The 270814-nt window shown below is 43.2% G+C and overlaps 15 protein-coding genes, 2 long non-coding RNA genes and 1 other non-coding gene across 54 annotated transcripts; 13 read left to right on the top strand and 5 right to left on the bottom strand.

The window, feature by feature from the left end:
• Positions 1-4394: 4394 nt before the first annotated feature.
• On the bottom strand, positions 4395-7598 carry LOC103099475 (uncharacterized). The gene is made up of 3 exons (XR_470352.2): positions 7456-7598; positions 6463-6614; positions 4395-5910 (listed from the first exon to the last, which is right to left on the bottom strand). It is a non-coding gene; the product is annotated as an uncharacterized LOC103099475 (long non-coding RNA).
• A 172-nt stretch (positions 7599-7770) lies between these two features.
• On the top strand, positions 7771-9679 carry NUPR1 (nuclear protein 1, transcriptional regulator). Its single transcript, XM_056805537.1, has 2 exons — positions 7771-8021; positions 9027-9679. The coding sequence occupies exons 1-2, from the start codon at positions 7910-7912 to the stop codon at positions 9161-9163; spliced, it is 249 nt and encodes an 82-aa protein (XP_056661515.1). The 5' UTR covers positions 7771-7909; the 3' UTR covers positions 9164-9679.
• A 22545-nt stretch (positions 9680-32224) lies between these two features.
• On the top strand, positions 32225-39642 carry LOC100014520 (phosphatidylinositol transfer protein beta isoform-like). The gene is made up of 12 exons (XM_007499449.3): positions 32225-32348; positions 32775-32805; positions 32984-33132; positions 33249-33340; positions 33582-33589; positions 33688-33762; positions 34872-34955; positions 35150-35227; positions 35338-35442; positions 36376-36498; positions 38103-38172; positions 39286-39642. Exons 1-11 carry the CDS (start codon positions 32329-32331, stop codon positions 38148-38150), a joined length of 813 nt encoding a protein of 270 aa, XP_007499511.1. The 5' UTR covers positions 32225-32328; the 3' UTR covers positions 38151-38172; positions 39286-39642.
• A 131-nt stretch (positions 39643-39773) lies between these two features.
• IL27 (interleukin 27) lies at positions 39774-46048 on the top strand. The gene is made up of 4 exons (XM_007499450.3): positions 39774-44466; positions 44586-44684; positions 45113-45271; positions 45373-46048. Exons 1-4 carry the CDS (start codon positions 44203-44205, stop codon positions 45586-45588), a joined length of 738 nt encoding a protein of 245 aa, XP_007499512.1. The 5' UTR covers positions 39774-44202; the 3' UTR covers positions 45589-46048.
• A 90-nt stretch (positions 46049-46138) lies between these two features.
• APOBR (apolipoprotein B receptor) lies at positions 46139-51636 on the bottom strand. Its single transcript, XM_007499451.3, has 4 exons — positions 51511-51636; positions 47006-50836; positions 46559-46818; positions 46139-46458 (listed from the first exon to the last, which is right to left on the bottom strand). Exons 1-4 carry the CDS (start codon positions 51565-51567, stop codon positions 46389-46391), a joined length of 4218 nt encoding a protein of 1405 aa, XP_007499513.1. The 5' UTR covers positions 51568-51636; the 3' UTR covers positions 46139-46388.
• A 4778-nt stretch (positions 51637-56414) lies between these two features.
• CLN3 (CLN3 lysosomal/endosomal transmembrane protein, battenin) lies at positions 56415-69303 on the top strand. The gene is made up of 15 exons (XM_001368876.4): positions 56415-56770; positions 59483-59558; positions 60950-61046; positions 62715-62786; positions 62993-63072; positions 63545-63630; positions 63800-63872; positions 63991-64134; positions 64249-64355; positions 65066-65118; positions 65295-65363; positions 65487-65542; positions 65652-65745; positions 66257-66397; positions 66633-69303. Exons 1-15 carry the CDS (start codon positions 56710-56712, stop codon positions 66750-66752), a joined length of 1329 nt encoding a protein of 442 aa, XP_001368913.2. The 5' UTR covers positions 56415-56709; the 3' UTR covers positions 66753-69303.
• A 4250-nt stretch (positions 69304-73553) lies between these two features.
• LOC100013304 (eukaryotic translation initiation factor 3 subunit C) lies at positions 73554-87522 on the top strand. Of its 2 annotated transcripts, none has more exons than XM_056805530.1 (21): positions 73554-73726; positions 73894-74034; positions 77895-77960; positions 78112-78301; positions 78470-78595; positions 78816-78870; positions 78984-79093; positions 79278-79405; positions 79930-80083; positions 80245-80348; positions 80581-80722; positions 80915-81040; positions 81174-81267; positions 82433-82623; positions 82841-83065; positions 85462-85825; positions 86433-86592; positions 86691-86756; positions 86851-86938; positions 87094-87256; positions 87368-87522. In XM_056805530.1, exons 2-21 carry the CDS (start codon positions 73934-73936, stop codon positions 87451-87453), a joined length of 2739 nt encoding a protein of 912 aa, XP_056661508.1. In that variant the 5' UTR covers positions 73554-73726; positions 73894-73933; the 3' UTR covers positions 87454-87522. The 2 variants fall into 2 exon arrangements, with proteins under 2 accessions (XP_056661508.1, XP_016279684.2); XM_016424198.2 differs by having other exon boundaries at positions 73592-73726; positions 80251-80348.
• MIR12299-2 (microRNA mir-12299-2) lies at positions 80632-80693 on the top strand. The gene has a single exon (NR_162948.1). It is a non-coding gene; the product is annotated as a microRNA mir-12299-2 (primary transcript).
• Positions 87523-87838: 316 nt separating the features above from the next.
• Positions 87839-100404, bottom strand: LOC107649639 (uncharacterized). Of its 2 annotated transcripts, XR_008913535.1 has the most exons (5): positions 100059-100397; positions 94172-94207; positions 91447-93973; positions 90961-91155; positions 87839-89929 (listed from the first exon to the last, which is right to left on the bottom strand). It is a non-coding gene; the product is annotated as an uncharacterized LOC107649639 (long non-coding RNA). The 2 variants fall into 2 exon arrangements; XR_001623609.2 differs by lacking the exon at positions 87839-89929 and having other exon boundaries at positions 90894-91155; positions 100059-100404.
• Positions 91929-106267, top strand: LOC103100280 (uncharacterized). 5 transcript variants are annotated; one of them, XM_056805532.1, is made up of 5 exons: positions 91929-92014; positions 92762-93091; positions 102728-103036; positions 103809-103928; positions 104168-106267. In XM_056805532.1, the coding sequence occupies exons 1-5, from the start codon at positions 91987-91989 to the stop codon at positions 105667-105669; spliced, it is 2289 nt and encodes a 762-aa protein (XP_056661510.1). In that variant the 5' UTR covers positions 91929-91986; the 3' UTR covers positions 105670-106267. The 5 variants fall into 5 exon arrangements, with proteins under 5 accessions (XP_056661510.1, XP_056661509.1, XP_056661511.1 ...); XM_056805531.1 differs by lacking the exon at positions 91929-92014 and adding an exon at positions 92174-92312; XM_056805533.1 differs by lacking the exon at positions 91929-92014 and adding an exon at positions 92174-92312 and having other exon boundaries at positions 103809-103877; positions 104168-105770.
• Positions 106268-109518: 3251 nt separating this feature from the next.
• On the top strand, positions 109519-134808 carry ATXN2L (ataxin 2 like). 12 transcript variants are annotated; one of them, XR_470356.2, is made up of 24 exons: positions 109519-110565; positions 112419-112455; positions 112649-112705; positions 112785-112856; positions 113275-113425; positions 113834-113958; positions 114189-114280; positions 114484-114684; positions 114946-115127; positions 115262-115369; positions 115677-115868; positions 115979-116050; positions 116333-116403; positions 116626-116930; positions 117047-117116; positions 117498-117644; positions 117787-117859; positions 118034-118221; positions 118412-118541; positions 118637-118758; positions 118970-119182; positions 119520-119709; positions 130093-130223; positions 134074-134808. XR_470356.2 is itself a non-coding variant. In XM_007499454.2 (23 exons), exons 1-23 carry the CDS (start codon positions 110276-110278, stop codon positions 134133-134135), a joined length of 3150 nt encoding a protein of 1049 aa, XP_007499516.1. In that variant the 5' UTR covers positions 109519-110275; the 3' UTR covers positions 134136-134808. The 12 variants fall into 12 exon arrangements, 9 of the variants coding, with proteins under 9 accessions (XP_007499516.1, XP_007499515.1, XP_007499518.1 ...); XR_470355.2 differs by having other exon boundaries at positions 134071-134808; XR_470357.2 differs by lacking the exon at positions 134074-134808 and adding an exon at positions 130872-132529.
• A 565-nt stretch (positions 134809-135373) lies between these two features.
• On the bottom strand, positions 135374-139783 carry TUFM (Tu translation elongation factor, mitochondrial). Its single transcript, XM_007499460.3, has 11 exons — positions 139470-139783; positions 138997-139037; positions 138689-138854; positions 138222-138388; positions 137873-137977; positions 137521-137685; positions 137039-137171; positions 136793-136897; positions 136530-136681; positions 136276-136395; positions 135374-135774 (listed from the first exon to the last, which is right to left on the bottom strand). The coding sequence occupies exons 1-11, from the start codon at positions 139510-139512 to the stop codon at positions 135601-135603; spliced, it is 1371 nt and encodes a 456-aa protein (XP_007499522.1). The 5' UTR covers positions 139513-139783; the 3' UTR covers positions 135374-135600.
• A 6331-nt stretch (positions 139784-146114) lies between these two features.
• SH2B1 (SH2B adaptor protein 1) lies at positions 146115-154960 on the top strand. Of its 11 annotated transcripts, XR_008913533.1 has the most exons (11): positions 146120-147062; positions 149090-150114; positions 150461-150562; positions 150975-151066; positions 151229-151335; positions 152242-152442; positions 152784-152995; positions 153291-153462; positions 153981-154080; positions 154251-154369; positions 154508-154642. XR_008913533.1 is itself a non-coding variant. In XM_056805520.1 (10 exons), exons 1-10 carry the CDS (start codon positions 146912-146914, stop codon positions 154577-154579), a joined length of 2253 nt encoding a protein of 750 aa, XP_056661498.1. In that variant the 5' UTR covers positions 146116-146911; the 3' UTR covers positions 154580-154960. The 11 variants fall into 11 exon arrangements, 10 of the variants coding, with proteins under 10 accessions (XP_056661496.1, XP_056661498.1, XP_016279686.2 ...); XM_056805520.1 differs by lacking the exon at positions 153981-154080 and having other exon boundaries at positions 146116-147062; positions 154508-154960; XM_016424201.2 differs by having other exon boundaries at positions 146118-147062; positions 152784-152929; positions 154251-154960.
• A 4506-nt stretch (positions 154961-159466) lies between these two features.
• Positions 159467-177026, top strand: ATP2A1 (ATPase sarcoplasmic/endoplasmic reticulum Ca2+ transporting 1). The gene is made up of 23 exons (XM_056805517.1): positions 159467-159783; positions 160074-160091; positions 160591-160673; positions 162618-162722; positions 163420-163558; positions 167721-167801; positions 168735-168820; positions 169265-169562; positions 169826-169992; positions 170651-170739; positions 171119-171221; positions 171442-171573; positions 172443-172568; positions 172743-172961; positions 173252-173587; positions 173855-174075; positions 174249-174451; positions 174743-174828; positions 175041-175174; positions 175294-175411; positions 175667-175784; positions 176121-176166; positions 176684-177026. The coding sequence occupies exons 1-22, from the start codon at positions 159666-159668 to the stop codon at positions 176123-176125; spliced, it is 2985 nt and encodes a 994-aa protein (XP_056661495.1). The 5' UTR covers positions 159467-159665; the 3' UTR covers positions 176126-176166; positions 176684-177026.
• On the bottom strand, positions 176872-189425 carry RABEP2 (rabaptin, RAB GTPase binding effector protein 2). Of its 2 annotated transcripts, XM_056805525.1 has the most exons (14): positions 187787-189425; positions 186654-186860; positions 182647-182804; positions 180906-181025; positions 180446-180793; positions 180096-180212; positions 179876-179974; positions 179433-179588; positions 178922-179099; positions 178783-178794; positions 178624-178679; positions 178453-178521; positions 178092-178208; positions 176872-177715 (listed from the first exon to the last, which is right to left on the bottom strand). In XM_056805525.1, exons 1-14 carry the CDS (start codon positions 187848-187850, stop codon positions 177614-177616), a joined length of 1803 nt encoding a protein of 600 aa, XP_056661503.1. In that variant the 5' UTR covers positions 187851-189425; the 3' UTR covers positions 176872-177613. The 2 variants fall into 2 exon arrangements, with proteins under 2 accessions (XP_056661503.1, XP_056661505.1); XM_056805527.1 differs by lacking the exon at positions 178783-178794.
• A 2610-nt stretch (positions 189426-192035) lies between these two features.
• CD19 (CD19 molecule) lies at positions 192036-233348 on the top strand. Of its 2 annotated transcripts, none has more exons than XM_056805515.1 (15): positions 192036-192721; positions 193128-193394; positions 193914-194096; positions 220576-220875; positions 221050-221157; positions 221353-221401; positions 222148-222236; positions 230589-230687; positions 231137-231223; positions 231412-231489; positions 231640-231696; positions 231808-231864; positions 232458-232553; positions 232656-232743; positions 233040-233348. In XM_056805515.1, exons 1-15 carry the CDS (start codon positions 192628-192630, stop codon positions 233044-233046), a joined length of 1659 nt encoding a protein of 552 aa, XP_056661493.1. In that variant the 5' UTR covers positions 192036-192627; the 3' UTR covers positions 233047-233348. The 2 variants fall into 2 exon arrangements, with proteins under 2 accessions (XP_056661493.1, XP_056661494.1); XM_056805516.1 differs by having other exon boundaries at positions 232461-232553; positions 233040-233347.
• A 9628-nt stretch (positions 233349-242976) lies between these two features.
• LOC100015172 (protein spinster homolog 1) lies at positions 242977-263709 on the top strand. Of its 5 annotated transcripts, none has more exons than XM_016424204.2 (13): positions 251851-251969; positions 257075-257394; positions 257889-257954; positions 258126-258262; positions 258689-258840; positions 259029-259095; positions 259277-259422; positions 259828-259983; positions 260754-260943; positions 261191-261256; positions 261693-261791; positions 262684-262855; positions 263156-263709. In XM_016424204.2, the coding sequence occupies exons 2-13, from the start codon at positions 257142-257144 to the stop codon at positions 263248-263250; spliced, it is 1599 nt and encodes a 532-aa protein (XP_016279690.1). In that variant the 5' UTR covers positions 251851-251969; positions 257075-257141; the 3' UTR covers positions 263251-263709. The 5 variants fall into 5 exon arrangements, with proteins under 5 accessions (XP_007499524.1, XP_056661489.1, XP_016279690.1 ...); XM_007499464.3 differs by lacking the exon at positions 251851-251969 and adding an exon at positions 256085-256258; XM_001369281.5 differs by lacking the exon at positions 251851-251969 and adding an exon at positions 256094-256228.
• A 131-nt stretch (positions 263710-263840) lies between these two features.
• Positions 263841-270194, top strand: LAT (linker for activation of T cells). 4 transcript variants are annotated; one of them, XM_056805514.1, is made up of 13 exons: positions 263841-264202; positions 265176-265278; positions 265487-265517; positions 265705-265748; positions 267929-267986; positions 268232-268296; positions 268404-268430; positions 268581-268632; positions 268715-268815; positions 268996-269049; positions 269412-269474; positions 269619-269696; positions 269927-270194. In XM_056805514.1, the coding sequence occupies exons 2-13, from the start codon at positions 265176-265178 to the stop codon at positions 269929-269931; spliced, it is 681 nt and encodes a 226-aa protein (XP_056661492.1). In that variant the 5' UTR covers positions 263841-264202; the 3' UTR covers positions 269932-270194. The 4 variants fall into 4 exon arrangements, with proteins under 4 accessions (XP_056661492.1, XP_056661490.1, XP_056661491.1 ...); XM_056805512.1 differs by having other exon boundaries at positions 263841-264621; positions 268235-268296; XM_056805513.1 differs by having other exon boundaries at positions 263841-264621; positions 269412-269468.
• The last annotated feature ends 620 nt before the right edge of the window (positions 270195-270814 follow it).

Genomic DNA, 270814 nt, shown 5'->3' with positions numbered 1-270814 from the left:
AAGAATCTAACCAATCCTTCATAATAGCTAAATCGATAGAGCACTGTAATTAGAATAAGAAAGAGGAGTTCAAATCCTATCTCAAACATTATTAACTAGGCAAGTCACAACCTTTTTTTGCCTCAATTTCTTCATTGGTGAAATGGTACAATACTAACTTCTATCCTCCAGGGTCATTGCAAGAATAAAACTAGATAATATTTGTTAAAAACTAACTATAAACAATCGTTATTCTCTAGCATTTTGCTTAAACATTTTAAAACAAAATTTTATTTATATGGTATTCTTTTGTTTTCGCACCATCACCTCAATTTCCCCTTATATCCTTCTCCCTCTTATTTTCCAGACAGCCATCCTTTATAACAAAGAATTAAAAAGAAAAGAAAAACAAAAAGGAGAAAAGCAAAGCAAAACCACTTAATACATCTGAAAGAATATGGTAACATTCAATGTTTTATCCCCAAGGATCCCTTACCTTTGCAAAAGAATAGGAGAAGGGAAATGTGTCTTCTAATATATCTTTGGGGCCAATCTTGTATTTAAATATTTTCAGTGACAAGGAGCTCATTCCCTCACAAGGGAACCTGTTATATTGTTGGGCAATTCTAGCTGTTAGAAGTTACTTCCTACCTCCTTGACACGAGGAGAAATCCCTACCAGAGACAAAAAGATTTTAAAGGTATTCAAGTCTTAGTATTTATTATAATGATAAGTAGACTGCTCTATGGTTTGCAAAACAATTTAAGAATACCTTATTTTAGGGGCATTTGGGTAGCTCAGTGGATTGAGAGCCAGGCCTAGAGATGGAAGATCTTAGATTCAAATCTGGCCTCAGATACTTCCCAGCTATGTGACCCTGGGTAAGTCACTTGACCCCCATTGCCTAGCCCTTACCACTCTTCTGCCTTGGAGCTAATACCCAGTATTGACTCCAAGATAGAAGGCCCTTGGATTAAAAAAAAATACCTTATTTTATCCTTATAACAACCATGGGAGTTAGATACTATTATTAGCTCTATTTTTTTTCCTTTTAAAACCCTCACCTTCCACATTGGAGTCAATACTGTGTATTGGCTCCAAGGCAGAAGAGTGGTGAGGGCTAGGCAATGGGGGTAAAGTGACTTGCCCAGGGTCACACAGCTGGGAAGTGTCTGAGGTCAAATTTGAACCTAGGACCTCCCGTCTCTAGGCCACTGAGCTACCCAGCTGCCCCCTATTAGCTCTATTTTATAGATCAGGAAACTTGAGCAAGATAGAGAAGTGACTTACCGATCACACACCTAGTGTCTGAAACTAGATTTGAACTCAACACCAAACCAAATGCTCTAAGAAGAGATTTTTAAAATGGTAAAAATCATGGACATCATTAATGTTAGAAAAGGTAATCAAGAAGATATTAGAGGGACCTAGTTAGCCCAGTGGACAGAGACCTGGAGACAGGAGGTCCTAATTTGGCTTCGGAGGGAAACTAGGTGGCTCAGCAGATTGAGAGATAGGCCTGATGAGGAAAGATCTTGAATTCAAGTGTGAACTTCCAGATCATGCTAGCCATCAGTTCCTAGGTGAGAATGACTCTGGGCAAGTCACTTAACATTCATTGCCTAGTCCTTCTAGTCCTTACTACTCTTCTACCTTGAAACCAATACTTTCTTGAAACAGATACTTTCTAACTGTGTGACCCTAGGTAAGTCACTTAACCCCAGTTGCCTAAAGCCCTTGCTGCTCTTTTGTCCTAGGACTGATACTAAGGCAGAAGGTGAGGGTTTAAAAAAAGGGGGGGGGGGGGCAGCTGGGTAGCTCAGTGGATTGAGAGTCAGCCCCAAAGATGGGAGGTCCTAGGTTCAAATCTGACCTCAGACACTTCCCAGCTGTGTGACCCTGGGCAAGTCACTTGACCCCCATTGCCTAGCCCTTACCACTCTTCTGCCTTGGAGCCAATACACAGTATTGACTCCAAGATGGAAGGTAAGGGTTTAAAAAAAAAAAAGATACTAGGAACTAGCCATCTGTAATCCTCTTTTTCACCTATGTTGAGACTTTAAAAGAATAATCTTAGAACATAACAATGGGTACTCTTGATGTAAATACTTAAATAAATTAGGCTTTCTCCCCCCCAATTTTTTTTCAGTTACATGTAGAAACAATTTTTGACAATTGTTTTTTGACATTTTAAAATTCAGATTTTCTCCCTCCCTATTCCACCCCCACTTCCGGAGGGGGTCTATAGTCTGATGTAGGTTATACCCATACTTTCATGTAATACATATTTCCATATTACTCATATTATGATAGAAGACACATACAAATAGAAATTTCACAAAGGAAATATAGTGGAAAATGGCATGCTTTGATCTGCATTCAAACTGCAACAGTTTCTTCTTTGGCTATGGATAGCATTTTCATCATGAGTCTTCATTGTTGTATATTTCTGTTACTGTATATATCAGCTACTGGCTTTCAGAGATTATTCTCTTTGGCCAACCACATCCTCAGAGTTATAACATCACTTGAGAGGTAGAATGAATTCAAGGTCCTTCCTCTTACCTTTCCTGTCTTATACCTAACTCCGCACCACAAAATCTTCATTCCAGTGATACTGGCCTTCTTACTATTCCATGGACAAGCTATTTTCTGCTTTGGTCTCAGGCATTTTTAAAAATTTTTTTAATTTTTTAATTATTTTTCCCTTTTAAACATTATTCATTAGAAACAAAGATCATTTTCTTTTTCTCCCCACCTCCCACCACCCTTCCCAGTGGCGATGAGTGATTCCTCTGGGTATCACATGTGTCCTGGGTCCGAACTCATTTCCATGTTGTTGGTATTTGCATTGGGGTGTTCATTTAGAGTCTCTCCTCAATCATATCCCCTCCACCCCTGAAGTCAAGCTGTTGCCTTTCCTCGGTGTTTTTACTCCAACCATTTGTCCTCTGCTTGAGGGTAGTGTTTTTTTCTGCTTAATCCCTGTGGATTGTTCAGGGACACTGCATTGACACTAATGGAGAAGTCCATTACGTTCTGAGGCATTTTCTATGGCTGTCCCTCACACCTGAAATGCCCCATCTCATCTCTGCCTAATGTCTTCCCTGGCTTCTTTCAATTCTCAACTAAAATTCCATTTTCTACTGGAATCCTTTCCCAATCCCTCTTATTTTAGTACCTTACCTTATTTCCTATTTTTCCTGTATATAGTGGATTTGTACATATTCATTTGCTTGTCTCCCCCATTAGATTGTGAGCTTCTTAAGGGCAGGGACCTTTTTTGTGTTTTTGTGTCTCTAGCACTTAGCACAATGCTTGGTACATAATATATTCTTTAAAAAAAAAATCCTTACTTTCTGTCTTAGATTTGGTACTAGGTATAAGTTCCAACACAGAAGAGTGGTAAGGCCAGGCAACTGGAGTTAAGTGACTTACCTAAGATCATGCAGCTAGGAAGTGTCTGAGTCTATCTATATTTGAATCCAGGACCTCCTGCCTCCATGCCTGGCTCTCTAGCCACTGAACCACTTAGCTGCCTCTGCTCTGAATTAAGATATATTGACTGGCAGCTATGCAAAGTAATGAATGCTGGAGGGGATGTGGCAAAGTGGGGACATTAATTCATTGCTGGTGGAGTTGTGAATTGATCCAACCATTCTGGAGGGCAATTTGGAACTATGTCCAAAGGGCGATAAAAGACTGTCTGCCCTTTGATCCAGCCATAGCACTGCTGGGCTTGTACCCCAAAGAGATAATGGACAAAAAGACTTGTACAAAAATATTCATAGCTGCACTCTTTGTGGTGGCCAAAAATTGGAAAATGAGGGGATGCCCCTCAATTGGGGAATGGCTGAACAAATTGTGGTATATGTTGGTGATGGAATACTATTGTGCTAAAAGGAATAATAAAGTGGAGAAGTTCCATGGAGACTGGAACAACCTCCAGGAAGTAATGCAGAGCGAGAGGAGCAGAACCAGGAAAACATTGTACACAGAGACTGATACATTGTGGTACAATCGAAGGTGATGGACTTCTCCATTAGTATCAATGCAATCCCTGAACAATCTGCAGGGATCTAAAAAAAAATACTACCCACAAGCAGAGGATAAACTGTAGGAGTAAAAACACCGCTGAAAAGCAACTGCTTGACTACAGGGTTGGAGGAGATAAGACTGAGGAGAGACTCTAAATGAACACTATAATGCAAACTCCAACAACAGGGAAATGGGTTCGAGTCAAGAACACATGTGATAACCAGTGGAATCATGTGTCGGCTATGGGAGAGGGAAAGGCGGGGGGGGAGGGGAGGGGAGGAAAAGAAAACGATCTTTGTTTCCAGTGAATAATGTATGAAAACGACCAAATAAAATAATATTAAAATTAAAAAAAAAAAAAGATATATTGACTGGAATTTTTTTTAAATTGACTTGGTAGAGCAAAATGCAGGTATTTTTCATGCACATAATAAGACAAGGTTCTTTGAGAAATATGAAGAGATAATTTTGGTCAATGTTCTTTGACTATGAATATTAAATAAGAAATAAAACATTGCTCTCTGATAATGTCTACCACTCTCTTAGAGGATGTCTTATGAAAAAAAATTTAATTGACATTCTCCAGAGAGTCCTATCTTCAGAGGACATACCAATTGTTTGAGGTACGAAAGTTGTAGAGTTTCATCAAGAGATCCATGACCATTTTGAAGAGATTGGCTTACTTACCCATGTGAAAAAACAATAGGAAATGAATGAAGAAATCATAATGCCCAAATGAGGGATAGACCGGACCTATTATTGGTGCAGGGACAACCCACTGAAGAAATTCCACTACCAAGTTAGGAGTAAAATTATAGGTTTAAACAGTTGTATAATACTGATAGGTAAAGTAAACTTCTCCAGGGTTATACACATCAATCATGTGTGTCAGAGACTGAACCTGAACCCAGGTGGTCCTGACTCTAGGGCCAACTTTCTCCCTAGTACTCATGCTTCCTCTTGTTATTATGACGATAAAATTTAAGTTCTTTGAGGCCAGGGAATCCTCTTTTGTATTTGTAGTCTTAGCACAGTATTTGGCATCTAGTAGGCATTTAATAACTGTTGATTCATTACATTCAGTTGGATTAGTCTAAGGGTTAATGAATTGGTTCATTTATTTTGGATAGGTGTTCCTGATGTGGAAAGGGATTGGGGAAAGCATTTATATGATGCTTACTATGTATTGGAGATTTGCCAAGAATTATTTCATTTGATCAATCCTGCTACATATACCTATCTTATATACCATTATGACTCCCATTTTATAGTTGAGGAAATTGAGGCAAAAAAGTTAGTTAAATGACTTGTCTAGGATAGCTTTTACAAAAAAAAAATTACTTCAAATATATTGAAGGAACAAATTTATAAATTTATTTTCCCCAGTTCTCCAAAGTATACTCTTCCCTATACCACCTTGGTCTCAGGAGGAGTAGGCTCAAAATTTCACTAAGTTTCTATGTAGCTTTGGTCTCATTAAGTTCACATCCAAAGATAGCATTGATTCTGGATGAAGCCTTGTTTCAGATTATATTGGCATCGATCTAAAACCTCCTTGTTCCATGGGGCATCAGGACTGGGCTAGTGGCAACACCTAGCCTGGAACCCAGGTTCTGGAATGCCAGGAAAATGGATGTCTTTATAAAAAATTTTTTAGACCCTCATCTCTCTTAGAAGCACTAGTAAGTGTTAGCTCAAAGGCAAAAGAGCTGTAAGGGCTAGCCAGTTTGGATTAAGTGACTTGCCCAAAGTCACAGAACTAGGACATATCTGAGGCCAGATTTGGAGCCAGGACCTTCCATCTCCAGGCCTGGCTCTCTATCCATTGAGCCACCTACCTGCCCCCATAATGACCTTTTGAACTCTCAGGTTGTAAGGCTTCATTTCTTTCACCTAGAACAGAAAAAAGAAATTTTTTTAAAGTCCAAGCTTATTTTTGTCAGAGTAGGGTTGGTGAGACATGTGGCCTTAGAATAGGAGAGGGTCTTAAGGCCATCCCCCTTACAGAATGGTTTATTACCAGATGCTAGTGTAGAAGCTCCCCATGATGCTAATGAAGCAAAAAGCTGGTTGAAGTTAAATGAGTTGTTGTTGTTGTTGTTGTTTTAATTTGGATAGCTCTAGGTATGAGGCCAATTGAAAAAGGTTCCTCCTAACCATGTCCTCAGCCAACTAGAAACAATTACCTTTTGTCTACTCATGCTCCACTGGAGTTTCTCCAAGGCATATCATCACAATTTTCCCAGAAGCCATTTCTCCAGTTTCCTCCATGTAGAGAAGTTAATCAACCAAGCAAAGTAATGAGGTCTGCATGCATATTAAACCCCTATTTATGTATAATTCAAAAGTTCTTGTTATCCTTGTCTCCCTCCTCTGGAGCCACCCCAACTCATTAATGAGTGCTCAGAACTAAGTATAATATTTTACTTAAAGAAACTAGCTCACCTGGACAGTTGTTCACAGAATGGCTCTCTGGGATTGTGAGAATGAAGGAGGCCGGATACAAATGTTTCTCTGATTGTATTCAATGTTTGGCTCTAAATTTCCACAAACCACTCTAATCTAGATTCAATTAGATATATACTATTCACTGCCACCTGAAAAAAGAAATTTGCAACCTGAGTTTATCACCATTCTGTCATAAGTTGGTTTCCAATGGTCCCATGGAATTATCTCCACCACACTTATTCTTTTCTCATTGACTATATTCTCCTCCTTCCCTACTCCTTCTACTCAGACTATCCTATCCTTAAAAACCCAGCTCAAGTCCTATCTCCCCCGCAGAGCTTCCTCTGACTATTTTCCCTCCTGTCTATCCCTGGAATACTGTGTTTGGACCTCTCTTATAACCCTGGGCACATTCTGTCTTATAGTTTTTCCTCTAAAGACTTCTGACTCCCCCAACTTGTTGGCAAGCTTCCTATTTTTTTAAATCACATTTCTATACCACCATGAGTTTATAAGGTGCTTTCCTCAGAACAACCTTTTAAGAGAGGGATATTGATATCCTTTTTATCATACAAGGGAACTGAGTTTAAGAGAGTTTAAGGAATTTTCCCCAAATCACAGCTAGTAAGTTGTAGAGTTGGGATATTCTGCTCTTGTCCCTGAAAGCTGGGACAATCTCTAACATGTCTTGGATCTCCTTCAGTGCCAGGGTACAAAGAACTTATGGATGATTCATAAAGAATATTTGTCAAAGGAATGCCTAATATGGACTCCCTCACATTATTGACAGACTTCTAGCTCTCTTTTTGGTATGTCAAAGGGGAAGGATCAAAAGAATTTTTGTCCTCTTGTTTCCTTCTCACCCTCTAAACCACCAATCCAGAACAAAAGCTAAAGCAAAGTTGTTTTGATGAAGAAATGTCAGGGCACTAAATTCTACTCAGTCTTAGGACATTGCTTGTCCTTGGATGCTCCTTCTCTCTTCCTTACCCTTTCTTTCTTCTTTTCCTCTTCTCCCTTCTCCTGTTCTTTTCCTTCCAAAGACCTCAGGACCCTGAAATAAAAGTTATCCCATGGAAAAATATCCAGATGGGAAGGAACCTGGGAAAAACAGAAAGGAAGAAAAGGAATGACTGTGGGGGAAGGGAGGTGGGAGTTCACAGGGCAGAACACTTTTCTTGTTGTTTTTTCATTTCTGTTTATACTGGACTCTGAAGTCTTGGGATGGGGCCAGATTGCATCAGACCAAGGCCAACGTGGATTGTGTGCACAGTTTGGGGGAGGGAATCCAGCCCTATAAGTGTTGGGAGGAGCTCTCCCAGGGGGAAGCAGAAGAGAGAGACAGAGAGATACGGACAAACAGACAGACAGGGACAGAGAGAGAGATTGACAAACAAGAAATCAGATAGATTAGTTACTGAAGTAACAAAGTTCTCTAGTACCAATGGCCACAGCTCCGTTAACTGCTCCACCACTCCAGCCCCTGACCTTGGAGGATGAGGAGCAGCAGTTCTTGGACCAGTATGACACATACAACTTTACAGATTCTTACCTGGGTGAGATGTGGCCCTACCTTCCTTACCTAGATACCCCCTTACTTCAAGCTCCTACCTCTCAAACCTCTGGTTTGAGTCCCTTCCATTCCAGACTCAGCCCTGAATCTCTAGAATCTTTTTCCTTGACATTTCCAGGCTGCTCTGTGGATTTCCTCCTCTCTATCACTTGACCCTCTTCCCCACCTTTTGCCCTTAGATTTTAATCCTAGATCCTAGCCAGTCCCACAAACAACCCTATAAAATCCTTTACAGTATCTGCATATGTTAGCCTCTCAGAATCCTTATTTCCTATCAAGGCTCAGCTGAGTTGCCAATTTATTCTTTTTTTTTTTTAAGAAACCTTACCTTCTGTTTTAGAATTGATATTAAGTGTTTAGTACCTGTGGGGGAAGAGCAGCAAGGGCTAGGTAATTGGGGTTAAGTGACTTGTCTAGGGTGACACAACTAGAAAGTATCTGAGATCCAATAGGACCTCCTCTCTCCAGGCCTGGCTCTTAAGAGATCCACGAGTCACCTAGTTGCCCCTGACACCTTGTTCTTGAAACCTTCCTTACCCCTCCAAGTTTTAGATCTCTTGTCTACTTTGAATTACTTTGTATTTATTTATTTATCTGTGTACATATTGTTTCCTCTTTAGAATGTAAGCTTTTCAAAGGCAAGGACTTTCTTATTTTAGTCCTTCTAACTCTAGTATCTCATATAATGCCTTGCATGTAATAGGTACTTAAATAACATTTGTTGAAATTGAGTCATACTAATCTTTGAAATTGTCTCATCCAAACTCTGAATTTTACATAGGGAGCTGAGGTCTAGAACTTTGCCCAAATTTACACAGCAAGTTAAGGACAGATCTAGAACTAGAGCTCAGGTCCAGTATTCTTTCCACTGCCTTCCTCATGTCTTTATCTTTGTTTCTTTGGTTTATGCAGTCTTGGCCACTGAATGGCTTCTGCCCACCATGTTCTCTGAGCACCTCATTCCTATGACTACTACCTTCTATTTCAGGAAGAGGCAGTGGAAAGGGTCGTAGTAAGAGAGAAGCTGCTAATCATACCAACCGACACAGTCCCGGTGGCCATGAACGGAAACTGCTGATCAAGCTTCAGAACACAGAGCAAAAGAAACGTGGGACTAGGCCCTGAGCCGAGAATGAGGTGAGGGAGCCCAGAATCCCCAAACATATCTCTCCTAACCTAATATATTGGCTGACACTTGTAAAAGAGTGGGATCCAACCTGAAGCCCAAGAGCCAGATGGGATGTGTAACCTCTATAATCTAGGAAAGAACAAGAGTTTTAGGAAGGAGATCCCCTAAAGTTGGGAGGCTTAGATTCACTGGATCTCTTTTTCTATCAGGCTGGGCCAGAGTATTGATACCAGGATCACGGCGATGGACATAGGGCATCGGCAAGGAAGACTGGGCAAGAGAGATAAGATCTTAATCTTGTCTGATATCTTTCTCTCGAGAGATGTACCCTCCCCAGCCTGACTGGAGTTTGGAGGGGCCCAGCAAGTGACTTTCTCTAGCACTTGCAGTAAAGTTGAGAAGCAGATGATAGGAATAGATGTGCAGAGAAGAGCAAGGGGCAAGAGGGAATCTACCTGAAGAAACTGAATCTATCAAAGAATAATTGGTACAATAAAGAATTAATCAGAGAATTTTGTATATGTGTGTGGTTGATTTGTGTGTGTGTGTGTGTGTGTGTATGTGTATTTATTGAAACATCCCCTCTCTCCTTTTCCTCCTTCCCCCTAGAGCTTAACAAAATGATAAAGGGCTACTTCTTCCCACTCATATCAAGCTGTAAGATCCAGCCCCTTCAGTCTTATTTACATCATATGTTGGACTCTCTGTAAGTCTGATGTCAGGAAAAGATTTGCATTCTGGGCCTTTATGAACATTTGTTACATGACTATTGATAGCTAACCTGGGGAAATGACAATAGGAATTCTCAGCACATTAAGAAAATTGGTACCTTCTTTAAACTGATAAGCAAGGAGTTGGGAACTGTGAAGAGGAAGTATATGAGGAAGAGGATATGAGAGTAGCAGTGGGGTGTAGTGGATAGAGTACTAGCCTTTGATCAGGAAGACCTGAGTTCAAGTTCTCCCACAACCCAATCCCTCCTCTATACTCACATGAACTGGCCACGTGACCTAAAGGCAAGTTCTCTTTATCTCCAATGTCCCAAGAAACTCCCTAAGACTCTAACTTTCAGGGCAGATGCCACCCTGTGTGAATTTCAAAACTACTCAACCCTGTTCAAACCATTCTTTAGAGGATGGGATTTGGCTATTTCCTGATCAATAACAATAGAGATACTTGGAATGACAGAATCAGGTCTTGGAAACTACAATCTCCACCCTACTCAAGGTAACAGGATTTAGGAAGGGCTGCAGCAAAGCTCAAGATTTAATTATTTGAGAATATGACCTTCAACAGACATGTGCAAAGGGGACAGACCTCTGGGCGGTCCTGGGTTAAGCTAGAGCTACCATTGGCACAGGTGAGACAGAGGAAGTGAGGTAGAGGATAGCTGAGGAGGCTGGGACTTCCTGTGTGGAGGGAGAGTGTGGTTGTTGGAGCCTGGTGCTTGGAGTGGAGGCCCTGAGACTTTTCTCCATTTTGGTCACGTGAGTGATAGGGACTGATCTCTTTTCTTTGCCTCCGCTATCCAAGCGCGCGCTCTCTCTCTGGCTCTCTCTCTCTCTCTCTCTCTCTCTCTCTCTCTCTTTCTCTCTCTCTCTCTCTCTCTCTCACCTTTCTTCCTCCTGTTTGTAATTAAACTCCATAAAAGGTTGACTGCTGACTTGAGTTTTCATTAAGGAATTACATAGCTGAATTCCTTGGCGACCTTAAATTAATATATATCAGTATTTTAATGTGATTTCCATATCACACCTGCAAAGGTGAAAGGAATTTTCTTCTTGGGAGTTCCCTATGTCAAAGAACTTATAGGTCCAATCCAAAAAATAGAAAGTGTTTTTTTTTTTTAAGAAAAAGGCTATAGAGTCAACTTGAAATATTTAAAGAAACATTCTGCATCTAGGGGAAATGATAGGATAGAACATTCTAGAATGATAGGGAGAACAATTAATTAATATTTATTAAGTACTTCCTATGTGCCAAGTGGGAATAATACATTTTTATTGATTTATTAATACATATTTAATTATGGAAGCTAGGTGATGAAATGGATAGAGTACAAAGCCTAGAGTCATTAAAGTTCATCTCTCTGAGTTAAAATCTGGCTTTGGATACTTACTAGATGTGTGACATTGGACAAGTCACTTAACCCTCTTTGCCTCAGTTTCTTCACCTATAGAATGAGCTGGAGAAGAAAATTGCAAAACACTCCAGTATCTGGTACCTCAATTAGGATCATGAAGAATTGGACAAGGCTGAAAAATGACTCAGCAACAAAAAATGTGCTAGGCACTGTGCTAAACACTGCAGATACAAAAATAGGCAAAATGGTCTTTGCCCTCAAGGAACTTACAGTCTAATGGGGGAGAGAACATGCAAACAAATATATACAAAGCAAGCTATATATAAAAAGGAAATAATTAACAGAAGGAAGGCACTAGGATTAAGAGTAGGGGGGAGGCCATTTAAAAGAGGAGTCCTTACTTGGAACCTCCTTTTGAAGAAATATCCATGCTTACATGCTCACTTCGACTATGCACCTTGCCCTGTTTATACATGTATACCTTGGATTTTTATATCTTTCTTTTTGTCTCTGTCTCTCTCTGCCTCTGTGTGTCTCTCTCCTCCTCCAGGAAAAAAAAAAAGAATTTAAATGACTCAGTAGATAGAGTTTTGGAACTGGAGTCAGAAAGACCTGAGTTTAAATATGACAGACATTTTATTAGCTATGTGACTTTAGGCAAATCACAACCTCTATCTCAGTTTTCTCAGCTGTAAAATGGAGATAATAATAGCACAGGATTGTTGCAAGAATCAAATGTGATAAATTTGTAAGAATGAACTGTACAAATGCTTTTTTTCTCTTCTCTTCCCCCAATCCTTAAATGGTGGCCTGGAAATATTTGGCTTTTAAACTAAGGTACCATATAAATTTGGTGTCACTCATATCACTAAAAATATTAAAAATAGGAAATTGATGACTCTACAGTCTCTACTCCACATCTGGAATTATTTTTCTTAGTCAACTATCACCACTTTCACAGGTCTCACAAACAACCCAGAGTAGCCATATAGTATGTTAAACATAATAATGAATATCAAAAAAGTCTTCCCTTATTTTAGGATTTAGAGCTTCACATGACCACATTTTACAGATGGATGGGTCAGAGAGGAAGAGACTTACCCAGGGTAACCAGCTAACAAAGTGGGATTAAAACCCAGGTCTTTCTGACATCAAATCCATTGTTCCATTCCCCAATTCCTCTTTGTTTCATTTTGAAGATCTCTAGTCTCTGGCATCTTTCCCATAAAGCATAGTGACTCTTTAAACACTCTCCTCAGAGTGGAGTATTACAATGACTTCTGTTCCATGAACTGTCCCTTCATTTCCTCTACAGGGCTAGCAAAGTATAGGGTGAAAAGCAAGACTATTTTAGCCAGGGATAACATCAGTAACATTAAAACTCAAATAGATCTGTATTCCAAAGAGATTTAAAAAAAAATAGAAAGGATCTACTTGTATAAAAATATTTATAGCTGCTCTTTTTGTGGTGGCAAAGAATTGGAAACTAAATGGATGTCCATCAACTGGAAAATGGCTGAACAAATTGTAATATATAATGGTGACAGAATACTATTGTGAGGGCAACTGGGTAGCTCAGTGGATTGAGAGTCAGCCCCAAAGATGGGAGGTCCTGGGTTCAAATCTTGTCTCAGACACTTCCTAGCTGTGTGACCCTGGGCAAGTCACTTAACCCCGGTTGCCTAGCCCTTACCACTCTTCTGCCTTGGAACCAATACACAATATTGATTCCAAGACAGAAGGTAAGGGTTTAAAAAACAAACAAACAAAAAATACTATTGTGCTGTAAGGAATGATGAATAGAATGATTTCAGAAAGATCTGGAAAGACCCACATGAACTGAAGCAGAATGAAATAAGCAAAACCAGAAGACCCTTGTACATAATAACTACAGTATTGTGAAATGACCAAATGTGAGAGACTTAGCTACTCTGAGCAATACAATGATCCAGGACAATTTTGAGAGACATGACAAAGAATGCTATCCACCTCCAGAGAAAGAACTATTGGAGTAGGAACACAGATGAAAGCATATGAATTTTCACTTGTTTATTTGAATATATGTTGTAGGGTTTGGGTTTTTAAAAGTTAGTCACTACTTACAAAAATGAACAATATGAGAATATGTTTTGCTTGATAATATATGTATAACCCAAATTGAATTGCTTGCCAGTCCCAGGATGGGGGAGGGAAAGAAAGAGGGAAACAATTTAGATCATATAACTTTGGAAAACTTAAGTGAACATTTGTTATTAATAAGTAAATAAATTATTTTTAAAAATCAAATAGGAAGCTACATATGACTTTTCACTTGTTTATTTGGATTTTTGTTTTATATTATTATTCTCTTACAAAAATGAACAATATATAAATAAATTTTATATGATAATACATGTATAACCCAGACCAAATTGATTGCCAACTTCAGGAGGTATAAGGACAGAAAGGGAGGAAGACCATTTGGATCTTATAACTTCAGAAAACTTATGTGGATAGCACTGCTGGGTTTTATCCCAAAGAGATAATAAGGAAAAAGACGTGTACAAGAATATTCATAGCTGCACTCTTTGTGGTGGCAAAAAATTGGAAAATGAGGGGATGCCCTTCAATTGGAGAATGGCTGAACAAATTGTGGTATATGATGGTAATGGAATACTATTCTGCTCAAAGGAATAATAAAGTGGAAGAATTCCATGTGAACTGGAATGACCTCCAGGAAGTGATACAGAGTGAGAAGAGCAGAACCAGGAGAACATTGTACACAGAGACTGATACACTGGTAAAATCGAACGTAATGGACTTCTCCATTAGTGGCAATGCAGTGATCCTGAACAACTTGGATGGATCTATGAGAAAGAACACTATCCACATCCAGAGGAAAAACTGTGGGAGTAGAAACACTGAAGAAAAACAACTGCTTGACTACATGGTTCGATGCTGATATGATTGGGGATATAGACCCTAAATGAACATCCCAGTGCAGACATCAACAACATGGAAATAGGTTTTGATCAAGGACAGTTGTAATATCCAGTGGAATTGGGCATCAGCTACGGGAAGGGGGAGGGAGGGAAAGAATATGATTCTTGTAACCAAGGAATAATGTTCTAAATTGACTAAATTAATTAATTAATTTTAAAAAAAGAAAGCTTATTACATGTAATTGATAAAATAAAATATCTTCCAAATAAAAAAAATGGGAATCTACCAGATTATGTTTACTTCCTCTCTATAAACTGGGTGGAACTCTAAGTGACTTCCTACCTTCAGCCTTCACCACCTTGCTCCATGACCTCCACTGCTGGTGTCAGCCTTGTAGTCCCAGTAGTAATCTTGAGGCATCCTTGAGAATGCCCATGAGACATTCTCCAGCCATCATTATGAATTCTTCATAAAGAGCCCATTTTATTCCCCCTCTTTCCCTAAACACAGAGATTTATCTAGTTATAGTCATAAACATTCTTGAGAGTGCAAAAAAAATAACCAAAACAAAGAAATATGTCTTATTTCCCATCCCTACCCATATTCACTACCAGCTATTATTTCCCTTAACCCAAGTTCAATTAGAACTGGTCTTCATCAGGGTGAAAAGAAAACTCCATATTGAAGACTCATCCTTGATCCTATTACTGATCATCTATTCATTTGCCTTTTTTGCCCATTTTCTTAGTTCATGGACATCTCCTTGCTGTTGTTGTCATCAGTCATATCCAACTCTTTTGTAGCATCCCAAGCATATTCACATCTATGAATCATAAATGACTGTATGGTGACTGTGTCTCCAAGCATAAGGTTTTACCAATAAGGTTTGTGAAGGTAACCTTGACCTGACCATGGGGCCTGTAGCCTAAGACAAAACTCACTAACATGTTCGGAGCACTCGCCCGGGAAAGCGCGGGTTATAATCTACACGCCCAAAAAGGTGTTACTCTCACCCCACTATCCAATCCTTATTGTCCATGCTTTGTAACGTGGTTACTACGTGCTGGAGAATACTTCCCTAATCAGAGGAAGGCAATAAATACAGAGGCGGTGACCTTGAATCTCTCTCTCTCTCTTGGATCTTCAATCTTCTCTAGCAATGTCTATCTTTCCTCTTAACCTTCTCCTTCCCCGAGGCTGTAACCATCTCGGCCTGCAGTCCCTATCTTAATCTCCTCATCCACCTCATGTTCCTTTGTACTCATACTTTCCTATCAAGGGGAGTATCATAGGTTTGCCTGCCTATTCATACACTGACTTGTCCGTGTCTTTCATTCTCCACTCTGGTTCCTATCTCTCCTTGGTCCCACCACAAAGGTGAGCCCCTTCCCTTGTGGGACCCTGCCAATCAGGGAAGTCCATTAAGGAAAACCCCACATCTTTCTGACCCCATTTGGAGTTTTCTTGACAAAGATACTAGAATAGTTTGCCATTTCCTTCTCTAGCTCATTTTACAGATGAGGAAACTGAGGTAAACAGGGTTGAGTGGCTTGCTCAGGGTTACACAGTTAGTAAGTACAGTCTGAGACTAGATTTTAATTAATGAAAATGAGTTTTCTTGACTTTAGGACCAGCACTCTAGCCAGTGAACCACTTAGTGACTCTATTTCCTACATCTCCTAGATGCTGACATTTTTCCTGATCTGGTGTCCACCTATTGTGCTACTTCTTTAAAATCTAAAAATCATCACCAACAAACATTTTTTGAGTACCTGCTATATATGGGGCTCTGCTGGGCATTCAAAGATGAATGAACCTACCTTAAAGATGAGACAACCACATTGAGGGGACTACACATAATATGTAGAAAAAGTCAAATCAGATAGAAAACTACCCCTTCCATGCCAGGGAGGAAATGAGTGAACAGAGAGAGATTAAGGATGACAAGATTCTAGAGTTGGGAAAGATAGTTAGAAAATATTTTTGGAAGGAATAGAACTGGACTTTGAAGGTCAGGGTCCAGCCCCACTCGGACTCCAGGGTTCCCGACTGGTGGCGATCGATCAGTCAAAATAAATTAAACAAAATAAATAACAAAAGGAAGACAGCTTAATCATTACGGCCATGGGACTGCTTTGCATCTCTGAGCTGCTCCACTTTCCCAGGCTTGGGATTTATTTTGATATCCATATTCTTGGCATGGAGATACACAAAATCAAAGAGAGGTAATTGGAAAAGTGATAATTTAACTTTTAACAAATCACTTGATTAACATTTTATATTTTTGTATTGTGATTACAGACAGAATACAAGATAAATTATTTCATCACAGGTGGCTTACTAGGGAGTTTGAGTTACTGATTTGTGTAATTGAGTCACTGAAGCATATTGAAGCTTAGTGTACCAGTACCGTATCTGTATGTATTGTATGGGCCTCTATGATTGATTTTTGTGCTGGCTTCATGAGAAAGTTTTGGGCTTGGCCTGTAGCTGTGGTTTCACTGGGAATTATGCACCTAAATAAAAGTTAACCCATGATAGTCTTTTGGGATTGGGTTTGAGGGTCTGATCTTTTGGTGATGTTTTGGGGAATAAGGGTACAGGTGTTTTGCTCTTGCATTATTTCTTTTGAGACTAGGGGGAATAATAATCATGTCAATTCATATGTAAGGGGCATTGATGAAAGATGTCATGCAAGAGGGGCTTCGGTGGGCAATCACATCTCGACAAAGACCACTCTGTGGTCTCCCCAGCTACCACGTGTGACTCTGTCAAGGTGTCATGGACTTATGGCCCCCCAGCAAGCAAGGAGTATTTTTCTAAGAGACAAAGATGGGGAAAACCACCAGGGCCAGCCTAAGGGAGACCTTGAATGTAGATTCCCTGTTTGTTGACTCTGCACAGAGATTGGTCCACCCAGCTTGCCTGGCTTTACAATGTCTATTTATTGCTTAATTTTTTTACCTACTGGGTTTCTGCCTCCACTTTTGCCATAAAACATAGAAACAGAACCTCCAGAAATTTTCTGTGCTCCTGGGGAGCAGAAACTCACTGAGTTTTCTTCGTCTACATTCACCTACAACCAGGAATGACAGGCCTTCTTCAACTTCATCTCATCACGTCATTCATCTCTCATCTTATCACCAAGTTTTTGACTTGTACAGCCTGTTCCCAACTTGTGAATGTTGTGTTCCAAAAGTTCATTTATAGGTCAGCTGGAAACTTCAAGTGATTTTCTCATAGAAACAATGTGGTTAGATTCCCAGGACACTTCAAAATTGCCAATTAACCCATCAAGTAGTTGAATTCCTATTCCACTATCATTCTGGGTCCTAAAACTATGCCTATGAAATGTAAATTCTAAAAGATTTATTAATTCAATAAATATTTATTAAGCACCTTCCACATATGAGGCCTTTTCATTACATTGTCCTAAAGGGATGAATTTATCAACTGCAGAAATTCTCTAAAGACCTTCTTTTGTGGCCATTGTTCAGTTCTTTCAGTCATATGTCTCTTTGTGACCCCATTTGGGGTTTTCTTAGCAGAGATACTGGAGTGCTTTGCCATTTCCTTTTCCAGCTCATTTTACAGATGAAGAAATGGGGCAAACAGGATTAAGTGACTTGCTCTGGGTTATAGAACTAAGAAAGATACGAGGCTGTATTTGAATTCATGAAGAAAAATCTTCCTGACTCTAGGATCTTTGCTCTACCCACCCTGCTATCTAGCTACAAAAGATCCTCACAGAAGCTACAGGGGTTGGGACTTAACCTGATGAAGAAAGTTCCCACATCTAAGAAATCATAGACCCTTGAAGTGCTGAACACCCTGCAGAGAACTGAAGCATGTAAAAACTTAGATAAGATACAGTTCCTGCCTTTTTGGAGCTGATTTAGTCCAGGAAAGGGAAAAGACAGAAACATAGGATATTATGCACATGTTATTATGTGGTAAACATATTAGAGGGTTGCAAAACAAAATGCAATGTGAGGCGCAAAGGGAAATTTGTTAGTAATCCAAGGGATCACAGAAGGCTTCTTGGAGAGGTGGTATTTGAATTGGGCTTTAAGGAAGAATAGGAACTCAAAGAAGAAGAGAGAAGATATCCCAAAGAGAGAGAACAATGACATACAGGAGGGTATATTCAAGTTGTCCAGTTTAGATGGATCACAAAAGTTACCAAGGATTTTAATTGCTAAGCAAAGGAGTTTATAATAAAGAATTTATAATATTAAGTAGGAAGTGAAGGGGGAAAAGATGAGAGCAGAGTGTTCTAGAAAATGTTTAGTAGAGAGAGAACATTGAAGTTTGAGTCCTCAGAAATTGCATATTAATTACTGACTGTGAGCAAGGTACTTAACCTCTGTTGGCTTCAGTTCCTTCATCTGTAAAAAGAAAGAGGCCGGACTTGATGGCTCTTAAAATACTTCCTAGTTTTAAAATCTATGACCTATGATCTGGGAGAATCAAGAAAGGATTCAGAGAAGAAGGAAACAAACATTTATTAAGCATCTGCTATATACCAGACACTTTGCTAATATTATTTCATTTAACCTTCACCACAATCCTGAGAGGTAGAGGTATGTAGTATTATCACCCCAGTTTTTGTAGTTGAGTCATTTCAGTTGTGTCCAGCTCTTTGTTGACCCCATTGGGAGTTTTATTGGCAGCAACCCTAGAATGGTTGCCATTTCCTTCTCCAGTTTGTTTCACAATGAGGAAACTGAGGCAAACAGGGTTAAGTGACTCACTGCAGGTAGTGTTTGAAGCAGATTTGAATTCATGAGGATGAGTCTTCCTGATTCCAAGTCTAGTGCTTGACATGCTCTGTCATCTAGCTGCCCCATCCCCATTTTACAGTTGAGGAAATTGAGGCAGAAGTTAAATGACTTATCTAAGATCACTCAACTAGTAAGTATCTGAGGTAGGATTTGAACTCAAGTCTTCCTGATTTGGGTCTTTACTCCTAACCACTGAACTACCTCCTTACTTCTGCAGGGAGATTACAATTGAGCTGAACTTCAGAGGAAGAAAAGGATTCTGAAATAAGAAGATTTGGAGGGAATAGCTTCTAAGCACAGGAAATTATTTCTATGCATTGTTTGTGAGAGAGAAAAAAACAATACAAAGGCAGGAGGAAATTGAATATCAAGTTTGGGGGAATTCTTAGGAGTCCAATTTTTTCAGAACAAAGAGTTGTGACAGGAATAAGACTGATGACTCTATTGTCCTGTAAAATAAAATAATAAAATAAAGCTGTAAAGTAGATTAGATTCAGATGGGGAGGGGTGTCTTAAAATCCAGGTTTATGATTTTGTATTTTATATTGAAGGCCATAGGGAACCATTGAAGATTTTTGAGCAAGAGAATACCAAGTTCAGTTATGCCTTAAAGAAATTATTTTGACAGCTGTGTAAGTTTGGACAGAGGAGGAAATACTGGAGGTAGAAAAACCAGTTAGGAGGCAATTTTTTTGAGTGTTAACATGCATCAATGTTGTTGTTCATTTGTTTTAGCCATATTGAACTCTTTGTGACCCCATTTGGGGTTTTCTTGACAAAGATACTGGAGTGGTTTGCCCTTTCCTTCTCCAGCTCATTTTACAAATGAGGAAACTGAGACAAACAGGATTAAGACTTGTTCAGGGTCACATAGCTAGTAAGTATATGAGGCCGGGATCTGAACTCAGAAAGAAGAGTCTTCCTGACTCTAGAGCAAGCATTCTATCCATTATGCTACCTAGTAGCCTTTTGGTTCAATAAATATAAGTATTCAAATACTAAAATGTACAACAAAAAATTTATATATGTGTGTGTGTGTGTGTGTGTATGTGTGTGTGTGTGTGTGTGTGTGTGCGTGCATGAGTATGTGCGTGCAGGCACATTTATAAAATGAGAGAGTAGCCAAATCGTCTTGTTCATTTCCTTGGCCACTTTTGAACTTTTCTGTGTATTTAACATGGATTTGTTGTTGTTATTTTTTGTTTTTAGAGATATACTAGTAATCAGCATGTGTGTTTTCTTAGCTCTTTTTCCCCTCTGACACCTCATATTTCTTTGAATTCTTCATTTTTTCCCGTAATGGTGCAATAGAATTTCATAATACCCAGATCTCTTTATTCTCTTCCTGATGTTGGGAACTCTAGCTTGTTTACAGAATTTTGCCCTTACAAATAGTGCTGCCAGGAATATTTTTGATGAAACTTGAGGTTTCAGACATAAGCTCTAAGCCTGCATGGACCAGGTTCAGTCTTGGGAGTTTATCTCCTGCTCTACTCCTGGGAATGTCCAATTTTGGTTTCTCTCTCTTTTGGCCCTGAAGCTAACAAAGCACTAGTTTATTGGAGACAATGAGAATGATTGAGAGCCATGAAATACTCTTAAAATATGTTATTATTGCTTAACAGATTCAACTAGGTTGTTATTATTGGCCTCATCCTCCAAATATTTAGTCTGTAACCAGAAAGGTAACATAATGTGCCCAAGATCACAGAGTAAATTAGAGACATGTTAGGTCAATGTTGTTTTCTTTCACAATGCCTCTTTCCCCCACTGAATGCAAGGTCAATGGTCATAGTTGCCAATTATAGAAAACTTTAAGATTTACAATTTTGCTTTCATTATCGCCTTTGAATGTCACAGAAATAAGTCTGGGAAGTTGGTCCTATGGGTATTAGCCCTGCTTTTACAAATGAAGGCACTAAGGCTGGAGAGATTAATTGACTTGTTCTTCTTCACATAGTGTAAGAGATAAGATTCTGATCTAGATCTTCACAAGTCTCCTTCTACCACCTAATGCCACCTCTGCAAAGGTTGGGGCAAGGGTCCCCATCCATCAGTGGCCAAAGTTTAAGGGCATTTCCCAAGGGTCTGGACTTCAGTGGGGTATGCTCACTCACGCCAAAGGCTCAGAAGTCACCAATCACTCTGCAATGAGTGATAGGTAGCTAGGTGGCACAGTAAATCGAATACTTAGCCTAGAGTCAGTACAGCAACCCCCCATGGAAGTCCTATAATATTTATTTGTGGGTAATAACCTGAGGTGGAGAGAGGAGGCTAAGGAAATGGGAGAATAATAATAACTCAAAGGCAAAAGTAGAAACAAATGGGGAGTAACTCGAACTCCAGGGAAATAAGAGGAATAAGAGCATAGGTGGGGAGTACCAACTCCTTGATACTCCTATAAACAAGAGAGTCTGCTTTGGGGGCGACAGCGTCGATAGGAAAGGGGGGAGTCACAACTCCTTGGTGCCTCCTATAGACAATAGAGTCTGAGCTGAGCATTAGTAGGAGGCACTGGGGGTGTCCTAGTCCTAGGAAAGAGATACAGTGAAGCAAGAGAGGTAAGAGAAGAGGAGGGTGAGAGAGAGAGGAAGGGCAAAAGTAAGAGACCTAGTAAGAGAGCTAGTGAGAGAGCTAGTAAGAGAGCTTGTAAGAGAGTTTGTAAGAGGGAGTTTCACACTAGTTCCCCAGTATTTATTGAAGGTTTTAGGAATGTGGATCAATGAATATATAACATGACATAGATTTTAACATTGGTTAAATTGACAATGACGAGATCAAAAAGGTGGAGATTAATCCAACCCAAGCTTTGCAAATGAATGTACTCCGAGCCAAGGCAGCGTGGCCACCAAGGCCCAGCCTATGCTAGAGCCTAGGACTGTGCCTTTTCATACAATGAATATCAAGAGGTCTGACCATGTGTCTGGTAATACAATATCAATACATCAATCATACTTCCCAGATGCCAACATGCCTGGTATGCTACAGTCAGGAATACCTGAAATCAGATCTAGAGACTGGGACACTTATTAGTTGTGGGACCTCTATTTTCCTCTTCCGTGGTTTCCTCAACTGTAAAATGAGAATAATAATAGCACCCATCCCCCAGTCTTGTGAGGATCAAAGGAGAAAATATTTGTAAAGGGCCTGACACAACCTAGGCACTTAATAAATGTTTATTCCCTCCCTTCCTTTAGAACCAGAGCTTCCTTTTCCTATACTCAGTTAAAAAATAAACAAAAAACCAAACAAAACAAATCCTCACCTTCTTTCTTAGTGCCAATTCTAAAACAGAAGAATGGCAAGGGCTAGCAATCGAGGTTAAGTTTCTTGACTGGGGAGATGTGTGAGGCCAGATTTGAACACAGGTCCTCTCAATTCCAGGTCTGATATTCTATCCAAAAAGATGCCCTTTTCCCCTACTTGCCAGTTCCCTACAGATTGCTCCTACCTCTGTCAACCAACAAGTATTTATTGGATACCATCTGTGATAAGCTTTGTGGAGGATGCAAGAGAAATATAAGACATGGTCCCTGATTTCAAGGAGCTCAGAATAATTAGGAAGATATGACTCCCATAAATTAAATTTTAGCAAAGGAAATATAAAAATATATGAGATTTTTAAAAACCTCCTATTTTTGTTGAGTTTACTATTAATGTAAAATTAAATACATGTTTGTTTTTTATAACAGTTTTGGTGGATAGGGTATAAGATCAGTGGTTAAAAAGTTTGTTTTTTAAAAATGAATGGTACAAAGACTATAGGAATTCAGAGCAGGGAAGGGAAGGCCATCCTGGTACAGTAGGAAGGCTGCTAGATTGACAATCAAAACACCTGCTTTCAAAGATTGCTGGTTTCAAAGATTTTGGAGGGAATAACTTTGGGCAACTCTCTGGGCTTCAATTTTTTCATGGGTAAAATAAGGGTTGGACCCGAAGACCTCTGAAGTCTATATTCCTATGGCTGGAAAGGGAGTTATTCAAGTGAACTGTTTAGGTCCCTTTAGAACACTATATAACATCACCAAGGTGAAAGGGAAGTATTTGTTCAATAGCACCATGAAGTATGAAATAGCTAGGTGGTGCAGTAGAGTTGTCAGGCTTCCAATCAGGAAGACTCATCTTCCTGAGTTCTAATCTGGTCTCAGATATTCATTAGCTGTGTGACTATGGGCAAGTCGCTTAACCTTATTTACCTCCATTTTCTCAACTGTAAAAAAAAAAATAGATGGAGAAGGAAGTGGTAAACCACTCTAGTATTTTTGCCATGAAAATTCCAAATGGGGACCCAACTGAGCCATGGGCAATACCATCTTTACCTTTTGGTTGAAGACTAATGAGTCTAATGGGCTATTTGAGAGTAGAATCCTTTGTGACTTAGATATTTTCTGTGATAGATGCAATAAAATTTCTTCCATAACTGATATTCATAGTGTCTGTTGAGTACTTCTGTGGGAGAGGTCCATGTTACCTTATTTGGGTAGATTGAAATATGAGCCATACCTACAGGGATTTGTTGGTAAGTATTTAATTATCAGTTCTCCAGAAAAAAATATGCAAGACATACTTTTAAGTTTAATCTCAATTATTAACATTTTCCCATCACTTTCTTAAGTCTACATGACAAACAGAACAATAAATAAAGCCCCAATTTGTAGTTCTTACTGATTCTCAGAGTGTAAATACTCACACTCAAAATGTAATAATTGGCTCTGAGAACTGGCTCTAACATATCCTTCTTGCACTCACATACCAAAAGCACCCAGTATCTAACCTGTCTACTTTAAAGGGCAAGTCTTGAGCTGAGCATATTGTTCACATTCTTTGTAAATCAGTTAAGTCAACAAGCTTTCTTCTTTTTCTTCTTTTTCTTCTTTTTCTTCTTTTTCTTCTTTTTCCTCTTCTTCTTCTTCTTCTTCTTCTTCTTCTTCTTCTTCTTCTTCTTCTTCTTCTTCTTCTTCTTCTTCTTCTTCTTCTTCTTTTTCCTCTTCTTCTTCTTCTTCTTCTTCTTCTTCTTCTTCTTCTTCTTCTTCTTCTTCTTCTTCTTCTTCTTCTTCTTCTTCTTCTTCTTCTTCTTCTTCTTCTTCTTCTTCTTCTTCTTCTCCTCCTCCTCCTCCTCCTCCTCCTCCTCCTCCTCCTTCTCCTCCTCCTCCTCCTCCTCCTCTTCCTCCTCCTCCTCCTTCTCCTCCTCCTCCTCCTCCTCCTCCTTCTCCTTCTCTCCTATTGTGTAAATGCACTGTACCAGATTCTACAAACCCAGGACAAAGAGAGACCAGAGCAGCAGAGCAGGCTTAGGAAGGCTTTTCAGGAAATGTAGCATTTCTTGCCATCTAATCAACTCTGGACTTACAAATCTCCATTCCAACCTTGACTTATGTTCTAGAGTTCCAGTTCTATATCTCTACTAACTTTCTGGGTATATCTACTTGGATATCCTACTGATCCCTCACATTTAATAGGTCCAAAGCAAAACACATCATTTCTTCTTTCTCAATACTTCTGACTTCTGTTAGAAATAACATTCACCTAGTTTTTGATACTTGAAACTTTGGAGTCATTTCTGGTTCTTCCCTCTTCCTTGGATTCCTTCCTTCATATCCAGTTAGTCTCTGAGTACTCCTCCTCCTCCTTCTCCCACTATCACCACCACCACCTCTAGCTAGCATTAATATAATGCATTCTAAATGCCAGGCATTGGGCTAGGAGCTTTACAAACATTGTTTCATTTGATTCTTGCAATAACACTGGGAGGTAGGTGCTATTATTATCTGTTTTACAGATAAGGAAACTAAGACAAACTGAGGTTAAATGATTTACCCAAAGATATATAACTAGTAAATCTCAGAGGCTAGATTTGATATTAGAACTCCCTGACTCCAGGCCCAGAACTCTGTCTACCGAACTACTTCCCACTTAGCTGTTCTACCTTATCTTCAATATCTTTTGCATCTGTGTCCTTCCCTCTATTCCCTTGGCCAATAATCTGATCCAAGACCTCATTATCTCTCCATTAGACCATTTCAATATCCTCTTCACAGCTCTCTGCTTTCTGTCCCTCTCCTATCCAGTCTATCCTTCACGAAGCTGCCCAAGTCATGTTCCTATTTCACAAGTCTCATCATGTCAACACTGACCTGCTCCCCACTGCCCAGAGGATAAATTCTAAACTCTTTGGTCTAGCATTCAAAGTCCTCCAATATCTTTCCCCAGCCTACAAATCCAGCCATATCCGCAACTGCTCATTTTCCCAAACTCTCAGATGTCACCCTCCCTCAAAAACATCTTGTACTTTCCCACCCCTGTTTTTGTTCACATTGTCCCCAGTCTATCCAGAAAGGACTCTATTCTATCTCCAACTGTTGAAAGATTCTCTCCACTCAAGATCCAACTCAGGTGATCTCCCACAACTGAAAGAGATCCTTTCCTGTTGAAATTTTTTTGTAGTATTTTATTTGGGCCAGGTCTTTGCTCTATAATAGATTCAACATAGTCTATAAAAACAAACAAACAAACAAACACACAACCTTATTTTCCATCTTAGAATCAATACTGAATATTTGTTTCAAGAAAGAAGTGCAGTAAGGGCTAGGCAATTGGGGTTAAGTAATTTGCCCAGTACTGCATAGCTAGGGAGAGTCTGAGGTCAGCTTTGAAAGGGAAATTGCATTTTGAAACAGCCCCTAAGTCTTTAAAACTTTAAAGCAAGGAGGAGAAATACATGGGTTAAGGAGTTGGATTGCCTGGAATAGTTCATTCAAATGGAATTGTGTAAAGACAACATATGGCTTCTAAAACAAAGATGAGCACCTACTTTACAGGAATCACACTAGTTATATTAATGAGATCTCAGAGGATCATAGATCTAAAGCTAGAAGGATCTGGTTCAGTTCCACTTTCACTCCCACCCCCCCTTCAGATTATAAAACTGAGGTCCTAGGAGTTTGTGGTTTGCCTAAGGCCACACAAGTAGTAAGAGTGAGAAGCAGAATTTGAATCCAAGTTCTCTGCCTCTCAAACCAATAATCATAGCAAGGATGGTGAGCCTACCATGTCATTTCAAGGAAGGGTAGTCCTGCCCATGGGTCAAATTTGGCAGCTTTCAGGTTGCTGGTGAGGTCACAATTACAAGGTTTCAAACACATTAGCACAGCTGAGTAAAAAGGCATGATCAAATGTAGAGATTCCAATGGGGCATGATGAGCAAAGACCACCCTTGGGAAAAGTCCCAGGCATCACCTGATCTTGAATTATCTCATTTCCCAATGATGTTGGTGATCCAGTTTCTCCTCTTTCTCCTATTGGCTTTGAAGGGAAAGCTGGAAAAAGCTTCTCTGAAAGGCTCCTTTGTTGTGGTTTGTAATACCCTGGCCAAAGATGGAGAGGAAGACTGGAGACTTCATACTACAAGTAGATAGTACCACTGCTCAGTTTTAATATCGTATCTTTTTGCTTTGGATTCCACTCAGTAAAAGTTCTTTAATCTGTGATTGGAGTATCTGTTCCTTTGGTATATTCGAAGTTGGAATAAGAATCTTCAAGGAGCGTAGACAAAGTAGTCCATTTTGTTAAGCTTATGAAATACTCGATGATGTAATCTTTACATTTCAATCTGGAATAGAAACTGGTTAGGTAATAGGATGACTGGAAGACTTGTGGGTACATGCACAGGAACCAAGGCAGGTAATGAAGGCTGAGCATGTGTAGAATTACACACTGATACCTTGAGCTCAGAGGGACACCTGGTGGTCAGTGTTGAGATTATGCTTTGGGTAGCTAACTAAAATCCCATCCCTAGGAGGTGCTATGTGAGCATTGTAGGCCCATCTGTCTTTTTGATGAAATGCCCATTCTGCAAAGAGGAAGACATCTATACTTAATCATTACATCATTACTTATTTGTGTAATGTTTTATCTCTATCCTTTTTGGGTCTTTGATGCTTGAGGGCTGCCCCCTCCTCCACTCAATCCTTCCCCAAAAGACTGGGCTCTTGCGGACTCAGGACCCAGGCCTGATCAACAAAAAAATCAGCTTCTCTGTCCCTGCTCTGGAAGTATAGAGAAGACATCTGTAATTTCATTTGCATAAGGAACTCTCAGATGAGGAAACTCCTACTGTTAGATTTAAAATAGTTTTGAGCGTCAAATAGTTGTAGATAAGAGAGTGGGAGTCATAAACTGTGATAATTAAAATGTTTGGGAGCAAGGGAAATATATATATATATATATATCAATTATGACCGCTGAAATATGTTTTCTACTGTGTCTTGGTTTTATATAAATATAAGATGGTCGCCAGGGAATATATTCCCAATTTATGAATATGCCCAAGCCAACTGGGTTTATAGAGGAATTTAATTTATAATACACTGATTAATCAATAGAAAAAGAGAGAAAGGAAGAAAGGAATAAGAATGAATAAATCAGTCAGTTGGTTTTATCACTCACCCAAGATCTCTCTAGGTAAGGCTTCTCATGCCAACCTCAGGCTCCACCTTCAAGAGAGCCTCCTTTCAAGAAATGTTTCCAGAGAATTCTCCTCCTTCAGAGCCAGCCTTCTCTCCTGGTCCTCCCACAGAGCAACCTCCTCAGTCCTCCTTCAGAGCCACCTCGCTCAGAGCAAAACCTCCTCCTTCTCTCCTCAGACCCTCAGCTATCTTTAAGGAAACCATCTAAGTCCCCTCCCCTCAGTTCTCACATCTACCAATCACTGTCGATGTCTCCCCTGTGCCAATGGTGGCTCTAGCTTAACCCAGGACCGCCCAGAGGTCTGTTTCCTTTGCACATGTCTGTTGTAGGTCTTATTCTCAAATAATTAAATCTTGATCTATGCTACAGCCCTTCCTAAATCCTGTTAGACTGAGTAGGGTGGAGATTGTAAGTTCCAAGACCTGGTTCTGTCATGCCAAGTATCTCTATTGTATCAATTCTAAAATCAATCATGACTCAAAGAACTTCCTGTTCTATGCTTAAGCATAGGTCAAAGCCCTTTCCATTGTTTAGCAAAAGGTTTCTGTCCTAAAGTAGTCTTAAGTAGGGAGAAGAAGGATCCTCCCATGCCAAGGGGTTTCACATTCCAATAGAGTTCTTACTATCAGTAGGAAATTTTTTCCAGTATGAGATTTCCCAATGGTGAAATTTCCAACATTCATAAGTCTAAGAAATTTTAAGGTTTACACTACCCATAGAGGTCAGCACCTTGTTAGCAACTTATGGTCTTATTAGAATTACTTATATAGAGAGTTACATTATATTATATCATATCATATTATATTATATTATAGTTACTTTATGTTATAGAGTTACTTTATATTATTTTATAGAGAATTACTTTATGTTATAGTTACTTTGTTATATTATAGAGAATTACTTTGTTATAGAGATACTTTATATTATTTTATAGTTATTTTATGTTATAGTTACTTTATATTATATTATAGAGAATTATTTATGTTATAGAGTTACTTTATATTATATTATAGAGAGTTACTTTGTTATGTAAGGTTTAAATTTAGGTTTTATACTAAATAAGAGTTATAAAGTAATATTGTGATTGCTGATTTTAAAATTTCATAGCTTAAGTCAAAATGACATTTAGCAGCTTTTATTTACAAAGAGGTGGAAAGAGTGAAAGTGAAAATGTAGAAAAGAGAAAGAGCCTTAACAAGCCTACCAGCCCTTCTCTGGTGAGGTCCTATTCATCCCCACTTGGCAGGAGCTTCCCCAAATATGATCTTCCTTTGGAGCCTTCAGTCAGAAGTCCACCAGCACAACCTCCTCCAAAGCCAAGGCAGGAATCTCAGCCATTCATCCAGCAAGTCTAAGCAAGATCCAGGGGAAAAGTCTCCTTCAAACACCAGGAAAGGAATCTCAGCTATTCACTCCAAAGGCCAGGAAAGGAATCTAATTCAGACCCTCTCCTCCTCTTCACAGAAACCAATTGCAGTCTTTCAATTTGCCTAGCACTTCCCAAGGGGGTAGGGGGAGAGGTGGGGAGTGGACTTTGGAGGTGTGAGCTTCTCTCATACTTAATGGTAATAGGGGTACTTTAAATAATTGATTTAATTAGCTAAAAATAGGGGGAGAGTTAATCCTATCTTCACAGTTATATTATAGAGTTATTATTAATATTTAAGTTGGTTTATATTATGTTATAGAGAATTACTTTATATTATATTATAGAGAGTTACTTTAGAACACTGAGACATATCCAGGGATTGCAGATCTCTATATACTCTGCTAGGCCACCTGTCCTAAATAGGGCTTACATATAGCCAATGGATCTGTTGTTGTTCTATCCTTTCTGACTCTTTGTGATCCCATTTGGGGATTTCTTGGCAGGATTACTGGAGTGGCTTGCCCTTTCTTTCTTCAGCTCATTTTACAACTGAGGAAATGGAGGCAAACAAGATTAAGTGACTTGCCCAGGGTCACACAGCTAGTTAGTGTCTGAGGTCAAATTTGAACTCAGGAAGACATCTTTCTATTTATAGGTCAGTACTCTATCCATAGTACTACCTAGCTGTCCTTTGGTTGTTGTATAGTTCTCTCTTAATGAGTCCTCTCCTATAAAGGTACTCAAAGTACAGTATAGGTATCATGTATAGAACAACTTTTATTTCATCAACTATGGAAAATGCATAGGATTAACTATAGATTCAAGAGAGAAATAAACCTAGCAGTAGAGAGTCAGTCAAACTATGGAGAGAAGCAGATCTAATAAATCCAGCTGAGCAGCTCAATCAGCAGAATGCTTGTACCCAGAAGGGAACAGCATGAGGACTCTACAAGGAGAGCATTGGGACCCTGCTGTACTTGAGCCCTGCATTCCTTATATGTTGATCTTCATACATATACTTGTGTCCTTCTATTGTAGATGCCACATAGGTGTACACTAAATTTGTATCCATTCTTCCCATTGATGCGAACGGTATTTATGGGATAGAGCACCACAGGTTTATGGGAAAATGTTTTGTAACTACTATAGTTACATATTATCTTGGTAAATGCCTTTGCTTTGAGCTTATTAAATCTTGACTAGCTATTAAATGTATGTTCATGAGTGGGGACTTTTTACTCATAATTTTAAGAGTATGGACCCATAGAATACTAGAATTTGTATAAAATGACTAGATGATGTGGTGGATGGAATGCTAGACCTGGAGTTGGGAAGACCTAAGTTGACAGACATATGACCTGTAAATCTTGAAATCTCTCAGACTTGTGAATGTTAAAAATTTCCCCATCGGGGAATTCTTAATTGGAACAAATTCCCTACTGAGAAACATTCCCCATTTTGATGTGAGAACTTGCCAGGATCAGAAATGGGAGGACCTCTACTCCAACCGTACTTAAGACTGCTTTAGGGGAGAAAACTCCTTGCTAAACAAAGAAAGTACTTGGATCCATGCTTATGGTGGGGCAAGGAGTTCTTTGAGCCAGGCCTGTTTTTAGAATTGATACAATGGGATGCTAGGTACCTAAAAGGGTCGGGCAAGTTTTCTCTTGATGAGATTAGTTGACTCAGCTGTGTTTTCTCTCTTTCAGACTTACTGAGGAGATTGGTTGACTTAGCAGGAATTTAGATGGGCAGTCCTTTGGAAAGCGTCTACAGTGATTGGTAGATGTAGGGACTTAGGGGAGGTGACTTGGGAGAAAAACCCCTATATAAGAAAAGGCAGAATCTCTTGAGGAGATATCCTTTTGGAGAAATCCTTTTGGAGTATTTCTGATGAGGATCACTTGGGAAGAATCTCTTGAGAGAGGCTCTGGAGAAAGGCCCTTTGGAACAGTCTCTGGCTGGAAGGCTCTCTGGTGAAGTCAGCTGAGATGGAGCTGGCCTGGTGTCACTAGAATCCTTGTTTAGACAGACCTTGTGGTGAGTGTTAAAAAACTGACTGATTTCTCTCTTAAGACTCAGGTCTAGGTCATATTGACTTGAGGCCCTTCATACTTATTCCTTTCTTACTCTCTCTTTCTTTGATTACTCATTGTATTGTTAATTAAAATCTCTATAAAACCCATTTGACTTGGGTATTTGAATAATTGGGAATATTTCCCTGGTGACCACCTTATATTTGATTTAAAAACCAAGACACTGTAGTGAAATGTATTTCTGCGGTCAAATTTACTCACCCTCTCTTATATCTATCACAATTTATATCTTCCACTATTTTAATCACTACAGTTTAAGACATAAACCATTTTAAATCTTACAGACCCCAGACACTTACTAGCTGTATGACTCTAGCGAAATCATTTAATCTTTTTGTTTCCCAACCGTTTCCCAAATTTAAAATGTAGATCATCCCATCCATGGTGTCTACCCATATCATTCCATAGGAAACATCTACTTCCCAAGGTTGTTGTGAAGAATAAATGAGATAACTATAAAATGCTTAACACAGCATGTAGTAAATGGCTCTCTATGTTAGTTATTATTAAATAATTTATTTAAAATATTTATTAAAATATTTATGATGTATATAAATAATGTATACATATAAAATAACACTACATTATTGTGTTGTTATTTTATATCAATTAGCATAGTGACTGGGTATAGTAATGTTAGCTCTTATTATTATTCCTGACTCCAAGTCCAATAATAGATCAGAGATGTAGAACTGGGAGGTCTTTTAGAAGCCAACTGGTTCAACTCTTTCATCCCAATTTACAATTGAAAAAACTTGGACCCAAGGAGGTAAAGTGAGGTCACATTGGTAAGAAGTCAGAGATGGAATTGGAACCCACATCCTCTGACTCCAAAGTGGTACTTCTACTTCTCTCCTAGTCTGTAAGACCCCACAGGCACTTCCAGCAATGCCCCTATGCCCTCTTAGCGTCTCTAATCACCCTTCAGGCCACACCCTCAACCCCTGACACCCCTAAGGCGGGGCCTTGCTATTAATGGGTCCTTCTCGCCAAAAAACTACAATTTCCAGCATGACAAGCGCTAGATGCCAGCCCAGGAGTGGCAGGGGAGGAGGGCATCGCATTGCCCACCGGGAATAGTAGTTCTTTTTGACTATATCCTCTGCACTTGGCATGTGGCTCCGCAAGGAGGGCCAAATCTCTACTACTAGGATCGCTTCTCTCCAGCGCCTAGGGCGAGCTGACAGTGGGAGATGGAGGTGGCCCCCGTCCGCCAACCCGCCCCCCGGCTTTTTTTTTCTGGTGCCCTTTTGGATGATGTCATCTCATCGAGACCGAAGCCTTCTATCCCCTGCCCACCGCCGGGCGGAAATGATTGAGATTGGGAGCTAGCGGTATTGTTGGGGAGCAGGGTCTCCAGTTTCCGCTTCCGGAAAGGGGGGAGGGGTGTCCACTGACTGGGGTGGGGTGGGGGGTCCCCATTAGAGAAACTGGAAACGAAATGGTCCTGATCAAGGAGTTGTGAGTAGGGGCCCTGAGCCCGAATGGGAGAAGGGGTATCGGGGGTCGGTGTTCTGCAAAGTGCCGGTAGGGACCGGGACGGCTGGAGCGGGGCCGTGCAGTGGATAACCCGGGCTAAGAGGCGGGGGACTTGGCCCCAAATCCGTAACCAGTTCTGTGTCTTTGGGAGAGTCATTTTTATTCTTTCTGGGCCACAATTTCATCTGCTGTAAAATGGGGACAATCATGCTTGCATTGCCCACCTGTTTTACTGTAGACCAAGCTAGAAAAGTAATGATTGTTTATGCTAATTATGGATGCAAAAAGAAAGGTCCTGCCCTTCCCAGCTGCCCCCACCGCCCCCAGTGTTCCTGCTGCCCTCACTGCCCCCTTCCTCGCCTCTCTCTAAGTCGGTTTTTTTTGTTTTTTGTTTTTTGTTTTTTGCAGTCGGGTGGTACTGCCCTGCTCTGTGGAGGAGGTGAGAAGCTCGTGTCTATTCCACCCCTCCCTCCCCCTAGTCCCTGGTTATCACCCAACCCTTAATTCTCCCCCAGGGTCTTCCCACCAGACGGTTGGGGCAAGAGGGAAGCTGCCCCTGGTCTGCTCTCCATTCATTCCTCTTTCCTCATCTAGCTCTTTTGTGTTTCTATGCCCAGTATCAAGTGGGACAGTTGTATTCCGTGGCCCAGACCAGCAAGAATAACACTGGTGGTGGTGAGGGCATTGAGGTCCTCATCAATCAGCCCTATGAGGGGGGCCCTGGTGAGCGGGGCCAATTTACCCACAAGATCTACCACCTGCAGAGGTGAGGGCAGGTGGGGCACAGAACCTGGGCAGGGTGTGTGTGTGTGGGGAGGGGGGGGGGAGTTCTGGTTTGGCCCAGACTTGTGGCCCTTGACCCTGGCTTCCTTCACACTGCAGCAAGGTTCCAGGATTCGTTCGACTTTTCGCCCCTGAGGGTTCCCTGGTGTTTCATGAGAAGGCCTGGAATGCCTACCCATACTGCCGTACTGGTGAGAAGAGTTAAGGGGCAAAGGCAAGAAAGGGCCAGAAGTCTGGATTGGAAAAAAAGAAGTGGGTCCTGGAACATCAGGAACCCAAATTTAGGCACCTTTTGCCCTAGCATTTTAAATGGGATGGGAAAACTGGTGACTGAGAGGCCCCTTGTGTTTTATTGCTCTAATCTGTTTGCCTTTTTTTCTTCATTTCTCTAAAATTACTTACCTTCCATCTGGCCACTGCTGTCTACCTTAGTCATCACGGTAAGCGCCTCTTTTGTAAGAGAATGGGGAGGGCTAACTCAGGTTAGAGAAAATACATATTGAGCTTTCACTAAGTTTTCCTCTGTTTTGGTATCCAGAATGAATATATGAAGGATGACTTCTTCATCAAGATTGAAACTTGGCATCACCCAGACATGGGGACTCAGGACAATGTAAGTGTGAAATCAGTCTCATCTAGGTGGTATGGTGGCTAGTGCCACTTAGGTAGACCTAAGTTTCAACCTCTGACATTTACTAACTGGGTGACAAGTCACTTAACTTCTGTGTGCCTCAGTTTCCTTAACAGTAAAATGGACATAATTATAGCAACTATCTCCCAGAGTTGTTGTGAGGATCAAATGAGGTAATATTTGTAAAGCTTTTAGCATACTCTTAGCCTATTGTGTAGATGGTACTTAATAGATTCTTGTTCTCCTCCCCCTGTGCTTAGATTTCTAACTTTCATTTCTAAGAACCTCAGTCACTAGCCCTTTATTTCCTACCCTCATTGTTTGTTCTCTAGAGATTGTAGGGGTTTCCTGTACTATTTACTTCTTGTCCTTCCTTATGTCCTCTTTCCCAGCAGACACTTCAGGCAGGTCTACTCCTGGTTCCCTGGTCATACCTTTATTCTTTTCTTTTGTCTCTCCCTGTCCTCCCTCACTCCCACCCCCCATACGATTCCCTCTCCTCTCTCCTTTTTAGGAAGCCTTCTCTATATCTGTGTCCTCTGCCTTCTCTGAAATCCTCTCCTTATCACTTATAATCAGCTTCCGGAAGCTTAGCACATCATTGCTTTTTGTTTTACCTGTAGTGGGTAGCCTCTCACAATAAAGAGCAAGCATCATGTCTTATACTTCTCTCATGTCCCCATACAGAGCTCACCGAAGTGCTAAGCACCTAGAAGGTGCTCAATACATGCATGTTGGTTGACTGGTATTTCTCATACCAGTTCCCTGCTGGAACTGGACCGATGTTACCAAGCTCCTGCTATGTATGGTAGCCTTCCCTCTCCAGAGAGGAGGTAGAATGCTGAATCTCTGCCACATAATGTAGCTCTTAGTTATACACATCCCATCTTGTATCGTTTGTGGCTGTTTCCTGTACTGAGTAATCTTTACTAGACTATAAGTCCCTGGAGAGCATAGTGCCTTGTGGTTCTGTCTTCCTTATGGTGCTGAGTACATATAGCAGATGCTCATTAAACACTTGTTGACGTCCCACGACCTTTATTATCTAATCCCAGCTTAAGTATCCTGTTTCTTCTCTACCTTTTCCTTAGGTTCACCATCTCGATGCAGAGACATGGAAGGAGGTGGAGGTAGTTCATATTGACATTGCTGATCGGACCCAGGTGTCTGATGAGGTAGGTGATGTAAAACTGGGGTCTAGAGAATGAAATATTGAGTTTCATGCGGGGAATGAGCTCTCTGGGAAAACCTAGGGGCTAGGAGGAATGGTGCCTAGGACTCAGGAAGGGCAGAGGTTTGGGAACAAGGGATTGAAGACCCTTTGGGAGGAGGAAGGAGTTTCTTTCCCAGCTCCCTCTCTCCTTTCCAGGATTATAAAGCAGAAGAGGACCCTGCCCTCTTCAAGTCTAACAAAACAGGACGTGGCCCCTTGGGACCCAATTGGCAGGTAAACCTTTCCCCTATCTTTGGCCAGGCTGGTCAGAGCAAGGCCAGTGGAGGCATAGTCCATAAGGACTGTTGAGTTAGCACTGTGTCAACATTTATATGTTTGTACAGAGGGAATTGTCGAAACATCCACCCCACATGTGTGCCTACAAACTGGTGACCGTCAAGTTCCGATGGTGGGGGCTCCAGGGACGAGTGGAAAGCTTCATCCATAAGGTTAGAAGAGGTGGATAGGGTGACCTTGGGTTCTGATTTGGAGATTAAGCTTCAGGCTCTGACATAAAGGGTTGGGATTAAGATGTAAAAACTTTTGGAACTGGGTCTGGAACCTGGAAGGAATGGAACCCTAGGTCTCTATAACAGTTGTAGGCTTATCTTAGTGCATTTTCACAGTAATATATTATGCTTTTGAGATGATAGGAAAAACTAGCATGTGATTGATCTTTTTGTTTTCTTCCCATTTTGTGCACTAGTACCTAGTTAGATCTAGAGTACCCTAAATCCCCCATTTCTAATTGGTGACTTCTCATTTGGCAGAGAGTGAGTCTGTGGTTGCAGAATAGGTAGGTAAGTCCCAAGTTGGCTTTGGGGCATTCTTGGTACATAAAAGAGAAAGTCATCCTAATTTAAGACTTGAAAAATTGTAGCATAAAATCAGAAGTTAAATGGAAGCCCCTCTGGGACTACATCAACATCTTTATTTTGCTCTTTTATCTTCACCCAGTGAATTATTTCTGGGTTTGTGTGTTCTCTAGATACACAATCTTGTGATTCAGAGTAAAGGTTAATAAGACAGAAAGGAAAGAGGGCATGGATTCTTAATCCAGATATCTAGTAAGGTTACAGTTAAGTGGAGAAAGCTGTTTAAGGTTGGGTGTGTGATGTCATCCAACCCAGGGAACCATGCACTCCAAGACAAGGCAAAGTCCAGAAACTTGGGGTTCAGCAATTTGAGAAATTAGGTAGTAGAGTCAAAAAACAAGATCTCTTAAACCAGGTCCAAGTTGATGCTGTTGCCCAGGGAGCTGATCAAGACTATTAGCACCAATTTCAGTGGGGGATTAGGTCAGAGCATGAAATTGTTGGGTGGATCATTGCGTTTAAATTATTTTTCCTGCTTCTCTTAGAACCCTCTCCCTTTTTCTACAGCAAGAAAAGCGGCTTTTCACCAACTTCCACAGGCAGCTTTTCTGTTGGCTGGATCAGTGGGTTGATCTGTCCATGGAGGATATCCGAAACCTGGAGGAGGAGACCCAGCGAGAATTGGACCAGGTAATTGTTCAACATGGTGGGTAGATAGAGACAACTTGGAAAACTGATCAACCAATCAACAAGTATTGATGAGACATTACTATAATCTCAGCATCAAAGCAGGGGCCCACTGAAATGTAAACTTCTTAAGGAGAGGGGCCATCCTGTTTTTGTATTTTTATCTCCTGGATTTTGCTCATAACAAACAATCAATGAATGTTTACTTAACTGAATGGGATTGGTGAAGAAAGAAAAGAAATGAAGATTTTACTCTGCCCTCAAGTTGCTTACAACCTAGAGAGGCAAGATTGATACTTATGCTGTGTGACTTACAATATTTTTCTTAAAACAGCCCAATGAATGAGGGAGTATAAGTATCATTATCCCCATTTTATAGATGAGGAAATTGAAACTCAGAGGTTATTCAGCTAATATCTGAGGAAAGACTCAAACCCAGGTCTTCTGACTCTAAGGTTGAGTTGAAAATTCTAAATAGAGGAACAAGGGTGGTAACTAAGGCAGATAAGTCAAGGACTCCTCACCCAAACCATGTGAAAGGGGTTTCTGCTGAGCCAAGAATATTTTCAGAGTAAAAGATCAAATAAGGCAATATGGTGTGATTAAAAAGAGCACTGGTCAGGGGCAGTTAGGTGGCTCAGAGGATTGAGTCTGGAGTCAGGAGGTCCTGGGTTTAAATCTGTCCTCAGATACTTCCTAGCTATGTGACCCTGGACAAATAATTTCATCCCAACTACCACACCCTTCTTCCTGGAACTGATACTTAGTATTGAGTAAAACAGAAGGTAAAGATTAAAAAATTAAATTAAATTTAAAAAAGCACTGACCTGGCAGTTCTGAGAGCCCTGGATTTTAATTTGACTTTACATCTCATGCTGCACATTGTTGGGCATGCCTCTGCCCTTTACACCTCAGTTTCCTCCTCTGAAAATGAAGGAAATAAAGGAAGAGGACCAAATGACCCTCAAGGCCTCTTTTTAAGTTCTAATGTTCTTTGAATGTATTTCTTGTGATCAGTCTGGTTCTCTTTCTGCCCCTCATACTGTTTGGTTCATCCTGTAGACCTCCTAGTACAATTTTAGTGCCTTTCCTTTGGTTTTATCCCCAGAGAGATTTGAGAAGAAAGAATCTGTGCTCTTAGGCATCCTTCTCAAATACCATTAAAGTAGTTCCCTTGTGTGTTTTCCACAGAGCAATTGAAAGAACTGTTGTGTTAGCCCACCAGGAATACTCTCTGAAGTCAGATGAAAAACTATGTATTAGAACCTGGGAACAGAGAATTCACATCTTTTTTCTGTATTTTCATCTTCTCCCAGTGAATTATTCCTGGATTCTCTAGATTCACTATAGTGTGGTCTAGATCATAGGTTGATAGAGTGAGAAAGAAAGAGGGCATGGATTCCCAAACCAGATATCTAGTAAGAGTCACAAGTAAGAGGAGAAAGAAGAAAAGCTCATTAGGATTAGATGTGTGCCTTTACTCAACCCAGGGAAGCAGGCACACAAAACTACGAAAGGCACATGGTAGAGATAAGATCCCATTTCATAGTGAGCATGAACACTTCTAGCTCCCATAGCCTCCATTCTCATCCCGCCCTGGCTTTCAGATGCGGAAGACGGGGCCATTGAGAGGAATGACAGCCAGTGATGAGTGAGTCCTCAGCCAGACCTGGGCAGGTAAGGAAGACCCTGGAAAGGTCTCAGTGGGAGGGGGAAGTGCCAGCTCTGCTTTTGAGATGCTCAGAACATGCTGGGGTGCTGGTGAGTGGTGTCCCATTTGGAGAGTTGCCAGGCTTCTCTCTGGTGCCTCTGTTGTTCTTGACACCACTACCCAAGGACCTGGGGGGTTCTTTGTCCTAAGCTGAAAACTTGGTGCCTTATCTCCTCTATGTCCCTCCTCAGTAGTGAGTCATCAGCAGGACCATATTCAGGCCAGTTGTTTAGAGTTCAAGAGCCTTCTTTAACTCCAGTGTGAGGATGCTCAGGGTGCAGAATCTACAGGTTGGTCATTACAGGTACACAGCCTAGTTTCAGTGTGCAATCTTGTCCATCTTAGGAGGTAAGTCTTAGAGATTTCATAGATTGAGATTGTTTTTAAAAATATAAATACAGTAGCCAACAATAAAACTAAATGTTCATATATGAGAACAAAATTTGTAAAGAACGAAATCCCTAAAATTGCAATTTACCAGACCTAGATTCTTCTCATGTCCCTTATACCAGCTCCTTTTGTGTCTTAGGTCATTTCTGCCCTGCTCCCTCAGAAGTGTGTCTGTTCTTATTCCCCCAGCTTCTACCTTTAACAAAAGGCAGAGCTCTTTTTCTTAAGTTCTCTAGGTCCTAGTCACTGAAGAAAAGACCCTTTCTGCCAGGGTTTCCAAGGCCAAACCCTTTGTTCAGGTAGCCTGCCCCAAAGGCAGGTCCCCTGTTAGTCAGACACTCTTGGTCCCCAATGCTCTGACCCTATTCCCTTCTACTAGTCTCTACCCAATTTCGCTTAACACTCCATATATTCTTTTATTATTCACTGTTCTCCTTTGTTGCCCCCTGATCAATTGCAATTTCCTAATCCCCGCTTCAAACTTATTGTTACACTGAATTATTTATCTAGTCCAGCCAATCTCAGCACTCTCCTTTCTTTGGTATGCATTTGTGAATGTGAATTCTTTGATTTACTTAGAAGCCACAGGAAGGTTCAGTAAAAAACATGGATGGGAGTTACTTATCTTAGGAAAAACCAAACCCTCATCCTGACCCTACCTACTCAACTTCTTCCTCTCTCACACCCAGGTACCTGCCCCTGAGATGGAAAATTGAAGGGAATTTGGTGCAGTGTCGACCCAATAGGCAGGAGGAAAGAATGAAGCTGCTGCTTTAGGGTGGGGTGGCAGCGATGGGATGGATACCTGTCTGCTCCTCTCCAGCTCTGACCCACTTTACTCTCCTACTCGAGAGCTTTTCCCATTCCCAGAGATACCTGGGACCGAGAGTTGGAGTAACATTCCAGGGCCAAACACTACAACTGTTGCTTCCTTTCAAGCCTGGAAAGGACACAGGGAGTAGGGGCAACTTGACCTACCACCATTCCTGATGCCAATGGAGTCAACGCTGCACAGTAATAAAGTCCACATGGGCCCCTAGGCTCCACACTGTTGTCTGTGAGGGTGTGTGTGTGTGCTTCAAGGGGTAGAGGGAGGCGAGTCTTTTCCTACTTTCTACTCCTGCCCCTGACTCTACTGACTGCCCTGGGCCTGATAATAGTAAGAACTTACATTTATATAGGGCTCTATTATTCTCATTTGGTCCTCACAAAAACCCTGTGAGGGAGAATGAGGAACATCTGTATTTTCCAGATAAGACAGAGTCAGGGCCATGAATTGGTTAAGGTCTTAGAGAAGTAAGCAGTGAGCAGGGGGTAGAGCTGGAATTTTTTGACCACAAGTCCTGTGTCTTTCCCATGACCCCATCAGTTATAAAGAGATGTATTCCCCACTCCCCTCTAGCTCCAAACCCTTCAAGGACCCAGACTGGGCTCTGATGTTACCTCCCTAGGTGATTCAAGGGAGTCCATTCCTGGCTATGGTTTTTCTTGAGCTACAGGCCAAGTTGTGGGGAGTTATCCTTTTTGTTTTCAAGGTGATGCCTGGATGAAAGAGTTTTGTCACCTGGGAGCTGACTCCATAGAGGTTAGGAACTTCTGTTTACCAATAGAAGGATTCCCAGGCACCCTAAGGGGAAGCCAGAAAGAGAGCCTCTGTGGCTTCATGGTGAGCTCTTCAGGTCATAATTAATTTTAAAGCTCTTCTCGCCTCATCCCAAGGAATAACGTGGGACTGTGTGAGAGAAGTGGAGTTCTGGATTTGATTTCTCTGTTCAGGACACAGTCACTTGTTAACTAAAGCAGTGCTCCAAAGTTCCCATCTGTTAGAATTGTATTAAGGAAAGGAAGTAAGATTCCTAGAAGACCAAAGTTTTGGAAGAACCAAAATTCCCAGAAGTGAAAAATGTCCAGCAAAGCCCTAGCTGCTGTGGCTTTCCCTTTGCCTGATAAGGGAGGTCAGGCCAAGTGGTCCATAAGAAGAAAAGCTAGTTCATTCTGGAGGTGAAGCCCAACATATCCCTAAGGCTGGCACTTTGCTGAATCCAGTCTCCATTAATCTTCCACACCTCTACACCCTTTTTATAATTTGGTCATACCCATCTCTGATCATTAGCTTCCCTTGACACATCTAAAAAAAAAAGTTTCACTTCTTAGGAAGGAAAAAGTCCTTTCTCCAAGTAGCATCCCATTATGGCAGTGACTCAAAAAGGATCATACATCCTTAAGACAGCCCTGGGTCTCTCTTCCCTCAAGACAATTGGTTCCTGGCAGCCCTTAGCTCTGGAGAGTGATTAGGTCCCTGGGGAAGAAATTGGTATTTCCCTGGACTAGCTGAGAAGCCCTAGAAGGCCAACTCTGACAGTGCCCATGCTGAAGGATGGTGGGAGGGGGAGGATAAGGAAGGGGAAGCCCCCTCTAGTTTCTTTCTCACTGCCAGGGACCTAGCTGGGAAATCCCACAGGCTATAAATGGAAAGTGGCAGCAGTAACTGTTGGGAAGAATAAGAAACCCCTAATACTGCCCCCCCCTGCCAAAGATGGGAAATCCTGGGGAAGAGGACAAGAAAAAGGGGGCAAGCCTGGGGTCTTAACCTGTTGACAAGCATAAGAACTGTAAGGGGCATCGCCAGTGAAGACAGTTCTCTTTCTCATGTTTCTGAGCCATATCCCTCACTGCCATGATCTAAAGTGTTAGCACTAGCTATGGTCTAATGGCAAAAGACTGATTTTGTAATCCTCCAGATTTTCTTTTAATCCTAGCCACAGGCCAAACACTCATTTTGGTCATAGATTGACTCCAATTCTGGCCACAGATTTGCTCATTTTTAGCCCTAAACTGACCCCTAATGACCACAGAATAATGCCAACCTAAGGGATTAATCCCTAAAATCAATTACAGTTTATCTAAGCACAAGTTATTTTTTTTAAACCCTTGCCTTCAGTCTTAGAATTGATATTAAATTTCATTTGTAAGGCAGAAGAGCAGTAAGGGTGAGGCATTTGAGGTTAGGGATTAAGTGATTTGCTCAGACTCAGAAAGCTAGGAAGTGTCCCAGTTCAGGTTTGAACTCTGGACCTCCAGTCTCCAGGCCTGGCTCTATCCGCTGAAACACTTCGCTGCCCTCAAGCAGAATATCTTAAAACTATGCTGTGTATGTGAATAGTAGAGTATGGTCCTTTTAGTACGACCTATTGCTTTGAACTTCTGGGAGAAAAAAATCCCTCAAAACTACCTTCCCTCTGGCCAGTTGGTCAGTTCCATTTAACAGGAAAGAGCCTCATTCTAGAAATGTACAAGAGATAAGTAAATGTGGGACAAACTATGCTGCCAATGTAGGAAGTATTCTGTAAATAGTTGGAATTGTTAAAATTTCAGAGAGAATGAGATGATCCAAGAAGTGAACTGGAGATAGTAAATGAGGGAGAGGAAGAGCTGAGTCCTAGCTACCCAAGAAGAAAGGCAGTCTGTGATGATCCCAACCCCTATGTTGTCAAAAACTCCAGCCTCCATGGGAAGGGAAATTACATTTCCCCATTTTGGAGATTGACAGCAAAGCTGAAAGTGTAAGTAGGAAGGAAACCGAAAGTGGGGACTGGTCCCCTTATAAGAACCCTAAGAGAGGGGGATGGCTGGTAAGAAAGACATTGCCAGAAGATGAGAGACGGGAGCTGTCGTGAGTCAATGGAATAGGGAGTGGGCTAATAGAGCCTCTGGAATTGAAGGGGGATTTTAGGATGAGGGGTGGAGAGACAAAACTGTGGGGGTCAAGGGTTTGTGTTATAGAGCCAAGGACTAAGGGAAAAGATTCCCTGAAATAATATAATAATAATAATAAGATAAAGTTGAAGGGGAAAGAGAGGAGTTGATTGAGAAGGTGAGAGGTGGGGCCCTGGATATACTGAAAGGAGGTTAGGGGCAGGAGGAAGGTATTTAAAGTTCAATACTATAGCCTAAGACTGAGTGAAAGAATCTGTTATACTTGGCATCATGAAGTCTAGTGGTTTAAAGAGTAAGAATAGGGTTGCCTAGGGGCCAGTTCAGCTTCTGGTCATAAAGCCCCTAGGTGAGTAGGTTTTTCCATTGAGTTTCAGGCTGTATGACTACCATCACCCAAATTTGGATTCTTTAGAGGGGGAAAAGTAATGGTGCTAGACTTCCTCTGTCAGAATAGTATTAAACTGGGATTCAAGAACTAAGGATCATGTTGGTCCCTCATCCCAAATATAGGACTGTCTGGAAGACCAAGGGCAGTGATAATGTTTCAACTCTTGATCCCACCCCCTGAAGAGCTTCCCATGCAACTGAGATGGGAGGAATAAGGGATCTTGGATACTGAAATCCAAGAGTTGGACAAGAAAATGGAGAGGGCAGAAATGGAGAAGGCAGAGGCTAGGTTAAGGTTTAAAGGGTGGGGTTCCTTATTTGGGGAGAAGGATGGCTTGAACAAGGACAAGGATGAGATCAAGGGCAGGGTTCTAATTTGTGTTTTGAGGAGAGTTGGATAATTCTAGTGATAAGATTTCCTTTTACTTAAAGAAAAGCCCCAGTCCACCAATCTTTTCAAACCCCCATATCTCTACCCATTCCACTACTTTTTAATTCTGCCTTCTCCTTCATCCTTCCTTTGAATCTTCATTCCTCTTTCCCACCCTCTAAACCTGTCCTTCCAAAGTTTTCCCTTCCTCAGTCCTTTCTTTTAGCTTCCAACCTTTTTCTCTCTCTGACCCACACCTATCTTCCTTTCCTTAACCTTTAATCCTTTGTCTTTACCTGATCACCTTCCCATTACCCATTCCTTTAGTTCTATACCTTTGTACTCTTTTCCAATTCTCATCATTCTTCCAAACCTTCATTTCTCTGACCCTACAAAATTCACCCAAAGTATCACCCTCTTCTCTGATGTCCACCTTCTCCTTCTGACCCTATTCTTTGTCATTACTCTAATGTCCACTTATCTTCTTTTCACCCCTCTAACCCCCATCCCTTGATATCTTCCACAACCCTTTCTTGTGGTCCTGCATGGCTTACCCTCTCTCTACCTGATCTGTCAATTTAAAAAATTAGCAAACTTTGAAGTACCTTTTCTACCTTCTCTGTGGAGAGCATGATGCTGGGTACTGAGGGTAGTATAAAAATTAAATAAAACATACCTTGCCATATGTCATTCATGGAGCTTCTCTCTCTCTTTCTTTCTTCTCTCTCTCTCTCTCTCTCTCTCTCTCTCTCTCTCTCTCTCTCTCTCTCTCTCTCTCTCATACACACACACAAACATTCACATTTCTGCAGCAGTTCTTGTCTCCCAATTCTACTTCTCTACTTCTAAATCCCTATTCCTTTCTCCTTCCATCCTTTCCCCATTACAACTCATTCTGTCTTTTCCCTGGATCTCTTTTCAATCCCTGATATTCTAGATCAGGAGAGAATCCAATATATTCTGGGAAGTTTTATCTAAATTTTACTGGACCCCCAGGTTTACCTGATCCCCAATTCAATCAGGTGAAAGGTACTGAAAACTCATTGGTTTCTTGGGATTGGGAGGCCCTAGGATCCCTGGGCCAGACTAGTCCTGCTTTGAAGTCCATTAGAGTTGGGGCTATCTGCTCTCAATGTCTGTGGTGTTCCTCTTTAGTTGCTTACTCATTCCTTTCTCCCTTATTCTACTTTTCCCTGATTTCATGTTCTCCTGCTTTTTTCAAGGGTTTAGTCTCTTGCTGCTCTCCTTGCTCCTGGACAAGGCTGTCATCTGGGGGTTCTCATGGCCCCGAGGGCAACCTCCCCATGATTTACTGGACTTGAGAAGTGAATTCAAGATCAGCCTGAGGCTTTCCAGAAAGCTACTGTCAGAGATCCGGGGTATTGCCCACCTTTTTGTGAGTCATCAGAATCTAATTGACTGGGAAATAGAAAAACTCATTGAGGATTGGTTGACAGGAGGTGGCCAAGGGAAGCTACCTTGGACAGTTCCCCCACTAATCATTTACTTCTACAGGCAGATACACACCTGGTTGGGGTGTCCTTGGACTTCCTACCCCTGAGGGAACAATTTCCCAATGTCACCATGACACTCAAGACCTGGATCCAACTTTCAGTGAGTTGGGAAAGAAATAGATATGCTGAATCAAGGTTGAGGTTGAAGAGGTTTTTGAGGATGAGGATGGGGTTAGAGTTTGGGTATGAGGATGATGATTGGTGAGGGACTGAAGGAGGGGTAGGGGATGAGACTGAGGTGGACAGGATAGGATGGAATAAGGGAGTGAAAGGCTGGAATATGGAATGAAGATAAAAATAGGAGAGGGATGATGAGGGTATAGAATGTGTTTGATGAAGAAGGATGAGAAAGAGTTTAGAGGAGTTGCATAGATGAGGGAACAAAGAAAGTGAGTTGGGCTGGAGATGGACTTGGTATCTAGATGGTCTCATGATTGAGTCAAGACCTGGCTCTAAGGGGGTTCTGTGTTGAGAACTTTTGACTCTCTGCCTTAACTCCATTTCCCTGTCTAATTCTTCCTTTCCCAGGACCCAGATCGACTTTGTTCCCTTTCTAGACTTCTGGGCCACTTCCAGGCTCCTCTGAGAGAACTGAAGGGCCATCAGGGTTGGAAGGGTTCCCTGAGGAAAAGGCTGTGGATGGCTCAGTTAGACCTTCGGGACCTGCAGTCACATCTCCATTTCCAGGTGTGACCACCTCTCCCTCGGACCTCTAGGATTCCTGATTTACTGAGAAACTCACCACTTTTACTTTGATCTGTGTGGGATTCCTTTGTCTCTTATTACAGATAAAGGCTAATGGATACTGTGCTCTGGAGGATAAGGAAACTCAGGAACTGGAGAAGAGGAACTTAGAAAGATTTTCTCTCCCTGTGCACCAAGCCTCCTGGCCACAACTCCTGAGTACCTACCAGCTTCTCCGATCCCTGGAGCTAGTCATGGCCCGAGCCATCCGGGATTTCCTGCTGCTCTCAAAGGGAATTGCTCACACACAGAGTCCCTGACTACTCAAGTACAGTCTTCAACCAAGGGATGACTTGTACTACTTACTTTACCTTCCAGGATTGTTCCCCTCTTTCCCTTATATTTGTTTTTCAACCTGAAGCTAACTTCCCTGCCCTGAGCCATTTGGGAGGGAGAGATCCCAGACTTCAGCCCAAGTGTCCTTTCTCTGCCAGTAATATCATCTCAGGGAAGGAGACTGTGGCATATGCCCCTTTGGTTTTCTCCCTCCTCACCTTCTGAGCCTATTCCCATCCCATAATTTAAGAGGCCTTCACATTCAGTGAAGATATTTATTTCTTAGATATTTATTTATTTTTCAGAAAAGTATTGGTTGTATTTATTCTTTTTTTTTGAAAAAAATTGAGGATGGTCTTCCTTCTGCTCCCTGGAGGAACCCAGAGAGTAAGATCAGATACTTATTCTTGGGGGACCTAATAATAAACATCTACAACCCCTTTTCTTCTCTTTCTTTTTTGAGTAAATAAATCCTCTGGGTAGTTCCTATAGAAAAAAGTATAGTTACCTGGAAATAGCTTATGAAACAAATGAATGCAAGTCTCCTTAATTCTACTTTTAAGCTTCTTTTTTTGTTTTCAATTCCACATCATCTGGGTGAGATAGAAGAAGCTACCAAAGGCTGGGGCATCCCTTTTTGGGGATCAAGACATATGATTAGAAGTCCCTATGAGATAGGGAGGGAGATCATTCCAGGCTTGAAGGTGAGGTTGGGGTCAGAGATTAGAGTAAAGGCAGAGAATGGTGGGAGAGGGGAGGGTAATTAGATTCATAGGTCTTCTGGTTACTGGGGCTTGGGCCGTCCCAGACGAGCCTGTAACTCTTGCATCATGCTGGGATGAGCGAGGCCAAACCTGAGGGAAGGAAGAGGATCATAGAGAATTAATAGGTCATGATTTGGAACCAGGGCTTGGTTCCTTTTCTCCTTCCTCACCCTTACCCTCTTTTCCTTACCCATGGCCTGGGGGCCGTTTCCTTGTTGGGACTGGGGTCCCCTCTGGCTTTAGGGGACTTGGCACTATAGTTTCCTCAGATTGGAATAGTCTCAGTTTTGAGGCTGAGGACTCCAGAGCCTCATTATCATCACAGTCATCCTTCCTTGGGGCTGGCACTCTACGAAAAGAGGGGCGGGATCGTCGATGGGAGGCATTTCTGGAGAGGAGAACTCGACTTCTGGGAATGGAGAGGTTCAGGTATGAACCAGGGAGGGGAGCCTGTGGGAAAGCAAGAGAAAGGAAGTTCAGGGTCATGTCAGAAGTTTGGCCCTAACTGGCCCTTGGAATCTTGAAGATTTCTCTAGGTACTTAGTCATTAATATCAATAATGAGAATTTGAATTTTAAACATGCTTTACAATTATGTAGCACTTTATAGTTCTCAAAGTCTTTTCACATTATCTCACCTCACTCCAGATGTTTTGGGCATCAGCGGCAGGATTGGGTACAGGAGACAACATTAGAGCTATTGAATTGGTGGTTGATGGGGCTTCTGTCTGCCTGTTTTCTGAAGCTTCCAGAGTTCCAGATCCAGTATCTGCAGCTTCCTCTGTTCCCTTGCCTTGACTAGGCTTAGCTTTCTCTAAGTCCCAGACTCTTGCAGTCTTCTCACTGGATTCCCAAACTCCAGCAGCTTCTGAATCCCTGTCTCCATCTCTCCAGTCTGCTGCTTCCTTGGCATCAGAGCATTCAGTAGGCTTCAGCTCCTCCCTGTTTCTGTCTTCCTGGCTTCCTACCTCTTCTCTGTTCCCACTGTCTTCCATATTCTCTGCCTCTAGCCCCCTGCCTCCATTAGCCTCTGCTTTCTCCATAGATTGATTGTCCATGGAATTTCTACTCCCTTCAGCATGACTTCCCCCAGCTTTGGCTTCCGTCTCAGTTTCTTCCTCATATTGCCTCTCTTCCTCCAGGGGCCAGGTACTTTCACAGTCCACATCCTGGCCTCCACCAACCTCTTTCTCTGTTTCCCTGTTTTCCTTGCCCTCCCCAGGTTTTTCTTCTGACTTAATTTGCCCCTCTTTCAACTTTTCTTCCTTCACAAACTCCAATTCCTTGTTGGTCACTGTCCTCTGTATCTCTGCTCCATGACAGAAGGCAAATTTCTCTTTTTCACAGTTGCTCCCTGACTTCTCTTTCTCAATTATGCAGGATTCCTCAGTATCTACTGAATCTGTTTCTTGGTCTCCCTCAGACCCTTCCTCCTCCCTCTCCCAGGTTCTCCTAACCTCTGATTCTTCAACTAGATCTCTCTCAGTCATTCCCTCTGTTGCTTGGCATTCTTTGGTTCCTTTAACCTTCCAGAAGCCTTTATTTTCTTCCTCTAGTACTTCCTTGACTCCAACTTCTAATAAATTTAAATTTGGACTTTCTCTAGCCTCTATTCTTTGCTGACAAATTTTCTCTTCTGAGTTCCAATCTCTTTTGATTTCCTTCCAGTCTCTCTTTACCTTCTGTTCTATCTCCTGGCTTCTTCCAGTTTCAACCTTCTTTAAAATCAAGCCTGCTTTCTCACTTACTATCTCAGAATTCCATGGGCTTTCAGCATTTCCCTCCCAGCCTACTTCAGCCTCTCTACCCAGGGCTCTGCTGCTTTTATCCTCCCTCTCTTGACTTCCCTCAATCTCTTTCATATCCTGGCTTCTTATGACCTCTCCCTCTGCCTCTCTATCCAGTGATCTGCTGCTTTTATCCTCCCTCTCCTGACTTCCCTCAACCTTTTTTGTCTCCTGGCTTCTTATGATCTCTCCTTCTGCCTCCCAGTATTCTTTAGCTTCTGTCTTTTCCCTTTCCTGGAGTTTTCTGGCTCCTGACTCTTCCATTTTATGGCCTCTTTCAATGTGTGCCTCTTGGCCTCCTCCCTCAAGCTCCTTCTCCCAAACTCCCCTGACTTCTTTCTCTTCCTTCTCTGGTTCTATTTTCTCAGGTTGCTTGGCCCTCCAGTCTGTTTTAGCCTCTGCCTTTGGGGCTTCTTGGTATTTGAATTCTTGGCTTCCTTTAGTTTCCCAAGCTCCCTTATCTTCTCTAGTCTGAGGTATGAAAACTTTCTCATCCTTCCATCCTCCTTTGCTTTCTATTTCTCTTACCTGGCCACTTTCAACTTCTGTTTCCATTATCTCCCTGGCTTTGACTAAGGCTAAGTCCTGTTTTTTCACCTCTTGGACATTTCCATTCTCTGTGTTCTTAATATTTTGGGCATTATGGGCATCCATCTCACAGCCCTCCAAGGTCTCTCTCTCTGAAATTCCCAATGGTTGCTCTTCTCTTTCTTCAGCATCTTCCTCCATTAGCTCTTTCCCAGTTTCTTCTTCCATGTTCCAATCTCCTTCAATCTCCTTAGGGCACTGGTCTTCCCTAACCTTCTCTATCTCATAGCTTTTCTCCAACTCTTGGTTTTTTTCCACCTCTGCCTCCCTCATTAAGTTGACCCTCTCTGCCTTTTCTGACCTTGTTTCTGAGATCTCATTGGAGTCATCTATTCTTTCTGTCTCCTTAATTTCATGGGGCCTTCCAAGTTCTATCTCCAAGCTTCTCATGACTTCCTTAGCTTCCACTGACTCTATCTCCTTCCTCTCACTAACAATATCAAGTATTCCCTTCCAGACCTTAGCCTCCTGAATGCCCTGGCCTCTAGTTTGCCCTGACTGACTCTCATAGATTTCCCTAGCCTCTCCTTCCAAGCCCCAACTTCTTTCAATTTCCATCCCTGAATTCAGAACTTTCACAATCTCCCTTTTTTCCAGGACCCAGAAGTCTGCCATTTCTTCCTCTCTTTCCTTCCTTTGGGTCCAGACTTCCTCTGAGAATGTATTTTCCTCAGTCGCTCTCTCTTCATCTTTCTTCCTCTCCAAATCTCCCCCAACTGCCTCTTCTGTGTCCCAGTCCTTTTGAATAACCTCCAAGTCCCATTCTCTACTGATCTCCAGATCCTCTGCCTTCCAGGCTTGCTCAGCTCCTTTTTTTGGAGTTATTTCTTCTATCTTTGATTTTATAGCTTCCCTGACCTCAGCTTTCTCCATGACTGAAGTTATTGAGACCTCAGATTTTACAGCATTTTCTCTCTCACTTTTTTCTCCTGGCTCCTGGACTCCTTGTAGCTTTTCTAAATCTATATTCTCAGGCTTTGTATATTGGACTTCCCAAGCCACTTCCTTTTCCATTTCCTTTTTTGCACATCTGATCCCATTCTTCTCTGGCTCCCAAATTTCCTTGACCTCATGCTTCTCTAACTCCAGTTTTTCAGGAGCTTCTACTTTCCTACTTTCCCCAAATTCTTTCCCCAAAGCTCCATCAGGTACCTTCTTCATCTCATGATTTTTCCTGGTTTCCATTTCTATCCTCTGGTCATTTCCTGGCTCTCCTTTTACCCTCTGTGCTTTCTTACCTTCTTTTGCTTCTTCCCAATCTCTAACATTTCCTCCCGTCACCTGTGCTTCTCTGTCCTGTTTGTCCTCCCAGATTATCCCATTCTCAGATTCCACCCCTGAGGTTACTAAAGTCCTTCCTTCAGGATCTCCTGGCTTAGACTCTTTGACTTCTTCCTTCTGTTCTCTCACAGGCTCAGTTTCCTCCCTTCTCCAGTGGTTCTCAGCCTTCCTTAAATGAACTTCCTTCTCTTTGGACTCTTGGTTTTTCTCACCCTGTGCTTTTAGCTCTTTGACACCCTTTTCTTCTGAGGCAAGTTCTTCTGACTCCAAGTATCCTTCATCCAAGATCCTTTCCTTTTGGCATTTTCTAGCCTCTAATGTATCTGCATTTTGACCTTGCTTGGGCTCTGTCCCCATCATATACCAAGTTCCTTGGCCCTCTATCTTGTACTTCCCTCTGATCTCTCCTTTAGCCTCCTTGATTTCCTTGAAATCCTTATTGCTGCTGTCCCAAGTTCTAAAGACCCTGGTTATTTCTTCATTCAGGCCTACCCCAACCTCTTTTTCTGTCTCCCAGATTCCCTCAGTCTCTGATTTCTGAATTTCCCCAGACTTCTTTTCTTTCCCTTTTCCCCAAGCTTCTTTACATTCTGACCCTCCAAGGAAAAAAGTATCTTCCAGATCTCTGCCGATGGTCACTTCCTTTCCTGCCAGTGCTTCCTCAGATTCCTCAGCTTGCTGGCTCCCTTCTGCAGTTCTTTCCCCAAGCTCCTCCACCCTCCCCTCATCTCTCCTGCTGAACTTTCCCCCTCTCTCCTCTGCAGAGGGAACTGTGTCTCCTAAGAGGTAGGAAGCAAAGTTGCTTAGGGAGACCTGGAATGAGAAAAGGAGGTACGGGTGAAGTGTGAGGTCACAGAATAGAAGAGTGTGTGACCCTCCCTCACCTCACTCTTTCTTCCAGCTGGATCATGATTCTAGGGGAGAGAAGAAACCATGGGTACCAGGACAAGAAGAGTGAGGAGTTCAGTTGAGAGAAGTATTTCAGCAGAAGGCAGAGGCATGGAGGTTCTAGGAGGGGGGTGGGGGTGGGAGGGAGAGAGAAGTGGTGAGAGAGAGAGAGAGACAGAGAGACAGAGAGACAGAGACAGAGACAGAGAGGAAGACAGACAGACAGAGAGAGAGAGAGAGAGAGAGAGAGAGAGAGAGAGAGAGAGAGAGAGAGAGAGAGAGAAGGTAGTTGTAGTGAACTGGGAATAGTAAAGCCTGGAGGAAGGGAAAGGATAAGACAAACAGCAGACATTTTTTTTAAGTATGTCTATGTTGAGGCTGAAGGTGATAGAAGGTGATAGAAGAAAGACGAGACAGAAGTCTGAGTTTCCAGGAGGAAAAGGATCTCTTAGTGGGGACAGAGATCAGAGATCTTGTTGGGGTAAGAAATCTAATTCCCCAGAAGCATAGAGCTAGGATTCTGGGATGGGGAAAAGGTGTTTGATCTCACACCATAGGGAAATTAGTCTAAAGCCCTGGCATCTCCTTGCCCCTCTCACCAGAGCCTCCCTCAGGGCATGGTGCACCCCAGGGAAATGAAGCCTCAGGAGTTCCATCTGTCTGTTCTTTGTCCATCCAGAAAGACTGCAAAGATCTTCCCCTCCCCAGTCACCCTGTCTTCTCCCTGATGTTGCTACTTCCTTTTCTGTCCTGACCCCTCCCACTCACCCCCCTCCTCCGCACCACAGTCTATAAGTCCTGTCCTTCAACAAACATAAACCTGTGCCCCCCACATTTAAATTGGAGAGCTATAGATTCATGAAGAACAGGCTGAAGGATAAAAATTGGGGGAGGGGACCTGGGGTTGGAGAAAAAAGAAAATAGCAGAAAGCTGTCAATATTAGAGAGAGTGGAGATAAGAAACATATGGAAACTAAAGCTTTGGTGACTCAAAGCCTGTGCTAATACACCTCAGCCATTTCCGCACCCCCTATCCCCAACTCAAACCACAGGCCCCTATGGGAGAGGAAGTTGGGGTTTGTGGTTCCTGCTTCCATCTAAGATGAGGGACAGAGAGTGGGGGAAGGGGAAGCAAATATAGCAAGTACATCGAGTGTAATGCTTGTTGGAAGTCAAGGCAAAGGTTACCAGCCCCACCTTACACAGAACTCCAATTTTGCTACTTCGAGTTTCCAGAGTGACCTACATGGATCCATGTTAGCATCTAGGGCACTGTGGGAATTGAAAGATATATGCTCACTTGAAGTCAAATAGAAGTCTGAGCTCAAGAAATGACAGCTTAGAAAGAAGCAAAGGACTTCAAGGGAGAGATGTCCCATTAGCCTAAGGGCTTCTTCTGGCTATTGGTTGATGATATTGGATCTGATTCTTTTAGGGACTAAGATAGTCCTGAGACTCTGGATTTAAAAAGGGTTGAATCCCTTCCCCAGTGGTCAAAGATCACCAACAGATGGCAGTAGAGCTCAGGGTAGAATAAATCTACTGAGGACATCAATGTCATTTAACACAGCTTGATATCATCAGAACAAATAAAATGAGTTCCTTCTCTAACAAGGAAAAAAACAGATGTGAAAATCTGTACATCCCTATGTATGGGTGAGGGAAGTTTTCTTTGTCATTCATTTTGTAATCTCATTTAGTTATCTTTTCTTTTGAACTAATATATCTTCTAGTTGATCTAGTAAGAAAGAACATTAGTGCATAAGAGTTATGATTTTGTATAGATGCTGAGCCAAAGTGTGCCTTTAACTCAGAGTTACTTTCTTGGGACCCTACATTCAAGAGAGTTCTGGCTTACAAAGTGGTAGGGGGCAAACTTAGGGTATCTGGAATTTGGAGCACTGAGCTTTTATGGGGGATGATTAGAACATTTCTTGGGGCAGAGTGAGGGGCTCTGGACTGTACTTTAGTGCACTGGTAGATGTTAGGATTCTATGCCTATATTCTGGAAGGTGGAGTCCTGTTAGTAGATAATGGAGTTTTTTAGTCAGATCCAACAGGGAGGGCTGGGGCTTGGGAGAGCTAGAACCTTATTGAAAAGCAGCATATCATGAAAAGTGAATTGAATACAGGAATTTTTTTTTGCATGACTTTATATTTGCTACAAGGGTTTCCCCCACCCACCCAAGGGGGATGTAGAAAGAAAATGTTTTCATTAATTAAAATACTTTTAAAATGCATTAGATTTTAAGTAAGAAGACCTAGATTTGAATCTTGATGCTGCTACTTACCATATGTCTATGCCACAGGACTTATATCACCTCTGAGGTTCTTTCTTGCTCCAGATCTATGATCACTGGATCCACTCTAGACTCTAAAGTCACCAACAAAACAGGTTGTTGGGTTTTTTATGGGAGGGGGACAGTGGTGGTGGCCCTTTAGCAGTTAGGTAATATGTTTCCCTTTATTTAATGGAGCCCCTGATAGTGAACTGCAATTCAAGCACTATTGGATTAACTTCCAAGTTCTGTTCCAATTCTAATTCAGTTTAGTGAATGTAAAGGTAAGTATGATGCTGTTGTAGTTTTTATTTTTAAACTAACTTTCCTGTCCCTTGAAAGAGCACTGGAATAGTCAACCTTGATGAGTAGGGAAAACAGGGTCCTTAAAAGCCACTCAAGAGTGCAATTTCAGCAAAAGCAATCAGGTAGCAGGAGGGAACCTGGGCTCTTTTCTCTTTCTGAAATGTTCTGTCTTCTGGCCCTGGTCTCTGGCTTTGCACAAGAAAACACTCTTATCTCCTCCTAGGACCTGTTAAGTCTAAGCTTTACAGTTGAAAAACATCATCATACAAAATTTCATGAATTTACAATTGTCTCCTGCCTTTGTTCTCTAATAAATCTGTAATCTTCCACATTTGTGATTCCAAAGAAAAACACACTGGTGTTCTCATTTATATTTATTGTATGAAATTTAAATTAAAAATATAAAATTAAATATCTGGATATTTTTTTCCTCTGGTTAAGAATGGAAAATCTCTACTTTGCTCATATGCAGGCATTATTCAGATATTCCCCAAATACCTTAGTGAAGTCATTTTTTAGGGAAATCTACCCCCATTTGACACATTTAAAATCAATAGGAGACAGAAGAGAAATTGTACCACCAGGCTCCAATCTGCTCTGGTGGATGAGTAAGCAGTTCACAAGAGAATTCAAGGTTAGAAAATGTCTCAATTTTCTTGAAGGATGGATACTTGCTGGCCCTCTCTCTCCCAGGGATCTCTACTTAGCTTTCTGTCATGTAGTCTCTCCATCAGGTCTTGATTGATGTCTCTTAGTACTTAGGCAGCAGGGTCTTTAACCTCTGGATACCCAAGATGGAGGGTGGCTAGCCTTCACTTTTTTTTTTAAACCCTTACCTTCCATCTTAGAATTGGTTCCATAGCAGAAGAGTAGTATAGACTAGGCAATAAAGATTAAGTCGATTGCCCAGGGTCACACAGCTGGGAAGTGTCTAAGGCCAGATTTGAACCTAGGACCTCCCATCTCTAGGCCTGGCTCTCAATCCACTGAACCAACTACCTATCCCCTATCCTCTCTTATACTATTAGAAGACTGAATATCCTCTCAAATCTTTGTGCAGTCAGCTCACTACTATGTACCTTCTTTGGCTTGACTCTCTGGCACTTCTGCCTAGCATTTTACTATGTGCTAGTTAGTATCTTAGCAGGCTGTTCTGGCGTTGTGCAACAACAATTTAATTATTTTTTATTCAAAGATATTTTATTTTCCCAATTACATGCAACTGTCTTTTGTTTAGAAATACCCTGCTCAATGAAATAATGACTTTCTAAGATAATCCTAACTTTGATGAAAGGCTCATATCTTCACCTTCTAGTTCCATTTTTGTGGCATCTAAACAAAAACAAGAGGTTGGGGGTGGGGTGGGTACCCAGCTGCTCTTGGCTTTTATTTTTCCATTTATACTGTTGTAAGGGATTTTAGCTGTAGGAAGCTGAAAGTAGGATGTACAGAGGCAGAGAGAGAAAATTCCAAAACGCTGAAAAGACTTTCTCTCTGGAGTTGGTGGAGTTGCTCTCTGAAGAAGGAAATTTTGAAGCTGTCAGGAGACTGGGACTTTACTTCAAGCAAAATCATCTTCTGGGAAGTAGTAGAGAGTAGTAACACTCCACACAGGTGGACTGTGTGGGTGAAGCCATTTCTTCCCTTCCTGATCCTGTGAGCTGCTAATGGTTTCTACTGGGACTTCTGACAGACCCAAGAGGACATCAGTTGTGAGACTTCCTTTGTCCTTGTTCCTGTTCCTACAAGCCTTCCCCTAATCTTAAATAGTAATTAAGGAATTAATTAGAATAGTATAGAAAGTTGATAGTGGGTTTAGTACACTGACTTGGGGTTTAAGATTAGATCTTCCAATTCCCTTCCTTTCCTTCCCTTAGTTTAAATAAAGTTAGTTTGATATAATTACTTGTTCTACCTAGTATTTTAATTATAGTTATTTCAGTATCACCAAATAATTCATCTAGTGTGTGCAGGTCATTGTCATTTACTGCTTTCAGAGCTCTGTTTACTGGGAAATAAAGTATGTGTACAGATAATAGCTAGCATTTAACTACTGCTACTTTACAAATATTATCTAATTTTTAGTCTTCACAGCAACCCTGGGAAAGAGAGATGCTATTATCTCCATTTCATGAATGAGGAAACAGGTCCTGCCAAGGATGGAACAGCTAGTAACTCTCAGAGCTGCATTTGAACTCAATTCTGACCTCAGAATTCCAGGGTGCTCTTTTTGCCACCTAGATGTCTCAAGAAATGTTAACATTTATTTCTCCTTTTAAGATTTACAAATCACTTTCTTCACAGCAATACATTAAAATTGTCCAGGTATGATCATCTCCATTTGCCAGGTAAGGAAATTTAGCTCTGGAAGAGGTGAAGCCATTTTCTCAAGGCCAGACAGCGAACTATGGTCTGGGGGGAATTGCATTTGGGTACTCTGCCTCCAGGTTCACTACTTGGTCCATCACAACTGCGGTGCGTTAAATGACAAAATGTGAGAGAACTGAGAGAATTTCTTGAGAGTGCTATGGAAAGACTGGGGGAGAAAGGGATCGCCTTCACTTCAAGCTCTGTGTTATAATAATTTTAAAGGTAAATGGACGTTCCAGACCGTGTTGGGGGCGCAAAAAGTTCTGTTCCTGGACAGTAGCTAGGAGCCGCCCCGTCCCCTAATAGTACTGGACGTGCCGGAACCACAGCAAGGGCGGCCAAGATTCACGTCAGGCCCGATACCGCCAGGCAAGGGCGCCGGTGAGCGCGGCTTTGCAGTTGAATAGCTGCCCCGCCCAACCTGGTCTAGTGGTCAGTGATTTCGCGATGCGCTTCTGCCCTACTTTTTCCTAAAGTCTAAGCAGCAGAACAGACTCAGAATGGCCGAGACTAACCAGGAAGTGAGGTATCACGTGATGAGACGTGCTCCGCGAAGATCACATGACGCTCAAACCGGTTTTTAATTGTTTGTGTTCCGCTCTGATGACTCCAGACTGGCCCGCTGGTGCCCTCAGAGTGGTCTACCTCGGCGCTGGCAACGTAGGTTTTCATAGACGACTGCAACCACATTCTACAGTCTCAGGAGAGGAGAAAGGGCTCCAGAGAGGAGGGTGACTGGGCCGGCCAGGCGGCCTGGGTCAGTGCTTTGTCCCTGTCTTTCCCAAGTCTAATGGAACCAACGTGATCTCCTGTCTGGCCAGGCTTTGACAGCTGATCTTCCGTATGACTCCAGACGCCACCATGGCGCCCACGGACTCCTGGCAACAGCATTCAGACTCAGAGAGTGAGTATTATTAATGCCCCAGAGGTTCCTCTGGGATCCAGCTTCTGACATCTGATGTGCTGAGGGGCTGCACAGGCCAGAATAATGATGTGTATCACTGAGACCACAGGGCTACATGTATGTCATCCCCTTGTAGTCAGTGAGCATGGTGAGAGATGGTGGTGGAAAGAGTGCTGACGTTTTAATCAGGAGAGATCCGAGTTCGAATTCTCCCTCACCCCTTGTTGTCATCTGTGAATTCTAGATTGTTGTTTCACCCCACCCCACAGTGCTTTATCTTCCTTATCTATAGAATTTGTGTGGGGAGGGGACAAGATGACCCTTTCCAAAGTACCTTCCAAATCTAAATCTAGACTCGTGTGAATGCAGTAAATTCAACTTAGTGACATGGCTATTACACAACTAGGGGAATATCATAGGTAGAGTTTGAATCCAGTTTTTTACCACAAGCTCACCATCCACATTACCCCATTATACTTGCTGCTGTTCTTTAATGCTTAGGTCATTCCCTCTGAAGCTCCCATTTCCTTATCTGTGAAATGACTATGAAAAAAGGAAAATATCTACCTCACAAAATTGTAAGGAAAGTTTTAAAACTTAAAGCCTTATAAGAATGAATTCATAGTAATCATAACAATGCTTTTAGTACCTATTTCACACCATTAACCTTGATGGTGGTGTCTTTTTTTGTATGTCTCCCCAGCACCCAGTGTAGATTCTAGCTTGTTTCAATCTTGCCTGACTCTTCACAATCCCATTTAGGGTTTTCTTGGCAAAGATTCTGGAGTGGTTTCCTATTTCCTTCTCCAGCTCATTTTACAGATTAGAAACTGAGGCAGAAAATGGTTAAGTGATTTGTTCAGGGTCACACAGCTAAGAAATGTTTGAAGCCAAATTTGAATTCAGGAAAATAAATCTTGCTGACTTCAGGTGCCACCAAGTGGCTCCTGTAAGTAAGTATAGTAAGAGCTTAATTTTGATAGATTGCTATTACATTTTAGATCAGATGAGATTATGTGTATGAAGCACTTGATAAGCCCTTAAAGCCAAAATAATATTTATAACCCAGCTATTATATTTCAAGTGAACTATTCATAGCCCATAATGCTGTTGATTTGAGGACTGAAGTAAATTTATCTCCATCCTGTTAGATTTAAAATAGTTTTGAGCATTAAATAGTTGTAGATAAGAGAGTGGGAGCCATAAACTGTGATAATTAAAATGTTTGGGAGCAAGGGAAATATATAACAATTATGACCGCTGAAATATGTTTTCTACTGTGTCTTGGTTTTATATAAATATAAGATGGTCGCCAGGGAATATATTCCCAATTTATGAATATGCCCAAGCCAACTGGGTTTTATAGAGAAATTTAATTTATAATACACTGATTAATCAATAGAAAAAGAGAGAAAGTAAAGAAAGGAATAAGAATGAAGGGTCTCAAGCCAATAAGGCCTAGACCTCAGTCCTAAGAGATAAATCAGTCAGTTGGTTTTATCACTCACCCAAGATCTCTCTAGGTAAGGCTTCTCATGCCAACCTCAGGCTCCACCTTCAAGAGAGCCTTCTTTCAAGAAATGTTTCCAGAGAATTCTCCTCCTGACTCCTCCTGAGTTCTCCTTCCACAGCCTCCTTCAAGACCTCTCCAGGAGCTCTCCCTCCAGGACCTCTCTCCTCTCAGACCTCCTTCAGAGCATAAACTCTCTCTCCTCAGAGCAAAACCTCCTTCCTCAGAAACTCTCCCTCCAGGACCTCTCCTCTCAGACCTCCTTCAGAGCAACCACCTCAGAGCAAAACCTCCTCCTCCTCCTCAGACCACTATCTTTAAGCAAACAATCTAAGTTCCCTCCCCTCAGTTCTCACATCTACCAATCACTGTGGATGTCTCCCCTGTGCCAATGGTGGCTCTAGCTTCACCCAGGACCGCCCAGAGGTCTGTTTCCTTTGCACATGTCTGTTGAAGGTCATATTCTCAAATAATTAAATCTTGATCCTTGCTGCAGCCCTTCCTAAATCTTTTTACTCTGAGTAGGGTGGAGATTGTAGTTTCAAGACCTGGTTCTGTCATTCCAAGTATCTCTATTGTATCAATTCTAAAATCAATCATGACTCAAAGAACTGTTCTATGCTTAAGCATAGGTCAAAGCCCTTTCCATTGTTTAGCAAAAGGTTTCTGTCCTAACGTAGTCTTAAGTAGGGAGGAGAAGGATCCTCCCATGCCAAGGAATTCCACATTCCAACAGAGTTCTCACTATCAGTAGGAAACTTCTTCAAGTATGAAATTTCCCAATGGGGAAATTTCCAACATTCATAAGTCTAAGAAATTTTAAGGTTTACAATCCACACATCCTATTCTTTCTTATTTTGGACTTCTCTCTTAACTCCTATCTCTTCTTGTGAAAATGCTACTTGTTCTCCAAGACTAAGTTTCTTTCTAAATCGTTCCTGGATTACCCACATTTGAAAAATAAATTTTTTATCAGACCCCACCCCCTACTTCTTTGTCCCCTTCTTGTGCATTTAGTATTTATTTTGCATTATAATTTATTCATATGTATTATGTCTTTTCTTTTAGGCAATAAGTTCCATCAGAGCAAGCATAGCCCCTCTTTTTTTTTTTTAATTTCCACAGGATATTATACATAGTAGATGCTGGAGAAATAAGTATTTTCTAAATTAAATCAAAGATTCTTTTATTCCCCCTCTTAGGAGAGGAGCTTCTCTCTAGCATGCCTCATCAGCCAGGGGCTCAATCTGTCCACTGGAGAAACTTGATCAGTTTTTGGTGAGTAGCTAAGGGAGAAATCAGACTCAGGGGATAGAGGAGGGGAAACCAGAGTGGAGCCTAAGAGGAGGACCCAAATGGGTATGGAGATTGGTTGAGAGCAGAAAAAGTACAGAGAGGGTGAAGAAATAGAACTGGATGGAGATTAGGGCAGAAGTTTGTCTAGGTACTAGGTCCAGTAGGGAATCTCTTGTATAAGAAACTTCCTGGAAGCAGCTCATAGTCTAGGTCATTGATGGCAAACTATGGCACATGTGCCAAGATGGCACACAGAGGGCTCTGTGGCCTTGTATCCCCACCTCTCCTAATTTTTTACTAAAAAGGCAGAGGGACTCAGGTGGAGCTCCCTTCCTCCTCTCCATCATGCCTGACAACATTTTTTCACATCTCCAGCCCCCCAGCAGCCCAATGGGAGTGCTTTCTCTCGATGCTGTGTGTGGGTAAGGGGCAGGGCATGCCTAGCACTCTATGGGGTGGGGGTGGGGCACAGCACAGCTTGTAGTCTCTAAAAGGTTTGCTATAAGTAGTTTAAGTATATGCAGAATGAATGGGGTAGGGGCATCTATTCAGTGCTTTTTATGAGCAAAGTGCTGTGCTGAACTCTGGGAATACTAGTAGAAAAGCAAGACAATTTCTGCTTTCCAAGAGCTCACCTTGTACTGGGGGAGATAGCACAAAATATAAATATACGAACAGTTAATTAAGTAGCAGTTTAAGATTTTGTATGTTAGAGCATGTTAGCTCACTTAAGTCAGTCCATTCATTTTACAGATTGGAAGGTGAAATCCATAGAGGAACTTAGTGGCACAACCAGTACTTAGAAAGCAATGGCTCTGTATAAAAAGTTAACGAATAAATGAGTATATTGAGACTAGGACTTGGGTCTCCTGATTCCAGATCTAGTCTTTCTTTCTCTATGCCACACAGACTTTATAGACTTTTTTTAGTTTGAGACTGATGCCTAGAGAAATAGTTTGGCTTGGCCAAGTTTGTTGGTGAGATTACAGTTCTACCAGACAGCAATAGACTAGATGTCACAAAGCAGTATGTGCTAAGAATTAATTGATTAGTAGGACAGATAAGTGCCCTACCTAGTTGGAGCATGAAATATTGCTTCTGGGTGGGATGGTCAAAGGAGCCTTCATGGAAGAGTAGGGAGGCAATCTGAGCCTTTGAGAAATTGTAGAAAGGGACAGGAAAAATAGAGGGGAAAGCGATAATTGGGAGAGAGGAGAAAGACTGGAAGCACTTTGTAAATAGTGAATTTTTGGTACCTGGGTTGTGATTTGAAGGAGCAAGTTGGTCAGAGAGAAATAGATAGCAGAAGAGGTTCAGGGTAAAGTTGGGAGGGAAAAGCTGCTTCTGAGTATTGTTTCTCTTTTCATCTCTAGGCTCCTAGGTCTTTGCAACAACTTCTCCTATGTGGTGATGCTCAGTGCTGCACATGACATCCTCAGCCACCAGAGGGCACCTGGAAACCACAGCCATGTGAGTTACCAACAGGGCCTTAGGTTTATAGCTAGATGGGAATAAGCATCTTCAAGACATTCTAGACAATGGAGGGTCATACTTATTTTTCCGGGGGGGGGGGGGGAGAGGAGCCCAAAGAGGCTGACCCACAATTAGACATTGAATTACTGGCAAGAACAGCATTCATTCATTGATTTATGTAGCAAATTGAGAACTAACAATGCTAATCTGACAAAAAAAAAAACTGCCTGCAGTTCCTATGTAATAAAGTTGTGGGTGGTGACCTGAGAAGGAGAAAGGAGACTGGAGGAAAATAGGTGAATAGAAAATAGAGATAGGGGGAGAAACACCTGAATAAAGACTCACAGACAACAAGTTAAAACACATGGGGAGTTGCGATCTCTGTGAATACTTCCCATGGGCAAGGGTTCCAGAGAATTAATGGGAGTTATGAGGAACAAGAAAACACGTGGAGAGTAAGGACTCCTTAATGCTTCCCATGGGCAAGAGTGCCAGAGAATTAATGGGAAGCATGGGTGCAACAGCGTCAAAAGAAATGAGCGATCAGGAGGAACAAGATAGAAAAGAGCATCTAGAGCAATCAGAAGATCCAAAGAGGATCAAGAGCATGATCCAGAGATGTAAGAGGGAGAGTTGCGCGTGTTCCCCAGCTTTTATTGGAGATTCTAGGAATGTCAAGTGGGGGGCATAGGTTTTAACACTGGTTGAATTGACAATGATGAAATCAAAGAGGTGGAGATTAACCCAACATGTGCCTTGTAAAGGAATGTGGTCTGACAAGGTATGAGCTAGGATACTGCTGCCAGTAACTTCCTGCTCAGGAATTCTCTTGTCCTTAGGACTGAAGATTTAGAAATGCAATAATCAATACTTAACATGGCCATGAGTCTGACATATGAATACATAAGATACAATATCAATACATCAGTCATACTTCCAAGATGCTAACATGCCTGGCATGCTACAGTAGCCCCTTCTAATAACTGCATTTGACATACACTAGTATCTTTGCCAAGAAAAGACCCCTACACAGGGTCATGAAGAGTCACATGACTGAACAAGGGGAGAAGAGTACAGGTATAACATGAAAGGTATTTCTTAATAATGAAATGGAGATTTCAGAGAATACACAATGTTAGGATAGGGTAGGATAAGGCCTTGGCAGGGATGGGGCAGACATGGATGTACATGAAGGGCTGGAAAGTGGTGACCAGAGAAAGGAGCTTTTTACCTAGGTACTTGAAGGCTCAAAATCTCTGATTCTGAATAGTTCCCTAGAACAATAAATTGTCACTTGTCACACCTTCTCTGTTGTAGTGGGATTTGATTATTCTCTCTGTTAGAGGTGGAAAGCCTGGGATGGGCAATGGAGATTAGAAAGATCTCCCATCCTTCCTAAAAGTCAAGGTTGAAGAGTGGAATACTGAGATTTGGCTAATTATAAAAGGTGAGATTTGAGGTACTTAATCTTTAGTCTTCAGTCTCTTCACTTTGCCCTACTTCTAGGGCAGACCCAAGATTGAGTAGATTATCTTCCCCAAGGTTGGGAGGAGTATCACTCAGGTAGGTTGCTCTGAGGAAACTGCTTTCAATTTAAATTTATAAATACTCTACCAAGGAGTTGCAGTTAACTGGATAACTGAGACTTTTCTTTTCTTCATTCAGGTGGATCCAGAGCCAACACCCATTCCTCAAAACAGTACTTCTAGATATGATTGCAACCCTTTGTCTACAGCCGTGAGTGTTGTTTGTGATTCCCTAAATTGTTCTGCTCCAGCCCCCATTTCACCTGGCTTTTAAAAGGTCCTCTAGATCTGAGTGCCCTGCCCTTGCAGCATAAGTTGCTCTACCTATTCCATACAAGATATACAAAGTCCCTAGGGCCCTAGCCCAGGACTATCCAAGGATTCAGAATGAAGTCTTATTTATAATTTCTATCCTAGGCTGTCCTCCTGGCTGACATTCTGCCTACATTCATTATCAAGTTGCTCGCTCCTCTTGGCCTTCACTTGTTGCCCTACAGGTCTGAAACCTATTGGGGAAGGGTAGAAATGAAATGAAGGAAGTGAGAGAAGATGGTCTATACAGTTTAGTGTGACTTTAGGCAAGCCATTTAGTTTATCTAGGCCTCAGTTTCCTCATTTGTGAAATAAGATGAGCAGATGATTTCTAAAGTTCCTTTCAGCTCTAAACCCTATGACTGCATGGAAGTGCCCCTAAGCTCTCATCCCAGCTCTATGTCTAGTTGTATACCCTTGAGCAAATCACTTATCTTTTGTCTTCAGTTTCCATCTCTTTAAAATAGAAGGTTTGGACTAGGTGGTTGCTAAGGTCTCTTCTACTTCCTAATGATTTTAAGATGGGATCTGGGTAGTAATGGGGAGGAAGAAAAATATAATACTGGAAACAGGTCAGAAAGGCCACAGTCTTAAGTTTATTAAGAAGAATTAAAATTGGATAAGGAGGAAGGACTAACTGATCTTTTTCCTGTCTAGCCCTCGAGTTATCCTTTGTGGGGCCTGTGCTGCTGGTAGCTTCCTTCTGGTTGCCTTTTCCCAGGAAGTTGTGACCAGCCTAAGTGGTGAGTTGTGTGTTTAGGAGACCTAGGCCACAGGAGGTTTTAAATTGGTACAATTTGGGGTGGCAGGGTTGGGGCAAGATGATATTACAAGGTTAGGGCCAAATGAAGAGAAAGATTTGTTCAGTTTCATGGGGCTGACCTTTCTCTATCCCCACCTTCCTGTCTCTAGGTGTGGTCCTGGCCAGTATTTCCTCTGGGCTGGGGGAGATAACCTTTCTAGCTCTTACTGCCTTTTACCCCAGGTAAATGGAGGGAAGGGAGAGTCTGAGACAAGGTGTTTCTGAGATGATACAGGGCATGAGATGCATAGCAGTTGTGCTGATCTCTTGTATCTCTACTTCTTGGCTGTCTCCTTTTCAGGGAGGTGGTTTCCTGGTGGTCCTCAGGCACTGGGGGGGCAGGGCTATTGGGGGCCCTGTCCTACCTTGGTCTGACCCTGGTTGGTCTTTCCCCTGGAAATGCCCTACTTTCTATGCTAGGCCTCCCTGTTCTCCTGCTGGCCAGGTGAGTTTCTCTTCCTGCTTCAACTTTTTTAACTCTCTTTGGAAAGTGATAAAGGAATATGAGTCAGAAAAAGGGAAGAAACCTTTAGACTTTTTTCTTTTTTCTTTCCTTCAGTTACTTTCTGCTGCTGAAGTCCCCAGACTCATTGGTTTCCCAGAGAGATGGGGTTCTTGAGACCTCTGCTCAACAGCCCCTCATACCAGAAGAGAGCTCAAAGCCCCGTGAGTGAGTTGGTTGTCTCATCAAGCTCAGGAGACAGCCTGGTATACACACTTGTTCTGTGACCTTAGTCACGAACTTTAGATTATCTGGATTTTACTCTCTCATTTTGGGCAAATGGAAATAAAGCTCTGGTTCACAAGGGGGTTGGGGGCACCATAAGGTAAAACAGAAGAGCATTTTGGAAACTAGAAATCATTGCATGAAGTTAGGAATTATTATTTTGACTAATACTAATAATTTAATATGTGGTACAATGAAAAGAGCCTTCGATTTGGAGTCAGGGAATCTGGATTTTTAAATCCCAGCTCTATTAACTATTTGTGTAACTTGGATTTCTTCATCTATAAAATGAGGGAGTTGGACTAGGTGACCCCTAAAGTCCTTTCCAACTCTAAGCCTATGATCCGTTTAGGCTTCTTTTTTGAAAAATACCAATTTTATTACCAATAAATATCAACAAATATAAACATTTCAGTGAACCGAGAAAAAACAAAAAAAGAGAATTTTACATGAAACTGTGAACTTTTTTATGTACATTTTGTCTTTTTTCCCCTACTATGTATGTCTTGAATTTAAAAAAAAATAGTCCAAATTTAACATGGTAGTTCTGATATTGCCTTTTTTTGTCTATGGACCCTTTTTCTGGAGCTTTCTCATCAAGAGGGTAAGGGATAAATTTCTCCCTAATTCACTCCTCTCTTCCCAGCAGGCCTCAACTTCAATGTGAACCTCTCTTTCAGTGAAAGGTGGAATGTCTTCAAGGTATGGGGGAAAGGGTTAGGAGATAAGATTATATTACTTTTGTAATGGAGTGTATAAAGGGATGAGTCAGTCATGGGGGTTGCTGCTTTAGTGTCTCATCCAGAGAGCCATCAGGCCTAGAGCTGGACCTAAGTTTGTACCAAAAGCTCACCCTTGTTAACCTCTTATTCCTCCAGGGTCTACTGAAATACATTGTTCCCTTGGCTCTGGTTTATTTTGCTGAGTATTTTATCAACCAGGGACTGGTAAGAAAGAGGATATGGGGAATGCAAATGAGGAAAAGGGAGTGTAGGTGGGGATTAATGATTGAGGGTTTGGATAAAGGAGTAAGGAGGAAGCATTCAGATCTTATCTGTCTCTCTTCCTAGTTTGAGCTCCTTTTCTTCAGAAACACATCGATGACCCACTCACAGCAGTACCGATGGTGAGACTAGAAGTAGGGGTAGGGTGACTGTAGGGGGCCAATTCCTTTGAGGAGCTTGGTTGGTCACATAGAAGTGGGGGAGCCTTTTATAGTGATCTGGTCTTCACAGGTACCAAATGCTATACCAAGCTGGAGTCTTTGTCTCTCGATCCTCCCTCCACTGCTGCCACTTCCGTTACATCTGGATATTATCAGTGCTTCAGGTGGGATGTTCAGTTTTCTTTGGAAATCTCTCCTTTCCTCCATCCTTTCCTTATTTCCCAGTTTCCCATGCATTTATCATTCACTTGATTCCTAGAGATTATTGCTAGTAGAATACAGGGAACCTGAGCCTTAAGCAAAACTGGACTTTGATTCAAGAGATCAGCTGTGCTAGTAACTTGTTATGGAACCTTGAGAAAAATCATATAACTTCTGCTTTTATTAATCTTGAAAATGAGGATATTGAATAAACCTTATATTGTCAACATTAAAGGATTGTTGTAGGGAGAGTGCTTTAAGGGTTAGAATACTCTGTAAGTGGGAGATTAGTATTGATGAAAAGGTTTCTTTGAACCCTTTCCAATGAGCCCTTTTTTTTTTAGCTCCTGGAATCCTGTTGAAATTCATTACTACAATCTATCCCTTTCATTTTGAGGGTTATGCCTTTCCCTACTCATTGATTCTGTTGCTAACATCCAGCTCTTCTCTTTTTTTCCATTTGTCCCTAAACAGTTTCTGAATCTGGGCTTCCTGATGGCAGCAGTATGGTTCGGATTCCTTCCCAGCATCTATCTTGTTTTCCTGATCATTCTGTACGAGGGATTCTTGGGTGGGGCTGCCTATGTCAACACCTTCCACAACATTGCTGTTGAGGTCAGCAGGAGTGGGGTGGGGAATCAGGGCAAGGAGGAAGAATAAAGGCCTGAGGGAACAGGGTCTCTAGTCTGTATGGTCAGATGTTGCTCCTTACTATTTTTGTGAGTCTGGAGCACCTTGTCACTGCCTTATAATTCAAAGGAAGCTAGGAAGCTGAAGGAAAAGAAATGGGGGGGGGGGGGGGACACAAAATGGGGATTCTTTTGAGTGACCTTTCCTTTGCCCTTTCTAGACCAAGGATGAGCACCGGGAATTTGCCATGTCAACTGCCTGCATAGCAGATACCTTAGGGATCTCTCTGTCAGGGGCTTTGGCCTTGCCTCTGCATGATTTCCTGTGCCAGAGTCATTGACACTTGCCTCATCTTGGAGCCCTTCCTATAGTCTGGAAACAAAATCAGCTAGAGGAAATACTCCGCTGTTCTACAGAACCCTCCCCTGGAATTGGACCAGAGAGACTTAATGTGCTTGTCACAGCGGGGCCAAGTGAATTGTTGGAGATTCTGGAAGAGTGTTCAAGAAGATTCATAATTTATCCTTCTGCCTCCAAACTGAGCTTGTACTATCAGACTGCTAGTCAAGTACACCTTCATGTCATCCCATTAACAAAGTATTTTATCTAATACCTCCCTGTCATGTTTCCACAAAAGGAATGTAGATGTACATGAAGCATAGCAAGGGTCAGCAGATATATTTGGGAGTCAAAAGGAGTACTCAGCTAAGGGGAACCAAGGAGGGTTAGGCTGTCATCTAAATGCTGATGTGGTAGATTTTTATGATGCTAGATAGTCTTTTGGGGTGGGGATTCCACAGCAGGGACTCAAACTAATCATTCCTTACCAATGAATAGTATAAGCCTGTTTTTGTTTCATTCTAGGATAAGGGTATACAATGGTTCCTAGCTGCCACATGACTGTGGGTTTTCAAACAACCCCATCGCCACTACCAAGTTCTTTTCCCAATTTTCTCCTTATTCTTCCTCTATAATTAACACTACAGGACTAGTCCTATTGGGGTGATTATCATACCTCCCTAATAAGATGCACTAAAATAGCCATTAAAACAATCTAAGATGCTACTTTGGACTGTTTTGCCTTTGGGAGAAAACAATCATTTTTTATAAAAACATACATTTTTTTCACTTATATCTTTTCATCCCAGAGAAAATATCCAAAAAACAACCAATAACTGCTTTTAATGTAGTATTTACATTTGAAAGATTCAGGATTTTAGTTAAGCATGAAGATTCGTTCCACTTATAGATCTTAGACTTTTTAAACTTCACTAGACAGCTTTTGCTGTGGCTAGAAATTTTCACTCTCTATTGGCCAACCTGTTAATGAGCTTCTCCTACTTTAGCTCAGTTGATACTCTCTTGATCAACTCATACTTGAACCCTTTTCAGCTTGGGAGACCCAGCAAGTTTTTATAGGTAAGGAAACTTAAGTTCCTTAGAGGTTTAGGGATTTGATCTACACCCTAGCTAGTAAAGTTTTAGAGCCAGGACTAGAATTCAGGTCTTCTAACTCCTAAATTGAATTCTTGGATTTCTTATACTATGCTATTTCCCTTTCAGGGTCTGCAACACAATATGATCAAAGGAAATTGATCATGTTCTTGATTTTTTTCACTCAAGTCTTATGTTACAGTGTTTACATGATCATAGATCTGTTAAGACAAGAAATTATTTTGATAAATGAAATTGATATTCTCATATGAACTGGAATTTCTAAACTGATAAAAAGCCTCATATTCAACCATTACCATGATACCTTCAGTGATTTTGTCCTAGCTATAAAAATCTCACCAGCTAGAACAATCTTTCATGTATTTATAATGATTGAAGCTTTACGGAATTCTTTCCCCATACCCACTTTGTGATTTAAAGAATCATCATAAAACTTGAAGTTATAAAGCACTTTTAGTGTTTCTCCATTCATACTTAATCTGAGTAGAAAGTGATTACTATAAATTTGAAAGGGGAGGATGGAGATTAGGGCAATGAATTATTGTGGGAAGACCACACTAGGCTTGGTGTCAGGAGATTTACACCAGATGTTCCTCTGTGACCTTAGATAAGGTACTTAACATCTCAGGGTTTGTTTGCTCATCTGTAAAATGAAGGATTTGGATGAGATGTTCTTTAATGTGACTAGCTCTAGATCTCTTGAAATCTGTTGAAAGAAATAATGATAACTTTTTTACTTTAAAATACTTTATTATAGTAACAGTTTTAATAACAAGAATTGACTAATCCCTACAGTGTTCTAGGTACTATGCTAGGCATAGTTGGATATCCAAGACATGAAGTGTCCTTGCCTTTAAAAAGCTTCCATTCTGTTAGGGGAGATTTTATAATTGGAGGCAGTGTGGTATAATAAGTGAGAACCTACATTCAAATCCTTCTAATTTTAGTCAAATTGCTTTACTCATCTGTCAAATGAGGGGATTGAATAGCCTCAATCAAGCTTTGAACCTCATTCTATATGCTCCCATAAATATATACAAAATTGTGAAATTTTTGAAGGAGATGGTGGTGGGAAAAAAAAGTAGTTCAGGAACAGGTAAATTTATGAGGTAGCTTTTGAGCTGAGCCAAGAAGGGGTGTACAGGATAGGAATTTATGGAACACCCACCCACTATGTGCTTTATAAATATCTCATATAGCCCTGTCAGATAGGAGTTCTCAATTATGCCCATTTTTCAGTTAATAAAACTGAAGGTCAAATAACTTGCCCAGACTCACACTGCTGATAAGTATATGAGGTCATATTTGGATTCAGATCTTTTTTTTTCCTTTTCTTTTTATCCTGCAAAACACACTTGCATATAGTCTTTGTTGTAAGAGCATACTCATATATAGCCAAAACCCCAAAATAAAACCATGAATACACTAATGTGAAAGATGACTACAAAAATTCTTTCTCTGGAGATGAACTCAGATCTTTATGACTCTAAGCCTGAGCTTTGAAGCAAACCAGGGATGCCCAGAAGTAGAGGTTATGCTGGAGTTCATTACAATCATCTATCTGCAAAAATAAGGAAATGGAAGATGGGATATCCTGTGATGAAGCAGTAAGAAAGTTCTTTTGGCTAGATCAAAGAATGTATTGTATAACAAGGTCCCAAAGATAGACAGGGGCTAGATTGTCAAGGAGTATAAATGCCAAATAGGAGTTGCCTTTTTCTTAGAGGTAAGTCCTGTGTTCAAATCTGGCCTCAGATACTTCTTAGGTGTGTAATCCTGGACAAGTCACAACTCCCATTGCCTAGCCCTCACCACTCTTCTGTTTTAGAACCATATTGGTTCTAAGATGGAAGGTAAAGGTTTAAATATATATATATACTTGTCAATATTTGGTATTGGCCAAGAGGTGTAAGAAGCAGAGAATGACTATTTCAAATGAAATTTCCAAATGTAGCTTCTGACCTAATTCATCCAGAATCAGTTTCCCAAAGTTAGCAATGATCTCTAAATTACCAAAGCTAATGGCCTTTCCTCTCCTCATCTGCCTTGACCTCTCTGATAATTTTTTCTTTCCAGATGCACTCTCTTTGTTAGGTTTTCCTGACATAGCTATTTCCTGGTTCTCCTTACCCTTCTCTACTGCTGGGTCTTCACCTAGGCCACTCTTACTAATAGTGGATATCCTCAAAAACTTTCTCTTGGTCCTTCCTTTTTTCCCCTCTAAATTATCTTGCTTGGTGATCTCATCAACTTCCATTGTCCCTCTATCATTTCTGTGTATATGATTACCATAGCTACTATAATTTTTGTCTTTTGTATATCTCAGATTAGATGGCAACCATGTTCATAATAGAACTCGGCTTTCCCCCAAACTCTCTCCTCAGCTTTCCTATTAGTGTCCAGGATGTCACCAGCTTCTCAGTTACCCAGGCTTTCAACTTGTGTCATCCACTGCACTCACATCCATCCAATCTGCAAATATTGTAATTTCTGCTTCACAACATCTCTCAAATACAACCCCTTATCTCTATTCATACACTCAACCTATTGCAATAGCCTTCCCTTATTTTTGGACTTCCCATATTCCAATCCATCCTCCACTCAGCCAATGAAGTGATTTTTCTAAAGGGTATATCTGACCATATGAATCCCTGCTCCCCTCTTCCCAAATCCACAGGTTTCCTATTAACTACTCTAGTATCAAACACAAAGCATTTGGCATATAAAGTTCTTTACAATCCTAGCTGTCCCTACTTTTACAGTTTTGTTGCACTTTTACTTGTCTCCACACACTCTTCAGTTTAGCTACACTGGCCTACTTATTATTTGTTCTTCACACATAATATGCTAGCTCCTCCACAAATTTGCAGTGCTTGTTCCCAATACCTAGAATCTCTTCACCTCTGCCTTCTGGGTTCTCTGGCTTTCTTCAAGACTCAGCTTAAATGCCATCTTCTGAATAAGTCCTTCCCTGTTCTCCCTTTTCTTCCCCTTCCTTTCTCTCCCCATGGGCTAGTTTGTTCCCTCAAATACTTTCTACCTACATTGTGTGCATATGTGTGTTTATAGACGTATATTACATACTGTTTTTACAAGTTGTCTTGTACAAGTTGGAATATGAATTTGAGAGTAGAGACCATGATTTTACCTTTCTTTGTGTTTCCCAGTGCTTGGCACATAGTGCCTGACTTATTGGTGTGGGGTAAAAGTAGTGGTTCCCTCAACAGAAATAAAGGAGTTTAGAATGAGGTGAGGGTTGAGGGAGGTGATTTCTATTTTGACTATGTTGAGTCTGAGTTGCTAATGGGGCATCCAGACAAAATGTCCAATAGAAAGTTGTTAATTTGGATTGGAGATTAGGAGACTCAGGATGACTAGATTAGTCAGGGAGATAATAAAAGAAAGTAGGACAGCTAGGTGGCACAATGGATTGAATGCCAGCCTGGACATAGGAAGACTCATCTTGCTGAGTTCAAATCTGACCTCAGACAATAGCTGTATGACCATGGGCAAGTCACTTAACCCTTTTTGCCTCAGTTTTCTCATCTGTGACATGAGCTCAAGAAGGAAATCTCAAACTACTCTTGTGGTTTGCCAAGAAAACCCCAAATGGGGTCCCAATGTATTGGACTGAACATAATCAAGAAAAAGTAGAGAGGGCTTCTTAATCACTGTGCTAAGCATTGAGGACATTAAAAAAAAAAAAAAGCAAGAGTCCCCACCCTCAAAGAGCTTACAATCAAATGGGTGAGACAAATGCAAGCAAACATATACATAACAAACTATGCACAGGATAATAGGAAATAAGAGGGGAAGCACTAGAATTAAGAAAAGTTGGGGAAGGTTTCCTGTAGAAGGTTGGATTTTAGTTGGGACTTAAAAGAAGGTCAGAAGACAGAGCAGAAGAGGGGAGGTATTTCAGGCATGAGAGACAGAGAAAATGATAGGAACTGAAACATGGCCAAGAGGCCAGGGTCACTGGACTGAAGTTACTGTTAGGGAGTAAGGTGTAAAGAAGACTGGAAAGGTAGGAGGGGGGTGGGTAATGAAGGGCTCTGAAAGCCAAACAGCATTTTGTATTTGATTCTGGAGTCAATAGGAAGTCACTAGAGAAGTGATGTTGCCCAAACTGCAACTCTCATACCTCATTTGCATCCCCTCCCTAGCCTTACCAAAGACAGGGGAGGGAGGAAGTGCTCTCATTGGGCTTCTAGGCAGAGGGACTGGTGAAGTGAGGAATGTCCTCAGGCTACCATGGAGTGGGGGAGGGGAGCAGCCCCCTCTAGCGCTCATGTCATAGGTTCATCAACACAGCTCTAGAGTTTATTGAGTGAGGACTGTGGCATAGTCTTGTGATTTAGGAAAATCACTTTAGTGGCTGAGTTGAGGCAGGCAAGACCTATCAGCAAGACATTGTAATAATTTAGGTGTGAGGTACTAAAGGCCCAAACCAGAGTGGCTGCAATGTCAGAGAAAAGCATGGGGAGTATTCAGGAGATGTTGAAAAGGTGAAATTGGCAGGCCTTGCCGACAGCTTGGATCAGAAGGAGTGAGGAATCCGGGATAATTTCTAGGTTGTGAGCCTGAGGGACTTGGAAGATGATGTTGTCCTCTACAGTAATAGGAAAGAATGGGACAGTTTTTTTTGGGGGGGGGGAAGAGTTCTGTTTGGATATATTGAGTTGAAGATGACTGAAAAGCAGTTGGAGATGCAAGACTGGAAGTTAACAGAGTTGGTTCAGGATAGCCATTTGAGAATCATCAGCATAGAGATGGTAATTAAATCCATAGGAGCTGAGTGAAGTAGAGTGGGGAGAAAGATTTGGAGCTGCTGCTATTGGAAAACCAATTAGGGAGTCAAAAAGGATTGCTATCCAGTGAGGGACCAGTTGAGATTAGACCACAGAATGAAGGTTTTAAGTGATTTGAGTAACTTCTTGCAGTGGGAGAGTAGGAATGGTATGGAATGGGGCTGGGAGGAGATGGTGCTCCTGCTGGTGGAAGGAATGCTGGGCTTAAGTCTGGCTAGGCATCAGCAGATAGGTCAGGGAGCTAAGAGACTGGAGAATAGGACAAATGGAGGACAATTTCATTCAAGTCTCCATTAGATTTGAATTTTATCATTCCAGAAAAGATATTACTTCTCAATAATTACAGTAGGAAAAAAGAAAAGATAGTTCAGACTTCTTAATTCCTGGTACCAGCCCAAGTGTCCTTCCAGACCAGTCTTCCTAATGAGGCAGCCTGTTGTAGTGGACTCTTAAGCATTTATGTTCGCATCTTTAACCTGCCACTTGGAAATCGTATCTAATTGCTCTGAGCTTGAGGTTTCATCTAGAGGCAGCCAGATGGCGAAGCTCTGACCCTCCATTCCGAGTACCCGAGTTCCAAACTAACCTCCGACACTTTATACAAAATACTTGCCTGACCCTGGACAAGTCGCTTGACTTCTTATCTGTCTCAGTTATCTCATATTAATAAACATTTATCCAGTGTCTACTGTGTGTAAAATGAGACGAACAGTACCATCTCTCAGGATTGCGGTAAGAATAAAATGAGATACTTGTAACGCGTTCTGCAAACTTTAAAGCACCGTGAACGCTGACTCTCATTCCCTCTTAAAAGGACGGGATAGCTGATTGCGTTTTACTATAGCTCGTCTCTCAATTTTGTACTTATAGAATTCTGCTGGCCCTGCCCACTCAGGGATCACTCCTCCCCTTCCCCTCCGCCCTCAGACCTCGGAATGGAATCGAAGCCTCCCGCCGGAAGTGTCTGAGGCCTAAGGGAAGTGACGCCACACGAACCTCTTGCCTGGCGTTTCATCATCTGCGCAATCTTCCTCCCGCTCCTGGTCCGGTAAGAATCGCTTTATACCTCGTGGTCCCAGCATCCAGGCCCTGGGAGGCTGCCAAAGTGGAAGAAGTTCTCGCAGGAGGTCCCCGAGATCCTCACAGCCCCCCTGTAACTACTGGAAAGTGGCGAGGAGCGACCTTTCTCACCAGTCTTTTTCCTCTCGTCCCCAGGCCCTCGATCACGGCCCGCCCGGCCTGAGCGCCAGCCGCCATGTCACGATTTTTTACCACCGGCTCGGACAGCGAGTCCGAATCCTCCTTGTCCGGGGAGGAATTGGCGCCGAAGCCCGTGGGGGGCAACTACGGCAAACAGTGAGCGAGCTTCGGGGAGGCCGGGAAACTAGCCCTGGGGAGAGCAGCCGGGGTCGGGGGATAGGAAAGAGCTTCAGGCCAGGGGGAGGGATGCCTTGGGGAGTAAGGGAATGTTCTGTGTCTTGTTTTTAGCTAAGGAAGAGCAACTGGGAGGGGGTTGTTTAGGGAAGAGCAGCAGATCTGGGGGAAGGATGCCCTAGTCTCCGACCAGGCTCTGCCTGATACCCGTTTATCCTTTGGTGGGCCATGAGTTGTTAACGAACGAATCAAGATTCGTGGAATATAATTTTCAGGGTGGGCCAGCTGGGTTTGTAGTCCTAATCTCTCCTTTGGCAGAGGAAGACACTGGGACCCAGATTTACTCATTGATGGTCATGTTTGTGGCAGTCTAAAGAGAGATCCAGTTCTTCTGACCCCAAGTCCAGGGTTCATTCATGGAATAAGAAGTGTTTTTCAGGGGGCAGCTAGGTGGCTCCGTGGATTCAGAGCCAGGCCTAGAGACAGGTCCTGGGTTCAAAAGTAGCCTCAGATACTTCCTAGCTGTGTGACCTTGGGCAAGTCACTTAACTCCCATTGCTTAGCCCTTACTACTCTTACGCCTTGGAATCAATACCTAGTATGGATTCTAATTGGAAGGTAAGGGTTTAAAAAAAGGTGTTTTTTTTCATTTGAAACTTTTGGTCCTCTTTTCAGTTGGTTGTGAAGAAAATATTTAAATGCCAAACAGAAGTAATTAAGTTGATCCCAGTCAGTAGGGAACCATTTTTTAAATTCAAAGATATTTTATTTTCCCAATTACATGTAATAAATTTCAACATGTGTTTTCTGAAATTATAAGATCCAAGTTGTCTTCTTCTCCCCTCCCTTTCTCAGAGATGGAAAGCAATTTGATCTGGGTAATACATGTGTTATTAGATAAAACATACTTCTATATAGGTCATTTTTATAAGAGAATATTTATTTAAAATCAGAGCTCCAAAATAAAACCATATATAAACTAAGGTGAAAAATAGTATGCTTTGATCTATATCTGACTCCAACAGTTATTTTCTGGAAGTTGATAGCATTCTTTGTAATAAGTCCTTCAGAATTGCCCTGTATCATTGTATTGCTGAGAGTAGCTAAATCTTCACAATGGTCATAGTACAGTATTGCTGTTACTGGGTGCAATGTTATTCTGGTTCTGCTTATTTTGCTCTGCATCAGTTTATATCTTTCCAGCTATTTCTGAAATCTTCCTGCTCATTGTTTCTTATAGCAGTAAGGAGTGACATGGTAAAATCTGCTTTTAAGATTCTCATGTTGGAAACTGTATAGAAAAGGGATTGGAGAAGAGACAGAGTAGATATATAGGAAGACCAATCAGGTGGCTAACTTTTAGCTTATGTAAAATGGAAAGGACTAGACTGATTGCTATGTATGTGGATAGAGAGTTATATGTGATGTGTTGTTAGAAAGCTATTTGGTGATGTTGGAGTGCATCAGCTTGGCTATTGAAAGGATGAATATAGCTTAAGGAAGACAGAGAAGAGTCAGAAATGAATGACTTTAATTGTGAACCTGGGTGAGCAGAAAGCTTATATATGGCTTTAGAGCTAAAGGACATCAGAAAAGCTCTAGGCCTGTGATGGCTCTTGGGCCATTCCCCTCCCCCTCTGTACATGAGCTGAGGACATTAATTCCTTCACCTGCCCCTCTGCCTACCAGTCCAGTGGGAGTGCTTCCTCCCTCCCCCTGTCTAGGATAAAAGGGAATGGGATGGGGCACTTGGTCTCTAAAAGGTTCACTATCCCTGCTCTAGGCCAACCCCCTAGGTTTTTTTTACAGATGAGGAAACAGACTCTGAGATTGTGACCCCTTATAAAGGTTGTCAGCATTAGCAATAAGATTTGAACACAGGTCATCTGATTATAAAGTTGGTGCTTTTTCACCCATACTGGCTATTGGTATTCTCGGATAGAAATAAAGAAGTTAAAAAGTGGATTACATTTGAAACCACCAGAGAGAACTGTGCTTTGAAAGAGGGAGAATTTTAATTGGTAGAGAAGGGAAATTTATAAAGCATCGGGAATAATAATAATGATTTGGTTGAACCATAAAGTTTATGAAAGAGAATATAGTAATATGAAATAAGGCTTGAAATTAATTGCAAGGCCTTAAAATGACCTGAAGAGCCAGTTACACTGGCTATATTCCTTAATTCATGGTATTCTTTTGACTCCCTTTATTTGCACTGCTTGGAATATTCTTCCTCCTCACCTGTCTGCTTCCTAACTTCCCAGGCTTCAAGTTTCAGCTCAGATCCTGTCTTGTGAAGGTCTTTTCCTTAGTCCTTCCTCTGAGATTAGGTTTTATTTATATATCATCATTGAACATAGCTACTTGTATATTGTTGCTCATACTAGAAGTGTAAGCTTCTTGAGGGCAGGAACTTTTTGCCTTTCTTGTTTCTCAAAACTTAGTACAAAGGAAGTGCCCAACATATGTTGACTGATTGATCTGTTCATCTTCCAAGAATTCTCTCTTTTAGTTTATGCTAGAACTGCAAGGGAGTTTAGAAGCTAAAATGAAGTTGGATAGTATAGAGTGCTGGCCTTAGATGATGACACAAGGATTCAGTATGACTGGAAGAATGGTGATGCCTTTGATAGTAATAGGAAAATCAGAAGAGAGAAGGATTGTGGGGAAAGGTAGTGAGTTCTATTTTGTACATGTGCATTAAGTTGATGGTGTGTGACTACAACTCAGGAAATAAATTAAGACTGGATATGAGATTGGAAATCATCTCTATACAGATGACACTTGAACCCATAGGAGCTGATGAGATTACCAAATGATATAGTATAAATGGAAAAGAAAGGAGGACCCTAGGTAGAACCTTGTGTGATACCTACTGTTAGTAGATATGTCCTGGAGAGGCAGATCTAGCACAGGAGACTGAATGAGGTAAAAGTTTACTTGCTATATTAGGGTTGTGTTAGTCTGTTAGTGAGTCTAACTGCCCTAACCCTACCGCCCCCGCCCCCCCCAGTTTCTTCTTCACACACTATTGGAAAATTGATGTCACCTTTACGGTCAAAACCATTCAGTGGTATACTACTATTTACTGTCTAAGCTTTAGCTTGTCATTCAAGGCCTTATATGACTTTTTCTATTCCTGAACAACAAACTACCACTTTGTTTTTACCTCTTTCTTAACTCAGTGTCCTCCTCTGTGTTAACTTTGTACATTTTTTTGTGTGTGTATTGTAAGCTTTTTGAGGTTAAGGACCATATCTTATTCATCTTTGTATGCTCCAGGATAGCTAAACATCATCCTAAACAATGAATATGATAAAATTTGCATTTTGTGAGCCTAATTTTTGGGAAAGGGGATCAACACTTTTAGAATTGAGATTTTTTTTCCCTTCCTCCCCAACTAGTGAATAGTCTGATATAGGTTATACTCATACTTTGTAAGAATTAAAATAATATTTCTACCCAGGTATATATTTTATAAAGTTTATTGGAAAGGGTAGACAACTATTCCTCTAAGTAACCTGACCGTGCGCACGGTACCTAGCCTGCATGTCTCTTCTCTCTTTCCCCTTTGACCTGCCTGCTCTGCCTCCTGACTTCTTTCTTCCCAGTGCACCCTTTCAATTCTTTTGCTGTTCTCCCTTCAAGCAGCCTCCAACCTTGACATTTATTGATATACACAGATGCTACCTCTGCTATGTCAGGAATATTTGATAGACAGGTAAAGCTCCTCAGGAGGGGGAGGGGATAAACTTCCTTGACACAACTTCCTACTGTTTTCTTTCTACCCCAATAAAAAGAAATGATGAGCACAATCATCTATGATCAGTTTCTCTCCATAGGCCATTGCTGCTGAGTGAAGATGAAGAGGACACTAAGAGGGTTGTTCGAAGTGCCAAAGACAAAAGGTGAATTTAGTGGTGAAGGAGTTAAAGGATTTTTTTCCTGTAGGTAGTTGATAAGAGGCTGGGGGGGGACACTTGAGTTTCTGATTTAGGGTTTGAGAAAGAAAGGCTTAAAGTCTTGTTTGTGATGATAGACCTCCTTCCCTTATCCTAGGTTTGAGGAGCTGACCAACCTTATTCGTACCATCCGGAACGCCATGAAAATTCGTGATGTCACTAAATGTCTTGAGGAATTTGAGCTCCTTGGAAAGGCATTTGGAAAAGCCAAGAGCATTGTGGACAAAGAGGGTGTCCCTCGATTCTACATCCGAATCCTGGCTGATTTGGAGGATTATCTCAATGAGGTTTGAGACCAGAGTTGGGATTTTAGTGGGACAGAAGAGATTCTAGAACTGGGATGCTGTTTCTGCCGCTGCCGGGCCCCCCCCCCCCCCCCCCGGGGGGGTGATGGTCTTATCTTGTTGTTTCAGACTTTTTTCCTTATCCTTTTACTTTTATTTCTGTTCTCTTAGCTATGGGAGGACAAAGAAGGAAAGAAGAAGATGAACAAGAACAATGCAAAGGCTCTGAGCACCTTGCGTCAGAAGATCCGTAAATATAATAGAGATTACGAAGCCCAGATCACCAGCTATAAGCAGGTGAGGTTTGTAGCACACTGGAGTATTCTGTATTCATTTCATTCATTGAACTAGTGGCTATATGCCCACATTAGATTAGAACAAATGGCAAATAGGGGAGCTAGAGTGTGGCCCAAGCTAGCATTGGCTCGTGGGGATAATTTATTGGGGTGGGATGGAGAGTCAGGTGTTTTCAAGGAGTGGTAGCATCCCTCACTCCTTTGCCATTCTCCACCTCCAGAACCCTGAGCAGTCTGCAGATGAGGATGCTGAGAAAAATGAGGAAGATTCAGAAGGTAAGAGCGAAGCATTGATTGGAAAGAAGGCAAAAGTTTGGAGTTTCCTTACTTTGACTTCTTTGTTCCACAGTCTTGTTGCTTGTTTGACCATACTTGGACTTCCTTTCCAGGCTCTTCTTCTTCAGATGAGGATGAGGATGGTCTCAGTGCCACAAGTTTCCTAAAAAAGAAATCTGAGGCACCATCTGGGGAAAGTCGAAAATTCCTCAAGAAGATGGAGGTGAGATCTGAGCATCTGAATGGGGAAAAAGGGAAGTCTGCCTGGTGTAGGTCAGAGATGAGCCTGAGGAGAAGCCCTATAAGATTTGATTTCATAATCTGGAAATTCCATGAAAATGTCAGAAACATTCCTGCCACCCTCAAATTGCTAATTGATTTTTTGTTCATCTCCTGTTCCTCATCAGGATGAAGATGAGGACTCTGAGGATTCTGAGGATGATGAAGATTGGGGTTCAGATTCTACTTCTTCAGATTCTGACTCAGAGGAAGATGATGGGAAATATACCCTGCTGGCTTCCAAATTCCTTAAAAAGTGAGAAAAGCAAAGGAGGTTGTGGAGCTAATTTAAATTAATTTTAAAATTGAATACTCAGATTCTATGAAACCCTACACTGATTTTCTGTCTCTTGTTGGGTTTGACCTTAGCAAGAGGATAACCTAGCAATTCTTCCATATTTTTGTTGATACATTGTGGCAGTTCCATAGGAATAATTTACAAATGAATGATTGATTGAATTTCAAAAATCTAATATTTTAACAGTTTGGGTTAGAAATTGAAAAGTGAATTAACTGTTACTGTGAAATAATATTTGCCTATGAACTTATATTAATTGTAGGGCATACTTGTTAACCAGTAGCTCTAGTATTCAGGTCCCAATTCCTTCTGTGGTTGAGGGTTAGCTTAATGCTTTGCTTCCAGCTAGAGCTTGGAATTGGGTCACTGGAGAAAGGGAAAACTGAGGAATGGTAGAATAATGAGCTGAGGGTTAAGGTTCTCTCAGGGCAAGAAGTCCAAGTTTTTTAATTTCACATTTTCTCTGGTGTATTGTCTTGCAGAGAAAGCACCACAGACAAAAAGGCTGCAGAGAAGAAGCGAGAGGACAAAGCCAAGAAAAAGCATGACCGAAAATCTAAGCGCCTAGATGAGGAGGAGGAGGATAATGAAGGCGGGGAATGGGAGAGGGTTCGAGGAGGGGCACCGCTGGTCAAGGTGAGGTTTTCAGGGCTGTGCAGTATATGGGAGGTTCTGGAGATAAATGAGGGGGATGATCAAGATGCTTGGAAATACAGTTAAGGCAAAGGGGACTGGGAATTCTGTTGGTGGGGGGGTACTTGATGGCCTTGGGTGTGACGGGGGCATGTGTTGCCTAGGAGAAGCCTAAAATGTTTGCCAAGGGAACAGAGATTACCCATGCAATTGTAGTCAAGAAGCTGAATGAGATTCTGCAAGCTCGTGGCAAAAAGGGAACTGATCGGTAAGGCTTGTCACTGTTTTTCTATAAGGGTAAAGGGTTTTGTATCATACCTACCACAGAGGAAGGAGTTGGTGGGAGGAAACTTTGGATTTAGAAATTCTTAAAGGGAGAAGACATTTACAAAAGTGATGCTAGCAGGAATATTGGAAGCTGAGCCTAAGGGGAAAAAGAAGTGTTTTGTTGGATTGGACTTTGAAGTTTGTCCATTAAAACCTTTTTTGTTCCTACACAGTGCAGCCCAAATTGAGCTGCTGCAGCTACTGGTTCAGATCGCAGCGGAAAATAATCTAGGGGAAGGAGTGATTGTTAAGATCAAATTCAACATCATTGCTTCCCTCTACGACTACAACCCCAACCTGGCCACTTATATGAAGGTGAGGGTTTAAGAACTGGGACTGGCTTTGAGGAAAGCATTTAAAATTGGACTGTGGAGACTCAACTTTTTGGAAAGTGCTTAACCGCGAAAGGATGAAAATTCTAAAAGAGGAGGAAACTGGGTTTGGACTCAACTTCACAGGTGTGCCTTAATGTTTTCCCTCTTGTCCCCCACCCCCATTTCATGGCAGCCAGAGATGTGGCAGAAATGCTTAGACTGCATCAACGAATTGATGGACATCTTATTTGCAAACCCCAACATCTTTGTTGGTGAGAATATCCTGGAAGAGAGTGAGAACCTCTCCAACTTTGAGCAGGTAAATTAAAGGAAAATGAACTGATAGGGGATGGGAGAAAAGGAAAAGTGACCTCAAATGGGTAAAAAACTGGTAGATCTTGGATCGGAAGTTACTACTTTCTACTATTACTCTTAATTTCTTTCCACCTCAGCCACTTCGTGTTCGTGGTTGCATTCTAACTCTAGTGGAAAGGATGGATGAAGAGTTTACCAAGATTATGCAGAACACAGATCCTCATTCTCAAGGTGAGTCTGGGCATATATGCTTAGGTAGCTGGAGTACTTGAAAATGATGTAAGGTATTACCAGAATAAAGTGCAAATATCACTGCCTTCCTTTCAAATGGATAAAATTAGAGCAATTCCTATTTTTCTGGTTGCCACTAGGGGCCAAAATTTTCTGGTTGATTAGTGAGAATACTGGTCAGTAGCTGTCTTGTTCAGTGAATGAGTAGCATCCTCATTGATGAAGGTGGTTTTTCCACAGGGGTTGGAGGTGGAGATGGAGGTAGAGGGAGGTATGTTGCCCTTACTAGTCTGTTGTACAAGTTGCCAGTGACTCATTCATTAAATTTAGGTTGTGTTATGCACAAGACTGAGGGATAGATACAAAGAAATAAGACAGTCCCTGTATTTTAGGGACAAAGACATGCCAAAAGACTTCTTTTAGACAAAGAAGACATGCACAGATAACCAAAATAGAGGGCTCTATTTAAAGTGCAGCATGGATAGTACCCATAGTTTGTAAGGGTTCTGAGGTGGGAGGGATTTATGGGATGATGAGAGATTTCAAAAGCATAGGTGGTAGCATTTGAAGCTAGACCTTGAAAGTAAAACTTTTAATGGGTGTGCATGATTAATCTGTTAAGTATTCATTCACTGACTTTGAACTTCCATTCTAATAAGGGAAGTTGGGTAAAATTATAGATATATTTTTAAAAATATTAAAGGATCAGGAAAAAGAAAGTCTTCGTGTAGGTCACGTTTTTGAACCTTGAAGGAATCTAGGGACTCTGACAATAAGGCAGGGGAAGGGCATTCCAGCATGTGCAGGGGCAACATCAATTGAGACTTTTCAATTGGAGCAGTCTGAACAAAAGCCATGGGGGGGGGGGGGGCAGTATATATGTAGTAGAGGTGTATTTGGGAAAGGCAGGCAAAGGTCAGATGGTGTCATGGCAGGAACACCTGGGCTCACATTCTGCCTCTGGAATTTGATTGTGTCCAAATTACTTAACCTTTTGGAGGCTTAGTTTTCTCATCTGTAATATAGAGATGTTGCTTTACAGGGTTGTTGGAAGAAGAGTTGCCATAAGGGGATATAAAGCACTTAGTGAATCATAAGAGATTCACTCAGAAATCTTTGGGGGGGAAATACACCTGGTTTTGTTTTTTTTTTTTCTATTCATCAGAATATGTAGAGCATCTCAAGGATGAGGCCCGAGTCTGTGCTATCATTGAGCGGGTTCAGCGTTACCTGCAGGAGAAAGGAACCACTGAGGAGATCTGCCGGATCTATCTTCGTCGTGTGCTCCATACTTACTACAAGTTTGACTATAAGGCCCATCAACGGCAGCTTGCTCCCCCTGAAGGGTCATCAAAGGTACAAGAGTTGGGGAGAAAAGACCTTTGGGAAGTTACTTTTATATCTATCACTGAGGAAGACTCATATCTTATGGGGTTCTTGAGGAAGACACTTGATGAGATACCTTTTTTTTTTTTTGAATGCTGAACAATTTAGTGTTGTTAGGGTGGTATTCAAAGACCAGGCTGTGCTAATTTATGTCACTCTGAACCTGTCTTGTCCTTCTTTTCTCCAGTCAGAGCAAGATCAGGCTGAAAATGAGGGGGAGGATTCAGCTGTGCTGATGGAGAGGCTGTGCAAGTATATCTATGCCAAGGATCGGACAGACAGAATTCGGACATGTGCAATCCTCTGCCACATCTATCACCATGCCCTTCACTCTCGCTGGTACCAGGCTCGGGACCTTATGCTCATGAGCCACCTGCAGGACAACATTCAGCATGCAGACCCTCCAGTGCAGGTAGGAGGGTGTAGAGTACGTGGAGAGGGGACAGGGCAAAGTTTTTAAAGGAAAGCTCAGAATGGAGCCAAGATCAGTTCCTGTGGTTGGACAGGGGCCCAGGGATCCAGAGTTCAGGAAGGGGAAGGACTAGTTCTGGGTTCTTCTCTAGTCACAGACTGGTTTAACCAGAAAAGCCACCTGTCTGACTCTTGAAGATTTAAGACTCAACAGTCTCTAATTCCTCATGTCTTTGGTGCTCTGGTTTGTCATTAGTCAAGAAACAATAGAATGACTACTTCATAGGGTACTGCTAGTTAGTTTCCTTTGGGGAGTACACAGACCTTGAAGCTCACTTCATCTAGTTGGGGAGCCAAGAATGTAAAGAAGGTAGTCTTTGGTTTTAGGTCTTTCTGACTGAACTGGGTCACCTTAATTGAAATCATAGATTTTCCTTGGAACACATTTAGAGGACTTTGCTTTTAGCTACAGAGTTTTTGCTTTTCATTACTTTTCACTGATTATTGAACTCTGAAATGGTATACAAAGGCTGCTGGATCTTCTCCATCTCTTTGAGTCTTGCATGGTTTCCTTTTCACTCTTTAGGGCACATACTCCAGACTACAAGAATATTTCAGATAATTGAGAGGTAATAAACCAGGTTAGTAAGGTCACTAGAAGGATGTTTTAAAGAAAACTAACTAAATTTCAAACTGAATGGTACTTTTGTAGCTGCCTGGAATTTTCTTGGCTCATGACCTTCCTTAGGTCTTAATAGTGTCTGGGTCCTTCCTGGCCCCTCAAGTGAATGATTGGCTTTTTTTTCCCCTCCAAAACACCCCTTTGGTGTTGAACACAAATAAAAATGATCCCTGATGGCTATTTACTGACTTAGAAAAATATTAATTAATGTAACATTTATATTGTAAGTTCTTTGAAATTTGAACTATTATTACCTGTAATAAACAAAGTGGTCTGAGTTGCTAGATCAACCTGTTAAAACATTTTGCCCCATGATATGTTTGAAGTGCAGAATTAATAATGCCATTGTATATAAATGGAGATTTTGAACCCTAGACTTCAATCCCCAGAAGTCCTTGGTATTTCCTATAATCTCACTGGAGTCACCATGTAGGTGAGATCACAATTGGTATTTAACTGGCATTAACACCTACCATGCTCTCTTCTCTCCCATTGCAATGATGTAGCAAGTAAGCTAAGCACGGGGATTTTGAATGGGCTCATCAGCCATGGACATCTGGTTTTTGTTTTGTATCCTTGATTTCTAATAATCCTTAATAAACCTCATAAAATATTTTTATTATTAGATACAGAATTTAATTTTTACACTATTCCACAAACCATTTTTTATATTTGTGGAAAATACATTCTAAACTCTTAATTTCATACACTGGTTGCCTTAATGGCAGTGGCTTCTCTGGCAATAGCATATATATGGTCAGTGTAGATAGTTCTGGATCTCTGTGGGTTTTATAAGTCATTCATTCCCTGATGTGAGTTAGTTTACAAAGTATACTTTCTCTACAAGGGAGTTTTGGTTAAGCCAGGACTTGGAATCCATCACTGTTAGTTTGTGAGCCATTTGTAAGATAATTTGTTTAGCATGGTTTACTTCAGGGACTCTTAGCTGTATTTCAATATACCTGGCATCCATAGGCCTCACCAGACTGCCAAAGGGTTCCAGGACACAAAAATGGCAAAGAATCCTTAATATAGTGGAAATTTTTGTAGATTTGATTCCCAGTTCAGATTCTTAGCAGTTTGGGGTCAAAGGTCACTTCTTTCTGAGCTTCAGTTTTCTCATTTGTAAGATAGGGAAAATACCACAGTAAATAATGGTTTTAGGGAAAAGGCTTTGGAAAGCTTGGAAGGGCTATATAGATGTGAGCTGTCAAAATGACTTGAGAATTGGGACAGCATGAGTATTCATTTGACAGATACTCATTGAATGCTTGTTCTGTGCTGTAGAAGGAAGTAGGGAGAAGCTAGAATAAATAGGCTTCTGGCTTTACTGTGCTCATAGTTCTATTTCTGAACAAGAGCCAGCGTCAAATTCAAATAGACCTGAGTTTAAGTGTAGTCTCTGGAACATGCTATTGTTATGACCCTGTCACTTTCCCACACAGGGCTTAGTAGTAGTTTTATTGAGGAGCTAAGTAGGTGCCAACCTGCACTGATTAGAAGGAACTTCTTTACCAGGGAGTTACCTAAATTAATGATAGCACGTTTCCAAGTCTTTTTCCCTTTTCATCAAATAGTAAATCCTGGAATCAGAGTGCTATTTGAGACTACAGAATTTATTTTCATTGAAGTTTAAGTTGGATGTCTTGTTTTAGAACTTCTACTGTGTCTTTTTTAATTTAAATAATGGACTGGGGCGTTTTCCTCTCCTTTAGATCCTTTATAATCGTACCATGGTGCAACTGGGTATCTGTGCTTTCCGGCAAGGCCTGACCAAGGATGCACACAATGCTCTCCTGGACATTCAATCTAGTGGCCGTGCTAAGGAACTGCTGGGGCAGGGTCTGCTGCTCAGGAGCCTGCAGGAGCGAAACCAGGAGCAAGAGAAGGTAGAACGTCGACGCCAGGTGCCCTTCCACTTGCACATCAACCTGGAACTACTCGAATGTGTCTATTTGGTATCTGCCATGCTTCTGGAGATCCCTTATATGGCAGCCCATGAAAGTGATGCTCGGAGGCGTATGATCAGCAAACAGTTCCATCACCAATTGCGTGTGGGCGAGCGGCAGCCCTTGCTTGGTAAGCTAGGATGTCTTGGGGTGCTTAGCTTGGCTGTGGTCTTGCTTCTTCATGTCTGGTGTGTCAGTGGAAACATTATTTGCCATACTTAAATTTTTTTTCCTGGAGGATGAATATGGTACAAGGGTTCTTTCATAAAGTAGCTATAAGAGCAGAGGTACTTCCAAGAATATGCCTTCTGTCTCTCTGGCTCTCCTTTGTGTGCATAATTTCTCCCTGATTCCACTTATAGAATGTTAGAGGGGAAGAGGACCTTTATAAGTAGTTTCTTCTCATTTTACAAGAGATGGGGGAGAGTGATTAATTTATCTCAAGTCACACAGCTTGTTAGGAGTAGCACTGGTATGAGAACTCGAATATTTTTCTACCCCTGAAGCTGTATAGTTGCCCTTTAATAAATGAAGACAAAATTTTATCTTGCTCCTGGAAATTGTCTCATTGTAGTACAGTACCTTTAAAAATCATTTAAGGGGGCAACTAGGTGACTGGATTGAGAGCCCGGTCTAGAGATAGGAAGTCCTGGGTTGAAATCTGGCCTAGCGGAAAGAGTTATTTTAAAAAAAAAAGTCATGGAAGGCCTTGCTTGACCACCTTTCTAATTTTCTAGGTCCACCTGAATCAATGAGGGAACATGTAGTAGCAGCGTCTAAAGCCATGAAGATGGGGGACTGGAAGACCTGCCATAGCTTTATTATAAATGAGAAGATGAATGGGAAAGTTTGGGATTTGTTCCCTGAGGCCAACAAAGTCCGCACCATGCTGGTTAGGTAAAAATGGGAATGAGGAGACCTTGGAAGTGCTGGGATTAGACAGAATGGAAGATTCAGTCCTATACTTAGCCACTTTCCTCCTTTTTCCCTCACAGAAAGATCCAGGAAGAGTCACTGCGCACCTATCTCTTCACCTATAGCAGTGTTTACGACTCTATTAGGTTTGAGGGTAGAGGGATTCTGGGTCTTGGGAGGGAGAAGGGAACAGGCTTAGTTGATATTTGCTTTCCTAATTTTTTCCTCCTTCCTTTCTAGCATGGAGACATTATCTGATATGTTTCAGCTGGATTTGCCTACTGTTCATTCCATAATCAGCAAAATGATCATCAGTGAGGAGCTTATGGTAAAAAGGGAAGAAGGGTGGCACTGCCAGATCCTTAAAGGAGAAGATATCAGTTCTTTTCAGAGGAAGGAAACTAGAGTAAAGGAAAAAATAGTTCATAGCTTGGCTGTATCTGATTAATCCCATTCATTTCCTTCCATTTTCTCCAAACTTAGGCTTCTCTGGACCAGCCAACACAGACGGTGGTGATGCATCGCACTGAGCCCACGGCCCAGCAGAACCTGGCTTTGCAGTTGGCAGAAAAACTGGGAAGCTTGGTGGAAAACAATGAACGTGTCTTTGACCATAAGCAGGGTACTTATGGAGGTTATTTTAGAGGTGAGACTTCCCACATTTCCCTTGATTTATATTTCCACCCCCATTCACTGTCTTTGCTCTGGCATTACTGTTCAGTTTTTGCTGTTTTGACCTCTTTTTTCCCCCCTCCAGACCAGAAAGATGGCTACCGAAAAAATGAGGGAGGCTACATGCGTCGGGGAGGCTACCGCCAACAGCAGTCACAGACTTCCTACTGACCTCCTCAGGACATGCAATCCTGAAATGTAACATTCATCTAGAATAATTAAAAGTCTATATTGTGTTGACATGATTCTGGAAGTGAACAGCTTAGGCTTAAGCAGCATTGATTGTAATCATTGGGGTCGAGTTTCTGTGTACCCAGAAGATTTGGGTAGTTACTAGTGGCTCAAACACAAACTGGAAAGGGACCACAAGCTTGCAGACACTTCTGGCTCAGAGCAGTAGTACTGTCTCAATGGAGATATGGGCCAGGGTCATGTTAAGAGTGTTGATTACTTTTCTTTGTATATGCTGAACTGCAGAGAATTTCTGGAGAGCAAACTACTTGAGAGGAAGAGAGTAATTTAGTCATCTCCATGGCTGCTAGGTATTGGCCAATTTAACTGTGTTTGGGACATTAACATACATTAAAATTACTCAGGCTTTCTGTATATTTCAAGTTGATTTATCAGATAACTCACTACTGTGGTATTTCCAAAGTATTCACTATGATAAACAAGTGACATATTCTCTACCTTTAAAGATTATGATCTTACCTGGGAAATAATTAGTATATACTTGAAACAATTGTGAGACAGATCAAGAAGTAGAGAGGGAATGCTATCAAGAGAAGTTGAGAAGGTAGGATGTGACTTTTTCCTTGTTTGTGGAATATTTTGAAGAATTGGTCAGTGTGGTCCTGAGATTAAGTAGAAGTTAGCTGTTCTTGGAATATGCACTTCTATCAGTTATCCACCATGAGTTAATCCTCATCTCTTATGTCCATGAGTTGTCAAAGTGAGGATATATTCTGCCTTTTTGCTCTGTCTCTCCTCAGCGCTTTTCTTCATTCATTATGAAAGTAGAAGGAACCCTACTGTACATGTTGCTTCTCATTCTAATACCGGTTCTGTTTTTATTTTTGGCCACTTAAACAGCCCCATTCTTTTTTTTTTTAAACCCTTACCTTCTATCTTAGAATCGATACTGAGTATTGGTTCCAAGGCAGAAGAGTGGTAAGGGCTAGGCAGTGGGAGTTAAGTGACTTGTCCAGGGTCACACAGCTGGGAAGTGTCTGAGGCCAGATTTGAACCTAGGATCTCCGTCTCTTGGCCTGATTCAATCCACTGAGCTATCCAGCTGTCCCTTAGCCCCATTCTTAAATGTCAGAGGGCATAATACTATTCTCTTGTTTGACTTTAAAAGAATCCTGGACTAGAGCTTGCAAAGGTTTACTAGTCAGTAATGATCATTCCTTTACTCTTTTATGCATTCGAGATACAAAATCTATGACTTGAGCAGGGGCCATTTGGGTGAAGGGAAACCTGGTTTACCTTTCCAGACCAACTATGATCCTATGATCCCTGACCAGCATTGCATTTTAACAAAGGATTTTTTAAAACCACGCAATAAAGAATTATTAACCAAGTCTAACATTGTATACAGAGTTGCACACCCATAATTCCCTCCCTTTCCCATAGAGAGGGTGATCTATTCTCAAATTATCTTTCTTTTTTAACCCCTTATCTTCCATCTTAGAATCAATACTATGTAAGGGTTAGGCAATGGGGGTTAAGTGACTTGCCCAGGGCCACATAGCTAAGAAGTATCTGAATCCAGATTTGAACCTAGGACCTCCTATCTCTAGGCCTGGCTCTCATTCCACTGAGCTATCCAGCTGACCCCTCAAATCTTTCTAGCAAAGTTTGGTTTGTTTTACTTTCTAGAGCCCACTTGAGGGAGTTTAGGTCCTGGTTTTGCCTCTTAGCTAACTGTGATCCCCATGAGCAAATTGTTAAAGTCTTTTGGTTTCACTTTCCCTATCTGTAAATAAGCCACATTGACTGAGCCTCTTGAGATTCTTTTGAGTCTAAATGTGATTGAGTACTTAGTTATGTGTGAGCCCCTACACATAGGTGCTAAAGAAACAAATGATTAAGATGCTTTGTTGTCATCAAATAGATTGATGAAGATAAGGATAGAAATAACTTGAATAAGTGATCAGTCATAAGAGTTGGCTCAACAGGAATTTAAAGAGTTTGTTGGCTAAGGGGTACCACTAATGGGCTTCATGGAAGAGGTGGAATTTGAACTGCATTATTTTATAGTTATGTAAAATTCAAATATCCAAACTCATTTGGGGTAGACTACCTGTCAGAGATAGTAATCTCAGTCCTTTGGTCTTAAAATGACCTTTTGAGAGATGGTTTGGTATATAATATGGGAAAGTTTCATTAGAGGAGTGATATAAGTCTTGAAGGATTTTTGGACCAAATATATTTTCTCTGAAGGGCAAAAAAGTAGGATCAGTTTTATTGGTGCATAGATTTTCTTAGAGAAATAATGTAAGCAGGTAGCACAAATATCTTCCCCATTTTACTGATGAGGAAAACAGACTAACGATTTGTCTGTGGTTGGTCATAAGTATTGGAAGTAAGGTTACAGTTGAAATGTCTTGAAGTCAGATGCTCTTGCTACTATGATCACAGTTACCTGTGGATGGAAATTAGGGGGCAATCTAGATATGGGAAACAATCTTAAGCAAAAAGCATCAAAGAATTCAACCCCATAGTGTGTTCTAAGAACTAGGCATAGTATAATTTGTATAAAGAACAGTGGCATTGTAAGTAGGTTAGGTCTAGGGGATGACAGGAGGGCTATGAATGTCCAGAGTGGAGTTGAGATCCCACCTCAGACAATAGCTATTGAAGGTTTGAACAGGACACACAAAAAAAAGATGAAGATAAGGCTGGAGAAGATAGAGAGGGAAGGGAGGTGTAAGGGAATGATTGATCATTGTCTCCAAATATTATAATGTTTGATATAGAGGAGGCTTAACTGGTCTAGGGTATAAGTTATAAAAGGAGATAAAAGAATGCATTTTTAAGAAAACTATCCTTAAATGAATTAAGTTTTGAGTAGAAACTGTATCATTCATGTCTCTATAGTAAGATATACAAGTGTTTTTATATAATCTAATTAGTATTAGTTCATTTATAGATAAGTAAACTTGGACTTAGGTTACCATAGGCATATGTTCACCCATGGGAACAGATATCAAGTGACTGGTGCAGGATTTAAATCTAGGTCACTTGTTCTAGGTCCAAGGTCTTAGCCATTTGTATCTTAACAGTCTTTTGAGATGCTGCAGAGTACTTATGAGGTGCCAGGAGATTGGAGTAGATGATTATTTTGTATCTTCCTGCTCTGATTTCGCAATTCTACGTTTCCATGTATGTTAGTGAGGCCATTGGACAGACTGGTACAAAAAGAAATAGGCTTACAGTTAGAGTGGAGGGAGCCCCTGTAATGGCATGAAATGCCACAAGACCTCATGACCAGAGGTTGATTAGAAACTAGACTTTCAGGATGTGGTAATCACATAATACCTACTATGTATAGCTCACAGGACAGAATAGTGTCTTGGTTTTTGTCTTAAGTAGAACCAAGGAACACATTGAATCCTTAAATTACATGTTAAGTTGTAGTAACCTCTTCAGTGTTCCAAAATAAGTATCACATACTTCATTGATCATCTTATAAGTCAGCATGATGCTCATTTCAAATGAACCGGATGTAGTCACAGCAACAATTATGAATCCATGTCATCAGCTAGGTCACAGGAAACAAATCAGCTCAGCTGTTCCTTTCCAGTAGCTCTCCAAGAGAATTGGCCAGTTTGGATTTGGGTGCTGTGAACACACTTCCCTGATTCAGGCCTGGAGAGCAGCAGGGAGGATAAGAATGGTTAAGTGGCATCAGTAAAGGCTTTAGAAAAATCCAGTGGTTGGGTGAGTGCTTTGTGGTTCAAGGGAATGGTCCACATTCTTTTGAACAAGCTGATGCTGCTTCAAACTCCTTGTCTCTGATAATGGCAAATAAGTATTAGGTTTATAGTCCTGGGCCAAAGGCCATCCTTATTTTAGGAAAAAACATTCAGCTCTGAGCAATTACATCCTTTGAATACTGCCCCGTGGAGACTCCTCCCACCTGAATTTGCCCTTCCTCACCTGGGCCAGGTCTAACCCGCAGACCTCTTGATTTGGGGGAAGATGGACCGGATGCCATCTTTGAGGCCTGAAGTCATTCCAGGTGGCATCATCAGCTCCTTCTGCTAGAGCCCTCCGCATGTGCATTCGGGCATAGATATACCAACCACAAAAGAGGAGGAATAGCAATAAAACAAATAATAAAAAATAAAGAGTGATTGGGCCGGTTTTATGTTGCAAAGTCGGGTGACCCATGATGAAAGAAGAAATTGAGATGGTTCTATACGGGGAAGGGAATCGCGGCGTAAGCTATGATCAGACAAGCATTGCCACTCAGGCGCGCATACACGCCTGAGGCTCCCCGTCCCTCCACACCGGGAGTCTTCCTTTTATGCTTGTGGCGCCTAGGCCCCGCAGCCAATCAGCGAGTGCGGCCTTTCTTTCGCCCCGATACGACGCGGAATCCTCATCCGGGACTCCGCCCACTTACCAGGCGAGAGGGGCGCATGCGCAGCACGCTTCCGTGGGCGTTCGGAATGGCTGTTTTCCACTTCTCAGCTTATGGTTACGGCGACGACGATGACGGCAGGTTGGGGGTGGGTGCGGCGGGAAAGCTTCAGCGGCGCGAGCCGGCGCCGTTACCGGCAGGGGGGGGCGAGTGGGCGTTCGAGGTCTCGGATGTAGGAGCCTCCCTGTGTCTCCGCCCCCACAGTTTTAGCCTTGGCCTCGGAGCAGGGGCGGGCCCCTGGCTCCCTCCCGCCTGCCGGGGCTCAGCCGCAGCCCGGGGCCAAGTTGAAGGGCGGCAAGTCGAAAGAGCCCAAGTTAGGGGAGGTGTGTGGGGGCAGCCAGTATGGAATGGACACTGTGGTTCTGGCTCGGGGGAGCTGGTGAGTTGGAGGAGGACTATCAGGGGACTTGAATCCCGCCTGCCCTTGAGGTCCTCCTTGGGGTTTGCTAGAGAGGTGGGGGAGGCAGTGAGTGCCTGTGAGGGAAGGGGGGAGGCAGAGCACCATGCTATGCTGTAGACTTGAGTGCAAGACCTACCTATGTATGGGTACTTAACTGGCAGGGAAACCATGCTCAGATTGCTCTCGTGGCCCAAGGCCTCTAAATGAAGTTGGATAAATGAAGTCTGAGGTTCCACTGACAATCTGTGATTCCATGAGAGACAAATCCCAGTAGGGAGCATGGGGGAAGAGTGCTATCTTTCAAAGGTATGCTTTGTGGCTTTACACCCTTATGTCAGATGTTTTAAAAGCACATTTGGGAAGGTCTAGGGGGCCTCCTGGCATTGAATCACTGCTTTACACATGGTAAGTTTCCTTTCCTAATCCAGCTACCTTCCACATTTCCATGGACCCTTCTCCAGTGCTGGTCTCCCCAGGGTCAGATGTGCTTCTTCAGTGCATTTTCCCAGTAGTGGGTGAGGACACACCAATTCCCACCGTTGCCTGGCACCATGGCCAGCAGCTCCTAGCAGAATATGATGGAATCTTGGTGACCCAGCGCCCAGGCACAGAGCTACCAGAAAGTGCTGAGGGTCTTCGGAAGGGCAATGCTTCCCTTCTTCTCCATCGTGTGGCTATGGCAGATCTAGGCTCTTACTACTGTACTGTGACAATTGGGGAACAACAGGCAGAAGCTGAAGTCCTTCTGGAGATTTCAGGTAAGGGTGCCACAGCCATATAGAGGTATTGTGGTTCAATTGTGAGTATGGGATTGGAGTTAGGAGACCTGACTTTGGATACTGGATCTTAGCCTCTTAGTAACTACATGACCTTAAGCCACAATTTTCTTATGTTATAATGTATAAAGTGCTGGACCTAGACAAGAAGACTTAGGTTCAAATTCTCTATTACTGGGCAAATCACATAACTTCTTTAAGTCTCTACTTCCTTATGTGTCAAATGAGAGAGTTGGCCTCTAAGGTCCTTTCCAGTTCTAAGTCCATGATATATGATCCCTTCTATCTAGGTAGCTGCTGGTAACCCTAGGAATAACAAAGTATAACCCAATAGCAGTTGATTCTTTTGAGAGTTGTTACACATATTCCATTTCTGAGGCTACAGTGAAGGCCTGCCTTCTTTACTTATTTCTGTGGTATTGGTATAGTATAGGGGAAAGAACACTTAAAGGAGTTAGAAGGCCTAGATTCTAGTCTCAGTGTTGCCATCACTAGTGCTGTGACTGAAACAAGTAAAAAATTATTTGAATCCACAGTTCTCTCTTAAAAAAAAATACACACACACATATATATGAACAATGCCTGCTGTAACTACCTTACAGAATTGTAAGGATGAAGTGAGATAATATATGTGAAACTGTTTTGTAAGCTATGAAGCTCTAGGTACATGTATATGTATCATTCATATACAATAGGTGGTCAAATATATGTTTTTCTGTCAACTTTTGAACCCAAAGACATTTTGCCAGGTGATATCTTACCTGAAATTAGACACTGGCAGCTTTCTCTAACTTTCACCCTTGTTCAAAATGAATTTCAGTCCCTTCTATTCTCCAAAGCATTTGATTTTTGGAACCTTGGATCCTGCATATCAAAAGGTATTAACACAGTCATTACAAGGGAGACCTGATTTGTTCAAAATATCCTTTCCATTTAGGGACTATTCAGTAATGTGGGAAACTTCCCAAAGTTTGGTCTTTTAATTTTGCTATTTATATCACCCCAACTCACAAAAAATCGATTGGTATTACAAAGCCAGTGGTTTACAACATATAAGCTTACCATATACTTTTTCTGCTCCTGAGCTGCCAAGCACTTCTGGGGAAAAAAACCAAAAACACATGAAGCCAAATTCATTTCATCCTTTATAAATTGTTGTTTCTTAACAATCAACTGGGACCCTTCTACTTCTCTTTGGCAACCTTTTCATCTCTTATCATAGTACCTATTATCAAGTTATCTTTAGTATCTGTTCCAATTCTCTTTTATCAGGCTTCCAATTTCAGCCTTTTCAGCAGACTTCATCTTTTTTTTTTTACAGACATTTTTAAAAATGGGAATTCTTACTGCTCTACTTCCAATGTTCCTCTGAACTTCTGTTTTCACCCATACTTCCCTCCTTTTGTAGAGGAAGAAGTATTTTTCAGTTCTATAAGAGGTATTATATAGCTCTATATTAAATATCCATTATAAGAAAATGCTGTGATAGGATCTGGGATTAAAAGCCATATAAGGAAACAGTCTTTACAAGTAGGGTGGGTGGGAGTATAATATATTGATATTTACACAGATAGGCATAATAGAAAGTATGTAACTGGAGGACAGAGGAGAAAGCTAGACTAAGTGGAATTGAAACTTGAGGGGATGAAACAGGTTTTTTAAAATTAAAAAAAAAAGCATCTGAGCTGTTCCTTAAAGGAAGATAAGGATTGTAAAAAAACTGTAATGAACATTCATTCCATTCAGCTTGGACAGTAAGTGCAGTAAGTCAAAGCCAAAATGTTGGAGGAGCTTTAAGGCCAGGTAGAGTAGTTTGTGTTTTATCTTAGAAGCAATAGGGAAACTGCTGTGCCTTGGGGAAAATTGTTTTTGCAGTGCGAAGAATGGCTTTAAGGAGAGACTGGAAGTTGAGGGACTAGTAAGCTTTATTACAGTAGTTTAAGGGAGAGAGGATGAGGAATTGTCCTCATGCAGTGTCAAGGCAAATTGTGAAAATTTATCAATCAGTAAATGTTAAGATCTGCTATGTGCCAGGCACTGCCAAGCTGGGCATACAAAAAAGGCAAAAGAGTGTCCCTACATTCAAAGAGCTTATAGTCTAATAGGGGAGATAACATGCAAATAAATGTATACAAAAGCAAACTGTATACAGGATAACTAGGAAATGTTTAATAAAAGGAAGGAACTGCAATTAGGAATTATGGAAGGCTTCCTGTAGAAGATGAGATTTTAGTTGGGACTTGAAGGAAGCTGGAAAAGTCAGTAGGTAGAAGGGAGGAATGAGAGCATTCTAGGCATGGGGGACAGCTAGATAAAATGCAAAGAGATGGAGTGTCTTGTTGTCGGAACAGCTAGGAGGCCAGTGTCCCTAGGTCAAGGAATACATGTCAGGGAATAAGGAGTAAGAAGACTAGAAAGGCATTGGAAAAGGAGAGGGCACTAGTTTATGAAGGAGTTTGAATGCCAAACAGCATTTTGTATTTGATCCTGACAGCAGTAGGGAACCACTGGAGTTATTGAGTATGAGGTTGAGAAAATACCAGTTTTGGGAAAATGATTTGAGTAGTGGAATGCAGGATAGAGTGAGAGAGACATGAGGCAAGCAGACCCACCAGCAAGCTCTTGAAATAGTCCAGATTTGGGGTTGATGAAGGCCTGAACTAGAGTGGTGGCAATGTCAGAGAAGAGGTGTATTTGAGAGATGTTGTAAAGATAAAACTGATAGGTCTTACCAATAGCTTAGATGTGGGGAGTAAGAGATCATGAAAAATCCAGGATGATTCCTAGGTTATGAGCCTTAAGGATTGGGAGGATAGTGTTGCCCTCTACAATAATAGGTAAGGTAAAGTGGCTGGGGGGAAGGGACAGGAGCAAGTTAAAGGGAAAGATAATGAGCTCCACTTTGGATGTAGTGAGTTTAAAGATGTCTACTGAATATCTAGTTAAAGATATATAAAATACAGTTGGAGATTTGATATTGAAGGTCTGCAGAGAGATTAGGATAGGTTTAGGAATCATTGGCATAGGAGTAGCACTGTGGGATAGAGTACCATGCCTGGATTTGGGAGGTGCTGGGTTCAAATGTGACCTCAAATACTTTTCTAGCTATGTGGCCCCTGAGAAAGTCACTTAACCACAATTGCCTGCCCCTTACTGTTCTTCTGCTTTAGAGCCAAATAGATTTTAGAATAGGTTCTAAAACAAGATAAAGGTTGGGAAAAAAAAGAAACAACATAGTTGGCAATTAAATCTGTGGGAGCTGATGAGATCACCAAGTGAAGTAATAAAGAAGAGAAGATAGGAAAGATGGGGAGAAAGAGGCAGTAGGCTCTGGTGACTAATTGGTAGGGAGGATGAGTGAGGGGACAGAGTCAAAGATACTCCAAAGATTTTAAATGTAGGTCACTTGAGAAGATTTTGCTTTCTGGGGCAGCTAGGTGACTCAGTAGATAGAGTGCCAGGCCTAGAGATAGGAGGTCCTGGGTTCAAATCTGGTATCAGATACTTCCTAGTTGTGTGACCTGGGGCAAGTCACTTAACTCCAATTGCCTAGCCCTTAGTGCTCTTCTGCCTTAGAATAGATGCTTAGTATCCATTCTAAGAGAGAAAGTAAAGGTTTAAAAAAAAAAAAGATATTATCAATAGGAATGAGGGTGTGAGGGTATTTGGAGAAGGGATAGATCTAGGGATCATAATGATGATGAAGAGGTCTGCTTTGGAAATACTGAGTTTGAGGTGCTGATGGGACATACAGGTGAAGAGAGGAGTTTGTCTAGAATTAATGAAAGATTTGGGAATTATTTGTAGTGAATTAATAATTGGATTAATTGAAGCAGATGCTATCACCAAGGGACAGTATAGAAAAAGAGAACTTGGGACAGAGTCTCAAGGGATTATGGTGATTTTGGAGTAGGATTTATTTGGTGAACCAACAAAAGACAGTCACACAGATAGAAGAACCAGGAGAAAAGTGTCATTCAGAAATCAAGAAAAAGGAGAGCATTCAAGATGAGGAACTGGCCAGCAGTGTCAAAAGTTGCAAAAAGGTCAAAGATGAGGAATGACAAGTTGCTATATCATTTAACAAGAGGTCTCTAGTTGATTACAATATTGTAAATTGAAGCAACAACCAAAAAACCTTCATGAACATAACTGTAGTGACTAAGAAACTTGGCCCTGAAGAATTAAAAAATGTACTTGTTCTTTGCAGAGGAGGGAGACATTGGCTGTGGAATATTGCATATATTTTCACATTTGGTTAATCATTGATATTTTAGTTTTTACTGACCTGATTTTCTTTCTTTGTTGCATGGGACAGACCCTTGGTAGAGAAAAATATATTTTATCAATTAATGTGATGTAAAAACAATAGCTGTCAATTAATAAAAAGTCTTAAAAGGAGAAATCTTTAATGAAATTTGAATATAATGATGGTGTCCAGTCAGATCAGTAGGCTTGAGGAGTGAGCCAAATCAGGTTAGAATTAGGTAGTAATGGAGGAGGAGACAAAAAAAAATGGGTTTTTGCCTCAGCAAACCAGAGGTTGGGAAGCAAGAGGTAAGATGGTGAGGGCATTCTGAGAGAAGAAGTTGGATTTGGGAATAAAGAAAGGGATAGAGAAACTAGTGGTCTTTGTGGAGATGAAAGCAGGCTTAGTAGAAGAAAAAGATGTGGAAAGACACTGTATTTTGATTCTGAGAAATTCAAGATTATGAAAAAAAGAGATATCTATGATATTGAAGTCTTTATATAGTATGACCATGTCTTGGATAGCTGAGAAAGAGAAAATATAGAAGATGTGGGGAGTTGAAGAGGTGGATGACCTTGGAGGTTATTGTAAAGGACTGTTGATATTAAGTATTGAAGTCACCAAAGATGAGACAGCCAGATGATAGTGCAGAGAGAGAAAATAGTGAGTCAAGTACTGAAATTCAATGAGAAAGAAGTTAGGATGCCTGGATCAGTAGATGGCAGCAACAAGGATTTGGATAGAGTGCTCTAGTTGGTTAGAGTTAACCCCAGAGGAAGCTAGATTGTTGAGTTATGGTGGCAGAGAGAGAGTCTGGAAGCGTTATTAGGGAGCAAGGAATATATCAGTTGGATGTCAGAGAGCATAAAATAAATAATAGGCAATATAGGAGAGTGTGTCTTCAGTTGAAAACTATAAAACTTGGTTAGGTATAGGTGGACAGTATATTGGATGAAGGAGAGTTTTCTCAGGATAGTAGGGTGGCTCTTTCCCTTTTGGAGAAGAAAGTAGAATATAGGTATAGAAGGAAACATTTTTCAGGCATAGCTAATTCATGTGCTTGTTTGGGGAAGGGGAAAATTTGAAGAGATGGATTTAAAATCATTAATAACTGACAGTGACATTTTAAAATCATCAATAAAATATAAAAGTGAGGAGTGGGGAAAATAGGGGTTCTGGAGAGATTGATGGTGGAACTGGAAGTCAAAAAGGAAGTGGAAAATGAAGAAGTTTTTTTCCTGAGCAAATCACAAAGATTAGGAAGCAAGACAAAGGAATTTGCTAGTGGTGGTCAGGGGAAATGAGAAAGTATGGAGAAACTTGTGGGTTGAATCAGTCTTAAGATTTTAATTAAAATTTTGATGTGAAGATACTTATGCTTAATGATGTAGAACTTGAGTTACTTGCACTGCACTGGATAGCTTTAGGGAATGGTGGGAGTGGAGGTCTTTTGGTGAAGAGCTCTATTTCCAGGCAACAAACAGCAGAAGCAGCTCACCATGCCTGCCTGGGTTTGGTGAGAATAGCTTTCTAAATAGATTCAAACAGCTCTAATCTACTCATTGTAGTTCTCCTTTGCCAAACCTTTTCTTGACCCCCACATGACTGGAGTAGGGGGAAAGAAAAGGGGAAATAGTGATGGCAACCAGAAAAGTCATGAAATTCATCTCTTCTAGTGCTGTTGCTCTGCCACATACCATTTCTCCTTATCAACTTCCAATGATTCCCTCATGCCTGAAGAATAAATTTTTTTTTTACCAGATTTACATGTGGCATTCAAGCTGGTACTATCCTGTCATCCTAATCTCATCTGATATTACTTCCTTCCATTACTCTTTAGTAGCTCCCTCAGCACACCTCTTATGCTTTTCCATCTCTGTGCATTTCTTACCCTGTTCTTTTACCTGGTGTCTCTTCTCTCCTAAAACCCAAGTTGGTTGCCGTCTTCTCCAGGAAGCCTTTCCCAATCTCTTTGTCTATAACAACCTTCCCACTTTGACTCTTTCTGGTACTTTGTTTTGCATCTTTGTAACATAATTATCATGGAATGTTGCATATTAGCAATGGCCTGGTATACTGTAAGTGCTTAATAAATGTTTTATCTGTTATAATTATCTGTGCTTTGTTTTATACCCCTACCAAACTGTAACTTTGTGAAATCGATTACCATGTTCTATCTAGATATTGTATCTCCTATATCAATCAGTGTTTTATATACACTAGGTGTTTAATAAAACATACTTATGTCTCTTCTATGAAAGAAAGCAAAACCTCACATGTTAACCACCTGTTGCCTAGACTTTTTGCAAAACCTTTTTGCAGCCAAACTTCTGGAAGAAGTTGACTATGATGATTGTCTGCTTTCTACTGCTTATCCTTGGATTTCACCTTTTATAGCTTAACTGATATTGTTCTCAGAAGTGGCTAGTGGCCTCTTTTTCTTCAGATTTAATGTCTTTGTTTCAGTTTTCAATCTTTCCTAATCTTCCCTCCAGTATGTGACATTGTGGACTCATTCTTTCTGAATTTGTTTTTGTCTTTTTTTCCCCCGCCTTGACTTTAATGACATCATCCTTCACTGGTTCTCCTACTTTTCTGACTATTCTTCTTTTCCTTTCACTTATTTTTATTATTTCTTCTTCCCATTTAATAAAGGCATTTCCCAAGACGGTCCCAAATTCCTACTTCATCCAGTCTTACCATTGAACTGGCATATCAAAGTGGGTTGGAGTCTGTTCTTTCTTCACTTTCTCAGTTCCAGTGATCTATTGGATATCTCTACCTAGAGGTCTTGCTAGGACCTCAGGCTCAACCTAGCAAAAAACAGATGACTTATCTTACCAATAAAATCTGTTATTCCTGACTTCCCTGGACACTCACCCCCTACAATTAATTAGTTACTAGATCCTATGATTCTGTCTTAGAAATAGTTTTCCTGTCTGCCCCTCCAATCTGGTTTTCATTTTTTTTAAAATTGCTACTCTTTTACTTTAGACCCCTTGTCATTTCTCTTCTAGACACACTAAAGCCTCCTAACCCCTTTGTTCTCCCCTCAATCCATCCTTCATGCCACATCCATTGTGATCTGGCACTGATGTGGTGTCATTCTAGTTCACTGGTTCCCTTTGGCCTGCTTCACTAGGCAGCAGAATCTCAGTTCCTTAGACTAGTAATCAAGTCCTCAGGAACTTCAGTCTGTCTTTTTCCTCCAGCCTCAGGTCTCTCCTACATATCACTGCCAACATGTCCTGTAACTTTTTTGATTTTGCTTATTCCCTTTTCTTCATATTTTATTGAAAAACTACCTGTTCTTCAAAGCCCAGCTCAACATTTTATTTACAACATCTTTGTGTCTTTTCTGGCACCTAGCACAGAGGTTTGCCCCATAGTAGGTACTGCACTTATCAAAGAATGGAAAACATGAAGAAACCTTTCCCTTTTTGGGAAAACAAGATCACAAGGTTGTTTGGTGAGTAGGATCATAGAATTAGAAGGAATTTTGAAAGTTGTAGAGTCTTAAAATCTCATTTAACTAAGAAGGAAGTAGAAGTTTAGAGCAGCTAAGTGACATGTTGAAGGTACCACAGACAATAAAGTCAAGAACCAAGTCTGGATATTCGAACTCAGACCCTCTGATTCTCTAGATAGTGCTTTTTTCACAGTGCCATGCTGTAGTAGTGAGTACCCTCTGATTCAAATAATCATTGTTCTTAAGAGGTAGCAAGGGCCATAAAGGAGACAGGTGTGTTTGTAGACCTCTCTCCCTTGTCCCTTCTTTTCTCATGCTCTTAGCTGTCCTTTCAGTTCTTCTCATTTTATAAAATAAGAAGATCCTTTAGTAAGTTGTCCCTGATTAATTCAATCAAAGAAAGTTGGTATATAATAAAATGATATGTCTCATGATAAGGTTTTCAAAGCATATCCACAAATACTATCTTATTTGATGCCAACAATAATTCCATGAGGTGGTATCTTATTTGATGCCAACAATAATTCCATGAGGTGGAGTTGTCTTCCATTTGATGAGGAAATTGAGATTTGGTAAATAATTTATCCATGGTATCAGTGTCAGTAAGTGGTAAACCCAGGCATAAAACATGTTTATTCCTAGTCTAATGTTCCTTCTTCCACATTTTGATTTTTACTCCTAAAACTGTCAACTAGGAAGTTTGATGATCTTTTATGATGTCTGCTTTGGGGGTAAAGTTGGGGCTCTAGCAAATTCTGATTTTGCTCTTTTTTCTCTCACTCTTCTGTGTCTTTGGATTTCTGTTTCTCCTTTTACCCTTCTGTTTATTTTACCTCTTGGATCTGTTTTTTTTCCCCTCTTCTGTGGCCCTTTCTATCCCATCTTTACCTTTCTCCTTCAGGTTCTCACCTGCAGATCTACACAGAGCCTTCCTCTTTGGTGACTATGGGCTCTTCAGCAGTGCTCAAATGTCGATTCAGCTTATGGGATATGATTGGATTTAGTTCATTCACTATACTTTGGTATGCCTTAAGTGGACAAATTGTAGCCCCATTTCCAACAGAGGAGGATGATGTGGGTAAAGGGTCTGGGGGCTAACAACCTTAGGCTTTTTTTCTGAGGCAGAGTTACTATTGGGCAATGCCTCCCTGACAATACTCAGAACTCAGCCTAAAGATTCAGGACTCTACAACTGCAGTGTGGGATATGAAGGTGAGGAACAGCACAGTGAGAGCCTCTTCAATGTCATTGGTGAGGAAGGATAATCCCCTTACTCTAAACCCCCTGCTTTCACTTTTGTTTAATCTTTGTTATTTCTGAATTTTAGCCATGTAATTCTATTTCTTCCACCAACCTTGGGCTAGTATCTTGGTGAAAATGACATCTTTTGACCTCTGGTTCCCTGAAGTTCCCTGGGATAGGCAATCCTCATCTTTGTGTGTTGATAGTTGTATTGTCCAATAGATACTGCCCATATGTCTGCCCCCCTAATATGTGCAAATCTTAATACATTATGTGGCAAGATAGCTAGGTAGCACACAGGATAGAGCACCAGGCCTGGAGTCAGGAGGACCTGATTTTAAATCTGGCCCCAGAAACTTCCTTTGTTATGTGACTTTAGGCAAGTCACTTACCCCCCCATTGGCTAGCCCTTATCACTTTTCTACCTTGGAACCAAATACATGGTATTGATTCTAAGATGGAAGGTAAGAGTTTTTAAAAATTATTAAGACAGAAAATGTTTTGAAAAAAATTCATGGTGGCCCTTATTTTTCAATGAAAGACCTTTTTATGATTTCATGCAGTTTATTGTCTACAGTTTTTGAGATTCTAGGTCTCAGCCCATGTCAATTTAAGTATTAATATTAGCTTTTCTCCTTTTCTCCTTACATGACTCTAGCTGCCCCCCACATCTCCTTGCTTCCAGTCCAAGACTTTCTAGGAGAGAAGACTACCCTGCTGTGCCAGATCAAAGGTTTCTACCCTGCAGGGGGACTTCAGGCCTGGTGGCTACGCAATGGGGAAAAGGTACCAGAGGCCACCCCTGTAGGGTCCCCAAGACTAAATCCTGATGGTACATTTGATTTGGAGCTGATCTTAAATTTGACCTTGAAGTCTGATGACCTAGCAGACAATTTTACCTGTCATGTTACTCACCCTGCTCTGGAACATCCCCTACAAGAGAAATTAGAGATGGAGGTCAAAAAAGGTGAGGAAGTTACAGGAACTATGTGAGGCAAGAGGGCAGAAGTCATTATTGGGAGAATACATGAGAAGCAACTTAGGGAGGCCATCTGGTGTGATAGAAAAGCATTGGAGTTAAAGAGTTACTCTCTGGCTTCAAGAAGTCCAGCATAGATGAACATAACTCCTTTGAGCAGCAATTTCTTAACTGTAAAATGAGTAGTTTGGTCTAATTGATCTCTCAGGTCCCTTCCAATTCTTAAATCCTATGATCTGATGACACTATAAGATGAGAATTCCAAAGTTTTTAGGAGGGATGTTTGATTAAGTATAGGGACAAAAGAAAGGGTATCTAGAAGGTCACTAGAAGGGAAAAGGAACATTACTAAGAGAGTAAAAGGCTAAAGGCCAGGTACAACTGAAACAAGGTTTGGGAATAGCAAGAAGTGAATGAACTTGTGGGAAAATAAGACTGTAGAAGGGTAAATGGAAAGGGTGGAACCTAAATCCTTTGGCTGTTGGGGAAATGAAGTTTCTGAAAGGGAGAGGATTACTGGCAAATCACTGTATAAAGAGAATGATAAGAGAATGGGAGTGGGTGGGGGAAGAGTCTAGAAGTGAAGGAAATATATTTTCTAAAATGAAGGAGAGCTAGGCTTGTGGGTGGGTATGAGACATATCTTTCAGGGATTTTTAGGTATCTGTGGGAAAAATTAAAGGAAGATGGGGTTTATATGGAGGAAGCAACAAGTAAAGAAACTGACTTCTTTTTCTCCCTTTCTTCTTCCATCATTTAGAAAAGTGGTGGAAAGATGTTCAGAGCAACAATAGGCCATCAGTTAGCAGCATCCTGATCATCATCTTGGGTATTACTGTTCTAGTTTTTGCCATCATCTACCAATTCAGGAGGAACAGAGGTGACTGGGGAGCAAGGAAGATGGGGAATCAAGACAAGAAGGATAAGAGAAGGGAGATGGGAGGAATGAAACAGGGAGGAATGAGTATCTTGGAAAGGATGGGAATGGGAGAAGTTGGGGGTGGGGAGGGAAAAGGGAATCCAGAAGGTCTGGAATTTTTGGAAGTTATAAGAGGAAAATAGGGGGGGAAATTTGCAGAGAGAAATTTCCCTATTTAAGCAGCCTTATGTATTACCCAGGCCAGGAAGAACAGGAGGAGGGAGAGGTTCGGACAGCAGCAGATGGAAAGGAAAGGGAGCAACCTCAAGAGAAATCTGACTTCCAGTCCTCTGGAAGAAACTGGGAGGCGGAGAAATTGTTACCAAAGGACCATACTGAGTCTGAGGAAGAGATCCTTCAGGGAGAAATAAAAGTTGGATTTCTACAGGGCTATAGAAAGACTGAGGGGGTGATGGAAATGAGGTATGGGAGAACTGAGAGAGAAATCATTGTAGACTGTAGAGAGACTGAGGATAAGATCCTCATATTGAAGGGTGATAGGGAGGGCCAGGTCCTTTTGGAAACGGGTGAAAGTAAGGGACAGAATCTAAGATGTGGAGAGAGTGAGGGAAGGGTGCTAAAGGAAGTTGAAGTGGATACTGAGGGACAGTTTCAGGAAGCAGATGGATTAAGAACTGAAGGACAGATCCTGAAAGGGAATAGACAGACAGAGGATTACAAGAGAGATAAAGAGGCTACTGAAGGACAGGTCCAAGGAGGGGAAGCTGAAGAACAGACCCAAGGAAGAGATGCTGAAAAACAGACCCAGGGAGAAGATTCTGAAAAAGAGGTCCAGGGAAGGGATGCTGAAGGACAGGCCCAAGGAGAGGAGGCTGAAGGAGAGGCCCAGGGTGGGGAGGCTGAAGAACAGACCCAGGGAGAGGAGGCTGAAGGAGAGGCCCAGGGAGGAGAGGTTGAAGGACAGGCCCAGGGAAAGGAGGCTGAAGGAGAGGCCCAGGGAGGGGAGGCTGAAGGACAGGCCCAGGGAGGGGAGGCTGAAGGAGAGGCCCAGGGAGGGGAGGCTGAAGGACAGGCCCAGGGAGGGGAGGCTGAAGGACAGGCTGAGGGAAGTGATGCTGAAGGACAGGCCCAAGGAGAGGAGGCTGAAGGACAGGCCCAAGGAGAGGAGGCTGAAGGACAGGCCCAAGGAGGGGAGGCTGAAGGACAGGCCCAGGGAGGGGAGGCTGAAGGACAGGCCCAGGGAGGGGAGGCTGAAGGACAGGCCCAGGGAGGGGAGGCTGAAGGACAGGCCCAGGGAGGAGAGGCTGAAGGACAGGCCCAGGGAGAGGAGGCTGAAGGACAGGCCCAAGGAGAGGAAGCTGAAGGACAGGCCCAGGGAAGAGATGCTGAAGGAGAGGTCAGGGGAGGGGATGCTGAAGGACAGGTCCAAGGAGAGGAAGCTGAAGAACAGTTCCACAGAGGGAATGAAGAGATCACTGAAAGATATGTCTCTAAGGATATTGGAGCAAATGGAATGAGATCTGTAAGAGGGGAGGGAGAAACCATGGAGCAAATCCCAAGTGGATGTGAAGGAATAGAGGGATTGGCCTCAAGTGAAAAGGCTGATACTCAATCATTGAGGATCAATGAGGATCTTTCAGAACAATCTCCAGGGGCAGTTGGAGACAGAGGTTCTTCCCCCAAACGAAGACATGGCCCAGCCCCAGGGATAGATGGAGAGGTCCGGGGGAAAGAAAAGTAAGGTGGCAGAAGTAGGCCAGGGAAGAATATGAAACAACGTTCAGCCCCTGTGCCTCCCAACTTTGTGACCATAAGTTCCAGATAAATTGATCTGAATGGCCATCTTTCATCTCGAGGTTCTGGTGATGTTAACAGAGCAGCTTATTTGGGTATAGGGGTGGTGTGGGGGAGAAAGATATCAGTTCCGGTTTTAGAACAAGATAAGAAGAATGCCTGATAATGTGCTCTCATACTTAATATTTCCTGGAGGAGGAAAAGAAATGAAAGAACATGTTGCTTAGTATGTGAAGGATTCAACCAGTTTGGCTACAGGGCAAGAAACCCAGTGTGTTCTTTCAGAAAGGAGTGGAAGGCTGTGCAGAAAAAAGAAAGCTAGAATTGAAATTGTAAAGCCCTGGAGCATAGGATGAAGGGGAGGTATCATGGAGGAAAGTTAAAATGCTTTACATCTGATGACTTTAAGGAGCTGGAACAGCTTAATGTGTTTCTTTCCCAGGTTAAAGATTGAGGGATTTGGGGATGGAATGTAATTATTCAAGGATAACTTTAGGAAATATCCTCAATTCATGGTAATTCAATACTTAGTAATTAACACTTAAGTTCTTGATCCTAGTCACTCTTTATTTACATTACCTTAGGTGAAGGAGCTGGTTCCATTATTTTACATGAATTTGAGGTGTTCTAGCACTCACCTGCCTGATTGCTTCAGATACATTTGTTCATAACTTGGTATGAATGGTGAGTTTTGCCAAGTAGTAATTTGTCCCATACATAATTTCCAAAAATTTAAAACTGCTGACCTGATTTATTATCAGGTGCTTAGTAAGCATAATGAGAATGACATACCCACTTTCCCCAAGGCTTTCTGGTGGGAAGAACCTTTTGTGAAATGTATATTCAAGAAGTGCTTGTTGGTTAGAATGAAGGGGGCATGAATGGGGGGACATCAATTTAGAGGTCCTACTTACTTTTTTTTTTTAACCCTTACCTTCTGTCTTAGAATCAATACTGTGTATGGGTTCCAAGGCAGAAGAGTTAGTGATAAGGGCTAGCCAATAGGAATTAAATGACTTGCTCAGGGTCACACAACTAGGAAGTGTTTGAGTCCATATTTGAGCCCAGAACCTCCATTCTCTAGGCCTGGCTCTCATCCCTAATTTCCATGGAGCCATCTAGCTGCCTCTGAGGCCCTACTTTCTAATCCAGTATTCACAAAAGCTGAGCTAAAAAGGGTTTCAGAGGCGTTATCTCAAAAAGAATATTTTTCCACAACCTACCTTATTTAGACGCTCATCCAGTATTAAATGCTTACTACCTGAGGTAGGCAGGTCATTTAACAAACTAATTAGCTTGTCAGGAAATGTTTATGTCAGGCATAAATCTGTCTCTTCCTTTTATTGCTTTTAGTTCTGTCCAGAACTTCCACATGATACCCTTCAAAGGTACTTTGGGACAGGGGCAACTAGGTGGCACAATGGATAGAGCATCAGGCCTGGAGTCAGGGGGACCCAGGGTCAGTCAGATCTGACCTCAGATACTAACTAGCTCTGTGACTTTGGGCAAGTCACTTCAACTTCCATTACCTAGCCTTTGCCCTTCTGTCTTAAAAATTGTTACTATGGCAGGAAGTAAGGGTTTAAATTTTTTTTTCCTAGTTCTTTCAGCCAGTCCTCATAGCATGATCTTGAAATGTTCTTAAATTCACACAATACGCCATATGGTGCTGGGTACTCTACCTCTCAATACAGCTTCAGAGAGCATTAGGGTTTTTGTTTGTCACATCCCTTTATTGAAACACTAAAGCACGTAGATCTTTTTTCTTTTTTTTTTTTCAGAACAATTGCATTCTAGCTAAATCTTCCCTATCTTGCACTTGAGGATTTTATATTTTTAAGCCAAGTATGAAACTTTAATATTTATCTCTACTAAATTTCATCTTATTAGATCAGGGATTCTTCACCTTTTTTGCACTGTGGAACCTTTGGGCATTCTGGTAAAATCTGTATGGACAGACCCCTTCTCAGTATGTTTTTAAATGTATAAAATAAAATATATAAGATTAAAAAGGAAACCAATTAAAATAAATTTATCAAAATAGTATTTAAAGGTTCACAAAACCCAATAAGGAGTTAAGAACTCATCTTTTAGATTTAACCCAATATTCTAGTTTAATAATTTTTTGGATCCTGACTTTGTTACCCTTGGAAGCTATTACTCTTCACTTTGTGTAAATTTAATAAGCATGCTATCCATATAGCCTTTATACAAATCATTGATAAAACTATTAAACAGCACAGGTCACAGCTCTCTGGAATATTTGATTAGACCTTCTTCCAAGATAACAATGGTTACTTAATTAATGGTTACTCTTTGGGTCTAGTTATTCAATTCATCCAGAATCCACTCAACTGTAAATTGTCATCTAGCTCATATTTTCCACAAGAATAGCATGAGATACATTTTCAACTTCTTGCTAAACTAAGGTAAATTACATGCATGATATACCCCATAACTTTACCAGTCTAGTTACCCTATTAGAAAAGGAAATATTTAGTCTGGCATTGTCTGTTTTTTACCTTAATGATACCGTGTGGATGCCTTGTGAATCACTGCTTTCTATGTTTTAGATTTTGCCAGGAATTGAAATCAAATTCACTGGCTTATGTGTACAAATTTCTACTCTCTCTTCTTTGCTGAATATCTAGATATCTGCCTGTCTCCAATCTTGTAGCACTTTGTATCAATCACATTGTCTTTGTGGTCCTCACTTACCTGTATGTGTGGGTGGAATAGAGGTGGACTTAGATGACCTCTAACATCTTGAGTAACCTAAAATGTCTAATTGCAAATTCATATTGTTTAGAAAAATCTGAATGGGAATTGTCACTGAATTGGCCATTTGCCTTAGGCTCCTAAATGTTTCCAGTTTCTTTATCTCTGGATGTGACTGTTGCCTTCATATGTAACTTATCTGGATGAGGAGGCACATTTGTGTATATTTTGTTGCCTTCCTTGCTGTGATCATTCTCCCTTCTAGTTTTCAAGGTTAGAACACTTAGAAATCTAAATATGGATTGAAGTTGTTAAACCTTAAAATGAGTTATTACCCCTCTCTCTTAAACCCTTGGAAGATGCTAAGACACTACCATTCCTTCACTCTGCCTGACCCTATATCAGTACTGGAAGATGCTAAGACACTACCATTCCTTCACTCTGCCTGACCCTATATCAGTACATAAAGATGGGCCTTAAAGACTTTTAGAAAGTTAAAATGTGAAGGGACTGGCAAAGATCATCTTGTCCAGTGTTCCCTCTGACTCCATTTATATTTAAGAAACCACCAGGTTGCTGTCAACATACTTGTGGTGCCTGCTTCATCCCCTCTCCACATTGCTTTCATTTCCCTGCTATGGGAGAGCTTAATCTTCTGAATTTACTGAGAAAAGATGGGGAAGACAAATTAATGAAGCATAAGAAACTGACTTGTTTCTTTTAAGTGGGAGCCTGAACTATACAGGAGCAAGAAGCCTTCACCAAGAGCTTTCTCTTGACTTCCAGAGCCTTGATGACATTACTGGTGGGTCTTGTTCCATCATTTGGGATAATTATACTGCCAAACAAATATGTAGAAAACTGCCCTTATAACAGATCCAACCACCTTTTAACCAGTAGCTTCGAGACAACCTCATCACTCCTTTTTTCATTGGAGCTGTTAATAAAGAAAAAAACTTTTAAAAAATAGTTTTATCTTCTTTAATTTATCCAAGATGTAGTTGTTAGCGAGAATAAAACAGTCGAAGAGTCAGAACGCAAAATCCTAAATAAACATAAACCATGGGTGAACAAATAAACGTGAGCTCCTTACTGCATAGGAAATGTCAGTACTATCCCCGGATCTTTTTGCCCTTAAACCGAGTCCTATATGAGTTCCGGTAAGGCGGAGGGATCCGGGATTGCTCGGTTGTACTGTGACGTTTCACATGCGGCTGTGGCTCTACTAGGCAGGAAAATTGCACATGCGTAGTGGCTGCCCATAGCTTGTCTCCTTTCTTGCCCCTCCCTCGGTACTTCACACGCTCATTGTCAAGCGACGGCTGCGGCGGGCGGGTGGTCACGGGGCGCTAGGGACTCTAATACCTTACGCGCGTGCGCCCTTCGCTTCCTTCATCTTCCCCTTCCATTTCCTATTCCGAGTCTTCCCAGTGTCCTAGGAGCGCGAGATTCACCTTTCTTTGCTAGCTCTTCTTAGCCTAGGGCTAATCGCCTGGGTTGGAGTACGCGTCTCTTCTCTCCCTCGATCCCAGGGGTTTTTACACGCGCGCGCGCGCACTCTGCCCCAACCCCCCTCCCTCTCGAACTGTTCCTTTCGCGCACGCGCGCCGGCTCGCGCCCTCTCTCTCGCTTTCCTCAAGCCCGCGAGATCCCCCTTCCGCCTCGCGGCGCCTTCTCGCGCCGCCGCCTCCTTGTATCCCTCACACATCGGCCCCCCCACCCGCTAACGGCGGCGCCCCTTCTCCCCAACCCCCTTCACTCCCCGCGCGCTCGGGCGGGCCCGGCCTCAGCCCAGTCCTACCCCCCCCCCAACTCCCCTTCCGGACGCCGCCACCATGTTGAAGCCGCAGCCGCCTCAGCCATCTCAGCCCCAGCAGACACCCATCCAGCAACCGGCACCAGCACGCCGGCCTCCCGGGGGTACCAGCCCCCCCAACGGAAGCCTCGGGGGGACTCCAGCCTCTGCTTCGGCCCCGGGGCCGCCCACTGCTGCTTCCCCGGGCCTAGGGCCTCCTCCTGCTGGAGGCAGTGGGATCCGCCGGGGAGGTGAGGGGGTTCTGCCGCCACAGCCGCCAACACATCAGCATCAGGAGCGGCCCGGGGGCGCTGCTACTGGCAGTACCAGGTGAAGAGGGGCTGGACATGGGGGGATGACGGGATGTGGGACGGCCGAGGGCCCCCTGCATGTTGGTAAATGTCTGTCTACCAACAAGGGGCGGGAAGGAAAGCCCGCGGAGTCCCTTGACTGGGCCACTTTCAGAGGGAGACAGTGTCCAAGTTTGGGCGGTGGGCTGCAGTTGTGTCGGGGGGAGCAACAGTAAGGGTCCCTGGTCCAACTTTTAGGAGGGGTTCAGCAGGGGCTCTTGGACTCAGCCAATGGGCATGAAAGAGGAAGCGGCGTGTGCCCCTATAGTCTGGCCAGTAGAGGAGATGGGGTCCCCGAGTTGAGCCAATGCAGGGTGGGGGATCCATCATTTGATCCCATTTGGGGAAGAGGGGGTCCCTAAGTCAGGCTAAATGGTGGGGCATAAAGGGGAGGGGGTGGTGCTTTTGGAGAAAAGCAGGTTGCTCGAGAAAGGGAGCCTAGCCTTAGCGAGATAATTGGTTGGGAATTCTTTGCCTCCTCTAGACGGGAAGGGATAGACTGGGCAGGATGGAATACCCCCATCCCCGGCCTAAGAGGTTAAGGTGCCAGACTCTGTGGAAGCTAGAGAGTGAATGTGTGTGTGTGTGTGAGAGAGAGAGTGATGTAGGGGGTTCATCAATGGGGGCTGGGGGAGTAAGGAAGGGAGGTAAAGGTGAGTAGGGTCCCCGGCTCGATTGATGTGAAGGGTCTCGCGGTCCCAAAGCTCAGCCAATGGGTAGAAAGAGGCGGGAAGGGGGTCCCTAGCTATAGCCAATGGGGGGGGCGTGGAGTCCGCAGTTGGGCCAATGGGTAGAGAAGAAGTAGGCTGCGCCTCCGCCTCCCCCCCCCCCCCCCCCCGGGAACTGCAGACCCTGTATAACCCCCTGTGCGCGCGCGCACCCCAGTACGTGCGCGTGAAGAAGGTGCCGTCTTATGACAGGGTGTTAGTACCGCGCTCCCGGCAGCTTAGAGAATAACTGTAACCGCGGGGTCTGGTCCAATATTCATCTGGCTGTTTCTAAGGTCAGGGCGGGGGTGGGAGCTCGGCGGACCACACATCTCTCTCGTGGAGTTTATTGAGGCTGTACGCAGGCGCTCTGGGGGCAGGAAGGCGAACGAGTGTGAAGGCAGCCTGAGGGCTTTAGTGCGCAAGCGCTGAATGGGTGAGGCCTCCCTGTGGATAGTGTCTGCGTCTGCGCGGTCCCCTCACCCCGCCAAACGGCCCCCCCCTCCCCCCAACGGCCAGTTACATCAGCCTGTGAGGACCCTGGTATCAACGGCGGTTAGTTCTCCCCAGAATGGGTAATGGGGCTTTTCAGAGGGGTGGAGGTAATTGTCTTCATTGAGTAACTTAGGGGGCTTGCTAAAGGTGCCTTTGGTTTCTCTAGGGTTTATACCGACCAGCCTTGGATGGACTCCATGTGCTTGGTTTGTTTGACCATAGGCTCCTTGTTCTTGTTGGTGTTTTAAGACCTTATCTCTTTTCCCTTGACTTTTGGGAGAACTGCAGGAAGATTGGCTGTTAATCGCTTATTCCATAAAATAGTTTGGACAGAGAATTAGGCCATAGGCTTTGAGGTGTAAATAATATATCTTACTCTCCTAGTTCTGTGTCTCTTTAAGATGAGGACAAACCTGAAGTCTTCATTGATTTGTGGGCTTTCATTCCCCCGGGTCCTGAAAAGGCACAGCGACATCTCTCATCTAGCCTTTCTTTGTTACTTTCCTTCTATAAAGGAGACCTTCTTTGGTTTATATTACGTTAAACATTCCTGACCTTTTGTAAGTAGGGCTGTACAAGAGAGTTGGGCAGATTTAAATAACTTAAGTGTCTTTGCTGTTTTCTCTTATAGGGGACAGAGCACAGGAAAGGGGCCCCCACCATCACCTGTGAGTGCCTTTCCAGTGGTTAAATTCAGGGATGTAAAAGGTAGTGGGAACAGATGGAATGGTTAAGAAAATGGGTTGGTAAGAAAATTCCTTGGATAAGGGAGGTGAGGATGTAAGGAAAGGTTAGGGGTAGGATAGGATACATGGTATTTGTCTGCCCTTTTACTCATTGTCACTTCCATGTTATTTTCAGGTATTTGAGGGTGTCTATAATAATTCTAGGATGCTTCACTTCCTTACTGCTGTTGTGGTATGTACCTCTCTTCTAAGGTGATTAGATGAGAACTGAGATAAGTGTGAATTCTTTTAATTGTTGATGTTTCTGCCAGGGCTCCACTTGTGATGTAAAGGTGAAAAATGGTACCACATATGAAGGTATTTTCAAGACTCTGAGTTCAAAGGTAAGCATTCATTAGCTCAAAGAAAGTTGGAATGGGGAGGTATAAGAGAAAAGCAATGCAGTTAGTCTTAAAAACACTACCATTCTACATAATGCTTCCCAGTCTAGCATTGCTTGTTATAATTGTTTTATATTTCTTTGTAATAAGCATTATTACTTTGAAAAAATGTTGGTGCTGAGCAGATAGGCCTTTCCATATTGAAATAACTCTTAACATGATTCCTTTTAGTTATTAAAATTATATAAAGCGTATGGTTGGTATTAGGTAGAGAATGCGAGGTAGGAAATAGGAAATATTTTGGAAGGAGCTAGGAAGAGGGGAGGGGATACCACTGCAAGTTTCCTACTTCTCTGAGGAAATCTTAGGCTGGATTTACCTTCTCTAGTACTGACCTGAGGCCTTGGGGGTGGTCTTACAGTTTGAGCTAGCAGTGGATGCAGTTCATAGGAAGGCTCCTGAGCCAGCAGGTGGTCCCCGTCGAGAGGACATCGTGGATACCATGGTGTTTAAGCCAAGTGACGTGATGATGGTCCACTTCCGAAATGTTGACTTCAATTATGCCACTAAGGGTAATATGTTGGGGAACTTCTTTACGTGTTGGGAGGAGGGAAATGTTTCCTGACTTCTATTTCCTGCTGTCCAAATAGGCAGCATGAGGGAATAATTTCCTTTTGTGTTTTTTCTTGTAAGTTTTTTTGAAAGAGACGGATATTTATTTTCTTAATACTGATTTCTGTCTTCAAAACACATGGGGAGGAGGACCAAATGTTGAACAGAGATAGCAATAGTATATATTCTATTCCTGAACTTTATCTCCAACTTCTTTTTACTTTGAACCTGTTTAAGAAGAATGGGGTTGTGTTAGATTTTGGCTTTCTTAGACCTGGCATCTCCATTTTTCCCTTTCTTTTGAGCTTTCAAGAGGTAGAAGGAAGTCTTTGGGACCTCTTCTAATTCTTGATCTCAAACTCCCACAGACAAGTTCACAGATTCTGCCATTGCCATGAACTCAAAGGTGAATGGTGAACACAAGGAGAAGGTGCTACAGCGCTGGGAGGGAGGTGATGGCAACAGTGATGACTATGACCTTGAATCTGATATGGTATAGTATATCTTTTTAGAGCTATTAGAGTTTGAGGGACAGGGATCCAGGTGGCAGGGTTGTGGGTTGGTGGGCATATTGTTTCAGTTTAGTATTGAAGTTAATTTAAGATGATGCTCAAAAAGGTATTATGGACAATTACTGGTTCTTTCTCAAGGCTAGAAGATTTATTTCCTCCCCTTCTTTCTTCCACCTTAATATCTGTCTTCTCTCCCTTGTTTACTTTGTAGTCTAATGGATGGGACCCTAATGAAATGTTCAAGTTCAATGAGGAAAACTATGGAGTAAAAACAACTTATGACAGTAGCCTCTCTTCTTATACGTGAGTTTCTGAACAACCCCCCAGAGGTAGAAATGGGAGGTTGGGCAGCTAATGAGGTGGTCAAACACTGGCTTAAAGGGAGGGGTAGTTAGACACCACTTTTGATACTGACAAAAATATTTTTTTCTTTCTTGCTGTTTCTTTATATCTTTCTCTTGGTCTCCATCGTGGTTGTAATGGGCTGTGGGTGGGGAATCCTCTAGAGTCCCCTTGGAGAAGGACAACTCAGAGGAGTTTCGTCAGCGGGAGCTCCGTGCAGCCCAGCTGGCCAGAGAAATAGAGTCCAGTCCCCAGTACCGCTTACGTATTGCTATGGAGAATGATGATGGACGAACAGAGGAAGAGAAGCACAGCTCTGTGCAGCGACAAGGCTCAGGCCGTGACAGTCCCAGTTTAGTGTCCAGGTCAGGACATTTTATTAAGGGATCCCACGTTGGGGGAAGAGGTGGGAGAGTGAAACTGACTTAGAAAATAGTTGTTCTTAATAGTTTGACCAAATGGGAGTGAAGTTGAATACATAATACTGCAGCAACAGGCATTAGGTAGTATCAGAAATGAAATTAGAAAAAGGATTTAGATAGGAAAGTCTTGGTAAGTAATAGGGAAATAAAACTCTTCCAATATATATGTATGTAATACATTTTTAAAACTTCATCTTTTCCTAGGGATGGGAAATATATTCCTTTACCTCAGAGGATGCGGGAGGGAGGCCCCAGAGGAGGAGTTCGATGCAGTGGCTCCAGGGGTGGTCGACCTGGCATTGGTTCCTTGCCTCCTCGGGGTGGCCCCCACCACCCTGACAGCAGTGGCCCCAGTCCTGGTCCTGAGCCCCGTGGCATCAATGGAGGTAAGTTAGGAATGTGTAGGGAGGGAAAAAGGGAATTGAGGAAGTGGGACTGCAATGGGGCCAAAAGAGTAATAGTAGTGCTGTTCCTTGGTAACTATTTGCCCTTTTTGCTAGATCATTTTTCTTACCTTTAGGTCCTTCCCGCATGTCCCCCAAAGCCCAGAGGCCCCTTAGAGGTGCAAAGACTATGTCTTCCCCTAGCAGCCGCCCCCCTGGAGAAACTTCCGTACCACCTCCTACAGGTAAGACTCTTTAAATATACATAAGTAAAAATTTTAGTGTTATAAAAAAAGAGGAGTTAAATTATGAAGTGTTCTGGATAAGATTAAAGAGAAATGTATGGGAAGAATGCTAGTAAAGGGGAGGGAGGATAGAATAATAAGGAATTCTGTTTTGGGGGGATGGGAGAGAGGTGTATGTTATGAGGCTTTGGGATTATTTTTTGAATAAGTGAAAATGGAATGTGATTTGCCCATAGATACTTAATTGAGTGTCCAAATTCATTGTTTGACTTGTTTACTACAAAAATATTTTCTCCCTTTCTTGTAGTTGGTCGAATGTACCCGCCTCGTTCCCCTAAGTCAGCTGCTCCTGCCCCAGCCTCGGCTTCCTGTCCTGAGCCACCTATGGGCTCTGCAGTTCCCACCTCTACAGCTTCCATTCCTCCAGTTTCATCCTCTATGGAACCTGGAGCTGGCCCCATTTCCCCAACTTCCCCAAAGGTTACAGCTTCTAATGATGGTAAGGGGAAGACTGGAGTCAAAGGGAAGGGAAAAGAGCAAAACTTGTTTGGTCCATGGTTGGATCTTATAAAGTATGTCTTTTCTGTTTTTCTTTTTGTTTTCACTAAGGGAAAGAATTACCCCAAAAGGAACCTGGGAGAACTCTGGAGCCACCAGAACTTGCCCGAATAGCTGGGAAAGGTGAAGATTAATTTGACTTCATCTTTGAATGTTAGGTGTTTTTTTCCCTATCCTTGAATGTTAGATGTCTCCCCCCCTTCCCCCATTTATATTTCAAGAGTCATAATGAAGATGGGATATGAGAGCTAACAAGGAATTGATTCCAATATTTGAAAATTTCTTATTGAGTTCCTTTTGCATTCCTTCTATTGATTTCTGCTCTTTAGATCCTATTTAGCCATTCTAAGAAGGGGAGAAAATTTCTTATGATTTCTTACTTCCTTTTCCATTTTTCACCTATAGCCCCTGGCCTTCAGAATGAACAAAAACGTTACCAGTTGGAAGAACTGAAGAAGTTTGGGGCTCAGTTTAAGGTGAGGATTAGGAGAATGAGGGGAATGGGTTGTGCAATATGGACAAGGCAAATAGATTTTGAAGGGCTGGAACTACAAATGTGGAATATGAAAAGACATAAATAGGATATAGAAAAAAAACTTGAGAGGACAAGGTAGAGATTTTGAAGAGAATTTTAGAGACGGGAGCTAGGTTGGAGCAGTGTAAAGAAAGTCCTTTAATATTTGCTTTTTTACCTATAGCTCCAGTCCAGTAGTTCTCCTGAGGCCAGTCTGGACCCTTTTTCCTCCCGGGGCCCCAAGGAAAGTGGAGTGGAAGCCAAAGGAAAGGAAAAGGAGGTGGAAAGCCTGCTGACTTCAGAACCCTTGGTGTCCTCTGGCTCCTCCAAGACAGAATCTCTACCTGATAAGGAGGAAAAGCTGTCCCTCCCCACAACAGGAGGGACTGAAGGGCCAGAACAGTCCCAGGCACCTCGGCAGAACCAAATGGGCAGTCCTCCTGGGAGCATAAGCAAGGGGGATGACAAGGAAGAGGGACCTGTCACTGAGTAAGTGGGTGGGGTCCTTGGGAGAAGGGAGAGGACAGAACTCAGGAAAAATATAGACAGAATGAGAGTGTTAAACCAATAAAAAGCTCACTGTTAATCTCATATTTCTCTCATAGTCAAGTGAAGAAGTCTACATTGAACCCCAATGCCAAGGAGTTCAACCCTTCAAAGCCTCTGTTGTCTGTGGTAAGATGGGGCCAGAAAAAGAAGTGAGCTGAGAGAGGACAGGGATAAAAATTCTCCAGTAGGCAAGAGTGGGGACAGTTCATAAAGATTATTCCTTACCTAGAAGTAGGCAGTGTTGAGAATGAATAAAGTGGGAAAATTGGAATATCACAGCAGAATGTTTCAAAAATACTTGTTTACATATCAGATAGGGTTGGATAATTGAGACTAAAGACAGGGGCAGAGAGTAAAGTCATAAAACATAAAACTTGGTAGGCCTGAAAGACTTATCTAGCCTCACACTGCTTGGATCACAGCAAATATTTGCTTGCTTTGCGCTTGAAGCTGTTGGGGAAGTAGCACTGTTTCCCCTTAACTCCCTTCCCCTTTTATTTGTCATAGAACAAGTCAACCAGTACCCCAACTTCCCCAGGTCCCCGGACTCATTCAACTCCTTCAATCCCAGTGCTGACAGCAGGCCAGAGTGGGATGTATAGCCCCCAGTACATCTCCTATATACCTCAGATTCACATGGGGCCAGCCGTGCAGGTAAGAAATGAAAAGAGAGTTTGGGGAGGAGAGCAAATATGATCTGTGACCCTCAGGATTTGGCACTGCTGCCTGAGAGGAAAGGTCCTTGATTGGATGATTTAAGAAGAGATCATAGACCTGGTCCTTTTGATTTCTCTAGGCTCCTCAGATGTACCCATACCCTGTATCTAACTCTGTGCCTGGTCAGCAGGGCAAGTACCGGGGAGCTAAAGGTAAGAGTTGGTGAAAGAGTTCTGAACCATGCAGCACGAGCTGTTTTCATGGGATTGGGGGATATTGGGTCATTAATAGGAAATTGGCAAATTAGAAATATTCTGTCTAACCTTCCTTCTACTTCCTTTTCCCTATTAAGACCCAAGTTCAGTTGTCTCCCTTTTCATCTACAGGTTCCTTGCCCCCTCAACGCTCAGACCAGCACCAACCAGCCTCAGCACCCCCTATTATGCAGGCGGCAGCAGCTGCAGGACCCCCTTTGGTGGCAGCTACACCATACTCTTCCTATATTTCCTACAATCCCCAGCAATTCCCAGGCCAGCCTACCATGATGCAGCCCATGGCCCACTATCCCTCACAGGTAATTGAGTATGAAACCAATCTTAGAAATTTGTTTTTCTGTTTGTTGGTTTTCCACCTTTTTCTTGGCTCTCCAGGATTTGGGGGTGGATAAGATCATATGCAAAATTGGTACTTGCCAGAGGTATAGAAAGCATTGAAAAGGAAACAAATACCTTCCCTTAGACTCCCTTCTTTTCCTATTCTCCTAGCCTGTCTTTGCCCCAATGCTTCAGAGTAACCCGAGGATGCTGACATCGGGCAGCCACCCCCAGGCCATCGTCTCATCTTCTACTCCTCAGTACCCTCCAGCAGAGCAGCCCACTCCCCAAGCCCTATATGGTAAGTACTTTCTTCAGATTCTTTGTCCTGGATTAAGCTCCCTGCCCTTTCATGCATTCTTTCTGCTGATTCTCTCTCCCTCTTTCCTGCTGCAGCCACCGTTCACCAGTCCTATCCACACCATGCCACGCAGCTCCATGCCCACCAGCCGCAGCCAGCCACCACCCCTACTGGGAGCCAGCCGCAGTCCCAGCATGCGGCCCCCAGCCCTGTCCAGGTGCCTCATTATGCAAAAGAAATAAAAGAGTTGAGGCAAAATACTTGGGTTAAAAAATTATGTGGGTAGGACTGGGAAGAAAAGGGAATGGACAATAGATCTGCCATCCATATGGGATAAGAGTTTGAGGTGGCACAAAGTAGAGCTAGGTATGGAAGTAGTTGACTGCTTCCCTGGCTTTGGAACTCATCCTCTTTTCTTCTTTTAATAGCATCAGGCAGGGCAGCCACCACACTTGGGTAGTGGGCAGCCACAACAGAATTTATACCATCCAGGTGCCTTAACAGGCACACCACCGTCTCTGCCACCGGGACCCTCTGCTCAGTCCCCTCAGAGCAGCTTCCCTCAGCCAGCTGCAGTCTATGCCATCCATGCCCACCAGCAGCTGCCGCACGGCTTCACCAATATGGCCCATGTTACCCAGGTAACTATTCCAAAATAACACTTTCTAAACTCTATTATATTTACCCATAGGACTTGATTATTATGGCCAGCAGGATAGTCTTCCCAGCCTTAGTGAATGTCCCACTAACTCTCCTATTGTGACTTTTAATGTGACCCACATTGTTAAGGCCATGATAGTCATTCCCAAATCATAAGTAGTTTTTCTAAATCTTTATTCCCTTAATAGTATGTTCCTATTTCACCTGCTTTGGAATGAAAAACCCCATACAAATCTTTTTTCCTCTGGTAATTTTTAGTAACTGTCTGAAATAAGACTTTCTCTTTGTCAAGTCTTCACATTTGCTTGTTTTCTGAAGGCCCATGTCCAGACTGGAATCACAGCAGCCCCACCCCCCCATCCTGGGGCTCCCCACCCACCCCAGGTGATGCTGCTGCACCCACCCCAGAGCCATGGGGGTCCACCTCAGGGGGGTGTACCCCAGAGTGGCGTGCCTGCTCTTTCTGCTTCCACACCTTCACCCTACACCTACATCGGACACCACCAAGGTGAGCAGACAGGCCATGGTTACCTGCCTTTCCAGGAAGGGAGGGAAAAGTATCCAAGAGGGGAGGGAGTAGATGAAAGGATTCATGAAATCCAATTGAGTGAGGGAATTTGGCAAGTAAGATTTAAGACTGGTACAAGAAAGAACTGTGGGACTGAATGGGAGATGGAAGGTACTACCTGATGTTGCCTGTATGCTACATCTGGTCCGCAGAATGTTTTAATTTGAATGTATGTAGGCCATAGTTGCTGCCTGAGTCTTGATTAGTTTGTTGCTCCATTCTTTGCTCTGTCCTTGGGCTTGTTACCTAATATCCCTGACTCCCTTGTGGCTTATCAAGCTGTGGTTAATTGTAGTAGTATGACAAATTAGGAAGGGTTAAGACAGGAGTGAGGCTGATAAGGTGGGAGTAAGAGCCCGTGAGAAATTTAAAACTAACTTGAGAAAAAGGCATGTGTTTCAAAAGGCCCAGTTAACATTGGACTTCCGTGGTTTGTTGTTTTTACATAAATGTAGCCTCCTTCAAAGAAGTTGGACAGCACTGGACTAAGGGATAGATGGCTAGGTTCTAATGTTCCTGATCTCTTCTCTTTCCCCTTCAACCAGTTCAATCTCATCCCTCCCAGCAGCTCCCCTTCCACCCCCCGGGGAACTGAAGATGGTCCTGGCCGTCACTTGAGAGACTTCCTTGAGTGGAGGGAGGAGTGACCTATGTCTCTTCCCCCCCAGCAGCTCGGACCAGTTCTCTAGCCCTCCACTCCCCTCCCCACCCCCAACCCCCCCCCACCAGGGGGAGTAGGGGAACTCCTCCTACCAAGCACCTTGAATGGGTCAGGGGGTGGGGTGGGGAGGGACCTTGAGGCAGGGCCAGGGTCCAGAGGGAGTGGAGGGTTCCTGCTTGGCCCATCCTTCCTACCCCTCTCCTTCATTCCCTCCCATCCCCGCTGGAGACGGAAGATCTTTTATTTTCTATTATTTATAACCTCAGACTTGGGCTCCCCTACCCTTCTTTCCCATTAACCTGAGACAGACACATAGACAGATGCCCCACAAGGATGGTTGACAAGGACTTTTACTTTTTATTACATAAAAATATTTAAAAAAAAAACAGAAAAAAAATAAAATTTTAAACTAACTCAACATGCCTGGAATTCCCTCTCTGGGGAAAAGGACAAAGGTGCAACCCTAGTCTGTCACAAGACCCAGGGCATCAAGGAAATACAGAGGTAAGATATTGGGGGGCCAGGGTCCCTAAGTTGAGGGGAAAGGGTAAATGTGCTGTCACTAATGAATTTTGTCTACTGTTTCCTTGGTTTGATCCTCCTGTGTGTGCACTTTTCTCCCTAGCAGATACAGAAGCAGGGTGGTATAGTGGAGAGAGCACTAGAGTACAGACTCCATTTCTGGCACTATATTCATTACTTGTGTGACCTTTTAAGCAGTCATTAAACCTTTCTGGCCCTCAGTTTCCTTATCTGTAAAGTAGTAGCCAGAGGGTTTGGAGCATCTAATCTGATAAGCCTTCTTAGGAGGGTCTCTTGGTTTATAATTCATAATTTTATGAAGCTGCGCTCCAAATGAAAGAATTTCCTTTTTCTTGGGCCACTAGTTAGAGTGAAGAGAACCAGCTTGATATGTCTTATGACTTGGCAAGAGTGACCATTTATTCTGATCTGCATAACTATATAGTGAGGCTCTAGGTCACTAGAGTTAGATGTTGTTTGTCTAATGGAACCTAAGGTTCAAGAGGCCTCATCTAGTCTCAGCCTATGTTAGGCAAGATTCTTTTTCTCAGTCCCATTTTTTGTAAATCGGTAGTTATCATGTGGTTTGTGGATCAAATAAGATAAAATGTAAAATATTTTGGAAAGTGAATTGGTGCCACAATTCATATATTTGAGTGGGAAGCAAGATTCTGAAGGAGTTCAGGAGTCACTGGCAAAAGGGGGGGGAGTGGGTTTAGCTTTTAGGATCAAGCACTAATTGCTCTGAAGATATGTTTACAAAAAGCTAGCTAGACATAGGTTTTTGCTCTATTGAAGAGAGAATCTGGTTGTGGAGATTGTATTTTTGTGTTGTTTCATGATTGCTACTTCAAGAAATGAATTGGACTCCATAAATGGTCACCACATTGTCTGGGTGAAATAGGGAGACCAACTTTCTCCCAAAAAAATAGTTTTCAGTCATTCACTTGTTCTTTCTGCCTCCAAAGGGGAATTTCTTTTAAAACATTCTTGATCAATTGTTTCCTCTGAATGCTTTGGATAGTGGGGCCTGAACACAACTAAGGCAGCCCTCTACCTCTGCCCACCCTCCCCTTTGCATTGCTGGACCTCTCAAGTTAGGAGTTCCCTTTGTTGATCCAGACTGTAACCCATCTGCCTGGTGTGTGTCTTGTCCATGTCCTTCCATAAGTTTAGCACAAAAGGTACACTCACTGTCCTAGAAGTCTTTTTTGCTTTCTCTTGACCAAAGATACCAGTAAAGCACTCTAGCTTCCTGCCTTTATACATGTCTCTTTTTCCTTTTTATTTGATGACATCTTTTATGCCTGTTTTTTTGATGTTTCTTATTGGTTATATATTACAATTTGCTCACAATGACCATGTGATTCCACTGCCATCGTTGTGATGCTCATTTTTATTTGGTCTTTCACTGCATAACAACAAAACTATCAAGTAGCAGCATGTTAGTATTAAAAAAGCTTTGCCTTTGTTTCTGTGATCAGATTTGGTGCTCACTTGGGACAGTTTTCACGGGGCAATTCCATGGGATGTTCCAACAATTCAGATCTAGGCTTAACTTGTTCACTGACATGATGCACAAGTGCTAGGTTATCAAGTCATGGGCATACCATACATAATCTGGGCAAGATATTCCAAAGTCCACTTTAGCCTTAGCTGTATAGATGGTCAAACCATATTCTTGGGTGGTTATAGATTTCTTTGAGAAGCTCTGCAGTTTCTGTTGTAACCAATGTCATTCTTCAGAAAAGCATTTGGGAGAACCTAACTAATCCATATCTTATCTCTTCAATTTTTTCTAATGGAGAATGCATTTGACAGACATATAACTCCCTTGCCTAATCATTTAATCAGAGGGTTTTGTTTAACTAGATTGTTATAATTTGCAACAAAAAGTGAAAAATAAAACCATCATAGAAGGATTTCAAGGAATTTTGATTTAAGGATGGCAGAGATGAATTTTGGAAGTCTTCTAGTTTTTAGTCAAGTACAGTAAGATTTTTACATTCTCTATATCTTTCAGTTGTGAAATGAATTTTAGCTGTTTTCATTTAGGATGACTTCATTTTGTGTTTAAGACAACTTATTTTGTAGATTTGAGAAGAGTAGTCATGGTCACTAGTTTATGATCTTGGGGTTGGGAGAGGGGTTGTATTAATTTGCGTTGTTTCCATGTGCCTGAGATTTTCCCCTTACCTTTGGTATCTTCCTCTCCTTCAGATTCCTTGTATATAGATCCCTTCACACCCTCACTCTTCAGACACCTCTAGCATGGGTTCATTCTGGCTGTTTTCCCTGGCTCGGTTCTTTTAAAGTGCTTTCTCTTCTCTGTATAGTTTGGAAATATTAAGCGCTTAATAAAGACTTTTTTCATGCTATAAACACATCTTGGGAGTGTGATATCAGGGACCAAGTGCTTGATGGTCCCACTGTCCTTAATGGAAGAAAATTTGTTCAACCATTTTCAAAACTTTTAATTTTTCTTCTATTTGTTGTTTATCCCATTTTTGTCCTTAAATACTCTTGGGATGACTTGGTTTACTTGGATTTCTTGCAAGGTTTTCTTTAAATAGGTTTTCTTCTGAGAAAAAATAGTGTTCATATTCATCCGTTATTTTTTTTAACCCTTTTTATCTTAGAATCAGTATTATTGGTTCTAAGGTAGAAGTAGTAAAGGCCAGGCAGTTGGGGTTAAATGACCTGTCAAGGGTCCCACAGCTAAGAAGTAGCTAGCTATATGGTCACGTTTGAACCCAGGACCTCCTGTCTCCAGGTCTCACTCTTATCAACTGCACCATTTAGCTGCCCATCATCCATTATTTTTAACACTTCTGCCTTTGAATGATTTCTTGACAGCTAAAATGTTTGCTGATTATGGGATTTTCTGGGCACTTAGCAATCTGCATTAGCTAAACTTTTGTATTATAATCGATGTCAATATTTCTGTTGCTTATTTCCCATTTTTGGTTAGTTAAAATAGTTTATGATTGAATTGTTTACATCATATGCCATCTCTTTCATTATATTGTTTTTTTGCTAATTGTGATCTTTGCAAGATATAGAATATAAGTTCTATAAGAGTAGGGACTTTTTTTGTCTTAATTCTCAATTCGAAGACAATGCCCCATAGTAGGCAGTTTATGATTGCTCCTGTCATTGAAGTTAAATCACTTTGCCTTTTTTGGACCTTGGTTTCTTTATTGGTAAAATGGGAATAATTATCTCCAAGGGTCATTATTGGAAAAAAGGACTTTGTGAACCTTAGAGAGCAAGTATAGCTAGTAATTGGGACAGAATGTGAGTGTTCAGTTAACCACATTTCATTGAGCACCTGTTTTGTGCTGTAGAAGAGGAAGATACAAAAAAGAACACACTCTGTCCTTGAGTGTTTACATCTTCACTTGCTTTACCAAATAAGAGATTACTGGAGTAGTGGTCAGAGGGTCAACCACAAAGCCAGAAAAACTTGAGTTTGAGAACCATCTCTGATATACATTGTGGCTGTGGGAGGGACTTCTGGACAGGTAAATCACTTAAATCTTTACATATTTTGGTTCAAATGGAGGTGTCAAATTCCAATAGAAACATGTTCATGTAGAAAACCACAAGTTAACATTGTTACATTGTATTTTTGTTTTGTTAAACATTCTTAGGTTACATTTTCATCTGGTTCTAACACACAAAGAGTTTGAACTCTAGTCAGTTCTCTTGGAAAAAATTAAGTTATAGAATGTACCAGCCTGCCCTGGTAGAGGGATCCTCACCAGGGATTTCTCTATGCCAATAAAATCACAGGTCCATGCCTTCCCTAAAATTTGTAGCAGTGCCTACTTTCGTCCTCACAAGAAGGGATATTTTTGAGTTGTAAGATTTGACATTTGGGCCTAATTAACTTTCACCCATTATTCAAGCATGTTAATTTGATTCCCACTTCTGTCACTTTCTATATTGAAATACCTAGCTCTCCCTTAAATCTATATGTCATTTATAAATTTGTTGTTTTATTTATTTTAAAGTAAGTACTTACTTTAAAATTCCTCTTTTTAAAAAAATGAAACTTTTTTGTTGGGATTTTATATCATCTTAATTTCTGAATGTATTTCTACCTAGGGCAGCTAGGGTAGTACAATGGAGGCCATGCTTGGAGTCAGGAGGACTTGGGGTTCAAATATGGCCTCTGACACTTCCTAGCTGTGTGACCCTGGGCAAGCCACTGAACCCTGAATACCTAGCCCTTACTGCTCTTCTGTCTTAAGACTCAATACTTAGTATCAATAACTAAGACAAAGGGTAAAGGTTTAAAAAAAAAGTATCTTTAACATTTAAAAAAGTGGGTTCGGCTAAATCACAAAACTATCTGACTATATATGTAGTATTCCATGCCCTTAGACCTTTACCACTAGTGTTGTTTGTACTTTACACTTATATTTTGGTTATTGTGTGTTATTTTTCTGGTTATGCTTATTTCACAAGCATCAGTTTATATCTTTCTATAGGTCATGATTCATTTGTCTTGTTCAGAGTAATGTTTCATTATATTCATATGCCACAATTTCGATACAACAAAAGGTGCTGCTATGTATTACTTTGGATTTAACTGATCTTTTGTCTTTGACTTCCATATGGTTATGTACCTTAGCAGTGAGATCTTTGGGGAAAAGGAGTATAGCCATCCTAGCATTACTCCAAATTCAGTCCCCTTATTTTTAAGGATGAGGACACTGGATCAGTAATTTATCCAAAAACATGGTCTTGAGTTTTCATTAAAAATTGAGTATCCTTTCAACTAAGTACCAGCAATGTGATGGACACTAAGGAATACAAAGAAAGAAAAAATGAAACAATTCCTGCTCACAGCTTACAGGAGACACACAAGAGCATATAAACAAAAATACAAAGCATTTGAGGGAGAAGAGGGAGTATCAGTCTCATTCAGGAGGTGACTTCTGAGCCCAGCTTTGAATGTAAACTAGGAATTCTAAGAAGCAAAGCTAAGGAAATACAGCATATTCCAGGCAAGAGGGACAAGTTTGTGTGAAAACCCAGAAATGTGTGTGTCAATGTGAGAAACTGCAAGAAGGCAAATTTTACTGGAGTTTGAGCTTAAGAGTGACATGATTAAACCTGTACTTTTAAGATATCACTGTTACCTTATGTGGAAACAAGGAATCCAAAGAAACTATTTTAAAAGTCCAGGTAAGAGGTGACAGTGACTAATTAGATATGAATTGAGTCAGTTAAGGATGATTGTAGGTTGTGAATGTAGGTGCCTAGAAGGTTAGTGGTTCCCTTTTCAGAAAGAGGGAAGTTTGGACCTAGAGTGACACGGAGATTGGGCATATAAATCTGGGAGTTATTCTTCATAAGTGGGGGTAGAGAGAGAAGGCCCAGGACAATGGCTTCATAAGGGTACATCCACAATTGGATGGTATGATATGATGATCAAGTATGAGAGATGGATTGACCAAAAAGGAATACAGAAGAGGAGAACCAGAAAACTAGGTCTGGAGGAAAGGGAATGTGACAGGTATAAAAAAGAATGAGAAGAGCAATTGACATGACAGAAGAGGGCAAAAATCAGACTTGGCACAAAGGATTAGAGAAAGGAAGCAGAAAAGGGACAAGAACAGACAATTCTGCTTTTCTTTCATTGTGTTTCTATATAAATTAGACCATCCAGGATTCGCCATCATATGCAGTTTCAAAAATTGGAACCTCTTCTGTTCTCACAAAAACTAACCATAGTATTTCTGAGAACACCTTCCCAATACTTCACCTAGTGGTCCAAAATAAAATTTTTAGAGGTCTGGTAAACAGCCTTGTAACTTTTAAAGTAATTTTTTTTCTGCCATTCTCAATAAGGCAAAATAGGATTTAGGTAGTTCTAGACATGTTCTCTCATACTGTATACATGCCCTTCAAGTGATATGCCTATTTCCCTTTTCATACTTGAACTAGTTTTCAGAAGCTTAGCTTGTGATTTAGAAGTTGGCTTCATATTCCTCCCAAAGAGGAGGTAGGAAGCAAAGTATGCATCTTGTATCAAAACAGATTATTGGTTGGAGTGGGGTGCATGTGTGCATGTCCAAGTGGTTTTTTACTATCCTGGCAGTTCTTGATTTTGTTGAGTAGAAACCTAAAATTCACACCTCACATGGCTAGGTAACCAAGGCTTTCTTTTTTATTTGGATTTGCTTGAGAATATCCAGAATGACAACTATGACTTTGAATTGCAGGTAATCCCAAGAGTAAGAAAAAGCTTTCAGAATATTGGATAAATTTACAGAAACCCATAGATGAGAGTTGCAAAGGACTAAGTGGTTGCTCAGATAGTGATCTAACTAACCTTAAAAAAATGAAATGGCCTCTTTGCAAGTTGACTTCATCCATTTGCTTCCCATTATATCTTTCTAGGGATGGCAGTAAAGTCTTATGGACAGTTTCTTATTTCTTAAACTTGAGCTGCTTATCTTTAAGCCAGTTATGAGGGAAAGGGCAGCCACAACATATCACACACAGTCTCTGTCTTAAGTCATATCTGATATAACATTGCTTGGAGATCCTTAACTTTAAGATTCAAGTCTTCCTTAGAAAGGGATATCTAGAGGGAAAGTGGGAGTTTGATTTAGAAATTTTGCCCTTCTAACCTAGAGCAAATTTCCTAACCACAACTCATTGGGGATATGTGTGTTATGTGGAAGAATGTCTAGTGGGACAAATTCCATAACCCAGATATATAGCCTTAATTATCAACATACATACCATTCCTCCACCCCATACATTTGTCTTACTTTTAAACAGATAGGTTTTGGAGGTAGAAGGGATCAATCAAGAAATACTTAAGTGTGTACTAGATATTCCAGGCATTAGGATAGTGAACTGTACTAAACATACATGGGAGAGAACATAACTGTCTTGGGGCAGCCACTAATGCCTTGCCCAGAACGTGAACTGGAAAAATAAGGAACACAGTTGGCATCCCTCTGCCCCATCACTTGGGTTTTTTCAGAAAAAGTAAGGTGTGTAATCACCTCTTCTAGTAACAGTAATGCTGTTGGGAAGCAAAAAGCAGAGGGTGAGTGGGGGGAGGAGGCTGGGAGAATAAGGTCTCAGTCTAATGTGAGCAGAGATATGTTGTGTTGATTATGGGCTTGACCTGTGAGTGAGCATAGAGCATATATTTTTGTGGCACAGGAACCCATTCTCCTTATGGTTCCTCCAGAGCTCCCATCACTTTTGTGCCATACCCTGGAATTGAAATAATTTGGAATTGGGGGTTGGCATGCTGATGGGAGGTCACCAAGGAAGATAAGAAAGGGAATGAAGATGGTACAGAGCAGCCATAGCAGGGAGGGTGATATATAATCTTCCAGCCACATTCCCATGTGACTTGAACCCAAGTTCAGCTCAGGTTTATCTCTTGACAGTGTTGCTGACAGTAGAGCCACCATGTAATGGAGTTGTTTTCTGTTACCATCCCCTCAAAAGTATTCTTAAAGCAGATTAATTCCATGAAACAATGGGGGGAGGGAGTCCCAGGGCACAGAGGACAGAACCAAGGACAGGAGTCTTCACCCCATCATAGCCAAACTCAGTAAGCAGCTGCCTTGTTTTCTAGTTCTATTAGCTCCTACCATCTCACTGTTCTGGACAGCATCTGCCTTGTTCACAAACACCATCATGTGCTTCCTATCACTCTGCTCCCATTACAAGGTTTACATATTACTTTAGTGAAAATTTTAAATTCCATGTAGGAATGATCCTGACTATTCCCCTCAATGAATCCATGCACTACCTCGGGCTCTGCTCCTACTTGGTGTCCCTTAAAGACTTACTTTCTCTAGACCATCCCCACCAGTCCCCCCCCCCCCCCCCCCAAGATAGATCTTTTAATAAAGCCCTTCTTGCAAGAGGCACCTATCTGGGAAGGTGCGTGTTTGTAAGAGGAATGGGGCCAGATCTGCCTGCCACCACCAGGATGTAGTGCCTGGTATCCAAGATGGGGCTTCTGGAGATAATGGTTAAGCATGCCAATCCCTTTTGGCTTTCAAATCTGCCTGTCCCTCCAAGAGATGCAGTGTGATCAGTCCTTTCCCCCCACTATTTCCCCCATTTCCTTCTTCACATTTCTAACTTCTTTTTCCTACTCTTTTCTTACCAGTACCCCAGATTACAACTATGACGCCTCTGTATCTTCCCCAGATACAGAGCTCTCGGTTCCATCAGCCACCTCAATGCCTGGTGTTGCCTAGGTGGGTCCCCCTCACTTTGACATAGGATCCCTGGACAGTCAGTGTAAACAATGTGTGGAATGGCTCTGCTAGAACTTGGAACCAGAGGGAAAGAGACAGTTGAAGGGAGGGAATATGAGTCCCATAGGTGGTAAGTACACTGTCCCCTCCTGACTAACTTACTCTGCCATTGCAGTGCTAGAAAATGGGGTTCTGACTATACCCACAGTGCCTTGGTTTCAAATTGGTTCCTAGCCTCACAGGACAGCCTCCATCAATACCACTTTACAATATCTCAACTGATTGTGATTTATTTCTACCCTTGCTAAGGGCCCAAAGCATTGCAGCTTGGTGGCACAGTGGAGATAGAGCACTGAACTATCAAGTCAGGAAGACTTGAATTCAGACACTAGCTGTGTGACCTTGGGCAAGTCATTTAGCCTCTTGTCTGCCTCAAGTTTCCTTGACTATAAAATGGGGTATTATCAGCTCCCACCTCACAGGGATGTTGTGAAGATCAAATGGGATATTTGTAAAGTGCTAGGCACAGTTCCTACACATAACTAGATAGCTAATGCTACTTCTCAACTTCCCTTCCTCCAGCATTTTTGGTGATGGCTACTGTCAGCACATTGTAGTCTTGGAATATTATCATGTGGCCAGTGGTGCCAACATTAATGTGGGAGTTTGTCCCTCACAAGTCTTCTTGGCTGCTACAGCAAGGTTCTTTAAATGGTTAAGAGTGGGAAGGGCTTCTACCTGGAGCTGGACCTGCATAGAAAAACTGGTCATTATAAAGACAACTGAGAATAAAAGCCAGCTTCTTACAGGGGCTGGTAGGAGACGTGGAAAAGACATCTCCAAGTTTTACCTTTTTCTCAATCCCTCATTTTCACTGACCTTGACCAGGTTTGGGATCTGGAACATTTCCTTAACCACTTCAAAAAAGTTGTGCAGCAAATTGGCAGCACTGGAAGACTGAGAAGTAAAGGGAACCAACTACTAGAGTAAATGAGATCAAGCAAGCAAGCATTTACTAGGTACCAGCTATGTGCCGTGCACTCCCCTGGTCACTGAGGGCTATAAACACTTGTGTACTGATGCCCTACTGCCCCTCAACACTCACTTCCTGACTTCACCAGCTTGGCAGGGTTCCTTTGTGCCCTTTTCTAGGCGGGCCCTGCATTCCCTGTTGCTCATTTGCCCATTTCATAGGCCCCTTCATTCCCCTTCCTCCTATAACCCTTTTTATGACTTTCCTTTTCTTCCTCTAACCCTAGTCCCGTCCCATGCTGTGCCCCACTCCCTACCCCCGTGTCATTCGACGGGCCCCTCCCCCCCTCCCTTTTCCTTTCTGGGTATCCAACCTTGCCTCCTCTCTCCCGGGCCCTCCATCACTCCCCGGGGTCCCTGGATCCTCCCCCCTCCATGTCCCTCTTTCCTCAGCTGACTCTCCCAGTCCTCCCATCGGTTCTGCTCTGTCCTGGGATCTAGGGGACACTCGGCCTCTTCCCGCCCCGCCCTGCTTTTCTAACCACTGGGGTCTGGTCGCGATGGGTCGCTGCCATCGCGACGAGAAGCGGGGGAGGGGACCGCAGGAGTGAAAAGGAACGAGACATACTTTGCAGTTGAGGTGGAAAGGTCACAAGGCATTAGAGGTAACAACCTCCCGTGCCTCTATCCGGAAGTGACATCATGTAAAGGCGAGCAAAAACTAGATTGGAGAGGTTTCCAAGTTTTTCGGCTGAGCGAGGTACCCGGAAGAAGCCTGAAGACCAAAGTTCCAGGGTCAGGACGGCTACCAGGTCCCACAATGCATCGCCAGGGAAACTGCCCCACCCCCACCGTGGCCTCATGGGATTTGTAGTCATTTCCTGAGACCATGCTTAAAAGGATGTGAAGCTAAGCTGGAGGCCTCAGGCTCAGGATTTCACTATTGATATGAAGTACAACAGGGCCTTTCTTCCCAGACATCACCCTACTACCCCAGCTGGGTAATAGGTATTTCATACTTGAGGATTCTATTATTAGAGAGCTTCCTTTGGCCTCCACTCCTGGGCCAGTAGCACATAAAATTCACACAGAAATATTATTTGTAAGGCCCTGTCTTCTTGATGATAGGCTACTCCCTCCCCCCTCCTAAAATGAAATTAAGACCATTATCTTTTGAGTTACTGCACATTCCTCCCAGTTGGTTTCCCTACCTCCAACATCATTCTCTGAATCTATTCACTCTCCTATCCATCCATGGGTTTCATTCTCAAACACAGCTCTGATCTCATGTCTCCTCTGATCAGAAACCTCCAGGAGCTCTCCAAGGCCTAAAGTGGTGGTGGAATGGAAAGGGCAATGACTGGCTTTAGGAGTCAGAAGACCTGAGCTCAAGACCCTTTCTGATACACTTAGTGTTACCTTTGTAGCTCACCTCATCAGTTTATTTGAGAAACACTGTTCACGGTACCTATGTCACAACATTGTGAGGAGGAAAGTTTTGAAAACTTTAGAAACATGATATTAAAGTATAAAGTCTGAAATTTTTGGTCAAGTTTTCACAGCCCCCATTATCTGACCCCTACAAATTTTGCCTTTCCAACCCCAACTCCCATTATTCATTTAAATAGACCTTTAAGCTCCCAGCTAAAATGTTTATACATCTTGTGATTTCTGGTTTATTTCTCCACCTCAAATGTCCTCACTTGATTTCATCTCTTTGAAGTAATACTCCCTAGTTCATACCCCCAAATCCATAACCAGAAGCTAAGAATTCTCAAAATACTTTGTATCTTCTCTGACTCTAAAGGATAAAGACTGGACTTGTGACTAATAGATACAGGGAGCTTCCCCTAGAGGGGACTCCTTTTTCCCAATTCAGGTCAGCCCCTTAATCTGCATCTTGGAGCTTTAAGTTGCTTAGAGAGCAGTAGGAGGTTAAGGGACTTGCCCAAGGCCACGCAGTTAACCTGTGCCTAAGGCAGAACTTGAGCCCAAATGGTTCTGACTTTCTGACCACCTCTCTGTCACACTGGCTTTCACAGCTCTTACATTCTTATTTGGGCTCTATTATGGATAGTTTATGTGCATGCTTAATCGGAAAAAAACTGAACACAGCCACAGGAAAAAACCCACGATTTTTACAAGAGAGTTCTAGTTGGGCAAAGTAGATAGTGCCGGACCTGGAATCAGGAGGAGACAGATTCAAATCTATCAGATACTTCCTATTGTGGGACCCTACACAAATCACTTAACCGCAATTGCCCAACCCTTACCTCTCTTCTGAATATTGATGCAAAAAATATTAAATATCAGCAAAATGCTATGTAATATTAAAGAGATTATACACCATGAATTTATGTCAGACATGCATATAGAAAAATAGTTCCCTACAGTGTATTGATAAACCCAAATACTGTAACTGGGTACCTACTGGGGTAAGGACTCATCTGACCAAAATAATGCTGAGAAAACTGGACAAGCAAGTCTATCAAAAAGGTTTAGACCAGAGGTTCTTTAACCCCATCTTCCTGAACTTAAAATTTTGTCATGTATCTTACACCCTTATTTTTTCTTTAATTTTCCATCTTTAAAGCCATTATTCAGGGGTCTATAAGCTTTGCCAGACTGTTTTAGAAGAGTCCAGGAAACAAGGTTCCTGGGTTAGACAACTACCTCATACCATAAACCTAGGTGAACCCCAAATGTAAAATTGTGCATATCTAGCTTACCTCTCTGCTGCTCCCCAACTCGCCTCAAGTTAGAAGAGCTGTCTTGTCCATGTTTGTAATCTACTGGCCACTTACTAGACTTGCACTAAAATTAGGTCTTTAATGAATGACTCAAAGACTTGAAATATAGAAATCCATTATTAGACAACTAAAGCTGTTCAGTAAGTTCAAGAACAAGTCCTCACCCAAGAAAATAGCCAAAGGATATGTGGGACCATTTTGCCCTCTCGATGGAATGCCACAGGAAGGGGGGGCACCCCTCAATACTATTCAGAGGAGTCATACTAGATTCACCTTATTTTGCTCTTGGGCTTTAATCCTTCATTCCATTATCATTGTGATATTAAACATATTTAGCTGACCCAGGAAAAAAAAATTCCCTCCCTCTGGGAGTCCCCAAAACTACCCTTCAGCACCACCATAAGCCCCTCTATTCACAGGTTCTATCAGAATCCCAAAGTTAAGGGAGGCTGGAAGTGAGACACTGGATTTTGCTTGGGGGCTCTATCCTTCACCTACCCTCAGAAACCCAATAGCTTATCCTCTTTCCCCTTATAGGACTTTCTGGAATTAAAGTGGAAGAGTAGTGGTACAGGTAGTAGACCTGACTTGAGTCAGGAAAACCCAGTTTGAATCTCACTTCTGAATTCTCTCCCATGGTCAAATAATTTCTCTCAGCATCAGTTTCTTCTGTAAAATGAAGGAGTTGGCCCAGAAAGCCCTTGATATTCTTTCTAGCTCTTAACTTTATAAGCCTACTAACCCTTAAAGATGCTTCAGGAACCAGCTCACTCTTAGAAATTCCTCAGCTTATTAATTTATGGAAGAAATCTAGTCATTTGATACCATCTAGTAATCTAATATCATCCAAAGATCACTACCTTTCATCTCACACCTGTGAACCTGGAAGAAAGTTCAAGGTTTGATGACTGGCTTCAAGCACTAATCCTCAGCCCTGAGTTGCAGGCCTTTATTTCAAGCAAAGAGGCAGCCAAGGAGAGTGGCAGGAGCTCTGCCCTTGGGAATTTAGAAGCCCTAAGATGAGTCACACCTACTACCTCTGACCACTGCCATGGCATTTCACTGGACTGTTTCTTCTTGCTGTAAAGGTTAACATGTAGTGCCCACCTCAGGATCACTGTAGTAACTCTCCTTTTTCTATCAGCAGCTCTGCTTGGTTTCGAGTCCAAGGGAACATCATGCCTCACTCAGGATAAGCTGATCATCTGAAATCTCACCACCATGCTGATTGACTCAGTTTTTGATACTTTTAACATCTTCTCAACCCTCTCAGTTGCCCTTTCCCCATTAGACTATAAGCTCTCTTGAGGACAAGAACAGTCTTTTTATTTACGTGCCATGGGCTTATTATAAGCACAATGTCTGGCACATAGTAGACCTTTTATATTTATTGAACCATGTGAGGATCAAATTCAATAATTAATATACACTGCTTTTTAAACCATAAAAGCATATCAATCAGTGTGGTTTAATGAACTGACTAAAAGCCAGCCTTGGAGCTGGTCCTGGGGCTTCAGCACCTCCAGGTAACTAAGGATATACATTCTAAAGAAAGTGCTGATGTGCTTGGGTGGATGAAATTTCAATAACCTACAGTGATGGTGAACCTTTTAGAGACAGTACCCAAACAGTACCCTCAAGGCATGTGAGCCACCCCTTTATCCCAGACAGGGGAGGGAGGAAGCACTCCCATTGAGCTGCTGAGCAGAGAGGTGGGGGAAGTGAGGAATGTCCTCAGGTGTACCTGGAGAGGGAGGGCAACCCTTTCCAGCACAAGTGCCATAGGTTTACCAATATGGCCCTATAAGTTCTCCACACTCAAAACTGCCAGTAAAATTTTAAACTTGCACTCTACAAATAAAGGTCAGCCATTTCTGTTTCATGAGTCTGTTTCTCTCTATATAGAAGGGAACTGATGGCTCTTCACAAATCTATGTATTAGCAATGACACTGGTTCACTTCTAAGCAATTTTCAAAATTATCGACTAACAAATAATGGCATCACAAATTGAAATGAGTAATTTCTTATATTCAGAGAGGCATGGGACTAGTGAAGGAACTAGAACTATTCCTTTAGAGGTGGTAAGAACACACATTTCATTAGTGTTAGTTTTGTCTTTTCCACAACTAATTTTGTAGCAGGGCAGCTTTGGCAGCAACACTTCTCACCCCTGCTTAAAAAAGCCTATGGCTTTTACAGAATTATGAACTTGGTTCTTGCCTACTAAGCTCCTGTCTTAATGATAAGTTTCAACATTTCTATAAGTTATGAAAACACTTCTCACAGTAATACTGAGGTAGGTAGCAGGAGTATCCTTATTCCCATTTTGCAAATAAGGAAATGAGCTGGCTGAAACTAAATGCAAGGACTTGTGGGATTACAGGTGCAGCACACTAGATACTATACCCCAGTCATCTCAGAAAGAAAACACCCTCAATTGCAATCATCTATTTCAAGGTAACAAAGGCCAATGGCCAATCTTTTAATCTGTACAATAGCAAGGTACTACACATGTACTCCACCATTTGCACAACACTTTTTAGGCCCCTCAGTCCCAAGAGAGCATTGCTGGAGATGGCAGGAAAAGCCTGAGGGCTATTTTTTCACTTCCTGCACTTGAGTTTGACTCAAGCCAGTGAGAAACCAATGACGGAAAGAAGGCCAGAGTTGAACTCAGCTCCACTTGATGTCCTTATCTTCTTCAGTCATAGCAGATATATTAGTGACCAGGCCAGTACCAATGGTTTTACCACCATCCCTCAGGGTAAAACGCTGACCTTTCTCCAAGATCATGGGTTGTCTTAAGATTAAGTTTAGTTTCAGATCTTCTCCAGGCATGGCCATCTCCTGGAGAAAAAATGGGGGAGTGTCAAGAATGAATTGTTCATTTATTTTTAATCATGTCTTACTCTTCATGAGTCCTATTTGGGTTTTCTTTTTTCTCCAGTTCATTATACAGATGAGGAAACTGAAGCAAACAGTAAATGACTTGCCCAAGATTGCACAGCTAGGAAAGCCAGATTTGAACTCAAAAGGATGAGAATTCCTGACTCCAGGCCAGCATTCTATACATTGCACCACCTAGCTGCCCTAGATAATGAATCACTGCCCTCAAGTTAATAAGCTGTGGGTGGGGAAAAATACAGAAATCATCGCCATCCATATATAACCTAAATTAAGCATTAACAACCCCTCCAGGCTATTGTCTATTTTTGAACAGAGATTGTAGGTAGAAGGAAACTCATCAAGCAGCATTTAAGGTGCCTATTATGTGCCAGGCTGTGTTAAGTCCTGGGCATAAGAAGACAAAAGTGAAGCTCAACAGGCTCCTAAACAAACTCAACTCACCTTCTCTGGTGGCAGAAGGACCCGGCAGGCCATATCCCATGTAAGAGAGAACATGACAGGCATGAAGTGTGAGACAAATGGCTTGTGGCGGCCACCTTCCTCCTTGCTGAGAATGTAAACCTGGAAAATGAAGCAAACAATTAGAAGCCTTTGCCTCATGTCACATCTGAAAAAGGGAAATAGACCCAAGGTAAGGAAGCACAAAGCCCAGGGACTCATGGGACACTTCTTTCTTTCCCTGAATTATGGCCTACCTGAGCCTCAACCTTCTGATGGGTCTGAATGGAGCCTGGTTTAACCATCACCATGCCCCGTCGAACATCCTCTCTCTTCAGCCCCCGAATTAATGCACCAAGATTATCTCCAGCCTCAGCTCGTTCCAGACTCTGATGAAACATTTCAATTCCTGCAACAGGAGAACAACTTCAAGGCAGGAACAGGAAGGGGGTATAAGGCCTCAGCCTAATGTAAGCAAACTGAAGAAATAGGAAGATTGATGATGGAATGTAGGCTTTACCTGTGACCACAGAGCGAAAATTCTTGCTGTGACCCAGAAATTCACATTCATCTCCCTTCTTCACAGTTCCTCTTTCCAGAGTCCCTGTCACCACTGTGCCTCGGCCTGGAACAAAGGAATTTAAAATGTGGGGAGGGCATCATTGGGAATTTAAAAATACCAAGCAGGGACGGTCCTAACTAAGGATAAAACACTCGTCAAGGGAAGCAGGAAAGAGCTGGAGAAGATGTAGAGCTATAATCTCACCAGGGATGGAGTAAACAGACTCCACCGGCAGCAGGAAGGGCTTCTCTAGATCCCGAGTAGGCACAGGAATATGAGTGTCCACAGCATCCAACAGTTTCATTACAGCATTCACCCCTAACTCTGGCTGCCGTTGCTGGGGTTAGAGGAGAGGCACAGGGTCAGGGAAAGGCCAGCTTTTTCTCTGAGAGGAGATGAAAGTACAAGGCAGCAGCAGGAGGGAGATGTAGTACATGGCCTAAAGTTCCTATTCTGTCTTCCAGCAACTTCTCTATAAGGTCTTAAGGACAGTGGGTCAGACCTAAACTTAATCCAGCTCACTGTTATCTTTGACAGCGTCACTGGCAGCAGAGTGACCAAGTAAGGGAGTTGTTTTCCATCACTATCCCCTCAAAGGTATTTCTAAACAGATTCACTCCATGAAACAGAATGGGAAAAGAACCCCAGGGAGAAGTCTCCCAACCTGTGAGCCTTCTCCCCCTTACCTCAAGGGCACAGAGGGCAGAACCAACAATGACAGGAGTCTTCTCCCCATCATAGCCAAATTCAGTAAGCAGCTCCCTTATTTCTAGCTCTACTAGTTCCACCATCTCATTGTCCTGGACAGCATCTGCCTTGTTCACGAACACTACCATGTGCTCCACACCAATCTAGTGAAAGAAAATCGCTCTTGTTATAAGGTTTACATAAAACTTTAAAAAGTCATATAGAAAATGATTCTGATTACTTGCCCCAATGAATCCATGCCCCACCTCAGAGCTCGTGTAAGGACTGCCTCTCTTTCCCTCTACCATGGATTTGAGTCTCTATCCAGGACCCACCTGAAGAGACTGGTACCTGTTTGGCAAGCAGCAGGTGCTCCCTTGTCTGAGGCATGGGGCCATCATTGGCTGCCACCACCAGGATGCAGCCGTCCAGTGGGGCTGTGCCAGTAATCATGTTCTGTAGACAGAGAATGATACTAGTTGAACATAGAAATCCTTCTTGGCTTTCAAATTTTCTTGCCTGTTTCTTCTCTGGGCCCTTTTCCCAGGGCCTTAAGTCCTCCCCTCAAACCTCTAACTTGTTTTCTGCTTTCTTCTTACCAAAAGACCACTTTACAACCACAACATTTTCCTATCTTCCTCAGAGCTCCCAGTTCCTTCAGCCATCTCTGCCTGGAGCTGTCCAAGTGTGTTCTGCTCACCTTGACATAGTCAGCATGGCCAGGACAGTCAGTATGGGCATAGTGTCGGGTGGCTGTACTATATTCCACATGGGCTGCATTGATGGTAATTCCCCTGGCTCGTTCTTCTGGTGCATTGTCGATCTCCTCATACTTCTTAAACTTGGCCCCACCACCCTCTGCCAAAACTTGAAACCAGAAGAGAGGAATTATTTGAAGGGAACATATACACTTCATTTGGTACTCTATCCCCTCCCCTTCTAATCATTTCCTTACCCTTACAGTGTCTAGATCCTATACCCAAAGCAAAGAAAAATGACGTTTCCCAGATACTTTTAGCTTCTTTTTCTATTCCCATCATGGTTCCTGGACTTAAAAATATCCTCATCAGTGCTACTTTAAAATTCCCACCTATTTATAATTTCTTTTACCCTTGGTGCTAACCAAAACACTGTTCTCCCCCTATACAAATATCTCCCCATCCTTACTCTTGGTGATTGCTGCTGTCAATGTAGTCTTGCCATGATCCACATGGCCAATTGTGCCAACATTAATATGGGGTTTGTCTCTCACATAAGTCTTCTTGGCCTCAACAGCAAGGCTCCGTGAAAGCAAGGGAAGGGAGGGCTTCTGCCCTGGGTTAGAAAGTTGGGCCTGAATAGAAAGGAAACTGATCAATACAACAGGGGAAAAAAAATTCCATGCCCTTTGGAAGGTTGGAGGAAAAGATATGACCTAAGTGTTTAGTAAACAGACTGATAACTCCATTAATAGATTTCCTTCAACCTGTTCTTACCTGTTTCAAAAACTTGTGCAGCAGCTGGAAGTTCTGAAAAACTGAGAAGAAAAAGTATTTGGAGTAGAAAAGGGCAGATGGTCTCACTTTCCCTACTCTTCGCATGCCCCAGCCCATTCTCTCCTAGACCTCTTCATTCCCATCTCTTCTACCATCCCAGAACCCCTTTCTTCCTTTCCCTTATCCTTCTGCTCCCAATTCTGCAACCCCCCTTTTCTTCCTTTTCCTAGGTCTCACCCCACCCTGCCTTCTTCCATCATCCAGCAGGCCCCTCCCCCTCCTTTCTTTCCCTCGCGTCCTTTTTTAGGTACCCAGCCTCGCCTTCTCCTTCCCTGATGCTCCTCCACTATTTCCCTGGATCCACATCCACTCTTCTTTCCCTCGTTTCCTTCCTAAACCAGCCCTCCCCGTCGGTTTGGTCAACCCTGCGATCAAAGGGACCTAAAACTACTTTCCCCGCCCCGTTTTCTAACCGGTGGGCCCGGGCCGTGCACGGAACATAACGGTTGCGGCCATCACGACGAAGAGTGGGGGCAGGCGGAGAAGGGAAGGGATGATGGAAGCGGTGGAGGAAAGGGAGCAACAGAGAGGAAAGGGACCGAGACCGGCGAAGCGTGTGAGACGCTAAGGGCACAGGGACCTGGAGGTTACTTCCGTCGAACGGAAATGACGTAAAGGCAGGTCAAAGAGCCTGCGGAGAGGTTCCCTCTAGGACGTCTGTGGCGGACTTGCTGTGCAGTGGATCACCCGGAAGGAACCTCGGCCTAAGGCCAGAGGGGCCAGCAAGCGTCTATCTCCCACAATGCATCGCCGGGAACAGCGAAACCCCGCCCCCGCACTTTCCACCCGCCCACACCCATAGCTGGAGTGGCTTCCTGGGATTTGTGGTGTCCTTGTAGTGTAGGATCCTGGATGGGAGCATTTGGGGCGTTGTTAGGATACGTTTGGAATTTCCCAGTTTACATGAAGTGATGTGGTGGTGGAGCCCCTTCCCAACTACGGCTTTTCTGACCCCTGTCGGACAATTTATGAATGAATGAAGAAAAGCATTTATTTAGTGCTCTTGCAGAAAGGAGTCCCATGTCCTTTGGGGGAGAGTTTCCTCTTTGGGTAGAGCATCCTGTATCAATGAAATTGGATCTAGTACCTATCCCTTACTCTACTATGTTTAGGGCAGTGTGCCCAGTCCTGGAAAAAACAAATACAAAAGATGGTCCCTTTTCTTTACTGAGCTTACAATCTGACAAGGGCATACAACATACATAACATACAACATGTTTCCTAGGAAAGGATGTTTTAGTCCTTGTAGCAGTCATAAGAGCATTGCCTCCCTTGTCATGATTAAAGACTTTTGTTCTTTGTAACTGCTTTAGTGGTTCTGTTTTTCCAGGTTAACACTTGCCTCCAACATCATCTTTCTCTGATTCACCCAGCAAACACATTCTTATAAAACACAGCTCTGATTACAATCAGAAACCTTCAGGGCCTCTCCAAGACTTGTAGCAGGTATTGTAGTGTGATGGAAAGAGTAATGACTGGTCTTGGAGTCAGAAGACCTAAATTCATATATCCTTTCTGTTACTTAGTTAATTTGTAACCTTGATATGTCACTTCATTTCTCTCAGCCCTAGTTTCTTCATTTACAAAATGGGGGAAATAGTGCTCATATTGATGTGGGCTGAAATTGCCCACAAATCCTATCAAGTCAAAAGAACACAGAAACAATAATTAGCTGATTAGTATGGGGCTACCTTTCATATAAGACATAAGAGTTGCTTAGATACACAATTATCCTCACATCAATCTTTAGCCATAACCCTGGGTCCTTGGATGCGGTCTCTGAACAGTAAATATGGGTAGTTAGGTTTCACAGTCACACACAGAACTAGCTGGATTCAAAAAATGCTCAATTTCCACACTCATCACCTTTCTTAGAATCTGTGCAGAAAAAGCAAAGCTTGACCTAAAGTTGCCCTAGGCTATTTAACATATCATTAGCATCCTATTTACACAGTAATTTTCTCCCCCCAGTGGGCAGAGTGAACCAGGGGTAAAGTGATATCAGTTCCTTGGAGACACAGGGCAACAACTGTGCAAACAAATAACCCCTTCTTAGTAATTGTGTGGAGTGGAATGGGGGGTGGCGGGGTTGACTTATACCCCCAGAAATCACTCTAATGAACAGACAGGAAACTTGATAAGATGCTGGCAGAGAAAAAGCAGCTTTATTTGGAGAAAACAGTGGACAGGAGGGAAGGGGGAAAGGGGAAGGAAAGGGAAAGAAAAGGGATTCTGCTCACACAAGCTGCTTTCTAGGGGCAAAAATGTCCTTTTTCCTTGTACTTACAATCTCAGACTTTTATAATAGTCCTGAAGGCAAGATTCTTCTCCTTCCCTCTGTCCAATGGGGCATGGGGAGTTGTGATGTTTCAGATCTTGAGTTTGTGATTTTCAACATTATGTACCCCTAAAGACCCCTATGAAACCTGACTATCATGGGATTTTCAGCCTATTACAGTAAAGATACTTTTGAAACTCCCTATTCTTTACTCCTTCAACCTAGAGTTGGCAAGTTTCCCAGGCTATAGGTAAACTCTTCTCAAGGATTTTGAAAATAAGTCAGGAAAACTAAAAATTTTAGCGGGGGTGGGGGGGGGGGAGGCCGGGCTGTTCTACTCCAAGGAATAGTAATACTAAAGGGTCTTGAAATTTTTGGTTACAAGCCAAATACTACTCTGAGAATTACATACTGAATCTCATCCCACACAGAAACTAAGCAAGATAAAAAATATTCCTGAAAACCCTTACACACACACACACACACACACACACACACACACACACACACACACACACCTTTCATACTTCTTACTCTCTGACTACCTTTACTTACCACACCTCCTTCTTTCTTACAGGACTTTAATTACTTACTATACTAGCTACTGTTACTATATTCTCTTGTAATAAAGCTTGTTTCCTTGAAATAGTCATCAAACAATTCTTTGAATGAGACCCAGTAGAATTAACTTCATCCATATTACTTCACAAAGTTGTGAGAAGGAAAGTGTTTTGAAAACCTTAAAGTTCTATAGAAATGTGAGCCATCATTATTATTACAGGATAAAATCCAAACTCTTTGGCTTACAATTCAAGACCCTCTACCATTTGACCACTGCTTACTTTACCTTTTCCCATCTCAGCTCTCACCATTTTCCTTTATCTTTAAACTGCAGCCAACTTGTTCACCTAAGTACAATTTAGTTTTCTGGTCTGTTTGTTCCACTTGGAATGTCTTTATACTTTTCATCTAGTTGAACTATATCCAGCTTCAAGGACCAGCTCAAATGCTTCCTACTTAGTGAACCATTTCCTTTTTCAGAGTTCTTAAAGTACTTTGTGCCCCTACTATGGAGCTTATATTTGTAGCAGGGGTGGTCAGAGCTCTGATCAATGCAGTGAACAGCAGATTGAGACAATCAATTAGATATGATCTTTGTTAGAAGAGCTCACATGGAGCCACATAGGTGCCATAGTCTCTTGCTGAGAAAACATAGTAAATTTCTCTTATTGTCCCTAGACTGAGACTACCTTAAAGATGATTCTAAGATGGAAGATAAGGGTTTAAAAAAAAAAAGACGACCATATTCTGAGAAGCTGGGGGTATGTGTTCTTGTCAAAACTATCCTTCTTGTAGTCTATAAAAGTGAGCTGTGTAAGTTTACTTCTGGGTAGAATTTATGACCAAACACAGGAGAAAGAATCATAGAAGACTGTAAGATTTAAATTAATATCCAACACTCCAAGTATTATATTTTATAATCACTTGAAGTAAGGAATAAAAAGGTAATTGTCTAACAAAATATAAGGCCATGTAGAGTAGATTCTCCTGCCACTCACCTCAAACCACCTCCACTGAATGGGATCACAGGAAAAGAGAGAAGTGGGGCTACACAAAATGTATATCCTGCCTACATCAGCATGTAAAGTGAGGAGGAGAGTGGGGTGCTGGGAATTGTAGTTCTGGGGGTCAGATTCATATTACACAAGATGAACTGGATAATTTTGATTACATAAAATTTAAAAGGTTTTGCACAAAAAACTAATGCAATTAAAATTAGAAAAGAAAAAGTAATTGGGGAAAAATCTTTGCAACAACTTTTTTCTTATAAAGGTCTCATTTCTGAGATATACTGATTCAAATTTAGAAGAATAAGAGCCATTCCCCAATAGATAAATAGCCAAAGAACAGAAACAAGGGATTTTAAAGGAAGAAATCCAAGCTATCAACAACCATGTAATAAAATGTTTCAAATCAATTAATAATTAGAGAAATGCACATTAAAACCACACTAAGGTTTTATATTATTCCCATCACATTGGCAAATTTGACAAAAAGAGAAAATGACAAAGTAGTTGAAGTAAAACAGGCTTTGTTAGTGGAGCTTTGAATTGGTTTAGTCATTCTGGAAAACAATTTAGAAATATGTCCCATAAATCTATAAATTTTACATGCCTTTTACCTAGCAATACTGCTAGTAGGGCTATATCCCAGAGAAATCAAAGAGGAAAAGGGCTCATGTGTATAAAAATACAGCAGCTCTTTCCATAATATTTTGAAACTGAAAACTAAGATGGTAAAGTCTGTTTATTGGGGAATGGCTAAACAAATTATGGTATATGAATACAATAGGCTATTATTGCTCTGTGAGAAATTATGAAATGAATAGTTTTAGAGAAACCTGGGAAGATGTCTAAGAACTGACACTTAGTGAAGTGAGCAGAATTAGAACAACTTACTCAAACAACATTATAAAGAAACAAAAAACAAAAATTTCCCAATCTTATTTTTCCTAATTACATTTAAAAACAATTTTAGCATTAGTTTCCTAAAATTTTGAGTTCAAAATTCTCTCCCTTCCTCCTTCCCCTATACTCTCCCTAAATCAGCAAACAAAATAAAATGAAAAATTATATGCTTTGATCTGCATTTAGTCTTTATCAGTTCTTTCTCTGAAGGCAGATAGCATTTTTCATCATACGTCTTTCAGAATTGTCTTGGATCATTGGGTTGCTGAAAATAGCTAAGTCATAGTTGATCATCGCACAATAGATTGTGAAACACTTTAGAACTCTGATCAATAAGCCATGATACAAAGGATTAAAGATGTAATGTTATCTATCAGGGAGCTGATGGACTTAAAATGTAGAATGAGACATACATTTTTGAGAAGGGTCAATGTGGGAATTTATTTTTGCTGGACTATGCATTTGTGTGTGTGTGTGTGAGAGTTTTCTTATTTCTTTTCTTGTCTAATTGGAGGATAGTTTAATTGGAGAGAATATTAATATTTTTCAAAATAAATTGCGAAATAAAAATCTCTCTTCATTTTATATTATTCTTTTCATGAACTTTCTCTTCTTTGGGTTTCTAGTACCCAAAGTAGCAGGGAAGAAGCAATTTCTCTTCTACTCACTCCCCTACATCCTCCCCAGGAGTAGCAATGTCAGCTGATACCAGAAGCACATGATGAATATGGCCTGTGCTTTTCCAGAAAAACTTGAGACTAGAATCCTGAGATATGTCACAGTCTTTGGGGGGGGGGGGGCTTTTCTGTTTGTTTTTGTTAAGCATAGGTCCATGACAAGTTAAAATGAGAATGGATATTTCCAGCTTTGTGTTTTCCTCCTCATGGACAATCCCTGAATTTGTGAGCTCCTCGGTTTATCTTTCTCTTTAGTGATTTTGTATCAAGGTACCTTAGGAGAAAATTTCTCAATCTTGTTGAGAAATCCATGACTTCACAGAAATACAATTTGATCTTTCCCTGCCCCCCACAGCTTCATTCTAATCATAGTAATATTTATATAGCCTTTTAAAATATGCAAAGCATTTTTGCTAAGGACAAAATGCTGTTCTTACGACAATGACTTCATGGGCTATGTAGTGTAAGTATAATTGCTGGTTTACTAATAAACTAAGTCTCAGAGAGATCAAGGGGATTGTCTGTGATCACAAAACCAGTAAGTGTTAGGACCTAGGCTTGAATCACAGTTTCCTTTGACTCCACATCCAGCACTCTTCATTACCCAATGTTATCTATGTTAATGATAAATATAAGTCCCTGACACAGGTAGAATCCTGGAAACAAAACTCAGTCCCTTGGGGAATCTTCAGGTAAAGTGATCTGATTTCACTGGTCTCTTTATTTCATTGTTCTTCAAGTTAAAGTACTAGAATTTTGGCTATCCCTGAGATTTAGCACTAGAGAACTTAGAGGTTTTCTAATCCAATCTCCTTATTTAACAGAAGAGGATTAAGATTCAGGTTTTCCTTTTCCTTTTCTCAGGACATCATGCTGTCTGATAAACTATTAACAGGATAGGAGGCTAACTAGGTAGGTTTTTGTTAGTCCTTGGGCTACTGAATTCCCACTCTCCATGAGCTGAGGGAGAGAAGCAGAAGTTTTAAGGCTTTCTGGATGAATGTACAGCTGGTATAAAAGGGTATGAAGATCCAAGAGAAAAGGCTATCTTTCCCAGAAAAAGATCAAAGTCATAATAATTCAGGGACACCTAGGTGGCATAGTAGACAGAATGCCAGTCCTGGAGTCAGGAAGAACTGAGTTCAATTGCAGTCTTAGACACTTTAATTACCTGTGTGATCCTGGGCAAGTCACTTAACCCTGTTTGCCTCCATTTCCTCATCTGTAAAATAAGATAGAGAAGGAAATGGCAAAGACTGGGAAACTGAAGAGTTGTCCATCAATTGAGGAATGGTTGAACAAATTGTGGCATATAATTGTAATGGCATACTATTGTGTCATAAGAAATGATAAACAATATGATCATAAAAAAAAAAAAACCTGTAAAGATTTCTATGAAGTGATGCAAAGTGAAGTGAGCAAAACCAGGAGAACTCTCTGTCCAGTAACAACAGTACTTAAGATGATTTGTTGTCAGTGATTTGACGATTACCAACAAGGGAAAGATTCAGTTAACTCCAAGGGACTTGGGACAAAAAAGTTTATCCACCACCATAGAAAGAAACGCTGGCCTGAATGCATAGTGAAAAGAATTCCATTATTGATTTTATTTTCTCCATCTCCATGAATTTTTCTCTAGTGTAAGTGGTGTCTGGTTTAATAAAATGACAAAATGGAAATTATATTATAAGATAACACATGTGCAACCTATATCATATTAACTGTTGTCTTAGGGAGTAAGGAAGGAGAGTACATGGATTCTCAAAACGTCAGAAAACGAATATTTAAAATTGCTATCGACATGTAATCTGGAAGAAAAAAAAGAGAAGGAAACGGCAAGCCACGCATATCTTAGCCAAGAAAACCTCAAAATGGGGTCACGATGATTCAGACACGACTGAAGATAATGGAATAACAGAAACTCCGTTTCCAGACTCCCCAGATAAGAGATGCGAGCTCTTTCTCAAGGTCATCCCAGCCTTCCCATAACCTTCCCCCAGAAGGCGCTGTACTTTCCTTCAGAGAACAGGAAGATCTGGCGCTCTAGGAGGCCACCTGACCCCTCTGTGACCTCTAATCCGTGCCTCCGCCGTCCTCTCTCTGGTTTCATGCTCCCCTCGTTTACTTTTGTGTCTGTTTGGGGACACTCTATCTGGAAGTACCGTCTCTATGATCAACCCACCAATTTCCTCCGTTCTCTTTACGAAAGATGGAAGGGGAGATCCTAGTCTCGACCAACCTATCTCTGAGGTTGTGTCTCGAATCCCCCTGAGGGGCAACTAACGGAGATGTGTTTAAAGTCTTCGCAGCTCCTCCTGTTCCACATTTGAAAGCCCTTACTCCTACCGCCTGGGAGAACGAGCTCAAGGATTCCCACGACTCAGGAGGAGGAAGTCGGACGGATCGTGCCTTTCTTTCCCGTTGACTTATCTATGGTCGTTTCCTTCTTGGAAGGGAAAAGGGGTCCCGGCGCCTGCGCAGTACCCGGCTGGTCGCTGGTCACTGATTGTTGGGGGTGGGGGTGGGGAGCGGGAGCCGCCGCTGCTGCTGCCGCCGGAGCAAACCGCGGGGACCGAGATGCAGGTGGGACCGGAACCGGAACCCCCCTCCTAATTCTCCTCTTCCCACTCGGACCTTCCCTCCACCTCTCCCCCCCTGCCCGCCTTTCCCGGGCCTGGGACTGGAGGGCAGAGCGAAGGTCCTGGAGCGGGGCCGGGCTCGGAGGCCGGGGACTGGGGGAGTGCCCAGGGGGCAGCGCCCCCCGGGAGGCCGGTGGAGCGGGCCGCAATGGGCGGAGGTGAAGGAGGCCGTCCGCGGGCGGAGAGAAGCCTAGCGCTCTCGGGAGCCCCGGGAGAAGCGCCGGGGCTGGGCAAGGGAGCAGGGTAGCCTGCGGCCTCTCTACTGCAGGACCTGGGCAAGAAGGGCCGGGGTCAGGGCCAGTGGGCTAGAGCAGCTGGGCTAGTAGCGCCGGGGCCTTTGGTGGGGAGAGAACTCAGGGAATTCCTATTAGGTCAGGCCTTCCACACTCCCACGCCCCCTTGTTGGTGTGAACTGTAGGAGCGTTAGGGTAGTGTTGGTGGGGGGATGTCATGCTTGGGTGTCTCGCCCCTGCATGCGCTAAACACCCCATCTTCGTAGGCTCTTTTCTGTTTCTGTCTCGAGATAGAGGCTGGAGGAAGATAGATGTAAAAGGCATGGAAAGGATTGAGTATTCAAGGAATATGAGGCCCTTGGTGGGTGAGAAATAACCATCAGAATAGGTGTGGGTTGTCTGTTGGGAAGGAGACCTTGAGAAGGTGAGGAAGCATAGGCCGCCAGAATTCTTTGAAACTGTTCTTGTTCTAGCTCTTCCCGATGGGGGTCTGGCCTTCAGATATAGAAATTATTTACTTTATCTATTCCAGTATATGTCTCTTTGTGGAAATACATTTTGTCATGTTGTACTTAGTTTTGCTTAGAAATTCCCATCTTAGGGAATTGGAATAGGAGTCAGGGGATCTAGATTCCATCTCTGGTTAGAATTTCTAACCACTTCTTTGTGACCCTAGGCAGTCTTTCAACTTCTTAGTTGTTTTTTTTCCTCTCACTTATAAAATGGGCACAAGAGCAACTGGTTTACCTCTCCTAAGGTTGCTATGAAGATCAAATGAGAGAATGTATGTGAAAATGCTTTAAAATCATAAAGTGCTATGTAAGTGCTTTTTGTCAAACAGAAAAATTCCTAAAAACCTTTCCTAGCCTGATCAAGCAGTGATGATGCAAATAGTTACTATAGGTCTGTTCTGAAGAAGTATAGGATTAGTGACTCAGTTCTGAAGCTTGCTTTTCCCAAAGTCCAATTGCTCTGGGTTGTGAGACTAAAGACCTATATGCTAATTTTCATAGCTCACCTAATCTCTATCCCCTTTTGCTTCCTTCTCTTCTTAGTGACAATAGAAAATAGTTCATCTCAGCCTTCTCATAGCTCCTTTTATTCTTGTGACTGAGGGGAAGAAGGAACAAGGTAGTAGTCTCCAACATTTTATGGTGAGGAGCTACTGAGCCTTTGATGGGGGAGGGGTGGGGTGGATAGGATAAAAATGATCCTTTCAAAGCAGTACCCACCTCATACCACAATGCTTAAAATACCAGTGAGCCCTAGGGAGAGAAGCAAGGTGGCAGTCATTTATCTATTGCTGATGTGTTGGGGACCCTTTGAGTAAGACATTGGAAGGATTTATTCCTGAGAGAGAGGTGATTGGAAAGGAAGCTTTATGTGTCTTAAAGGGTTTCTTTTCTGGAAGATGGTGACCAGTTTACCTCCAGCTTCTCTAGGATCGAAGCCAAAGAATGTGGGCTAAGATTGTAGCAGGAGAGATGGAGGTTAGATATCTGGGAAAACCTTCCAGTGCTTGAGAGGTGTGAGAACTTGGAATAGGAGAAGGAAGCTAACATGCTTTCAAGATCTCTTTAGAAAATCTCTGAATCAAAGAGAAACAATGTAAATAGAAGGCTATGGTGAAAAAGTAGATGGCTTCTCATTGGGGTGGAGCAATTAGGGAATTTCTGATCCAAGGGGACTCTGATCCCAATGTTGACTCCTATATATGTGCCTCTTTTCCCTTCCACAGTTGCCGCAGATGACCCTGAATCTTCTGGCCTCCCCCCCCACTTGTTTCCCTCCCCGTGGTCCCCCACTCTCCGTTTCATCTGGCTCATCATGAATGGTGCCCCTTCCCCTGAGGATGGGGCTTCCCCTTCTCCTCCCCCTCTGCCACCACTGCCACCACCACCACCTCCTCCTCCCAGTTGGCGGGAGTTCTGTGAATCCCACGCTCGAGCGGCAGCCCTGGACTTTGCCCGGCGCTTCCGCCTCTACTTGGCTTCCCATCCCCAATATGCAGGTCCTGGGGCTGAGGCAGCTTTCTCACGACGCTTTGCTGAGCTCTTCTTACAGCACTTTGAGGCAGAGGTGGCTCGAGCCTCAGGTTCCCTTTTGTCATCTGGTCCGATCCCCTTGAGTCCTGGTACAGAAACTTTATCTCGTGATCTTTCCCTGGAGAGCTGCCGGAACAGTGGTCCTCTGACTGTGCTGGGTCCTTCCCGATCTTCTGAAGATTTAGCTGGCCCCCTTCCTTCCTCAATCTCTTCATCCTCTTCAAAGCCTAAGCTGAAGAAACGTTTCTCCCTCCGATCTGTGGGCCGATCAGTACGAGGCTCAGTTCGAGGGATCTTGCAGTGGCGGGGAACTGGTGATCCCCCCTCACCAGTGGGACCCTTGGAGACTTCTTCCTCTGGACCACCTGTCCTGGGTGGAAACAGCAACTCCAACTCCTCTGGTGGGGGTGGTAGCACCAATGTGGGGCCAACTAGCAGTGGGACATCCCCTGGGGAAAGATGGACTCACCGATTTGAGAGGCTGAGACTAAGTAGGGGAGGGGGACCCATAAAGGATGGGACAGGAACAGTGCAAAGGGAGGGGCTGCTGAGCTTCATGGGAACAGAGGAGGCAGCTCTTGGTGGAGAAGGTCGAGGGGGAGGAGGAACTGGAACTTCATCTGGGGGTGGGGGACCACCAAGGTGGCAGAAGTGTCGCCTGCTGCTTCGGAATGAGGGGGAAGGAGGAAGTCGGCTGGAATTCTATATCCCACCTAAGGTGAGAGAGAATGGGAAGTGTGACTGGGGATAGATAATGTGAAAGCTTTGCAGATAAACCCCAGAAGTTTACAAGCCTACAGGCTTCTACTTTTTTCTTTTGAAATCTGGACCCATTTTGCTAACTCTTGACACTCGAATATGTAAGACTAGGCTGATGATATCAAGTCTTTTTGCCACTTCCACATTACTTACAAGGTAGAGCAGAGAGCCATTAGGCTTGTGTTGACACCCCTGTGGTGAAGTGGGAAGAACTAGGAGGCCAGGTCCTCCCACCCCACCCCCTAGGAAGTAGATGAGTATTTTTGAGCCTGAATATTGGGACTCCTGCCACTCTTCTACCACAGGCATCCCGTCCCCGGATCAACATCCTGTGTTCTACCATCACAGATGTCCGGACAACCACAGCTCTGGAGATGCCCGACAGGGAAAACACCTTTGTGGTTAAGGTCAGATTTTGCTATTATCATTCTTTCTTTACTACCCATTCCAAAGAATATGATTCTTGTGTGTTGGTGAGAGGGGAGTGATAGGTGGTAAGAAGACGCTTGGATTTTCCTAGGACTAGAAGCTGTGAGAAAGGTGCCATGACCTTACAGCCAGGGGACTCTTTCCCAAAAGAATGTTTCTTGAAGTTTGGGATGCTTTTACATGGACATGTAGAATGCAAATGTAAATACATGCAGACATACAAATAAAAGTACTTACCTGGGAAGAGAAGCAAAGGAAGGAGAGGAAATGACTGGAGAGAAAGTTCTTGCATTGTGTTTTGAAGGAAAGACCTGGGAAGCTCTCATTGTCTTATTGGCCTCCTCTTTTCCCCCATGTCCTGGCTGAGGTACCTTACTCTTCCTCCCATAGGTGGAGGGTTCTGTGGAATACATCCTAGAGACAGCTGATGCCCTGAATATGAAGGCCTGGGTGTCTGATCTACAGGATTGCCTGAGCCCAGGGTGAGGGGCCTGAACAAGGGAAGGGAGGTGGCAGAAAAAGTGTTTAACACTGCTCAGTTTACTTTGTGACTTCCTTCTTTCCCTTTTCTTCTTTCCTCTGAAATTTTGTGTTACACTGATCCCTGATCTGATGCCTACCCTTGGGACTTCATTCCCTGCTAGGGAGAACACAGACAGCCTGGAACTATCCTGCCTCAACCACTCAGAGAATCTGCCCAGTCAGGAGCTGCCTTTGGGACCTAGTGAGAGCAACGAGCACCTGTCTCAGGGTGAGGCAGAAGGGAAGGAAAGCCAGACCCATGGTGGGACAACTTCTGTATTGTTAACTAGATAATCAGAATTTTAGAGTTAGAAGAGATTTTATAGTCCAGCCTCAAACAGGTGGGGAAACTGAGGGTCAGAGAGGAGGAATGACTTGTCCAAGGTAACATAGCTAGTAAGTGGCAGAGTTGATATTAGAACCCAGGTCTCCTAACTGATAATCCAGGTGAGATATCTATATATCTATATATTTTTTTTAACATTATTTTATTTGATATATATTTTTTGAAGATCTGCTATCTCAGTTTATTCAGGCAAAAGTCAAAAGATTGTGAGGTTTGATGGCTTCTGAGGTATCTTCCAATTCTAAGGTGGAGATAATTATTTAGTGTCCAGTAGAAGTTTTGAACCCTGGACATAGAAAGAACTTTAAGGTTTAGCAGCTATTCTCATGGTTCATTGTAAGGGTAGGAGGAAAGGACAGGCATACCTTAAGACGAATCAAGCAGTAGTACAAGATGGGACCTACCAAGGCCACAGTGTGTACTACCAGAGGAGGAAGAGGCTTCTGGGGACTAGAATAGTAAAGGAAGGCTTTCTGGAAGAGGTGATCCTGGATATGGATACGCACATGAGATTGCAGAGAAAAAACTAAGGAGTATATAGTCTTTTATCTTTTAAGAAATGATGAGGATTTTGAGTAGCAGGTTGGTGATGAATATGGTGTGTTTTAGGAATATTTCTCTGGTACCCTCTACAAAATAAATGTGAGGAAGAGATTTGAGTCATGGAGACATGTTAGGAAGCTATTATAGTCTTTCTATGTCCTAGGGAGAATGGTTCTCCTTTACCTAATTGGGTTAGGGAGGGTACTGAATCTTAGACCTTCCCTGTACCCTTGGTTTTTCTTCTAGGGGCGTATGGGGGCCTCTCGGATCGTCCCTCAGCTTCTATCTCCCCCAGCTCTGCCTCCATTGCTGCCTCCCATTTTGACTCAATGGAACTACTGCCTCCAGAGTTGCCCCCCCGAGTCCCTATTGAAGAGGGACCCCCATTGGGAACAACTTACCCCCCACCAGCCCCTTACCCTCCCCCGAACACTCCAGACACCACAGGTATCCGGGTGTGTATGTATGTGTGTGTGTATACGTATTTTTAAAATATACATGCACCCCTATTTATATTTAAGTGTATGTTGTAAATATATGTGTGGATGGGGGAAGGAGGGTGTGTGTGTTTTGTCTATGCCTTATACATCTTTCTAACTACTACTCTTAATTCTAAATTTCTTGTTAGCTAAGCTCCTCTTGGGTCTTTCAGATCTGAGGGACTATGGGTACCTAATCTAGAGGAAAAGGAAAATCTACAGGGAAGGGGCTTCAAGATAGAAGATTCTCATTGGGGATGGGGGAGGCTTTCCTGACACCCTGGTTTCCCAACTCTTTCCTTCCTGAAGGTTCGTTCCTGTTCCAGGGGGAGTCAGATGGAGGTGATGGGGACCACCCCCTTTCAGAGTACCCTTGGTTCCATGGGACCCTCTCCCGACTCAAGGCTGCCCAGCTAGTGTTGGCAGGGGGTGCTGGCAGCCATGGTGTCTTTCTGGTACGTCAGAGTGAGACGAGGAGGGGGGAGTATGTCCTCACATTCAACTTCCAGGGCAAGGCCAAGGTGAGTGGCCCTATGGAAGAAAGGACTCCTTTCTTTCCTAGAGGAAAGGCAACTTCAGGGGAGAAGGCTGTCATATCCAGGGAAAAGGATTAGCTTAGGGAAGTATCCCACAGAGAGAGTTCAAAGGAGGAGGGGTATTCCAGGAAATAGGAGGTTCCCAGGGAAGTGAAGAACTGTTGGGGAAAAGATTTTAGATCCCAGGGGAAAGAGTAGTTTAGGAAATGACAGGGAAAAGGCAGCAGCCCTTGAGTCCCAAGAAGAAAGCAGTCTTTACCTTCCCCATCCCGGCCCCCAGCACCTTCGTCTATCCCTGAATGAGGATGGTCAGTGCCGGGTGCAGCACCTCTGGTTCCAGACCGTCTTTGACATGCTGGAGCATTTCCGGGTCCACCCCATTCCTCTGGAATCTGGGGGCTCCAGTGACGTTACCCTCGTCAGCTATGTCGTGGCTTCCCAGAGGCTACAAGGTAAGGGGGGGGGCCACAGGGGAGAGGGTTCTTGCTCATCAGAGAAGTGAAATGTGAGCAGAGAGGAAAAGAAGGCTCTCCTACGCAAGTTGGAGAGTATGTTTAGAGGGGAAGAAAGGAGAGAAAGCTCTTGTACATTTGGGACAGAAAAGACAGCTAATGTATCCTGCTGAGAGGTGCTTAGCCACTCTTCCTTTCCCTTTAGAGATGATACTCAAACCAGGTGGGAGGTGGGGAGGTGGTGAGAATGGGATTGGTACATTTTCATTTCCATCAAAAGCCTCTGTCCATTGTCTCTGCTTCCATCCTTCCCTACTTTTTCTTCTCTTTCTTGTCCTCATCTGTACCTGGATCTTCCTCTGTCCCTTCTTGGCAATGCTTCCTCTGCTCTCCCATATGTTTGCCCCATATGACCTTTACCCAAACCCTCTGCTCCCCATCTTTCCCCTTCCTGACCACCCTAAAATCCCTGCTGTCCTATATATACCCCCTTCTTCCCCCCCCCTCCCCCCAAGCAGGCAGGGAACGGGCAGGGAGCCGAGCTGGGGTGTGTGAGGGAGATCGCTGCTACCCCGACGCCTCTTCCACCCTCATGCCCATCGGAGCGAGTGACTGTGTGTAAGTGTGCTTCCTCCCCATGTTCCATCCTCCATGAAGAGGCTTGGAAGGTGTGGGAAGAAGGTACTTGGGTCCTGAGGATAATGGAGGTAAAGTAAAAGGGAGGGGGTGCAAGAAGACTTAAGTCACTTCTGCTTTACCTGAATTATCTTCCTTCCTATTCTTTCCAGAACCGAACATCTCCCATGATCCATCCCAACCTCCTGACCCTGATCCAAGGGTAGACCCTGCACGTTCTGGGGAAGAGGAGTTGATGATAGAAGCATCAGAAGCTTCAGAGGAAGAGAAGGCAGGCAGTGGAGGGACCCCAGGAGAGCTGGGCCCTGTGGCTGAGCCTGAGGAGGCCACAGCCCTAAACAGGGAGCCCTCAGGGGTAGAGGGGCCTGGTGGGGAGGTGGGAGTGACCCCTTTTGTGCATTTCTTGCAGTTGCAGCCAGGGAATGCCGGGGAGGAAGGGGTCCGCTCCAGAGCCATCAATAACCAGTACTCCTTCTTATAAGGATGAATACCCCCACACAACCAATTCCCCCTTTCTCCCTGGTCCCGGGCCAGGACCCAGGACAGATCCTCACCAGAGAGGTACAAATGCTTCCCTTGCCCATTTGAGTAGGGGGTGGGAATGGTACAGGACCAAGGGACAGAGCCATTAGTAACTTCCCAGATAACACACTCCAAGCTGTCCCTTTCCCTGGGCAGGGGACTTGGATCCGTTACCTCCTTTTGGGGGTGGGCCAATTGTGCTCAGCCTCGCCCCCTGTGGGCCATTTCTCCAGTACCTCTCACAGCTCTGTGATGTACTGGGGAAGAGGCTGTATCAGCTACATTAAGGATTTTTTTTTTAAGTGAAATGGAGAACCATAAATAAAAAAGGTTTATCTCAGCTCTCTTCTGGTCATTGACCCAATGTTTGTATTACAGAATTGAATGGGAGATGGGGACACAATTGGCTTAGACTCACATCTATATACTCTCATTTCTTGTGTGCCTTGCATTTCTCATGTCACATCAGCCATCTCTTTTAAGTCCCTTCTAATTCTTGACATTCTGATTCTGGAGTTCTAACCCTACTGAGAGAGAACTGTGAAATAGAGCCAGGGAGGGCAGTGGTTTCTTTTTCTCAAATAGACTTCTTGCAGACTGGAAAGACCAGACTCAAGGGCAGGGTTTCTGGTTATAGGGTGTTGAGAAAGAAGGCCTTATTGTGGGATGGCTTGGAATCCTGGGTCTTGGCTCTGCCATTCAGCTGAATGTGGTTTCTTGGGGAAGTTAATTTATTTGGGCTTCAGTTTAACTCTATAAATGAGGGGGTTAAATTTGGATAGTATCTTGAGGACCCTTCCAGCCCTGACATTCTGTATCCCAAGTTGTGACTGTTCCCAGCTTTGATGGTACCTTTGTCCAAAAGAGGGCGCCCCTGGGCCTCCTAGCTATTCTGGCCCCCACAGGAGTTCATTGGATTGTTGGATTTAAAAGAAAGACATTTTACAGAGAGAATTAGGAGGAACCATCTATTTAGTCTCTGGTTTTAAAGATGAGGAATTGGGCCCCCAAAAAGGTAAATGGTTTGCATGAATTGAGACAAGTAATGGGAGCAGAGCTGGGATTCAAACACAGGGATGCCCACTGAAAATGTTCTGCTCCTTATATCCTATCAGGTCAGCTGTCTCTAAGACTATCTCCATTGTTACTCCCAATGCCTTGCAAGTTCTGCTGTTTTCTTCTTTCTTTTTCTTGTGTTTCTGCTCTATAACTATTCAATCTAATGGGATGCTCTAGCCCTGTATTCTTCCCTTTCCCTTGGCCTTGCCACTCCCTTTCCTTCTGTCCCAACTCCCCTCCTCCAGCAGGCCCTAGGCTCTTGTGACCTTGTTATTCTGAGCCTCTGGTTCTTACAGGAGATGGACAGGAGACAGCTGGAGACTGCAGTGTGCCCTGGGCAGGGAGCTGGCTGAAGGTTGCTGGCTTTTCCCACTTGATCTCTCTGGGGCTCTCATAAACGAGTGGGGGGAGTCTGAGGGGTGGAACCAACCCTTTGAAGAAAAGGATTTTAGTGTTATGTATGAGAATACCACCTGAGATAAACAGGATATGATTCAGAACTAAACTGATGAGAAAAAAAAATATATTCCCAGCTTGCCTCTCTTCAGTATTTAGAAAATTGCCTTTGCAAGGCAAAAGGGAACTCTAGGGAATAGGCCTTCCTCCTGGATTCTCATGTTTGGATGGTAATTGTTCCTTTTCCCTAAATTTTGAACCTCAGGACTTCTTCACAGACTCTGGAATATTAGAAAGGTATTGAAAAGGACCTGAGGATTTTGGTCCAGCCTCCTTATTTTATAGATGATGGAGGAAACTAAGCTGCAGAAAGACGTTACTTGCCAGAGATATAGGGGGAGTTGATGATAAAGCTCTTCCCCCTCCGCCCCCTCCCCCCCCCCCCCCCCCCCCGCCCTAGGAAATAGTGATGAGGATATCTTCTTCAATCAAATCAGAAAGTGTTTGGTCATTCTAAGTGGGAAAAAAAAATCTTCATTTTCTAAATCATTTTCCTTCATCTTTTAGAGGGAGATCTCTGATCTCTCCCAGTGTGATAGTGTACAAATAATTTTTCCTCTCTGAGCCTTTAGTCTTCTTATCTATGAAATTTGGGGACTTAGGGCTTTGGACTAGTACTCAAAACTTCAATGTTCCTTTTTTGGTTTGTTCCTTAATATGAATCTGTGCCCTTTTATCTCCCATATTCCCCATATCATGTTCTTTGTCCCTTTTGATTCTCTCTCTCTCCCCCTCTGTCCCTCTGTCCCTCCCTCCCTCCTTCCTTTCCTCCCCTCTCCATGTTTGGTCACTCATGCTCCTTCAAGACGGGCAGTGGCCCCTGTCACTCACCAGGGTGGGGAAAAAAGTAGCCTGAGCAGTAGCTTAGGTTATGGTGAATTTGCCCTCTCACAACTCTCTCCTCGACCCAGATAACGTGGGATCACGGGATAGGGTTGAAAGTCCTCTGATTCCTGTGGGTGTGATTCTCTCACATAACTGCCCCATTTTGTATAGCCCCCACACACCCACCTCCCACCTCCCCAGAGGTCAGGGAAGGACTCAGCTGTGGAGGAGAGACAGTCAAAGCTGTGAAAAAGGGGAGGGGGAGGAGAGCCATGTCCTCACCTCACCCTGAAGGTTGCTCTTCCAGCCCAGGCTGAGGCGTGATAAGGTACTGGAGGGTTCAAGTGGAAGTATTCCTAAACCTCTCCCCTGTCCCTCACTCTTACCAAGTACCCTGGTTCTCCCAAGTTAGGGATTCCCCTTTCCTCAGACTCCCTTTCCCCTCTACCTTCCTTGAGACTCTTAGCACCAAAATAGACCTTAAAGATTAATTAGCTAGTCCAGCCACCTTATGCTACAATGGAAAAAGGAAGGTATGGGGAAAGTGATTTGTCCAAGGTCACACAGCTTTCTTTCTGTGACCTTCCCATCTGGAACCCTTCACTAATTATTCCTCATCCCCTCCCAGTTCTACTACCACTTTATCTTTCCCTTGCCCCTTCAGTTATTGCCTTCCTCATTTCTCCTTCCTCTTCTGCACCCTTTAACAGCTCACATTCTCCTGACCCCCAAGGTCCCATCCTACCTCCCCCATTCTTCAGCAGTTGCCTAGTGGTAACCAGACGCTCCACTCTGGGGAAAGGGTTGGGGCTGGCTCAGAGCAGCTGCTACTCCTGGGAGGCTGACACAGAATCCAGGGCATATAAACTTCTTGTGTCTTCGAACCCAGTCTTTCCATCCAGGGCCTTCTGCTCCTTTCTCCTTATGGTTCAGTTTGCTTATCCCACCTTCCCCTTACATCTCAGCTCTCTCTTTTAGGGCTTTTCCATTCTCCATCCCAACCCCCAGGGCTTCTTCAAAGAAGGCAGCTGTAGTGTGGTGGGAAAAGTGATCGAATCAGAAGAACGGTTTGAATCTCAGCTGTGTCACTTATAACCTGTGTTTTTATGGACATCTTTCTGGAAGTCAGTTTCCTCATCTATAAAATAAGAATTGGAATAGATAAACTCCAACATCCTTTTCAACTCAAAATCCTATGATTTCCCCAATATCCACCTGTCTCTGTCCTCTATTTCACCAGATCTGACCCTCCCCAGGCACAGCCATACCCATTCCCTTTGTCTATACCAGCCTGATTTAGTTTAAATCCTCCATGATTGTCCATCCCAATCTGATTTCCCTTGAGGAATCTGTCCAACTCATGAGCACACTATAACCATTTCCCTTGTTCTCCACTGGCTCTGGATTTTTCCTGTCTTAACTTCTCCAATCCTCATCCTCACCTTGAACTGACATCAGCAGTCAGGTGATAGTAGCAAAAACTATATACATTAGCTATAATGTTTTAGGTCAAGACAGGTCAAGACCCATCAGTGTGGAGGAAGCCATGGCTTGAGAAAGAGTAGTTTCTATCTGTCCTTGTCTAGGAGGGTAGCTCTATTCGCATTCTAAACCTTCAACCCATATGTCTCTCCCCTCTGTGCCATCAGCACATTTTGTAGCCTCTTGGGTTACCCCTGTTGCCGGGTATCCCATTTTCCTGGGGGAGGGAGTTGGGGGGATTCCCTATCAGGAATGGTGGAGTAGGGACTTGTGTTTCCCATGGCTTTAGGAGGGCAGGTGGGGAGGTGGTGTTGGCAGGGGGTACATGCAGTCCTGGCTTTACTCACCAGCACTTGGACACTAAATCCCATGTTGATGGCTCCTGCTGCCCCCCTCCCTGGGGTAGGATTACCACCTTCTGCCCTGTCCCTTTGACGCTCTCCCCTCCTCATTTCCACTTGCCCCTCTAGAGTTGCTCTCTCTTACCCCCAATAGAGAATCTCCCCTCTAGTTTTGTCTTAGATTTCCCTGACCCCTTCACTCCCCCTCACAGGTCCAGTCTCAATGTGTTTCCTCCTTTATTTCATTAAGATGAAAAAGATGGTGAAAGTTATGGTAGTGGGGACAGACTGGGCGGTTCAAGTGGGAACAAATGGGTAGAGGGGGGAGGGCAGAAAAATGAAGGGGAGAAGGGATCAAAGGGCTGAAAGGGGGTAGGAAAGAAAAAGAATAAGATTGGGTTGAGGAAACTAGAATTTGATGGACAGAGGAGGCAGGGAAAGTAAGTTGCAGGGAAGATGAGAAACTTAGGAGACAGACAGTCTCAGTCTCCCCTGCCCCCTCTTTCCCTGGGGCAGGGGCCACTCTGGCTTTATGAGTGACATCTCAGGCTGCAGCCCCACTGTTCCCCCTCTGTCAGCAAAAATACCTCTCTCTTCTGGCCCCTCCTGTTAGGGTCTTGGCCAGCCAATCCTGGGCCTGGTGGGGGGGTTGGGCACCCCCCCACTCACTCATAAGGGCCAGCTGGGGGTTGGGGGGGTGGCCGGCTGCTGTAGGTTGGACGGGGGTCAGAGTTGTGTAGAGGGGAGACAAGCCCATCAGGGGGGCTGAAGAGAGACAGACAGAGATAAGCAGGTGGAGAGACTGAGGAGGAAATCCCCCACGTGTGAGAGAGACCCCCTAGAAAGAACGCACCGGCCCCTGGCCCCCAGGAAGGGAGCAAGATGGAGGCCGCACACTCCAAGACAACGGAGGAATGTCTGGCCTATTTTGGGGTGAATGAGAACACTGGCCTCAACCCTGACCAAGTTAAAAGACACCTAGAGAAGTATGGACCCAATGGTGAGTATCTGGAGTTGGAGATGATTATCTCTCTTCCCCAAGATGGTGCCCCTTCCCCTAAGATTCTAGGGGAAAAGCCAAGGAGGAGGACAACTGAATTCTGAAAGGGAAGTGGGAATTGGTGGAGTGGTATCTCCAAAGCTTTGGTTACAGCTTGTCTCACTTTCTCCTTCTGTGGCCTAATTATCCCACTTTGGACATGATATTCTGGGAGAGGAGGAAATGTTGGACTGAAGAGACTAGGTTCTCAATGAATTGTTTTATTCTCTTCTCTCCCAACCCTATTCCAGAACTCCCTGCAGAAGAAGGTAAGTCAATAATTCCTGTCTATCTTCCCTCCCTTCTCTCACTGCACCCCTCAGCCCCCATCCCAGCTGCTTTGGGCTATAAGTCCTCAAGCTTAAAGTCCTTTTGTCAGTGAATAAGGTCCACCAAAAGGGAAGAGCTTCTCATTTCTGCCCTCTTGTTCACTGTCTGTCCTTTTCTCACCCAGCCCTACCTTCCCACCCCCACCTCCCAAACCCAACCCAGTAACAAGAAAAAAGGGAAAAAAAAGTTACCCAGGCAAAGTTGCTACTCTTCTCCCATCGAGGTCTGTCTCTTGCTCCTTGAGCTATGGAGTTGTTCAGGGCTGAGCATTTTAATTTCTCCAGACTCTCATATCTATCCCCCTTCCACCTTATTACCCTACACCCCTTAGCCTTTTTCTTCTCTGTGCCCAACCCCGAGCATTCAGCATTTCCTGCTTTGATTACTGTCACCCTTGGACGGGGCAATCTTCTCTCTTCCCCTGCCTTCCTCTCCCAGGCAAGTCCCTGTGGGAGCTAGTGGTCGAGCAGTTTGAAGATCTCCTCGTACGGATTCTGCTTTTGGCTGCCTGCATTTCCTTTGTAAGTTCACAAGTGGAGGGGAAGAGGGCTGGGGGACCATGGGAGTAGGGGCCCCTTTGTGGGATGGCAGCAATCATTGGGGGTGAGGGAGAGGCTATGGGAGAACAGTTTTGGGGTTCCCTTCCCCCTCTGCGCTTCAGTTTCCTTCTCTCAAAAATGATGATGATTGGCAAGAGAAAAGTGCTTGGAGAGTCTTAAAATCCTCTAGGGACATGATAGAAATCATTTGATATTCATGATAGTGACTCAAGTCCTATAGTGCTATGAGGTTTTATAGCAGGAGGAGAATGGATGATGATGATGGAAGGAGGGGACACCCTCTGCTCAGCATTGGAAAGCAAGATTCCTCATTAACCACAGGGTCAGGGACAGGCTTGAGGGTTCTCTCTGGGACCTGTGGGAAGGAGCAGGGACAGATGGTGGGGCTGCAGGCAGGGGTGCGGGGTGGGGGCTGGAAGTGTCTCTCCTCCCCTTGGACTCTGGTTGCTTTCCCCATCTTGATCCCGAACTTGACGCCTCTCACTGCTTGCCTCTTAAAAGACCAAGGAAATTTATAATAATGATGCCGGAGCAGCCACGCTCCTGGGACAGCAGGACGCACAAGGCTGCTAGCACCACTCCCACCCGGCATGCTCTGGGGCCCGGGTTCCTCAGACTGGGAGGCTGAGGCTCCTAGGGAGTCCTCTATCCGTCCGTGCTGATTGGGCCAGTGGGAAAACCGGGGAGCACCCTTCTCGGAATGAGTGGCTCAAAGCCTTAAGTTGCATTCTGGCTCCCAGCCCTGGGTCCTTTCTGCCTGGCTCCTCCTGGCCCTCAGTTTTCAAATGACCGACCCTCAGCTTTCTCTTCCTCTCCCTACCCCAGGTCTCTCTACTTCTCCAGGCTTCTCCTTGGCTGCCGACCAGCCTCATTCTCTTTGAAACGACTCCCCAGACCTCCTGCCCTCAGCTTGGCTGTCTTCCTCCCTAACCTACCATTCCTAGGTCCTCCCCCACCCTCGTTCCCGTGGCTCTTCCCTGCCCTCCTCCAGTTGTCCACTGCATCCCCGGTGGGGTCACTTCTCCTCTTCGTCCCCTAGGCCCTCGGCAGCTCCTCCCTCCCTCTCGTTCTCACCGATCATCCCTTCAACTCTCCAGATCCTTTTTCCTCCTCACCCCGATTCCCTTTCTTCTTGGCTGGCAGGCACTCCTTTCCCCCTCTCAAGTTTGTATCTTGACATTTGCTGGAGCTGTCGCTGGGCAGGGAAAACAGCTGGGACCGGGTGTGTGTGCACGAGGCCCGGTAATCCTATCTCCCCGCAGCTCTCTTGAAATTGGAGCCCCCCCCTCCCGCCCTCCCCTCAACCCTGGACCGGGGTGGGGAGAAGGGCCCAGGCTCCCAGCGCCTGTGCTTTAACAAAAAACAGTGTTACCGAGGGGAACGAGTGACTGGGGTTGGGGTGGTCCGCTGTGCAGGACACAAAATCAAACCTGAGTGCGTGGAGAGACCTCCAATAAATCATCCATCCCTTATGGCTGTGAATGTGTGCTTGAGCATAGTGTCAGGAATGTTGGACTTGTTAGATCTGGAGTCAAGAAACTTGGTTTCAAATCCAGCCTCAAAACACTTGTGGGATCACTGTGCAAAATTATTTAACTGCATACAGTCTCAGATGGCCTCAGCTGTAAAATAGGAGTAATAACAACTGCACTCTACCTCAAACCTTAAAAAGCTACCTCACGATGAGCTGTTATTCTGTGGGCTCCCCACAGCCCATGGGTGAACCTATCTACATGTAAGTGAAAAAATGGACTTGAGCATACATTCATGTGCTTTACAGGTATAGGTGTGAAGGTGGAGCTGTGTCCCTCGTTCCACCACAGAAAGGGCTGGTGGTAGGTATTGAACTTTCTGCTTCCTGCCCTTCTCTGGGGCAGTCTCATTGCCTCTGTCTCCTTCCCACAGGTACTGGCCTGGTTTGAGGAAGGTGAGGAGACCATCACAGCTTTCGTTGAGCCCTTCGTTATCCTCCTCATCCTCATTGCCAATGCCATTGTTGGGGTTTGGCAGGTCAGGATCACTCATAGCCTGTCTACCTTCCCAGGCTCCCTCTGGTCCCTTGTGTGTGATACCCTGTACTGAGTTTCTTTCTTCCCCCTCTACTTCACTTCTCCTGAGCTTTGCCCTTTTTAAGGGGTCACCGCTGCCTTTTTGCCCCTTCTCCTTGACATTCCCTCATCGCAGACCCTGCTGACTCCTCCTTTGAGGAATTTTCTTTCTCGCTGGAGCCTGGGCATCTCTCTCCTCCATTCTCGTTTCTCACACCCAATCACAAAAGACCTATTTTCTGACCTTCCCCGCCCCCCTGGCTGTTTCCTTTCTCTCCCTAGGGACATTTCTTGCCATCCCCATATCGCTTATCCATCTTTCACTCTTTACTAATACTATTTCCAGTGCTGTTTTTTCCTCAGATAACATTAGCGATGTTCCTTGTACGTAAGCCTCGGGCACCTCCAACTCCCTCTCTAACTGTTCGCCCTCTCTAGGCTGAACTTTCTGGGACCCCTTTTCCTCCCGCCCCGTCCCCCGAAAATACGTCCCTTCTTCCTTGAGCTCTCCAACCTCCTCGTCCTCGACGTCCCCGCTCATCCTCCTCCCTTTCCCATTCTGTCCGTCCGTGTCTCCTTGAGCTCTCCAACCTCCTCGTCCTCGACGTCCCCGCTCATCCTCCTCCCTTTCCCATTCTGTCCGTCCGTGTCTCCTGCAGGAGCGTAATGCAGAGAACGCCATTGAAGCGCTGAAGGAGTACGAGCCCGAGATGGGCAAAGTGTACAGGGCTGACCGAAAGTCCGTACAGAGGATCAAGGCCCGGGACATCGTCCCTGGGGACATCGTGGAGGTGGCTGGTGAGTTCCGAGCGGGGAGACTCAGAGCGAGGAGAGGAAGGGCACAGGGCATCCTGGGAACTTATGTCCGCGGGGAGGCGTGCGGAGGGACTTTGCTCGTCTTTGGGTGTCTGAATGAGAAGCTCAGGATCGAGGGGCTGAGGGGTGAGGAGGCTCGCCGGGAGAGGTAGAAAGGTCTTGGCTCCTCCTTCCCAGACTCCTGAGGAGGTCACCCCGGGGCATTCAGGCGTCTCCCCCTCATCAGCGCCCCCCAGCAGCTGCCCCCTTCTAGAGTCTCAACAGGAACAGCCAGTCCTGTCCCTGTGGCTGAAAGCAGAGCCCCCTGCCCCCTCCTTCCCTCACCAGGCACTTGTTAGCAACAGGTGTACCCAGGGCCCTGCCAACGGGCCCCATCACTCCCACCCCTGGCTTCGCTTCCCCCTCCTTCCCCCACCCCCAGCTTCGTCAGCTATAAATCTTGACCTCTCGGTGCCCTTGAGGAGTCTCCGAGGGGAAGGAGCGTGGGTGGCCGAGAGATCGAGCCCCCGGCCATGTATGGGAAACATGGGCGACCGAGAGAGCACGAGACCTGGGGTGGGGAGGGGGGGCGGGTTGTGGGCTGGGAGGGAGCTCGAGGAGTGTCCCCGCCTCCCAGAAACCGAGGGACACTTAATGCCTAACTGGGGAGAGGGGTGGGGGCCAGGCGGCTAAGATTACGAGGATTCTGTCCCCTTCAGCGGTTTTTATATTGGCTCTTCTGCCCGGGCCTTCCGTCCATCTCGGAGGCCCCTGTGACACATAGAAATGCTGTCCCCCTACCCATACCCCATTAGGAGAGTGTGGACACTGTGGGGGAGGGGAGCCAAGTGAAGAAGTGGGTGCTGAGGATTTCCCTCCTGTGCCCCAACACAGCGGCAGCACAGTCGGGAGCCAGGGCCATGACTGTCTATAAATACTGCCTCGGGTAGGGTGACAGGGTGTCCCGCCATCGGCCAGCTTCTTCCCTCCCTTGTTTCCTCTATCTTCAGGACTAGTGGTCCCAGAGATGACTAGGGTGGGTTTCCTGCACCCCAATAATGGAACGGAGAATGCCCTTCTCTTAAGGACCATCCAGAGGGCTTGAATTTGTAGGTCGAAGTCCAGGAGAATGTTTTTTGGTTCCCTAAAAGGTTCTCAAATGTGAGCAGTCATACCCCAGTATATTTGTCTGTTCAGCACTGAATTCCTAGTATTAATTGATATGCTCCTGGGTCTCTCCTATTTTTGAGACTACGATCTCTATTCTAAGTCTGCATGTATATGTCTCTCCTCTGGTTTTTCTTCTTATACTTCCCTTTCCCATTTTTCTATCTTCCTTTCTCTTTCCCCATCTTTCTCCCTTACCTCAGTTTCTCCTGGTTTCTTTATTCCAACTTTTTCTTCTGTTGGTTTAATTTCTTCCAGTTCCTTCCTTCTCCAATGTCAGTAAGTAGTCTTTTTTCCCTTTCTTGCTTATTCCCATTCATATGATTTCCCATCTCATTGTTAGTCTGCCCCAAATCCTTTTGATCAGTAAATCATTCAGCAAATATTAATCACCACTGAGTGTGCATATGAAGTATTGTTTTAGTCACTTGAGAAACTTGAAGACATGGTCCTAGACCTCATGGAGCTCCTAGACAGAAGTTCTTCACTTCTTTTGTGTTACGGATTCCTTCATCAGTCTAGTGAAGCCTACTGAACTCTTTTCATAATAATATTTTCAAATGCAGAAAAGAAAATGCTTAGGGTTATAAAGAAAACCAATTATATTTTGAATTCATGCATCGATTTTTTTTAAGTTCAAGGATCCAAGATTAAGAACCCTATAGACAGATGACTATATTAAAGAATTTCAAAACCAAATTCTATCTGCAATCTGAGGAGGACGATTGTTTTTAAATGGAGGGATCAAAGAAGACTACTTGGAAGAAGTGAACTTTATTGGGTGGGAATTCAATCCACAAAGACAGGTGGGGAAGGTACAGAAAAGGAAAAGTGATGAATTTATCCTACTTTTCCCTCTCATTTCATTTCCTGGCATGCCATTTCCTTTCCTTTTTTTACTATTCTCCTTCTGCCCTCCCCTGACTTTATCTTGTCTCTTCTGATTTTTAGCCATTCTTCAGGTTTTTTTTTAGTTGTTTTCCCCTTCCCTCTTTCATGACTCTGTTTTTCCTCCTTCCTTCTCTCCCCAGCTTTTCTTCCAGGACCATCTGTTTCTCTCTTGTTCACCTGTTCCCCCCTCCCTTTCCCATGTTTGCCAACTTGGCCACATTTCCTCTTACCCCATCATTTCTTTCTCTGATTGACTTTTTCTGGCCCTCCATCCTCAATTACCTTTAGCATTCTGCTTCTTTATTTTTTATTTATTTATTTATTTATTTATTTATTTTAAAACCCTTACCTTCCATCTTGGAATCAATACTGTGTATGGGTTCCAAGGCAGAAGAGTGGTAAGGGCTAGGCAATGGGGGTCAAGTGACTTGCCCAGGGTCACACAGCTGGGAAGTGTCTGAGATCAGATTTGAACCACCTAGGACCTCCCATCTCTAGGCCTGGCTCGCAATCCACTGAGCTACTCAGCTGCCCCACTGCTTCTTTATTTTAAAACAAAGTGTTTTCTTATCCTTTGCTTTTATATAATCCACTCTTCTGAATATATCTCTTCTCTCTGCCTCATTCAGAGAGCCAACCATCATAACATAAAATAAAAATTGAATGTGGGGGAAAAAGCAGTCCATCAAAGTGAAAATCTATTAATCAATTCCTACATTAGATGTACTATATACCTACATCCTCCACCTTGGCAAAGAAGGGAAGAAAGTGCCTTGTCATGTATCTTCTTCAGGGCCAAGTGCAGTCCTATAATTACAAAGCTTTCATTCCCCCCCGCCCCATTTTTTCAATTTACATGATTGTCATCACTGTGTATGTTGTTTTCTGTATTCTACTTATTTGACTTTTCCTCATTCCAATGTTTCTTGATATTTATATTTATTGTTTTTAAATACCCTAGTAATATTCTGTAACATTAAAATATCATAATTTAGTTATCCATTGCTCAATTAATGGACATCTATTTCATTTTCAGTTCTTTGCTACTATAAAAATATTGCTATCAATATTTGTGTATAAATGGGACTTTTTTATTTTTGACTTCTTTGGGATACTTGCCTAGCAGTGGGCATATAATGATGTAGAAATTCTAGTCATTTTCTTAGTACAATTCTAAATTGCTTTCCAGAATGGTCAGACCAATTCACAGCTCTGCCAATTGTGTACTTCCATGCCTTTCTTTCCTTGAAAATTGACAATTTACATCCTTAATCATCTGTAACAACATGCTGTGTATGTGGTAAACCTCTAGAACTGTTTTGATTCACATCTTTTTTATTATGAGTGATTTTAACACTCTTTTATGTAGTTTTTTTCATAGTTCCAAGTTCATTTGTTTGCTTTTAAAAAACGCTTTCCTTGTTAGAATGGATCCTGAGAATCAATTCCAAGGCAGAAGAGCAGTAAAGGCCAGGCAGCTGGGATCAAGTAACTTGCCCAGGTTTATTGGGCAGCTAGGAAATGTCTGAGGACAGATTTGAACCCACGACATCCTATTTCTAAGCCTGGCACTCTATCCACTGAGCCATCTAACTGCCTCAGTTTCTAGTTTCTTTGAGAAATGTTTTCTTTCATCACCTTTGACTATTGTGGAATTGTTCTTAGTGCCATCTATTTTTTTTTAACCTTTACCCTCTATCTTAGTATCCATTCTAAGATAGAAGAGTGGAAAGGACTAGGCAATCAGGGTTAAGTAGCTTACTTGCTGAGAATCTCACAGCTAGAAAGTATTTACCTAACTGTGTTAGTCTTATCTATTTGTGTTCATTTTTTATGTGGCTTGTATTTCAAACTTTTATCAGAGATATTTAATACACAAAAATTTTTTTCTGGCAACTATTTTCCTTCTTATCCTGGGTACATATGTATCCTAGCTTTTGTTCATAGTGTACTGTTTCACTTTTACTGTAGACATCTTGTTACCAATAGATTATCCTTTTGTCCCTGAACATATCTTTCTTTCTCCTTGTTCTTCCTACAGTTTCCAAAAATAAAGAAATAGGTTTCCCTCCCAACTGACCTGACCTCTCTTTTTTTCCCTCTCCAGTGGGTGACAAAGTCCCTGCAGATATCCGAATCCTCTCCATCAAATCCACTACACTTCGGGTTGACCAGTCCATCCTCACAGGTGAGAGTTTGCCTAGGTGAGAGATTATTCAAGGTGGAAGAAGAGATGAGGTCTTTGAGGGAGAAAAGGGAAAGGAGGAAGATAAAATTTTGGAGATATTCTGGGATAGAGATCCTCAAGATAGGGAAAAATGACAAATAAGTAGGCCCTTCTTGAGGTTTCTTTCCTTTTTTTTTTAAACCCTCACCTTTCATCTTGGAATCAATATTGTGTATTGGTTCCAAGGCAGAAGAGTGGTAAGGGCTAGGCAAAGGGGGTCAAGTGACTTGCCCAAGGCCACACAGCTGGGAAGTGTCTGAGACCAGATTTGAACCTAGGACCTCCTGTCTCTAGGCCTGGCTCTCAATCCACCAAGCTACTCAGCTGCCCCCTCCTTGAGGTTTCTGGTGGCCAGTGTCCTTTGTTTCCTTGTTTTCCAAACTTTCCCACTTTGTGTCATTGGGGGATCTGTTAGGATACATCAGAGATGTGGGGAGGAAGAGGGAGTGTTAGCTCCCCACCTACCTTTAGTCTAGCTATCATTACCTTCAAATTCTCCACTCTGAACTTATTTTGTATACTTATTTAGACTTCATCCTGTCTTCTTTTTCCAAAACCTCTGCTTCTTTCCTTACTTCAAAAGCTCACTTGGAGGAAACCTATGATCTTTTGGCACATTGAAGGCCCCTGATAAATGTCATCTTGTCCAGCTTCTTTTCTCCATGGAGGAGGAAGGGGAGGGATCAGTGAGAGGCCCTCTTCAGATGAGAGAATCCAGAACTCAACCAAACCATTTTGAGCCATGACCTATCCCTTAGTAATGTAAAACAGCTGAGAGCCCTTGGGAAAGAGGACAAATGTCTTAATTACTGGAGCCATTTGAGGGGCACTGACAGAATGTATGTACCTTGGAGCATCCTAAAACCAGGTTAACTCTCCTTGGCTTCTCTTTAGGTGAGTCTGTGTCTGTCATCAAGCATACAGAACCTGTCCCTGACCCACGAGCTGTTAACCAGGACAAGAAGAATATGCTTTTCTCGGTGAGCTCCTCCAGACCAGAGGAGCAGGGCGTCAGGGTTGTCCATCTGCAGAGTGGGAGGTGATAGGATCAGAGGGAATTGTACCAGGGTAAAGGGTAAAGAATCTGTACCTGGGGCAGCTGGGTGGCTCAGTGGATTGAGAGTCAGGCCTAGAGATGGGAGATCCTAGGTTCAAATCTGGCCTCAGACACTTCCTAGCTGTGTGACCCTGAGCAAGTCACTTGACCCCCATTGCCTAGCCCTTACCACTCTTCTGCCTTGGAGCCAATACACAGTATTGATTCCAAGATGGAAGGTAAGGGTTTAAAAAAAAAAAAGAATCTGTACCTGCCCTGCCCAGAGCCAGAGTGTGCCTTCTTCCCAGTAAGCTCAGAGGCCTCTCCTGGGAAAGGAAGATGGTGATATCGCCCTCACCTAATTCTGTGTCTGGTCCCTGCCTCCCAGGGCACCAACATTGCAGCAGGAAAGGCAGTAGGCATCGTGGCGACCACTGGAGTGAGCACAGAGATTGGGAAAATTCGGGACCAGATGGCAGCCACAGAACAAGAAAAGACACCCCTGCAGCAGAAGCTGGATGAGTTTGGGGAGCAGCTGTCCAAAGTTATCTCCTTGATCTGCGTGGCTGTGTGGCTCATCAACATCGGGCACTTCAACGACCCCGTCCATGGGGGCTCCTGGTTCCGTGGTGCCATCTACTACTTTAAGATAGCGGTGGCCTTGGCTGTGGCTGCCATTCCCGAAGGTGAGAGAAGCCTCCTCCACACGCTCACTCGCTTTGCCCGCTGTCTGTCTCACCCCGTTCCCTCTGCTCCCCCACCTGGCCCTGTGTGGACAAGCGGCCTCTGTTGCCAGCTTTGCCTCATTGTCTGGCTTTGCTTCAGGATCTCTCAGGGTGTCACCATGTACCTGGGAAGGCCCCACAGCAGGCATCCCATTTTCCTAGTGTCTCATGACTGCCCCCTCCAGGGACTCCATTCACTCTTTACTCGCTCCTCTGACCTCCAGGGCTGCCTGCCGTCATCACCACCTGTCTGGCCCTGGGCACCCGTCGGATGGCAAAGAAGAATGCCATCGTGAGGAGCCTGCCCTCTGTGGAAACTCTGGGCTGCACCTCAGTCATCTGCTCGGACAAGACCGGCACCCTCACCACCAACCAGATGTCGGTCTGCAAGGTCAGTGTCCTGGGAGCTAGCCCTTGCCTCCAGCAGTGATCCAGTGGTTGGGGGGCTAAGATGCAAGGCGGGGGCTTCCTCGGACTCCACCCCGTGTTTTGTGTGGCTGCTTACTTGGCTCCTGAAGAAGCCCTGACAGTGTCCACCGAGGGCTCCCTGTCTCCTGACCACTCCATAGAAGGGCCCTTCCCTCTCAAGCCAGCTGCTCTCCCAGACCGGACACTCCCTGGCACAGCTTCGAAAACGCAATAGGCTGCTGTTAACTTTAGAATACTCACTGTTATAAATAAGACTCAATTCTTGCCCTTATTATAGAGCGTAAGAAAAGCTTGAGGGAAATTTGGTGGGGAGGATTAAGGCGAGCTAAAAGCAGACTTACACTAAATGCCTGTTCAGATCACTGTTACTCTGGGAAATGTGGGGGAGGGAAGAAGTTAGAAAAATTAGCCTCCCTTTGGTACTGACAACTACCTTTTTTATTGTATGTCTAATTCTAGAAGTGAACTTAGGACATTTAGAGAGAAGGGTGATGCCAAGCATTAAATACCCGTCTAGATAGTGAAGACCACTCATCTTGCTGTCTCCAGCCTTGACTGCTTCATCAGATTGAATCTGAGGGTGACCCTTACCTGTCTGTCTCCCCTTTTCCTGCCTGCAGATGTTTGTCATTGATAAGGTGGATGGGGATCTCTGCTCTCTGAATGAATTTGCCATCACCGGTTCCACTTATGCCCCTGAGGGTGAAGTGTAAGTGGCCAAGATTCCTCTACCAACTCCCCCTAGATTTTCCTTTTCTCCTTCAGCCTTGTCTTTCCTCCATATAACTCTTTTGACTAGCAACTCTCTCTCTCTGGGCCCTACATTCAACCACTGTTTCTTTTACCTTCCTCTGCTATTTTTGTCTTCTCCTTCCTTCCCTTCCCTTCCAGACTTATTCTCTCCTATCCATCCCCATCCCATGTTCCATGGGTTACCCACCACTTTTCTTTACTATCCCTTTCTGACCACCTGTTCACTGCTTTTCCAATCCACCCCTTCCATGTCCTCCTCTGCCTTTCCCTGTCCTCCTCTGCCTTTCCCTTTCCCTCTGTCTTCTCCCTTTGTGCTCCTCCCCAATTCCCCACAGCTTGAAGAATGATAAGCCAGTCAGATCAGGTCAGTACGATGGGCTGGTAGAGCTGGCCACCATCTGTGCCCTCTGCAATGACTCTTCCTTGGACTTCAATGAGGTGAGGAGCACGAATACCTTCTCTTTTCCTGGTGGTGGTGGTGGTGGTGGTGGGACGTGGACGTATGGCGCATTTCTGACTCTCTTCTCTCTCCCTATAAGCACAAGAGTTGTATTTGTCCGTGTGTGTGGTGTGTGTGTGTGTGTGTGTGTGTGTGTGTGTAGGGGAAGACAGGTATTTGTGTTCTCTTCACCATTTCTGCTGTTACTTCTTCCATCAGTCCAAAGGTGTTTATGAGAAGGTCGGGGAGGCCACCGAGACAGCACTTACTACCCTGGTGGAAAAGATGAATGTGTTCAACACAGATGTGAGAAGTCTCTCCAAGGTGGAGAGGGCCAATGCCTGCAACTCTGTGAGTTTAAGAGGCTCCCCTGAACTACGGGGGGGGGGGGGTGGGACTTTAGGAAGGACACAAGATTTGAGTCACCATTTTGTTTGAATTCTAGCTCCAGTGCTTGCTCTGTGCAGCCATTCTGTAAATTGGGAATAATGAGATTCGTCTACCCCCACAGGGTCATTGTAAGGAGAATAGCTAGTAAACCCTAGAGTGCCCAGAAACATGAGTTACTATGATTGTTTCTAACCCCTTTCTGCCACTCATATTACATTTTAAAGACCATTTCCTCATGGAGGTGGACAGAATTGGTCCCCATTCCTTATAATGTTTGGCAGGAGGACCATCAGGTCCCAAATCACTTCCTGTTTCCAGGCTGAATAATTCTATTTCCTTTCACTTTTACTCCTAGGTCATATTCTTGTTAAGGCATTTTTATGGCTCTCCTGGGCCTGCTCTATCCTGTTTATGTTTGTGCTCTAAATGAGACATGATGCTGATAGAACGAGGGATTTTTTTTCCTCTTTAGCCTATCTGCAAAGAAATTGCCTAGTGGTTAGAGTACAGGGCTTGCAATCAGAAAGCACTCACTTCAAATCCTACCCTTGACACTTAATAGTGTTCTCCTCCAAAGTCACATAGATTATCTGGGTGCTTTAGACCAATCCCTAGGACAGGGAGAGGAAATTCTGTAGATTGATAAAATCCCCGTATGAAGGACCAAACTTAGCAATACGCTGTGAATCCTATTGGGCTGTGATCTTCGGTGGTCTCCAGACATCTTTTGTCTCTAGTGTCATCCTCTTCCTCCCAACCTCACCCCAACCCGATGATGCCAAATCTCCATCTGGTCTCAGATCCAACTTCTTTCCCCTCTACTTTCCTAGGTGATCCGCCAGCTGATGAAGAAAGAATTCACCTTGGAGTTTTCCCGTGACAGGAAGTCTATGTCTGTTTATTGCTCCCCAGCTAAATCTTCCCGGGCTGCCGTGGGAAACAAGATGTTTGTCAAGGTAAGAGTGGAACTCTCGGCTGCTCCCTGGGCTGGAGGAAAGGCTTCGCTATCTTTTATGGAAGTGCAGTTGTTCTCCTGTCCCTTGCAGGGGGTAGGCAGAATTGTCACTTCCCTCAATGCCCTTTCACCTTCTCGAAGAAGAGGTTTCTAAGCTCTATTTTTTTCCTTTTAGGGAGCTCCTGAGGGAGTCATTGACCGTTGTAATTATGTGCGGGTTGGCACAACCAGGGTGCCACTAACAACACCAGTGAAGGACAAAATCATGACTGTAATCAAGGAGTGGGGCACAGGCCGAGATACTCTCCGATGCTTGGCCTTGGCCACCCGGGACACTCCACCCAGGCGAGAGGAGATGTCACTAGATGATTCTGCCAAATTTATGGAATATGAGGTGAGTCTGAGAGACCCTCTACCCCGTTTCACCTTTCTCCTGGTTTGACTCACCCTCTGAGCCACTGTTAAAGCAACAGTGTTGGCGGCACATGAAATTTGTTTCACCTTTGGGTCCTCTTGTCCCGCCTCTAATCTTTCCCACCTTCCATCCTCATGCCCGCCCTGTCCCCAAGAAGGTGCGCCAATTTGCCACCCACGCTCTTCCCTTGGACTGTTCCGCCTCCCTTCCCCTCTCTCTTCCCCTCCATTTCTGTCTGAGCCTCGTCTCCCTCTCTTCGTTCTCCTCAGACGGATTTGACGTTTGTTGGGGTAGTGGGAATGTTGGATCCGCCTCGCAAGGAGGTCATGGGCTCTATCCAGCTGTGCCGGGACGCTGGGATCCGAGTCATCATGATCACAGGTGACAACAAGGGCACAGCCATCGCCATCTGCAGGCGCATCGGCATCTTTGGGGAGAATGAGGAGGTGACGGGCCGAGCCTACACGGGCCGAGAATTTGATGATTTGCCCCTTGGAGAGCAGCGAGATGCCTGTCGCCGGGCTTGTTGCTTTGCCCGGGTGGAACCTTCCCACAAGTCGAAGATCGTCGAGTTCCTGCAGTCTTTCGATGAGATCACTGCTATGGTGAGGACTTGGGTTGCAGAGTGGGGAGGTGGGGATAGGGGGACCTGGGGAGGCCTACAACAAAAGGCTCTTGGATCCTCTGATGAGACTGACCACGTCAATGGGGATGCAGAGAAGAGCTGTAAGGATTCGGGAGACAACCAGAAAGGGCAGTGAAATGGGATGTATAAATGTTGGAAAAGATTGGGGTTAGGTTTGAGTGGGATGAGGTGTGAAGTTAGGCAGTTCTGGCTCCTCTAACTCCATATTCATCCTTTCTCCCTGCAGACAGGGGATGGGGTGAATGATGCCCCAGCTCTGAAGAAGGCTGAGATTGGTATTGCCATGGGCTCTGGCACCGCTGTGGCTAAAACTGCCTCTGAGATGGTGCTTGCAGATGATAACTTCTCCACCATTGTGTCTGCTGTGGAGGAGGGCCGAGCCATCTACAACAACATGAAGCAGTTTATCCGATACCTTATTTCCTCCAACGTGGGGGAGGTCGTCTGGTGAGCTACTTTGGTGAGGGGGTGGAGGAGAGCCAAGAGTTGGGGAAAGGGACATCTTCAAATGCAATAGCTGGGGAAAGGGAGGGAGTCCTCCTCTCCTCAAAGGAAGAGGACTAGTAATCAGAATAACGGACTTCTATGCTCTCCCTCGTTCCTTTTCTGGTCTCCTGCAGTATCTTCCTGACAGCAGCCTTGGGGTTGCCTGAGGCCTTGATCCCTGTACAACTGTTGTGGGTAAATCTGGTGACTGATGGACTTCCAGCCACAGCCCTGGGCTTCAACCCTCCAGATCTGGACATCATGGACCGTCCCCCAAGAAGTCCTAAGGAGCCCCTTATTAGTGGCTGGCTCTTCTTCCGCTACATGGCAATTGGGGGTGAGGGACCCTTTATCTATGGCCAGATCTCTCCAGTTTCAGCACCAAGTCCCAATCCTGTCAGTGACACCTTTAAGCAACTTTTCTGTCCCACTGGACGTAACTCCATTTCTCCCAGGGACACGAGTCCCAATATTCCTAGTTCCTTTATCTTTCCATACAGCCTGTCTGTGCTCTTGACTCTTCATTTCTTTCTCATTTTCATTTTAATATTTATTTCCATCTCATTCTTATTTCCCCCTCCCCATCCTTTTCCTAACCTCTTCTTCCTGTCTCCCCCTTTCTCTCTAGGTTATGTGGGTGCAGCCACAGTAGGTGCAGCAGCTTGGTGGTTCCTGTATGCAGAAGATGGGCCTCATGTCAGCTATAACCAGCTGGTAAAGGAGGGGAATGGCTAGTTGTTGATGAGCTGGTTCCCCAGGGCAGGACTAAGGAAGGGAGGTGGTAGGACTGACCAGGCAATTAATGGGGGAGATTGTACTATGTGAGCCAGAAAAAAGAGGAGTGTTTTAGGAGCAGCAAGGGTCCTCTCACTTGCAATAAGGAATTCTCTCCAGGGCTAATCTCTGGACCTTCCTTCACTCTGCAGACTCATTTCATGCAGTGCACAGAGGAAAATCCTGACTTTGAGGGTCTGGACTGTGAGGTCTTTGAAGCTCCTGAGCCCATGACCATGGCCTTGTCTGTGCTGGTCACCATTGAGATGTGCAATGCTCTCAACAGGTGAGGATCCTGCCTTTAACCTCCCTCTCCCCTTTGCATTAGATGTTCTCCTCCTTGCCTCTACTTTTCTGAATTGTTCCTATGTTCTCCCCCACCACCATCTTTGCTGCCTACTTCAGCCTCTCAGAGAACCAGTCCCTACTTCGGATGCCCCCCTGGGTGAACATCTGGCTCCTTGGGTCCATTTGCCTTTCCATGTCTCTCCATTTCCTTATCCTTTACGTCGATCCCCTGCCGGTGAGAAAGTCTTATTCCTCCACATCACAAGCTGTCTACTTCCCCTTAGGCTTAGGTCTTTGGGCTGGATTTCGGTTAAGGATTATAGGGCTGTCACAGAAGTGAGAACAAATTGGAAGGAAAGCTTTGAGTGGCCACCTTGGCCTTAGCACTGGGACCTATGTAAGAATGTCATCCTTCCTCCGGGGGGGCCCCTTAGCAGCCAAACCAGGGACAACCACCAGGAGCTATCACTTACTCTGGGCCCATCCACAGATGATTTTCAAACTTCGGGCACTGGATGTAACCCAGTGGATGATGGTCCTGAAGATCTCATTGCCTGTCATTGGTCTGGATGAACTCCTCAAGTTTATTGCCCGGAATTACCTGGAGGGTAAGATATTGCCCTTCCCAAGTGCCTTGTGACCCTGCCTCTCCAGGGCTGCCCAAGCAGCCCCTCTGCGCTGCTCCTCCCCCCACCCTCCGGAAAAAACCATATCTTCCTTTCCAGGTGCAAATGGGTTTCCCAAGCACTGACCTGGCCTGTCTGCAAGGGAACAAATCAGATCTCATTTCCTATTCCTCCTGTCCCCTCCTATACTGGATCCAATCCACACCTGGTGTGTCATGTGGCTTCCACGTCCGTACCCTAAACTGTTGGTGCGTCCGTCTCATCTTCTACCCTCTTCTATCGATAACTGTCATTTCTCTCTATCCTCTCTGGCTGTAGGGTAACCTGTTTTTCCCTCCTTCATCTCTTTGAATCCGTGTCACAGGTATCACCCTCCTCTTCCCTTTTCTTCATTCCCTCCTCCAAGCTGCTGTCCCCTGCCTGCCCCTTCCCCACTCCCTTGATCCTTTCAATCCCCTGCGCCTGCTGCGCCATGCTGGAGCCTAATCTGCTGCTCAAGAGAATGGGGTTGCTGGCCTACTTGGTGGAAGTTTGAGACTTCCTTGGCCTTACTTGGAGGTTTTCCTCTTCTCCCAACCTTGGGAGCTCTGCGATCTTACAGCGCGCTCAGCGGGGCAGGGCTAAGAGCTGCTCATGGGGGTGCATGAGGGATGGCCTGGAGGGATGGTAGAGGCCACCACAGGGAGGTGAGTATGGGGAGGAGGGAAGTGTGGGGGACAGAAGATCCAGTCTGAGCTCCTCTTCAAGAAGGGGTCACCCCTGGAGGTGAGTGCCCCCTTTAAGATAGGCAGGGGAGAAAGCTGGGTCAGCGGGTGGACTCTTTTCTCCCCCAACCTTCTGGTCTCCATTCCTCCATTCACCCCCTTCCCTTCTCTTTCTAGATCCAGAAGATGAAAGAAGGAAGTAACCAGCCCCTTGGTCCCCATTACCCTTCACAGTCACCTCCTCCCCACCCTGGTGGAGAAATACATCTCTGGCCAGATATGGCACAGCCTCCCAGGACCCCTTCCCCAAAGCCAGCCCTACCCCATCTTCCCTACCTTCTGGCCCCCTTTAATTTTTCTGTTTATAAAACACAACTCCTACTCTGTCTCCCTCTATCCCTCTTCCCGCCCTGTCTCCCTCCCTCCTTTCTCCCACCCACTGGCCCCGCTGCAGGGGCTGTAGGGACAAGGCGACCCTTTGAGCTGCTAATTTATTGACATTAAAGGAGAGCAAACTCTGGCCTAGACCTCTGTGTGTGAGAACAAAAACAAGTCTGGTGGAGTCCTGGGTGATCTCTAGGACAGCCCGTGGGTGTCCGCACATGTGAAGGCAGCGATGGCGGATGGCTGGGTGTGTTCTGAGGTGTCACTGGGCCGCCCAAGGCCCTCCTGAGGAGGGAGGGAGGGTGCAAGAACAAAAGTGGGGGTGGGTGGGCCCATGGGCCCAAGGGGTCAAAAGCAGGATTAGTGTCAGGAGCTGAAAGGCAGGGTGGGTTTGGGGCCTTAGGAAGAGCTTCAAGACATGCTCTTTTGCCTTTGGCTGGGGGAGGAGAAGTCCCGACCCCCTCTGTTGTCTTCCCTGAGAGTAGAAAGGCCCAGTTTCCCCCATGAGGGTGGGGACCCAGGCTAGATGGGGTCGAGCCCCTCCGCGACTGGCCCAGGAGAAAGGGACTCAGTTTTCCGGAGGGAGTAGAAGGCTATGTTTCATTATCCCTAAATCCCAGAAATCCTTGCTGTTATTGGAGTCTAAGAAAGCAGGTTCTTTCCCCCGAGATGCGTGGGAGGGAGGGGAGATGGCGAGTTTTGATCCCTGGCCTCCCGCCGTCTTCAGGTGTCCTTTATGTCCTTCACATCTCTGAGGGGCGTCTCATCCACAATGTTGCGCACCTGGTCCAGGGTCTCTGCCTGGCGGATCCTCTCCAGGCGTACCTGTCAGGTTATACATGAGTAGGGAAGTGCTGAACTCCCTCTGCCACGTCCAAATGATACACGGATGACTCTCTTCCCTAGAACTTGGGGGACAAGGAAGTGTAGGCCCCGTGTCCCCAAGGGAAGTTAAAACAACCATCAAGGGGAGTCTGGGGAGGGTGGGTGAGCATTCGCATTCACAAAATGGCAGTTTTGTAGGAATCTGGCAACTTGTTTCCTGTTTGGGCCCTGGTTTCCATCTCAGCATGGGGAAGTGACTTGATATCAAAGTCTACGCCGGCTCCAATATCCTCTCTCTCAGCATCAGCTGGGAGAGACAGTGCCCAGTGTAGAAGGCGTCCTCCCCAAACCCCTCGCCCCGGGAGCCCATTTATACCTGCAGGGCCTGGGACAGCCGAACAAAGTCCCTCTGCACTTGCTCGCTCGTCTCCAGCTCAGCCTGAAGCCGAAACACTTTTGCCCTTTGTTCTGAGAGAAGGCTTGTGAGCTGAGCCTGGTGGGGTGGGAGCAAAAGGAAATCTGGAGCCATGGATGGCAGCCTGCCTCCCCTCCACCTCCGCAGCACCGCCACAAGAGGGGAGGAAGAAGAGAACGAGAGGCCCCGGGAGCTGAGACAGTATCACCACCTCCCCATTCCCACACTACAGCCACCGAAGGTAGAGAGGAGAGTAAGCAGGGTCAAAGGCCCAAACGGGCCTCCCTCTCCACATGAACAAAACCTTCCCGGCTGCTCAGACCTTCTCCTCAGTCCAACCGACAGCTGGGCCCGGCGGCTGCCTCTGGGATGCCTGAAGCTGCTGCTCTGCCTGTAGGGGTGGGAAGAGAAATGGATGAGAAGGATGAGAGCTCCTTCACTTCTCCCAGAAGCCGGGCTCCCTTCCCCACTGCCGTCCATCCAAAGCCCTCACCTTGCTCCGCTCCTGCTGGATCCGTTCCATCTCGGTCCTTAGGCTACACAGGGAGGCTGGGAGGTCAGGGGGTGGAAATCAGATCCATTACCTCCCCTATCACCCCCTTCTCCCTCCTTCCATCCCCTCTTCTAGCCAGCTCCATCTTCTTATACTCACCCTCCAAAACCTCTGCATTGTCATGGCAATGGTGAGATGGGAGAAAAGGAGAAGAAAAGGGTGTCAAGCCTCGACCGTGCTACCCGCCTCCCTGAGCTCCATTTAGGCATTTAGGCCCACGTCCCCTCCCTCACCTCACCTGTCTCCTCTCGATGGAGCCTCCGCTCCCTCTCTAGGCTTGCCCTGGAGGTCGTCTCCTCCTCCAAGGCCTCCCTCAGGGTCACAATCTCGATGCGCAGTCGCTCAGCCTCGTGCTCCTGGGCCCGCCGGCATTCCCGGGCTTCTTGCCGAGTGCTCCGTATCAACTGCTGGAGCTCCTGCAGAAGAAGACATGAATGACTGTGCAGAGGGGCAGTGTGAAGGCTGCCGCTCACAGGGACCAAGATCGCCGGTCGAGGGGACACCTCATAAAATGGAACACTGGTGCTAGAGGCACTGGAGAGGTTAATCAGGCCACTTCCCTCAATCTTCAATGAGGAAACCAAGAAATGATTCATTTGCCGAGGACAGAGACACCCTCTCCCAGATTTCCCCATATTGGTTTCTTCCAATCAGGTCAGCTTCTCCATGGCAGAAGGTCCCCCCTGCCACCTTGAGACCCCAGTCAGACAACAGTGAGTCCCCAGCTCCCCCTAGGTTTCCCTGCATACCAGGGGAGACGTGGGTAGCTCCTGCTCTTCAACCTGCTCTTGCTCCTGAACTCGGGAACCCACAGGCAAGGGTTGCTGACACCGAAGTCCTTGGTTCTCCTCATTTAGCCGCTTTATTTCATAGCAGACACGCTTGTGAGAGGCAGCCAGTTCTGCCTGGGGCAGGGCAAGAGACAGTATTAAAAGGGGGTGACGCGGCTGGGTTATCCTTCCTCTTGTGGAGGTCCGGCCCACATCAATTCACAACCACTTTTCTCAGTGGTATTCCCTTATACCTGTCAGTTTTAGTTCCTAAAAGGCTTCCCCAACCCATGTTCTCCCACTGACCTCTCTCCTAACCCACCCCACATCTGAGCTGCCTCCTGGGCTGAACCCTAGAGATGATGAACGAAAGCCTCCCGGGTACCCTGCAGGACGCTGATCCCTCCCCAAGGCCTCCTCACCATTTGCTGCTGAGCCCTCTCCTGAGCCTGGCTCACAGTCCCCTGCAGGGTCTGCAGAAGCTTCTCTGAGTTTTGCACCTGAGCCAGCAGTACCTGAACCTGGATGAGAAGAGGGAACATCAAAGAGACCCGAACCATCCTCAGGGCAGGGGGACAAGGCAGAAGGGGCAAAGAGAAGCAGGAGCCTGACAGGAGCTGGCAGGCTCAGCTCCCTCCCTACCTGCTTGGCGCAGTCTTCGCTGCTCCGCTTCAGGGCCTCCTGGAGCTCATCCCGCTCTTGACCCGCACTGTCCAGCTGCCTCTGAAGCTGCTGCAAAGACTCTTGCTGCTGCCGTCCCTGACACAGAGATTCCTATCACACACACGCTGAAGGGAGACCTGAACACTCAGGAACACTTTTTATAACACGCTAGATGGAAAAAGCTCCAACCCCTCACTCGACAGAGGACATTTAGGCTCTGAGAAGGGAAGTCATTTGCCCAGTGAATGCCTGATCGGCAGCGCTAGGATGAGGCTCTCTGGGGCTTCTTCCACTATCTCTCCGCACAGCCCTCATCCACTTTGCCTCACCTCGAGCTGTAGCTGCTCCCACTGGTGTTCTGGCACAAGCTGGTAGCCCGGGGGAGGTAGGTAGATGCCTTCAGGAACCAGGGTCCCCGTAGAGATGAGGGAGGCCGTCTCCTCCTGCTCAGGGCTCATCCCCCGGCGTCCTCGGGGCAGGGAGGCACTGTTGCCAGCTCCTCCCAGGGAGAAGGAAGAGATGGAGGCGCTGTCATCACAATTCCGGGCGAAGACCTCAGCCGCCGCACCCCCATCCACACTCAGGTCTTCTGGGGGCTCCAGGGGAGGGGACGGGTTCCGGGGCAGAGGCAGCAGCTCTGTGGAGCCGTGTAAGGAATGCTGGGGATGGGGATGACCCTAATGGCAAAAGGAAGGGGGGCAGTTCGGGTGTGAGGCTTCCTTCGGATTTCCACTATCAAACTGCCTTCCCCCTTTCTCACGAGTCCCCTGTGCTCACTCATTCCTGTACCTGGCCTCCCTGGATTTCCTGGATTAGCTCTTCGGCCCTGAGGAGTTTCCCCTTCAATTCTGCAATCTCCTGCTCCATGGGCAGCACGATTTCCCGAAGTTTCTCCGAATCCTCATGAGCCTAGGACGAGAGAGGATGACAAGGCTCAAAGCCAAGAAGCTGCTGACCACTACCTGGATCCCTCCCACCTCCACCTGTCTCTGATGACTACCTGTCTGGAAATCTCGGGGGTGGGGGTGGGGTGGGGTGGGGTGGGGTGGCTCCCATGGCCTACCAGGTTTGAAGTTCAATGATCGTGCCAGCAACAAAGACCTCCACAACCTGACCCCTTCTCATCCTGTATTATTTTCCTTTGTGAACAATTAGTTTTATAGAGCACTTTTAGGCTTGCAAAGTCCTTTCTTCCCAATGACCCCGTGATGAGGAAGTAAAAATATTATCCCCATTTTACAGGTTGGGGAATGGAGGCTCTGATATGGTCACAGAGCTATTAGGTGTCTGAGGCTGGAGTTGAAGCCAGCTCTGAATTCAAAGCTCAGCATTCTTTCCACTACCATGTGCCTACTGTGTCTCCCTGAACACAGCAGTCCTCTCCCACTTCCATGCCACCATCCTCTTGAATTCCTATGGGTCCATTAAAGCCCAACTGGAAGGTCACTCCCTCCATGAAGCCTTCCCTAACACCTCTAGCTAGTATAACTTTTTTTCCATTTTCTTCTTTTTTAAAACCCTTACCTACCTTCCACCCCCCCCCCCATATATAACATATTCTATTTTTTTTGTTAGATTTGTAAAATTGTATTTAATTTAGAAAATTTTTACATGATTCATGTTCTTCCCCTCCTCTCCTCCCACCCCCTCCTGTAGCAGATAAGCAATTCCACTGGGTTTTACGTGTCATTGATCAAGACCTATTTCCATATTATGGATATTTGCAGGAGGGTGATCGTTTAGAGTCTACATCCCCAATCATATCCCCATCGACCCATGTGATCAAGCAGTTTAAACCTTTACCTTCTGCCTTAGAATGGCTACTAATCATTGCTTCTACAGCAGAAGAGCAATAAGCACTAGGCCACGGGAGCTAAGTGAACAGCCCAGGGTCACACAGTTAGGAAGTGTCTGAGGCCACATTTGAACCCAGGACCTCCCATCTCCAGGCCTGGCAATCTACCTACTGAGCTGCCTAGCTATTCTTGGTAATGACTTTTCCCTTGAGCTTCACAATGTACCTACTCTGCTTACCCCCTTGCTGCATAGGTGTCAAACATGTTGGCATCACATTAAAATATATCTGAATATTTGACAAAATAAGTAAAAATACAATAAGCCTAGCTAACATTACCTATTAAAACTAAGTCAATATGCAGCTTTGGGACTCGTTATCTCCAGGTTAGCATCTCTGGTTCTATCTGAGGCTGAGAGCCCTGCTCTACTGCCATGTCCCAAATCCCACATGTGATGGTTATTGGTTTTGGAGCCTTATCTTCTGCTAGACTTAAAGCTCACTGAGTGTAGGCATTGGATCTTCTCTGAACTCTGCCTCTGTCCCGTCTCCTCGACCCCCACCTACCTAGCTGGTGCTTTGTCCATGTTTAACGGAGCTCTGTGGGCCCACATCACTCCCCTCGAGGCACCCCTTCCACTCCTAGCTTCTCTCTCTTCCTCCAAGGCTCTCCAAACACCGGACTCTTAGGTTTCCCCTCTAGACCCAACACTTCTCGGAGTCCCCAGGTCCAACCTTTTCCATCTGTTTCTCCAAGGAGTCCAGAGGGTGAGAACGAGAGAGAAGCTGCTTCAGCCGTGCCAGCTCCCTCTCCCTCGCCTCTTGGTCTTGCTGCTGCTGTTTCCGTTCTTGCTCCAGAGAAGAAATTCGAGCCTCATAGCTACTAATGGAGTCTTGAAGAAAGGAAGGAAAATCAGTGTGGGGCAGAGGAAAGCACCTGGGGAAACTGGGCCAGATTTCATCTCTTCTTACTACCAGTGAGGGAGAAGGTCAGTGAGCAGGAAGAGGACCAAGACCCTCATACTCTGAAATCTTGCATTTTCTCCCCAGGTAGCATTAGTTAAACATAAACTGCAGCATAACTCAAGCATAAATTGCAAACATTAATCATTAGTACTGGTTCAGTAATATACTGATAGTATATCAGAACGGGTTCAGTAATATACATCAGCTTTGTGCCTAATCTGCTTTATTAATTACTCATATTGTTCGATATTTACTTTAGTTTAGAACTGTAAGACATAATTAATTACCCATAATGGTCCTCCAGTGTGCTGCACCTCCCACGTTCTCATTCTAGAAGGGCAATGAGACCTCTCTCACACTGACAAATGATGACAACATGGACAACAGGGGAACATGGGACCTGGGCACTGGGGACCCTGCCATTCCAGAAGAGTCCCCCAAACCTGCACATACTCCTTATTCCTTATGACATGCGCATCAAACCCCAAAGCATGCCTCCACCTGAATTTGGCCATGCCCACTTTCCAGGGTTTTCAGGCAAGGGAAAGATTTCTCTGGAATGGGAGGTGACTAGTGCCCAGACCCTAATAAATATTCCAATCATGATCCACAGAGGGTGGAGTTGCTACTCCATCCTGGGAACTGCCACTCTACACCTGGAGAGCTGCTATTCTAGAGCTCCAGAGAAGCTATTCTACTAGCCCCTTGTCCATCAGCCCCAAGGCTTCTCGTTAGTACCCCCAGACTATTCTACCAGTGATTAGGCTATTATGCTACCTTAAATCTTTTCTTCTTCAAAAAAAAAATTATTTTCTTACTTCTGGATTTAATGGAGTTCAAGTTTCCCATTCTTGAGATCTGCTACAAACTTGGGTGTTTCTCCCACAATGCCAGTGGGCTGGGGCAAGCCACCCAATCCCTTCTGTTTCTTCACTTGCGAAATAATGGCCATTGAGGTCCCTTCTAGCTCTATGTGTGAGGATTCCAGGAAAGTGGGTGGTGGAACAAAACCAGCAGCACCCAGCATCATTGACAGGGAACTTCTCTATTTACCTTTAATAGCTGAATAGGGATGGACATGGAGAATGTTAGGGAGGTCCCAAGGAAATGAGAATGCATTGGGAAAACCAGAGGGAGAGAGTAAAGAGATGAGGATAGGAGGAGAGAAGAAGTCTTTGGATATAGTAGGATTTTTTCCTTTTTTCATAGAATGAATACTTTCATTATATCTGACATTTACTTATCACTTTACAGTTTATAAAACACTTTATGTACATTATCTCATGCAGGACATGTTGTGAGGATCAAATGAGATCAGCTATGGAAAGTACGTCAGCAAGAAAGTTAGAAATTTCAGTTATTCAATTCACTGAACAGCATTTACTATGTACTTTGGGTATGCAAAGAATGAAACAATACCCACTCTCAAGAGTTTACATCTTGATGGTGCCTGGCACATAGAAGGCACTTGAAAAATACATGTTGATTGATTTATTTGATTTCTTCCAGCACTGAGTTAGCTAGTACAAGTATTATTAACCCTATTTTATAGATGAAGAAACTGTAACTCAGAGACATTATATGACCTCCCTGTAAATAAGACAGGTGCTAAGTAGAATGGAGGAAAATTTGGGCACAATTCTCTTCCGCTTTATTCCCTTCTATCTCTCTGTAGCCTTAACAATGCAGATAATTTTCTCCTCCTTGATATTCTCTTCTCTCCTCATTCTCTTCCTTCCCAACTGATCCTTTTCTTTCCATTGCTGGATTCCCCCTCCAGATCACATCCTCTAATTGTAGGTGGCTGGAATAAGTGGAAGAAAGGGAGCCCTGGGAGCCCAAAGGAGTTTGTAGATAAAAGTGAAAATGAAACCTCTAGGTGTTAAAAGGAAGAGCAGCTAGGTGGCTCTACTCTACTCTACTCTACTCTACTCTACTCTACTCTACTCTACTCTACTCTACTCTAAGTAGTTTGTCATTTCCTTCTCTGGCTCATTTAACAGATAAGAAACCTGAGACAAACAAGGTTAAATGACTTCCCAGGGTCACACAACTAGGGTATGAGGCAGGATTTGAATTCAGGTCTTTCTGACTTTTGGCCTGGTGCTCTATCCACCTTACCATCTAGCTGCCCTGTAACATCTGACTGCCCTGGAGATGTTTTAGAATTTTCAAGGCACTTTATACATATCTCCTTTAATTCTCACAACAATCCTATGAGGCTTTTAATACAAGTGTGATTAACTACATTTTACAAATGAGGAAACTGAGGCTAAGATGAAATTTGTTGTCAGAAGTGGAATTTAAACCCAGGTTTTTCCTGACTCCAAGTATAGCTTTCTTCCATTCCATCTGAGGGCTAATTAGATCAGCAACAAGGGCAGAAAATGGAATGTGGAAATGGGTTCTGGCCAATGCAGAACATGGGAGGAGTCAAGCAACAAGTAAGTGGAAGGCTTTGGTTTGAGTTGAGTGTCCTGGGCTGATCAGAATGACAAAGCTTCCATTTTAAAAGTCTCTGAAGGTTTACCAAATGTTTTCTTCCTAACAGCTTAAAGCTGGCAGTGTGCAAATTGCCACAGAGCTGTGTTGGTAAATCCCTGTGACACATCCTCTGCAAGCCGGAGGGAACTACTCTGTCCCCTCCATGCCCCCTACCAGCACCTGAGGTCATTTCTCACATGCCCCATTCCTCTGCCCAGCATCGAAATGTGAGCCCTTCCACCCTCCCGTCCTGGGCAATGTGGGGGGCTCACAGGTGGCATGAAGGTGCAGTTTGGGCATGCCATCTCTAAAAGGATCCCCATCACTACCATCAAGTTCACTACTGCCTGTGCCCAGGACTGATGGGAAACAAGGCAGGGCCTATGTCTTGTTCTTTCAGGCTTCTCTGGCTCTTCAGGGTGACTCTGTCAAAAGGTAAATTTATATGACTGACAGCAAAGAGTGCTGGCCTGGGACTTGGGAAAGACCTGGCTTTGAAACCAGTTTTGGACACTTGCTAGCTGTGTGAACATGAACAAGTCCCTTAACTTCTCGGGCTGCTAAGGCAACCCTAAGTAAGGCTCAGGGTTACAAATTGGTTGCATTTCAGTTGGTAAAGTGATAAAAGTCTGGATAAAGTCTGAAGTATTTCAAGTAACTTGCTGATAATATCTTAAAGAGTTGCCCCTGAGAATACGAGATAAAGTTTATGAAGTCATTTAGCTTTATAGTGTTGTTTTTATTCAGGCATATCTGACTCTTTGTGACTCCTTTTTGGGGTTTTCTAGGCAAAGATAACAGAGTGGTTTGCCATTTCTTTCTCTGGCTCACTTTACAGATGAGGAAACTGAGGCAAATGGGGTTAAGTGACTTGCCCAGGGTCACAGAGTTAAATGTGTCTGAAGCTAGATCTGAACTCAGAAATTTTGAGTCGTTCTGACTCCAGGCCTGGCACTCTATCCACTGTACCACCTAGTTTCCCACTTAGATCTATATCTTTGTAACTGCTACTCACTATGCATAGTGACTATGCAAGTCACTATGATGGAACTTGCTTTCATAATTTCATATTAAAGAAACCATCTACTTAGGACATGTGCTAAGGAAGGAATTATATAAAAAAATGGGAAAGGAACAGGGTCTGAGAGGAGAAAAAACCGAGATTTGAGAAAAGACAGATTCTGAGGGAGGCTGAGAATATTCAGGTAGAGGCCTGAAAGGCAGGGAGGCTTGAGGATCTGATAAAAAGCTGAGGTGTCACAGGAAGAAGACCAAAGGGCGTTAGGTCTCACCTTTGAGGATGGTCTGCAGGGATGCTACCTCCTCCCGGCATTGTCTCTGCACCTCAGCCACAGCCTCAGCCTTGGTGCTCTCACTCACCTCTGCCACTGCCTTCATGTTCTCCATCTCTGCCAGGGCTGCCCCGAGCTGAGCTTTCAGCCTTCCCAGCTCTCCAGCCTCTGCCTCCAAACTATTACCCCTCATTGTTGGGGTTGGTTCTGCAAAGGACACTTCACTGAGACTCCCTGCCCCAACTCCAAAGCTTCCCACCTGTGTTTAAACCGCAATCTGGCAATGGGAGACCCTAGGGGGTCTCTCTCCGGGTGCCAGACCCCTTCCCCCCACTGTCCCTCTCATTTTTCACAAGCCCCTTCTTTCCTACCTAATCTCCATAAGCACCACTCCTTTCCCACAAGTCCTGCCCCCTCACTCAAAGGTCCCCTCAGTTATGCTTCTTTTCCCAAAGCCCAACTTTACCAGAGGCCCCCCTCAAGATTCTCAAGCTCCACTCTTCCTCACAAGTCCCATCCCTCACCCCAAGCCCCTCTCACCCCCAAGCTAGACTTCATTTCCCAAGCTCTAACTCAAAAAGCATCCCCTCCCAAAGCAAAAAGCCCTCCAAAAAGCCCTCCCCACTATCCAACTAGGCTTTCCCCAAAGCCCCACCTACTTTTCACAAGCCCTAACCTTTCCCATAAGCTCCACCCATAATCCATGCTCCACCCCTTTCAGAGCCTCACCCACTCTCCACAAGCCCCACCCTTTCTCCACAAGCCCCACCCTTTCTCCAAATCACTCGCCCGATATTTTCCAAAAGCCCTACCCCTTCTCAAGTCCCTTTCCCCAAAGCTCAGCCCCCAAACTAAAGCTCCGCCCACGATAATAAATCCCGCCTTTTCTTCCTGCCCCACCCCCTTGACTGACCTTCACCCACGTGCCCTTTCTAGACTCCCCGCCCTGCTCCTTTCCAAGCGTCCCCCTCTAGGTCCCTCCCGGTTCTTTCCCTCCCCCCCAACCCCCGGGAAGCTCCGCCTCCTTCTCCATTCCCAATCTATCCCCTTTCCTAGGTCTCTCTCCCCGCCCTCTCCCCTTAGTCGCCATCCTCCGGGTCTCCAAGGCCACAAGCGCCCGCTCCCTTCCGTACCAGTCAGTGGCTGCCGCTGCCCGTCGTCGCCCGCAGTTGCCGTTGCCGCCGCCGCCGCCGCCATTGCCAGAGCTCAAACCCTGGTTTCGCACTCCCAGGCTGCAGCCCGTCGGCCCTTCCGGGTCCGCTCGGGTGTTTCCGGATACGCTCGGGTGTTTCCGGGTCCGCTCGGGAGGTTCCGGATGGTCCTCTCTAACCCTGCGAGCCGAGCAGCAGGGGGTGGCCTTTCCCACTGCGGTGGTGGTGGTGGCGGCGGCGGGGGCGGCGGTAATTGTGGCTTCTTTGCCAAATCCAAGCGGACTTCCTAGAGGAAGCGAGGCTTCCGCACGCTACCCTCCCCCACTCTCAGCTTGCAGAAATCCCAGCTATCTTTCCAGGTTTAGTTCCTTCTCCAAGTCATTCCAGCGCATAGAGAACTAGGTCCCCTTAGTAGCTGTGGGATAGTGAATAGAAATAGAAAAAAGGCGTTGGATTCAGACTTGGGTTCGAATTCTGCTTCTGTAACTTCTTGGCTTGGTGACCCTAGAGCAAATCGCTCTCTGGTGCCTTGTTTTCTTCACTTGTAAACTCCCTGCCACTGTACCTGCTTCATAGGGTTGTGGTGAGAGCCAAAACACAATTGTACACACCCTATTACACATGAGCATTTACTTCTCCCTCCCCCATAGCCCCATTAGATCGGAGGCAGCTAGGGGGTGCTAGGGATAGAGCCGGAGTTCAAATGCTGCCTCGGACACTTAATGCCTGTGTTCCCTGTCAAGTGACCTTGGGTGGTTCACCTCTGCCTCAATTTCTTCAACTCTGAAATGGGAATAAACAGTAGAAACTGCCTCCCAGGGTTGTTGTGAAGATTAATGCTATATTATGTTTCTGCGTATTCTTTCACTTTATTTCAGAGTGATAGAAGTCCTAGAAGCCACTGCTGACACAAGCAGACATTTGTGGCTGCCTGGGATGTGGCATATCACTTAGAAGACTGTGGCAGCTAGAAAGGCTCATTTCATTATGCCTGAGGTGGTAACTATGGTCATAAACCCCTTAGAAAACCTCATTTAGACAGCAGTTTTTACATTTGGAAAAGAAAGTGGACCGAATCTCAATGGAGGGAATTCCAATTTTGCAGTCTGCAAAGCAAACTCAGATGAGATAATGTATTATTTCATAAGCCTGTGCAATAGGTGCTCTAGCAATGATTAGCCTCATTTTACAGATGAGGAGACAGCCAAGAGATGATTTACTGGCCCAGAATCACCCAGCTAGTAAGCATCACAAGGAAACATTTTTTGTCCAGTTTATCCTGATCTGGGGATTCTAGATAAATTCTTATAATCCTTCTATAAATAAATAAATATTGGGAAAATTGGGGTGAAGGAAGGCCTTCCAGGTCTAAGAACTTCATGAACAAAGGCAAAAGAAGTGAGAATGGTCTAGCACGGCAGGAATCCAGATCCTCCTTCATGCTAGTCTCTTTTGTTCATTTTCTCCAATTTAACCCGAATATATCAAATTTGTCCATTATTATGCTTTCATGTTGTTTCTCCCCATTAGATGGTGAGCTCCTCCAGTGCAGGGGTATTTTTTGTCTTTGCCTCAGTCTTACCAGCCTAGCAGACCCTTGATAAATGTTTATTTGTCACCCCCCCCACTTGTCCTCTTCCAGGAAATTTTCTCTTGATCACAGCATTAGTAACTTTTGCCCTTCTGACTCAACTAGTCATTACAGTCATGTCCAACTCTTCACGACCCCATTTCTAGTTTTCTTGGCAAAGATACTGGAGTGGTCTGCCATTTCCTTCTCCTCCACAAAGCAAGTTGGGCTTTAAATATTGGGGAAATTGGGGGGCAGCTGGGTGGCTCAATGGATGGAGAGCCAGGCCTAGAAACAGGAGATCCTGGGTTCAAATGTGACCTCAGATACTTCCTAGCTGGGTGACCTTGGGCAAGTCATTTAACCCCCAATTCCTATCCCTTACTGCTCTTCTGACTTGGAACCAATACATAGCATTGATTCTTAGGTGGAAGGTAAGGGTTTATTTAAAAATAAAATAAAATAAAAGGAACTGTTCCTCTAAAGGACTTGGCCAATGAAGCATCTAGGGAAGCGGTACTTAGTAGATTGTTTTCTTTTTTCTTTTTTTAAAAAATTAAATAAAGAAACAATTTTCCCTTGGTTACATGATTCTTGTTGTCTCCCTCCCCTCTTCTCTCCCTCCTCTCATAAATATATTAAGTAGATAGTTTTCTAAATGAATGAATTAAACAGTAAGGTTAACTTCCAAAAGTTCTCTCCTGCTCCCTCATGGGACTCTCCAGGACCCAACATCTTCTGTTGCCAGTCCTTCTTCCTCTCTTAAAGTCAAACCAGCCTAGACTCAAAAGGCCAGGGTTTGCCACCTGTGGGGGTCCCCTGAGGGTTGTCTGTCACAAACAGGAAGCAGTTAGTAGGGGAAAGGGGCCAGTGTTAGGTCGGGAAATAGCAACACAGATAGATAATTAAGGCTCTCTAGGTCTCTCCTTACCTCCTCTGAGCCTTGATGTTTAATAATTGAAGGGAAAAACAAAAAACAACCCAAAAAACCCCAAGCCACTAGATTTGAAGTCTAGAGACTTAGGTTCTAATCTTGTCGGTGTCCCTGACTTGCTATGTGACCCTGGGCAAGTTCTTTTTCTCCTGGATCTTATTTTCCTTTTCTGTAAGATGAAGAATTACTATAATGACCAAACATGATTTCAGAATGCTGATGATAAAGCTTCTTCCCCACCTCTTAACCGGAATGTGATAGACTCAAGATGCACAATGAGTCACATTTTCAGGCAAGAATTTCCCAGGATGGGAATTTGTTTTGATTGGGCATATTTGTGACAAGGGTTTTTTGAGATATATATATATATATATATTTTTTTTTTTTACTGGAGGGAATTTGTGAGGGGCACAGCGATAGCTGCCCCAAAAAGGGGGGGAAAGTCTTTGAAGTATTTTTATGAATGTACAAGAGAAAACATAAGGGAGGTCAGAAGGGAACAGACAAGTGTGACAACTTTGAAAATTTAATAATGAATTCATTATGTAACTAAAAAGAAAAGCAAGGTATATATAATAGACTTACAGTTTCATATATAATCCTCTTTGTTCTACTTTATGTTATTTGTCATTAAGTTTAGAAAAGAAAATGAAGGAGTTTGATTAGATCAATGATTCTTAAAAAGTGGTCTGGAGCCCCCTAAGCCTTTTCTGGGGGTCTATGAGGTCAAAACCATTTTCATAGTAATACTAAGATTATTTGATACAGTATATATTACCACTCTTTTGTCTTAGAATCAATATATAGTATTGATCCTAAGAAGGAAGGTAAGGGTTAGAGAGGAAAAAAAAAGAAAGAAAGGGGGACCAAAAAGTTTGAGAGTCACTCTGTTAAACGATCTCTGAAATCCCTTCCATTTCTAACATTTTGTGTTCTAAGTTCCCTCTTTAGCTCTAACATTGTGTTCAAGACATTCCATCTCTCAACTCCGGGCATTGTCTCTGGCTGTCCCCCAGGCCTGGAATGCTCTCTCTTTCCTCCCCTCGGTGATGGATGAGCTCCATGGCTTCCTTTCAGGCCCAGCTTAAATCCCAGCTTCTACAGGAAGTTTTCCCAACACCTCATTCCGTGCTGCCTTCCCTCTGTTTATTATTTCCTATATATCCTGTAGATAGCACTCTTTGTCTATATTTGTTTGCATGTGTCTCCCCCATTTGACTGTGAGCTCCTTGAGGGCAGGGAATGGCTTTTACCTTTGTGTATCCCCAGAGCTTAGTTTGGTGCTTTAATAAATGTTTAGGAATGCATCGATCTTTGTAGCCCTAGTGTCCAGGATGGTTCTTGGGACATGATAGGCACCTAATAAATGTTTCTTGACCTAAAATAATTTGGGTTGAAAAGGCAAGATATTGACCTGTCCAGTAGTGGGGAGGAAGTTTTTTTTTCTTTTTCTGTATCTTTGAAGGGTTATTTTTATTATTTTTTTTTATCTTGAGAAAATTTTATGTAATTAGTTAATTTAGAATATTTTTCCATGGTTACAAGATTCATGTTCCCCTCTCCCAACCCCCTCCTGTAGCTGATGCTCAGTTCCACTGGGTTTTACATGTGCTGTTGATCAAGACCTATTTATGGGGAGGAAGTTCTGATCCTGCCTGCTGAATTTATCCTGAGTCCTCATTGCTTTTATTTATTTATTTATTTTCCCTCATTGCTTACAGTGAGAATATGTTGCCTCCCCTAGAGTTTCCTCTGTATCCTGAGGGCGTCTGGCCTTTAAATTGAGCCATCTGTTAAACCATGTGCTGGCTTAAAGGGGGAAAGATGAAGGAACGGATGGAGAGTAAGAAGGAAAGCTCTCTGAGGAAGACGGCTCTTTAGTTTGGCTTTTTATCCTCCCGTCTACGGCAGTGCCTGGAATACGGCTGACCTAGATCAGTACTCACGGGAGTGGATGGGGTGGGATGATGGTGACACAGACTCCGTTTGGTAAAAGTTCATGGATTCTCGTAGGCTTCTATGGTTTTTGTTGGGTTGTTTCCAGTCTGATTTGGGTTAGAGATGTTTAATAAACCCTACAGAGACCTCTACGTATGTATGTGGGGAAGTGAAGAGGAAGATTAGGTTATTTGGGGGAGAAACAGGGCCACGCTTGTCCCTGAGGGGGCCTGACTGTGGGCGGCCTCCCTTCCTCCCTGGGGCAGGCTACCGGTGACAAGACAGCCAAGGTTCTGGTTCAGCGACTCCCACCAGCCCCTGCCGGTCCCAGCATCCGCCTCGACGACGGAGACACCCAGAGGAGCGAGAGTCCGACTCGCCATGCAGCAGGCCCCTTTCCCCCTCATCCTCCTCTTTCTGTTCCTCACTCCACAGGTTGCTGAGCCCCAAGACCTCCTGAGAGTGGAGGTGGAAGGTAGGAAGATGCCCAGACTATCTCTTGTCCCACTTTGGGCCTCTGGGATTCTGTCTCCTCCACTGTAAAATGAAACCGGAGATGGGATGAGAAGATCCCCAGAAGCGTCTTCCCAACTCTAAATTCGGCGATTTCGGGGTCTCTTGGCCTGAGGGTTGACGATGGGGAGAGGAGGAAGTAGAGATTATGAAAAAAAATCTCACATTTTAATTTTAATGTCTTCAAGTCCGTTTCTTCCTAACAACCCCAGGAAGTAGCTAGTGTGAGTATTTCTATCCCTTTTAGACAGAGGAGGAAGCTGAGGCTCAGAGCCCAGGCCCTTGCCACCAGCCGGAGCTGGAGCGTGTTCTTCCCTTCCAGGTTCACATCCCCTCTTCCTCACCCATTCTCCTCTCTCTCTTCCCAGAGGGAAGGAATGCGGTGCTGCCCTGCCTGACCAGCCCCAGCGACAGCTCCTTCAAGCCCATCACCTGGTCCGGAGGAGGGCAGCTGGCCTCTTTGCAGCAACTCACCCTGAAAGGCCCAGGCGTGGGGGCCCAGGTGGGACCCGTGAACATCTCCCTTTTCATCTCCAACATCTCAGCCGAGTCTGGGGGCTTCTACCTCTGCGAAAGGGAACCACCCACAAGGCCAGAGGCGAAGTTGGGGGCTGCCGTCAGTGTCCAGGGCAGTGGTGAGGGTCCAGGGGGTCGTGGCAGTGAGGGGAACCTCAAGCTCTGGCTCCAGAGGGGAGAAGGTCAGGGGAGCCAGGGGCTTAGGCCCTTTCCCCTTCTGCTGAGAAACAGTATGGTGGCATGGAAGGAACCTTGGAAATGGGTGAAAAGACACGGGTTTCCATTCTGATTCTGCTACGTCCTCCTCGTGTGATCCTAAGCCAGTCACATTTTCCCTATTTGGGCCTCCGTTTCTTCATCTATAAAACCAGGGGTTTGGCCTGGATGACTGAGGAAGCCCATTTCGGCTCTAAATCTTATGATTCAATAAGGGGGACAGAAAGGGAAGGGGCTGGTGAGGCTCTGGAGGGTGTCCGTGCAAGGGCGGGATGGATGGGAAAATAGCCGAGTCTGAGGGAGAAACTGAGCCAGGAAGATGGGAGCAGAAGCTGGATGGGGGTGCAGGCAGGGGAGGGGAGTCTCTGAGCCCAGCTCCCAGCCTAGCCCCTTCTCCCTTTCTCTCCTCTCTGTGTTGCCAGGTGAACTGTTCCAGTGGAATGCTACTGGCCCCGTGGGCTGTGGTCTCAGCTCCACCGTACCTGCTAGCCTTTCCAGATCCCGGCCCCCTCCTGATCCTTCTACTCAGCTCTATGTCTGGGCTGGAGACAGACCTGAGCTGTGGGATCCCTTCACTCCCTGTACGGATCAGAACCAAACACAGGGTAAGCAAGGGTTGTGGGAGGGAGAGGCAAGAAGGAGTGGGCTAGATCTAGGTCTAGGTTGAATGGAGGGCAGCTAGGTGGCATAGCAGATAGAATTCTGGGCCTGGAGTCAGGAAGTCCTGAGTTCAAATCCAGCCTCAACCATTTACTATCTGTGTGACCCTGGGAGAGTCATTGAGCCCTATTAGCCTCAGTGCACCATGTAGGATTAGAGCTTCTCTAAAGGTGGGATGGGGTGCCTCAGGAAATAAGTAGTAGGGTTCTCTCCACGTGTTGGTATGTTATAGTAACTTTTTCTTTTGTATGAGTTCTACCCGATAAACCTGCTAACTTTCCTGTGATCCTGTAATCTCATAACACTTTGTATGCAGTTTACTCGGTTCTAATTTGTACCCAGGCTTTCAGGTTCAAGAAGCAGTTGCCTTGCAGCAATCTTGTAAGGGAGGAAGTACGGGTGTATTTATTCCCATTTTGCAAACTTGGAAACTGAGGCTCAGAGAGGTCGGGAGACCTCCCACAGCCATAAAGCAAATAAGTTTCAGAGGCAGAATCCAAACTCAGATCCCCAGATTCCAAATCCAAGGTAGTGTCCAGCCCACCTCCTACCTCTCTTAATCTTACCACATCTGAATTATCTTGAGTTTTAGCAAGAATCTTTATTTACAAATATAGAATACACCCATATTTTGAAAGGCCCACCATTTCATCAATAGGAAACACTTTCTCCACCAAAGTAATGTGGCATTCATGCCCTAACAGAAGAAAACATATTTTAGTGGAAAGAACATTTTCTAGAAAAGGATTTAGAAGGAGAGGATCTGGGTTCAAATTCCAGCTTGGATAAATCTCTTCAGTTCCTTCTATGTCTTTTAGACTTAGTAAAATGAAAGGGTTGGATTATTAGACTAAGTGTTCTTAACCTGGGGTCTATGAACTTTAAAAAAAAAAACCTTTTGGATCACTGTAATCCAGGACAATTTATTTCTTTTGCAATCCTATATATTGGACTTATGCATTAAAAATATTATTTTTAGAAAGGATCCGTAGGTGTTACCAGAGTGCCAAAGGGAACCAAGGCACAAAAAAGGTTAAGAATTCCAGATTAAGAATCCCTCTCTTCTAGCACTAACATTTTATGATCTTAGGAGTGGGTGTGACTCAAACAAGGCATCACCTACTGGCCAATCTTGTCATGATGAGCCAGTTTGCATTGAGCTAGGGTGGGTCCTGGGATGGCAAACACAAAATCTATGTTTGCTGGGCCTGTTCTCCAAGCCTTTCCAGCTTGGCAGGACCCAACAGTCCTGATGGGGTTGGCACTCCATTGGCATAGCTTCTAAGAAACTAGGGCTGTCTTCACGCCCGGGCTTCCAAGGCGGTTACAAAAGAAAAAATTTAAATTCATAATGCTGCTAGAGAAAGAGCAATGAATTTGGAATTGGGGATTCCGGGGTATGAATCCTTGCTCTGATAATTTATTGAGTCACTTACCCACTTTGAACCTTAGTTTCCTCATCTATCAAATAGAGATAATACTTAGACTGTCTACCTTGCAGGTTTGCTGTTAGGAAAATGATTTGTAAACCTTAAAGTGCTATAGATATATGAGCTTTTATTAAGTAAAAGAAGGGGGCAAAGGCAATTGGAAGCATGGGTAAAGTAAATAAGCCCAGGATGGATGATATGAAATTTAGGGAAAATTCCCCAGGGCCTTCCTGGGCTCCATGATTCTCTAGACCTGGAGGTCTCCCCAAGGGTTACTCCCATCCTGGCCTCTTGCGTGAATTGAACATTTTGGTCCCAGAACACCCTTCTGTCACCTTTTCCTACAAGCCACTCTATCTCCACTGTGGATGGTCCATCTGAGTCCTGAAGACTAGTGAAGGCCTCGTACCCTTCCAACCCAAGGATGGATCCAAACATTTGGAGCATGGGAAGATGTGTTGCAGGTCTGACCATGTTAGTTTCCTACTCAATAAACTCCAAAGGTTCTCAATTGACTCTAGGATCAAACATTTTTTTCACCTTTACCTTGTCTTTTTTTTAATATCCATTTTTACATAAGTTCAACAATGTATAAGCATTAAGGGGTAGATGCTCAAATATTTCCCATGGATGGGCTGTCCACTGCATGAGACTGGGTACATTCCCATATGCTACAATAAGAAAAATTTCTTAGCCCATCAGGAACCCTTTCCATTGACTCAGGGAAAGAGGTTTTGTGTTCCTCTTAATTTCATAGGGTTGTAGATTTAGATCTGGAAGGGAACTTATCCAGCCTTTTTAATTTTACAGATGAGGGAACCAAGGCCTAGAGTAAAGTGACTTGTGTAAAGTCTCACACAGCTCTAGTAGAAAGTAATGTAATGAGCATTTCAATGGAGGTTTAACTCCAAATCAATTTCATTGTTGACTCTGATCCTAAAGTCAGGAGGACTGGAGTCCAAATCCAACCTCAAACACTTACTAACTGTGAGGCTAGGTGCAAATCACTTAACTATGTTTGCCTCAGTTTCCTTACCTGTAAAATTATCTGGAGAAGAAAATGGCAAACCACTCCATTATCTCTGCCAAGAAAATCTCAAATGGGGTCATGAAGAATCAGACATGATTAAAAGAACTAAACAACTACTCATTCCAAATCAGTACTATTTCATTTTGCTGTGATACTGGGAAAGAACCTTAGGAATCACCTATTCCAGTGGTTCTCAAACCTTTTGGTCTTAGCACCCCTGTACAGTCTTAAAAACCATTTGAAGACCTCCTTAAAGAGTTTTTGTTTATTTGAGTTATATTGCCTAATATTTACCATATTAGAAAGTAAAGCATCTTAGTATTATTAGCAAAATAGTTTTGACCTTGCAGACCCCATAAAGGTATACTGGGGACCACAATTTAGGAACCACTACTCTAGTCTAACCTCCCTCATTTTTATCAGTTTAGGTCCAGAGAGGAAATGGGGGAGAAAAGCATTAAAATTTTTTCATTGCAGTTATGCTTCATCAACCAGAAAAAGAAATGCAATTTACAACCCTGAATTCTTAAACATTTTTTTTACACATATCCCTCCATTATACTACAAGTCTCCTAGAGTAAGGATTTTGTCATATCTTTTTATCTTCTCCAACACACACACACACACACACACACACACACACACACACACACATACACATATAAGGTACTTAATTGGATTGTTGTTGAATTCGCAAATGTCTATATAATGAGACTGTTTGGAATTAGGGAGTGGATAGTCCTACTGTCCTCTGTCCTGGTCAGTCTCGAATATTGCTTTCAGGTGTTCCATATTGGGGAAGTCATTGATAAGCTGAAGAGTGTCCAGAGGAAGGTAACTAAATTGGTAAAGAGCTTGGAGATCATACCTCAAGAATATATGTTATAGGAGCTGGAGATATTTAGCTTGGGAAAGAAAAAAATTTAGGAGAAGACATGATAGCTATCTTCAAGTATTTAAAGGTCTGTGAGGAGAACTAGGTGTGAAATAAGTGTGAAATCTAGAACATATAGAGGCTGATTAGTAAGAAAAACATCCCAATAAATATTGCTCTCAATAAGAAGAATAGACTGATTTGTAAGGTATTGGGTTCCTTTTATTAAAGTCTTTGTTCATTTATACTGATAATCTGCAAATAATTTCATCTGGTTTTGGAATATATTAATTGGATTTTATTTATTTTATTGATAATTTGGTTTTTAAATTTTTAATCACATTTTTGTTGCTATCTTTTACAACATTTTCATTTCAGAATATCTCTCTTCCTTGTAACAAAGATTAAAAAAATAAAGCAAGGGAGAAAAGTTTGGCAAAGCCAGTGAACATATCCATCATACTTGGTGATGTTTATAATATTCCATATCAGTAGTCTCCCCCTCTTTGTAAATTAGGGAGGAAAACGTGTTCTATTATCTCTCCTCTAAGGTCATGATCAATCATCATAATTGAATAGCAATATTTCCTTTTGAGGGTATGCCTTTTCTATTTACACTGATATCATCATTCTGCATATTATTTTCCTGATTCTGTATACTTCACTTCATCAATTTATATGAGTTTTTCCATCCTTCTTTGTATTCTTCATATTCATTATCACTTATGAATCAGAAATGTTACATTTGTTCCTGAAGCATTAGCATTTCCCCATGAATGATTGTTTATTTCTTGTTCTTTGCTATTACAAAAAATGTTATTATGAATAGTTAGGTGTGTTTGGGAATTTTCTGTCTTTTACTTTCTTAGAGTATATGACTAGCAGTTTATCTCTGGGTTAGAGTATGTATATTTTAGTTACTTGCTTATCATAATTCTAATTACTTTCTAGAAATAGACAGCTCACAATCTTACTAATATTACCTTCATGTTCCCGTCTTTCTTTAGACTCTCTAATATAGACTATTTCCATCTTTTGTCATCTTTGCTAATTGTTAAGAGTGAGGTACAATTTCAGTACTGCTTTAATTTTAATGTTTTTATTAGTGATTTGTAGCCATCCAGTTGTTAATATCTCATTTTTGACATGTTTATCTTTTGACCACTTATCATTGGGGAATGGCTCTTGATCTTATGTTTCTGTTAATTCCTTACATATCTGGGATATCAGACCTGTATTAGAGATATTTCCTCCCAGTCCAAGCTTTCTCTTTTCCTAACTGCGTTGATTTCATTCTATCAAAAGCTTTTCAGTTCCAGGTCATTGAAATGACCTATTTTATCTTTCGTAATCGCCTCTATACCTTGTTTCCCACTATCATAATTATGAAAGATATATAATGTCATTCTCTTATACTTTTGACTTATGTGACCTATTTTGGGGTTATATATGCATTTTGAATTTATTGTAGTAAATTGTATAAAATATTAGTCTAAACCTAATTAATTTTTGCAGAAGTGCTTTCCTATTTTCTCAGGTGATATTGTCAAATAGGGCATTACTCTCCAAGTAACTAATGGTCTTGGGTTTATTGAATTTCTGCATTTTAAAGTTTGATGGTAGGGACAGCTGGGTAGCTCAGTGGATTGAGAGCCAGGCCTAGAGACAGAAAGTCCTAGGTTCAAATCTGGCTTCAGACACTTCCTAGCTGTATGACCCTGGACAAGCCACTTAACTCCCACTGTCTAGCCCTTATTACTCTTCTGCCTTAGAACCAATAAATAGTATTGATTCTAAGGTAAGGGTTTAAAAAAAAAGTTTGATGGTTCTTATTCTTCTTTATCAAGTCTATTCCACTGATCCTTGTTTTTATTTGTAACCAAATAGTTTTGGAATATGCTATTGCTTCTTGTTTGTTTTTATGGATATATTTTCTTTTCATAAGAGAGGCTAACACAGGCAAAAAATCCTATGAAGTATACTTCTTTCTGTTCCTAACAGCTGAGAAAAAGAGCAGCCTGGAGGGGAGGGGGATTGCCCATGATAATTCGTGCCACTCAATGCTCCTGAAATTTACTGATGGTTAAAAAAAGAGGGAAGACAAGAGTTCTTTACATTGAAGAGTTGGTACCATCTTAACCCGAGTTTTTTCATCATTCGATATTTTCTTTATTTGTATAGCTGTAGATTATTCTTTAGCTTCATAGCCTAACATTGAGGAACTGCTGCTCTGTTATCTCAAGGGAGTGGGGAAACTTCTAAGCCAGCCCATTCTGCCCTCCGGGAGGCAGTTTGGACCAGATTCAGTTCTGGGGAGCCTGACTCTAATGAGAAGAGTAAGTCTCTCTCCTCTGACACCCTGGGAATGAGTTTATTCATTGCCTTACTTCTAGGGTCTCCTCCAAAAATTTCCCCCTCAGTGGGAAGAGAAAAATAATATTTAATGTACAATATGGATCTGGTATGGGACAAGAAATTTATTTCTAGACGCTCAAGAAATGCTGAACATAAAAAACTCATGTGTACATCAACAGACAGAATTGAGCAGCTTAATTTAGAACTACTTGTAAAGTCTGTTGTTTCAGTACTTAAGCCACCTCAGGACATAGAGCAGTTTGCAAGAATGCTAATTGGACATTTTTCACTTCAGTGGCTAAACAACTTCTGGTATATATCTGATGGTACAATGGCCAGGCTTGCACTAATCCTCTTACCTGTGACTATCTTCTTCATTGCCAAGTTTTGCCTTCTACAAGTTAGTTCTAACCCAATGAGACCTTAGTCTTAAAAGGTCAAGTGACTTGCCCAAAGTCACATAGCTAGGCTAGATTTGAACTCAGGTCTTCTTGACCCCGGGCCAAGTGCTTTATCCTCTGTGTTATCTAGCTGCCTCCAGGTCCTTGACCTATCTGGTTACACATCCATCTCTGAGCAACCAAAGAGGAGGTGCTTTAGCTTCCACGTGCTTGTGGCCACCTGGAGGTTGGGGTAGGAGAACTGAGGCTTGTTGTCCCTTCGGACTGCTCTTTAGATATACCTTGGAATGCTCCTTCATGATTTAAAGCTGGGAAAGAAAAGAACCCCTCCTACTTCTAGTAAATTGACGGAGTCCTCAGATATTCTGGCTCCATAGCCAATAAACAGACTCATTATTTCGCTTCTCAGAGCCCTGAATGATGAATCACACTTGGCCAGAAGTAGGTCCTTCCATCCCCAGCCCTAAAGCTTCCATGGGGAATCAGGAATCATGACTCTGGACATGTTCCATGGGGATGGAGGGACAAAGGATGGCTCCCATGATAATGAAATCATAGATGTAGGGCTGAAATGTACCTTCCAGGTGATCTAGTCCAATCTTCTCATTCTTTTTATTTTAAACCTTTACTTTCTAATCTAAGAAAGAAGAGGGGCAAGGGCTAGGCAAATGGGTCACACAGCTAGGAAGTGTCTGAGGACAGATTTGAACCCCGGACCTCCTATCTCTAGGTCTGGCACTCTGTCTGGGCTACTCCCAACCCCTCATTCTACAGATAAGGAACCCAAGTCCCAGCTGGGTTAAGGAACTCAGAGCAGCTAGATGGTGCAGTAGATAGAGTATTAGGCATGGAGTCAGGAAGACATGACTTCAAATCCAGCCTCAGACACTTAGATGTGTGAACTTGACTTAGTCACTTAACCTCTGCTTATCTCAGTTTCCTTAACTGTAAAATGGTAATAAAAGTAGCACACATAATAAGTATACATCTTAATGTGGAAATAATGATACATCACAGTAATAATACATATTAAATAAAATAATAAAAAATAACAATTATAAATATTACATAAATACATATTAAGCAAATTAAATACAAATATATCACAAGATTGTTGTGAGATAATATTTAAAAGCAGTTAGCACAGTGCCTGGAACCTAGTAGGTTCTATAAAAATGCTAGCTATAATAGTAACTTCATCATATATAACATAATGTTATTATAATATATAATCATATGGTATAATTATTTTTATGGCAAAGAAGAGTTAAGATCTAACTTGTGACAAAGTCAACCTTAGGGCCTCTGAATCCGAAGTCAGGATTTTTTTCACTGTAGCCTACTGCTTTCCACTCTTTTCTTTATTCTCCATCACTTAATCTATGCCTTACCAAGTTTTTCCTTTTGGAGCAATGATATTTCATGATATTCCTATCTGTAGAACCCTTGGCAAGTCACTTAACCTCTCAGTGCAATTGAGAGGCACTAAGAATGTAAATTACAGATGAAGTACCAACTTGTATGGGTGAAATCATCATCTCCATTGCTATATTTCTATACCAGTTTGCTTCGAACTTTTTGCTATTGCCAGTAGGCCTTCTCTGTAAGAAAAGTCACTAAGCTGTCTATACCCTTTGGCAAGGAGATTCCATTTTTGTACGTGTACTCCATCCGAAGGAGGTCAAAGACAGACAGAGAAAGATTCCACATACAGCAAAACTGAAACCCAATGATTATCCATTGATTCAGGAATGGCTGAAGAGATGGTGGTACATAGACCTATAAAGACTAATGGAAACAGCATGTTGTAGTCAATAGAGGGCTAGCCTTGGACTCAGGAAGATCTCCATTTAAGTCCTGTCTCTGGCACTCTGGTATATCAAACAAGTTACCTAGCCTCTGGGCCTCTGGCTACTCTCTAAGGTTGTCTTCTCCCTCTAGACTCTCCCCTGGCAACCTCACTGGGCCCCATGAATTCAGCTATTATCTCCATGCAGATGACTCCCAGATTTCTAAATTCAGTTGGTCTTCAATCCTCCATCACTAATTGCCTATTGAACAATTCAAATTGTATATCTTAAAGGTATCTTAGACTCAACATGTTTAAAACAGAGCTTAATATCCTTAAACACCCCCCTCTTCCAAACTCCTCTCCTACTATTTTACTAGCCATCAAAGTTCATATTCTTGGTATTATCCTCATTTTCCTTACCCTACCTCCTCTGCCATCCACCCCCCTCCCATATAAGGGCAGTTACCAAATTTTTCCATTTCTGTCTTCAAAAGATGTCTTATATCCTACCCCTTCTCTTCATTCACAGAGCTACCATCTGAGTTCCCACCTTTGTTACCTCTCCCCTAGATTACTGCAAAAGTTATAGTTGGTCTCTCTCCACTTCAATCCATCCTATACATTGCTGCCAAAGTGATTCTTTTTAAGTGTTGTCACCTGGGTTTTTGGGAACCCCGAGTTTTCCCCTGTCCCCTGAGAACACACCCGGAGAGAAATTCTAGGATGTACATTCCATGTAATAGAAAGAGCAACAATAAAATAGTGGTCCTAAAGAAAGAATATGGCAGAAAATGATCTTTTAGCACAGTCTTGTTATTGCTGTCCAGAATAATAATTCTTCTTGAGTCTCCCAGAAATTAGAAGCTAAATAAAGCTACTTAAGTTTCCTTTAAAAAAAACAAACTAACGGAGAAGTCTGGGACTTCCCTCAGGATGTGTTCTCAGGGGACAGGGGCAAACTTGGGGTTCCCCAAAACTCAGTTGACAATGTATAGCTGATTCCCTTTCTCACCTAGTCACACTGACTTCCTATTAGTTTTTAGGATATAATATAAGCTCTTCTGTTTAGATTTTAAAATCTTTATAGCCTGGGCCCCCCATCTATCTTTCTAGCCTCATTGGACATCACTTCCCCTCCCCAATCTGAGTTCTAATCAAAGTGACCATCTCTCTGATTGTCACATGTGACACTCCCATCTCTTATTTCCGGGTCTCACTGCATCAGACATGTTCCACACCTAGAATACCCTCCTTCTTACTGTCACTTCTTAGATTCTCCCTTTTAGTTTAAAATGCAGCTCAAGTACCAAACTCTTCATGAAACTTTTCTAGGTGCCCCTTCTCCCAACTACCTTGTAAAGATTCTGAGTATCTTCTGCAGAGACAAAGGACGTTTGTGTCCTCCACTTTGAATTTTCTCAACATATGTGTATTTTTTGTATTTTGCATTTGCTTTTGAATTTTTTAGTTCATGCCCATCTTCTCCCTCTCCTGGGCTTGAGGTGTGTTTGTAAGAGAGCCTACCCTTAGTATGGCGAGGGAAATCCTATTGTATGTAAGTAAATACTATTTTTCCTTTGAGTAAGTATATTTGAGGAAACATATTTGCTAAAGGGAAATACATTGGTAAGGGCTTGTGAACTAGTCCAGCTACCCACAGGGTTATTGCTAGAATCCTGGGAGTGGTAAGAGTCATCATTCTGGGGACTCAATCTTCTAGTGATGATATGAGTTAGGTTATTAAGTCCTGAGGGAAATATAACATATGGAAACCTGGGTGTTTGGTAAATATTTAACTGACTCTGAAAAAACAATCATATATCTATCTACATAGATATAGACAGATGTTCTATCTATCTATCTGGATCAGGGTCTTTTTACTCAGGGGGCCAGTTCACTGTCCTTCAGACCGTTGAGGACCAGACTATTAAAAAAAAAACAAAAACTATGAACAAATCCCTGTGCACACTGCACATATCTTATTTTAAAGTAAAAAAACAAAATGGGAACAAATACAATGTTTAAAATAAAGAACAAATAAATTTAAATCAACAAACTGACCAGTATTTCAATGGGAACTATGGGCCTGCTTTTGGCTAATGAGATGGTCAATGTCCGGGTCCATATTTGTCACTGCTAGCCGTAACAAGTGATGCAAGTGTGCATCAGTTAGTCTAGTTCTGGTTGGAGATTTCAGATGTTTCATTCTGGAAAAAGTGTTCACAGACATAAGCGCTGCCAAAGATGGTTGCCATTTTGAGTGCATGGTTCCTGAGATTAGGATATGTCTCAGAGGGGAGAGATGCATAGAAATTAGGCAAGCTGCTTGACTTGAATGCATATTTCAGAGAGTCACAATTTTGCAGTTCAGCCAGTTCCATTTGGTAAATTGTATCTACATTTTCAATATCAATAGAAAATGGGTTACAGAAAAGTTGTATGCCCTGTTCATAGAGATGAAGCTCTTTAAATCTGAATTGGAACTCCTTTTGCAACTTTTCCAGTGAATCCACACATGTTTCTTTTGAGAATACTATCAAGGATTTTTCCACTAACAGATTTTGAGTTAAGGTGAGATGGTAGAAATTTTCCTCCTTCTCTTGTTTGATAAGGAGTCTTAATTTTATTTCAAATGTTTTCACATGTGATTGCATATCACAGATGAGCTTCCCTTTTCCTTGAAATTGTGCATTGAAACTGTTGAGTAGCTCTGTAACATCTGTCAGAAAGGCGAGGTGCCATTTCCATTCTGCATCATTGAGCTCTGGTACTTCTTTGTTTTTTGAAAGCATAAAAGCTATAATCTGTGGAAGTAAGTCATAGAAATGTCTCAAAACTCAAACCTTGACTTAGCCAATGGATTTCGGTGTGGTATAGAACATCTTCATAGGCAATATTTAGATCAGACAGAAATTCCTGAAATTGTGGTTAGTGCATTAGCTCTAATGAAGTTAACACAAAAAACCACAATTTTCATAAGAGTTCCACTTCAGTGATTTACTATATAGCAACATTTGTTGGTGGATGAGGCAGTGTATTGGATAAGAATGGCTACGTTTGTCCATCTCTTGGTTAATGCGAGCAATTACACCTTTATTAGACCCCACCATGCTAGGAACATCATCAGTTATCACACTGGCTAGTTTAACCCAGTCCAGCTCCAGATCCTTCACAGTTTGGGAAACCTTTTCATAGATATCCTCTCCTGTAGTTGTTCCTTTGATGCTTTGCAGTGCAGCAATCTTGAGATCCGTCTAGCGGCCTCTCTGAGGACCAGGGTATGAATGCCCAAGTGTGGCATCACAGTTGGATAAATGAGGTAAGACACCGCGCATTCAGCCCACGTACACAGGCATTACACACAGTGCTCTGCCATGGTATCATGGTATATTTATTATATAGGTTTTTGGTACACACACATAATCAATTCTCTATCTATGTGACATTCTACAGTTTGATTGGATATTATCAAATCACCTAAACAACACTCTTGTGATGTTACTACAACAAAGAATTCTGTGATCATTTACTAGGTTTCTACAACACTCGGTGATAAATATGATTATTGTGAATAAAGTCATTTGTAGGTTAGTACCCCTTGATCTGTTGAGAGGATCATTGTGCTTTTGGTCAGCTTTCACTATCCATCATAATTGCTTGGGACATGAACAACAAAATATATTTGTATCTAGGTGTGAGAACTTTAGGCAGACCAATTTTGGGGTTTTCCTCAATTTACAAGTTCTGTTTTTCTTGTGTTACTTTGAAATGCCTAGTGACAGAGCTTGGCTTCTGTTCCAACAAATTCATTAGAGTGTGGTAACTGTAGGACAAGATTCATTATGTTGTAGGGCATTGGAGCTTATCTTGTGCTAAAGAAAGGAGGGGTCATGGGCAGTAGTCTTTGGGCTTTTATTCTGTAATTGCAATCTTTTTGGGGTAATAACTAGGGGGCTTAAATTAGGGTATATATTTATTGATCCTATAAGTATTTGCTCTCATGTTATTTCTGTATTGAGGAGCGAATAATAATCATAGCAAGTCCACTAGTGGGGAAAATTTGGGGAAAGAAGTCACAAAGGGGGATCAGAAGGGGGCCCTTCCTTCCTTGCACCATGACCTTGTCAATAGGTCAGGGTATGATGGCCTCTGGCACAGCAAGCTGTTCTGTGACTTCGAAATTGTAATTCGTCCCATGAATAAAAATTAGAAGTTGTGCAGAATCACAAACATCATTGCTCTTGTTGAGTGCCAAGGAATAATAGGAAAGTTTTCTTGTGAAGTTTTGCAAATGCTGATGCAAATTGCCTCCCATTTCTTCAATCCTTCATGTAATTGTAGATCCTGAAAGACTAACTCTACTAAATAAGTCTGCCTTTTCTGGACACATCTCTTTGGCAATAGAAAAAAGGTACTCTTTAACAAATTATCCTTCCACAAATGGTCTGCCAGTGCACGTTATTAGTTTGGCAACTTGAAAACTTGCTCACAGTGATGAAATATTTAGCTTCCCAAAAGTATTTTGCTGAGTTGTCAATGTATTTTTCAGTTTTAATATTTTATCTTTTCTCACATCTCCAACCAAACAATCATATTTATCTTTATGTTGAGTTTGATAGTGTCAATGCAAATTATATTCTTTGAACATAGACACTATATTCTGGCATATCAAACACACAGCTCTTTCCTTGTACTGCATGAAAAAGTAATCACAAGTTCACTATTCTTTGAATATCCTACACTCTGAGCCAATTTTTCTCTTTCTTGATGTCATTGTTTCCTAGGGATTCCAAATTGCTATTAGTAAAATACATACATATATACGTACATACATATACATATATATATATCCCTACAAAAACAATATACCAAGAATCATTTTGCCCACACAGAGGCATACAGACTGCACTGCCCATCAATGCAGTCTGATCCGTGTCCATCAATGCAGCCTTCCAGTCTACATCATTTCAGCCTCACCAGTGGTCATATTGGTGGAACTCCACTTTTACCTGCTCACACAGGTGTGGTGCAGGAACTGGCATGATTACAGAGCCGGTTCCTCCACCACCTTCCCAGTTCACATTACCCTTTGTGAACCACACTGCGATCTGTGAACTCACACAGAAATCTGATCGCATGGGTAGGACCCATGCGATCAGATTCCATAGCAGGACAAAGGAAGGAACGACACTAGTGTGTGTCCTCTTGTGGTCCGTATTTATGGATCTGTAATTATAGACCGTAATACAAAAAACACATGCCTCACTTCCCCCACATAGTACAATGGCCCCCATACTTCCCCAGATGCACAACATAATTATAGGGCCTATTATAGGGGCCATTATGTTGTGCAACTTAGGGGAGTATGGGGGCCATTGTACTACCGTGTTTCCCTGAAAATAAGACACTCTCTTATATTAATTTGACCCCCCAAAACAGGGGGTGTCTTATAAAACACCCAGTGGCAGTGGTGCGCTTCTCATAGTAGAGGCCCATCACTTATGTCACAGGCCAGATCACCACTATCTAATGCCTGTATACAGTACTGGAGGCGGTGCTGGGCCTGTGACACCATATATCACTGTCTGGGATAGCAGAGGCTGCAGCGCTGGCTGTGATGGGTCTATCACACCTTGCACAGGCCCATCACCGCCACCACTATACTGGGCAGCAGTAATCACAGTGCAGAATCCCCTCCCCTAGATTGCTGCTCACTATGCTGACGTTTTCCATTGTACAACCACATAATCCTTTGCATGGCTCCTCATTCTTGTCTCAGAACAAGGTGCCACGCAAAGGATTATGTCACCAGAAGTAGTGCTGTACATGAGTGACACCACCACATATAGTGCTCCTCTCACTGACCACCAATAAAAGAGGTGCCCTTTCCGGAAGTGCAGTGGGGGCCGGATACATGGCCTCAGGGAGCCGCATGTGATCCACAGGCCGTAGTTTGGGGACCCCTGATATAGATATACAGATATATACATATTTATTCAGGACATTTGACCCTATTTCCTTCTCACTCAACACCCTACAGGTGCCCTTTGCTCACTTCTTTCTCTCTGACACAGTCTAGGCCACCAGTGCAAAGATATGAGCCTCCTGGTCCCAGGTAAAGATGAAAGCTCTGTGGTCTAGATATTTAGCATTTTCTCCACCATTTTCTTAAATCTAGAAAATCAACAAAGCAATAACTTAATCTCTAATTTCTAGCATTTGCCAATTTCTGAGTTGCAGTTTTTAATTAAAAATTTCTTCAAATTCAGCTTTGAAAATTTAACAATTTGCTTACGTAAGCCAGCATGAACTGGTTTCAGCATGTCTCTGCATGTTGTGACAGAAAAAATGTGAGTTTAAAGACTGTGAATTGCCAAAACTGTAAAGATAATTTTAGTGTCTTGAATTAAATAAAAACTAAGTGGTCGCCATGGGAAAAATTCCCAAATATGAAAATACCCAAGTCAGCTGGGTTTTTAATGGAGATTTTTAATTAATACAAATGAAGGAATTAAGGTAAGGGAGAGAGACAGAGTAAGAGGAAATAGTAGGAGAGGGTCTTAGCCATTTGGTCTAGGCCTAAGCCTTAAGAGAGACTAGTCAATCTTTATCCACTCACAACAAGATTTGTCCCAAGCAAAACTCCAGCTAAATTCAGAGAGCCAGCTCCTCCACACTAATTCCAAAACTCCAACTAGTCTGAACTCTCTCCAGTCGAACTCCCCCTAAGTTCAGAGAACCAGCTCCTTTTAAAGAGAAATTTCTCTTATTTCACCTCCCCTAAATTTTCACATCTACCAATCACAGTAGACGTTTTCCCCAGTACTGAACATTCTTAGTTCACATCTTCTTTTGGGTAGACTAAAACTTCACACCTCTTTTGTTAAGCTTGCCTTTTGTAAGTTGCTTGACCTTTTAGTGATTAATTTAACCTTTATAGGTATTTAGTACCCTTTTGTATTAGATCTAAAAATAGACCTAGCTTAAGAGTTTTTGCTTCACTATAAGTATGGGTTGGGGACTTTTTATTGTTCAGTAATTAGTTTACAACTTTATCTTCCCCTAAAGTATGCCTAAGTATGGGTGGAGTAATGTTAAAATTCCCAATACATTCCTGATCAAGTGCCTCCATTTGTTACAATAAGGGAATAGCCTTAACCAAATGTTCTAAGGTAGAGTCTGAGCAGTTTTAAGATTCACAATGTAAGATATTAATGTGCCCACTTATATACTGCATGATATACATATCCACATGGGTTATCTAATCATACAGATGTATGGCTCATGGTGACCAGGATAGATATTTCTGGAATCTGGCCTACTCTCCTCCACGGGAATCTGCTATTTTCTTCTTTTGGTAAATAGGAGAAGGGCTGTGGTTGGGTGCTTGCTCCTTCTTTTGCCTATCCCCAAGAGGGATATCATGCTAGATTTATATCTATTTCCACCTCAAATACTGCTAGTCAAAAAATATAATAGGTTTAGGGGGCAGCTGGGTTGCTCAGTGGATTGAAAGTCAGACCTAGAGACGGAAGTTCCTAGGTTCAAATCTGGCCTCAGACACTTCCCAGCTGTGTGACCCTGGGTAAGTCTTACCACTCTTCTGCCTTGGAGCCAATACACAGTATTGACTCTAAGACAGAAGGCAAGGGTTTAAAAAAATATATATATGTGTATATATATATATATAAACAGGTTTAGAACAAAAGCTGCTTTCCTAGTCACTCATCAGATTCTTCTCACCAAAACTTTGATTATAGAAAAGATCATCACAAATAGCAAACAGTCAACAAATTCATTAATTTAAACAAACAGTAAACACATACACAAATCAAAGAAATTATATAGATTGGAATAGACTAACAATATTCAAGAGTAAATGAGCTAGGGCCAACCAAGTGGCTCAATGGACAGAGAGCTATCTCACTCAATCCAACTTTGCTCATTTAGAATCCATTTCTTAGGTCTAAGTCAGGAGCCATCTCAATATGTTTTTCTTGAAATCTCTGCTTATTCCTCTTTCTTGGCTCTAAAAAATTTCTATGGCATCTCTTATGCCCAGTGGTCAAGGCTCCAAACTCCCAGGCACCTGGAACAGAGATACTTCTCACTGCTGGATAAGGGTACCATCTGCTCCGAAGTTTTTCTCTTGGTGGGTCCTGGTCCTGCTAGAGACTGGTGTGTGTGTGTGTGTGTGTGTGTGTGTGTGTGTGTGTGTGTGTGTGTGAGTGTTTTCTTCACTTTCAATTCCAGATATATTTCATTTCTTATTCAGTGTGGAAATGAGAGATAAAATGGAGGAAAGGTCTGCTCTCATAGTTGGGACTACATTTAGACAAATTATTTTGTGGTCATATTTATATAGTTTCTTCTTGTATCCTTTAGGGATTAAAAATTAATGGCTTGACTAAAATATATGAAAATTATAGATAATAATGGTGGTCACCAATTGAAAGTATTATTGCTCAAAGTCAAAATGACTCTCATAGCTTTTATTTACAAAAAGAGGTAGAAAGAGTGAAAGCAGAGAAATACAAAAGGGTAGAGAAGACATTAGCCTATCTAGCTAAATATTGCTCTGGTGCTTGACTCAGCCAGGACTTGTTAACCTTCAACTGTAATTAACTCTCTCCAGAAGATAGGAAGGGAAAGCCAGTTATCCACTCACCCAAATTCCCTCCAAGAGGCAGGTCAAGACGATGGCTGGAGTTGAAGGTGACTCCTAAGGTTGACTTTCTTCCTTGAGCTGACCTTCTTCTTGAAGCTGACTTCCTTCTTGAAGTTGAACTCTTGGCCCCAGAAATTCAGGACCTTTTATAGTGGTTTTTTGTCCCTTTCTGTCTTCACAAGGGTCAATCATAGCTTCCAAATTGTCTAGCACTGCCCAAGGGGGCAGTGTCTGTGGGATCCACTTCTCACCATCTGGAGTTGTGAATTCTCATCAAAAGGGTTCATAGTTACCTGGCTGATTGAATTTCTAAGGGTGTGAATTCTCTAAGTGGTTTTTGAGCTCCTCTACCTAGTTAAAATTTGTGTTGACTCAATTAAAAGGCAGACAAAGGAGAGTTAATCCTGTCTTCACAATCTGGTGAGGTACTAAGTAGGAGTACTTAAGTTATTGTTAACCAAAGTGTTAACTCCAACTAGGCAAAGAGAATAAAGATTCCCTTTTTACAAGTGTAAACTCAGAATAGACTAAAAGAACAAAGAATTTCCTTTCACAATCCTCATATTTTAGCTCCCAGATATTTACTGTTTGTTGCTATTATTTCAAGGTATTGTGCTTTCTATCCATTTCCCTATTTTTTTTTAGTGAAAATAATGTTCATTTTAATATATTTATTTTGTGTTATGTTTCTTTGCTGATGCTATTATTTGAATTAATTTTCTGATCATTTTCAAGTGCTTCTAAAGAAACCATGATCTCACTCTCAGATAAACTTATTTTTTGCCTCTATTTTGTCAATGCTTATTTCATTAACTTCTTTTTCTTGGCTTATTGCCATAGCTAGCATTTATAGTATTATATCAAATAATAATAATAGTAATAGCAGGCATCTTTGACTTACTCCTGATATTTTGGGGAAATCTTTTAGTGTCTCTTCATTATAATACAATGGTATTTCTTAATTTTAGCCAGTTAAAAAAACATATTTGGGGGCAGCTGGGTAGCTCAGTGGATTGAGTGTCAGGCCTAGAGACGGGAGGTCCTAGGTTCAAATCTGGCCTCAGACACTTCCCAGCTGTGTGACCCTGGGCAAGTCACTTGACCCCCATTGCCTAGCCCTTACCACTCTTCTGCCTTGGAGCCAATACACAGTGTTGATTCCAAGATGGAAGGTAAGGGTTTTTATAAAAACAAAAAACAAACAAAAAAACCACATATTTAGGAAAGATCCTTTCATTACCGCATTTTCATATAAATAAGTACTATACTAAAACTTTTCCTTTACCCTGTGATACAATTATATGTTTTCTTCTTCTTCTTTTTTTTTTTTTTGTTGCTCAAGGCTCAGGGCTCCTCCAAAGACTGGACTCACACAGACTAGACTTGATCCTGGAACCCTAACCCCAAAAGTATAAGTTTCTCTCTGACTTATTATGCCCCAACCAGAGTAAAAACTCAGAGAAATCTCCAGGACAAAGTTTATATATGGCTTGTTTCCCCCCAAATGGGTAATAGGCTGCCTTTTTCCTGCACTTTCAATAGACATCATAGGTATCAAAAATTGCACAGCTTTCATATCATGTGCCATAGCAAAGGACTCGCAGGTGCACATGAGGAAATACAGAAACATAAAAAGGTATCTAGTGGATTAGACTCCTCCCAGAAAGTAAAGACACTTTGGGGGACTGCTGAACAGATACTGCCCATTTACTTCAGATTTGCTGTATCCAAGAACTCACAACAACACCATAAAAAGCTGGCCTGTTCCCCATGCCTGGCCTGGCTTTAATCCTTCAGCTGTTAGATTCTCTTCTTTTCTGAGAAGGGGTTACTTAAGGAATTCTCCCTTTGGGAGGCCAGTGCCTGACTCTGAATTTCATGAGCTTTGGAATTCCAAATTAGCCAGGAGGCAATCCCCCAGTCTGGAAATATTGATTCTCAGGATCGTGAATCTCTGCCTTGTTCTCAGAAAAGGAAACAGAAAGGTTGAAGGCAGCAAGGAACTGGAGGTTCAAAAATTCCCCTCCTCGGTTCCCTTGGGGAAGATGCTTGTCATGTGCTTCTCTTTCGAGTTGCCATTTTCTGCTCTTGGGGGGTGAGAGAAAAGGAAAATCCCTCTTCTTATGATGCACTCCAGTCTCAAAATCCAAAAGAAAAAAAAGCATGTGAAGCAAAAAAGGAATCAAAGAGATGGGCTCTTCCCTCTTTCTTATGGCTTACAGAGGAGATATCTCCTTTGACAAGACTGTTTTCTCATGCTTCCATTAACTAGTCCTAAGAGGCATCCCAGTCCTTGGGAACCACCAGAGTAGTCAGTCCCCAATGTCCTGTTAGTGATGATCCAAGACACACTTGACTCCATGAAAGGGGAGCCCCCTTTCCACAAAGGCCAAACCAATTTCAGCAAACTGACTAGGGGAGGAGATCATCAAATAAGTATGGCCTCCCCAGATCAATTCCCAGCATGTATTAATGTGATTTTTAGTATGCTAATTATTTCCCTAATATTTAGTCATCCTTGAATTCCTAATATAATGAATACTTTCCTACCCCTATCCCAGAGCCAGGCTGCTACATCTTCTCCTCAGAAATCTAGAGGTTCATTGAGGGGTTGGGAGTTGTTTCTTCCCTATTGTTCTCTGATCAAGCCCCCGGAGGTTATGTTTCCATCCACTGGAAGGGACCAGTGACCAGAAAGAACCCCTTTTCCTTTCAGTTACCTAACATCGATTCACTTTTACAAAAGGATATTTGCTTCCAAGATAAAGCAAGAGCAGAAGTATGACTGTTTCTCCCCAGCACCTTAGAGGTACACTCTTCTCTATCCCACCTTGGCTGGGAGGGAGAGTAGGCTCAAACGTGGCTTTACTAAGTTCCTATGGGAATGTGGCAAGGATGCCGGATGAGTTCTTGCTGGGCCGGGGCCTTATTCATCAGGGCCGGGTTGACTGCATGTTGGTCTCATGTGCACAGCCCAGATGCAGGGACGGATGCCAGGATGCCATTGGCCTCTCTCTTGACCTTTTAAAATGAATGAAGTCAGAATCTCTAATCCTTTCACCTACAAAGAAAAAGAAAACTTCAGAAACTTTTCATTGGGTGAATGGGGAGAAAGCTCAAGGCCTCTCCCTTAATTGTATCTTCTCTCTCTGGACACCATTCTGAAAGAAGTCAAACCAAGAAGAAGCCCAAGAGAAGAGCCAGGATGGTTCTGATTGCTAATACCTTTTTTTTAACCCTCACTTTCTGTCTTAGAATCAATACTGTGTATTGGTTCCGAAGCAGGTACCAACTCCTTCAACAATCAAAAGGACTTCTAATCCTGTAGTTAGGCCAGAACTTGTTGAAGAATGTCTACAAGGGCTTAGGTCTCTTGTTCCAAGGTTCTTCTCTGATATTAATTATAGAATTACATTAATAGTATAATAATTACATTATTATAGGATCTTCTGAAAGAGATTTAAGTGGAAAAGCCGATGCACAGAGACAGTCCCACTCTCTTGGCGTTGGAAGCCTGGGTCCATTGGCACGAAAAAATTGTTAAGTCTGGAGACTTCCTCAGCTGCATTGGATGGCCATGTTGTCCTTTGTGCTCCAACACACCCTAAGCACTCCACAGTGCTTTGCTGCATCGCCCTCTCAGCCATTGAACCTTCTTATTGGTTTCTTCCGTCTGTTCAGCTGAAGCAATCTTCACATGCTGGGTGAGCAAAGCCCTGGTTCACCAGGGGTAAACGACCCGATGGCTACCCTCACAAGGTTTGGCCGGCCTGTCGAAGCCGTTGCCCGGGGTGTGGCCGCTGCCACATGCTAGCAGCTACTGGGAGCCACAAGTGAGAGCTGGGTGTCAGGTGGGGGTCAGAGGCTGGAGAGCTGCCCTAGGAGGGCACGACAAGCCCTCCACACCAGAGATACTACCCCTCCCTGAGCACCCCATACACCCCTGAGCACTCAGACTGGGAAAAAAAGGCAGAAGAAATCCAGTGGTTTGCTGATATTAAAAACTACAAACAATTTTTCAGTGCCCTCAAGTCTGTCTATGGGCCATCAAAACCCACCACCACTCCCTTGCTATCCTCTGACGGTGACACTCTCATAAAAGATAAAAAAGGCATCAGCAACAGGTGGAAAGAACACTTCAGTCAGCTTCTCAACCAACCCTCTTCAGTTGACCAAAGCGCCCTTGACCAGATCCCCCAAAACCACTCCATTGAACAACTTGATGTCCCTCCTTCAATAGAAGAAGTCCAAAAAGCCATTAAACAAATGAGTGCAGGCAAGGCACCTGGTAAAGACGGGATCCCAACCGAGGTGTACAAGGCCTTAAATGGAAAGGCACTCCAGGCTTCCACATAGTGCTGACCAGCATATGGGAAGAGGAAGACATGTCCCCAGAACTCAGAGATGCCTCCATCGTAGCCCTATACAAGAACAAAGGCTCACGAGCAGCCTGTGACAACTACAGAGGCATCTCACTACTCTCCACTGCCGGAAAGATCCTCGCCTGTGTTATACTCAACAGACTCCTGTCATCTGTTTCAGAGCAGAGCCTGCCTGAATCACAATGCAGCTTCCGACCAGATCGCAGCACCATCAACATGGTCTTCACGGTGAGGCAAATGCAGGAAAAAAGCCTTGAGCAGAACCTGAGTCTCTACATGGTCTTCATAGACCTGACTAAGGTGTTCGACCCAGTGAACAGGGACACATTGTGGGTGATCCTCAGCAAGCTCGGTTGCCCAGCAAAATTCGTCAAACTGATCCAGCTCTTTCATGTCGACATGACAGGGGAAGTCCTATCTGGTGGAGAGACTTCTGATTGCTTCAACATCTCCAATGGTGTGAAACAAGGCTGCATCCTCGCTCTGGTGCTATTCAACCTATACTTCACCCAAGTATTACGACATGCTGTGATGGATCTAGACCTGGGCGTCTACATCAAATACCGACTGGATGGCTCACTATTCGACCTTCGCCGCCTGACTCCAAAAACAAAGACAACAGAGAGACTCATCCTGGAAGCTCTCTTCGCAGATGACTGTGCTCTCATGGCCCACCAAGAAAATCATCTCCAAACCATTGTGGACAGGTTCTCCACCACAACAAAACTGTTTGGCCTGACTATTAGCCTCAGCAAAACAGAGGTGCTGTTCCAACCTGCACCAGGGAGGTCAACTAACCAGCCGTGCATTACAATCGACGGCACGCAGCTTTCTAACGTCAACACTTTCAAGTACCTGGGTAGCACCATCGCCAACGACGGGTCCCTAGACCACAAGATCAATGCCAGGATCCAAAAGGTCAGCCAGGCACTCGGGCGGCTGCGCTGCAAAGTCCTCCAACACAGAGGTGTAAGCACTGCGACGAAGCTCAAAGTGTACAATGCAGTGGTCCTCAGCTCGCTCCTGTACGGTTGTGAGACATGGACACTGTACCGGAAGCACATGAAACAGCTGGAGCAATTCCACCAACTCTCCCTCTGGTCAATCATGAGGATCCAATGGCAGGACTGAATCACCAACCAGGAAGTCCTTGACAGAGCCAACTCCACCAGCATCGAAGTCATGGTCCTCAAAACCCAGCTACGATGGTCTGGACACATCATCCACATGGACCCAAAGCGAATACCAAGACAGGTATTCTATGATGAACTGTCAGCTGGACTCAGGGAACAAGGCTGACCAAAGAAAAGATTCAAGGATCAGCTAAAGTCCAATGTGAAGTGGGCTGGCATTACACCAAAGCAACTAGAACTTGCTGCCTCTGACAGAAGCAGCTGGAGAACCCACATTAACCATGCCGCCACTGCCTTTGAAGATGAGAGACGTCGATGTCTTGCCACTGTGCGTGAACGCCGACACCAGGTCACAACCACACCTCCCATAACAACTGGCGTCCCAGGCCCCATGTGCCACAAACTGTGTGCCTCAGCCTTTGGACTCCAAAGCCACATGAGGGTACACCGTAGATGAAACTGCACAAAGACAATAGTCATTCTCGGCCACCGAGAGACTACCACTATAGGATCTTCTAAAAACAAGCTCCCTAAGCTCTTCTACTTGAGAAGATGTTGTTAGAGACATTGTGGGCATATGCCAATTCCTGTTATAAATCCTGTTATATCCTGTTATAAATAAATACAACTTGGTCATGATTAATATTTTTTGTATATGTTGCTATATTACTTTTGATTGACATTTTTGTAACATTTTCTGCCTTTTTCCTTCCCTAGGTTGGGAATCAGGATCATGTTTGTCTTATAGAACTAATTTACTAGGGTGTCTTCTTTCACTAGTTTTGAAAATAGTTTATATAGCATGGGGATTATTTAATTTTTTAAATATTTGCTAGAATGTACATGTAAAGCAGTCTGGTTCTAGCAGTTTTTTTTTTCTGTAGCCGTTTATTTATGGCTTGCTTAATTTCTTATTTTGAGATTGTGTTGTTAGGGTATCTATTTCCTGTTTTCCTTATTTCAGAATTTTATATTTTTGTAGATATCAGTTTATTTTATTTAGATTTTCAATTTTGGCATATAACTGAATATAAGAGGCAGTCTTGAGTACCAAAGAGAGGAGTCAAGAACATCTGTGTTCAAGTCTTGCCTCTAGCACATTCTGGATATATGGTCTTGGGCAATGTCCCTAGGCAAATTTGTAACAATATGTTACCAGAATTGCTGATGTACTTTGCTAAAGGGAGTTTCCTAGACTGGGGAGTCCCCCTAAACAGATAAAATCACAGGTCTTGACAAACAAAAACAACTAGACATTCTAGTTTCACACAAATTTTTTGGTTTCCTTTTTTTTGTTATTTTCCCTTCTCATTTTCAATTTTTGTAATTTTGTTTCCCACTTTTCTTTTAAAAAATTAAATTAGTTGATAGTTGATCAATTTTATTGATATTTTTAAAAGTATTAGTTTCTTGATTTTCTAATTTTCATGACTGTGATCAGTTCACTAGTACTCTCTTTTTCTCTTTTATAAAGGCAATTATTCAGTTATAAATCTATCACTGCTTTACCAGCATCATATAAAATTTTCTATATTATGTCCCATGTTATTCTCTTGAATATATATGTATATATATATAGGCATACATATATACATTCAATTTTTTTCCCATGATTCAATTTTTAATTCACTCATTACTTGGAATAGAATTTTTAGTCTCTGCTTAGTTCTGCCTCTTTTGCTCATATTTGCCTCATTGATTACTATTTTTATGGCATCATGGTCTATAAAGAATACGGTTAATAGTTCTTTCTTTTTGCATTTACTTAGGAGTTCCTTATGCCTTGGGACAAGATCATTTTTAAAAATGAAGGTACTATGCATCCGAAAAAAAAATCAGTATAGGCTCTCAAATTCCCTTATGATATTCTTTATATCTATTAAATTTTTTAATGCCAAGTTGTAATTTTTTCTTTTTTGTCAGATTCATCAATTTTTGATGGAGGAACATCAAAGTTTCCTATCAGTGCATTACTGTTTATTTTTTTTTTTTGTATTTCAGCTAGTTTCCTTCATGCACTTAGAAGGCCTTTTAGTTCATGGTTATAGATTGTGTATAGTGCCTTTAAGCACAAGGTAGTTTATATGTTTATTCCTCTTGATAGAATATATTTTCATTTCTGCTTTGTCTAAGATCATGTTTGCAATTCTTGCTTTTTTTTTTGATTCAGCAAAGCATAATATAGTGTACTCTAGCCCTTTGCATTATTATTTTTGTTTTTTTTTAACATGAAACCTTTTTCTATGAACAGAACTCTATCCCACCCTTCACATCCCTTCTTTGTTGAAAAAAGAAAGACAAAACCTTTGTAACAAATATACAGTCAAGCAAAACAAATTTATACATTGGCCATGTTCTGTTTTGTAGCTGCCTGCAGCCACAATTTAATATATTCATGGATGGACACCTGAGAAGGAGAATGGAAACTGAGGGAAAATGGGTAAAGAAGAGAGAGAGAGAAAGAGACAGAGACAGAGACAGAGACACAGAGAGAGAGAGAGAGAGACAGAGAGAGAGATAGAAAGAGACAGAGAGAGACAGAGAGACACAGAGAGAGAGAGAGACAGAGAGAGAGAGAGAGAGACAGAGAGAGAGAGAGAGAGAGAGAGAGAGAGAGAGAGAGAGAGAGAGAGAGAGAGAGAGAGAGAGAGAGAGAGATAAAGGAATAAAGACTCAGAGACAAAGAGTTAAAAAACATGGACTCCATGGTGCCTGCTCCTCTGATGGTATTGAGAGAGAGCTGTGCATGGTCCCAATCTTTTATTGTAAAATCTAGGAATTTGGAGTGGGAGGTAACTAACATTGTGACATGGCATAGTATTTAACTTTGGTTCAATTGACAATCATGTAATCAAAGAGGAGGTTAATCAAACATGTGCCTCGTTAATGAACGTGGTCTAACAATGAGATAGCCAGTACGGTGGGGTAGCTAAAGCCTGACCCAGGAATTCTTTTGGCCTTTGGACTGAAGATTTGGGAATACAATGATCAATAAGTATTATGACCATGAGTCTGGTATATGAGCACTTAGGTTACAATATCAATACATCAATAATACTTTCAACCTGAGAATATACGTGGGAGGCTACATGTTTCATTCCTCAAACTCTCCCCTCTCCCTCCCTAATCCATATATTTTATTCTGCAATTCAAGTCTATCATTTCTTTGTCAGGAATTGGGTAAGGGCTAAGCAATGGAGGTTAAATGACTTGCCCAGGGTCACACAGCTAGTAAGGATCTGAGGCTGGATTTAAAATCATGTCTTCTTGACCCCAGGCCCAGCACTCTGTGTATTGTGCCTCCTAGCTGCCAATTAATCAACATTTTCCACCGATTATTCCAAACTTCTGAATCTTGCAGTCAACTTTTTATGTTTTTATTTAATTTATATTCACTTTTAAGATACGAGGTCTTCATTTTTCTTATTAACTACTTTGAAAAGTTTTTGAGAGTTTTTGAGAGTTTTTTGCTTCTGACTATATTATTGGGCTTTTTTTTTTTGCAATTTCTCCTTTCCTTTATGCAATTTTATATACATATGTTATACAAGTATATGTTATTATATATATATGTATATATATATTCATGTACTCATTATTGGGGGAAGGTTTTTGGGCTTATCTCAAGTCATTCTTTGACATTTTCTTTAGGCCCTTAATTAGTGTTTGTTGATTGATTAAAGATGAGTAATGTAGTATAGTGGATAGAATGCTGAGGTTGGAACTACCAAGACCTGGGTTCAAATTCCACTTCTTCTTTTTTTTTTTAACTTTTACCTTCTGTCTTGGAATCAATACTGTGTATTGGTTCCAAGCAGAAGAGCAGTAAGGGCTAGGCCATAGGGGTTAAGTGACTTGCTCAGGGTCACCCAACTAGGAAGTGTCTGAGGTCAGATTTAAACCCAGGACCTTCCATCTCTAGGCCTGGCTCTCAATCCACTGAGCTACCCAGCTGCCCTCTCAAATCCTACTTCTAATTCTCTGTGAGCCTGGGCAAGTCATGACCCCTCTGTGACCTTTAGTTCTCTTTAAATTGAGGGGGTTAAATAAGATTTTTCAGTTTTAAATCTATGATCCTACCGTGGTCTTCTTGTCAGAATTTCTTTTCTTTTTCTCTTCTCCCTTCCCTGTTATTCTTTTCCTTTCTTTGGCACACTTGTTGCTATTTGAAGGTGATGAAAGGAATCTTACTCCATAATCTTCCTACTCTTCTCCACTCCCTTTAGGCCCTTAATTGAAGACTGGATGACCACATGGAGAAGATTCTCGGGCATGCATAGGACTAGGCAGAAGCTGAGGTCGCTTCCAACGCCAAGATTTTGTGAATAAATAAATTACACTGTCGTTTTTCTCTCCCAGATACTGTGGAACTGACATTGGCCCCTGGATCCCCGCTCTGGCTGTCCTGCGACCACCCCCCAAACTCCTTGACCCGGGGCCCCAGCTCTTGGGTTCACTGGCGTCCTGGGAAAAACACTTCCCTCCTGAGCTTGGACCTGGGAAGGGGCCTCCCAGCTCGGGAGTTCTGGGTTCTAGGCACGCGAGGGGAAGGTGCCCTGCTCATTCTGCCAGAGGTTGTTCCCCAGGATGCGGGCTCCTACAGCTGTCGAAGTGGCAACCTCACGATCAGCATCCAGCTGAAAGTCATCCCCCGGTCAGGTAGGAAGAGACACAGAGTCATCTTTCATTCTTCTTGGAACAGTCTGTGGGGTGTGAACGTGAGTCCTGACGGGCTGCTGGGTGGGGATCCCTGGTCTCACGGCTCAGCACTTATCCCTGGAGACAGGGAGAGGGAGGATGGAGATCCCTCATCCTTGTTCTTCTCTTCCACAGTGTGGCACTGGCTCTTGGGAGCCGGAGGCTGGAAGGTTCCAGTCATTGCTCTGACTTATGTGTCCTTCTGTCTGGGCACTCTGGTTGGGTTCCTCCAAGTTCAGAAAGGTGAGTGACTGCCTCCTCCTCTCCTAGCCCTAGCCCTAGCCCTGGTCTTTGCCCTCACCTCATCCTATTTCAATACGGACTTCCCTAAGGAATGGCCACCTACTGCCCCATCCCTGGGTCTGTCTATATCCAGGCTCCCTCCCCAATTCCAGCCTTTCAGACTCTAACCCAAAGCCTCCTCTGACTCCTGGCTAGCCCTGCTCTTACTGAGAAAAAGGAAGCGGATGACCGATCGCACTGGGAGGTAAGTAAACTCAAGTTGTCCTTCCTTCCTCCCTCCCTCCCTCCCTCCCTCCCTCGTTCCCTCCCTCCCTCCCTTCGTTCCTTTGTTCGTTCCTTCGTTCCTTCGTTCGTTCCTTCGTTTGTTCCTTCGTTCCTTCCTCCCTCCCTCCCTCCCTCCCTCCTTCCCTCCCTCCCTTCGTTCGTTCGTTCCTTCTTTCCTTCCTTCCTTCCTTCCTTCCTTCCTTCCTTCCTTCCTTCCTTCCTTCCTTCCTTCCTTCCTTCCTTCCTTCCTTCCTTCCTTCCTTCCTTCCTTCCTTCCTTCCTTCCTTCCTTCCTCCCTTTCATGAATCTCAAGACAGCACCCCTACTGAGGGCTGAGGCTCTTGTTCTCCTCTCCTTTTCCCTCTTCTCTTCTCTTCCATATCAGCCATAGTAGGAACTCCCATTTCTAAAGCTGCTTTTGTTTTACAAAGTGTTTTTCTCACAGTAAACCAGTGCTGGCACAGATTTTATTTTCCTAATTTTACAGTTAAGGAAACAGATTCGGAGAGGTTAAGACCTTTAGCTAAGGCCGCATGGCTAGTAAACCAGGGAGCCAGGATTCAAATTGGTTTGGACTCCAAGCTCCTGGCTCTTTCTGTTAGACTCTCCAGTCCTCAGGCTCCTTTCTGTTCCCCCAGACCCCTAGTGGCCCGCCCCATAGTTCCTTAGATTCATGTTCCAGTTTCTTTTCTTTGCTTTTCTTATCACTTTTCTCTCTGGGATCAGGTTCTTCAAAGTGACATCTCCAGGAAATGAAGGCCAGAGTCAGTATGGGAATGTGCTACCCATGTCTGGGATGGCAACCCCTGGAAATGGTGAGCAAGGTCCCTGAACCCTTGACCTGAGATATCCCCGGAGAATGTAGTTGGGTCCCTTCCTGCCCCAGCCCTGCAACTCCTTCAAGTCAGTCCTTTTCTTTAAGACTTTAAGAGGGGAGGGAAAGAACATGAATCATGTAACCATGGAAAAATATTCTAAATTAATTAAATAACAAATTTCAAATCTAAAAAAAACTACTTCTCCCAGTCAGAATGCAGATGAAAGCCGATGATTTTTCAATTGTTTGCTTGGGTTTATGTTTTGGGGTTTTGGCTTTATAAGATCACTCACTTACAAAAATAAATGCTATGGGGAGAAAAGCCATCTCCCAGCCCGAGCCCCTATGGATGAAGAGCGGAGAGCTCAGAGAGAGGAATGAATGAAGGATGAAGGGAGAAGTTGGAAAAGGAGAAGAGAGAGGCGTTGGGAGGCTAAAGGGACGGGCAAAGTGATGAGAATCTCTACTGGCAGTCTGTTTAAATGTATGTAGCATGAATCTAAGGTGAACCAACATGTAAAGCAATTAAATATAGGGTAGTTTGGGAGGGAGGTCACTTAACAACTGGGGGATCAGGAAGGACTCCGTTGAATCTCAGAGGAAGAGAAGGACTGTCTAACGCTAAGGAACAGAGATAGGAGATGGAGTGTGGGAGCCAGTTTGGCTCAATCCCAGAAAGCAGGACAGAGTAATGTCCTATAAGGGCTAGGTTGTAAAGGGCCTTAAAAGCTAGAGAGGATTTGTATTCTATTCTAGAGGCAATAGGAAGCTGATTGAGTCAGGACGTAACCTGACCAAATCTAAATTTAAGGAAAAATCACTGGAGCAGCAGTGTGGAAGATGGAGCAGATTGGTGAGAAATCTGAGTTAGGGAGCCTGATTTGGAGGGAGAGGTGATAGGGATCTGGGCTAAGGTGCTAGCTGTGTGCATGGAGGGAAGGGGCTGTAAATGAGAAATGATATAGAGACAGAAAGTGCCAGGTCTGGAAACTGGTTGGCCATACAGGATGAAAGTGAGGAATGCAGGATAAAGCTGAGCTCACAAACCTGGGCGGCTGGAAGAGTGGTGATGTCTTTGACAGAAATAAGGAAGTTTGGAAAAGTGTGGGGTTTTCCTTAATGGACTTCCCTGACCAGCAGGGTCCCACAAGGGAAGGGGCTCACCTTTGTGATGGGACCCGAGGAGAGGTAGGGCCCGAGAACCAGGGTGGAGAATGAAAGACACGGACAAATCAGTGATTGGATAGGGCAGGCAACCCCTATGATTTTCCTTAAGGCGGAAAATGAGGATAATGGAATACAAGGTGGTTGAGGAGATTAAGATAGAGAATGCAGGCCGAGATGGTTACAGCCTCGGGGAAGGAGAAGGTCAAGAAGAGAGAGACATAGTCATAGAGGAGCCCAGTGGAGCTCCATGGAAGGGAGAAAGGCCAAGAGGAAGTTCATGGGATTGCCTCTGAATTTATTCATGTCCTGCTTGGGCGGTACTCCCAAGGAGGTAGTAACCACGTCACAAAGTATAGACAATTAAGATTGGGTGGCAAGGTAGAGGGAACACCTTTGGGCGTGTACATTGCAAACCGTGCTTTCCCGGGGAATTGACTCCGAGCATGTTAATGGACTTGTGTTGGGCAATAGGTCTCATGATCAGGTCAAGGTTACCTTCACAAAGCTTATCGGTAAAGCCTCATGCTTGGAGACACAGTAGTAATACAGTCATCTATATTTCATAGATGTGAATATGCTTGGGATGCTACAAAAAGCCGTGTGTTTGAGAGGAAAGCTGAGTTCAGCTTTAGCTATGTTGGGCTTGAGATGTTTCAAAGACATCCATTTAGAGATGTCCAAAGGCAACTAGTGATTCAGGGCTAAAGCTTAGGGGAGATCCAGAGGGGCTGGATATATAGATTTGAGAGTCATCCTAATAGAGGTGATAGTTAAACCCATGAGAACGGATGAGGTTATTAAGAGAGAAAGTGTGGAAAGAAAAGAAATCTAGGGAACACCCCCAATTAGGAGGTGCAAAATGGATCATGAACCAATAAAGGAGACTAAGAAAGTAGATGAGAGAACCAGGAGTGGGCAGTGTCAAGAAAACCCACAGAAGAGAGAGTACTCAGGTGGAGAGGGTGGTCTGTGGTGTCAAATGCAGCAGGTGCCTAACCTGTTTTGGGTCTAGACTCCTTTGGTGGTATGGTGAAATCTATAGATTCCTTAGAATAATGTTCTTAAATTATGAAATAAAATACATAGGCTTACAAAGGAACACAATTATAATAAAATAAGATATATTCTTACAGACCCCCTGTAATCTTTCTGTGGTGGGAGGAGGAAGGACTTCATGGTTAAATTACTATCAAATAGACAATTATAAGATCATTGGTAACTTTAGAGAGAGTGGTTTGATTTGGGTAATGAGGTCAGAAGCCAAATTGCTTCAAAGGTTGAGAAGTGAGACAGAGCAGAGGAAGTGGGGGCAGCGAGTGTAGACAGCTTTCTCAACGTGTTTGGCTGAGAAAAAGAGAGATAGAAAATGAAAAACACAATTTGTGGGGATAGAGTTTAGTGAATATTTAAAAAAAAACATTTATTAAAGTTTGCTTTACCGTGGCCAAGTGATGAGGATAAAGAGTGAGACAGTCCCTGGTGTCAAGGAGTTTACATTTATTTATTTATAATTAATATAATTTAGTCAGTTTAGAACATTATTCCTTGGTTACAAGAATCATATTACTTCCCTACCTCCCCTCCCCCCACCCTTCCCATAGGTGTCATGCAATTCCACTGGGTATTAATGTGTCTTTGATCAGAACCTATTTCCATGCTGTTGATGTTTGCATTAGGATGTTCACCCAGAGTCCACATCCCCAACCATATCCCCCTCGACCCATGTAGTCAAGCAGTTCTTTTTCTTCAATGTTTCTACTTCCACAGTTTTTCCTCTGAATGTGGATAGCGTTTTTTTCTCATAGATCCCTGCAGATTGTTCAGGGACATTGCATTGCCACTAATGGAGAAGTCCATTACATTGACTGTACCACAGTGTATCAGTCTCTGTGTACAATGTTCTCCTGGTTCTTCTCCTTTCACTCTGCATCAGTTCCTGAAGGTCATTCCAGTTCACATGGAATTCCTCCACTTTATTATTCCTTTGAGCACAATAGTATTCCATCACCAACAGATACCACAATTTGTTCAGCCATTCCCCAATTGAAGGGCATCCCCTCATTTTCCAATTTTTTGCCACCACAAAGAGTACAGCTATGAATATTCTTGTACAAGTCTTTTTCCTTATTATCTCTTGGGGTACAAACCCAGCAGTGCTATGGCTGGATCAAAGGGCAGACAGTCTTTTATCGCCCTTTGGGCATAGTTCCAAATTGCCCTCCAGAATGGTTGGATCAATTCACAACTCCACCAGCAATGCATTAATGTCCCAATTTTGCCACATCCCCTCCAGTACTCATTACTTTTTGTTGCTATCATGTTAGCCAATTTGCTAGGTGTGAGGTGGTACCTCAGAGTTGTTTTGATTTGCATTTCTCTGATTATGAGATATTTAGAACACTTTTTCATGTGCTTATTAATAGTTTTGATATCTTTAACTTAAAATTGCCTAATCATATCCCTTGCCCATTTATCAATTGGAGAATGGCTTGATTTTTTGTACAATTGATTTAACTCTTTATAAATTTGAGTAATTAGACCTTTGTCAAAGATTTTTCTTATGAAGATTGTTTTGCAATTTGTTGCTTCCCTTCTAATTTTGCATTGGTTTTATTTGTACAAAACCTTTTTAATTTAATGTAATCAATATTGTTTATTTTATGATTTTTTTAAATTTATTTTGTGATTTTTTTTTTCTAGCTCTTGCTTGGTTTTAAAGTCTTTCCTTTCCCAAAGATCTGATATGTATACTATCCTATGTTCATGTAATTTGCTTATATTTTCCTTCTTTATATTCAGGTCATTCACCCATTCTGAATTTATCTGGGTGTAGTGTGTGAGATGTTGATTCAGACCTAATCTCTCCCATACTGTCTTCCAATATTTCCAGCAGTTTTTATCAAATGGTGGATTTTGGTCCCAAAAGCTGGGATCTTTGGACTTATCATAGCCTGCCTTGCTGAGGTCACTTACCCCAAGTCTATTTCACTGATCCTCCTTTCTGTCTCTTAGCCAGTACCAAATTGTTTTGATGACCACTGCTTTATAGTATAGTTTGAGATCTGGGACTGCAAGGCCTCCTTCCTTTGCATTTTTTTTCATTATTTCTCTGGATATCCTTGATCTTTTGTTCTTCCAAATGAACTTCGTTATAGTTTTTTCTAATTCAGTAAAAAAGTTTTTTGGTAGTTCAATGGGTATGGCACTAAATAAGTAAATTAATTTGGGTAGGATGGTCATTTTTATTATGTTAGCTTGTCCTATCCATGAGCATTAATGTTTTTCCAATTGTTTAGATCTAGTTTTAATTGTGTGGAGAGTGTTTTGTAGTGTGGTCATATAGTTCCTGTGTTTCTCTTGGGAGATAGATTCTGTAGCAGTCCAGCCCATAGATATTATAAAGAGACAAGGTTTGTGAATGGGCACATGGCCATTCTGCGCATGGCACTCACCTGAGGATGAAACTCCCACCTTCACCTTGTTGTAATTTGCAATTATCCAATGGCAATACACTATCAAAGACAATAAATTGGAAAGCTGTGGCCAGCTCCTCCTCTCTCTTCCTCTCTCTCTCTCTCTTTCTCTTCCTGCTTCTTCTTGGATGAGCTACAGGTTTGCTGTCCTTCCACCTTTCTCTCTTCTCTCTATCTTTACCTGAGGCCTGGCCTTCGGCCAGGTGTGTCTCTCTTTCTTTTCCAATGCTAATACCTAGCATTCTCTAATTCTATTAGTCTCTATTCATTCTCCCAGCTGAGCTATATCATCCTTGACCAGTGTAGTGTTAAACAGGATCTCTGGGGGGAAAATAGCCTTTCAGTGATGTCCATTGATTGGAGCATGGCTGCGGCTCCCAAATATTAATAATAATTGATTACTGACTCATTATTGACATCTCAAAAGCTTGGCTCCTTCACGCCTTTTGCAGGATCCAAAACTTCTCTCCCTTTTCTATTTTCCTACCATAAAGCTTCTCGCTGGCAGGAGGCTTTAGATTCCTAAGTATTTTATATTGCCTAGGGTGATTTTAAATGGAATTTCTCTTTCTAATTCTTGTTGCTGAGATGTGTTGGAAATATATAGAAATGCTGATGACTTATATGGGTTTATGTTGTATCCTGCAACTTTGCTAAAGTTGTTGATTATTTTGACTAGCTTTTTGGTTGATTCTCTAGGATTCTTTAAGTAGACCATCATATCATCTGCAAAGAATGATAGCTTGGTCTCTTCATTGACTATTTTAATACCTTCAATTTCTTTTTCTTCTCTAATTGCTGCAGCTAGTGTTTCTAGTACAATGTTAAATAATAGAGGTAATAATGGGCATCCTTGTTTCACTCCTCATCTTACTGGGAAGGCTTCTAGTTTATCCCCATTGCAGATGATGTTTGTTGATGGTTTTAGATATATACTGTTTATTATTTTTAGGAAAGGCCTTTCTATTCCTATGCTTTCTAGTGTTTTCAATAGGAATGAGTGTTGCATTTTGTCAAAGGCTTTTTCTGCATCTATTGAGATAATCATGTGATTTTTGTCAGTTTGCTTGTTAATATGGTCACTTATGTGGATGGTTTTCCTAATATTGAACCATCCTTGCATTCCTGGTATGAATCCCACCTGGTCATAGTGAATAATGCTCGTGATCACTTGCTGGAGTCTTTTTGCTAGTATCCTATTTAAGATTTTTGCATCTATATTCATTAAGGAGATTGGTCTGTAGTTTTCTTTCTCTGTTTTTGACCTGCCTGGCTTTGGAATCATCAGTACCATATTTGTGTCGTAAAAGGAATTTGGAAGTATCCCTTCTTTGCTTAATCTGTCAAATAGTTTGTATAATATTGGGATTAGTTGTTCTTTGACTGTTTGATAGAATTCATTTGTGAATCCATCTGGACCTGGAGATTTTTTCTTAGGGAGTTCTTTGATGGCTTATTCAATTTCTTTTTCTGATATGGGGTTGTTTAGGTAGTCTATTTCTTCCTCTGTTAGTCTAGGCAATTTATATTTTTGTAAGTATTCATCCATCTCACCTAGATTGCCATATTTATTGCCGTATAATTGGGCATAATAGTTTTTAATGATTGCCTTAATTTCCTCTTCATTAAAGGTGAGGTCTCCCTTTTCATTTTGGATACTGTCAATTTGGTTTTCTTCTTTTCTTTTTTTAATTAGACTGACCAGTACTTTGTCTATTTTATTTGTTTTTTTTTTTTCCAAAGTACCAGCTTCTAATCTTATTTATTAAATCAAGAGTTCTTTGACTTTCAATTTTATTAATTTCTCCTTTGATTTTTAGGATCTCTAATTTAGTCTTCATCTGAGGGTTTTTAATTTGTTCACTTTCTAGTTTTTTAATTTGCATGTCCAATTCATTGATCTCTGCCCTCTCTAATTTGTTAATATATGAACTCAAGGAATTTCCCCCTGAGTACTGCTTTGGCTGCATCCCATAGATTTTGAAAAGATGTTTCATCATTGTCATTTTCTTCAATGAAATTATTGTTTCTATGATTTGCTCTTTAATCAATTCTGGAGAATCATATTGTTTAATTTCCTATTAATTTTTTATTTACCTTTCCACATACCCTAACTAATTATTATTTTCATTGCCTTGTGATCTGACAAGGTTGCATTTATTATTTCTGCTCTTTTGCACTTGTTTACAATGATTTTATGCCCTAATACATGGTCAATCTTTGTGAATATACCATGTGCTGCTGAAAAGAAGGTGTATTCCTTTTTGTCCCTATTTATTTTTCTCCACATATCTACTAACTCTAATTTTTCTAAGATTTCATTCACTTCTCTTACTTCTTTCTTATTTATTTTTTGGTTTGATTTATCTAGTTCTGATAGAGGAAGGTTCAGGTCTCCCACTATTATAGTTTTTCTATCTATTTCATCCTTGAGCTCCACTAGTTTCTCCTTTAGAAATTTGGATGCTATGCCATTTGGTGCATACATGTTGAGTATGGATATTTCCTCATTGTCTATACTGCTTTTTATCAGGATGTGATTACTTTCCCTATCACTTTTAACTAGATTTACTTTTACTTTGGCTTTGTCAGATATCATGTTTGAGACTCCTGCCTTTTTTTTTAATCAGTTGATACCCAATAGATTTGGCTTCATTCTCTTTCTTGCCTTATGCATGTCTACCTTCCTCGTGTGTATTTCTTGTAGACAGCATATGATAGGGTTTTGGTTTCTAATCTACTCTGCTATTTGCTTGTGTTTTATGGGTGAGTTCATTCCATTCACATTCAGAGTTATGATTACCAACTGTGTATTTCCCAGCATTTTGATTTCCACTCCTAGTCCTTCCTTTTCTTCTTTCACTATTTCCTTCAACACCAATGTTTTGTTTTTAATCAGTCCCCCTAATTCCCACCCTTATTTTACTTCCCTTTCTACCCCCCCCCTTTTAGTGAATATTATTCTTTTTTATTTTCTTTTTAAAAAATTAATTTATTTAGACAATTTGGAACATTATTTCTTGGTTACAATAATCACATTATTTTCCTCTCTCCTCTCCACCCACCCTTCCCACAGCCGATGTATAATTTAATTGGGTCCTTGATCAGGACCTATTTCCATGTTGTTGGTGTTTGCACTAGGATGTTCATTTAGAGTCTACATCCCCAACCATATCCCCTCAGCCCATGTCATCTTTAGCGAATATTTTTAAAGGAGTTGTTGAAGGTGTGTGTGTGTGTGTTGGCCTGGGTGGGGTTGAGAGAGAATCAATGAAGGGGCAGCTAGGTGGCCCATTGGATAGAAAGCCAGGCCTGGAGATGGGAAGTCCTGGGTTCAAATGTTACTTCAGACCCTTCTTAGCTGAGTGACCCTGGGCAAGTCACTTAACCCCAATTGCCTGGTTCTTACCACCCTCCTGCCTTGGAAGTGACACTCAATATTTATGCTAAGACAGAAGGTAAGATTTTTTTTTAAAGAAAGAATCCAAGTTTAGATCTACTTGGAAAGAGGGGAGGGGATGGAATTAAGTGCACACACAGAAGGATGGTTAGGAGAAAAGCCATTCCTTCGTCTGTGATTGGGGGGAAAAGGAAGAGAGTGGGAAAAGACATCAAGGGATTTTGAGATGAAGAGAAGGGAGTTTTAGGGAGTCAATTAGAGAGAAATAAAAGGTGATAAAAATTGACCCTACTCCATTTCTGTCCTCTAGTTCGGACCCTGAAATGGACCCCTGGTTTTGGAGGAGTCACTCCATCCCTTGGGAACCCATACCAAAGGGACAAAGACACAGGAATCACTGGGCAGGAGGGTGAGTGACTCTTGTATGAGGGATTGTATCTGTGCTTCCCAGTCTAGAAAAAGAGCCTTGGGCTAGAGCCAGAGACAAGTCAGAGAAGAAAGGAGCATGATTAGTAGGCATTGGATTTCCAGTGGAATCCTTATTCTGATGCTTATTAGCTGTGTGGTCTTGGGAAAGTCACTTCCTCTCTGTGAGTTTCAATTGCTTCATCTGTAAAAAAAAAACTGGGCAAAATGATATTTAATTTTCATGTCAGATCTCAGTCCGTTATCCTAGTATCCTCTGTGGCATGGGGCAAGAGAGGCATTTGCAAAGGGGTAGTCTACTTCCTAGGCCCTGAGGAGGATGAGTTATGGGCATCTGGTCAGTGAAAGTGGGTGTCTGTGTGGGAGAGAATAGCATTTCAAGATGAGCTGGGGAACTGGGGGGCAATGACCATATCTATTCCACACATCCAGAAGAGGAAGAAGGGGAAGGTTATGAGGAGCCAGATGGTGAAGGGGCTTCTGTGGCCTATGAAAATAGCCAGGACCAGATCTCCCAAGGTAATGATGGACTACTCCCCTCATTCAAGACCTCATCTCTTTCTTGTTACATCTTCCCTGCTCAGCAAGCCCTCCCTCTGGCCCACTCCCCTTCTTCCCTCTCTCAAAGGCCCTGGATGAGCAAGTAGGCTTTGAGGGGCCACCGGCAGAAGTGTCTAGCACTCTCTCTAACTCCCTTCCCTCTCCAGATGGCTGGGGCTATGAGAATGAGGAGAAAGGAAGGATGGCTGCTGAGGAAATGGAGGATGATGATTCCTTCTCCACTGGTAAGAAGGAATTGGGGGAAGGACATCCTAGGATAGAGGGGACCCGCAAGGAGCCTAAGTAGGGCTGGGAAAGGGAAGGGCAGTCCCAGAGAGCTCCTGGGGAAACAAGCAGCCCCCTCTCTTCCACCTTCTCCCTCCTCTCTCCAACAGCAGAGTCTTATGAAAACGAGAACAAGGAAATGGTTCCACCTGTCTACACAACAACAGGTAGAGGCAAGAACATTCCTAATTTAGGGGCTGGGAGAGTGAAAAGTTGAGTAGAAGGTTAGTCCAGCAGACCCAAGGACTGAAGGAATTCTTTTTTCTTTTTCCCTCTAGGTTTCCTGTTCCCCAAAGGACCTGTCTGGGATGCCTGCCGGGAGGTTTCTTCCCTTGGTGAGATGTGGGACAATCCACTCTGACTCTGGCCTCAGTGAAGTAGAAGGGAATAAATATTTATATAGCACCTAGTGTGCTAAAAGCTTTTTTATAAATGCTGTTTCAGGAGGCAGCTGGGTAGCTCAGGGGATTGAGAGTCAGGTCTAGAGAAGGGAGGTCCTGGGTTCAAATTTGACCTCAGATGCTTCCTAGCTGGGTGACCCTGGACTAGTCCCTTACTTCCTGCTTTGACTTCTCTTCTGACTTGAGACCAATGCACAGTATTTATTTTTTAAATATTATTTCATTATTATCTCAAACCTAGTTCTGACCTTAATTATGACTGATCCTAAGCTAGTCCTGACATTACCCATTTGGTCAGTCCTCCAGCAAACATGTGTAGAGGACTGGAGAAGATACAAAGTCTGGGAAAGACACTGGTTCCTGTCCTCATGCATCTTCCTGAGACTGAGCCCAACCACTTCTGCATTGAGATATGGGCTCATGCCCTCCACTCAGGCTCCCGGGCCCCTCTCCCCAACCCCACCTTCCGACCATCTGTGCCCTGTTCAACCTTCTTCTTTCCCATGAGCATCCCCTTCTCCTGCTAGCAGGGTCTCAGTCATATGAGGACATGAGAGGGATCCTCTATGCTGCCCCTCAGATCCGGAACCTCCATCCCCAGCCTGGTCCAAGTCAGGAGGAAGGTGAGTGTCTTTCAGCCCTCAGGCCCGTTGAAGCTTTCCAGGATCCGAGGGGACTCCTTTCTCTCCCTTTCCTCCTTTAACCCAATCCCTTGTGCTGTTCAGATGGTGACTCCTATGAGAATATGGAGAATCCAGAAGAGGCTGGTCCAGAATGGGAGGCTGGGGGTTGGGCCCCGACCTGGAACAATAGGTGAGCCCCTCCACTGCTACCCAGCCCCTAAAGGGAGTAGGAGACAGGCTCTCTCCAGAGGTTGGGGAGGGGAGATGGGGAACTTAGGTGGGAAGATGGGATTCTGGGATCAAGGGGAAGGGACTGGAGGAGGGGAAGTCTTTTTTTTAGCGTGGGATAGAGAAGATGAAGCAAGGATCATTAGAGAAGATGGGATGATGCCTGATGTTTGAGAAGGGAGAGATTTGCAGAGGGTCAGAGGGAGGGAAAGGTACCCACCGAACACCAACCTCCCGTTTTCCTCTTTCCCTCCTTAGGTCATAGAGACACCACCCCAATTTAGCGTTCTTTTGATGCTTAGGCTCTCTCTCTGGGGTGACTAAGGCCTAATCTTGTTCAGAATGTGTGTATATGTGTGTGAGTATGTGCCCATTATCCCTTATCGTCCTCAATAAAATCCTCAGGTTCCTAATTCCAAAAAACTATGATTGTGTATTGGAGAGGGGGTGGATAATGGAATGGAAGCAAAGAATGTGTCTCTAGTTTCCCGAGTGGTCTCTGAAAATCCATCATCTTAGATCAAATCATTTCTTCTTGGGGAGAAGCTTCTTCAGCACACTTCCAGAGCTTCCCTGGGTCCTTTGGCCCCGGGGCTATTCTGGATTGGAACCATCCATCTGTCTGATTAATTCATTCATTCAACAAATATCCGTGGAGTGTCTAACATATGAAGAAAATGCATCATTTCTCCCTGACCCAAACCTGCCCCTCCTCCCAATTTTTCTATTGATGATAAAAAAAATTAAATAGACCCTGCCCTCAAAAAGGTCATATTCTGCTAGAGGTAAATAACCGACCACAGATAAGTAAGTATAAAATAATATATATGTAACACCTATGGGTACCATTTCTCAACCTGACTACCCTAGATAAGGCTGTGAACTCACAGGGGCAGCTAGGTGGCTCAGTGGATAGAGAGCCAGACTTGGAGTTGGGGTAGGTGGGGTGTCTGGGTTCAAATATGGCCTCAGATACTTCCTAGCTGTGACTTTGGGAAAGTCTCTTAATCCCATTTTCCTATGCCTTAGAGTTGTTACTAAGAGAAAGTAAGGGTTAAAAAGACCATGAGTCCCACATAACAAAACAATTTGTAGCCCAAACCAACATGTTTACCTTTTTTTTTTTTTTAATAACCCTCACCTTCTGTCTTGGAATCAATATTGTGTGTTGGTTCCAAGGCAGAAGAGTGGTAAGGGCTAGGCAATGGGGGTCAAGTGACTTGCCCAGGGTCACACAGTTGGGAAGTGTCTGAGGCCAGATTTGAACCCAGAAGCCTCTTGTCTCTGGGTCTGATTTTCCATCCACTGAGCCACCCAGCTGCCCCCCATGTTTGCCTTTTTTCAGTTATCCAGAAGACACAATTAGTTCAAAGTGAAGGCATATAATAATAGCATAATAAGAAAAGTAGCAATAAATATTTGTCCCATAAACCCAGGACTCATTCTTCCCCCCCAACTATATTATATACATAATATAGTGTGTGTATGTGTACACACACACATAGATATTCTATCAATCACTGGAATGTATGAGCACATATAGGGAACAGGTATAGGAAGGCCTTCTGAGTCTTGTGCCATCAAGGCCTTAGTCTTTGCCCCAGGGCCTCCCCCAGCCTCTTTCAGCAGCCTCAGCCTGGCTATCTGACTTCCCCACAGTGCTGTGCCCCAGCTGGGCCTTAGTTTTTGCCCCAGAGCCTTCCATAACACCCTGCATCAGTTCCAGCCTTCCTCCACTCAGGACCTTCTACAGTACTCCAGAGTCCATCGCTGGGGCCAGACCCTCCCCCCAAGCCCTTAGTCCACCAGCCCTGTGCTATCGCCTCCTGTTTCCCAGGGCTTCATAGGGCAACACATCACCGCCTGCCACCATGTTGGACTTTGAGGGAGAGCCGGGACGGGGCTAATCTGTGTTCACTCGATGAACCTCTCTCCCCAACCACGGATACTGTGCTTAGATTCGTTTTTCAGTGGCCCTCATTCTCCTACCTGTCATCCTCTCCCCATCTCGGTGATTCTGAACCCCTCTTTGCCAATATACAGGCCTTATTTCCCATCCCCCAAGGCCAGCTCCCTCACAGCCAATCCCCTGAGCTCCTCTCCACCACGGTGCTGCTATGCTGCTATGGCTGCTCCATCATCAGCCAACTTGCTTTCATTGGAAGCCTTTGCCTTTTTTTACCCCTTGTGGCTGCTGGCCTGATTCTCTCTTGATTGCTTCCCTGTCTGTCCTTTCAAGTACTGGTTGCATTGATGTCCCAAACTTACTGGCCATTGTGTGAGGTTAGAATGTTCCTTATTCCCCAGTGCAACTTCTAGATGCTTCTTCTATTACCATAACTCTTTAAAACACCTCTTTTTTTCCAGATTACATGCAGATACAATTTTAAATATTAATTTTATATTATTATTAATTTTAATATTAATTTAATATTTAATTTGATATTATAAAATATAATTTTATTATAAATTTTATTATAAAATAAAAATTTAATATTAATATTAATGTCACGGCCTCTCTTTCCCTCCCTCCTTTCCCTCTCAGGCACTATGATATAGATTATACATATATTATCAATAATACATATTTCCAGGTTCATCATGTTGTGGAACAAGATGCATATTGCTTACAATAGAGAAAAATTCATGGAGAAAATAAAATGAAGAATCTGCATTCAGACTCTGTTACTTCTATGGTGGTGGATAGCCTTTTTCAACATGAATATCTTGGAGTTGTCCTGGATCCTCGCCTTATTGATAATAGTTCACTCATTCACAGTTAGTCCTCATATATTACTGTTATTATTATGTACAGTGTTCTGGTTCTGCTCACTTCACCTTGCATCATTTCATCTAAGTCTTTCCAAGTTTTCTTTGGTGATCATCTTGTTTGTCATTTCTTACGGAACAAGAGTATTCCATTCAAAACACATACCACAACTTGTTCAGTCATTCTTCAATCAATGGACATCCTGTTAGTTTTCAGTTCTTTGCCACCACAAAAAGCTGCTATGAATATTTTTGAACAGGTATGTTCTTTTCCACTATCTTTAATCTCTTTAGGAAACAGATCTAGTAGTGGTATTACTAGGTTAAAGTGTATGCATCATTTTATGGTCCTTTGGGTGTTATTTCCAAATTGTTCTCCAGAATGGTTGTATCAGTATGCAGCTCCACCAACAGTGTATTAGTATCCCAATTTTTACACGATTTCCTTCAACATTTATAATTTTTCTTTTTTTGTCATGTGAATCACTCTGGTGGGTATGAGATAGTACCTCAGAGTTGTTTTAATTTGCACTTCTATAGTTAATAGTGATTTAGAGCATTTTTTCACATGACAAGATAGTTTTAATTTCTTCAGCTGAGAATTGCCTGTTCATATCCCTTGAATATTTTCCAACTGGGGAATATTTTTGATTCTTATAAATTTGACACAGTTCTCTTTATATTTGAGAAATGAAGCCTTTATCAGAGAGATTTGCTATAAAGATTTTATCTCAGTTTGTTGTTTGCCTTTTAATCTCCGTTGCATTGATTTTGTTTGTGCAGAAACATTTATTTTATTTTATTTTATTTTATTTCATTTTTTTGTCATACAAAACTCACTTCCATATTGGTCATTGTTGTAAGAGCAAACTCATATATATATAACCAAAACCCCAAAATAAGACCATAAATACAATGATGTGGAAAACAACTCCAACAATTCTTTCCCTGGAGGCGGATAGCATTCCCTGTCATAAGTTTTTCAGGATTGTCCCAGATCATTGCATTGCTGAGAGCAGCCAAGTTTTCATAGATAATTATCATCTGATATTGCTGTTATTGTGTACAATGTTCTCCCAGTTCTGCTTATTTTGTTCTGCATCAGTTCCTGCCAATCATTCCAGCCTTTTCTGAAATCATCTTGCTTATCATTTCTTATGGCCTAATAGTATTCCATTGCCAACATGTACCACAATTTGTCATCCATTCCTCAACTAATGAACATTCCCTCAATTTCCAATTCTTTGCCACCACAAAAAGAATAGTTATAAATATTTTTTAACAAGTAGGTCCTTTTCTTTTAAAAAAAATTATCTCTTTGGGATACAGGCCCAGTAGTGACATTATCAAATCAAAAGGGTATGCACAATTTTACAGCCCTTTGGGTATAGTTTCAAATTGCTCTCCAGAATAGTTGGATCAGTTCCTAACTCCACCAACAATGCATTAATGTTTGGTACCAATTTTGTGACATCTCCAACATTTACCACTTTCCTTTATTGCCATATTGGCCAGTCTGATAGGTGTGAAATAGTACCTCATCATTATTTTAATCTGTATTCTTAGAAATTTGACTTAGTTCTTTATAAATTTGAGAAATTAGACCTTTATTAGAGATATAAAAATGTTTTCCAGTTTGCTATTTCCCTTCTAATCTTGGCTGAATGAGTTTTGTTTGTATAAGAGATCTTAATTTAATATAATCAAAATTATTCATTTTACACCTTATAATGCTCTCCATCTCTTGTTTGGTCATAAATTCTTCCCTTCTCCAAAGATCATGTAGAAACATTTTAATTTAATGTTATCTATTTTATATTTCATAATGTTTTCCCCCTGTTTTTTGTTTTCAGTTAAATTATTCCCTTATCTGTAGGTCTATTGGATAAACCATTTTTTCTTCCCCTAATTTGTTTATGTTATCACTCTTTATTTCTAAATCATGTATCCATTTTGGCTTTACCTTGGTATATGGCATAAAGTGTTGGTCAGTGCCTAACTTTTGCCATACTGCTTTCCAGTTTTTCTAGCATTTTTTGCCAAATACTCAATTCTTCTTCCAAAAGCTTGGATCTTTGGGTTTGCCAAACACCAGGCTACAATAGTCATTTATCATTGTGTACTGAGTGCTTAATCTATTCCATTGGTCCTCCACTCTATTTCTTAGCCAGTACTAGATTGTTTTGATGGTTGCTGCTTTATAATATAGTTTGAGATCTGGTACAGTTAAGCCTCCTTCCTTCACGTTTTTCCCCCCATTAATTCCCTTGATATTCTAGGTCTTTTGTTTTTCTAGATGAATTTTATTATTATTTTTCAAGTTCTATGAAATGATTTTTGGGTAATTTGATGGATATGTCATTGATTAAGTAAATTAATTTAGGAAGAATTGCTTTTTTAAAAATTATATTGACTTATACTACCATAAATCTTAAACTTCTCTTTCTTTGAGGTTTACCCTATCCAAAGTTATCACCTAATCCATAGCCTGGTGGCTAGGCTCTTGGAGCCAAGTGATTTACCCAGGGTCACAGAGCTAGGAAGGGGCTGAGGTCAGATTTGAACTCAGGACCTCCCATCTCCAGGCCTCACTCTCAATCCACTGAGCTGCCTAGCTGCCTAGCTGCCACCTCCTCCATAGACTCTTTTTTTTTTTTTAAACCCTTACCTTCCATCTTGGAATCAATACTGTGTATTGGCTCCAAGCAGAAGAGTGGTAAGGGCTAGGCAATGGGGGTCAAGTGACTTGCCCAGGGTCACACAGCTAGGAAGTGGATGAGGCCAGATTTGAACCTAGGACCTCCCATCTCTAGGCCTTGCTCTCAATCCACTGCTACCGAGCTGCCCCCTCATAGACTCTTAAATGGTCTCCTTGTGGTAAGTCCTTCTCCACTCTAATCCATTGTTCACTCAGTTGGCAAATAATTTTCCTAAAGCACAGGTATGATTGTGCCACCCTTCCAACTCAATAACTCCAGAGGTTCCATATTACCTCCAGGATCAAGAGCATTTAAAACTTTTCACCATCTGCCTTTCCAGTATTAAACTTTATTCTCCTCCATGCACAATAATAGGGCAGCTAGGTGGCCACAGCAGATAGAATTGGAGGCTTGGAATAAGAAAGATCAGAGTTCAAATCCAGCCTTAGATGCTTACTAGCTTTGTGACCTTGGGCAAGTCACTTAATCCTGTTTGCCTCAGTTTCCTCATCTGTAAAATGAACTGAAGAAGGAAATGGCAAACATGTTCAGGATCTTTACCAAGAAAATTCTAGATGGGACCATGAAGAGCTGGACACAACTGAAAAATGACTGAACAACAACATGCACAATGATAAAAGCATTTATTTAGCACCTACTCTGTACCACTTGCCCTATGTTCCAGTCAGATTGGATAACTAGATATTCCCTCATCTCCTGCTGCACCTTCATGCCTCCTTATAAGCATTCCCCCATGTACAAAATATGTCCCATTCCCATCTCTTGTCTGTGGAATTCATTTTTCTTTTGAAGTCTATCTTGTGTCATCCCCTTCACCGTCCTCATAGCTCAAAGTACATTATTCTTCCTACTTCAGTTTTCCTTTATCTGGATTCCTTCTTTGCTCTTATACCTTCTGACTTGTATTATACTTATGTTCCCATCTCCCTGGGCCAGTGATGGCAAATCTTTTAGAGATGGAGTGCCAGCCCCCACACACGTGCTGTGCCCCTCCCCCCCATCACATGCTGGGTAACACCCTAGGTAACCCCCCTTCCCCTTCACAGGAGAGGGAGGAAGCACTCCCATTGGGCTGCTGAGTGGAGGGGTGGGTGAAGTGAAGAATGTCCTCAGGGAGTGTAGAGAGGGGGAGGGGAGTGGCCTGAGTGCTCTGCTCCCCTCCAGCTCTGCTGCCTGTGAGCTACCCACCTCACCTCCTATGCACTCCCATTGGCTGCTGGGCAGAGTAGCTAGGGATAGGAAAAAATGTTGTTAGGCATGATGGAGAGAGGGGAGAGGAGCAGCTCCACAAGTCCCTCTGCCTTTCTAGTAATGAATTCTGGGGTTGGGGGTAGAGAAGAAGGGTGGCTTCATGCCCACAGAGAGTGCTCTGTATGACATTTTTGGTCCCCATGCCATAGGTTTGCCATCACCATCCTATGACATTACATTGTTTTTGGACAGGAGCAATGCCACTGTTCTCATTTGTTGTACTTCAAGCACCTAGCTTAGAAATATTTAATTAATTTTTAATTGAATTGAATTGGGGATACAAAGTTTCATAAGATAGGTTCCCTGCCCTCAACAAATGGAGCATGGGGGAGACTGGATTAAGAGAGATTGTTGTTGTTTAGTCATTTTTCAGTTGTGTCCAACTCTTTGTGACCTCTTTTTGGGATTCTTTTGGCAAAGATACTGGAGTGGTTTGCCACTTCCTTTTTTAGCTCATTTTACAGATGAGGAAACTGAGGTAGAAAGGATTAAGTGATTTTTCCAGGGTCATGCAGTCAGTAAGAGTTTGAGGCTGGATTAGAACACAGGTCTTCTTATCCCAGGCCTGCTACTCTATCCACTGTGCCATCTAGATTAAGCATTCACATAATGACTTCAGAAAGAATGCTCTGTGCCAATGAATGATTTGTACAGCAAACACTGTAAGAGTTCCAGGAATTCAACTCTGCTAAGTGCCTATTTTGTATAAATAGCCCTCATCGATACCAATTTTACAATTTGCAAACTCCTTTTGTCACAAGAGCCCTGTGAGGTAGCTAGTGTGGTTATTTTTATCCTTGCTTTATAGAAATGGAAAGTAAGGCCCTGAGATATTAAGTGACTTGCACAATTAAGAGATAGATCTCTGTTTTCTAACTCTAGCCCAATATTCTTTCCATATATATATATATTTTTCCCATATATCCATATATTGGATTCTATAGGGATGTGTTGGCAAATGTTTAACAACCAGCTCTCCAGAAAAAATTCCTTGTGGCACACTTTTACATTTAATTTGAATGATTAAAATATTCTCTATGTCTTTCTTAAGTCTAGACAATCAACTAAACAATGAGTTAAGCTCTGATTTGTAGTGTTGGTCCATTTCTGAAGTGTAAATGCCCTCACTGATCATTTAAAAATGGGCTCCAGCCCCTTGAATTCCAGGATCACTAAGTGCAGGGAGCCATCAGGCCATGATGCCTTGACAAGGTCACTCATGGATGCCAAGAGGTCACAAAGTGGCTCTTTGGCAAGATGGACTTTTCCACTCAGCCCCCTTTGTATGACTTCTCTTGTCAACATCCCTTACTAATGGAATTGACATGATTGTTATCCTCTCCTTAGTCTCAGAAAAAGTAATATATGAGCAAAATGCTTGCACATTATTTTCCCAAAATATCACCAAAAGATCAGACTCTCAAATCCAAACCCAAAAGACTGTCATGGGTTAACTTTTGCTTAGGTATATAATTCCCAGCAAAAGCTGTTCCCATAAGTCAAGCCCAGAAAATCCCTTACCCCCTGTACAGAAACTTATTCTCCTAAAGCCAGTACATAAATCAATCATAAAGACTTGTACAAAATGCTTTGGTACACCATGCTTCATCAAGCCTCAGTGACTTGATTCTACCAACTAGAACCCTCCTTGAAAAGCTCCTTAACAAACCCTGAAAAATGATCAGCCTAATATTAAATCTGAATTGTGTTCTCAGTACTTCTCTGATCTCTCAACCTCACTGCTATAATAGTTGAATTGTCTCTAGAATTTCTGATTGATTATCTATTTTTATTAAAGGTAATAAGTGATTTTCCTTGATTGTCTGGAAGCTCAAAGGTCCTCATAGGTTAATGAGAAAATTAAGCCACCTGTGACGAAATCATTTATCTTGTGTAGAACCTTTGTGTTTTCTGTCAGAATCAATAGTTACCACATAAACATATAGAATGATCTCAGAATGTTAATCAAACAATTTGTTAAAAGTGAATGTATCACTTATCCAATTATCTTTTCTCAAACGTGTATGTTGAATAATGCAACTTGTGCCAAGAAAATGGGTATAAAAATAAAGACTAAACCTGGGCTTGATGAAGCAGCCACTTCATGCAGAGCATGCCCCAGGCAGAAACATATACACAGAGCTGCCTTCAGTCTCTCATTTCTGCCTATCTGCCACACCTACAGAGAACCCCCTGGAGCCTGGACCCTGGGCCCAGGGCAACTAAAAGAGCTGTCTCTACCTTTTAAGAGTGTACAGTTTAGTAGAAGAATAAGGCACGCCCCTATATGACAATAATACAATAATTTAGCAGGTAGCAATTTTAAAAAACCCTTACCTTCTGTCTTGTAATCAACACTATGGATTGGTTCCAAGGCAGAAGAGTTGGTCACGGTCGGCTCTCACAACTAGGAAGTGTCTGAGGCCAGATTTGAACCCAGAACCTCCCTTCTCTAGGGCAGGCTCTCAAATCCACTGAGCCACCCAGCTACTCCCTGGCATTTATTTTTTAAATAAGTTTTTCTTGATATGTATATTTTTTACATTGCCACAGTTTCCTGCAGCACTTTCTCCTTCTTCTCAGAGAACCATACCATATTAAAAAAATTATAATTTTTTAAGCAATAAAAAGAAAAAGAGGGAAAAATCTGATCAGTGTGTATATGTACACACACAAAACTGAAAACATGTATTACATTGTACATTTGTGGATTTGTGTTTCCATAAATGAGATCTGAGACTCCAAGAAAGAACAACTACCGTTTATATAGTTTTAAGGTTTGCAATGGTCTTTATAAGTATTATCTCGTTTATCTATGATATTTCCTCCTTTTGCAGATGAGAAAACCAAGGCAAATGGAAGGCTAAATGACTTGCCTCACACACAACTAGCAAGTGTCTGAGGGAGGATTCAAACTCAAGTCTTCCTTACTCTTGACCCCATGCACTGTGTTGTATCCACTTATAAGTCGTAGTAGTTGTTAGCATTTATACAGCACATTAACGATGGCAAAGGGCTTTCTGTATACGGTCTTATCTCATTTGATCAGTAAAATGAGAAGTTTAAAGTATATAATCTTTGAGGCCTCTTCCAGCTCTAAAATCCTTTTGTCCAAAATCATACAGATAGTAATCAACAGAACTGGGAATCCCGCCCACGTTTTCAGAATCCAAGGCTGGATTTTCCTGTTAATTCAGGAAACATTAGGCCGTGTGCAGAGCTCTGAGTTGGGGATATAAAAAAATTTCAACGGAGGGACAACGTAACACCTGTGCAAGAAAGGACCACTCAAAAAACCAGTCTGGGGAAATGTGGTTGGGGTTTGGGGGGCGGCTGTGAGAGACTTTGGGCTTTCGTCTTTCAGAAAGAAATAGCGCCATCTGCTGGGAGGTTGTAGGACAGTTACGCGATCAGTCTGACATCGTTAGCTGTCGGCGCCGGGGTTTACTTGTGCGGGTGGATAAGTAATGTGTAGGCACCAGTCAAATATGTGCGTGCACAGAGCCTAACTAACAAGATATTCTGGAGAACAAAGAAGGACAAAATGTATCCTTAAATCAGTTTTTAAGGTCAAATTCGAGCGTGTGCTTATTTAAGAGGAGATCCTAGAATCCCACTGAGGAAGGAAGAGAGAGGAGATGAACACGGCAAGCATCGCACCTCCTTTCCCTTCCCCCCAAGTAAAGGTTCTTTATTGAAACTAATTATCCTATGCTACGGAGGCAGCCCCTAATGAACTAGCTCCAGTGAAAAAAATCTTTGTACATAGACAATGTGTTAAAAGTGTGTGTGTGTGTGTGTGTGTGTGTGTGTGTGAGAGAGAGAGAGACAGAGAGAGAGAGAGACAGAGAGAGAGACAGAGAGAGAGAGAGACAGAGAGAGAGACAGAGACAGAGAGAGAAGTGGATAGTATGTGCCTTTAAAGTACGTGTTCTTGGGGATGGTAACATAAGATACACGATATTGTGTGCAAGGTGTTTTGTTTGGGGTGCGGGTATGTGTGTGAGTTCAATCGATCAGTAAACATCTAATAATGCCTACATTATTTCAGATACCACGCTAGGCTCTGGGGATACAAAGACATTAAAGAAAAACAAAAACTGCCCCCGTCCTCGGGGAAAGTACATTTTATCAGAATGTGTATTCTTTTGTGAGCTATTGGTAAGGCTGGGTGAAACATGTTATAAGTTGTGTGAGATATGCGCTGTTGGGGACTTCCTGAGTGACTCTAGAATAATACTAGCATTTCTACAGAGCTTTAAATTTTGTAAAGCGCTTTGCTTATCTCCTTTGGTCTACGAAGGGATGTATATTTATTCTGTTGTGTGTTGGGTTCACGTAAGGGTTGAGATTGCGTGTGTGTGCTAACCTGTGCTAACTTCTCCAGGGGTAGGAGGCGAGCTCACACTCTGTGACTTCTATAATCCGGATAATTCTGTCCCGATTTGGGACAAAGCAGAGCTCAACTCCCCATCTTTCCAGCCCCAGACTTGCATAGGAACTACAATTCCCAGGTAGCTTCAGGCCGGTCTCGGGGTTGGGCCATAGCTTTGATCTCCAGGAGACCGGAAAGGGAAGGGACCTATTGCGAACTCGGGAAAGTGCAACAGCACACCAATCCTCGAGCACAGAGACTGTCGTGAAGGCGGAAATAGAAAGTCAAGGAAGTACCCAAATGAATTTTGGCCAATCGTTGTTCTCAAGGCCCTTGATGGCTAGGAAAGACTGGGATGGGGCGGGGGGTTACTCAATGAGAGCCGACCGTGACCAATGAAGGGGCAGAAGAGTTGTTGAGGGGCGGGTCCGGTGTTGACTAGCAGGTCCATAGGCCTGTAGATTTGATTGGTCTGAGGCGGGCGCCATGGCCACTTTGGTGAGCATGGGACGTGGGGCCGAGAAGAGTGTACGAGCCAGAGGCCGTAGACCCGGGAGGCCCAGACGGTCTCCCATACGCCCGCAGGAGCCCATAGTGGTGGACCTGGTCAGCGACAGCGGCAGCGAGGAGGAGGTCGGCGCGAGCGGTGCCAGGGTCGGGCAAGGCCCGGCCTATTCTAGAAATGGAGAGGGCGCCGAAGGCTGCCCCCGGGCCCACGACGGTTATAGCGATAGCGACAGCGAAGAGGAAGGGACCAGAGCAGCAGAGCGGCTGCGACTCAGGCCCCCTGCCCCGCGGCGGCGGCGCCTTCTGCTGGGGGCTGGGGAGGCCCCCGCCGTCCCTGTATATTCGGGCAAGGTGGGAGTTCCAGGGGGAGCGAGCGGGAAGGGGTGGCCTCAGGGACCCTCGCCCTCGGGAAGGTATGAAAAGGGAGCACTTCGAGTGTAACAAGGAGGTGGGATGGGATGGGATGGGAGTGAACGGACTGAGGACGTCAGGATGCTGCGGGTGGGTGGGCTGGTGACTCAGTCTGGATGACCGATCCCGTTCTTCTGCCTCCTGCTGATGTCTGTAGGTGAAGAGCAGTCTCCGCTTCTTCCCCAAGGATTTTAGACATCCACTATTCAACGAAAACCCTAGCGAGGAAGGTGAGATGGGGAAGCTGTCTGGGGAGGTGGAGGCCATCTGGGCAGGTAAGCAGACCAGCTGCAGCCCGAACAAATGATCACTGGGTTCCAAAAAGAACTAGGAAACCTTTCTTAACTGTCTTAATTTCAGTGCCTTCTCTAGCTATTTATCGTGTATAGAGCTTGCATGTACATATTTGTTAGCTTGTCCATTAGATCTTGAGCTCTGTGAGGGTAGGACCTCTCTTTTGCCTCCTTTTGTATGCTCCTTGGCTGGCATATGGTTACTAATTAGACATCTTCGGTTCCAATTTTAGACTACCAAGGAAAGTGTTATAGAAATTTTTGTAAATAAGTATTCTTTTCCTCTAATTTTTTTTTTTGGGGGGGTGGTGGTGGTGTGATGTGGGGAAGAAGATATAGGTCTAGTGACGGCATGGTTGAGTCAAAGGGTATGTACAGTTTGGTAACTTTCAAGGTTTTAATTCCAAATTGCTTTCCAGAATGGCTGGACCAATTCACAGCTCCACCCAACACTGTACCTTGGATAGGGCATTCTCTCTAGAGTTTGTTTTAACAGGCAGAGTTGTCCCTGAGTGAGACCAGTGGTTAGGGCAAGAGAGAAAGATGTTGTGCCTAGGTACTTTTTTGGGCAGGTGGGAGAGTGGAAGGTCCTGGTATATAGATAGCTATCTATATCTGTATATCTCTCTAAACATAACACAAATAAATAACAAAACTGATTATTTGACAAATATACCTGAGCTCACATATCCAGGTCAGTGCCCTTGCATAGCAGACCCCATTGTGAGACCATATCCTTGTTCCAAAGAGAAGATAAATTAATCAGCAAATATGTGATAAATGTTGGGATACAAGGAGTAAAGCAAAATATTCCTGCCCTCAAATGCTTATTATGTATGTTATTTATTAGCCCTGGATACAGTTATAAGAATAGGGACCATAACTTCATTGATATTGGAAACTCCCGCATTAGAAAATTCCCTCTGCCAAAGCAGATCAGCCCCTTCACTACAACTTTTAGTCTTAGAGAATAGCCCTGAACACCATAATTAAATCACTGGGACAGTAACTCTCAAAGAAGTGTGGGCCTTCAACCCAGGTCCTTTTGGCTTGAGGCAGGTTCTGTCCACAAACCCATGCTGAAATAAAAAAACAAAAGTGAGATGTCATTTCCCTTTAAGGAGCTTACATTTTAATAGAAGGAATCTCTCCTAGGGGAGTGGTAGATAGGGAAGGATGGGAAGTCATGGTTATAGTGAGTGGCTGCCCCCTGACATACCATTTCAGTACTATTGACTTGATTATTGGCCAGAAAAATGGCTACGGTAAAAATGAGAATCAGTCAATCGATAAACATTAAGTGCCTATTACATGCCAGAAAGTACAAAAAGATGCAAAAGAAAACTCCTTGTGGAGGTTACCATTTTAAGAATTCATGACTCTAGATTGTTCAGAGGAGCTCTTCCAGGTATGGCTTCTGGTAGTCTGGTTTGGAAGGTGGCATAAAATAAGTAAGGTAAAAATAAGGACATGTGGTCACAGAGATCATAAGGGTGGAGTGACTACTTGATGTTATTATTCGGATTGCCTTTAGAGTCTGCAGTATCATCTTTTGGATATCACTAATGGTGGCAAATTTCATTTTTTGAGGGTAGGGATATTGAAGCTTATTCATAGAAGGCAAATCCAACCCATTCTCCAGTTCACTTCTGGATCCACTTGCAAAATCCATTTGTCTAATATATATATATATATATATATATATATATATATATATATATATACTATTGAGTTAACTCTGGGTTATCAATCCAACTCATTGTTCCAAGTCCAAGTCAGAGAATTGGGCATTTTTCATCTTTTTTCCTAGGGAGTAGTGAAGGAAGCAAACCTTGATTTTTGTAATTTATATTTGATTTCATTCTGCATTTCATCTTATTCTGTAACTTTAATCTATTTCATATAGTAATCTAATCTGTTTTCTCTGTCTCTTGAGTATAAAAGCTCATGAGTTCAAAGTTCACCCTCCCTCTCTGAAGCTAGATTTAAAGATTTAAGCTTTACCTTTTTTCACTGTTAAAGAAAAACTGAGCTATTTTTAAAGATTCAAAACTCTCATGAAACATTCTACTGTTAAGGAAATTGTTCTCTCAGCACCATCTGCAAATCTATTTGTGCCAAGGGAACTTGTTATCATCTATAACTGCAGCTCTTGATGAACTCCAAGGAATTGATGCTATAGTTAAGAGCATATAAGCTTGATCTGGCCGCATCTTAGCTTTATCCCTTCCCAATTAAAAGTGGTCATCTCTTATTCCCAGACACCTGTGAGTTTGCTACTCTCAGCCATTATCACTGTTCTGAGGTTATAGCTGGGTCCTATAAATTCACAAAGCATTCCTTCAGGATAGAAAGGGGTGACCCTCATGTGTGTATATACCTGCTTTTCTTAATACAACTGATCTTGAAACCTCATCCCCATAACCAATGGTATGATTTCTTTACCTACTGTTATGAGGAAGAGATAAGCTTGGTAGGTTTTGCAGAGGGCAGAGGCATGAGACTAGCAGAGAATTCTGGAATCTTGAAGGGGGGGGTTAAGCTGGAAAAAAACTCAGGGACTGTTAGGCTGTCTGTCTCTCTGGATTTGATCCTGGAGGGTGTGGCTGCCAAGTCCTGGGAGTTTGACCCCATCCTTTGTTACTGCTGTGTTGCTGGTTGTGTGCTGTGTGTCCTGAGGAAGCTGTCTTTGTCCTGTGTCACCTGAAGCTGATTGTGAGCTGAGGACCAAGTCCATCTGGACTCTCAGCATCTTCCCCTGGATCCCTGCCTGATCTAGTATTTGCCAGTATCTCCCTTAACACCAAGAGGGTTAAGGCAGAATAGATGTACAGGGACTGGGTTTATAGTTTAGCCTATCAGGGAGATAGTGTAGGGAAATTAACTCTAATAAGAGCCTTCATGCAAAGGCATTAGATTTTGGGTTACTTTAGTTAGTAATCTCAGTGATAGGATTTCCCCTTACCCTCTCAACCTTTCCCTTATTTAATAAAATACACTCCCAGTTACTGTGGTTTGTTATCTGTGTGCTAGTCTCAGACCAGGCTCTGTCTGGTCTAGGCTGATTATTTGGCCCTTCCATCCATAGTGGAGAACCTGTCACTGGCCCAAAATATCCATCTCACCCCATTCCCCAAACCCTCTCCCTTTTACGCTACTCTGTTCTGTTCTTTGTTGCTTATAAAAAAGAATTATATCTACAATTCTTTGTCTTTGGCTAAAAACTAAAGCAAGCCATTGATCCATTTATTAACAGGTTCTATGCCATATTGATAAGCTATTATCTTGCTCAGAGAAAACTTACTTCAGTCTACCTTTGGCTGAGTTTCACTCTGCACAGTAAAGCCAAACTCCTTTGAATGGTCATGGATCTCATTTAGGGGGATCTTTGATGTTCCTGGATTCCTCTTGCCTTCATGATCATATTTCATAGGGCAGCTATTATCTGAGGGTCTTCTAGACTTTCTATGATATTTGTCTTCTTTCAAAAACTTGTCCAGACTAAATTTCTCAAATGGAACTGATTCTTCTCAGCAGTCTAAGCCAGAATATTCCTTATTGGATACAGATTTGTAGGTCTTTATTTGAACCTCAGTATACATATCTTTGTTCAGATCTTGACCAAATCTGTAGATGTTTGGGGCTTTTTCTTTTTGCTATTTCTCCATGCTTGATAAAAAACATTATGATTTTCATGTTTTCCATCAGGAAAAAAAAAACACTGGTACACACTCTTGGTCTGATTGAGGAGCCTCTGGTCCTACTGAAGTTCATTGCAAGTCCAAGGACTAGATACACCAAGAGCAATGACTTCACTGATATCATGACTCTTCTCTGTAACTTTGATCTCTTATCAGGAGCTGCCTTGGAAAGTTTCCTGTTATGTTTCTCTTTACATCTTTATGAGCCTTTGCTTAAACAATGTAGAGAGCTTCCGCAAATTTTTCACATTTTTCATTAATTTGAGCTGTCTTAGAATGGATACTAAGTATTGGTTCCAAGGCAGAAGAGCAGTAAAGGCTAGGCAATCTAGGGTTAAATAACTTGCCCAGGGTCACACAGCTAGAAAGTATCTGAGGTCATATTTGAACCCAGGACCTCTTGTCTCCAGGCCTAGCTCTATCCACTGAATCGCCTAGCTGTCCCTCATTTTCCCAAATTTAAAAACAGGGAGAAATTTTCCATTCCTGTTTTTTCATAGCCATCTCTTGGTTTGGAGACTGTATGACAGCTGCAGGAGGAGGAAGTCAGACAGGAATTTAAAAATTTTGAGTCTTGAAGGTTTTATTGGATCTTTCTTGTTTTTCTACCATCTGTATAATTATTTGCTTAGCCCCAGATTTGAAAGCCACTTCTTACTGATAGAGTGTACTTGATGCACTGAGCTGGGGCTAGTTTATCCACTACTTGAATTGCCATATCTTCTGAGATACCTCTCTCTAGAACTACCCATTTCTTCTATTATCTCTTTAATGGTTTCTTTATCAGCTCATTGCTGGTCTGGGTTCATTAGCATTCACAACTTTTTTGGGAATTAAGCCATTGTATTTGTTATAAGTGTCCTTCTTTAATTGTTTCATAATTTCTGCAGCCATCTGAATTGCCTGGGCATTGGATATTTTTTTTTCCTTTTTATATCCAGTGGGGATTGGGCCATATATATTTCTGAAAAGGCACCTCCAAATCCAAAGTCGTTTAACAATCTAGGTATCCAACCTTTTTGAGATCTGAATGGGAGAAGTTCTCTTCATGATGAAACCAGCAAGCTTGCCTTGATCTCTGTGATCTTACACTTTACACAGCCTCAAGCTAATCCTAAGTAGGTTGTATGAGTTCAAATACAAAACTGGTCAACATTATATCTTCTGCTATCTTGAATTCTTATAGTGTTTTCCTGGTTCTACTTTATTCTGTATGAGTTTCTCCCTTGCTTCTCAGAATTTTTCACATTCATTGTTTCTTATGGTACAGTATTACATGAGTATCTTTTTAATTTCTACTTCTTTGCTACCACAAAAAGTGTTATTATGGGTTAAAGGGTGTACATATTTTAGTTAAGTTATAGTCGGACCAATTCATAGCTCCAGTAATTAGCACCATTCCCTAATTTTTCAGGCTTATTTTGAAATTGTAGAATCTAATCCTGAATCTTGGAAGGCAAATCAGTTCCCACCCATAATGCTCAGGCTGCAAATTGGTATTCATTGTAACTATATTTCACCTTAATAAGATGTATTTGGGAGATATGAGAGAAGGGAGAATGAGCACATTTTGTAATCTGACAAAGAAAGTCCAACTTGGCTGAGAGTGGAGGGAAAATGTAGACAGGCAGAGTTGAGACACCCTGTGTAGTTGAGTGAAGTGGTTAAACCATGTTGAATTGGGACTACTATCAGTGGGATTGAAGCAACCTTCAGTTGCTGAAAAGCAGGGGATCTTATTGGATCTTTGGGTCTTGAAGCCTTCATGTACCTCTCTAGATTTTCTGTTGCTGATTCTTAACTGTGGTTTTTTCTTCCCTCTTTGTTACTCTTCTTTTTCTCCCAGTTGTGGATTTGGATTCTGATAGACCCCTTTCTGAGGCCATCTATTTGCCAGTTTCTTCCTCAGAAAAGAGGCCAAAGGCTAATGATGAAGAAGAGGAGAACCAGTTTTTGTGAGTATGCAGAATCCTTTTGGGAGCAGGAAAGTGATAGTGACTCTCAGTGGTTGGCATGTTGTCTAGGATCTAGGGAGGGAGGGATAGGATGATGCAATGGGATATTTGGGTTTGGGGACATTTTCATAACCAGACCTGGGTACTAGGATCCAAAGGGAACTGGAACTTCTGTTTCTCTTGGTCAGTGACTGCTCTGGGCTCTGCTCTCCATTTTCTTTTATATATCTTCTCTTTAGGGTCCAGGACAGTTCTCCTTCCCCTTCTCCCCCTCCCAGACGCCGAGGGCCATCCAGGAAAGCACCAACAGCCCTTGGGAAAATAAGGTGAAGTCTGTCTCTGTTGGAAGCAGGGGATGAATGGCAGCTATTTTGGAGAACTTTTAGGATTTACTGAATTGAGAGTAGTTAGTGCTTAATGAGAGGGTGGATAGGTGAGACCTTGACTCCTTTTTCTGATTTTACAGGGAAGTGAATAAGCGTTTGCAGGGTCTCCGTTCTTACCTGAGTCCCCTGTCAAGCAAAGACCGAGTTTCTCAGAACTCTGAGGATGAAGTGATATTGGTGGAGGAAGCCTATGCTGTGGAGAGCTCCCGACCCTTAACTCTTAAAGTGAGGTGCCGAGCTGACCTTGTCAGATTACCTCTTAGTACGGTGAGTACATGGGAACAAGACGTAATAATGGGTTAATTTGGGGAAACATGGAGCCAAGGAACTGGCCTAATTTCCCTGGTCCTTAGTTTAGAGGACAGGACAGTCAGTTTTGCTTATGAATTCCAGGTAGATTGTACTGATGTTGGGTATGAAAGCATTTCTTATACCACTTTTTTCCCAGGCTGAGCCCCTGCAGGTTGTTGTGGATCACATGGCATCTCGACTAGGAGTGTCCCCTGCCCGAATTCTTCTGCTGTTTGGAGAAGTGCAACTTTCCCCTAGTGCCACCCCCAGCTCACTAAAGATTGGAGTGGCTGATATCATTGGTGAGTGGAAGTGGTTGTGGGGCCGAATCAAAGTGAAGCATGAAAATCTGTAGAAGGAGCCTGAGCTGCCTGCTAAGTCCATCTACTTTCCTCCCTCTCTCTTACAAGATTGTGTGGTCCTATCCAGTACTCCTGAGCCTTCAAAAGAGTCAGGATCAGGGGAGGAACTTCGCCTCAGGGTTCAGGGACAAGAGAAACACCAGGTCTTAGAGGTCACGATTCCCCGGGTAAGTGAGGAATGGAGCCCTGGGTATGGATACCCTCCCTCCCATCCAATCAGTTCCTTTGGTGACATCTACTACTCTGAAACTCAGTCCTTTTCTGAGAAAGGCATCCAGAGGCTGTCTCCAGGGTATTCTTTATTTTGTCCTTTCCAGTTTCAACTTTGTTTTAAAAGGAGAGAAAAGGAAAGGGCTTTCCTTGGCCTGATAATTTTGCCTTCTTCCCTTCTGCCTTAAGACCCTTTTATTTAATCATAGCTTGAAATTGGAAGAAGTCTTGGAGGTTAGCTAATCCAGCTCTCATTTTCAGAACCTTAATGAATTTGTGCCAATCTTTTGGTCTATCATTTTTCCAGTCCCAGTTTTTTAAGTTACTACTTTATAGTTTGGGATCTGGTAGTGCTAATTAACTTATCAATTTTCTTTATCATAATTCTGGGTATTTTTAATCTATTAGTTTTACCATAAAAAATTTGTTCTGATGACGTAACTAAATAACCTACAGGTATTTTGTTTTGTATTACATTAAATCTGTATACTCCCTTTGGGAAAGATTGATATTTGAGCTATATTTGTTCCACCTAAATATTTTCCACCAAAATTACTTTGAGGGCTATCTTTGTATTGTTTATGCATTGATTATGCAGATGATTTAATGCACAGAGATTTTATATATTATTTATTGTAAAAATATTTCTCATAAGTGTTAGTTATTCTGGGTTATAGTTAATACTCTTTCATTACAAAGGAAGAAACTGAGTCCCAGAGAGGGAAAGTGCCTTGTCCAAGGTCTCTTTCATTTATCAGTACCATCTTTTATTGTAACCACCACCATTTCTGTAGCATTTTTCTGTCCAAATCCCCACAGTTCTTTCGTTCGGGCTCTTATGATACTTTCTTCCTTTAGGGTGCTCCTCTTAGAACACTGATGTCTCACTATGCAGAGGCCATGGGACTCAAAGGACATAAGCTCTCTTTCTTTTTTGATGGTGAGAAGCTTTCGGGCCAGGGGACCCCGGCAGAGTTAGGCATGGAACAAGAAGACCTCATTGAAGTTAGGGGTTGAAGTGCAGTGTCCTGCTCTCTACCTCTTCTCCTGCCCTCAGACAATGAGATGTGAAGCTGGGGCTCTTCAGGAGTGAAGGAGAATAAGTGGCTGCCCTTGTAGCCTTCCTATTCCATCTTCTCTCCTTCCTTCAGTTGCCCTAAAGCTAGATTAGAGAAATATATTCCCTTTCCCCTTGCCATCATTTACCCCTCACCCTTCTTTCACAAGTATCTTGGCATGAAGCTGCTACTCTAGCATTTGTTCTTGTTAGTTTCCAAGAGTGCATCCTGGTCCCTTTCTGCAATTCTAAGTATATATTTGTGTGTGTGTGTGTGTTTATTCACCCTGTATATATGTAAATGTGTCTTTTGACCTCTTTCTCCTTGTACTGATTCTTTTGGATCTTGGAGTGATGATTTTGCAGACCTCTTGTTTCCAAATCTCTTTTCATGAAACTAATCATTTTTGTAATTAACATTAAAATAAAAAAAATGATGAAGTTTGGATCCTGGGTTTGAACTTGAATTCTTCCAGGATCTTTGCCTCATAGGTGGGATGGTGGACAGAGAGGGTCAAAGAATTAAGTGTAATGATATTTAAAAGGAGGGGGAAGAGTATTCAAGCTCCAGAAGGTCAAACTCTGGATGGATTTGGGTTGGATTGCTGGACAGTCTTTTGATAGGGGAGGGTCATCCTGTTACTTGTGACACTTCTCCCAGCCTCTCCTATTTCACCTCACCTCTTCAATATTAAGGAGGGCATTAGCTGTGATCTCAGGAGAGGAATCGATTAAATAAGACATGGTTTTTGCCCTCATAAAGCTCAGAATTTTTAGTGGGGGGTTACACATGTATGGTAAGAATTTTGCTCCCCAGGGACTCTCTCTTCTAGCATCCCATTTACATATCTACCTTAACTAAAAACTTTTGTGTAGCTCTGCCCTTTCTCCTCACTGAAATGTGGCTGTGGAGGTTGGGTGAGAGTCAGATAGGAGAATTTTACCCATGTGTTCTTTATTAGGCTTTCTAATTTTGTTTCTTTTATTTCTTCAACTTTAAGTGATTATTAATAAATCTTATAAAATATACTTGGAGATATTGGATATTAATTTAAATCTTACATTTACTTCAGTATTCAACAATTGTGGTTTTGTTGATTTTTGTATTCTTTCCACAATGTATAGTTCCTGAAATGTGAAAGATCTCATGAATCTACAGCAATCTAGGGACGAGCCTTTCTTACCTAGGTGAATCATCTGTCAACCATCAGTGACTGGGCCCTAAATTAAAGCCTTTCTAGCTTTGTAGGAGCCGAGAGAGCTTACTCCCTCCCTGCTGCCAAAGAGAAGCTAGTTACCTCTTACCTGTTATGTTGAGGCATGAGAGTAGGATTTTGCTGGATCACATCTGCACAAATAACTACAATACAAAATTATGTATTAAGTATACAAGATAGATAAAAACTAAGTTATGTCAAGTTCTTGGCTGTAAACCTTAAAATTTCTTAGACTTATAAATGTTGGAAATTTCACCATTGGGAAATTTCATACTTGGAAAATTTCTTACTGATAGTGTATTGGAATGTGAACCCCATTGGCATGGGAGGTTCCTTCTCCTCCCTTCTTAAGATTACTTTAGGACAGAAACCTTTTGCTGAACAATGGAAAGGGCTTTGACCTATGCTTAAGCACAGAACAGGAATTTCTTTGAGTCATGATTGATTTTAGAATTGATACAATAGAGATACTTGGAATGACAGAATCAGGTCTTGGAAAATACAATTTCCACCCCACTCAGTCCTAACAGGATTTAGGAAGGGCTGCAGCATAGATCAAAATTTAATTATTTGAGAATATGACCTCCAACAGACATGTGCAAAGCCCCAGACCTCTGGGCGGTCCTGGGTTAAGCTAGAGCCACCATTGGCACAGGGAAATTGAAGGACAGTGATTGGTAGATGTGAGAACTGAGGGGAGGGAACTTGGATGGTTTCCTTAAAGATAGAGGGGGTCTGAGGACTGAGGGGGGTGGTGGGAGAGTTTTGGCTCTGAGTGGTTGGAGAGGTGCTCTGAGAAGCTTGCTCTGAAGGAAGCTGAAGGTGGGGGCCTCTGAGACTGTTTCTCCATTTTGGTCACGTGAGTAATAGGGACTGATCTCTTTTCTTTGCCCCAGCTATCTAAGGGCTTGGGCCCTTTGGCCCAGCCTAAACAGAAGGGGTATTTAAGCCCTATTCCCTTCTCTCTCCCTCTCTCTCTCTATCTCTAATTCCTTTCTTCCTCCTGTCTGTAATTAAACTCTATAAAAGGTTGACGGCTGATTTGAGTTTTCATTTAGGAATTACATAGCTGAATTCCTTGGCGATCTTAAATTAATATATATCAGTCTTTTAAAAGTGATTTCCTTGTCACATGGCTAGGGTCATCATTGTCTGGGACCATCGAGGAATAATCATAGTATCATTTGGCATTTGATTTGGGCTTTAAAAGGTGGGTAACATTTCAGAAGGGGGTGCTGGGAGTGTTAGTCAAAATCGGCTAACTGGAATAAGAAGGGTTGGGACCTTTCATCCAAACTCCTTCCCCATGGGCCTTCCCCCAGCAGCTGAGAGAGGCTGCTCTGGTGAAATATTTCTGTTTGAGATCAAGTCCCTGGAGGCTGTGGAATGGAACAAATGGCCTGTGGGAATCCATCGTCTCACAACCCTTGCATCTAGCTCCCTTCAAATTAGAGAGGGGACCTGGCCAGGACTATTGAACTCCTAAGCTCAGCTTTGCTCCACTTCCTACCAGCTTTGAAGGCGGGGAAAGGAAAGGGGCTGGAAGGGACTTTGGAGTCAACTGGGCCAACGCCTTGAGAGGCGAGGGGCTTGTCCGGCACAATCATTTGTTAGGCTTCTATTGGGTGCCAGGCCCTGGGCCAAGAAGCAACTCGCTGCTTTTCGGAGGTGGGGAGGGAATGGGGAAGAAGGGAGAGGGAGTAAGATCTTTAGCCACTCAGCTCAGAGAAGCAGGGGAAGCCTCGGGCAAGGTTGCAAGCCCGCCTCCCTTGTTGCTATAGTAACTAACCACGTGTTCGGGGCCAGATACTATCACGTGATGTGAGCTCGGCACGCTCCGCCCCTGGGTCATGTGATCTGCGCGTAGGTATCATGGCGGTGGCAGCAGTGCATTTCGGAGCCTAAGCACTTCGGGGTATCAGTGACGGCGACAGCAGACCTGGTGGGCGCTGGGAACTGTGCGCCGGTCGGGGTGAGAGGACTTCCTAGACCAAAAGAGAGGGCGGTTTGGAGCGCCGCTACCCTGTAGGCTAGAATGGCTCACAGAACTACATCCTTATACCCGAACCTCTTGCAAACTTAGCTTGTTTGGATCCCCTTCTCTTGTTTGGATCCCTCTTTCGAGTCCTCCATGAGCCTTTGCTTGTCTTGGGCTTCGGATATGCTCCCACCCCCCAACTACAGCCCCTCCCATGGTGCTGGGCTCGCCTTCTGTTTCCCTGTCCGGTTTGCAGTGACCACATGAACATGTTTTGTGTGTACCTTCTCAGGTCAGGTGAATAGGGGCCCGGGATGCTGGAGGCCAGACCATGGTGGAGGTCTGGCCTTACAAACTAGGGAAATGGCTCAATTAGTTTGATTCCATGAGCCTCCTTTTTTTTTTTACTTGTAAGATGAGCATAGTGATAATACCTCTTGAGGTTGTGAGAATAAAATAAAAGCCACATATAAAACACTTCTATTAAACATAAGCAGGCATTTCCCCTGAATCTTTTTTTACCTACATAAGAGACACTGGAATTTTTCATATGAAGGCTTATTAAGAGTTGTGGGCTAAGGATCAGGGAATCTGGGTTCTAGCCCTTGTTTTTTCATTTATTTTTATGACTTTAAACAAGTCATTCCATTTCTCAGGGTCTCAGGATTTTTCTTTGTAAAAAGCAGAGGATCATCAATTTAGAGCCAATGGAGATTTTAAAAGGGGTTCGATTTTTTTTATCCAAGGCTTTTTCTATTTCTTTCTTTGTGTCTTCTACATGATGAATATATGTATTCCTATTCCCTCCAGGTAAATTGGTTGGGCCTGACAGTGGGCTGGGCAAGTAACCATATAGAGAGCCAGCTGAGAGGCAACCATGTCTGGGCTGCTGGGTCAGCCCGACACAACCCCATTTCTCAGCCAAGCAGATGACACAGAAGAAGAAAAAGGGAGTCTGGGGGCTGGCAAGACTGCAAGTTTTGGGGGCGCAGAGCCCCAGGACAGAGAAAATCCAGATGGGGAAGGGCTACATTTGATAACAGGCATCTCCCCCGGACATGCAACTTTGATCGTGGGTGTACTTTGCTATATCAACCTTCTTAACTACATGGACCGATTTACTGTGGCAGGTAATTAATTTGGAGGGACTTTTGTAACAGAACACAATCTTTGAAGGTTGTTGTTTGTTTAGTTGTTTTTCAGTTGTGTCTGACTCTTTGTGACTCCATTTGGGATTTTCTTGGCAGAGATACTGAATGGTTTGCATTTCCTTCCCTGGCTCATTTTACAGATGAGGAAACTGAATTAAACAAGTAGTAAGTGTCTGAGGCCAGATTTGAACTCAGAAAATGATTTTTTCTGACATTAGGCCTGACACTTTATCCACATTGTCATCTAGCTGCCCATCCTTGATGGTAGCAACTACTTAATTTCTGTTTTTTTTATCTTGAACACTTTCTACATAATGGTGATTAATAAATGTTGAGCCAATTTTGAGGCAGCCAAGAAAAGACATGAGACTCTTGGAAATGATTCCAGTGCTGGGAAGAAGCGGGAGATAAGTTTTATTTGAAGGATATTTTCTTTCCCTCACCATTTCCCTTCTACTATACTGTCTTTTCAGGTGTTCTTCCAGACATTGAACAATTCTTTGTTATTGGTGACAGTAGCTCTGGCCTCATCCAGACTGGTGAGTGGGGTTTTGTCCCTGAGATTAGCGGCTTCCAATCAGAGAAAGACTGTTTCTGAAGTCTGAGAGAATTTTTTTCCCCTCTCTGACTCTTTCTTTGATATGTGTTTTTTGGGTGGGAAGACAAGGCAAGCTGATAAAGAGAGTTTAATCCTTCTGTCTCTTCTCCAGTGTTCATTTCCAGTTACATGGTACTGGCTCCTGTATTTGGCTACTTGGGTGACAGATATAACAGGAAGTACCTCATGTGTGGTGGCATTGCCTTCTGGTCATTGGTGACTCTGGGTTCTTCATTCATCCCTAGAGAGGTGAATTTTTTTTGTTCTGGCCCACTCTCAAAATACAACTACAATAAACTAATGTGTTACTTAAATAGTTGTCTGTCTTTGTTTACTCTTTTACCTGAGAGCATTAAGGCTATAGAGACATTCATTCTTTCCCACCCTTACCCTTTGTTTTTTTTCCCTCTGCTTATACTCTAAATGTAGACATTACCCAAGTTTCTCTCCTTGACTCTCTTTTCTTCTCTTTGTGTTTTCTCTCTTAGTGAACCAGATTACCTAACGTGGTTTTACCTGTCATTTCTATGTAGATAATTTCTAAGTCAATGTTTTGGGTAGATTTTGTTAATTTTGTTTTGCCAAGAAACTTGGAGAACCAGGGAGGTCATTATGGGCTTTGTGAAATTCTCTGAGGTGGAGAAAGACCAATATTTGCCTTTTTTCTTTTCCTAGAGGTTTTGGCTGCTTCTCTTTACTCGGGGACTGGTAGGTGTTGGGGAGGCCAGTTATTCTACCATTGCCCCTACTCTCATTGCGGACCTCTTTGTGGCTGATCAGCGGAGTCGAATGCTCAGTGTCTTTTACTTTGCCATCCCTGTGGGCAGGTGAGGTCCTGGGGAAGAGGAAGTTGGAGGAACTAGGGATCTATCTTCTAGTATGGAAGATGGGTTTTCAGGCCTGGAAAACAAGAGATAAAAAACTAGCCTGGGTTGAGATTCTAATCTTATCTGGAGAGAGCAGAGGCTTATGTGTGGTGTATCCTCTAACTTGCATCCCACAATCTTTTATCCAGTGGTCTGGGTTATATCGCAGGATCAAAGGTGAAGGATGTGGCTGGCGATTGGCACTGGGCACTCAGGGTGAGTCTTCCATCAGAGATGGAGAGGGTATACAAATCATCCTTCCTGAGCCTTGTTACTCTCTTTTGGCCCTCTTCCAAAGTTTATCTCACCAGTAGGATATTGGGGGGAGGGAATGCTGTCTAGCCTCCAGCTGGTCCTGAGGTAAGGGGACTATTCTCACGATGCCCTATGTTCTTAGGTCACCCCAGGCCTTGGGATGGTAGCAGTGTTACTGCTGTTTCTGGTGGTGAGGGAACCACCTCGTGGAGCTGTGGAACGATATTCAGACACCCCTCCCTTAAGCCCCACATCTTGGTGGGCTGATCTACGGGCTCTGGCACGGAAGTGAGTCCTGGAACTTTTTGTATAACCCTTGACTCATACCACTTGAACTCCTTTAATTCTTTGAGGAAGATTGTATATACTTCTTGTAAAATGAAATAGGAGAGCATCCTTTGTTGACTGACTCTTACTTATGGGAAGTATGAGCCATGAGACCTTAACACCCCCTTCCATCTAGTGGCTGGATAACTAAATTACAGTCTGGGTATTGGGGAGGAAAGAAGCAACTTCATTCTATGTCTGTTTGCCTTGTAAGGATAAATGTTGCTTGTATCAAATAGTCTCTTGCTCTCTTTTAGAGTCTTCCCTTTCTCACTCCCTATTAGTTAACTTTTTCCCTTGCCCTAAGTGCTGTTGAGGGATGATGGGAGATGACAGTTTTGTACTTTGATCTCCTTTCTGCTATAGTCCCAGTTTTGTACTCTCTTCCTTGGGATTCACGGCTGTGGCCTTTGTCACGGGGTCTCTGGCATTGTGGGCGCCAGCATTCCTGCTTCGTGCTCGAGTAGTCTTAGGAGAGACCCCACCCTGCCTCCCTGGAAAGTCTTGCTCCTCTTCAGACAGGTACCAAGAAGGAATCTCAGTGGGGAGGAGATATGGAAGGGTCTTTGGATAAGAATGAATGATCCATCTTTCTTCCCCTGAAAAACTCTAGTGGATTTATATATTTGTGGGAGATAGGTAAAAAGGGACAACAAGGATCAGGTGTCAGATTTGGGCATCCAGTCATAGTAGCTGAAGAAGGGAATGATTAGGGACAAGATATTGCAAGTATTTGATACTAGGGAACCAGGTAGTCTCTGGGACTAGGAAGGTTCAGGAGACTTACTGAGAAATCCAGCTGGGGTTTTGGGAAAATTGAAGGTTTAAAAAGTAGGAGACAAAAAAATAATGAAAAAAGTAGGCAACAACTATGAAAGAGTGGAAGGAAACATGAATTCAGAACAACTGGATTAGAATTTTGCCTTATGTTTTCTACATTCACTTCTTTCTTTTAGCCTAAGTGTCCTCATCTGTAGAATGAGAATGGATTTGCTCATTTAAGAGTTAAACTAAAGCTCTACAGAAATGACACCTGTTAGTGAAGGATAAAATTTCTGGAGATGAAAGCCAAGGCCTGGTGGGTGGGTCCAGGGAGAAGTCACAGTTTCCAGAGACTGATATGGCTCATTGAAGCCAGGAGTGGGAGATCTCACTCTACCTGGTGGCAGCTTCATCCCAGCCTTTAGACCCAGTCCTACTTGAACTTGGGAAAGTCTCAAGGAAACTTTTACACTAATGTTAGGTCATAGGCCATTAAGCTCTCCTAAGTTTGACTCTTTTCTCTCTCCCAGTCTCATCTTTGGGGTGATCACCTGTGTGACTGGGATTCTGGGTGTGGCCTCTGGGGTGGAGATCAGCCGCTGTCTACGCCGAACCAACCCCAGGGCTGATCCCTTGGTCTGTGCAGCTGGATTGCTGGGCTCTGCCCCATTTCTGTTCCTGGCCTTGGCTTGTGCCCAGGATAGCATTATAGTTACCTATGTGAGTGTCCTCAATTTTCCCTCATCTCTTGATGCCACCTCCCTATCCCTAACACACTCACACACAGCCCTCCCTCAGAAATAACCCTGAGCTTGCATAGCTGGGTGGGTGGGTGGGGCAGTGAAACTCATGGTCCCCAGTCTCAATCTCACACCCCCTAAGTGGGTCAAGAAAAAGTAGAAAGAAAGATCTCAGAGAACTGCTAATATTTCCAGAATACTTCCTGATGTCCAATTTATCTCCTCAGGTTTTCATCTTCATTGGAGAGCTTCTGCTATCCATGAACTGGGCCATTGTTGCAGACATTCTGCTGGTGAGAGAGTGGGCCATCTCTAACCTGACTTAGGTGTTGATTATCCTAGTGATTAGCACCTTGGCTAGTGAGATCCTGGTGAAACTTTGTCCCCTTGCATCAGTGGCTTTGTTCTTTCTGAGACTGATCCATGACCCCAGCTTGTTCTCTAACTTGTGGGCTGCTGGTTGGTTGCTAATGAATATTGGTGAACCAGTGGAGGCCATTCCTGCTTCTAGGCCAGAACTCAAGACCCTAGTGGTTTAGGAATTTTACTTGTGGTATAATGAGGATAGTCTTTCTCTTCTGTTTCATTCCACTTCATTGGGTTTCAGCAACTAATTTAGAAAGTGTTGATGGAATTCCACACTTAGCCCCTTCCATCCTCGTCTTTCAGCTTCTCAACTTCCCATGGCACTTGGGGAGTCTAACTTTGGGTTTTCAATTCCCCATCTAGTATGTGGTTATTCCCACACGACGGTCAACAGCAGAGGCCTTCCAGATTGTCCTGTCACATCTGTTAGGGGATGCTGGAAGCCCCTATCTCATCGGGCTGGTGAGTGGGAATCTTTTTTTGGGAGTCTTAAGCCCTGGCTGGGACATTCTGGTCCAGGGCAGGTTAGGAAATTATGAAGATAGAAGGAGAGATATTTCATATCAGTTAGGTGAGTTAGTTTAATTTGAGCAATGAATGATGTTTTTAGCACTGTCTTTTGAGGGATGAAGAGCTATCCTATGGAAGGAAGATTAGACTTTTTTTTTAATTCTGTGAGGCACATTTTGGGGTGCATGAAAGAAAAAGCTTAAGAAAAATGGAATGGGCTACCTTATAAGGTAATGCGCTTCTCATTTTTGGTGTTCAAGTGAAAGTTGGATGACAGTTTGTTAGGGATGTTTTCCAGTAGGGTCATATAATCTAGAGTGTTCAAGTCATCTCTGGATGATCTTTTGTTGTCCCTTTCAGTTCTTATTCTCTGATTCAGGGGGAGAAGACAGCATGGTTCTGGGTCTGGAGCTTTTGTAGGGGGACAAGACTAAACTCAAACTATAGAGAACAGTTCAAGGGAGCATTTGAACAAATATGGAGTAGTAAAATGTAGACAGTTAAGATAATCTAACTATCTCCATCCTACACCACTGATCTTGGGCTGTGCTCCATTCCTGCCTTATTCTCTGACTTCTCCAACTGATTTATCTATCCCTCGTCTCACTTATATATGACTGTCACCTCAGTCCTTTTCCATTTCTCTCAGTGACCTTCTTCATCTCTTTCTACCTCTATCCTGCCTCTATTTACCATCTTTGTCTTGCTTCCCCCTATCTCTGATGATCTTTGTCCTGCTGTCCCACTTCTTCACAATGTTATCTTCTCTAAGCTGTTATGTTTCTCCCCTCATCTCTACTCCCTGTCTCTGACCACTGACTATTCCATGTATTCTCTTCTTCAGATCTCTGACCGTCTGCGCCGTGACTGGCCTCCTTCCTTCCTCTCTGAGTTCCGGGCCCTGCAGTTTTCCCTCATGCTTTGTGCCTTTGTTGGGGCACTTGGCGGTGCGGCTTTTCTGGGCACTGCCATGTACATTGAAGGTGATCGGAAGAGAGCACAGCTCCATGTGCAAGGTGAGCTTTCCTCTCCCCAGCTCTGGGCAGTTGAGACCCTTTTGAAAACTCCTTCTGGGGCCAGCTTTGGTCTCTGTTCCCAACTCTCCCTCCAGATAGCTTTGTCTTCCTCACTCTCTCCCCTAGATTTTATCCATCCTCCATCTCTCAGTCCCCCACCCCCAACCCCTCATTCACTGCTGCTTGTCTTTTTGTCTCTTTCTAGCCCCCCTTCCACCAGGTAGGCCTGTGTCTGTCTCTTCTCCCCTGCTCTTCTCTTAGATGTTTTACCCCTTAATTTCATCACTTCTCTATCCCCAGGACTCTTGAGGGATGTGCCCCCTCCAGATGATCGGATTGTGGTCCCTCAGCGAGGCCGTTCTACCAAGGTTCCAGTGTCTAGTGTGCTCATCTGATTGGCAGGACGATAGCCTGAGGATGCCTCCTGTTTGGGGTCCCTCAGGGTGATGGACAGGCCTGGCCTCTGAGTAACCCCAGGACCCTGGACTATTACCTCATCCCTGTGCTCAGTGTGGTACCATGACCACTGAGCTGGGACCACAGGAGTGGGCCAGTGGCTCAGGTTTGCCCCCTTCCCCTCCCTTTTGCACACATTGATACACTACATGCACAGCAATATTGGTCAGGGCAGGCATGATTTCACATTGGGGAGGGGGAGGTGGTGGAAGGGCCCAGAGTAGGGACCCTCAGCTCTCTGCAGGTCTGTTTGGGGAGGGATGATCCCTTTCCCCTCTTCCTCTTTCAGGCTATACGTGGGTTCCAGCCTGCCTTCCTGGGATCAGGGGCAAGGTGCCCCCACAGTCCAGGCAGGAGGGGTTGGTGCTATTTTTATCTGAATAAACTTTGTATCCAGAGCCTAGTGTCAGCTTGTGTCCTTTTTCCTACCTAACTGGAATAAGAAGGGAAGAACCCTGTGTGTGGCAGGTACATTCCTTCTCTGCTCAGGGTCCTCTATATTTTATCATTATGCCTTGGGATATTCTGTTTTAAGAGTCTTTCCTGCACTTGCAGTCTATGCCCTTTGTTGTAAAGGGCTTTCCTGCTCTAGTAATCTATATTATATAGTGCTCTAAGGGCCCTTCCTGCTCTGGCAGTCTGCTGTGTGCTGAGGGCCCTCCTTGCTCTGACAGTCTGTGATTCCGTTAAATTCAATGTGACATTGACTCACCCACTGGCTTTTCCTACTCGACACTTTAGAAATTTGTCTTCTCACCATCCGACAGGCAGCCCAGCTATTAGGGATGATAAGATAGTTGCTCTGTCTCCCTACACTCTGGATGATGGACACAGAACATCAGAGATCTTTGTACAAAACAACCTGGGCTTTGTAAAGTGAAGTTGAAAGAGGTTAGAGTTCCATTCTCTTCTTTCTTTCCCATCCTCTTTCCTCTCCCCTCTGGTGTATGCCTCTTGTGTGACAAGACCCCAGGTGGGGAATATATGACCCAGTACTTAAATCTATGGTGCTAACCCTAATCATGTAGCAAGATCCTTTGGGAACAGCTGGGCATTCTTGATTACCAAGACCACCAAGAGACCATCCCAAGTAAGATTGTTGAGCCAGGGCAATGGGGGAGACTTGGGGTGCTCCCCTCCCCCTGGGGGGCACAAGTATGGGGGTGGGAGGCGGGTGCAGCCATGCAAGGAGCCACGATAACTTCCTGTCCCCGCCCGGAGCTCACCACAGCTTCCTGCTGCGGGCGGGCAGCGCTGAGTATAGGAGAGGAGGGGATCGGGGGAACGGAACCGTCGGGACCAGGGACCAGGTATGGGGATGTGGAGGGAATGGAGGGGGTTTCTGGTGCCCAAACAGGATGCCCCCCTCTCTACCAGCCAATCTGCTGGCTTCCCAATAGGCTAGAAAGGCTCAGTAGAGACTGGTGGACCCAAGCTTGTCCTCCATACCCACCCCAATCCCATGAGTGCTTAAGAGGTAGAGCCTTATATACAGCTTATTTGCCTATATTAGTTTGTCTTGATAGCAGCCTGAGCCCCTCAGCTACATAGAGACAGCCTGCTCTGCGGAGGCTCTTTGGCTGTATCCCTTTGACTCCATGCTGAGTATCTGGGTTGCTGTGCCTCAGGTCTATGGCTTCTATGACACCATTGCCCACTGAGGGCTTAGATGTCTTCCACCCCAGAACCTTTCAACTTCCGTTCTCCTCTCCCATCGTCTTGGGGAGGGAAGTTTGGGATCCAAGCATAGAATTCTGTCTGAAAGTGGGAAGGGGAATGGATGGGGGTGGGGGCCTGGTTGGAAGGCTTCCTGGGGTTGGCCTTCCAGGCTGCCCTAACCTGTGGGCCTTGGCCTGTGCCCCAGATGGAGACCACCTCCGTGGGTACTGGCCTCCTCTGGCTCCTCATTCTACTGTTCCCAGCCTTGCTTGTCACTGCTCTGTGTCTGTGTTGCCGGGACCTCCCTGGTAAGTGAAATACTTTAGCTCATCTTTAGCTTTGAGCCCCCTAGACCCATTCCTTTAACCTTTCTCAAAGGGTCTCCTAATCCCACACTCACCAGTTCATTCCACCATTCCTCTTAAGGGGTCCCCTCTCCCTTGTTCCTTGCCCCAGCCTAAGGGAATTCCTATTTGTATCCCATTCCTTCTGCCTCACCCGCCTCTTCCCGCACAGGCCCCAATTCTGAGGTCCCCTCAAATGACAGGTGAGTGACTGTGACTGTTCCTCATTCCCAAATGGTGGCTGTGATGGATTGATATTGGAGGGAGGGGAGCTAGCTGAGTAGGGGCTGGTGGGTGAGAGAATGTTGAGGCAATGGGTGGATGTGGGGGTAGAAGTATGGGGCCTTCTCTTCTGCCACCTCCAGCCTATGGCTTCCCTCTTTCCACCAGCTCACATCAGACAAGTAGTGGATTAGTCATCATCAAACCCCGCTGTGAGTATGGCAGGAGGTCTCTGTACTATCTCTCTGCTCCTTGTACTTCTCTGGGCCTGCTTTGAGGAATAAGGGAACAGAGCCTTGGGGGAGAATAACTGAGGGAGTGTGTGTCTATGGACATCATTGTGTGTGAATTTGAAAGATATGCTTTTTTGTTATGTGTCCATACTGTCTTTGTTAGAGATTCGGTTCCAATCTCCTGCCTCTGAAATGTCTACCACAACCTTTGACGGAGAGCATCGTTGAATTTAGAACTGGAAGATATTTTAGAGATTATCGAGTCTATTCTCATTTACAGATGAGAAGCTGATGAGAAACAAGTGGGAGGGTGGAGGGGCACAGTGTGGGGCAGGGGATGAATTGCCCAAAGCCGTAGAACTGAGGTCATTCTTTGGCCCTTTCCTGAGCCCACCAACTTCAATGTAAAGGGACCCTTTAAGATGGGTTCTTTGCTTTTTGTGTGTGTGGTGATCCCGTGGCCCCCATGTTGGAGCACAAGGCACCCTTCCTAAAAGAATGATTTGTTGCCTACATTCCTAATTGAAGGAAATGCTCAATTTGTTAGACGTTAGGAAAAATAAAGATGGAATTTTTTCCATCCAGGTAAGTACCCCTGAAATGTAGCCACAGAACCTCATGTTAAGAACCCTTGCTTTTGGGAGACTTAAGATTGTTAAGATCTTCAGCCTCCTAATAGCTCCTGGAGGGCAAGGATTGTTTTTTTTTTCATCTTTGTATTTCTTCCCACCTTGAGTTACAAAGGCCCAGAGTGGACTGTTTAATGAATTCAGTTCATTGAATTGAATTAGCCAATTGCAAACCTTTTAGTTCAATAAACATTTAAGCAAGTGCCTTTTCTGTGCCAGGCCACCAAAGACATAAAGACAAAAAGGTCAATCCTTGCCCACAAGGAGTTCACACTCTCCTGGGCTGCTGGTGCTGGAAACTACACGTGCACAGATAGTGAAATAAGAAGTATTTTGGGGAGAGGTGAGGATGTACAACTGAGGGAGGGGGTGAGGAAAGGCTTCTCGTAGGAGATGGTGCAGCATTTGAGACTTGAAGGAAGTCGAGTTCCAAGAGGCCATTACTTTCTAGTGACCAAGGCAGTATATCCCACATATGTTGCTCCTCACCTCCTCTTTATTAGGAAAGGGAATAGAGAGACATGGAGAAAAAGGGTTCCTATAGGTCAGACAGGATTGGGAAGTTTGGAAGATGACTGGTTAAAGTTTTCATAAGTTTATGCAAGTGATAGACCAAGTGTGCTTTTTGCTACCACTGACATTTTTAGTGCTGTATTTGTTTTATTTAGTATGATTTTGTGTTAACTTTAGCCCTATTGTTCTGTTAGGTAGATTGAGGGAAGAGGAAGGTTGCCTTGCTAAGTTCAGGAGAGCTGGAGAATTTCAGGTGCTCCAGGGAAGAGCCACTAAATGATCCCTTCTAGAGAGAAATAGGTTTGGAGTCAGAAGGACAAGGTTTGAGGCCTCACCTTATGCTACCTGGTAGCTGTGTGTGGACCTCAGTCAAGCCATTTCCCTTCTCTGGAAAGCTTAGCTTAAGCTTGAACTCTGGGGTCTCTTATAACTCTAAATTCTGGGATCTTTGGCTGTAAATGTGAAGGGCTTTCAGGAATGAAAGGGCCTTCCCTTATGTGTAAAGATGTGCCCTGTTGCTGAAGTATCCTCCCTTCCCCTCTCTGCACCTATTGAATTCCTGCCTGTTTTTTGTTAAAGTTCCCTCCTTGCTCCAGTACTTAGGAAGCTTTCCCTGATCTGGCTACCCTGTCCCCCTTTCAATAACTTTCCCCTCTGACCTCAGCTCTATGATAGACTTTTCACATAATATTGCGAATGCTAGCTATCAGCTCTTGTATCTTCTCCCTTAGAAGGTTCTGGGTTCTATGAAGGACCATGTCTTAGTTCAACTTTGTATCTCCTATGGTGCTTTTAGCCAAAGCCCAGCATGCAGTAGGCATTTCGTTAATGTTTGTTGCATGAATAAGGAACTCTTCTAAGAGACCCAGAGTCCCTTGGCCTCTTGGATCTTGAATTTCTTGAAGACAATGACCTCCTAGATCCTGAGGGTCAAAAGCCCTGAGTGGGATCCCTTGCTATTCCTTCCTTCCACTCCAGATCCTCTAATGGTGTGTACCTCTGCTCTTTTTCCCCCAGACACTAATACTTCGTGGCCATCTACGTGGCCCCCTGGCCAGTCAGATCTCCCTATCCCGTGAGTACTTGCTTAGGTTTCCTCTGTGGCTTCCCCTGAGCCCAAGTTTTCCATCTTCCCAGCTGCCTCTCTAACCTGAAGTCTGAGGCCTCTGGCTTCTTGCCCTCTGGTCTCCTCTGAATCCTGGGTCATCTCCATTATTGCCTCCCCTGAGCCAAGGCATCTCTACTTCCCCTGCTCCTATGGACTCTCAAAGCTCCCTCCCTTCCCCAGGCAGTAACCCATCATTTTGTTTTACCTTGTAGCAGGTCTCCACAACATCCAGGGTTGTCACACCGGATTCCTTCTTCTCGAAGGGACCCAGACAACCGTGAGTTGGGCAATGGAGGGTGGTTCTAGAGCCTGAGGTGGGTGGGAGAGGAATCCTGGCTTAGGCTGGGTAGATGAGCTGATTGTGACTCTTCCTTTCCTTCCCAGGCAGTGAACCCAGCTATGAGAATGAGGGTACAGCACCACTGGCAGTAGGGTTGGATTGGGGCCTCGAGAAGCGGGCGGAAGGAGGGAATGGACCTGATGGGACAGCTTTTGGGTGGAGGAAGAGGGATCAGGCTTCCCCAGATCACCTGCTGATACTTGTGTTTTCCCTGGAGCTAGAACCTGAGGATGCTGATGAGGAAGAGGAGGACTACCCCAATGAAGGATACCTGTGAGTAGGAGGGTTGGCCTCAAAGAAGCTCCTTGGGAAAGAAGAAGGCTTGGGGTCACATCATCCTATCTCCCCTTTGCAGTGAGGTTCTACCCGATGGCTCGCCAAACTCCAGTTCTGCACCTCTGTCCAACTCTGCACCTAGCCTGGGCAATCCCGGCCTTAGGGACAGTCCATCTTCTAGTGAGTTGGGGAGGGGCATTGGCAAGACAACTGGGCAGGGCAGGGGTGGGGGAGTTTCAGTGTAGCTGAGTAAGCAAGGGAATGTATATGTGTGTGTGTAGTGGAATATTTATGGGATACAGATACAAGTGGGCTCTGGGTGTCCTGGCTCTGACTTCATCTTGGGGCATTTTCTTGTAGTGGTATCAGGAGAAGATTATGTGAATGTCCCAGATAGTACAGAGGTATCTCTGGGTAAGTGACTCTGTCCATGCCAAGACCCACCCCCCCTTCTCCTCCTTCCCTTCCTCTCCCCCTTTTCCTTCTCCCTCTCCTCCTCCTTCTTCCTTCCCCTCTTCTCTTCCCTCTCCTTTTTCCTCTCTTCTTCCCTCTTCTCCTCCTTCCTTTCCTCCTTTCCCCCTTCCCTTTCCTCTTCCTTTTTCCCTCTCCTCTCCTCCTTTTCCTCTCCCCTTCCCTTTTCTCTTTCTCCCTCCTCTCCTCCTCCCTTCCCTCCTCCTTCCTTTCCTGCCTTTCCTCTTTCCTCTTTCCTATCCTCTCCTCCTCCTCCTCCTGCTGCTACTACTCCTTTGCTAGCCTCCTTGCTTCCCTTCCTCCAGGTGGTAGCTGTGAATATGTGAATGTACCAGAAGCCCAGGAGGAAAGGACACCTTCGAGTAGGAGTGAGCCTGGAGTGGAGGGGATGGGCGAGTTTCTGACTGGGACTAACTTCTTGGGGAGGCAGTGCTGGGGAAGGAAGGGTACAAAGGAGTCCTCAGGCTAGGAGTGTGAAGGTAAGAGTCCACATTCGTCCCTTCTCCCTGCAGCCCCAGTGACTGACCAGGACGGTGAGGAAGAGGGACCAGATTATGAAAATGTACAGGAACAAAGTGGATATTCCTTCAGTGAGAGATTTCCCCAGCCCCCTTTGCCCCCCAACTCTGACCCTAACAGACGACCCCCTCCCTCCCATTCCTGGCAGCCCAGTGGTGTTTCCCTCCCTGGCCCCACCAGTCCATCCAACCACTCTCCAGAACCAGCTTCTTCTCAGGAACTCCTCTTCCCCCAGACTCTGAGCTGTCTCCCCAGTTCAAATCATTCTTGTTGCCTTTTTTTTTTAATTTAAATTTTGCAGCCTAAGACCCAGCGCCTCTTGGATATGGGCGAATGGAAGCATCAGTGGATCTTCTGAGCACCCCTGACCTCTGTTTCCCATCCTGGCACCATCCTGAGAGTCAGCCCTTTAACTTATTATTACTTTAGAAATACCCCGGCCCCTGACCCCATCCCAAGCAGTCTGCACCTTCTCCTGACATAGCCTGAGAACAACTCCCCCCTTTGTTCCCTAGCCTGTGGGCTATGGTCCCTCCTTAGTGTATTGAATTAAAGTCCAAGACTTTCTAGCCGTGTGTGGCTCCAGTGCTGTGTGGAGAAAGATCAAGGGTGCGAATGAGTGCATGTGCCTGTGTTTATACCCTTGGGTCTGAGTGTGGGTGTGTGTATACAAATGGCCAGAAATAACAGGTCTGCATATATATGCATATGAAAAAAAGCAGGTGTTGTGTCTAGCTTTGTGCTTAGGACCTGGGATGGGTACAGAAGACCAAGTAGACCCAATTTATGGATAATTTGCTTTCTGAATGTCATTTTTTGGAACCATATGAAAGAATGCCCCCAATACGAATAATAGCTGAAATGAACACTGAAAAAACTCTCAGGTTTCACCTCATACTCTGCAAATGGGCAAAGATGACAAAAGATGAGACTAGAAAAGGCAGGCACACTTGTGCATTTTGGGTAGCACTGCAGATTGGTACAACCACTCTGCAAGACCATTTAGACCATTTAGAATTATACTAAGGAAATGTCTACATTGTTTGTGCCATTTGACCCAGAGGTCTCAATGTTGATATAGATTGTCTCCTAAAAGCATTCCAAAGGCCCCCCAAAAAAGACCCACAATACACTAAAACATTTTTAGCAGCATTTTATATGGTAGCAAAGAACTGGGAACAAAGTAGAT

Source organism: Monodelphis domestica, chromosome 7 (genome assembly GCF_027887165.1).
Source record: "Monodelphis domestica isolate mMonDom1 chromosome 7, mMonDom1.pri, whole genome shotgun sequence".
Lineage (NCBI taxonomy): Eukaryota > Metazoa > Chordata > Mammalia > Didelphimorphia > Didelphidae > Monodelphis > Monodelphis domestica.
Note: the sequence above shows the minus strand (reverse complement) of the source record. Positions and strands in the feature narration are given on the sequence as shown.

Coding starts and splice junctions, on each gene's coding strand:
- TUFM (XM_007499460.3), bottom strand. CDS start 139,512: ATGGCCGCAACCGTTATGTTCCGTGCACGGCCCGGGCCCACCG. Junction 137,978..138,221: donor GCCATGCTGACTATGTCAAG/GTGAGCAGAACA, acceptor CTCTGTCTACAG/AACATGATTACTGGCACAGC. Junction 135,775..136,275: donor TCCTTCTGCCACCAGAGAAG/GTGAGTTGAGTT, acceptor TTTTTTCTCCAG/GAGATGGCCATGCCTGGAGA.
- CLN3 (XM_001368876.4), top strand. CDS start 56,710: ATGACTCCAGACGCCACCATGGCGCCCACGGACTCCTGGCAACAGCAT. Junction 62,787..62,992: donor GCAACCCTTTGTCTACAGCC/GTGAGTGTTGTT, acceptor TTTCTATCCTAG/GCTGTCCTCCTGGCTGACAT. Junction 64,356..65,065: donor AGAAGAGAGCTCAAAGCCCC/GTGAGTGAGTTG, acceptor TCTTCCCAGCAG/GCCTCAACTTCAATGTGAAC.
- LOC103100280 (XM_056805531.1), top strand. CDS start 92,276: ATGGAATGGACACTGTGGTTCTGGCTCGGGGGAGCTG. Junction 92,313..92,761: donor GTTCTGGCTCGGGGGAGCTG/GTGAGTTGGAGG, acceptor TTCCTAATCCAG/CTACCTTCCACATTTCCATG. Junction 93,092..102,727: donor AGTCCTTCTGGAGATTTCAG/GTAAGGGTGCCA, acceptor ACATGACTCTAG/CTGCCCCCCACATCTCCTTG.
- APOBR (XM_007499451.3), bottom strand. CDS start 51,567: ATGGAACTCCTGAGGCTTCATTTCCCTGGGGTGCACCATGCCCTGAGG. Junction 50,837..51,510: donor ATGCCCTGAGGGAGGCTCTG/GTGAGAGGGGCA, acceptor TTCTCATTCCAG/GTCTCCCTAAGCAACTTTGC. Junction 46,459..46,558: donor AAACGGCCCCCAGGCCATGG/GTAAGGAAAAGA, acceptor TCCTTCCCTCAG/GTTTGGCCTCGCTCATCCCA.
- ATP2A1 (XM_056805517.1), top strand. CDS start 159,666: ATGGAGGCCGCACACTCCAAGACAACGGAGGAATGTCTGGCCTATTTT. Junction 163,559..167,720: donor GGACATCGTGGAGGTGGCTG/GTGAGTTCCGAG, acceptor TTCCCTCTCCAG/TGGGTGACAAAGTCCCTGCA. Junction 175,175..175,293: donor ATGTGCAATGCTCTCAACAG/GTGAGGATCCTG, acceptor TGCCTACTTCAG/CCTCTCAGAGAACCAGTCCC.
- LAT (XM_007499466.3), top strand. CDS start 264,424: ATGGGGGAGACTTGGGGTGCTCCCCTCCCCCTGGGGGGCACAAGTATG. Junction 264,622..265,175: donor CCGTCGGGACCAGGGACCAG/GTATGGGGATGT, acceptor CCTGTGCCCCAG/ATGGAGACCACCTCCGTGGG. Junction 265,279..265,486: donor GTGTTGCCGGGACCTCCCTG/GTAAGTGAAATA, acceptor CTTCCCGCACAG/GCCCCAATTCTGAGGTCCCC.
- NUPR1 (XM_056805537.1), top strand. CDS start 7,910: ATGGCCACAGCTCCGTTAACTGCTCCACCACTCCAGCCCCTGACCTTG. Junction 8,022..9,026: donor CTTTACAGATTCTTACCTGG/GTGAGATGTGGC, acceptor CTTCTATTTCAG/GAAGAGGCAGTGGAAAGGGT.
- IL27 (XM_007499450.3), top strand. CDS start 44,203: ATGTCTGTGGTGTTCCTCTTTAGTTGCTTACTCATTCCTTTCTCCCTT. Junction 44,685..45,112: donor AGACCTGGATCCAACTTTCA/GTGAGTTGGGAA, acceptor TTCCTTTCCCAG/GACCCAGATCGACTTTGTTC. Junction 45,272..45,372: donor AGTCACATCTCCATTTCCAG/GTGTGACCACCT, acceptor CTCTTATTACAG/ATAAAGGCTAATGGATACTG.
- LOC100013304 (XM_056805530.1), top strand. CDS start 73,934: ATGTCACGATTTTTTACCACCGGCTCGGACAGCGAGTCCGAATCCTCC. Junction 78,871..78,983: donor AAATGAGGAAGATTCAGAAG/GTAAGAGCGAAG, acceptor CTTCCTTTCCAG/GCTCTTCTTCTTCAGATGAG. Junction 82,624..82,840: donor CCCCTGAAGGGTCATCAAAG/GTACAAGAGTTG, acceptor TCTTTTCTCCAG/TCAGAGCAAGATCAGGCTGA.
- LOC100015172 (XM_016424204.2), top strand. CDS start 257,142: ATGTCTGGGCTGCTGGGTCAGCCCGACACAACCCCATTTCTCAGCCAA. Junction 258,841..259,028: donor TTTGCCATCCCTGTGGGCAG/GTGAGGTCCTGG, acceptor TCTTTTATCCAG/TGGTCTGGGTTATATCGCAG. Junction 259,423..259,827: donor CTACGGGCTCTGGCACGGAA/GTGAGTCCTGGA, acceptor TTTCTGCTATAG/TCCCAGTTTTGTACTCTCTT.
- CD19 (XM_056805515.1), top strand. CDS start 192,628: ATGCAGCAGGCCCCTTTCCCCCTCATCCTCCTCTTTCTGTTCCTCACT. Junction 231,224..231,411: donor CCAGGACCAGATCTCCCAAG/GTAATGATGGAC, acceptor TTCCCTCTCCAG/ATGGCTGGGGCTATGAGAAT. Junction 232,554..232,655: donor TGGTCCAAGTCAGGAGGAAG/GTGAGTGTCTTT, acceptor TGTGCTGTTCAG/ATGGTGACTCCTATGAGAAT.
- RABEP2 (XM_056805525.1), bottom strand. CDS start 187,850: ATGGCGGCGGCGGCGGCGGCAACGGCAACTGCGGGCGACGACGGGCAG. Junction 180,213..180,445: donor GGGAGCAGCTACAGCTCGAG/GTGAGGCAAAGT, acceptor TCTCTGTGTCAG/GGACGGCAGCAGCAAGAGTC. Junction 177,716..178,091: donor GGCTGTCCCAGGCCCTGCAG/GTATAAATGGGC, acceptor ATAACCTGACAG/GTACGCCTGGAGAGGATCCG.
- SH2B1 (XM_016424200.2), top strand. CDS start 146,912: ATGGTCGTTTCCTTCTTGGAAGGGAAAAGGGGTCCCGGCGCCTGCGCA. Junction 147,063..149,089: donor CCGCGGGGACCGAGATGCAG/GTGGGACCGGAA, acceptor TCCCTTCCACAG/TTGCCGCAGATGACCCTGAA. Junction 153,463..154,250: donor GGCTTCCCAGAGGCTACAAG/GTAAGGGGGGGG, acceptor TATTCTTTCCAG/AACCGAACATCTCCCATGAT.
- LOC100014520 (XM_007499449.3), top strand. CDS start 32,329: ATGGTCCTGATCAAGGAGTT. Junction 33,763..34,871: donor ACATGGGGACTCAGGACAAT/GTAAGTGTGAAA, acceptor CCTTTTCCTTAG/GTTCACCATCTCGATGCAGA. Junction 35,443..36,375: donor TGGAAAGCTTCATCCATAAG/GTTAGAAGAGGT, acceptor CTTTTTCTACAG/CAAGAAAAGCGGCTTTTCAC.
- ATXN2L (XM_056805528.1), top strand. CDS start 110,276: ATGTTGAAGCCGCAGCCGCCTCAGCCATCTCAGCCCCAGCAGACACCC. Junction 112,456..112,648: donor AGGGGCCCCCACCATCACCT/GTGAGTGCCTTT, acceptor TGTTATTTTCAG/GTATTTGAGGGTGTCTATAA. Junction 112,857..113,274: donor TCAAGACTCTGAGTTCAAAG/GTAAGCATTCAT, acceptor GTGGTCTTACAG/TTTGAGCTAGCAGTGGATGC.